This window comes from Mastacembelus armatus, chromosome 11 (genome assembly GCF_900324485.2).
Source record: "Mastacembelus armatus chromosome 11, fMasArm1.2, whole genome shotgun sequence".
Classification (NCBI taxonomy): domain Eukaryota; kingdom Metazoa; phylum Chordata; class Actinopteri; order Synbranchiformes; family Mastacembelidae; genus Mastacembelus; species Mastacembelus armatus.
In genome coordinates this window covers 21,097,875-21,376,644 of record NC_046643.1, presented here as the reverse complement: position 1 = coordinate 21,376,644, position 278,770 = coordinate 21,097,875, and the positions used below count along the sequence as shown (strand labels likewise).

The window sequence follows — 278,770 nt, the reverse complement described above, 5'->3', positions numbered from 1 at the left end:
AACTGAGCACAAATGATGTTGTTGTTCTTCACATGTCAGTTCAGTCTGTGCATGGTGGCAGTTTAGGAGCTCAGGGGGTTCACACCTGGTCCATGTCCCTGACAGACATGGATCAAACAGCAGGTCTGATGGGAACAGTAGGACACTCAGGCCTGGGATGTGGACTCTGAAACAAACAGGTCCCCTCAGGAAACCTCAGCCTGTCTTATCTGAGGGGCTCCCTCTAATCTCAACAGGAACCTTTTAGTTATGGACTTCCAGCATCATTTAGGAGGACTCCTGGTGGTAAGATAGGCCCCTTTGTGACTACGGCTCTGATCCATGTATCTTCTCTGCTGTAGATTCGTGTGTGTGTGTCAGCTGAATGTACACAGCAGCTCCCGCCCTCCAACCCTCTTACGTTTGAGCAAACAAACACACTCTGCTCTGGGTCGGCACGTGTGCTCTCACCGAGGCTATAAGACGGAAAATAAACAAATAAATAAACAGGCTCAGCGAGTGAGTCACCTGGTCAGAGGAGCCTTTAACACGCTGTCGCTCCTGTTTGTTCGCAGGCTCTAAAAACCATCCACTCACCTCCCTGGCCTTTCGGGTCACTGCATCTGTAAGCCTAAACCTAAACGCACCCACACGAGCACGTATGCCTGAATGCAGGCGGAGAGGCACGCATGAGCGCACAAACACACACTGATCCTCCGCTGAGGAAAAACCGCCTCTGTGGCCAGCTGGGCGTCCTCAGGTGACCCCCACATATGCTGCTTCTACACCGCAGCTTTAAATAGAAACGCTTTTATCTCAGGGCCTGGCTGGGAACAACCAGTCAGACCTACACACCGACATGTTTACCGCCGACTGGCTGCTTCTGTCACTCACCCTGTGTGTTCACCCCGTGAACAGCAAAACATGTGAGGGAGGAAACTGGTTTCTCAGCACTGAAAATATGAGGATTAAGTTTAAAGTGCTGCAAATTTATTGTTTTATTATATTATTATTTTATTGATTGTGTTTAGAGCAATGACAGGAGACGAGGGAGGGGCAGAAATACAGTCCACACCTTAAAGGAAACTAAGAGCTACAAGGACTTCACTGATCTCCCGCGTGACCTTTCCACTCTGTGACCTATGACCCTCTGTGTGACCTGTGACCAGAGCTGTTTGTTAAAAACTCCAACCTGGACACCATGAGGACTAAAACCTTCCTCAATGATCAGCAGAAAATCCAATGCTCAATGAATGTGACACTGGGATGCACCAAGTGCAATGCATTCTGGGTGTTGTAGGATTGTTATGCCTCGAAGCCAGAGGTATTACGTTGTCCGTCCATCCGTCCAATTCCTGTGAACGTGAAATTTCAGAAACGCCTCGAGGAAATTATTTAAAAACTTGGAATCAATGAAGAACTGATTAGCTTTTAGGGGTCGGAGGTCAAAAGGTCAAGGTCTCAATGACCTCGTTCATCCCGTTATTGTGAGCTCGATATGTGAGGACAGCCTTGAGGTAGTTTCTTCAAATCTGGGGGTTGTACAGGCGGAGGTATCGAAACAAAACGCAGTAATTCTCTTTCTTTGTTTTCAAACAGTTTTACCGGGGCTGGGTTGCGTTACAGGATCATTTATAGCGGCGAGTTTTCCCTTCAAGGCTCTTCACAGAATGAAAGAATGAAATGCAAGTCTCATAGGTTCAGGTCAGTGTTTGTGTCTCATAAAACTCAAGGATCTGCTCCTCAAACTGGATGTTCTTCAGTTGTCATCGATCTGCATTTTTAACACAGTTGTTCATCAGGTAGAAGTTTCCTGTCTGATATCCTGCCTAATTTCTGCAGCCGAGCAGGATGAGGAGGATGATGATGATGATGATGATGATGATGATGATGATGACCTGTCACATATTCTCACACATAAATCATGTGGGACGACACGCGCGATATATCAAACCACAAAACTCCACCAGAGAAAGTGTGTATTCAGTCGTCTCATCTGTTCTTTTTGTTTCTCTCCCTCTGCCTCCTTTCCTCCAGCCTCCTCTCTCTCTTCATCCCAGTCACTCCTTCATCACTCACTCTTTCACTCCTTTCTCCAAACCCGATCGTTCTGTCGCCGCCTGCCCTCATTCTCAAACCTTTCATTTCACTCAAGTGACGAAATCAGTTACTATTTTCTCCACTTCCAGTTTCTCTAAAAGCTGCTACGTGTTCGATTTCCACTGCAGTTCCAGCACGAGAGAGAAACAAGCAGCAGTAAAAGGCAGGCTGGCTGCTCCCTCTCTCCAAACTGAGACAGGTTGGAGTCTTTAAGTGGTTCTGCTCAGCCAGAGCAGCATCTCCTTCCTCTTCAGTGCAATGAGGCGATGCAGCAGCTTACAGCGGTCAAAAACACAGGTCTGTGCCCACACTGAGCCTCCTGCTGCGAGCTGAAGCTACACGTCACCCTGACGGGTTAAGATCAGATTCTGGGTCAGTGTTGGATGATTTCGGTAACTACAGTGCTCTACCTGTTCCCAACTGCAACAACAAATATGGCTGCATTTGCCAGAGCTCCACAGCTTGTAGCTTTTGGGAGCCCTGTGAGTCTGGCAGGGAGAAAGACGTTGGAAATCCCAAATCTACCCGAACTCTGGAGCTCAGTGTGGTTAGTCGGAGCTGGAGGTTCAGTTCAGGTCCGAACAGCGAGCCCTGTGTTAGCATTAGACACCGACAGCAGCTGTTTCCAGCTTCACATCTGAAGCTGACAAAAGTGATTCAGCTGACAAAACATATTATTTGACGTTTAGTATGTAACATGGGAACAGAAACTATTAAACTAAAAGCCTTGATTTTATCTTCAATATTTCCCTGGATATGGGTGGAAACAGTCCAAATCCTTCTTTCCTCCACAACACTGGCTCTCCAGAGATATTATCCAAAATACTGCAGGAGAAAACAGGAAAGCGACGGCTCCGAGCTGAAAGTCACGCTGTATTTTCCTGTGCAGAGCTCAGCTGACAGTCACATTTTACCAAAACTGCTTTTCTGTGACTAACTTTAATGTGCTGTAAGTGTTTTCTGCAGCTGTATTATCCCGGGAACAATCTGACAGTGACATCTGAGTTTCAAATTGAACGTGTTAATGATTTAAACATGTTAAAATGCTACACATAACACCTTGTCAGGTGAGACAAAAATCTGTTAATTTTACAGCTGAAACACTCTGACACTGTTTTCTGTGGAACTCGGAGAAAAATCTGACTTTTGCTGTCAGCGTGAGTTTTCAGCTCCATACTTTAATCTGTTTCTACAGCTGTGCTTTATTATTCCCACTTTTTTCTTGGCCTCTTACGCAACATGGCCAAAAGTATGCGGACACGTATTCTTTATGGAAACTCTGATGTTGAAGCACACAAAGCCAGCTTAGACTAGCGTTTCCCAAAACGAAGGGTCTGTAGAAAATATATGGTGGACACCAGATCGTCCTGTTGCACAAAATGTCCAATTTATCTTGTGTGTCCTCTCGTTTCTGCCTTTTTGTCTTGAGAAAAAACAGATACTGTCCTCTGCTCAAACATCCGAGGCCCCGTTTAACCTTTCAGAAACGTGGCACATCCTGATAAAATTCAGATGAAGTTTTAACAGTTTGTTTATATACGGCCAAACCACCAGTTTGTTAATTGGTATTTGAGTTCCAGGCTACATGCAAATCAGAAGGTGGTGGTAACACACCTGAAGCCAAAAGTGCCTGGAGAGGAAGAACATCAACAGTTTCAATTAACATTTAACAATAACAGCTAGCAGCTAACAGCTCTGCATAAACCAACACAAAACTCTGATGATCTGCATCTATGTGAAAACACACAAAGCTCAACGTGCACCCACAGGTTTTCACTAGGGATGAGGTCAACGAGCAGCCCGGTGCAGCGTCTTCTCTAAAACAAAGGTTGGTGCTGCAGGGACGGCGTCAGAAAGCTGCTCACTGAGATATCTGCACTTAGGAGGTGCAAACATTACATGTGCATCAGTGAGAGGCAGATGTTTCAACTTTTCAACATATGAATGTGTCAAATCTCCTAAAGAGCAGATTTCAGTCTTCGATTCTCCCTGGACGTAATAAATCTGTTCAGATGAAACAGTCCAAGCTGGAAATGATTCTCTGATCTGTTTGCTGACTACAGACCCTGTGAGCAGCTGCCACGAGCAAACGTCACCGTAACTTTTACAAAGCAATATCCTTCCATTTTCAGACAGACGGGTGGCGTTCGTCTCACTTCTCTACACAAATCCAGCTCATTTTCCCTCTTTGGCATGGAAGAACTCGACTGACCTCAGACAAACCAGCACCTTTGGGAGCCAGACGTCATCGCTCACCTCACTAATGCTCCTTTGGCCGAATGGGAGCAACTTCCTGCAGCCAGTTCAATATCTGGTGCAAGAGTGGACACTGTCAGTGCTATTGTGGTGTCTACATACTTCTGGCCACATGGGCCTCTTCAGCTCTCCCTGTATCTCTGCTCTGTGTCCTGACAGGCACTTATTTCCTCCAAACGCTCCCTCTCTCTCCTGGCAGCCTCCCTACCCGCCTGCTTTCCCCAATTTCGATCCCGTCCATCTTTCTCTTCCTTTTTCTCATTTAGTTTCCACCTCTCCGTCTCTGACTCTACCTCCCTCGCTTATTCTTCAGTGTTCTCCTCTGTGCCACTTCTCTCTCCCCTCTTCTCATTCTGCCTCTCCATCTCTGTGAAAGGAGGTCCGTTACACAATTGTATGGAGGCTATTGAGGTCTTGGGCGCACAAAGACTGTATTCAAACCTCTGTGCTATTTTTCAGGAACCGGGCACACGGTGCAGAATCACACTTACCATCTGCTGTGTGTGTGTGCACGTGAGGTTGTGTGTGTGTGTGTGTGTGTATATATGTGTGCTCGTACGCTGTGTGTTTACAGTGTGTGCGCCCTTCTCTCACCTAAATACAGATCACATTAAAATCAGCACTGAACCAAAATCTGACAAGGGTCAAAACTTTTGTGACAATCGCAGAACGAGAACTGTTCAACGTCAACAAAGGAACACGGCTACAAAATGGGCGTGCAGTGCGTCACACACACACACACACACACACACACACACACACTTCAAGCCTGTATTTACATCTGCAAGTGCATTTTGCTCCTCAACACCTCACCTTGATCTCAAACAAATCTTATTTCTAACTTCAAACCTAAAAAAAAAAAAAAACCTTTCCTCAAGCTGCGAGACCTCACAGATGGAGTAAAACCTTGTGTCTCACACACACACGCACACACACACACACACACACACACACTTTCTGCCAGCCATGTGGGCCTATTTGGGTCAGAGCTGAAATGAAAGTGCTGTCGCAGGAACAGACAATTACACCAACACAGATTCTCTCTCAGCGCTGCTCTCACTGTGTGTGTGTGTGTGTGTATATATTCATACACATATGCATATGTGTTCTTCCTGAGTGTGCATATACACCAAGTGTGTGTGTGTGTGTGTGTGTGTGTGTGTGTGCTCCTGTCAGCTCTGCTCCTCTTGTCGGGCCACGTTTGGACAAGTGCATCAGCGTTTCCCTCCTTTCTTGCTGTCATGTTTCCTCTCGGCTGTATACCTTTATGTTTCTGTGTCGCATTAACCTATATTAACACCGGGAAGCGGCGTACACACGCCGCCTGACTCCTCCTCATCAAAGACGCCGCAGCCGTTTGAGACTGTCACATCTAACTAGACTAACGTGCTTTCCTTTACATTCCCCACGCGCCGACGGGTCGCCAGAGCAGGATGCAAACTCCCCTGTGTAATGTCGCAGAGTTTGAAGAGTGGATCTGGCAGCGCTGCCTGCATTAGGAGGCAGGGCTGTGCAGATGTGCCGCAGTGATGTTATATAATGTTCTTAGCGTTTTGTTTTAACCTCGGCGGGGCGGCAGATGGGCGCGGTTCCTCCCGCCAAGACAAACATACACCAGCGTGCTGCTTAAAGGGGCAATACGTCAGATTTTACCACCCCACGTTAAAAAATATACTGTAGCAGCTCCAATAACGTTAAGGTTCCTTCTGACTTTAGGGAGAAAACTCCACATAATCTGCCTGAACCCGACACCTGAGGGACTCTCTCCATGCTGAAACATCCCGGGGCCTCATGACCTCCACTGATGGACATACAGAGGAAAGAGCAGGGCACACTCGGCAGGTGCATGGGCCGCTTTCTATATATATATATATTTAATATTATATACTTCTATTTATATATTTAATATATATATTAAACTACCTTATATATATCAGAGAAAATACTGATCTAATTATTTATCTACTCAGCCTCACACGGCGAAGCCAAAGCTGCTGGTGAGACACAAACGACAAACCTGGCAACACAGCTGTAATTTTGCACCTGACTCCATCTCCCTCCATCCAGTTGTCTCAAAGTTGACAATTTTGAATCCAAAACAAGATCCAAATGTTTTGAAGGAGACACTTCTGCTGCGAACAAAGCTTTGACAACAACCACACAAAAGCAGCAGCTGCATTCAGCCGCCTTCACAAATCTTCCCATGCACAGACTCACAAACCTCAACAGCCTCATAACCGAAGTAAAACTGGGACTTTGCAGTAAATTCAATTAATAGACTATTTAAACTACCTTAGATACTTCTAATTCGAAGTACTTTATATACCGCTGGGTAGCTGACGTTAACTACCTTATATACTTCTAATTTGAAGTACTTTATATACCGCTGGGTAGATGACGTTAACTACCTTATATACTTCTAATTTGAAGTACTTTATATACCGCTGGGTACCTGACGTTAACTACCTTATATACTTCTAATTTGAAGTACTTTATACACCGCTGGGTAGCTGACGTTAACTACCTTATATACTTCTAATTTGAAGTACTTCATACACCGCTGGGTAGCTGACGTTAACTACCTTATATACTTCTAATTTGAAGTACTTTATATACCGCTGGGTAGCTGACGTTAACTACCTTATATACTTCTAATTTGAAGTACTTTATATACCGCTGGGTAGCTGACGTTAACTACCTTATATACTTCTAATTTGAAGTACTTTATATACCGCTGGGTAGCTGACGTTAACTACCTTAGATACTTCTAATTCGAAGTACTTTATATACCGCTGGGTAGCTGACGTTAACTACCTTATATACTTCTAATTTGAAGTACTTTATATACCGCTGGGTAGCTGACGTTAACTACCTTATATACTTCTAATTTGAAGTACTTTATATACCGCTGGGTAGATGACGTTAACTACCTTATATACTTCTAATTTGAAGTACTTTATACACCGCTGGGTAGCTGACGTTAACTACCTTATATACTTCTAATTTGAAGTACTTCATATACCGCTGGGTAGCTGACGTTAACTACCTTATATACTTCTAATTTGAAGTACTTTATATACCGCTGGGTAGCTGACGTTAACTACCTTATATACTTCTAATTTGAAGTACTTTATATACCGCTGGGTAGCTGACGTTAACTACCTTATATACTTCTAATTCGAAGTACTTTATATACCGCTGGGTAGCTGACGTTAACTACCTTATATACTTCTAATTTGAAGTACTTTATATACCGCCGGGTAGCTGACGTTAACTACCTATATACTTCTAATTCGAAGTACTTTATATACCGCTGGGTAGCTGACGTTAACTACCTTATATACTTCTAATTTGAAGTACTTTATATGCCGCTGGGTAGCTGACGTTAACTACCTTATATACTTCTAATTTGAAGTACTTTATGTACCGCTGGGTAGATGACGTTAACTACCTTATATACTTCTAATTTGAAGTACTTTATATACCGCTGGGTAGATGACGTTAACTACCTTATATACTTTAAACTGTTGTCTTACCTGGACGGTCCATGGATGCAGATGTGTTGGTCCAGCAGACGATCCAGGTCTGTCAGCTCCAGATTCTGCAACATGAAACACCAAAGGCAGGAAGTTACAAACTAGTCTGATTCAAAGTCGCTGTGCATCATTAAAGTGAGCAAAGTAAAAGTGTTTGCCAACACAATGTGTTTCCAAAACTCTTCCAAACAAACAACTTCACAGATAAAACTAAGTGATTCTGCTGCAAGAAAAACAGCTTGAACAGCAGAGTCACATATTCTGTGGTAATTTTATAATTTCAGAATTTTAGAAGTTCAGCAGCCTTTGGCTCTTAACATTTCCTCCTTTTTTATTTAATAATGTGCTTTATTTACTGCTTTACCTGTTAAAATACGACTAAGAGGAAATATGTGTAAATATGTTCTATAAATGTAAAGGAGGCAGATAAAATATTATGAAAACATCTAAATATAAATGCAGGGTGATACAGCAAAGACAGAAGACATTAAAAACTATTATTAATTAACTGATTAGCCAATCAACAAGAAAACACTGAAAAACAGCTTTAAATTTGATTTATTTTAAATTATTAATGATCAAATGATTGTCAAAGGTCCTGCAGGATTCAAACAATGAATAAATGATGTGAAAGAATAATCTGTAAATGACCTTCAGCCGGAGCTGTAACTCAACATTTCAGGTCATCGTGCAGGTGTTGATATTTTCCTGTGTGATCTCAGTCCAAAGCCAAAAACTAAAAGCAGATGGCTGCGTTACTGATCACCAGCAGGGACAGACTGAAGACGAGCTGATCCGAGCGGAAGATGTTTAACAAAAACCCAGATGTAGACGAGTTTGGGACAGAACATCCTGTAAAACCTCTGAAATCAGCAGGTTCAGCACACGCAGAGTAAATGTGTGCACGTGTGAGCGTCTGTGTTTTCTTTTTTGGTGTTTCTGACACCTTCTGCAGCGCCGCAGCCTGTCAGATGTCTCGTCTTCAGATACTCTGACAGATTGGGATGTTAAAACTGTGATTTCAGCCCAGTTACATCAACCCCCCATCACCAGCAACCCCCCCCCGCACCAGCAGCTGAGAAATCAGCAGCAGCCATTTAAGATGTTGTCAAAGGGAATTACAGCGTGTCCTCCAAACGCTCAGGATACGTCCCGCCCCGCCTCCTCCCCCCCGGCTCACCTGGGGAGGAGCTGAGGGAGCTGCAGGAGGAGGTCAGACGATGCTTCTCGGTTCAGTTCAGTTTACTGTGCTTTCAAATCTACTCAGGTGTCTGAAGAACAGAACGGATGAGAACGTGTCTGTCTATTCCTGGATTCCTGCTGCCAAAGCCGTGTGTGATGTTGCTGTAAATGAGTCTGACGGAGCAGCCTCAGGTCTCTGACCTCCTCATACAAACCGCAGGTCACAGTTTGTCAATTTGACGGAGAAGAACTCACCTCCGTCAAATGTGTATTTTAATCACTCTGTATTTTACTTCACGGGGGGAAATTTGTGATTTAGCTTCAGTCCTCATCAGAAACTTAGTGAGCCAGAATAAAGCAGCAGGACCTCGAAATACCGGCGTCATAAATCCAGGCAGAACATTAAGGAACTTTAAACCTTCCATGAATCAGAAAGTGTCACCACGTCTGCAGGACACACAGCAGCGCCTCACAGAACGTCAGTGCTGCAGAACCCGCCCGAGAATCATCAGGTTTTTAGGTTTTAGTCAGGATCGGGACTGTCTGTGATATTTGTCATGAGGTCACTGCAAACAGCAGCTGCTTCACAGGGAAACTGACAAAATGTCAAACAAGCGCAGGTTAATAGAGACAACAATAATTAGAGCAGTGAGAGAACCCATGAATATTCTGCTCATTAATGCTGCAGCAGAAATATGAATGGCCCATTGACTCAGACTAAAACACTGATACTCGCCTTTTTAAAGCCACCAAAGAAATAACCAGGACATAAATTCAGCAGTAACAAATGTGGTTAAAGCAGCAGGACCAACATGTGCAGCTCCTGAATGATTTGGGTTCTTATCACAGGGTTTTTGATTTATCATTTCTGTTGTCATAACCTAAACGTCCTGCTTGTTTCACATCTTAGTTTTATTGTCTTCATTTATTTTCATCCTTGACCTGTGGACGACGGTGAATCAGAAGAAACCGAGACATACCATCCTCTTATCTACGTTGATCATATTTTCAGGCGAGTGTGAGGTCACTGCCACGACTCTAGTGGTTTATTTTTATTCATGTTTGTGTCTCCAGCAGCTCTGCAGTACCTCTGTGTACTGTAGCTGTGCAGTACACACAGAGTACTGTAGCTGTGCAGTACACACAGAGTACTGCATGGAGAACCTAAATGGGTTCATTAAGTGGAATCTGCTGAAAAGAGACGTGGATCAAATACATTTTGCCAAACGTCTATTTCCCAGGTCAAAAATAAACTTTCAGGCTGATTATTTACTGTTTGCACTGTCAGCAGCTGCTGCACTGAACAGGAGAGTGCAATTAAAAAAAGAAAATAGGGTTGAATGTCTGTCTAAACATTTGGAGAGGTTGACCCTGACCCATAGCTTCTACATGTGGCTGCTGTTTGGACGGAGTCGTGTGTGACTGGATGAGCAGCCAGAAGCTAATCCAGCTTCTCTGCGGCCACATGGTGGCGAGGATGAACCTGCTCCAAACGCCTGGACCAGAAACGAGCTGAGGGAAGGCTGGAAGGTGACGCCTAAAGACAATGTTTCTCCTGCTATTTCCCCCTCAACACATTTAATACTGATTAACAATTAGTTTTGAATAATTGATTTCCCACCACTTTGTTCTTTCTAATTAATTTAGTCGTCGGTGCTGCACCTATGATTAAAGAGATCATTTCTGAAATCACGGACAGAGACAATTTCAATGTTTGCTTATAGGAAGCTACAGCACAATGACATATTTAGTGGCTGACTTTAATAAAAGAAAAAAATCTGGGAAACTCTTTGTAAAAATCCACATATTTGGATGTGAATCTTCTGTTTTTCAGACAAAATCTGAGGTTCGTGTTGAAGCTTGTGCACGAAGACAAAAACAAAGAAGCTCAACTCGATGCACAAACGTAAGGAAATTAAAATGTGGCTTGGATGTTTGTTTTCTCCCTGCAACACCTGGGACACATCAGCAAGCTGACATCAGCCCACCCATGCAGGACATGCTACGGTATTACTGTCTTACCAGAGAGGAAGAGGAGGAAGAGGAGGAGGGACGGCGGCAGTGCAGCCTCTGAACACTCAGCAGAATAAACACTGGGTTGCACCATCAGCAGCGTCGGTTCGATCCCTGACGGGGGACAAAACGTTATTACTGTGGTGGGTTGTTTCATGTCAGGGCTACAAACACTCACATGGCTAATAGAAACATTGGTTACTCTGATCCCCTCAGCGCGGCTGCAGCATCAGAAAGACGAGCCCGGAGGTCGTGTCGCTTTGTGCCAGTCCCTGATTTTCTTTATGAATAACTGTCTGGAACATCTTCTCCCCACTGATCCAAACACACACAGTCTGATTCAAACTGAAGAATCATAAAAACATCTTCACTAACAACAGATTCAGCGATCGATGCGGCAAAGTAACCTCAGGCTTTGTCACGGCTGCGACCCGTGGTAGCGTGTGCACACTACGCCCGATCGATGCTGTGTGCGAGCTGAGCCGGGTGAACTTCTGGTGGGGCTTAACGAGAAAAGGCTGCAGCTGCTTCAAACATAAAGACGACCGCTGATAAAGCAACAGGAGATTTTAGTATAAAACATGCGAGTCTTTATCTGATTGGCTGTGACTGGCTGACTCAGAAACAGCTTCTCTGGTTACATTCACGTCCCAGCCAGGTGGGTGCAGGTACAGGATGAAAGCAGGATGCAAACAAAAACCAGGGGGAACTGCAGATTGTGGACACACTGTCCTGACGTAAGAACATTTTCCTTTTCCTTCAAACATCTCACACTTTTTTTTTTTTTACTTGGAGGCTCCAGGTTTCAGTGTGAAAGTTAAATCTAAGTTAAAGTTTGCTCTTGGTTCATATCAATGACTCTTCCTGGATGGTCTGATACCCAGAAATCATTTCAACCTAAACATTTAAAACAAACAAACAAACAAAAAGAAACACAACACAGATAAAAGGCTGTTTTCACCTGTGGTTTGGAAAAGCAGCGTGTCCTGGAAACGCGGAGCCTCCAAACCTGCAGCCTGGATGCGATTTAAGTCCGTTCACTGGGACCAGCACAAACATTTGAGTCTGTCAGGAAGAGACGACGTGAACCATGGAAGAACAGTTGAACATATGAGCTGACAGGAGTGAAGACAGTTCTGTTATCAGGAGACATCATTTTCACCAAGCATCACAAACACAAACAAACAAACAGGACTTACTCTGCAGGAAGGGGAGTCACCTCCATTTCACTCAGCTTTGCTAAAGTCAAATTTCTTCCTCTCCCATCGGAGCTCGGCCGCTCTGAGCTCTGTGCTGCTGCTGCTGGCTGGAAGCTGTACTGCAACAACACAGACGCATTAACTTCAAAACTTTATTGTGCAAACGTTTCTCCGCTCTCCAAGTGTAATGTCCATTCGGTCGAAGTTTTCCTGCGTAAATGTTTTCATTTTCTTGTGGAGAGTTTTTATTTCATTTTGGGAATTTTGTGATTGTTTTGATTCTCCAATGTGGATGTCAATTCATTTTTGGGATCCAGTATGTTTTTGGTTGTCTACTGGGAATATTTTGGTTTTCTAATCAGAATGTCGTCATGACTTTTTTTGTTCAGCCCTATACAAACCTTTCTGCTGTCGGCGATGGGGCGGAAATCAGAGCTACAGCTCCACATCTGGCTTGTATCTTCCAAAGACTGGAGGTTTGAAACTGTGAATGGGACTCAAACCCAGAGCCTTCCTGTTCTGAGCCAACGGAGCCGCAGCTGCTTCACTGGCAGCTTTTCAGTCTTTGCGCTGTTGTTGGCTTTCAAACAGCCTTTCAGAAGTAGATGTGACTTGATCTCATCACCTCTAAACCTGTCTGCTTTGCTGATTGAGCCATTGAGTCTTCATATGCGAGTGCTTTTTCAAGTTTTTCCTTTAGATGAGGCTCTTGATTGTCAAAAGCAAAAGCAGTGTGTCAAATCCAAACACACCACGACTCGGTGCAGCTGTGTGCTGCAGTGAGCAAATGCTCTGCACAGCCTCGGCTCTCTCCTCTTAAAGCTTTTCAATATTTCCACTACATATGATCTTTGAAACACACTTGCAAATTAGGAATTTGAAAGAAAACTTGAACCCGTGACCTTGAGTTCTTCATGTGAGCGTTTGGCCCATTCAGCCACACAGTCTAATTATTACTGAGAGTATTCTCAGATATTTTTCTCTTTTGGATGCTGGCACTTAAAATACAACCAGACATTAATCATCAGCACATAAAGGACTGGATTCAAGCTCTTCACAAATTAGTGAACAACATTTCCTTTTATGCCCGTGAGCTAGAGGATGCTTCACCTTGTCTGAGATTATTTTGAACCGTCTGTTGGTGCTAAGTTTGACAAAGCAAACCCTCTCACCTGGAGGGGTTTAAAAACGCCACAAAAAAAAAAAAAAAAAAAAAAAAAAAAAAAGTCTGGATTTTTATGAGGCGCTGATCTACAAGGCTGGCAGTGTCCCTTTGCTTTAGGTAACAACGAGAAGCCTCAGCTTCAATAAGATAAACCACAGCTGGACACACAGATACATCCTCAGTGAAAGAGAGAAAGACATTAACAGCAGTATGGATAAAATCTGAACCACCTTAAGATGAGACGGCACAGTCAGAACAGCTGCCTATAAAGCACAAAAGATTTAAACCAGGGATTTTTCTGCGTGGAAAGTTTGTGGATGTCAAACATTTGTGGCTCCTCATTTGGATTATTGTAGAGCTGAGCATCCATATGCTTTTATTTTGAACACAAAGTGCAGACGACCGCACAGGAAGATGGCTCCTCACATCTGAATGACAGTATCGCAGCGACATGACACTCACGAGAGGAACGGCAGGAATATTATTAAGACGTCTTTATTTACAGCACTTCACCGCTGAAACCACGTCCATTGTTCGCTCTGTTGAGATTGTCAGTCACAGCTAAGTCTTCGATTTACTTCTCTTTATACAGGTTCATGTGGAATAAACAGGGAAGTCAAAGAGCCTCATTGACCTTCAGTTTATAATTCAGCCTCCACAAAGCTACAGAAAACAAGTTTCATTTATAAAAGGCACGGTTCATCTCGTGGTACTGGGCCTTGCAGATACTTATTTACTACATCTGACTCCCCCTCTGCTGCAGAGCTTTGAATTCTCCACACAAATTCTAATTACATGTAGCGTATTATGGTGGCAGAGGTTTCAACGGTGGGCTACGGTTAATGCATCAGGTGAACCTGATGCACTAAACTGAAACCATCTGCATGGCCTGATACCAGGTCTTTCATTTCACTGTATTAAAATGGGTGGTGGCCTCAAAGCAGAAATTCATCCCCAAAGGCACATTCAGGTAGTTTTGTACTCAGTCAGTCAGTAATGAGAGCAGTCAGTCGTCACCTACCATTGTCTAAGGTGTTGTGGAGCCTGATGGCAGCGGGGATGAAGGATCTGGTTCAGTCCTGCAGCTCAGTGAGGAGAGTCAGTCCTTAAGCAGCCTTGGACATAGACCATCAGGACCAGCTGCCTTCCCACAGTCTTTGTAGCTGCTGCCTCACCCCTGTTACTGTTACAGGTGGTGGAGCCTGCCCAGGTGAGGGAGCAGGTGTAGCTGCAGTGGTGGGGGTGCACACAGGTGGAGAACAAGGAGGAGATTAAGAAGGAGACACTGGAGGAATGAGGGGGTGTGACTGGACAGGCTGGGGCAGAAAGTCCATTTGCCAACAGTGTCAAACCTGTTGAAGAACCTGTTGAGTTCATTGGCTCTGTCCACATCAGCCACTGGTGCCTGGTTGTTCTTTCTGTGTAGCCAGTGAAGATGTTAATCCCCCCCCACACCTCTCTGATGGTGTTGTGCTGTAGATTTCTCTCTATTTTGTTTCTGTAGTCCTCCTCAGCCTGCTTTAATCTCCTCTTCAGCTCATGTCGGACATGTTGGAGTCTTTGTCTCCATCTTTAAACGCCTCCTGTTCCTGGTTAAGGTTTGACTTGACGTCTCTAGTGATCCAGGCTTTGTTATTAGGGGAACAGTCACAGACTTGTATCTCCATCTCCTGCCTTCAGTTTAGCACCAGCTCAGCATCCATGGAGAGACTTCTTCAGCTCAGCTGGAATAGGGTGGTCTACTCCAGATCTGATCTGCTGTAGTAAGAGGAGCTCATCTCTAGTGTAGGTTCTTCTCCCCACAGCAACATCCATCAGTAATTAAGCAAAATGAGACAGTAGTTGTCAAAAATACGTCAGAAAGATTGAAAGATTTCAGGAGCTAGAAGACTCAGATGCAAATTCTAGAAATGATGAATTGAATTGTACATGTTGAATAGATAAGACAATTCCCAGTTTATTTTTATAGAACCATTCAAATTAACAAGAGGTTTAACTAAATGAATTCCAAAATACACATTCTCACACAGCCACACGTCTCTGGCCTCGTCCTTTGGCAGAGAGAAACAACAGCCTGATCCTCAGTCCTGCTGCAAAGCTCCAACTGTCTCCAACAGCTGTTAATGAGCAAAACACCACCTCTAATGAAACGATGGCCCCGCTGCACTCCTCACAGAGATGTCATCCAAATGAGCCCTTAACAAATACAATCAGTATCTTATCCTGTATCTGGGTAATAATAATTATTAGTCAACAGAAATGCACATTCTGCATTAGGGCTGCAACGAATCGATTTTTTTTGAGGATGTCTTAATTACTATCACACGGACTGTAATCACTGTCGCACAACGTATTTCAGTAGTTGGTGCTATGGCAGAGAGCGAAACCGTCTGAAAAAGGCAGAAAATGTCCAAAGTCTGGGATCATTTCAGACTTAAATAAGACGACAACACGGTGCAATGCATGTATTGTAAAGTAGAACTGACGAACCACAACAGCACTTCGTCAATGCTTCAACATCTGGACAGAAAGCATCCAGCTGTGGACCAGATCGGCTCACCCAGCGGTGCAGACACAAGGTAACGTCGTTTCAAGGTAAAATTGTTTCTACCACAGATTACAGAACAGTATTATTGTTTAAAAATGTAAAAGTCTATATTATCCGATTACTTATTTGGTAGAATACTCGAGTCCAAAAGTACATAGTGTGAGAGCCTGGTGTTTACAGGGAATTTACAGTCTTAGAAGTGAGAGTTTATGAGGTGAACAAGAAATCAATCCATCTTGTGTTTGCACCTTTAGCTCAGCTCATTCATGTACTCTGACATTTCCCAAACATCACCGGAAAGCATCCGAAGAAAAGAAATCTGTCCATCCATATCAAACTAACAAGAGGTCACAGGGACTAAAAACTTAATGCAGGAAGAAAATATACATCTTTTGGATCAGTATCTGTGAAGTGTTTACTGCTGAAACCTCATGTGATGACCGTGACAACAGAGAAAACCAACAAGATCGCTGCTTTTCTGAACTTTGCACCGACATTACCGACGATTAGCGAGCGCTCGGCGAGCTCCAGCCTCCACAGGCGTATTGCAACAAAAGGCACTGAGGCAAACTTATGACTGCTGAGTTACAACCAATAAGCATCACATCTAATGAGACAAAAGATCAGGAAACCAAAGCAGCTGCCCTCGGATATAAAATCAACCCGATTTAGTGACAAAGGGTCGACTTCTGTGGGAGGTTGTCGAGGTGTTTAGTTAAACTATTTCATAAAAGTGACAGAAAATGTGTGTTGGTGCAGGAAGTTCTGCTCTGTGTTTACATGTTTGTCCATGCTTTATGGCCCAGGACTCAATCTTACAACAGCTGTTCTTTTAAAGTTAAATAGTATTTGATCTTATATATAATTAAAAACACACTGCTTAGACAGGGCTGGTCTCGTACTTTGGTCCTGTTCGGTAAAGACACAGTTGTTGACGTTAGTCTAAGTCTGGGTTGTTTAATGCGGAGTCCTTACGAGAATATGAAGGTGGTTTTATTTTATTTTTTTCTGATCTACTCACAAACTTCTCTCAGCCTAAAAAAGAACTACAGTACAACAAATCCTCCGCCTTGTTTACCCAAACCTCAGCGTTGTGTTTGCATTAATAGAGTTTGTAACGATGTACACCAGGGTCAAATAAACTCTACAGAGCGACTGTGGCTCCTTTTCCACTGCAGGTTATTGTTATAAATTCTGAGATCTTAAGAAGACTCACGTCTCTAAAACAAAAACACAAAACTACATCAGGAAAAAAAAAAAAACCTTTAAAGGTGCAGTGTCTAAAATATAAAACAGTTGAGTGGTGAGATTGCAGAATGCAACCTTCTGAGACCCCTAACACCTTCCCCCCGTTTCCAGGCATGAGGGAGGTGACAGTGGGCGTCACCTTTTAAACTGATTCCCTGTCTGGAGCCAGAGTTTAGTTTGAAACATGGCCGTGCAACATGGCTGCCTCTGTGAAAGGAGACCCGCTCGTTACGTAGATTAAACAGGCTCATTCTAACAGCTGTTACACTCTGTAGTCATTAACATCAGCTATTTAATTGGTCGGTTGTTGGTTGTAAGAGGTGCCTGATTTGGCTGCGGGAGATTGGACGACGTCCTCGCTTTCTTGAGGATTTGGAGCCAGAATCTGGCATCAGAGGCCAAACAAAGATGGCTGCTTGTAAACAAAACCACATCAAGTTGTTTATTTGATTTGTACATCACCCCGGGGATCTTTCCACACAGTGTGTGGCTTTGGCCTGGAGGATGGGTTTACCCATCATGCACTTTCCATGAGGAAGGAACAAACTTGTTCAAGAGAAGGTCCAGCACGGGAATAAGTGAATAATTTCATCTGAAGTTAAATTTTAAGAAGCTTTGAAAATGTTTCTGTCAGGTATTTAAGGTGGCAGCAGAGACCATCTTGGTTGGTGGGTCCGTCTTGTTTTTGTGTCGGGTCTTTTTTTAGTGGAGGCAGATGACTCAGCATCTGTTCAGCATTAAAATGTTCTGTTCGCTGTTCAAAGCTGCAGTTAGTTCTAGTTTAACTGACCCAGAGGACATTTAGGGTCAGAGTCTGTGGTTTAGGAAGTTAATCAGCTAACAAAGAACATACAGTATTAATACATACAGTATGTGTTTGTATCTGAATGTGTGTGTTTTATGTGAAGTTTTGCATGACCTTTCTGCTGCCGTCACGACTCTTAAGATTTCCCAGAGGCCTCCTTGTTCTGAAGACCATCTTTGTTCCAGAAACTTCTGGGACTGAATCCGTCACAGCACACTGGGCGACAAATCACCGAAACCTTGCATTTCTTGTTGCACTGCAGAAAAGCATAAATTCAGATTGTCAGCTTATTTACTGCTATGTTTGGTTTTATTTTCTTTTTACAATACCGGAGAGGCAGAAGTGATAATTTGCCGTTTTTAATTCAACTCAGCTTGTTTCAGTTTAAATTAAGTGTTGGCATCTCATGATCAGGCAGCTCACACTTGATTTAAAGACACTTCACCCAAGATTGAATTCCTGAAACGATTTGTGATGCAATTAAAAAGGGAAATGAGTTCTCCCATCTTGAAAGTTGTTTGTGTTAAAGCTGAATGACAAGTTTTATTTAAAGAAATCACAACATGATACACAAAGAGACAGTTTGTATAACCTCAGACTCCTATATAAATAATAGTGCAGCAAGAAACTGTGTGTGGGTCTGTTTGCTATTTGTTTGTGGATCCTGCAGGATTATATCCACCTGTTATAACTGTTCTAACCAGCTCTCAGTTCAGGTCAGGGAAAGATGGTGCTGAGGTTTAATACAGAAACAGTTCACACTGACTTCAGACATTTAACCTAAACCACAAACACAGAGGAGACGGGTTCTCATGAATCTGCTGCAGATCCTCATTCATCACAAGAACGTCAGCCAGTGGTTCTATTTCCTACACACCTTATTCACCGCTGCAGTTCCTGGTACATAAAAGTCATTTCCATCTAACTAACTGAATAATCAGCAAGAGACTGAATCGTTGACCAAGAGGCCAAACCGTTGTTTGAAAAGGAAATGAAATTTATAGGACACAAACAAACCCAAACTGTCCGTAATAACGGCGCTGACACGACGGCGCCTCCTACTGCGGCTCGTACTAACAGGAAGTGGCTGCTGTTCAAAGATGGCGCCTGATTCATTCGTGCTGGGGCTGAAGAACCAGCAGAAACCCAAACTATGAAAACAGGACAGAGGCCTGTGCCCAAATGTTGGTAATATTTTACTCACTTTACATTTTCTCTGCTCATTTCTGCACAAGCAGCTTCTCTCCTGAGGCCCAGAAATAACCATCGACGAACACACAAATCACTGAGCGACACAACACTTTCTCCTCAGTTCGTCTTCTGAAAGTTAAAACTGGTATTTGCAATCAGTGCGGAGCTCACGTGGCTCTGAACGATATGCTGCAGCTGTGGATTTCAATACGTCTCAGTGTTGGTGTGTGTCTGACAACCTGCCTGCAGGCCTGTAAACACTGGAGTCATAAAAGCAGCAGGACAACGGCTCGTTTGTGATTTGACTCATCAGATGAGGACACGGCGTCCCCGTGCTGCCTCTGACATTTCTGCTCCTCCTGTGGTGTCCTATCTGGGTTGATGAAGGTCAAAGATGATTTCTGAGATACACAGCCTGTGACTCTGTCTGCAGCTGCTACCAGACGCTCAACACCGACCCTGTTGTCGCTCCGCTCGGCTACGATGCTTCCACATCTTCCCCTGAGCACGAAAAGACAAAAACCCCCCAGAGGAAACACAAGAGGGGGCTCATAAATGACCTTGGATCAGCATCCGCTGTTACAGTATTTACCCTCTTTCTGCCACAATCTTTGCATCTTTTTATTTCCTCCTTTGTTTCTGCTTTTGTCTCAGGCGCAGCGTTTAGACAGAAGAATCTATAATAACTCGGTCAGCGCTCTCTGGTCTGTGTTGCTGGTCACATGGAAGCTGCCTCAGTTTTACACACACACACACACACACACACAGCACATCAATCCCACTGGGAGAGAAAATTTATAAAATAAAAGTAAAATCCTTAAACAAGGAAAGGGCAGATGAGAGATGCAGTGGAAAGAGGCACATGGGAAAAGACAGACAAGAAAAGAAAGGCATGAGCAGACTGATCAAAGAGCCAGGAAAGATGTGAACATTGGCAGAAAAAAGGAAAAATGAGACGGGAGCAAAGACATGACAGCAAAAGATATTCAGGAAGAGAAAAAAGTAAGCTGCACGTATGTTGGACTCACTGCAGGAGACGCTTTTATAGATATTTGATTACTTTCTAATACAATTGTCAACATCATTTCAGTTCACTGTTTGAAAGATGTAAAGCTTTGCATAGAATAAAGAAGGGAATGCTAAACAAATTCAATAAATGAGTAAAACCCCCCTTAAAGATCTGTTTGATTATAGTTGGTTGACATGAGGCTGTGTCAAAATAAACCTTTAAATCTATTGATTATTATGTGTCTTCAAACGTGTCTGGAGAGTCTTTATTCTACATAGTTTCTCAAACTACATCAATCTGGTATATATCTGATGGTGTTTAGTATAATCGACTATTGTATTTGGACAGTAGTCGATATTTATCTTTTAATTAACTCAAGAGTTTTGATTTGTGTTGATTAATGGTTTCAAATCTTCTTCTCCTCTGGGCTGCTCCCTTCAGGGGTCTCCACAGCCAATCATCCACCTCCATTTAACCCTATCCTCTGTATCCTCCTCACCCACACCAACTATCCTCATGTCCTCCTTCACTACATCCAAGAACCTCCTCTTTGGTCTTCCTCTAGGCCTCCTTCCTGGCAGCTCTAACCTCAGCATCCTTTTACCAATGTATTCACTGTCCCTCCTCTGAACATGTCCAAACCATCTCAATCTGGCTTCCCTGGCCTTTTCTCCAAAACATCTAACATGAGCTGTCCCTCTGATGTCCTCATTCCTGATCCTATCCATCCTCGTCACTCCCAGAGAGAACCTCAACATCTTCAGCTCTGCTACCTCCAGCTCTGCCTCCTGTCTTTGTCTCAGTGCCGCTGTCTGTAAAATTTTCGGTTTGGTTCAGTTTGTGTTCACGTTCTTTCACAGCTGTTCATTCACCTGGAGGCTGCAGCTTGTCCTGCTGCTGGACCGGACCATGCTACACAGACAGCTGGTTCTGTCATGTGATATAAATAGGTTGGACAAAATAATAGAAACACGTGTCAGCTGTATAACCCGGTCCAACAGCAGCACAAGCTGCAGCCTCCAGATGAACCAGAGGGTGCTCAGAAACATTTAGTGTTCACTGGGTGTACCTAATAAACTGGTAACTAAAATCCAACCGGGTGACAGGGACATGGAATGAAACAACGATGTAAAACAATATGCACCTTAAACCACCTGACCCACACGTGCACTTTTTATATTCAATGAATAGTTTTCCATGATTCACTGAACATCACCTGAGTTTCCTCAGTGCAGTCAGCTCCACAGTTCGTCTGCACCTTCTCCTGATTTACACTTTTAAAATGAAAAAACGTGGTGCTGGTGTTGACCTGCTGTGGTTCCACATAGTTTAATACGACGAGCACATATTAAAGCATCAAACGAGTCGACAGCCTCAGCAGCAGCTGCTGCCTCACAGCTGCATCAGGCCACAGTCTGTGTTCTCGCTCTCAAACAGGTGACGAACTGAAACTATCAGAAGGTTCAACTCACCAGCATCAGCTCCTCTTTCTCAAAACCAGAGCAGCCGCTTTTCTGGCGCCACATTTTCTGGACTCCGACGTCCAAATATTTCACCTCTCGCTGCCGTTTGAGAGCGACACACGTCCAACATCCTGCAGGTGGAAGAAAACGAACGTCTTTAGACCAAATGATCCTGTAAAACAAATAGAGAATTAAGATTCCACCAAATATGTCTCTGTGCTGACACGTGAAGGTCAGCTGTCTTCTTGAGACCTGAAGAATAATTACTGAGGCTTCTTTGTTCAGGAAGGAGAGCGAGCGAGTCAATCACCAGGTTCAGAAAATACAAACCCAAACAGTGAGAACAGAAATAATAATAAAAAGATCAGGAAACAGGAAAAAAACGAATCTCTTGCCACAGGAGAAGGTTTTCAGTTGAGTCAAGTAACACTGGACAATAAGTCCAAATGCACAAAGAGCAACATCAACCTGAAACGGAGAAGGGCAGGAACAAATGTTCTTCATCATCATCATCATTATCATCATCATCCAGCAGCTTCAACCCAAACTCAACATCAGCAGCTTCATAAACAGGCCTGGACTGACTCTGTCCCTAATAAACTGATAACTGAGCACAGCAGCAGCACAAAGAACTGATGTTTGTATCAAACGTGAATTTAAATTTCTGCTTTGTGTCACTTCTAATCCGCGCAGACATCCCTGCTGCTGTTTCAACACACTCCTCTTGTTTAAACAGCCAAACACAACTAATCTGATAATTGAGCTGAAGAGACTCAGTGGGACTGAAGTTGAACTGACCTACATCCTGACAGAAAGTTTCCTCCGACTTCACGCTCCCCTGCCTCGTTTCCACCTTCACGTTTAATTTAGTTGTATTTTGATTTAATGACGTTTGGAGGAGGAACAGAAGCAGTGAGTCAAAGGTAGTTTGGAGCTGAGGATCCTCGTGGGGACGACTGAGCGTCAAGACGCCTGATAAGAAAACAAGCAAATAAAATGTGCTGGTGTCACTTAGTTTGTTGTTTGTATGATTAAAGTTATTCCTGCTCTCCTCTGTTCTGACAACACTATTAAATTACGAGTTTATAAAAAGCTGTGTGTACTGACACCGAACACGGCTCTTGTCTTCTCTCTCCTGCTGCTGCTGCTTCAGGTGGAAGAAAAGAAAATTTCTCTGCAGCTCCTCTTTTTAAATTCCCTTTAACCACAAGTTCCCGTGTGATTTCTGTTTTGTTTTATTGTCTCCTCCTGTGCTAATCAGCTAAAACAGATATAATCTTGTTTACATCTGGGTTTTAATTCCACTTTGCATTTGTTCGAGGTTGATAAAACAGCGGTTTGTTAACTAACCCGCTCAGAGAACGGACAGCTGAATGTTTTACCAGGCAACGCTGCTGCTGCTGCTGCTGTTTCCAGCTGTGCAAGTAAATGCACTCAAGATGTTTTAAAACAGACTGAAGCTCTTCAGCATCTGAGCGGAAACACACCTGCCTCTTCAGGACACACCTGGCAAACCAAAACAAACGAAGAGCCGCACAGCAGGGTCTCAAAGCGGAAGAAGAAACCGGGGAAAAGCCAGAACTCGGTTCAGTCCAAAGCTTTAGTAAACGAAAGAAAGAAGAAACATCAACACACTCACTCGAAAATATTCAGAAACGATTGAAACAGAAAAACACATAGGACAAGAAGTCCTATGTGTCTGAGAGACCCCGGGTCGACCGGGGTCAAAACCCGGAACCTTCTCGCTGTGAGGCAACAACGCGACACCACTGTCACACTGTGCCACCCCAGAGACCAAATCAATAACTCCAAAGGAGAATCAATAGAGGTGGTTTTCTCTTTTAAGCACCTTTGGATTCTCTTCAGCAACAATCATTGTTTTTCTTTTATTGCAGGAAGACGTTTGGTATCTGCTGCCACTTTATCACCGTGACCCGAGATGTACCAGCCGCTGCCACCGCAGCAGGTTCGGCCCAATCTGCAACACACACACACACACACACACAGAGGCAGCCTGTGAGAATCTCCTCACATTAGAGACCTGCACACTCACAGTCGACTCGCCCCCCCACCCTCTAGCTCGACCCCCGGTGGGAGAGAGAGAGAGTCACATCTCCAACGCAACCACAACCCTCCACCCCCCCAGGATGTCCTGGCATCTGCCAAGAGCCTGTGAATGAGTGTGTGTGTGTGTGTAGAGTGAGAGGGGAGAGACACAAAGTGAGAGGAGTAGAAGTGTGTGTTCATGTTGTGAGATTGAAAAAAAAAAATGGAAGCGTTAATGTGTGTGTGGGCAAAAATGTGAAAATGAGAAATGTGTGAATATGTGTGTGAAAGATGCAAAGTGTGACTGTGCAGTGTGTGTCTTTGTTTGTATTTATATATATGTGTGTGTGTATATGTGTGTGTGAGAAAAGAGGAAAAAAAAAAATGTGTGAGTATGCAGGAGATAGTTTGTGCATGTGTGTGTTTGTATGTGCGACAGTGTGTGTCCTCTCTGCCCTTTTCCAGCTGTTGTTTCTTCTTCTCCCAGTGGAGGAAGAACAAAACTCTCCTGCAGCTAAATAAATAAATAAATAAATAAAAACAAATCTCCCAAACGTGGCATCAAAAACATCAATTCTTCCTATCTGAGAAGAAAAAAAAACAAAAAAAAACTTCACAATTTCCTCCCCAACGCTCCCACACTGTCAACTGGAACCAGAAAAGTTTGGCTGCAGCCAGATGGTGTGCTATGTTCACAGACAATACAAAACTAGAACTCCTCACATGATTTAGTTAATAAAAAATGCTTAAATACTTTGACCACGTTTTCCTGATTTGTTTACGGAGATAATTCACCATATACGAACGGGACACGAAAAACAAACACACCAACAAATAAATCCAGCGTGTACGTGACTCGATGGTATTTTAAGGAAAATCAGATGAAGCCGTGAACTTCGCATCCGGTTTGTCTCAACATAAACAAGTTTTTAAACGGTTTCAGACTCTTTCTCTGCATGTGGGACAAAGATTAGTGACTAGCGTGCAGCCCTGCAGCTTCTCCCCTGCAGAGATATTCTTATTTCACGTGTCCACCTGTGTCCCTTCAGCGCAGGGACCATACATTTTAAAGTGCATTCACTGATTAAACACACCTTTAGCAAGAGGTTGGACAGATGTTGACGTGCTGCACATCTCCCATTGCACCACATTCTTTTATGTTGAGATGTGTTTTGTGACCTGCTGCCAGGGGCCGTCAGAGGACGCAGACCAGGCTCGTGTTCTTCCTGAACTGTTGACCCGAGGCAGGACAGATCCCACATTCTGACCCTACACCTGCAGCTGGGACCGCACATCAGACCAGGAGATACGTTTCCGCCTTCGCTCTGCCCAGCCTGCTGTCGTCAGGAGCGGGACCCTGTGGCGCAGCCACTCTAAGCTTCACCATGTGCTGCACTGTCGTAGCGCCTGGGTACTGGCCCCCGTCACCTGTCGGCGCGAACCAGTCCAGCCGTTCTCCTCCACCTCCCTCATTAACAAGGTGTTTTCACCCACAGACCTGCTGCTCACTGCTGTTTCTGGTTTTCACACAGTCCTCTGGAAACTGTTGTGCATGAAAATCCCACAATTCATAGCATCGCATTTCTTCCTCCTCGTGTTTGGTCTGAACAGCAGCTGAACGCCTTCACCGTGCTGCTGCCAGGTGACACATATTTGCATCGAGGAGAGAATAGCGGCCGCTGACTGAGTGTGTCCTGCAGAGACAGATGGTTTTACCACTTTTCAACATCTGGCAAGAGTCAGAGTTGAATTCAATCAGTCTCAAACGCGTCTCGGTTGAATTTACACTTAGCTTCCGTGATCTGAGCCGATTTCATCCGCTGATCTGAAACTGCTGGTTTATATCTGTGGTTTCAAACTGTGTTGGCTTGTGCAACATTAAAATTAAGCAGTTTCTTCTTGAACAGGTAAAAGTGTCAAACATTTCCCAATTAAAAATAAAATAAATGAGGCAGAAAAACAATTCCTACTCGTGATGATTATAAGCCACACATTTCCATTTTGCACCAGATAAAACCAGGAATATCTAGTGAAGATCCACATGCCTGGAAAATTACCATACATGTCGAGGTGAACCTGGGGACAGCGACTATAAACAAAATGACACCCGAAATGTTTCCATTTGGTGGTGGGACTGAGCTGCCATAAAAATATTTCGCCTGAGCTTCTTAAGAGGAAGAAAAGTTTGGGGAAATGTTGGAATCTGGGTTTTATCATCTCAACATTTTAGAGTAGGAGTGTGTGGATTGTGGTCTGCGTGAAGAACAAACAAAACCATCAAATGCTCCTAAAGCAGCAGTGAGAGAAGCAAGTTTCAGGTAAACAGTGCATTTACTGTATCTCATGAAAACTCACAGTTTGGCACCTTGGTATCCTCTGTGGGGTCTAAAAACGGCTCAGGCTGTTGTGGGGGGAGGAGGGGAAAGGGGAGGGTTTCCACGTCGGAGCATCTCCTCACTCACCAGCTGCCAAAAATACTGATGTGTGCAGGTTTTTCTCCTCCTCTTACTCTCGTCTTTCTTCTTCCTCTGAAAGAACGGGTTGAAAAGTTCAGTGTGAAATCACATTTTCGTGCGATATAGAGCCGTAGTCAGGAATGAAAGCTGTCGTGCCCCCGAAAGCTGCGAGTGTGGATTCAACTAAGTGCTTCTAGTGTACAAGAGTGTTTATCGTTCTGCCTTTTAGCTCCATATTCATGCAGAGTGTGTGTGTGTTTTCCCCTCACCGAGCCAGAGATTTTCCTGTGAATTGCTCTATTTGACAGAAGGCTGTGTGTGTGTGTGTGTGTGTGTGTGTGTGTGCAGGCTGCAGATGAGCGTGGTTCCACAGTGACGCAGATGCAGTAACACTCTGCTCCCATATGGACGCTGCCACCCAATGAAAGCTCTGCTGCTCGACACCTTCAGGCTGTGGCTCTCAGCTCCAGGCCCGCTGCTTCCTGCTGAAATATTTGAAAACACCTCACAAACATATATTGTCCCATTTTTCATTTCCTAAAGCAGCTGCTCGCTGTAGCTTCCATCAAAAAGCTTAACGGATGTGTTTGCACTGGAATTATACTATTTGTAAAGCAGCTTATCATAACATGTCTTTGACTCATGGCGTATAACGTCCTGCCAGGTGTGGACGCCCCGTTGTCCCTGTTAAACAAACAAGGATAATTAATAAGTAAACAGTTGGGGACTATTTTCAGGGGCGGATGAATCCACATTCGGTTTCTTCTAGTGGTAGCAGGATGGTGTGTGAGCGTTCATTCATAATATTTGTCCACTCATTGGTTCGGGTCATGGGATGTGCTGCCACTGGACTGAACCAAACCACATTAGCAGATCTGGCCTTTAACGTTTGGCGTTTGCTCCAACGATCGTCTGAGTGTGAACCGCAGTGACCCGAGGTTTCTGGCACCTTTTAAACATCTGGGGAAAATGAGACTAAACATCTGCTTTTGTTCACCTGTGAAACAAGACGCTCATCAACAAAAAACTAAAGCTGCCACAAAGTAACTTTCAATTATAACCTACACAGGTACACGCCAACACATTCAACGTGTCTTTGAATATTTTCTCCCACCATCAAAAGGGCATTTACTTTCATAGCAACAAGAGTATATGAATAGGACTATATTCCAATAAAGTATTCAACATTGCTATTTACTCAGGAGAGATTTTCTTTTCATCAACAAACCATACTTAATAAAACGTGAAAGTCAAAGATGTGCAGAAAAACATTTGGTGGTTATTGGTTTCCAGTAGTAAACAATATTTTAATAATAAACTCCAGTAAAAGCCGAACCCAGGTGTTTTTAAAAATGAAAACAGGAACGAAGAGGCCACACTGAGGTTTAGTTCAGGGGTAATACGTCTTCCTACATTTTTATGACAGGGCAAACACAGCCCGGATTTTCTCCTCAGGGGCCGGTAAACTCTGCTCAATGCTGACCAGATTCAGCTGTGGTTATAATGGGAGGCTCCCAGTATGGAGCTGTGCTTATAAAGGGAAGCTCCCCCTGTGTGGAGCTGTGTGAATGGGATCCAGGCTGCTGCAGCTCACAAACCTGCTGCGCAAGACGGTTAAAAAATAATAAAGTGCAGCAGGATGGCTCATCGTAGGATTCCTGCCGAGGCCCAATATCTCGTCTGATCGCGGTAACGGCCTCTCTGTTGACGAGCAGCCGCCCATTAAAAATGATTCACACGTCAGTTCAACTTTTGATTAAATTTCTCATCACACACGTCCACGAGAAGCAAAACGGCCGAGAAACTTCACTCCAGATAAAAACTATTTACTTATTACCAAAAAGCAGCATCTTAAATGACTTGAGTCAGGACAAACAGCTGGAACAGGTCGACGTGAACCGAATACACAAAGTGGTTTAATCTGCAGTTTTCAAACACCTGAACAAGAGTGAAAACCAAAAACTCACAGAGCAAAAAAAAATCCCACAATGCATTTAAACCATAAAGACTTGACTTGAAGTTAGACTTCCCCGCCATAAACCCTGGGACACCATAAGCTCAACAAAGCTGTAGTTTTAGTCTCTGTGGGGCTTCACCACCTCAAAGTGATGGATCAGTCGAGACCTTGGGTGCGTGGGGAGACCCTTTGAAGAATCTGGTCCTGAATTGAGATGCAGTAATTTTATAAAAGCCCCCGACTCCTCGCCTGGCCCGGGGCTGCTGAGCCTGACCTCCGACCTCCTTGCTGAAGAAGCCCAAAAGGAGCATTTCTCCACAGGGGACGACAAAGTGTCCGATTATTATTCAGCACAGAGAGGAGATGTGTTGGAGACGAGGAGTGGGCTCTGTCCCTGTCAGTGTTAATGGAAAGAGCAGCACCTGTGTTTTTATTCCTGCTTCACATTCACTCGCTGCATCTCTGCCCGCTCTGCATTCACAAACGCAGCCGGTTTCAGTGAAGACACTTGGTTTGTGATGACCTCTGGTCACGAGTACCAACAGCTTTTTAAAGGTGTCACTGGGACAACTAATCCCTCTGCCATGTCGATTCATGTTCGCTCTTCAGATCGAGGACATACAGACGGTGCTCCAGTTGGAATCTGTCTTTCCACCGTGTTTCTGGGTGATTTTCAGCTGCAGCACATCTGAGAAAGTGCATCATGCATCAGTTTTGGATCAGAGGCAGAAAATGTACAGAGAAAGCACAGTGGTGGTTGTTCAGCTGAGGAAAACCAGCCTCCAGGTACAGGCCAAACAGACAGTTACGCAATAACAAATTGCATAAGCCTTTCTGATTCTCTGGCCATCTCCCACCGACGTCCTTCGTGCATCCGACACGTGAAGAATCGTCTGCTGTTTGGTACTTTGACCACTGACGTGTCGACTCCTTTTTCAAGTGCGGGACACGGGGCTCAGGTATGTTGTATTTGCTGCACGTCGTGGCACAGCTGGGCTCATGTTGAACATTTTACAAGATGCAGCAGCCTAAAAAAGCTGGTTCAGTCCCTGGAGTTTAACCAGAGAAATCCAGGCAGAGATTTCTCACAGGACTCCTCGCCTAAGGTTTTTTTTTTTCTCTCTTCAGTTTTATTCAAGCCGTGAAGCTTCTTTTTTGTCTCAACAACACCCTGATTCACATTCACACAGTTACACTCGTTCACACCTGGGAGCTGCAGCGTACAACCACATTCTCCTGCTGAACGGCCTCAGAGGAGAAGCTGGAGGAGGGGGAGGCGTCACTCACAGCCCCGGGACCAGCTTCCTGGTGGGGTTTAACCCAACAGGCCTGGGGGGCCCACAGAAACGCTGAGCTCAAGCTGCAGGTGCTACGTGGCCCCGAGGACAGAGGTCAACACATTAATCAGCACTTTAACACAGATTTACAGCAAACTCACAAAAATCCTCATTACAGAATCTAATAGAACATCTACAAGAAACGGTTGTTGACAACTGAAGAGTAGAAATGCCTGAAAATATCTTTAGGAAAATAAAGAGCAAATGTGTAAATGAGTAAAAACTCCCAATTAGACAACATTTTCACATTTCTGCATGTTTTGCACATTGAGCCGACCTTCTGTCCAAGACGGTATAAGATTTGGGTGTTTGCCATTTGGTCACTGTCTCAAATCATTACCAAGTTATTTAAAACATTTGGTTACATTAAATCACAAGAATCACATTATTTACACATCTACATGTTTGCATCCTCATTGCCTTTAAATCAATATCAATGTGTACTATTTACAAATTCATCTCCAACTGTGTCAAAAAGAAGAAAGAAACAACTTTTAATGCCATTTCAGGATATTTACAGGTTTACATGTTCCTCTGAGACACACAAATGACTTTTCTCGTGTAAACTAAAATTGAATGCATCTAAATTTTAACAAGGTTTGAATTTTCAATGGTATTTACCAATGGGAAGCAGGTAAAAATAGTGTTTCAAGTAGAGAACTCATATTTACCTGATTTCCCATGAGGCTCAAACGCAGCGGCAGACACAAAAAGTGTTTTCCTGCAGAAATGTTCATCTGTCACAGGTCGATTTATCTGCTGAGACATGAGCTCAAACCCCAAACACAACACACAGCCTGAATATTTAGACAGCGCACACATCACGAGGAAAACTACACACTGACACAGAGCTCTGAGGACATGACAGCTTTCACTCCACTGTGCTGCTTTCAGGCTGGCGTCTGATTCCTCACCTTTATTCTTATTCATTTTTTACAGCCCCCTTCGTTCTCATTGTGATTCCACAGCACAGCTTAGCTTAAATTAACACGAGCACGCCGATATCCACCGAGAATACCGACCACATATTACAGCTTGCCTGGGATGGGCTCAGAGACGTGGGGAACATCCAGAATGACTGGGATGGAAATGTTAAACGGCCGAGCAGCAGGCGAGAAACGCCTCCCTCATCTTTTACATTTGCGTCAGGCATCGACGGTTTCGAGGCCACAGAAAGTTTTTCCATTAAAGCGATTCTCTTCTTATCTGCATCACCTCCCTGACTGGAGCGGAGCATCACCTCTCCGCTCCGCTATGGAAGAAGGGCAGGAGGTCAAAGATGTTGGCAGTTGTTTTTTCCTGTTAAAGAAATGTTGCTTGAGCACTGAACAAAATCACACCAAGTGCTGTGCTCTAGTCCAGAGGAGCTTTTTATTTCATGCTTGTGCAAACACATCACTGTCCACTGCTGCTAGCTGCAGCCAGGACCCTTGAAACACTAATGTCAGAAGGAAAAACATCTTAATTGTTTGGAAAGTTTCTCTGCAGTGTCAGAGGAGTAGCTGTGCTGAATGAAGTGATTTTTAAACATATCACACTCAGCTCTGTAAAAACAACATGTGCAATTCACGCACAAGATTGTTAAATTCTCTATGCACCGTTAAATCCCCCACAAATCCCAGCAAAAGGACTGAAGACCTAAGCTCAGCAGGGTCAGGGTCCGTATCTTCAGTGGCAGCTCTGGACCTTGGACCAGCTGCCACAGCAGAACTGATCATGGTCATCATAGAGACAGATGCTCTGAAAGACCAGTGTCGCATACGTGGTGTACAGGTGCTGTAAAGTACAAACACTGGACTGAGATCCCTGCAGTGTATGCTAGCTGCTGGGATGTGGGGGGTGTAGACTAGATCTGGGTTCGACTCAGGGAGGAACTGGGTCTGGTGTTCAAAAACCTGCACACACACAGATACGTTTCAAAGTGGGAGGTATATTAACAGCTTTTACAATTTTACATAGTGCACAGACATAGTTCAATGGTTTCAAGCTCCGTTTCCATTGAGTTCACCAAGATTGTTCCACCATGTCGTTGTTGGTCCACAATACACACAGCTCACACCAGGCCAGAAGTCAGAGGTCCAATAAAGTCCATATGTGACACCAAGTAGAAGAGTTGGGACTGTTTGTGTGTGAGAACTGGTTGCAGTGTTTCCTACAGGCAGGAGTCTGTTTCATCTCACTCTTCAGGCTCAAAGCCCACTGGGTAGCTCGGCATCTATGGACCTGTACAAACAGCACCATGCTTCAGGTAACGCTGGTTTTAGCGTCATCAATATTATTCTTATAATCATCATCATCATCATCATGATCAGGGCTCGAAACGGCAGCAAATAATTCATGACGCGACCAGTTTCTTTGGCTGCAGAGCGGCAGAGAAAGTTCTTCTGCGTGGGGCTGGCGTGCGTCTCTAAGGGAAGAAAGGTTGCGTCACTGTTTGGCGTCGCTGTGTCTCTGAAGAAGAGCTTCTGTTTTTTTTTTTTTTTTGTCTTCTGCCAAATAACACAGAGACAACTTCAGCTGTTGGACAGAGATGTGGTGGATGTTGAAAGTGATGTGGCTGGGAGTGAATTTCCAGCCCTGCAGATGTGAAGCCAAAGTCAGACTGGCAGAATATTTTTAATAAAGGAAACGTGTTTAAGTTACAGAACTGCACAAAAGTTTTAGACACTAGAAATTCACAGGAGATGCATTATAGTGTAAATTACATTTATATATTACCTTCAAAAAAGTGCAGTGAAGGGAACCAAACCTAAATCTAATCAGTTTTTGCAGCTTCCCCCTTTTAAACCAGCAGCAGTTCTCTCTGGTTTGACCTGGACACACTTTCTCCTGGGACTTTGTTCCTTGGAGAAGCTGATTCTGTAGATTCAGGCTGTCCCAGTGATCCCAGACTGACTCCAGATCAGGGCACTTTAAGGGTCAGACCATCGGCTTCAGGACTCCTGGTTCTTCTTCTCTCTGAAAATAGTTCCTCGTGACCTCCATTGGGTTTTTGATTGACCTGGGATCAGTCAGACCCCTGATGGTGTTGTGTGATCTGCCTATAACCTCTGCACAGTACTTTATATTTTAGTTATTGTGTTTTCTTAAACTTACCTTGGTGCTTCCAAGTCTATAACTATTCAAAGTGAGGAGCACCAGTGCTGCCATGTAATTAAAGTGAATCTCTATCATCTCTAGCTGATTATCTTTATTATAACCATCCTGCACACGACTCACACACATTCTGCTTATAGCAACATAAATATATAAACATTCAGTGACGAAGTGCAGCCTGTTATTACTGCGCACACATCATCTCGACTATCAAACGGCGTTTAATGGTGTTTGACCATTTCCCGTTGTACGTTTCTAACCGCTAAATCAACAACGTTAGCTTTAAACCAAAGAAACAAACATTTATTGGTCAGTTCTTTCAAACGACAAACACAACGCTGGCGATGCTAGCACTAGCATTAGCATGCTAACTAGCTAACGCTAAGCTAACAATCAACAAACTCACCGGTTCCCGGTTTATTTCTAGTCACCCAGAGTCCGGCGCTTAGTGAACCGATAGCAGTAACATAACAGTTAGTAAAAGGCAGTTTAAGGAGAGACATTAGAGGTTTTAACAGCTAATCGGTAGCTAATAGCTTCCACACGGTCCTACACCAGGCCGCTACAGGTGAGGGCTCAACTTCCGTGAGCGCACAAGATCTCGCAATACGCAAGTACCGCGAGATTTTAGACTTCGTACTTTAGAAGAGGGTAGGTGGTGTAGGAGAGAGAGAGTGAGGTGTCATGCCCTGCATGACCTCGACCCCGTGGTGTGAAGGCCCTTTAAGAGTCTACATGTTGTTGGACCAAGGTTCACGTGGACCAAAGTTCACACCTGTACCAAAGACACGACTGTAATCGGTAAATACCGACGTGTGTGTGTAGGTGCAGCACATAAACAGGAAGACAAGGTGAAGAGCGCAGGGCGTACCCTTTAAAAAGGCTGTGTTTTATTGAAATACAGCAGACATCAACAGGTTGTTTTGCTGACCAGGGCAACAGAAACAGAGCTTGAATACTTTTCAAACGATGAAGAACAAAAACCAATGGCTATTTTTGTCATTTAAAGGAAAAAAGCTCCAAAGACACTTTCAGCCGAGCTGATCAACAAACGCGTCTTTGACGTGTCGGAAAGAAAACAAGCCCATGTCCCAATTTGGGTTCTGAGTTAGAGAAATGCTGGTATACGAAGATAAAAATCAAACGCACCTTGAGAACCAGAGAAAGGCTTTGAAACAGTGTTCAGGCCTGTTTTTGTGCCCAGGGCTGGTTGTTTGATAGTAGCAGTAGTAGAAGAAGCAGAACCTCAGTTATGAAGCAGGGCTGGCCTCAACTCCCAGTAAAAGACATTTGGTGCACATGGTTTCCCCAAAATAAAAAACGCTCACAGACGCAGAATCATGATTATTATTTCTGCCGCCCACGCGCCTACAGGCCCGTTTTTGTCGGGATGTTTGTCTACGATGATTACAGGTTAGCTAAATGTTACACTTCAGTTATTTTTACTTCTTTCCACAATCAGTCCATTTGATTTCAAAGTGCAGCTCGTGAGGACCCTGTCAGTACCTACAGCATGTTGATTTGCATTACAGAGAGTTTGTGTGTTAAATCCAGCATGAAGCTCCAACACTTTGTGGAGGAAATCGGCTTTTCACAGATCGATTCAAACATCTGGATCTTCTCCCTGGTGAGGAGAGGCTTCTGAGTCAGTCATGTCTTGATTGTCTGGATCTGTGTTCACCTGTTCACCGTCGGACACGTTCGCGTTGCACAGGCGTCGATGTGGCGTTAAAGAACTGAGGACGGATAAAGAGCCCTGACGTTTGCTCAACAACTGAGGGGGGAAATGTTTTGTCCACACAGTGCTGCAGATTGCGTATCCCGCTAAATATAAATTTGTTTAGCATTATATATATGTACATTTTTGGCTATAACTGTAAAATACTTTGTGCTAAAAATAGATGAAATGACAAACAGGAGCTGGAGAGTCCACAGGTCAGAAACACATGGAGCTTTCACTGAAAGAGTTAACTGACTGAACGGTGTCAAACTGTTAAAGATGCAGCTTGTGTTGTCATATTCTTGGCTTCAACGATCAATCATCTAATTTCATGGCAGCACCACTTTTGATCACATGTAGAACCAGAGCAAACCCTGGGGTATTAAAAAAGCAAGTCTTTGTACAGGTCTGAACAAAGTCTCTGGGTCGTGACCTGGATGCATAAAGGTTTTTTGGGGAAACCAGGCGCACGGGACAGAAGTCGACATGAGCAAACAGAGCAAGTTAAAATGAAACGAGGGAGGAGTCGTGCACACTAGTCCACCTGTGCACTGTGTTTTGCTGTAGTGTGAATAAATCTGGAAGGTTTCAACCAAAAAATGCTACGAGTTCGTCCAAAACCTGGAAACCTGAAGCTGCTGCTCTTTGTAACTGCACAGTGACATCAGCCCACTTGTTTGGTTCTGGTGCCTCCTTGCTGGTAAAGGGCAGTACCCAGTACTCCAAACTGGTGTGACTGGGCCTCTCACCAGCAAAGATGAGATGATGATCATCCAAACTTTCAAAGAGAAGCAGCTGAAAGTGGCTTTTGTGTCGATCTTTGTTAGTGTTTCTTCCAGAACAAGGAGACGTATGGCTTTTGTTTCTGTGGCCACAAGCAGCTGCCTCAAAGTCCAGAACCCGAACCTGCGACGTGTTTTCAGCCGGCTCTCCAGCAGCCCGGTTCTAGTGTGCTCGACTCCGCCCTCGTTAAAACATTCAGGCTGTAAACCCACAACATTTACTTAACCCCCCCCCCCCAAAGCAAATACATTCAATCATTCATCAGAAGAATATTCAATTAAAACTATACACTTGCAAAAATAAAAGTCTCTTGGAAACTGTCTAAGGCGGAGTTTCTGTACAGAGCTGCTGTCCTCTCTGGGCTTTTTTGCAGCAGCAGCACGGCGGAGAGTTTTACTGATGCTGTTGAAGCTTTTCCATCGACTCATCCCAGCAGCCTGGTACCAAACCTCTGACTGGGACCAACCAGTCGCCCAGCGGACGGAGCGGAAACCCTCCCTGTTTGTTTGTTTGTTGAGGCCAGCCCTGGTATGCATTTGTAAATACAGTATTTCAGATATATGTAGTCTTATCATCTTTAAATCTGACCAGGACACTACAGCGGCAGAAGCAATACATAAAGAAGCTCATATTTTCTTTTTACTATTATTCTTTTTTGTCGGAATGGAACTAGTTTCACCTAAGCCTACCAAGCCAACATGTAGTTATGTATTGAATAAAAGGCTATTTATCTTTTTTTGTTTGTTTTTGTTTACAGGTGTGTGTGTGTGTGTGTGTGTGAGACGGTGTGCAGGACGACAAGGATAGAAAAAGAAACAACAAAAACAGGAAGTGGAGAAGAAAAGGAAGAACGACGAGAGAGAGAGAGAGAGACAGAAAGGATGGGAAGCAAGAGAAAGGACGAAGTGATAGAGCGAGGAAGAGAAACAGAAGAGAGAGAGAGTACAGTATGATTCAGGCAGCATGAGTCTGGATGTGGGTTGTTACTGTTTGACTGTGTTGTGATCGTTACCATCCAATCCTTCTGCGTTTGTCACCATTTTGACAGTTTCTTTACTGCTGTTTTTTGTTGTTTTTTTTGTTTTTGTCCATGTTGTTGTTGTTGTTGTTTGTTGCATGACAGTCACTTGGTCATACAAGCATGTTCGTTGGAACAAGAAGTGCAGATTGGCTTTAGTTTGTTTTTTTTCCTTTGCTTTTCTTCAAAAAAGGGTTCCAGACAGAGTGGCTACAATAATATTAATAATAATAATAATAATAATAATATAATAATAGCACTTGACTTCACTTCAGCACAGTAAAAAAAAAAAAGAAAAAAGGTCCAAAGGTGCTTTTTTTGTTTTGTTTTTTAAATCTGATTTGATGTGAAGCGAAGTCCCCCCTCTTCCTCCTCCTCCTCCTCCTCCTCCTCCCACCCTCCTCTCCTCTCAGCGGGGAAGTGGCGGGCGGAAGTCCAGTGCCGGTGAGATGAAGAAGTAGTGACTGAAGTATTGCCAACTGCTCTGTCCTTTTTTTTTTTTTTTTTGTGTATTTTTGTAGTGGTTCCATTCTGGTTCAGTACAAAAAGAGAAAGAAAGAAAAACGCTGCACGCACACACGCATACGACTGCTGGCACTGCTTTTTTTAAGGTCCATCAACGAAAAAGAAAAAGAGCTGAGAGAAACTGAGAGGGGGTTGAAAAAAAAAACCAAGGAGGCCTTCGGGGGGGACGAGTTGCTCCCATTTTACAAAATGTAACAAAATTTTTCCGCAAAATTTTACAAATCTGTAGCAATACGGAAAACTAACCAAAACAAACAAACGAACAAATATATCCTATTTACAAGAAGAAGAAGAAGAAGAAGAAGAAGAAGAAGAACCCTTTTTTTTTTTAAAGTGTAGTGAGAATGCAGCAGATTCCAGCTTTGGCACTCGGCGTTTGTTTTTTTTCTCATTTGTTTGTTTGTTTGTTTGAAATCCACCCTGTGGGTCGGTGTACAGTCAGACTGCTGCTGCAGGCACACATTCAGTGCTCCGGGTCACCCTCCTCCTCACGTCTCCATGGCAACGCAGGTCACGCTCAGCATCACCTCAGCCACACCTGTTCCTCCCCCCCTCACAGGACGGACGCCGTCCGTCAGCGACTCACAGGAGAGTTCGGGCCATCGGGGCTTTGCGGCAAAGCGCTAACCACAAAAACATTAAGAAACTGGTTTCACGGATCATTTAGGGCCGGACGACACCGGGGAGATCCCATTTAAAGGACACGTTTAATCTACTGAAAGCAAAGTTTATGATGTTCAGCAAACCAAACCAAAATCCTCCTACAACTTTACTTAATCACCTGGGACATTAAAACTGAATGAGGGAGTCTGTCTCTCATTAACACAAAGCAGCCAGTCTAATCTGAAGACGGTAATGTTGGACCTGACCCGTCTTAAAGGGAAAGCTTAGTGTATTTTGAAACCTGTCCTACTGACCACACAGCCTACTGAACTTTGAGGAACCAGTGATTCTGGGATTCCTGCAGAATAAGAAGTCCCTGAAAAGGAAGCCTGAACGCGTTGAGAACCCTGTCGAACCTCTGATCACCCGCTGTGATTGTCTGCAGCATGTTGGAAAGCAGCTCCTTGCACCTGTGAGCTGGATCTCCGATAGTGTTGCTGTGCCGAGCCTCGTCTTTGCATGTACAGGGCCTGGATTGTATTGTAGCACTATTGTGAAACTCTCATCACTGTGAGAAATGAAAAGAAAGCAGCAATTTGAGACTCGCTGTAAGGGAGGGCAATTTCAATTATCTTCACAGATCGTGACCTTGAATTTCTCTTTGCACTCTTCAGATTTCAATTTGGAAGCTTACGCCTAAACACAACCTGCCCCGTCTTATTTCAACTCATCCTTTTGTCGCGGACGTCACATCTGTGGAGGGGGGCACTTCAGGTTGAGAACATGACGGGATTATCTCCGACATGACGGAGGATGATGGTGTGCGTGACCTGGGATGCAACAATCAAGAGATTAAAAACAAAAAACAAAAAACAAAAAACAAAAAAGGGTAAGAAATCAAAAAAAAAAAAAAAAAAACAGTTTCTGATTAAAACTCTTCTTTGTTGCTCCGTTCTTCGTTTTCTTTCCTCCTGTAAGTTTCCAGCAGCAGCGGCGGCGGCGGCAAATTTCTCTTTGCACCTGAAATGGACACAGAAGAAAAGAGAAATATTAAACTGTCAAAAAACCTTTTCTGGCACAAGAGAAACGTCACTTTCTCAACAACTCGGATCATTCCCACCAAGAACAGGAGGAAAGGGAAAGAAGCAAAAGGGAGGGGGATTAAAAAGCAATTGTTGTGCCAGGAGCCGGTGTTCCCGGTCGCCTGGTGCCGCTGGGAACTGGGACACATGAAATAACACACACACACACACACACACACACACACACACACACCTGACCGGCCGCTCTCCCCCCTAATCCATGTCAGAGGGAAACTGTGCTAAAGGTTTGTTTCATGCAGAAGCGATTAAACGAGGCCCAGAACCAGGACAATGGACGTTACAACACACACACACACACACACACACACACAGATACACCTTTTATACAAAAACTCCAGTGATTTCCTGAACAGTGTCTGGGGCTTCATTTTCCTGAAGTGCAAACAGAAGCAGGTTTGTTTTCTTCATTTCTTCTTATTTAGAAACATGTTGTAAGAAGCTCAGATGGTTTTTGTGTCACTGGATCGATTTAAAGGAACCAACCAACATCTTACTGAATATTGAGATTCTCACCGCTAACAAAGAAGAAACCAGAAGAATAACAAGAGAGATGAAGGATATAAAAAGAGAATCAACAGAACTTTGATATATCGTCTCTCAAGTCCTCACTATTCAAAAGTTTCTAAATATGAAAGAAAGGGTGAACAGATCATCCACAATTTTGCCTCCTTAAATTTGAAATTTCTACGGATGAAATTTGTGATAATTGATTAAACCTGAAACCGAGTCAATTAGTTTTTCTCATGTGTTTTAATTTGCTGTTAATTCAAGCTCTACCTTTCAGTCGGCATCAGCACTCCGAGGACAGGACCTACAGTATTTGCTAATTAAAACGATATTCTTATTATACCAATTAATCAGGACTCATGACCTGCTCAGCAGCAAACAGCAGACAGACACAGGCAGAGACCAGCTGGTGAACAAAGTGGAGCATTTAGCAGCTAAAGAGCCAGAGGTTTCTCTCAGGAGGTGGTGGAGACCAAACCTGGAGCTCAAACTGAGGGTGGACACAGACACTGGTCCACAGGGATATTATTTCTAAATGACAGGCTGCTATAACAAGTCAAAGATCTGTCCCACAATTCATCAAATAAAAGCCAGTATTGAAATAACATCCTGCTCTTCAAATAATGGTTAGAGGTTCTGTACAATGTCCTGAGTGTATGGCCCCAGTTCCATCAGTGAAACAACACTCTGCTGCTAATCAGCTGTCAATAAACCTCGATGCTTCCTGCAGATGTTTCCAATCAAAAGCCCACCAGGATAAAGGACTCAGTATGTCCTTTGAGTCACTTTTGAGTCACTGAAGGGCTTTGAAGGAGGTGTTTAGTTTCAGAAGGGCAGTAAGGAAGATCGTTTCTCCCACATTCTGTTTTTTATTACCCCGCTTCGATCTTCCTTTTCCCACGCTGTCAAAGTCCCTTCAGTCACTAATTTTGATCAATAATCATTCTTCCTGCGTCCTGTAGCCAGCAGAGGTTTTCCTACTTCTGGTAACGACTCCCCAAACCAAAGAGCTGAAATCCCTGATGCCTCTCAGAGACGCCTAATTCAAGCATTTCACCAGCTTTTTCATACAGTCTGACCATAATAGGAGATAAACCAATACGATGCAGCATCACTGCATTCCCAAATCTGAAGTCGTCATAATTAAAGCTGCCAATACAAACAACCTGAGAGCGACATTTTCCTGTGAACACACAAATTCTGCAGAAAAACAAGTCAGGAATTAGGACTCAGTCCAGACTTTTACTAGACTTTCAGTGATGCTGTGCTTCTTTCTCATGAACTACTGCACAGATGTGAATAAAAAACATCTGTATCGATGTACCAGATGCAAATAAAAAAAAAAAAAGAAAAGAAAAACAATGTTTAAAAATTAAAAGGAGTCTATTTTTCTCATAAGTTACTTCACTGGTTGTCACGATTGTCAGTGTGCACTGTGGAAAAAATCCAGCAAATAGAAATATTCTGAGCACCTTCTTTTATTAAAATGTTTTACATTTTAATTTTGAGGACTGTGCCACCCTGGAGGGGGTACACCATGAGATCTCTCAGCTTTCTCCTTTTATATACTGATTATTTTTCTGCACTGTTTACATTCCGGCTGGGGCTGGGGGGGGGGTTCTGGGTTCTGGTACGGATTTGGTGTAACGTGAGGGCTGCAGCTCTGGGTTATTATCCCTCGAAATCTGTTTCCAGCTTCAAATCAAAAATTGTTCACTGGGGAAAAATCCTTTAAAACTTTGGCTGTATTAAATCAGATGGAATAAAATTAAAACAAATTATGATTTTCATTTTAATATCACAGTTACCTGGAAACAGGTAACGTTCAGTGTCTGCTGCCTCTATGTTTCACATTATAATAATGAAAGGGAGTAAGAAGCACTGCAGCATTTTGGCAATTAAGCCTTCATCTACGTATAAGCTACGGCTGTTGATAAGTTATTATGGGACGCTGCGCCGCGCTCTGCTGATTAAATGAAGCCCCGAGCTGCTGTGATTAGTGAGACAGGACAATGGATGGCACACACACACACACACACACACACACACACACACACACACACACACACACACACACACACACACACCACTAACACACACACACACACACGGGAGACGTCACATCGGTTTGTGCTGCAGGAATTTGTTTTTTTTTCCTCCATCAGTCGTCACAAGGATTTTATAGAACCTGGCTGATACCACCACCCTTCATCACATCTGCCTCGGATCATCATCTGACCTCTGACCTGACGAAAGAAAAACAAGCTCAAACTAAAATTAACCACAAAAAACAGCCTCATTTTTAGACCCAACTGCCTAATTAACAAAATTCAACCATTTCATACAAGTTATTCTGGGACTGATCTTCTCCAGTCAGTAAATCTGCCCTTTCTGTTCTCTTCAGTTTTTAAAATGTGTGAATGTATTTTTTTTTTTGCAGCCACCTCTTAGTAATTAATTTCAGAGTCTTACTCTTAATATTCTCAGCAGTTATTTGTCTCCTTTATCTACAATTTACCTTGGCTCTCTCCTGAAAAGAACAAAGTTCTGATTAATACACAGTAATATCAGGGGATGTACATTTCATTTCGATAATGTTCTACTTAATGGTTGAATAGGTTTTTCATAAGGATGACTTTAATTCCTATTAGGACAGCTGAATACGAGGCGATCTTTGTGTTACGATGGGGGATTTGTTCATGTTTGAGAGTTCACGCTGCCTGTTTTTCCTGCTCTCTGCTTCTTTTTTGTATTTGAGATGTGTCGAATGGTCTTTTTCCATCTGTTTCCACTTTGGTGTGTATTTAGATTGTGAAACTGTCTCGTGTTGACTTGAACTTTCTTTCAGGATTTACTGTTTGTAGTCGACACGATGCTGCACAAACTGATACTTTTACTTCTGCCGATTGTTTTCTGTGGCTTCCAGCTCGGCGTTTCTCGCAAGCTCCTCTCTCTTCGACCTCGTTCGCTGCAGAGGAGTTAAGGTCGGGAGCTGGTAGAGACCAAAACCAGAGACAAAAATTCTGGACCCAAAACCACTCCAGCGGTAAGAAAACGCTGCACCATATCTGCTGGGTGTGGAAACTGTCAGCACTGTGTGTACTGCAGGCTCGTATTGATTGGTGATCGGATCATCTATCGACGACTGCAGGTGCAAATGCTGATCTTTTTTTTAATTTTTCAGCGACTGCTGCAACAAGCGTTTGTGTTTCATGGTCAGCTCACGTCTCAAGTCAAATTCACTTTAAAATGTTTTTATATGTTTTTACAGAATAAATGAATGAATTATTGACAGCTAACTTTAAATTGTACCTAAATATTTATACATGTATTTTTATATACAGGCTAGAAATCTCTTATTATTTTCTATTGTTTCTTTCACTGTTTCAGTGAAATCAAACTAAGATGGAGAAAAATGTCTCGCAGCAAAAAGGAATTTAACACACACAAACACATGTTCTTGTTTTTCCTGGTGGAGCAGCTCAAATATCAAATCCAAGTTCAAAAATAACCAGCACTAAGCAAACTGGATCCATCAGGGAAATCAAAAGTGTAAAAAGACAAATTTAAAACATCTTTACCTGTTTCAGACCGAACAATAAAGTCAAGCATTATTTGTATGTTCCCAGTCAAACTGGCTGCTCTGTAAATGCTGTCAATGTTAACGAACACACACATACAGAGCAGGTTTAATGTTTCTCACGGTCGCCCTCAAAGTCTAGTGCGTTACGGTGACATCTGAAGTGCAGCTAAGGATCATGGGAAGGTTATTAGATTTGTTTTAGCTGAAAGAGTTCAGTCCAAACCACAACACTTGCTGGTGGTGTCGGAGAAGATGAACATTTCATTAAAATTACCCACAAAAATCAGTTTCATTGAGAATGTAAAACTCTAAATGTTAAAATCTTCATGCTGGTTAGATGAATCCTGTCTTTCAGCCACATTCGCACACTAAAAACCACATGGCGAAGAGTTCCAGTGTTATTTCTAACTGGAGCAGATTTCCCATCAACAGTGTTCGGTGGATTCCAGCATTCACCTGCCACAGTCAGTAATCTGTGAGCCAAAGTGATTTGGAGCCTCCGATAATAACTGGCACCTGAACCGAGCCTTTGGCAGAGCGGACGAGCGTGTGGCCGCAGTCACAAACTGCCAGAGTTTAGATAGTAGCTCATGTTCATTTATCATCCTGCTCACAAACTGAATCGCATCAACCAAAACACTCGGCAGGTTCTTTGTGCTCGCTTGGTTTTATTGCTGCTGCAGGTGCCTGGATAAAAGTGGCATGTGGAGCATGTTTGACATTAAAAGGTACATTAAGTGAATAGTGTAAAGAATCGCCTCTAAGCAAACACACCGCGGTGATATTGTGCTGGCTGTGGTTGGCCCTGATGTGTGGGCTGTGGAGCAGGGAGGTGGAGAGTGGAGGAGTTTGAGAGCAGCTGCAGGAGACTGAAGAAAACCTGCACAGAGCAGCAGCAAACAAATGCACTGTTGTTGTTTCCTACTAAAATAATAAGGTTTTAGAATTAAATCTTATAGTAGGAACTACATGCTACGATATTAGCACTCGGTTTGTGGAAACAGGGGCTTCAGGACTTCTTGATAATGGGTCCAGATGGAGCAGGGATGTGTGAGCAGTGATGCAGCTGCTGTATCATAATGATGTGGTCGGCTCCTGGACGCCACCTGTGAAGGCTTCCCAGCACTGAGACCCCAGGGTAGGTCCAGGAGGAGCTGGACCTCGAGAACCTCTGGGCGTCCAGAAAACCAGCTTCTTCCTGTTTACTGATTTGTTGTTGATAAAAACTTTTTTTTTTTTGTAAAATCTTGTTTTTTGCGTTTTGAAAGTGTTTGACGTGAGTTTGTTTGAAACTGAGCTGAAAACAAAAACATGTTCACGTGTCACTGACATGAAGCTCTTTATTTACAAAATCTACACTTATTGTTGGTTTTTCAAAACGCTGCTTATTGATTATTGATTTCAGCTGTCAAGTCATTCTGAAGGCCTCCGACAGAGCCACTACCCTTCAAGACATAAGACGCCGACTCTCTGCTGTGTTTACAGCTGCTTATCATGAGGAAATCATCTGAGCTGATTCTATTTTGATAAGCAAAAGCCACGACGAGACATTAAAACTTTCCATCTTCTGTCAGAACAGACAGCAGAGGGAAGAAGCAGCAGACTCTGTCGTCACACTTTGCCCCAGGCAGAGCCTTTTATCTATCAAACTTTTCCACACCAGGGGGTCCGCTGCTATTTTCGGCCACCAATACTGTTTTTTTTTTCTCCTAAATTTTCCTGAAGTCAGTGTTTGTTGCTGAGCAGTTGTAGCCAAAACTCACACAGCTACACACACAGACGGCGACCGGCTGGAGGAGTTCTGTTTGCTGCCTGGGATCGAGGTGCTGGCTTCGGCACAGACTGGAGGGGGGGACGCCGGGGACCAACAGGGGCTTCAGTTTAAAGCACTTCACTCTTTCTACATGAGGAAAACCTGCAGCCACATATTCTGGTACAGGTTTTACAGAGACCTATATCTCATTAAGCAATAATCATGTTTCTCTAAGAGACTATTGTTGTGTCCTGACGCTGGACGACCTGAACCTGTACCTGGGAATATTTGACCCCGATTGCTGTGTATGGCCCGTTTTAAGACACGGGCCTGGTTCAGTCGGACTTGGGCCCAGCACAGATCTAACCTTCCTGAGCACGGAGCTGCAATCACACTGAAATCGAAATCGAACTTCCCTCTTCTGATTCATGCAGCACCACCACAGGGTGTCCGTTCACACACACACACACACACACACACACACACACACACACACACACACACACACACACACTGATGCTCAGATCCATTCCACAGTATTAATGCTAGAACACGGTTCTTTGGCTGATTCGGTTCTCAAACATCTGTGGGTGTGAACAATCCAGGTCTAAAACTGTTCAAATCACGTGTCAACACAGAATCAATTCTAACATCAGAGATGATGACAAGTGGAATTCAAGCCTTAGTGATTTGCTTCAAATCAGGTCATTTGTCTTTTTTGACGTTTTATGTAACACGTATTAAATATTTGAGATAGTTACAATACCATTTGCATTGATATTGAACGAATGTGACTTGCAGGTCTAATCAAAAGACATTATTCTTTCAACATGTACCAGCTTTGGGACGCTGGTACCAGCTCAGAACAGTCTGAGCTCAGTAAAGTCAGGACACATTTTCCTGAAGGACTTAAGACACAAAACCAGAGGATGAGAAGTGGAGGAAACCAAGGACAGCTGTCCGGACCATTTTCTCACCATTTATCCAGTCAGCCTCCCAGATGTGTCCTCGGCCATCTTCCTCTCCCGGTCCAGGAGGAGCTCCCGTCCTCTCCTCGAGTGTCCGTCCTCCAGCCAGCTCCCGAACACCTCCCGCGCTCCTCCCAGGACTCCCCCGTTCTGTCCCCCGTTCTTTAACTCCGCCACGTTCTGCTGCCTCAGTCTGTCAAACCAGTCAGACACAGAGTCACACAGGGCGGTGCAGAGTCTGGGTCCGGTACCGATACACAGCGACAAGATGTTATTACTGGTGATCACTGAAACTCCCGCATTTAAACACTGAACATTAACAGTCTTTTATTTTGGTGATCCTTCCTGCTGCAGTTAGTTCTTATCTTAATTTATGTCTTTTTGTGTCTTATCTTGTTTAAACCGTTCAAACTGCTGTAATTTAGGATTTCTTTAAGAATTCATTGAAGATTAGTGTCATAAGAAGTTATAAAACTCCGTCTTTACACAAACGCTAAAATGCTTTGATTTGAGATCCTGATATAAAAATATCTGAGAAGAGACAAAAACAGCAGCAGAAACATTGGATAATGACATTTTGGAGTTTACTATAGATATTTTTAATATCCTCTAAACACTGGAACACCTACCCACCAATTAAAGTCTGACAAAACAAAAAACAAAGGTGTAACTGATTTAATTCTAGCAGATAAATGAAAAACACATTAGAATCTCAAATTATTTCTCAAATCTATTTCAAGGTTATTTGTTTTCCAGAACTGAAGGGAGCTGTCAGTCATTTTACGATGTTTAGGCGAATCAGATCTGAAAAGAAGTGGGTCCTGAGTGGAACGTTTGTCTTTTAATTACAATGAGGAGAAACTACTAATCAGAGTAATTGAATTGGAGTGGAGGACATTGTCTTCACGTGGGGTGACAGTAAATCAGCTAAGTCGCAGAGGAGTCCATACTGTCGCTGCCTCAACCTCAGTGCCTCTAATAAAAACTGAAAATTCAATGACTTTAGTTTCTCCAAAAAAGAAGAATCTAATTTTATTTCTTGAAATAATTTGATTAATTTAATTTTATTTCTTGAAATATAATTTTCCAAATCCCCTTTTCTCCCCGTTGTGCTGCTGAAAGCTGCTAAATCGATCTGCTTTATGAGTTTACTGTAGACGAGTCTATACGTTCGTCTCATTATTTCTCCTGTTGTCTGTGCCTTGTGCTTCACTGTGTGCTGAGCTGATAAAACCAATAAGAGCCAGAAGGATTTCAATGTGCCATCAGGCTCGTACTGTGGTGCTTTTCAAAGACTGAGCCTGAACCCAGAGCTGACTCATGGGGGGAATAAAACTCTTGGCCAAATTATTGTGGAGATATTGGTTTCCAACCTAATGGCTCTGTTGTTTGACCAAAGATGTCCCAAGCTCCTGGAATGGAAGGTAGACTAAATAAAGTCCTGTAGATTTGTAGGTTAATGTCCTAGAAAACAACACCACAAACCCACTGAGGGGAGGAGGAAATTTATTTTGGACACTTGGGTCACCACCAAAAGGTGCAAATGTGTAGGAAATGGTGCTGCTGCCAGGGTCTCAGCTCAAAGAACAGTGAAAGCACAAAGTCCTGGGGAGAGGAAACCAAGACTGAGGGTGTCACGATGTTCTGATTTCTCAGTTTGAGCCACATAAAGAAACATTTTAGGAATCTGGCACAGATTTGATTCATATTTACTCTATTCTGAGCTGAGGTGAAGTGGGTGAGTTAGAGCCAGCTTCATGCAGACTGAACCAAAACAGCTGCACTTCAGTGTGATGGGTATAATTTAAAGTCATGTAGGATACATGGCAGCAGGCAGCCAATAGCTGGGCAGTTTGAACCCCTGCAATATAAACGCACGACAAAACACAGTTAGAGAGTCTTTAAAATATAAATACCTGCCAGCAAACCGACCGTGGAGCTCGTCATGCGGTTGACCGCTGAGGCTGTTGACGCGCTGCTCCATCAACCAGCCCAACTCAACCTCGAGCACCTTACTGCTGCTGTTGTTTGTTACGGCTCCTTCCTGACACATGATGCCTGCTGGAGCATTTTCGGGGGAGCACACAGGCGGCCCCTGACCTCCGTTGACTCCATTGTTGTGAAACAGTTCTCTCAGCTCCATGGTGCCGCTCTGCAACCGGCTGTCGCTGAACCAGCGTGCGAGATCAGCACGGGTCAGTCCTGTCCGACCCTCCAGTTGGCTGAACTCCTCAGGGGAAGGCCACCGTGTTTGAGCAAAATTGTCCTTGAGGAGTGCCAGGGATCGGCTGTCTGGAGGCACTGAGCAGGAATTCGGGTTGGGGACGGAGGGCGCAATGGTGCCGGGAGCAATGATGGGCAGGGTGTGCGTAGGTGGAGGTGGGCTTTTGAGGTGGCCCACACCGGTGCTTGCTTTGTGGATCCCATTCAGCTGCAGAGTCTGGTGTTGCTGCTGCTGCTGATGTAGTCGTTTATCAGCGACGGCAGCAATCCCACCCACGCCAATCCTCTTAGTGCCCATGGAGTTGAGAAGGGCTTGTTCCAGGTTGTCGCGGAGTGCACGGCGCTCTACAAACCAGCTGTCAATTTCCTGGTGAGACAGGCGGGTGGTGGCCGACAGGTTGTCTATATCGCTGTGTGTGGGGAAGCTGTTCCTCAGAAAGTTCTCCTCCAAGATCTTCAGCTGTTCTGCGGTCTTTCCTTTCATCCTCTCCAACAGGGGGAACTGTGTCAGCACTGAGGACTTCTGCTGAAAATCTTTTGTCACTGCGGGAACCTCAGCACCATCCAAATGTATGACTCCATTGTTGTGAGCAGGAGAGGTCTGACTGAGGGGCCATTTGTTGTCTTTGCGAGACATCCCGTTGGCCTCTGCCAGAGGAGTGAGTACCTTGTCTCCTCTGGGGTAGCTGGCTTTCAGGTCCACTGCCTGCTGCTCTTTTAGTTTCTTGCCATCCACAGGAAAGCCTGGTATCTGGGAGGGGGCTTTAGCAGGAGCGCGAATGGACTGAATAATGGGGGGCCTCCTTATCTGTGGGGTAATGAGCGGAGGGGAGTTCGGCAGACTCAAATCAGCAGCTGGCAAAGCGTACGCATTGGGCTGCTTTTCTTTGGAAGCGATGGGCGGAGCACGAGGAACAAGCAATGAGTTTTTAAACGGAGGGGCACAGATGGGCGGGGGAGCTATCATCGGCCTGGTTAAAGACTCTGGAAAGACTATGGAAGGCAGTGAGACCACTGGCTTCGTTTTGGGGTTTCCTAATGTTGAAAGCAGCTTCCCTTTGGACATTGAAGATGACGACAATGACGACGATGAGGGCGGCGGCATTAAAGGCACAGCAGTGGATGGCCTCTTCATCTCTGTGGTGACCAGAGGAACTGCTACAGGTCTTTTCATCTCCAGGGGGACAGGAGGTGGAGCCATTGGGAGCCGGTCTTTATGGGGAGGGGGGGGTGGAGGAGGAGCCATGAGACCCTTGTCTTTAGGGTCGCCAGAATGGGGAGCTACCGCCATGATGGGCCGCTTGGACTCTGGGCCGAATGCTGCCGTCAGATGTGCTGGCAGGGAACGTTTAAGGGTATGGCTGGTGCCTCCAGTAGGTGAGTTTGTGGTGGGGACTGCACCGTTAGTCCGGAGATGGCCTGGATGCTCGACTGTGGTGTGAACAATGGGCTGGGAGACTTTGGCAGACGGCTGAGAGGTGGGGCTTGTAGGCAGGACACTGAACGTGTGATGGGCAGGAGGGATGGAGCCATTGAACATTTTCTTTCTGGCTTCCTCCACCTCCTCTGGCGACCAGGTGATGCCTTGCTTCAGCCGCTGTGTGGTGAACCAGACTTTGATTTGTTCCTCTGGGTGCTTGGAGGCAGCTGTGAGCCACGACAGCTCAGCATGTGTCGGGTAAGGAAACTTGTTAAAGGATGAGATCAATGTCAGGTTGTCATCTAAAGAAGGATTATATTTGGTGGTGTTCAAAGGAACAGCTATTTTTGGTACAGAGTTAAAGTTGGGTGGGCGCTGGAGCATCGGGGTGACGTGGGACAGCCCTTGGAGGATGGTGGGTTCAGGGATGATGACCGTTCCATTGATGTTCACCGCTGTGATTTGATTCTTCTGGATCAGGCCGTCCAGCTGGCTCTTCAGTTTGCTCCTTTGGAAGAGCGACTGAATATTGTCCGGACCTTTCACTGTGGTTGATATGTATGGTGGAAACACACAGGTGCTGTTGCCTTCACCCTGTTCATTTGTCACTTCGCATTCAGATGAATTGTCCTTGCTTTCGATTGTCTGTTCTAAGATAGTCTGATTGTTCATTTTGATCCTCTTGAACTTGAAGTTTGTCTCGCCTGGGTGCTGGCTCTCGTTGTGCTCTGTGAGCGAGTCAAACTTCTTGGTGTTGAAGTCGCAGACAGCACAGTGGTACAAAGGATTGAGAATAACATTAGGGTGGCTGGAGTCCACATGCTCTTTAAAGTCATTCAGGTTCTGCGTTGAAAACGGGCAGTATTTGCACTCGTAGCCTCGGAGCTGCTTTTTCTGGGGTGCCGGGTCAGTTTCGGCCCTTACCCTGTCCTTCTCTTCTCTGGCTTCTACGTTCTCGATGACAGGGGGCTGGTCTTCTTTCCCCAACTGCTCCTCTTGTTCAAATGGCTCAGGATTCTGTTTTTCTAGCGGTTTTGGAAACATGTGCTGGTCTGGATTCGCCTGCTGGGTGTCTTGACTCTTTTCTGCAGGCTCAGGTGATTCTGACTGTTCTTTTTCTGCGTTCTTTTCATCGTTGCACGCCACTATTTCTACCCCCATCACCTCCTCCGGATCATCTTGCTCTTCAGGCAGATCGCTGATGACCCGAACCATGCAGGGGGTGGAGGACTTTCTGCGACTGGACATGATGGCTGCTGCTGCTGCTGCTGCTGGTGGTGGTGATAATGGAGGTGCTGGTGTTGCTGATTGCGCTGAAGATATACTGTTTTTTTGGCTGCTGCTGCTGGTGCTGGTGCTGCTGCGGACGTCAGGGTGTCAGGTTTTCAAGGGTCTTACTTGGGGGGACTGGAGCTGAGGGTCGTGGGTACTGGTAGGCGGGTGGAGGCGGAGTCTCCAGCGTGCGAGAGGGAGTGCGAGAACCGGCCGATGGTACCGGCCCAGCACCGGTTGTGCAGTGGCGTCTCCCGCTCACTGGCAGTGTCAGCTGCTGACCTGGGCGTCATGGGAGGGCATCACAGACAGCAGCGGCGCTCAAGCTGCAGGAAACAGGAAGAGAGAAAATGACACGTTAATGTGCTGCAGCCACTCGGGGACGACTAACAGCAGAGAGAAACACACGGCGTGTGAAGTGACGCGCCGCGTTCACCCACAATAAGACAAAGAAGAAGAAACAGGAGAGAAAATAGCTCACGCCACTTTTCTAAACAAACAAACTATGGTTTTGGTTGAAGAATCCTGTTTATTTGAGACAGTACCAGAGATAAAACACTGGAACATCACACATTTTTATTCTTACTGAAGTCGCTCGTACTGAAAATATACGCACTGTTATACTATTACACACTCCGGTACCTTCAAAGACAGGAAGTTGGATATAAAGCTCTGAACTTAAAGTCAGTTTTTCTCTACAGTGTTAAATATTTATGACAAAATACTCAACAAACTTCCTAAAAAGTCACTTTTGAATATTCAAATTTTAACCCTCCCAAACATTTAATAGATTTCTATTCATCTTATATTCAAACGTTACAGATCTCGACCGCTGCTCCAATGAATATGTTGATTAGGGTAAGATGTTTTCCAATAGGAGGGTCTGACAACATGAGAGACGGGAAATAAAGAATAACATCAGACTGTTTTACAGGCTGATGCCTCGACAGTAACTTTCCTTTTTACACAAACACAAATATAGAAGGTTTTTAGGAAGGATCCCTCTGATTTATTGCACTGATCATTGCACATTTTACAGATAAACAAACAATTGGACTAAAACAAATATAATTGGGATTTTGATGGTGAGGATGAATTTCTTTGCATTTTAATGCCCCATGTTCTCTACTTAAAAAAAAAAAAAAAACAGTTAAAATCCTGCATAATCCTGTTTTGGTTTTACATTTGATGTTTGAGAGAAGATATTTTTCTGCTGTGTATATTTCCCAGCAGAACATTTTCCCTTATTTTATTTGTACATTATCATTTGCCATTTGCGTTTTCATTACTTTCTGCATATGAGCACCACCTCAGCACAACTGATGCTGTTAAACACTGAGAAGATGCATCCAAACTTACAGGTGATATAATACCAATGCTAATAACACTGAAAAATAAAATCCCAGGATCCTCTGCAGCTGCTCTGGTCCATTTAAAATCTGAAAAATCCTCTAAAATCTGAGCTCGTCCTAAACACCAGAGGAGCTAGGACTGGTTTAATACCAGGTCTGTTCAATACCAGGACTGGTTTAATACCAGGTCTGGGTCAATACCAGGACTGGTTTAATACCAGGTCTGTTCAATACCAGGACTGGTTTAATACCAGGTCTGGGTCAATACCAGGACTGGTTTAATACCAGGTCTGTTCAATACCAGGACTGGTTTAATACCAGGTCTGTTTAATACCAGGTCTGTTCAATACCAGGTCTGGTTCAATACCAGGACTGGTTTAATACCAGGTCTGGTTCAATACCAGGACTGGTTTAATACCATGACTGGTTTAATACCATGACTAGTTTAATACCAGGACTGGTTTAATACCAGGTCTGTTCAATACCAGGACTGGTTTAATACCAGGTCTGGTTCAATACCAGGACTGGTTTAATACCAGGTCTGTTCAATACCAGGACTGGTTTAATACCAGGACTAGTTTAATACCAGGTCTGTTTAATACCAGGTCTGTTCAATACCAGGACTGGTTTAATACCAGGTCTGGTTCAATACCAGGACTGGTTTAATACCATGACTGGTTTAATACCAGGTCTGTTCAATACCAGGACTGGTTTAATACCAGGACTAGTTTAATACCAGGTCTGTTCAATACCAGGACTAGTTTAATATCAGGTCTGTTCAATACCAGGACTAGTTTAATACCAGGTCTGTTCAATACTAGGACTAGTTTAATACCAAGTCTGTTCAATACTAGGACTAGTTTAATACCAGGTCTGTTCAATACCAGGTCTGTTCAATACCAGGTCTGTTTAATACCAGTTCTGGTTTAATACCAGTTCTGGTTTAATACCAGGACTGGTTTAATACCAGGTCTGTTTAATACCAGGTCTGTTCAATACCAGTTCTGGTTTAATACCAGTTCTGGTTTAATACCAGGACTGTTTAATACCAGGTCTGGTTTAATACCAGGTCTGTTTAATACCATTTCTGGTTTAATACCAGGACTGGTTTAATACCAGTTCTGGTTTAATACCAGTTCTGGTTTAATACCAGGACTAGTTTAATACCAGGTCTGTTTAATACCATTTCTAGTTTAATACCAGGACTGGTTCAATACCAGGTCTGTTCAATACTAGGACTGGTTTAATACCAGGTCTGTTCAATACCAGTTCTGGTTTAATACCAGGTCTGTTCAATACCAGGGCTGGTTTAATATCAGGACTGGTTTAATACCAGTTCTGGTTTAATACCAGGACTGTTTAATACCAGGTCTTTTTAATACCAGGTCTTTTTAATACCAGGACTGTTTAATACGACACTGGCGGACGACAGCATTTGCTGACAAAGCCAAGGCCAGAAGTTAAAGATGAAGCCGGCCTGACTGACAACTGAGAGACGCCGCGGCTGAAAATTACGCTGAATCCAAGTGGCACTTAATTAGGACACGCTGTTCCAGGCCAATCACACAGAAATGCAATAAATTGAAGAGTCCACTGCAACTACAAAAGACAAAAAAAGTCTCCAAACTCCAAACCCCATTAAAAAGACATTAAGCGCCTTTCATAGATTCGGGCAAAGACAACTTCACAGGATAATTACCCTGTAATCATGTAATAAGAGAGACTCAGTGATGAGATCTCCTGACAGCTATCATCCACACAATGGGACCGAGAGAGCGAGGTAAAAACATATGGAAAGAAAAGAGAGCGAGAGAGAGGGAAGGACAGGTATGAATAAATATGGGATGAGAGGGAGTAAAGGGTAAAAATAAAAGGAGGACAAAAAGAGAAAGCAGGTACAAGGGACAGAGAGGCGGAGGAAGAGTGGTGTAAAAAGAAAATGAAGCAGCAAAGACACACAAGAGATAAAGAGAAAGAGGGGAGACTAAAAACTTCCCAGCTGATGAAAGAGAGCAGACACAAAGCAGAAAATGTTTTAACTAGGCCATGGCCTGGCAGACAGAAAGGGAGAGAAGACGGTGAAAGGAAGGGAAGATGTGGAAAAAAGAAGGCAGATAAACATAAAGAGGGGAGGAGGAGAAAGGGACAACAGTGTTTAAAGAGGCAGAGAGAGAGAGAGCGAGACAATTGAAAGCAGATGAAGAGGATGAAGGAGAGGAGGAAGAAAACATTTCCATCCAAAAGCACATTTTAATGGAAATATCATAAAAAATAATACAATAAAATGAAGATTTGGTCATTTTCTCTCAGCAGAGTTGACGCTTTGAAAAGGTGCCCCAATCATTTGGGACAAAAAAACAAAACACATTTGCCAGAAAAACTGAGAGTATTTCAACACTTAATTAGTATTGGGCAAGCTGTTATTTGTCCCAAGTGTCACTTAATGTTGGACATATTTCATACTCTCACTGCCTTGATCAGCTTCTCACCGCCTGCACAGGAGACACGTTTGATAGCTGCCGAGTATCCAGAGTCCTGCTGGAACGGCTGTGCTGTGCAATGAGACTGAACTAATCCTATGTTATTATAAATCTCATGCATTTACATTGCTGTTTACTACAAACTTCAGCTAATGAGCTTCTCTCATGAAGCAGGTGGAGAAATGTCGTGGGTCTGACTTCATTCATTGAGTCACGTCAAGCTCAGTACTTTTACTTAGACCCAAGTCCTAATTCAGATTGGACCCAAGAATGGACACGCCCAGTCCAAATACACGGCAGGATAATTAGACCTGATCCAGAGTCCGGGGGACCCAAACGCTGGCAGCAGGATGCTGGCCCACCTTAAAAACATTAATGTCTTTGTCTGGAAACTATTTCCTCGTTTCTCAGAAACATAATAAACAGATAGTTGGTTCTTACGTGAACGCTCCTAAGCTCTAATCCTGACTAAACTCCTACATTTGGAAAAATAACACAAGCTCCATTCACTTTTTCTACTTCAGTACATGTTGTTTTGCTTCGAAACACAGAGATGGGAAAAGACAGAGACAGATGGAAAAAAGATAAAAGGGAAAAGACAAAACTGAAGAGCAGAGAGCACATGTAGAGGAAGAGGAGGAGAGAAGGAAGCACCACAGACCAACAGAGTCTGATGGAAAAGGACGAGAGAACAGACACGAATGAGACAAAAAGATGGAAGGAGAGAACAGAAAGGAGGCGACTGAGCTGCAGGCTGAAGCATTTCACTTTACGCAGCCTCGCTTCATGTCGACGAGGAACAGCTCCAGCGACAGAAAAAAGCAAAGAAAAAAGAAAAAAACAACAGTGTCATGTTTTGCCGCATCACTGGATTGGCCTCGAGGACTCCAGGCCAACTTCTGAGGAGGGGAGTCATATGCCGCTTGGCTGCGTCCCATTTTGTTGTGCTGAGCTCGCCTCCACGCATCCTTGTAATTACTTGTAGAGTATTTGTGTAGAGGCGACTGTTCAGCACACGGCAGTGCTCCGTAATTATGGAGAAAATAATAAAACTGCAGCAGTGACAACAGTGATTTGCAAATTGCAAGAAGCGGCAATTTTTCCTTTTGAGAGGGAGCCGAGTTCAGTTTCCTCAACCCAAATACAAACAAAGCTCTTCCCTGACCTTTCCCTCGCACATTTAGAGGGCAGCATCAGCCTTCAGTGAACACAGCACTCAGCTTCTCCTCCCGTCTAAAACCTACAGGAGCCAAACCGAGACCAGGATGGGACACCTAAACCCCCCTGAAAGTGACACCAAAGTAACCCGAGCGGATCAGCCGGGTGAGGCAGGGTTCACCGCAGGTTTTACAGACGCTGATGAGGGAAACAACTATCAGATTTTCACCTCCACCAAGGGCAAAGCAAAACCATCAATCTAACCACAAACTGCATCCATCCATCTATCTGACTGCACTGTAGGCAATTCAGTCTGCAAGGCGAAGGGAACAAGGGCAGACCAGCGAGAAAAGGGTGTCGAGGAAGCCATAAAACAACTCGGAGATGGAAAAGAAGGTAATGAGGAGATACCTTGGGAAATGAAATGACAAATTAGGAGGACGAAAGGCAAATCGGAAAGAGCCAAGTGTGCTAATAGGAGGGGTTAAAGACGTTTTACTGGAACAAGGGCAGACTGGAGGGGGCCAGGACTCACAGGGAGGGAGACGACGTACATTTCTGAACAGACGCCCGTCCTCCGGATACCAAGGGACCAACCAAAAGCTCCGATTCATACAGAAAGATAACAAAAATGACTCCAAAAACCTTATGTTGTGTTTGCATTGATAACAGTTAATAAGAGTTTGTGATGATACACACCAGACTCAAATAAACCACAGAGCGACTGTGGCTCATCTTCTATTGTTGCACAGCTGAAAAGAAGATGAGAAAATTAAATAAAGTCCCTAAAACATGAGACGCTCACCAACATCAGCTCTATCGTAACACTTTTCTCACCGTAACCTTCCAACCTGAACCAAAGTACTCACCTTAACACTTTAAGTGTTTGGTGCCTAAACTTAACCGAACCTCAACCACAGTGACGTCACTTCATGAAACCAATTTGTTTCTCCAGGGTTTTGTTTGTACAACAACTTGACTTTAATCTGAAACACCTGTTGGACCAAAAGTACTGAAGAAACTGGATCAGTTCAGGTACCATCAGGTCAGCACAGTACAGACCATCAACTGAGTGGCTTCATGAGTCACTTCCTCACTGCAGTGCCTTTAATGTGGAATATCCTCATTAAACACATCCCATCAACATGGAAACTCCTCATGAGACCGACTTGCTAAGAGTCCCTGGAGAAGACCCTGGACTGTACCCGGTGCTGTCAGTCCAGGTCCCCCTGGGTAAAAAAGGCCTTGCAGAACCGTGTAAATGAATCAACAGGACGTCACAGGAGTAACTCAAAGTTATGAGCCCAATTTCTTTTTAGGGCAATGTTGCTCAGAACCTAAAAGCGTCCTGGTTTTGGTGTCCCCGTGACCCCCCCATCCTCAGGCACACAGTCATCGTGCAGCACAAAAACTGCCAGCTCTGTGTGTGTGTGTTTCAGTATAACTGTGTGTAGGGATGCTAAATGATTGATCAAAGGATGCCTTTGTGTGGGCACCTCGTGGTGCTAATGCATCATTAACACAGCTGGTAGTATGACCCAGCTCTTCTGAGAGTGCCAGGCTATTTCCAGCAGCTGCCTCTTAAGCTTACAGAGATCCAAATCTCACTCGTGTTACATAAGAGTTTGCAAAACCGACCGAAAGGACGTCATGACTAGTTTCACCTCAGGTCATTTTAGCTGGCCCTTTAACGGGAGGGAAACGAGGCCTGTGATTTCACCGGTAACTGCCGTGTGTAGGAATTACTGAAATGGGACTGAAATTACAGACAGAAAAAACCAAACCACTCCCTCCTGAAGGATAATCTGTCCTAACAGGGCTCTAAGTAGGTCTGAGTGATACTGACAAAATCCCACGATGGTTTAACCAAAGTTCCCTTGATGCTGCCAATGTGACAGTATTTTAAGTTTTCAAACATCATGGCCAGAAGATAAACTCTGTGTTTTACACACCTGAAGATCTTCCCTCCTCAACCGTCTCCATTAAACTTAGCAAACTGAACCTGGTTCTGGCTCCCGGTTACTGTAGTACAGCTTCTGGATCAGATTTAAATGGTATCTCTCTGTCATACACCGTAGCCAAGTCCAAGGCTGCAGCTGCTGCAGGCGTCTCATCACTGTTAAAAATCCTGATACCTGCCGGCCAAAAAAAGCTGCAACAATCAGCAGTATAGGTTCTTTCACCGAGGACCCTGTGGAAGCCCCATAAGGTCCCTGAGCAGGCCTAAGAGCCAAACGTTGGACACCACAGACAAGGCCCAATGGCTCTTTAAGCACTAGATAAGTTGGACGCACTAAAAGGCAGCGGAGAGCAGAGCAGCTACATGACTGATGGGTCTTGTGAGGCAATTTGATGTGCTGACGAGAACAAAGCTGGCTTTTCATTGGCACAGAACCTTGATAGAGTTTCAGGTTTGGGGCGATCGGCTGGATAATTGGAGCGCTGCTCCCAGTCCGCACCGACCCCGATGTGCACCGAGTCGGCCAAACTCGTGCTGTCGAGTGTCTCAAGGTCGAGCCTGCAGAGCTGAGTATAAATGACATGACGTATTCATCTCTCCACCACGACTGTCTCGTCATTCAGACGCTCCGATCACACAACACTGCTGCAACTGCTGGTCTACACTTATACGGAGGCTTTCTGTGACATGTTTGTCTTACATGTTTTAATTTACCCCCTTAGTCCTAACCAGGGTCCCAGGGACCTGCTGGAGCCTATCCCAGCTCTCTCTGGGTGAAAGGCAGGGGTCCACCCTGGACAGGTCCCCAGTCCATCACAGGGCCACATAGAGACAAACAACCTCACACACTCACACTCACTCCTATGGGCAATTTAGAGTCACCAATCAACCTGACATACATGTTTTTGGACTGTGGGAGGAAACCAGAGTACCTGGAGAAAACCCACACAAGCACAGGGAGAACATGCAGACTCCACACAGAAAGGCCCCTGATGGGTTTCAAACCAGGAACCTTCTTGCTGTGAGGCAACAGTGCTAACCACTCATCCACCATGCTGCCCTGAATTAGCATCATGCAGTATATTTAAAATGAAAGTATCTGAAACCAAATATGTTTAAAAATGCAGGAAGGTTTGTGCACTTATTAAACCAACAATAATCAGGTTTTTATAAAACAATCAGTCCAATCTCTGGTTTTCTGCAGCTCATTGATATTTTCTCCTCACTGCAGAAAAAATAGTCTCCATATCACCGTTTCTCTCAAATGTCAACTTTCAAAAAGTCTAAACAACCAAGATTCAAACAAGCACATTATGTACACCTGACATTATGAATCTGTTGTCTCTGTGGAATTAGAAAGTACTGATGTCTCCGGTTTTAATTTTGCCTTCACTTTAGCTTTCATTTCAGGTGCAGCTCTGCTGACATTTAAATAAATAAAAGTAGACAGACAGAAAACAGTGTCGAGTACGAATGTTTAAGAGGCTGCGTGTCACGTGTTGACGCCGATGATAAAGTGAGATGAATGTGACGATTCATGCTCGCAGCCCTGCAGACACAGAGGTCAGAGGTCAAGATCAGAGCTGGTCGTGACACCACTCAGCTGAAAACTGGTTTACTCCAGAAATCTGGTTTTACCTGGAGCTGTGAGGACACACCCTGGTCTAAATGCATCTCCTGAGCCACTTTTAAGCCACAGAGCCACATCTCGCATTTTCCAAAAATCTGAACCTGTCAGGGGGGGGGGGCGCACCGTGGATGGGGGAAAACTGTTTTGTAGAAGAATTTTTTTTTTTTAAATTTAATTCCAGAGGTGAAAGAAAAAAATGTCTTTGTCCAGACGCTGCTGTTGTGATAATGTCAGCTTCTTCTACTGCTCAGTAGAAACAAGGACCGTGGTGTCTCTCCTCACCGTGACTTGTCTGCATGAGAATGAACTGACGTGGTGTTTCATTGAGTTAAAGGCAGAAACGGGATGAAACACCAAGTGTGGACGCATAAGGATGTTGTTTTAAATGGTGCATCAACACAACACACAGAAAGTCATCGTCGCAGCTTCTCTGTGTTTTACTGAGCGACCAGGACGTGAACGTAAAGGGTGAGGAGGGGACGCTAAACACACACAGCAGAGCAGAGGGTGGCAGACACGACAGAAAACACCTGACGATAGGTGAGATTAATACGACGACAAGTCCTCACAGTGATGGACACACACACACACACACACACACACAGGTTGTAGGAATATCTGTGAGGAACTGCACAAATATGCTGACTCACACACACAAACAGCCCATGACCTCCAGCTGTCATGGTGGATGAATGCAAAACACACACACACACACACACACACACACACACACACACACACACACACACACACACACACAGTGGCACAGATGCCCACCAGCTCCTCATGGCCATGGTTTAGGAATGCAGCGCACACACCTGATATTCTATCAGGCCTCCCTCTGCAAACCGTCTGCCCCCAGCGACCATGAAATATGAATGAAATACAATTAGCAGCTTTAAAGAACTTCATCAAGGCCAAGGCCTCGGTCCAAACACTCCCACCCACACCCACCTCTGAACTCCGTCAGACAAGCAAACAAATAACGGCGTCCTTGGACAAAGCGCCCAGTCACAAACATCTGTCACGGCAGCAGACGCACAACGTTTTTACCAACGCTGACTTTCCCCGTTTAGTAAAAACTTTTCTCCACCCCTTAAATTTTCTGTCTCGAAACGCGCTCGCTGCTTCTCGTGCACGCCCCCACCCCACACCCACACCCACACCCTTCCCTCCTCCATCCTAAAATTTAATGGATGCAGTGACTCATTAAAAAGTGAAGGGGGTGGGGTGAGAGTGGGGGGGGGGGCAAAAAAAATTTAGGAAAGAGAGAGAGAGATAGAGACGGAGGAGAACAGTGCTTCATTTCCATGGCGTTACTATGGCAACAGCAGCGCAGGAGAGACGGCGAGGTGCCCTTCTGCCGTCGAAGCGCCTCGCCGCCGAATATTAACCAGGCCTGTACGCTCAGGTGCTAATTAGGAGAAGAGGAGAGGGAGGGGGGGTGGAGCAGGGGTGAGGAGGAGGGAGGTCAGAGAGGGAGGGAGGAGAGAGGGGACGAAAGTGAGAAAAAAGAGAGAGTGAGAGGAGACGGGAGAGAGGTCAGGAGGGGCAAAAGAAAAAAAACACACGAGAGGTGACAAGAGAGGAGGTGGAGGATGAGAGGAGAGGGGGAGAGAGGAGGTCAGTGGATGAAGAGGAGGAAGAGGAGAGAGGAACAGGTGGTGAGTGGAGGAAGAAGAGGAGAAGACGGGACAAGAGGGAGAGAAGGTCAGCAAGAGGAGGTCAGGGGGTGAAAGAAGAAGAGAGGGAGCAGAGGAGAAGAAGTGAAGAAGAGGAGGAGGTGATGAAGGGGGAGAGGAAAACATGGCAGAAAAGAAATGACAGGAGGAGGCAGGAAAGGAGAGATGAAGAGGAGAGAAAAGAAAGAAGGAACGAGGTGAAAATCAAAATAAAACAATATAGAGAGGACAAAAACACTGATGAGGAAGATGAGAAGATGAGAGGAGGAAAGAAAGGAGTACAGGAAGGAGATAAGGAGAAAGGCAGAGAAGAGGGAGAGATAAGGAGCAGAAAGAGCTTAGAGGGAAAGGAAGGAAGGAAATAAGAAGTAGAGATAGGAGGAGGAGGAGGAAGTCAGAATAAAGAAGCATGGAGAAAGGAGCACATGAAGGAGATAAGGAGGGAGGAGATAACGAGAAGGAGACATAAGGATTAAAAGGAAAAAGGAGATGGAGAGAAAGGACAGATAAGGAGAGAAGGGAGAGGAAGGAGATAAGGAGAAAGGAGGAGAGGAAGTAGAATTAGAGGAGTCTCCTCTGAGCCTGTCGGGCTGATCTATTCTGCTCAGGAGGACAAGAAGGAGGTGAAAGAGGGAGAGGCAGTGCAGGAAGAAACACAAGAGGAGGAAGATTAAAGGGAGAGAGGGATGAAAAGAGGTTTAGAGAGGTATAGATAGAAAGAGGGGGATGAGAGGAGGCAAGACAGAGGAGGAGTAGAAAGAGTCGGGTCAATAAAACATGCATGAGTGTCGCTGTGTGTGTGTGTGTGTGTGTGTGTGTGTGAGTCCCTCTGTACATCTGTCCTCCATCACCATGTGTGTATTTCCATCTATACGTGTGTGTGTGTGTGTGTGTGTGTGTGTGTGTGTGTGTGTGCGTTTACATATGCACAAACCGCATTTAGCTTGTGTGTCTCACTTCGCCCTCGTGCGTGTGCGTGTCCTCCCGTCACGTGGACGTATTTCCGAGTGTACGCGTGCGTGAATGTCTCCATATGTGGATGGGCGTGTTTTCACGTGTGTGTGTGTGTGTGTGTGTGTGTGTGTCGGTGTGTGTGTGTCGGTGTGTGTGTGGTGTCCTCAGCTAACACGTCTCCATCCAGCCATGAGCTGCTATAAGCCTGGGAGACTGCGGGCGCCAGCACAGCCTTATATTCAGTGGTATATAGGTCACTGCAGCCCGTCCATGCTAACAGCCGCTGCGCCGCCTCACGGCCTCCGCCGCACATCATGTCACAGCAGATGTGCTGATGAAAAAATAAAACGAGCGTTAAAGGAACAGAGTTGGGAAAGTTTGAAGGAGACAGACAGTAAACACAGACTGAGGAATAAAAGGGGCCAGTGTCACATGTTAAGTTTACACTCACTCAAACCTGCCAACTCGTGTGTGTGTGTGTGTGTGTGTGTGTGTGTGTGTGTGTGTGTGTGATAATTTTAACAAACCACACTGAAACCACTTCTCTCTAACGAGGACCAGGACTAGTGTTCACACTGAGCCAACACACCTGGAGCACACCTGAACTAAGAAATCTAACCCCACAGGTGAAGCACAACACCTGTAGGAACTGAGTCCAAGATTATCTTAAAGTTCTGTCTAGTTGATAAATGTAAATTTAACTTTGTCTGAGTTATCGCAGGGAGCGAACAAGCCAAAATACTGTGGAGGCACAGAGGCAGGAACAGTCCGACAGCTGTGCAGCACAGACTTTACTCCATAAGATGAAGTTCTGGCACCAGAGAGCTTTATTCTGGGCTTAAGGAACAAAACAAGTGACATCACATGGAAAGCTCAGCAGTACAAGACCATCTGTGTTAACAGGCAGTGAACACAACCTGTAGGCTTTAATATGCAGGCAGCACAGTTGGCAGGTTAATGTATAGAGCTCTTTGCCTCCACACTGGGCTGAGGGAAGATTAAAGACTTAACTAATGTTTTCTGATATTTTACAATATTTAGTTCTTCTCTCAGCTGGGACCAATAACCACGAGTGTCACCTCTGCACCGAAAAGGTTGTAACTGGGACAGTCCCAGTACTGCCCAGTAATGGCTGCAAACCAACCAACTGGTTTGGCTTAAGGCCTGTATATTGAATTCTATATCAGTAAGGGATCTGGGTTTGTTTTCCAACTGTGTGTCAGGAGCTCGGCAAAGACACTTTGTTGACAATGGTTTGACAATACAAGCTGGTGGCAACTGGGGAATTCACCCATCAACATGGGGATAAGCAGAGAACCCTGCACCCCCTGCACAGAAACCAGGTCTTTAAAGCACTGTTTACATCCCGGGTTGGTTTGGGTGTAACGTTCAGGTGTCCAAATACTTTTGTCCACATAATGTAAACTTGGCTGCTGTCAGAGGCAAAAACGTCCTGGGAGGCAGGACAACACCTTTCAGCTGGAAAACAGAAAGAAACCACATTCAACAAACAGTCAGTGCGGTTTGGTGTCAGCAGCTAAAAACCAGCCTGTACGCCTGGACCTCCCTGTGACAGGCTCGCCCAGGGATTACAGGACTATCGCCGACTGCTTCCTTCCTGCTGCTCACTCACACTGTTTGAGCAAAGCTTCATCTAGCACCTCTCTCATTGTGGCTCCGCTGCCTCGTATGCAAATGTGAGGGTAAATCGCCGTCCAGCGATGGTACTTGTGCACATAAAAGCGCTGCTGGGGGTGAGCTGCATTCTTTGGCAGTGAGGAGGGGGACACAGAAAACGCTTCCCGTGAATAGGATGGGACACCTCGCCGAAGAGAATTCCATTAGAATTGGTTTCTGAGGAGGGTTTTACTGTCACATAGGCTGCAATGCTGCCTCGGAGGAACTTTACGGCCTGCCAAGAAAAATTTCTGGAGCCGGCCGTGGAGGGAGCCCTGCTGGGGAGAGAGACACCGCTCAGGACTCCACAAAAGGACTTCTAATAAACTTTTATCAGTCACAGTGCTTTGCTCCAGACCAGATTTATTCTTTCATGTCACTCTATTTCCATTCTGCCTTTTATAAGCGCTCTACAGTGCTGAGGGTCTGGATTTAAAGAGGGTCAAGGCCGCTCCGCTTCTGGCTGATCTGCGCTCGACGAGACGAGGACCGTGAGTGAGACTGAAGGCCCGATCACATTACCTGAGGCTCAGGTTGGAAAACGTTATCTTTTAGTTTGAGGAGCGTGCAGACACAAATATCTCATCTCCCGATGGAGCCTTAGAGCAGGTTTCTGTGATGTCTGACAGCAGCCTGGTCAGGACTGAACAGGATCATGTGATCTGAGCTGTAAAAACCAGCACCATTCCCAGCAGACCCAGCACCTCCACCCTCACCTGACCTCACACACCCAAAGACTGTAAAATCTGCACGAGTGCAACACTTTCTATTCTTATACTTTTATTATCGTCTAATTATATTTTTATTGTAACTGACCTGTTGGTTCTTCTTTATTGCTGCTATTTTTGGCTTTTTGTTGTTCCCTTTGCTGCTGTAACATTTTAAAGTTCCCCATTGTGGGACAAATAAACGTTCTCGTCTCACCTTGTCCCATCTCATCTCGTCTTATCTTATAAAAGTCATTTTAAAAAACGTCAGGCCAGGATTTCGTCTCCTTGGCGCCAAGAGGGTGAGACACAACAAGTCAATTCCTTTTTGTTAAAGTAGCAACAAGATGGTACAACACACATCTTACCTGTGGACGCAGGTAACGTTTTATAGAGAAGAGCTATTTTTAATGCTCATCGTGTCACAGCGAGACGTGGAGGAAACAGCTCAAAGACACAAACCACCGAAAACAACAGAAAAAGGCAAAAACCTGCAACTGAATTTCCCAAAGTAAAACGATCGACTTCATCCCGCAGACACACCTGAGTGACTTCACACTTCAACTTATTTCCCAACAAGCTGCAGAGTCGTCTCTGCCCGTATTACCTCGCACATCCAAATCCAATTATTACCTGAGACATTCAGGTATTTTTATTTGATTGGTTGCATGTAAACACATTATCTCTTTGGCAATAACTTGGACAAGCTCTTATCTCACTTATGAGAAACCTGAGAGAGTTGCGTGCCTGAGATTAGCCGAGGTACACACACACACACACACACACACACACACACACACACACACACCTTATCTTGTTTACTGTTGGGCTTCTGCAGTCTACCTAAGCTCTGTTTCCATGGTAATATTAGGATTATGCCATGCTGAAATATTCGGAATATTGTTTATTTGTGTAGGAATCAATCGGATATTGCCGATGCTCTGATTACATTGATTTCTGTCAGAGCTCTGTGCGTCTGTGTCTTGTTTCTTGTCTCCCTCATCTATTCGTTCTGCCTCGTTCTCTCGCTCCGTCTACTTTTATTTCTCAGATTTTCTGTTCATTATTACGGAGACCGTGTTTATTATTCAGCCCGTAGCCAAATGTGCTGCTGCTTTGCTGAAAACCACAAACCCTATGCTTGCACAAAGAGGTCAGAGGTCACAGCAGAGGTATTCACACGCCTCGCTGAAGGGCTCTTGAAGGAGGTTTTTGCTTTATCGGGGGTCTGAACCTGAGTTCTCCAGTGGAAGACCCTCTCCCTGCTCCCCACTCAATCCCAAACAGACCAGGGGAAATCAAAGTTAAATAAAGAAAATGAAAGGAGAATAAATAATCGCCGGCGAGCGGGGCAGGGAGCTGCATCTCAACAAGTCTTATTTTGATTTCAAGGTGGGAGCTGGGACCGCATGAATAAGAGAGAGGAGGGTGGAGGACGAGGAGCAGCGGAGAGGAGAGTGATTAGGAAACAGAGAGGGGAGCGGCAGGGAGAGGAAGGCTGGGGAAAACAGGGAGGAGCAGGTGAAGGAGAAGACAAATTGAGAAACACAAGGTCGGTGACACCGCACACATACATTTAGTCTTTTCCACTCGGTTTTCTCCCCCCATCACATTTTAATCTAACAGGCTGTTCCTGCTGCTCACACCCAACACCTACAGCTCCGTCTGACAAAAGGAGGAACGAGGCAGGACCGACTCAAATACTTCACTAATGTCTTCGGTTAGAAAAGATTTAGTGCATCCTCCTCCGCCCTCTGGTCCTAGGCCTGACCTCTGACCTCTCTGTTGGAACAGGTCTGCTCTGGCATTTGTGAATACTCAGGAATCAGACTGGTGTTTTAAAAATGAGACGAATACTGGAGAATATCTGGGGGAATAGAGCAGAGGAATGTTTTCTCATACTGGTTTTTGTTCTGGTGCTTTTCTAATGGCTCACATTCAGGAACAGAAATAGTTTTTTAGCAGCAATACAAGAAATTGAATTACCTGAATAATGTGTAACCTGGTAAAATTGTGATTTAAATCAGGAACAGTATGATTCAAGAAAAACGACCTCAGAGTTAACGTCTCTACTTGGTTTTTGATGATCTGCACAACAATCTGAATAAATGAACAATTTCTAAACAATCATTAAACAGGAATATAAAATCGTATCATTTATTCAACGACTAGTTTTCTTTCTTATTATCTACAGTTTTTTCTGGTACCTCATAAACCACTTTGGTACTTTGACAATAAACTTCTCTGATCTACTTTTATAAAAGTGCAGATGGTGTTGCTGCCCTAATGAAGGTAAGGTAGGACTGTAGGACTAATCACCTGGTAACAGGTGGACGTGGACAGAGTTTAACTTGTGTCCGTCCAATGATCCTCGATCTTTCAAGTATTTCTTGGTCTGTTCCACAAACTTTCCAGTGCAAAATGCTGAAAATGCAAAAAATATTGTTGCAAATGTCCTTTTCTCTCCATCCATCCATCATCTAGACCCCCTTAGTCCTAACCAGGGTCCCAGGAATCAGCTGGAGCCTATCCCAGCTCTCTCTGGGTGAAAGGCAGGGGTCCACCCTGGACAGGTCCCCAGTCCATCACAGGGCCACATAGAGACAAACAACCTCACACACTCACACTCACTCCTATGGGCAATTTAGAGTCACCAATCAACCTGACATACATGTTTTTGGACTGTGGGAGGAAACCAGAGTACCTGGAGAAAACCCACACAAGCACAGGGAGAACATGCAGACTCCACACAGAAAGGCCCCTGATGGGTTTCAGACCAGGAACCTTCTTACTGTGAGGCAACAGTGCTAACCACCACCTGATTACAATCTTTACTTTATGTTTTGTCCAACCAACGGGCTAAAAGTGTTCACACAGTGCACTGAGCTGGAGATCAACACACAACTTCATTTAAAAAAAAGTGAACAAAAACACGCCTGTGGCCGTAACTTCACAAGACATTCTCAAACATGGAGGATTCAAAAACGAATATTCACACGAATCATGACCGAATCTTCCAGGACACAAATACTCGGCACCAACCAAACGTGCCACAGTGGAGGAGGTTACTAGTCTGTTCACTGACAACACAATCAGCACAAGGTCCAGTCAGTAGCTGTACTGGAGCTTTTCATCGTCGCAGCACATGGAGCTGCCCAGTGGTTCATGGCTTTGCAGATGTTTGAATTCCTGCTCCCAATCCTTCACATCGGCTCGACCTCAGAGACGGTGGCAAACGCGCCAACGCTGACATGGGGCTTTCATTTCTGAGGAAGTGCACGACCGAAGCTCCACAGCAACACAGGGTGTGTGTCGTATAAAGTGAGAATATAAGAACTTTACAGGTGTGTGTGTGTGTGTGTGTGTGTGTGTGTGTGTGTCAGAGCAATGAAAACCCTGCTGCACTTCGGTTTGAGCTGAAGCTGAAGGGCAGCGTTTCATTTCTCTTTGGTATTAAAGTATCACATCCTCTTACATTTCAATCAAAACAGTTTTTAAAAAGCAGGAAAATAATCCACGTCTCTGAAAGTGGGTGAAATATTCAGACCCTGCACTGGATTTTGTTCTGTCCTATGCATCATTTAGAAACAGTTCTCTTAGGATCTCGACACAAGAAGGAAGATTTAGTGAACGTGTGTCTGTCAGGACTCCCGCCAGCGGTTCTGCGGGGTTCAGGTTAATGAGGTTAATGTTCTCGGAAAGTACTGTTTGTTTTCTCGTGTTCTGCTGCTGCGTAGTGAGACGGTTAACCTGCCCCGAGAAAGGGCTGGTTCCTGATGAGCTGATTGATGATTTGTTTCTGCTGCCTGCGTTGTGGCGCTCCAGCCGCTCGGGGTTGGAGGTATGCGAGGGCTTCCTCGCACATGCTCTGGAGGTTTGGGCGTGCTTCAGCTATTTTAATCAAAATAAAGTGATTATGGATATGCAAATGAAGTCATTTACTAATTGTCGCAGCCAATCCCTCCCTGTCTGTGGCTCTAAATGAAGTTGAATTTTTGGAAAACTCATTTGGAGCCACGACGGCAGAGATGATGGCGGCTGCTGTAAACAAGTGTCCGTCCCTGTCGAGCGTCCTTGAGTAAGACACCAAACCTCCTCTAATTCGCTCCGCAGGCCTTGGCGACCTCTCAGCCTCTTCTCAAACTAAACAGAAATATCGGCGGATCACCACGAGCCAAACTCTTAAACATTTTCCCTGAAGCTGAAACAACCTGCTGAGTCTCCTCGAACATCGAGCGTCACCTCCGGCTCTCGCTGACACTCTGACTGTATTTACTGAGCAGTTTGTGTCATTTTGGCCGAACACGGCAGGATGCACACAGCAGAGGGCGGCCCTGAATGGTGGCTGCTTTTAATCTCTCTCTCTCTCACACACACACACACACACACACACACACACACACACACAGGAGGCATCAAAACACAGGCATGTACACATTAATATGCATGCACAGGCAATGGAAAGCATGCAGGGACGCACACACACGCTAAGCTGCTCATTCTAACACGCTAAGCTCTCCTCTATTTGGTTCAGTGTTTTGTTAAAGATGAGCTACACCAGCGGAAGGAGGGAAGGAAGAGGGAGGATGGAGGAGACGGGTGGGGGAACTCAGGCAGGAGGTAGGAAGGAAGGAAACGACAGGCGAATGGAGGAGACGAGAGAAGGGAGGAAGGATTAAAGGGAGGGCAAAAGACGAGAAGAAGGAGGTGAGGAAGGAAATAGGAAGGGAAGGAGGAGAAATTTAAAGAAATTAGGGTGGAAGGAATGAAGGAAGGAGTGAAGGAGAAAGGAAGGGAAGAAGGACAGAAGGAGGGAAGATGAAGAGAAATGGAAAGAACGAGGAAGAGGAAAGGAGGAGCAGAGGAAGAAGGAAGGGAAGAAGGGAGATCTCTCCTTTCTTCATTTGAAAATATAAGAGGGAGATAGGAGATGGATGGAGGAAGGAAGGAAGGGAAGAAGGAAGCAAAATGAAGGAGAGGAGCAAAAGAAAGACAGGACTAAGAAGAAATGAAGGGATGGAAGGAGTAAGAGGAGGTGAGAGAAAGTGAGAGAAGTGATGAAGAGGAGAAAGGGAGGAGACGGAGAAAAAGAAATGAAAGAAGAGAATTATTCCAGCATGAGCAGAGGACACGAGGAGAGGAAGGAGGTTTGTAATGAGTCGTCGTAAACAAGGAGGAAGGAAGGAGCTGAGGAGAATAAGAAAGGATGGTTGAGAGGAAAAGACGAAAAGAAGAAGGATTATAAAGTGAAATGAAGGAGTGAAAGAGGAGGGAGGAAGGAGATGGAAGGATAACAATCAGGCAGGAGGAGGAGAAACGGGTAAAGGAACAAGGATTAAAGAAAAACGAAGGACGGAGGTTTGTCATGAGACGGAGCAAAAGAAAGAGGAGGAAGGAAGCGGAGGAAAACGAAGCACAGCAGGGATGAAGAGGGAGAAGTGTTGGGCTGGAAGGCCAAATAATGGAGCAGCTCATCTCATGGTGAATTTGAATGGAGGCTGAATTAATTTAAATCTCATCACGGCCCGCCCTCTAATACCTTATCAGTTCTGCACGGAGACAAGGGACGTAATCGCATTAGACCCGCCACTCTGCTCTACTGCGCTCTGCTGCACACACACATGCTAAACACACGCTAAGCCAGCTGACACACACATACAGTACCTGTGCTGGTATGTGCTGTGACACACACACACACGCACACACACACACAGCGTGATGAAACGCCCCCGTGAGAACAAACCAGCAAGACAACAGCATGAATGTAAAGACACACACACATACAGAGAAACAAATGTTGGACAAACACACGCACACACACAGCATGCTAACACATACCCACGGGTGCTAAAACACAGCGCTCACACACACATACAGCATGCACACACAAAGCCAAATGGGTGTAAAAACACACACACACACACACACACACACACACACACACACACACACACACACACACACACACACACACACACACAGACAGTTGCATGGAGTCAGACCAGCAGAGCAGCCTTCCAGTTACCTTCTAGGGGGAAAAGGCTCATGGGAAGTTATGCACTCGGCTGTTGACACTGGCTGCAGCTTTACAGTGCTGAGAGACACACACACACACACACACACACACACACACACACACACACACACACACACACACACCTCAACCTCGGCCAAAAACTCACACACATTCTCCAAACAAGATGGCGGGTGAGTTATAGGCTCCTCACACTAACTCACACACTCCAAACAAGATGGCTGGGAAACGCTTTTCTATCAATAAACGTTTATTGGAAAGTGATGAACGTGATGAGGGAAGAACAACAGGAGTTCGGACGCTGCTGACTGAGGCAGGTTTCTGCTGAAAATCTTATCTGCATTTTATTTTACAGTTTAAACTTTGACTGTATTGGTTCAAAATGTCATTTTAAAGCCGTAGCTGTGTTTGACACTAAACCATCTATGTCTTGAGATATAACTCTGTCCTTTATCGGTTGTTCTGGGTCTCTGGTTTTAGTTTGAAGGCTCTTAAAGTTTCAAATCTGACATTGTTTGACTTTGGTGCCAGAATCAATGTTCAATCAATCAATCAAAGTTTTTTCTGGAGCTACGTTCTTAAATATCTGACCATCAGAGAACGAAGGCACAGATTTGGAAATGAAATAAAGAGTAAACGTTTCATTTTACTTTTTAAATTTCTTGGTGTTTGGATAACAGTTACAGGAACAACCGGAGGAGCCTGGGCCACAACCATATTAGCAGGAAGCTCAAGCACAGATCAGTTTAGAAAGTGACGCTTTCCAACATCCAACTACAGTGCGGTTAAAGGCGACAGCTGCAGATTCAACACACACACCAGCCACCTCACAAACACTGCGTCAACGTCAGCCAGCGCACGTGCATGTGCAAACACACGAGCTAAAAACAAAGAACCAGCAGTGACGAAGGGCGAACGCTGAATGTCTGGACCAAAAAGTGTCCTTGAACGCACCACGCAGACTCCAGCCGACGATCTTGCGCCTGGTGACAGGTAATACCTCTCCACACCAGCAGGGGGCGGTAAGAGGAAGACCTACACTGCAGACATACAAAGCGTAACCACACCAGATGGTTTCTAGCTGCTTCTGATCCAGAACAAGTCTGAGAAGAAGCTGCAGGTGGAGCCGATGTTGGTCTTTGGCTGTGGAAGGAGAAAGGAAGAGGTGGAGGAGAAAAACGAGGAGACAAATACAAGATGAGTCGATGAAACACACCAGGCTGTGCTTTACTTGACTCACTCGACACAAAGCACAACAACATCATGGTGCTTCCTGCTGATCCTGGATTTCTCGGAAAACGTTGGGCAGAGCTCAGGGAATTTTAAAAAGATAAAATAACTGTTTCAGCGTCCTTCCCCTGCATGACTAGATTAGCTCTAACCACAGGTTTGTGGCACCAAAATGCTCTCTAATACGAGGTGTGCAAGTCTCGAAGCAGACCAGGACGAGAGGCGAGGCTGCACCTGAACTCGGCAACAGTTTTCCACCTTTTCCACTAAATTGCACGGCACAGCTAATTACCATTTGTCGAGAAATGCCACATCAAGCCCAGAGGAAATGGCAAAAAAAATTAATAGCTGCTGGCCCCGAAACAAATGACTTTAATATCAAAGAGAGAAAACAGTGATTTCATTAGGAGACAAGTCACTACAATCCAGAATCTAAAAGCTCTTTACCTGAGTGACATCAGTGCAGAGCAACTTACCAACAACAGCAGCAGCAGCAGCAGCGAGGAGGTCAAAGGTCACAGCCTCAGGGTACTTACTGCTTAACACACACAACAATCTCTGCAGACACATTCAGGAACTACACAACACAGAAAATCATTCTGGCTCAGTTTGAGGATTAAGGTAAACATCTGGAAAATGAGGCATATCTTCCATCCAGCACTCAGAGTCTGACTCATCTGAAAAACAGCAGGGTCAGAATTTCTTCAAACAAGGGGAGGGAGGGGGGGTAGTTTGAAGACGGCGTTTGAGGATTGTCCACGTAAATGTCCGTGAGACGCCACGGTGAAATCACAGCTGACTTGGCATCAACAACCAAAGACCAAACATCAGTCGGAGTTTGAGCAGCAGCATCGTTTCAAATGCAAAAGACGACAAAAGAAGAAGAAGCTCACAGCTCAAACAGTTTCTATATATACTAAGGGCCTCATGCAAAGAGACCCATGGCTGTTTGTTGTGCATCACAAAGTGCTACTATGGATGTGGGAGTGTAAAACAACACAAATGGTTTCTTGCCAGTAACGAGCGTGTACGGGCTGGTCCACGTATCTGGACATTTATGGCCACACCTGATGCCTGATGTGATTACAAATCACAGACGGTTTCTAGAAATGGCATCCATCTCTAACGACGCGCTGCAGCCGAGGCAGCTTTCTATAAATTCATGGCTCTGACTGGAAAGAAATCTTTTAACTCAAGAGTACGTCTGTGTAGGAAGAAATCCTCAATCACGCTCAGCATTTCTCAGCGAATACCACAAATTATTGAAGGTTCATTAAATTTCTTCCCCTGAAAGGGCACTGTCCATTTCATTTGTAATCCAGCAAATTATTTATGTCAAAGAAAAAGACTTGATTTGGCTCCGAGAAAATATTTAAATGTCAGTTTGGTTCTTTTTTAATTGGCAGAAAATAAAATTCAGCTCTTTTCATTTCTTTCTGCCCAGATATCTATTTATCTACCATCTGACTAAACGCAATCATCATCATTTACTGTAAACTGAGCTTAAAGTGCATTAATACACTGTGTATCATCATCATCACCACATGTTTAAATGTGCTGTTTTAATAAAAAGCCAAATCCAAGAAGAAGAATTTGCTGCGATGTAAACAGGAAGCACCACGAACCAGTTTGAGACACTTCAAATTAAAAAAAAGAGTCACTTTGTTTTTAAATATTTCCATTGTTGTTCTCTTAAATATTTAATGACACTTTAACATGTTCTGGATGTTTGGGTCCATTTAGTTCTGGTCACTCGGGACACACGTGTTAAAATGAAAACCAGGACCCGACTGTTCATACTGACAGAAACCTAGACGACTGTGTTGGTTTAGAGTGTGGCAGAAAGGTTCAGGCGTTGATTAATACGACAAAATCACACCTCCTTCCTAGAAATCCACGACCCGCCCGCCCCACTCGGGCTGCTCAGACACACACCCTCCGACGGTCTTATGAATCGGACCGGGACACAGACGCTGAGCTACATCAGGTGAAGCTGCTGCAGTGGACGTTTCACAGACACGATAAATCAATCATGAAAACCTGCAGCCGGATTCTGCCGCTTTACAGACCTGCCTCCACCCTGAACTCCCAGATATAAAGACACGCGCGCACACACACACACACACACACAGTCTTTGCTTTTGTAATAAAGCATTAGTTAATAAGAGATAGATTTTTGTTGGCCGAGCCGGTCGGAGATGGAGGAAGACGCTCTGGCTGCCAAATCAGTGTTTTCACAGCCTGAATCACAGCTTACCACTGATACTGGCCCAGGAGGAGCACGCACGCATGCACACACACACACGCACGCATGCACACACACACACACACACACACACTATACTGGACAGTAAAGGAGTGATACATGTGCATGTACGTGTGCACACAATCTATCGCCCACACACACATGCACACACACATATGTTGTACTGTACATGTATAGCTACACACACACACACACACTTATACGATGTGTGTGTGTAAGCACATACTCACACACGACTAATTGGACAACCCACATTCCAGCGTGGTCGTGCACAGACGCACATACAACTGACCAGTCTTCTGTGAACACGCGCACGCTAACGTGCACACTATCGCACAAACGCAGCAGACAGTCACACACCTGCATTTCTCTGTCTAGCCTCATTCTTCAACACACACACACACACACACCAAAGTGTTCACACTGAGTGGAGAACAACAGTCGCCATCAGAAGACCTTCTTCTCAGAGCAAAATATCTCTCTCTCTCCCTTTCTCTTTACTTCTGTCTGTCTACCTCGCTCTCCCTCCCTCTCTCTCTCTCCGTCTCCCTCTCAATCACTCCTCCGGTGCAGTTTGGGCTGTTTCCATGGCAACGCGCCAAGTCCCATGCTCGCTGGAGGGAGAGAGCGCTACCCCGCTCGTCCTGCCCAAAAAAAAAAAAAAAAAAAAAAAAAAAAACAGAAAGAGGAAAAAAAACAACAAAATAAAAAAAAACTAAAAAAAAAAACTGCTAAACACTCCTTCAAACTGTGGACTACAATCCCTGCATGTGTGTGTGTGTGTGTGTGTGTGTGTGTTATTTTTCCCAAATGATCGGAGTGGCTACCAAAAAACACCAATTTCAGTCTGTGTCTGCCTCAGTCTTTGTCTTTACGAGACACAGAAACAGACTCTTCTGTGCCGCTTTAGACGCTGATGATTATAGATTATTGATATTTGCACAATTTTCCATCTTATCCTGAGTTTTTACAAATATCATCATTATAGTAATTATCATTTGCAGACACGTGAGCCAGTCTGGTCTAATACACTTTGATTCGTTTCAAGTATTCAGGGACGAGCTGATGGAACTAGAAGCTGCAGCCTGTTTTTCTGATCACACACTCACATCATCCACATCCTGCACAGACGACGGTTTTTAGCTGGAAAATGGTTGAAGTTTGCAACATAAAGAGCAACAAAAGGACAAACCACCGGCTCTGCAAAATGCCATTAAAGAAGCAGCACAGGAGTTGATGTCAAAGTGATGATGAAGTGCTATTATGGCTGATTTCACGTCTAATAATCAATACTGCAAATGTTAACGAGTGTTCGCACACACACACTTGCTGTAATTTGCTGGCCTTTTGTGCTCGCCTTAAAGAACAGGTCTGACGTGGCTGCAGGTTGTCGCCTCGCTCTTTTTTTTAATTCGTTCGTTCATTCAGCAGTTCATTCTCCTGAGAGGAGAGGAGGACTGAAGGGTGACGATGACGGGAAGACGAGCCGGTGGCAAAATGGAAGAGGAGAAAGAGTGAAGGAGGAGGAGAATGGGAAAGAGGAATGATGGGAAGAATGAGGGTGAAGGAGAAAGAGGGAGGCGGGAGGTTAAGGGAGGATGAAGGAGAGAAAACAGATCAGTAAATCAATAAAAGTAAAACAATGATTGAGAGAAAGTGAGGAGGAAAGAGGAGCAGGAGGGATAAAGAAAGGATGAAATGGAGGCAGAAGGAAGGAAGCAGAAGGGTGTGAAATAGAGTAAAGAAGAAAGGGAGGAAAGGGAGGGATGAGGAGACTCTCCCACCCTCCCTTCATCTCTTCCTTCCTTCACTCCTTCTCATTTACTGCTTCTACACTTCCCTCTTCAACCTTTCCTCCTCTCCACTTTCCATCGCTTTTCTCCTGCTTTTGTCTTATAATCCTCCCCCCGTTTATTTCCCTCCCCCTCCGTCTGCAGCCCCCGTCTTTGATTCCTTTTTCAAAAGCCCCCAAACTCCTGCGTCCTCCCGCAGAGTTGATTTGTTTGTACATCAATAATTCCTGGTGACAAACGGCGGCCCTTTCATCGCTCACATGGCAACCTGACGCCTGACACGCTCACTTTCTTATTTCTTTTCATTTCTGCTTTTTTGTGTGGAGTGAGCGGTCGCTTCGACAGGTAGATGTCAACTTTCTTTTTTTTTTCCTGCTGTCTGTTGAGATAAACACTCCTCCCCCCACCAAAAAAAAAAAAAAATCTGACAAAGAAGGATTTCAATAAATAAAAACCTGGACTGCTCCAAAAAATAAAAAATAAACCAACGAATCACTGCAATGAAATAAAATGTTTACAAGAAAAGTGTCTTTGAAAGCAGCACCATGAAGCTGAGGTGAGGGAGGCAAAGTGTGTCTGCAGGCGTTTTCCTTTACAGGATGTTGTTTTTCTTGGTTTTTGGACATTTAAGACACCGGGGAGGAAAAAAAGATAAAAACTGTCACCTCAGAAATTATTCAGACCCCTTTATTATTAAACTATTATTTTTTAGAAACCCAAAACTGAAATCTCTGTTTTCCATTAGACCTGAAACTCAGGACTTTGTAGAACCTCCTCTGGCAGCAGGTCCAGCTTCAGTCTCTACAGGCTCTGAACCAGACCGAGGCCCCTGTGCTCCTGGGAACACTCAGAGCTCTAGAACTGGTTTTTTATCCCCTGGTGCTGATCCACATAGAGTTCCTGGACTTCAGGTCCTGCTTTCTGTCCTGACCTGCAGTGTGAACACTGGGACCAGTTTTGTGTCTTTCTAAACTCTGTCCAGTCCAGTCCCAGGTGGACTCAGGTTCTAGACAGCCCAGTCTCTTCCCCCAAAACACACCAGCTTCTTTCCACCTGCCAAGTCTGAGATCCACCTTGAGGCTGAAAGGTTCGTTCTACACCACAGAGATCGTCCACAGTAATCACTTCCAGCCAACAATCGGATCCCTCACCTGCATCCCACCCACCAACAGACTCGGGTCTGGAACTGCATCGGGCCCCAGATCTGTACTGGGGGGGGCTGGAAAGCCCACGAGTGAGTTTCTTAAAACCCCCAAACCACACAGAGCTGTAACAGTACAACAGTGAGTCCACGCTCACGGAGTAAATACAAGCAGCAAACTGAAGGTATTTCAGGTGTTTCTGTTCTGTGACAGTCCTGTGGAAACCAGCGGTGTGTGTCGGCCTGCAGGCTGTGTACTGTACTGTGTGTGTGTGCGTGTGTGTGTGTGTACGTGTGTCCCTCCCACTTGTAATAGTAAAGAGAACAAGTGACATCCCATTAGCACCCTCGACTACACCCCCCCCACATCGAACACACACACACAGACATACAAACACACACACACACACACACACACACACACACACACACACACACACACAGAATCTGCAGCCAAGCAGAGAAAATAGTTTGGCTGCACATCCTGTACTGCCTGTTTGAGCTCCACACTGAGAAACCACCAAACTCTCCCTCTCTCTCGGTTTCTTTGTCTCACTGTCTCTTTTTCACTCGACTTTGTTCTCTTCTTTGTCCTGCTTTCTTTCACACACTTCACTTTCTCACACACACACACACACACACACACACACACACACACACACACTGCTCTCTGCGTGGACAAAGCCTTCATTCAGGGAAGGTTTTGGTCAAGCGGCTCGGCCTGCTGGTGAAATTCAACTATGAGGCTGAGGATCCAGATCTGACTGACTGGTTTTTAGGATTTTGATTTCTAGTTGTTTTTTTTTTATGTTGAGGCTGTTTTTTTTAATTATTTTTAGATTTTATAGTCGACTGACAAATCCATTTCTTATTTTGGACTGACTGATTCTAGACTTGACAAACCCCTTTTCCCAACATGGACAGCTGATTAGATTAATTGGCTGACTGATTCCTATTATCCCTTTCTTGACTTTTTGTTGACCGACTGATTTCAGGATGCTTTATTTTGAGTTGGACTGACTGATTTACTGGTTTATAAATGTGAGGTGCAGTAAACGAGGCTGATTTTTTGGATTTAGTTGCTTTACTGTCTGGTTTATTGTTTTATGACTCCCATTTTTGGCTGACTGGTTTTCATCAATGCTTTTTTTATACAATTTTCAAAAATCTAATTATGACTTAGTTTACAGACTGTTTTTCAGAGCTGACAAACCAATATTCAGATTTAAACGGCTGATTTTCGGAATGAGGTTGGCTTACCGACTGGTTTTCAGGTTTGCTGCCTTGATCGGTTTTGTGAAAAACTGGTTTCTGGTTTGAGTTCCTGATTAGATCAGTTGATTTCTGGTTACAGCTCAATTTGCGGACCAATTCTCACGTTATGTCTTATGCATGACTGTTTGATGAGCTGTTGGCCAACTGTTTTTTTTCCAGTTTCACACATTGTTTTGATGGAGGTTTGACTGACTGGTTTTAAAAACATTTCTGGGGTAAAGTTGGTTGACTACTGTTCTTGACTTGCTTTTCTTCCTGACTGGTTTTCAAGTTTACCAACCTATCTTTCTAGGACAGGTGAGGTTAGCTGACTGGTCATAAGGTTTTTTTTTTGTTTGACTGACCTGTTTTAGATTTACTGCCTGATTTTATCTCAGATACCAAGCCTGTAGCCTAATATCAGTTGGGTGACTTTAAGGTTTAACTTTGTAGTATGACTGCCTGGTTTGCTGACTGATTTGTAGGGACTGGTCTATGTTTAAAAAGGGCTAGCTTTGGATAATGTTGACTGACTGAATTTCAGATTTGCAGGGTTGAGAGAAAAACTGTTTCAGATTATTTGACTGGCTGGTTGCATCTGCTGCCTGTTTCTATCTCTGTGATGAAAGTTTAGGGAACAATACAGGACGTTTACTGCCAGATAATGATGCAATCTGTGTGTAAGTGTGTGTGTGTGTGTGTGTGTGATACAGCCTCTTAAAATGATGCAACTATGAATTGAGTGCATATGCGTGTGTGACTGTGTGTCTATAGAATGTGTCTGTACAGCGAGTGTGTACATGTGGTAAGTGTGTGTGCAGTATGATGCAATGAGGATGCAGAGCAGCCAGCAGAAAGCAGCTACACACTATAATAAACACATATATTGGCACTGTGTGTGTGTGGGAGAGAGAGGGAGTACTGTACTACTGCAAATGTGTGTACTGTTGATGCGTGAGCGAGTGTGTAAACAAGTGTGAAAGAGAAAGACATTGTGCATGTGTGAGTGTGTGTGACTGAATACTATTACACATGCAAAAAGGAAAGAGTCCTAGCAGGAGGTGTGTTAGAGCAGCGGGGGAGCTGAATGCATGTATGTGTGTGTGTTTTGACCAGCTGGTCTTCCACATGTGGACATGTCCACAGAGCCAGAGACTCCAGCAGAGAAACCAACTCCTACAGTGGATCTCTGCCCAGAGTGTGTACATTAGCAATGTGTATGTGCGTGTGTGTGGGTTTAAAATGAGTTTGACACTGCCAGTTAGTGGGTGTGTTATGAATTCGTAATGTAAGTATGAGTCAGTCTATTTGTATATGTGTTCAATAAACCACTCAGTGCTAATACAGTGAATCACGGTACAGGACAGTACGATACCTTATAAAGTCAGAATACTGTCATTCTTTACCAATGCAGTGAGGGAGAACTAGACTACGTGATGATACAGTGAGTCAAAACCTCGTTATTCAGTATAGTTTAGTATATTATTAATATATTATTAATACAGTCAAAACCTTGCTGACCATAGATACAGCGAGTCAAAACCTCGCTGAGCATAGATACAGCGAGTCAAAACCTCATTGAGCATAGATACAGCGAGTCAAAACCTCATTGAGCATAGATACAGCGAGTCAAAACCTCATTGAGCATAGATACAGCGAGTCAAAACCTCATTGAGCATAGATACAGCGAGTCAAAACCTCACTGAGCATAGATATCGTGGGTAAAAACCTCATTGAGTCCAGATACATACGACTCAAAACCTCACTGAGTATACATACGACTCAAAACCTCATTGAGTATAGATATGGTGAGTCAAAACCGCATTAAGTATAGATACGGCGAGTCAAAACCTCGTTGAACATAAATACAGCGAGTCAAAACCTCACTGAGTATAGATACAGCGAGTCAAAACCTTATTGAGTATAGATACGGCGAGTCAAAACCTCGTTGAGCATAAATACAGCGAGTCAAAACCTCACTGAGTATAGATGCAGCGAGTCAAAACCTTATTGAGTATAGATACGGCGAGTCAAAACCTCGTTGAGCATAAATACAGCGAGTCAAAACCTCACTGAGTATACATACGACTCAAAACCTCATTGAGTATAGATACGGCGAGTCAAAACCTCATTGAGTATAGATACGGCGAGTCAAAACCTCGTTGAGTATACATACGACTCTAAACCTCGTTGAGCATAAATACAGCGAGTCATAACCTGAATATCGATACTGAGTCGAAACATCACTGTATCAGTCCAGTGACTTAGTAACAATTCATTTCATACATTGTAAATCAATAGTGAATCACAGTTCAAGTATTAATATATTGATGAGTCAGTATCCATACAGCGAGTGATTAGGTGATTCATTATCAATACAAGTCAAATGCTTAATTTTGTCAACTGTGCATTTTACGGGCAGTGTACTCAGTAGTATCTTTCTGTACTCAACTGTATGTCTTTGGCAGTACTTCTGCAGTTTTAATACTTAATTCAAGAACCAGGGAGTATTTGTGGTGTGGTATCAGCTGTCAGGCTGCTGCAGTGCTGACCAACACACACTGCTTAACATTGGCCGCTTGTACTGTCAGATATTTACCAATTGTGTGTGTGTGTGTGTGTCCACATGCAGGGCAGTGGAGGGGAACTAATCCAGTAAAGTAACAGAGAACCGACAGAGTCAGAGGTCATTATCATTCACACACCACAGAACACAACACACACACACATCAGATTCTGTAACACACACACACACACACACACACACACACTGCCTTTGTCTTGATATCCACCTCGCTCTAAGGTTTTTACTGCTTCCTTCGCTCTCATTCCTGGAAAAACACAGTTCTGTTCTTCTATCAGCGCCCCCCTCCCAAACAAACCAAACCTACAACCCACCCACCCACAAATGCACGGACACACACACACGCACACACACCAGATGGGTTTTAATCTCCTGTTGCCATAAACAAACAATCCATTCGAAGAAACAGACAGAGAGACCACTGTGTCGGTGTAACTTCTTGTCATCTAACATCCTGTTAATTCCTGCGACAGCGTCAAACAAAACTCCTCTTGAGTCCCACACACACACACACACACACGCACACACACACACACACACACACACACACACACACACACACACACACACACACACACACACACACACACACACACACACACACACACACACACACACACACACACACAGGCACTGGCCATGGACACATGAGCAGAAAACACGATAATGCTGCACAGATGGAGGCCTTTACTACAATACAGTGCTGGTACTGTAGCTGTATGCCCATTGATACTGTAGGCACGCTCATAGATGGGTTCCAGAGTAAATATTAGATATCAGACAGCAGGACCAACCTCAGCAGTGGTGCTTCCAGTTTGTTGGTTTTTACTGGTTTCATTTTCTGGTCACCACTTGTAGCTTCCAGCTCAGTCCAACAGTTTGTTATTATCCACGACTGCATCCTGGACTGGCATCTGAACTAGACCGTCAAAGCCCAGCGCCCTCATCAAGTTAGCATCTGTTCCACCAGTACCTAACCCTGTGGCTTAGTATCATCTCTCAGTTTTACATGAGGGACCGTCGCTGCTCAACAAGAAGGTTGTGGTTTGAACTCTTTCTGTGTGGAGTTTGTGTCTGCGTGGGTTTTCTCCTGGTGTTCCAGCTTCCTCCCACAGTCCAAAGACCACTTATCCTCAACAGGATAACCAGATGATAATGGATGGATGGAACTGTACTTGACAGCAAGTTTAAGTGCCATCATTTTTAAAACAGATAAAAATGATTTTGTCAACAACTACAGCTCCCACGAGGCCAATGCTGAAGTCTCATGCTACATTCTCACAGCAGGACGGGAAAATCAGCACAGCCTCTGTACTTGGGAGCGTTGAGGTATTATTCCAAGATGCACCAGATCAATGCTTGCAACAAAAAGCTGCTTCTTTTTTTTATTAATGCTTTGTACGTGGAAACAGGATTTTTAAAGCCATGGGAAAAAAAAAAAGAGAAACACTGCTGCAGTGTTTTTACGTGGGACGTATCATGGCCATCAGAAATCGCCTGTAAATCCCCAGGGACTATAGTACAACAAGGACACTGGCCAACGTGACGGGAACATGGGGAAGCCTAGTGTGTTAAAGGTTTGAGACGCTGACAATGAAACTGCAAAGTCTCTCACTGAATTTCTAATCAATTCTCCACATTTACTAAGCAGCAAAAAGCAAAAACTTGCCTCCCTCCCAAAGAGCAGAGTCTTTATGAAACAGAAAGTTGAAGCAAAATTTCAGGAATCCAATTTTTTACTACATGCCAGACAATTACAGATTTTCAACTTGGATAATGCTGGTTAAATGTTGTTTTGTTACCATAGTCACAGTTCCTGAGAGCCCAAAATGACATGACAGGCCAAACCTGAAAACAACCATTGTCCGACGGCAGAAAACACACAGCTCTTTCTAAAAGCAGCGTTCAGTGTCGAGACACCTGAGCAGCACGCACTCTGCCGCTGACCCTCACAGCGTTGACTTTTTGGTTTCAGGAGGGATCTGTCAAATCACCGCTGACCTGCCTGCACCACTGTTACCAAAGAGGTGAGACATGAACCCGCCGACCCAGGAAGAAGTTAAAGTCTCCGTGCATGCAGCCCTGCTCTGCTGGAACCCTTCACGCCCCCCAGGAAAGAATTAGTTGGAAACAATCCCGACGTTACAGTGAAAACAGACTCTGGCCTCTCTGAGAATTTCAACGAGTGTAATTTTGTACAGATGTAGGCTCAGTCCTCCCACTCTGCTCGCTGCTATTGTGGAAGCATTTCTCTCTCTCACACACACACACACACACACACGCACACACACAGATTATTCACAGGCACTCATCGGTTTTCATATTTCACAATTAAAAAGCACACCACTCACGAGCCTCAGCTGACCAGAGAAAAACAATTCCAGAAAAATCTAAAAGCTCAGCTGATGAATGAAAAGTTTAGTCAACAGATTCTACAAAGCTCAAGCTACACTCTGCTGCCAAAAGTATGTGGACATCCCCAATGTGTACTTCTGGTTAGGACTTGTACCTTTGGTTGTAATGTTGTAAAATCCCATCTAACACCAACTGTGAGCCAGACCTTATCGCCCAACATCAGGGTTGGACCTCATTGCTGCTGCTGTGTCTGAATGTGAACAAATCCCTGCAGGATCAACATCTCCTGCAAAGACTGGAACCAGAAGAGCTGAGGCTGCTGCAGCACTGCATTAACACCCGTGGCTTCAGGTGTAGACGTTCACCTCTTACTGTACATGTGGCGATAATATTCAGGGGCCACACTTCGGACCAGGTACAGTACAACTTCACCTTCCATTAGGATCCATTAAGCCCTGCGACTAGATGGCTCCTACATTCTCATTTTAAAAAAACAGCCAAAGTTAAATTTCATCCTAACACACATCCCTACACTGAAGAACTGAGGAATATCATGCATCACTGGCTAAGTGTATATGTTTGGAACTACACTTATGAGCTAAAACATCACAATGATCCCAACTAATATGAGTTTGCCTGCCTCCAAAACCGTTCTGGGCGCAGGTCCCGCGAGGGTCCGCAGCTGATCTTTGAAGTACTGCAATACGACGAGCTGCAGCCTTCGCGGACCCGTTCCAACACATCCCACAACACCCTGGTTAGTCTTACCTCGACCAGCGTCAGGAGGTACCGTCCTGACCAGCTGCACCGCAATGACATTTCCATTTTGGAGAAAGTCCGACCCAGTAGTCTAGGAGTAACTATCTGGCCCTAGTTAAAGCCACTCAGTTCTTTACAGCTGCCCATTTCTCCCACAACCCAACACACTGACTACAAGGACCTACTGTTCACTTAGCGTCTAATGTGTACCAGACCTAGACATGAGCTGTTGTTACGAGATAATCTAATCTATTAGACATTCACCGCAGGCTTCAGGCACTTAACACCTGTTTCACCTAGCAAAAGGTTTAATCCCCGGCCCTTGACACCGAGTATACAAAGAATCAAATATGAATCAAAACTGCTGAAAGGACCCAAAGGTGAAGGATGCAGAGAGTAGTTGTGCAAGACTGCTCAGGGTGGATTTGTCCTTCAAGCGTAGTTCAGGTCAGACTGTTTCTATTGTTTCAGCCCTTGAGGAGGATTTCTGTGGAAAAATCATGCAGCACTAATGGAAAATGGACTCTCAGAAATCAAGCTCGCAAAGTGGGTAATACTGTACAGATGGAGCCATGGTCCAAGTCCCCTTCTTTGTGCTTTCTAAATTCATATGGTCTAATGCTCCGAGAGGAAACCCAAAGGAGCAGCGGGGGAGGTGGGGGGTTGAGCTCAGGGCCGACGCAGACAAGCTCCAATCTTCATATGATTATAGAGAAGAAAAATTCATGCAAAAAGTCTTTTAAAACCAGCGCTGAACAGAAAAACCTCCAGACTAACAGGGACAGGACAGGAACCAACTGTACCATCTCCCATATCTCCATCCATGACCCTTCTCCGTCCTCAATCCCAGCCTCCAGTGTCTCAGCGGGACAGCTCAGGTTTACCTGATCTGTAAAGACCTTTTTAGATGCTGAAGTTTGTGTATTTACTCCCTGAGCAGCAGGAACATGCAGCTGATGTTTTGGGTAAAAAAAAAAAGAAAACTGCAGCCAGCTCTCCAGCTGTGCAACATCTCCACTTCAACCATGTGACCTTGGACCACTGTCTGCAGACGGATTTCATCTGCCGTCTGATTCTGGTGCATTTACTCACTGCTCGTGTTGAATGGACGACTGAACGGCAGAAATTCAGACATACATAGATATACTTCAACTTGGAAAGAGCATCTGTGTCAGCTGAGTCCACGAGAGGGGCAAAGACTCATGGAGGGCTCAGTGCTCTCAGTGGCTTTTCAAAATAAGACTCCAATGTTTCTCACACATTCAGTGACTTTCTTGGATGAAGGATTTTCCACTATTTTATTTTTATGTTTATATTCAGAATTGTTCACTACTAGTACACACTCTGTATACTACACACACACTGTGTAGTATACAGAGTGTGTGTGTAGTATACAGAGTGTGTACACATACACAGTTTATTTTGTCTTTTGAAGAAAAACTAAACACCATCACCTTCATGAATGAGAATTTACTGCATGACTGTTGTGTTACGGTGCATGTTTTGTGCAATAATGTGCCAACTGAGAGTATAATGCTCTAATTCATGCAGACTCAGTGCTAAGTTACACTTTAAAAGGGTTTCACAACACACACTGTCTTAATAACAAGCTGCCAGAGAAGCCTCAGTGCTTCCTGTCACAGATTCACCAAGTCAGTCAACTGTAACGGATGGATCGACACCAGCCTTTAACAACGTACTGTTGAAAACATTTAGTGTTTTGATGGTAATTCAGTGACTGTGAAAGCCATAGCATATGACTCACAGCGTTTTCATTAAACCACAGCCCTCGTGTCCTGCAGAGATGCATCTGCAGTCATTATGTTACTCCAGTCTTTTATTCAGGCTTTGCTACCTGCATGTACTGTACATCCAAAAACACATAAATTCATCATAAATACATATAATTGCTCCCATTTTTGCTGTTTCCTGCACTTATGTGAGTTTTGAGAACATAAATGGGCAGAAATAAGAAATAAAGACAGCAGGAAATTAAATATTTGAGGACCAAAGAAAAAAAAAAAAAAAAAAAAAAACCATCTGTGTTCAGTAAAGCAGACATGAAGCAGATTGTGCTTCTAACTCTGTTCTGGATTCATCAGAGGAAACATACAGAGAAAAGAAGCCTCCAATAACATGCTGAAAAATAAGATCTCTAATGAGTGTACATAAGAGCGCGGATTAATCATAAATCCTCGGATCCAGACATTAAACATCTCGGTGTGTGTTAAAGGCACCTGTAGGTGTTCTGGAAACGCCGCCCTGCTGCCTCAGCCCCCTCCCGAAAAGCAGAAAGGCTGCAGCTCAGTCTGCAGTGTAAATGCAGGTTGGGGAATCCTCCACAATGTTTACCGAGTTTACCGACTTGGCTGACGGCTGTGTTTTCTTATCCTCTAACAGAGAGGGTGATTTGACTGATGCTCGTAACAGATTGCATCACAGCAGGAGACGAACTAAAACGGTTTACGCACCGCGGCTCTCCCTAAACTGTCTAACAGTGGCAGCGCTCCACCTTGTAAATTTGGAATAGTAATTTTAGAAATTTCCCAGCAGTCTATCTCCAATTGGCCTTCACTGGGAGTACTGTTTGATATCAGTGAAGTATCGCAGTGTACCACCTCTTAACAGCAGAAATATGATCTCAGCTCTGTGAAACTAACACTCTCACTACATTTTCAGGAAAACACCTGAGCCACATTAAAATCTGTTTTATGCATAACCCAGTTAGCACAGCGAGGTTTTTACTCCTCAGTCACCATGGACGATTTTTAAAAAAGGGGTGGACGGTGCGACGCGTGACCCACGCCGACACCGCGACACCAGCAGGGTTCTGCAGAAAACCCCGACAAGCCAAGAAATCAGGACAAGACGTTTCAGCTCCTCTGGTGAAATATCACCAGAACCAGCTCAACCGTCCAGATACAAACCCAGCAATAGAGCCCGGATTGCAAATCCATGAACGACCTGCGGCTTCTCCAAGATACTGGAAGCAGGTACCTGCCATGTACCTGGAGAACAGCTGCTGGTTTCAAGGCAAAGTCTGTTTACTGTCCTTTGGACTCACTGACTGGAAATGAGAGTTTTGAGCTCAGTCCAACACAAAATCACCACCAGGCTTATTTAGCAGTGACAGTTAAACTGATCTTCATATGTAAAATCAGTCCTGTTGCCCCTCAACAATACTGAGCTGTGTCTTGTGTGAAAATAACCAGTCACATATATAAACGCAGGAAACATCCAAACCAAAACTAAATATTCGTCCAAAGTATCTGCCAAACTCTCTAAAATTTCTAAAATTATCTGTAAATTTCAAACCCAATTTCATGCTCAGATATTAGTCATCCAACAAATGCATCTAAAAACTCAGCGGCGTGTTGCCGATTAGCGAGGGGCTAAACGTGGGTCATTCTGATGCTTTTCTCTGCTGCAATTAGCTGGTTTCCTTTCTCCATTTGAAACACAACTACATTTTCTCCAACTGTAATTGGATTAGTTACCTTTAAAATCTCCATTTCTGCTGTCACTTTGGCTCTTAAAAACATGGAGAAATTGCACTGTTCTAACCCCTCCCCCCTGAAGAAAATCAATTTGAGAATATTTTTTCATTCCGAAGTCAATCTTGAGTGGCACTTAACAAAATTGAACAAATGTGTTGGCGGCTGAATGGGTGGACGGGTGTGTGTGGGCGACTGTGGGGAGCTGTGAGGCGGATCTACCTTTAGACTAAAACAGTCCAACATTCATTACTCTGGAAAACACTTGACTTCATCGTGGCCTCAATTATCTGGTGCTGGATAAACTCCAGTGTTACTGAGCCGCTGTCGCCGGCCGGAGGGGCCGCCGCTCCGAATCCAACAACCGGGCCTGCAAGAGAAGTTCCTCAGTGGGACGTGAACACCGACCTCATGTTCCACGGACGGGGACGCTGAGTGTGTTCACACCCATCAGAACTGACTGTAAGGCTTAAACCCATTATATTTCTAAATACAAAAACACAGTAAACAGTAAGGAGAGTTAGATTTTTTTGCTGTTTCTGTGCACAATTTATTTTTACTCTGCTTTAAATGAAATCATTTTCAATTATCTGTCAACAAATATTTGGTGTGAACCCACAGTGTCAAGGATATTTTTTTCAGCACTGTTCAGTCAAACTTCCAGAAAATCACCAAAGGAAAATCTGAATTAATCAATGCATGATGGAAATCTACCGGTTCCCTTCTCTGCTCCGTGTTTTATTCTCACTGAAACGTTTTTTACTGAGTTTCTGACATTTCAGTTTCCCTGCACCAACGTGCATAAACAAGCGGTCCAGCCTGGTATTCTGGCTTCTCATCGTAAACAAACCCTCCACATGCTCAGCTCCCTGGGCCTCCAGTGGACTGGCATTAGTGCAGCATTAGTAAACCTGCAGCTGCCTGAGTGATGCAGACACCTTCACCTCGCTTGGTGTGGCTTAACGCCTTTATGTGTTGGATCTCACTCAGGTTTGCTATTACAATCTTCTTCCACACGGCTGGAGACCACAGGAACAGCAGAGAACCACAGACATGAACCGGTGTCAAACCGCATTTACATCTTAGTGTTAATACAGATGACAGTGACACTGGTGTTAAATCTGAGCTGCAGAAAGGATCAATAATTGGCGTGTGAGAGTCGAACCGGCAGCTTTAGAGGAGTTAACGTTCTCTGGTGTTGACTGACAGACACATTTAATGTGGTGAGAGAACACTCCACTCTGTTAATCTGTGTTTGCACATTTATAGAAATTCAGGACCTGGATAAAACTTTGTAAGAGAAGAACAATAGAGGGGGGGGGTTTGGATATCACAGATTTTGGATGATACATTTCTCAGCTCAGAACACCCACAACCACACGACGACGTTTCACAGCAGAGGGAAGAAGAAGAAGAAAAAAAAAACCTAAAAGTTAAAAACCTAACACCCAAAGACCTCAGAGGAAGAGCTGAAATCACACAAACGCCGAGCAAAACAAGTGAATCACCAACAAGCCAAGCGTCTCCTGCTACAAGCAGCTACCACAGCTCCGGCTCAGGTGTGTTGGTGGAAAACACAACAGGAAAAGAACCCAAAAAAAGAAACGCGGTGTTGTGGTGCTGAGGTTCAGCAGCGGCGGCGGCGGCGAGGCTACAGCTCCACACTGCAGCTCAGCGAGAGAGGCGAGCAGCAATCTGGCCGGCCACGCCGCCTGCCCACACACCTCCTCCACAGGTGTGTTTATGTGCATGTGTGTGTGGATTTTCAGGGTGAGTCATTCTCTCCCACGGAGTCGATACCTCCACCAGCGGTTGTGGAGATCCCGTCAGCCTTCACAGAGTAGCTGCACCGCTCCGCATACTCCCACAGCTGGTCCAGATCCACGCCGCCACCGCCGCTCCGATTTTAAGACTACAGCAGCAGCAGCATTTGGCAGGAACAGATGGCGATTTTATCAACAACAGTATGATCAGAGGGTGACACAACATTAGGGCACCACATTAATCATGCAGCCTTTGTTTTCCACAATTAATAATGAGACATACCAGCAATATTCAAACATTTAGATCTGCTGGAAACAAAATGTTGATGTGACGTGCGGTTAAATATTTTCATCCTTGGCATAATTAAGACGAATATTCCCATTCACAACAAGCAATAAAGATGCTGCGAGCCGTGCACAGAGCTGTGCATCACTGTGGTGATAGAGTCAGACCTGGAGAAAGTAGCTCTCAGGAAAGCAGAGAACAGCCTCGTCCTCTCTGAATGCCCATTCATTTTGAAAATGATACGCAGGCTTTTTAATCAGGTTTCAGAGGCCTGAGGGTCACGGAATTCACTCAGCGTGAAAACAACCGAGGGACGTCTCCGTTACAAGTAAGACGAGGAGGAAAACCCGCCGAACGATCGGCCGGTGCTGCAACGAGCCATTTGGTGGATGGTTTCACTCGAGGTGCTTCGTGCTGTAGCACCTCCGATGCAAATATTTTTAGCAGGAATGACCCATGTGCAAACTACACCCATCACCCTGGCAGTGTTAGCATGCTGCTCCACCCCTTGAGCCTCACTGAGCCCATTCAATAAAGCAGAAGGGCTGTGAAAATAAACCTTCCCCAGCACCCAGTGGGGCTGGCACCGGCCTGCGGGCTGGCTGCGGCCCAGGAAAACACAGAAAAAGCTGACTGGACTGCAGCCAAGCGCTGGTGATTTTTGGCTTCGGTTGGTCAGGTTTCGTGCACGAGCTCTTAGACTGGTGACTATCATTTGGTGCTGGTGCTGCAGTGGAGAAATCTCACATGCAGTAGGCTACTACACAGAGTACTGCATTTTCAGCACAGTACTGCATTTTCTGCACAGTACTTTCAGAAAACACTCAGTCAGCACCTTACCACAAACCCCACACTGCAGCACCTGTACACTGCACCACCTGTACACTCCCAAAAGGTGGGACATACACACAGGGGATCCATCATAAATCAGTGAGACCGGTGTTTCCATCAGACAAACTGTTCTCAAAGGTTTATGAAAAATGAGTTTGTTCATGTTTGGAAGCCTCATGTTCTTGATTCATGAGCAGTTACAGCTGTAAGACTCATCGGTCTCATTCACATCTGTCCCCATTTGTCTGCCGCTGCTCTTCATTACTGCAGGTCGGTACCTGTGAAGCTGCAGGAAGAACCAAACCCAAAACTGTGACCACAAAAACCCAGGAACATACTGAACCATGGGCTCACTCAGTCATTGATTCCCTACTGAGAATCCTCCTTGTCCACACATTTTGTAATTGATTTGACTTTTAAACGCTAAGGAAGTCGTCTCTGGAGGGTCCGTGGTCACCGGGAACAGTCCGGACTTATTTGTCAGAGAGACCAGAGGAGGCGTCGACGGCAGCCCGGACCAGAGGGAACAGAAAACAGACAAACTCAGCAGATGGTGAAGGAAAGAGGAGAATGGTGAGAATGAGCCATGTTCAGGTGGAATCAGTAAACAGACGTCGTCCATGTTGTGCTGTGTCTCTCTGCTCTCAAGCTCCACCTGATAATAATAAGAATGACATTTCTTCTTCTTCTTCTTCTTCTTCTTCTTCTTCTCGTTATAACTGGCCAATCAGTGTTAGGAGCAGGTTGTGCTGCAGATGTGTTTTTGTTCTTGTTGTGCGTCCAGCTACTCTCCTCCTATAAAATACTTCTCAGTGTCAAACGGCTGTCGTGCTGCTGCCTGGTCGAACGCTTCGGATTAGTGGACTTGGTCGCGACCAAGGTTTCTTTTTTTTTTGCAGTTACAGTTTCTCTTGTGTTATTTTATCCGCATAACAAATACTCAGCACCGGACCTCCGTGATGGAGCCAGATGTGGTTACCAAACGTTCAAACTGTGAAGCCTCTTCTGAAACGAGCTTTGTTCAAACCTTTCCCAAATTACGCTGCTCTGTACCGGGGCAGCGGCCTCTGTGGCACCCCCCCCCCCCCCCTCCAAAGCCAGCTGGGTTCAGTGCCGTGGGGGCACCAGAGTCTGTGGACGCTGCCATGTTTAAACAGTTTCTGCATGAACCTACTGAACCGAGCATGTTGCTTCCAGCTGAGGAGGGATCAACGCTATTTTCCAACCTACTACACACACACACACACACACACACACACACACACAAGTACCTGATTCAAAAACCATCTCCTCTTCCATCATCCATCTGGTGTTTACAGTGTGAGGTGTGTGTTGTATCAGGACTATCAGTCAGAAAATCAGCTGGACTGACACCTAATTTTCCCTCTTCCTCCTTTTTTCCTCTGCCCCGTCAAACCGGCTCCACCTGGCTCCAGCTGCTCCGCTCTACAAAAGCCGGTCTGCAGAAACCTGCACGTCCGTTTTGAATTTTGGAAATGAAATGTCACATCTTTTAAAGTACCGCTCTGACTTTTACCTGCAGCCACTTTCTCCACAAAAGAGTGTCCTACCCTTCTCTTGCTCTTTCGAAAATCTCTCTGCCTCCCAGGCGTGAGCCTCCAATCCTCGTCCATCGCTGTCACACCTCTCTTCACCTTTCCGGTGTCACTTCTCGTCATACTTCACGCTTCCTGCATGCAGCATTTTCAGGACCTTAAATGGATGTAAGTGATGACAGACCCAGAAAAAACCCCCACAGCAAACGGAGGCTTTGAAGCAAAACCCACCTGCCCAGTAAATGTATTTAGGAAATTACATTTGAATCAGAGGAGAAAAATAAGCAGTTTTTCCTCTAAAAGCTGACAAAGTAAAACCTACACAGACTGGAGTCAGGACAAGTAAAGCCTTCATACAGCTAATTGCTGTTTTTTCCATCGTCCTCTTCTGGGGGACTGAGGGGCACTGGAGATGTGGATCTGGTTTCTCTTGTCCCAGTGGGCAAGAAGCGACTGTGCCCGGCACCGGTGTGTGATTTCTGCCAACACCGGTGGAGCCTCAGCCAGAGAAGACGAGACGACCCTCTCCGTTTCACTCTCCACTTTCTCTTACTTTAATAAACGTTTTACATGTTTCATGACTTTCTGTTTAATCGAGTATATCAGGGACCCGCTCTCCCTCTGATCTTAATCTCCTCCTCCCAGACCTCCGCTGAGGATCTGGAATTCTGTTCCTCCTGCTGGATTTTCTCCTCTGAGGCATCTGATCAGAACCAAAGCTGCCGACCGGGGCTCTCAGCAAATCTCTGGGATTTGCTTGAACTTGCTTTTCCAGTCTTCACTGCAAAACGTTCTCACACAGATGTTTGTGCCGGCTTGTTATAACATACGTCCACATGTGACAGAAACAACACGGGAGTTTCAGGCTGGTTGGATTTGCCGTGACGTCCTGTGGGATTATAACGTATAACGCCGACGTGTTTCCACACACATTCACATCCTCCCCGTGTGTGTGTTCATGCACGTAGCTCAGGTCAGGCCTGAGTCTCAGGGTCTGCTCGCTGTTTGTTTTCAGGTGATCTCTCACCAGGCAGCTCATTAATGCAGGCGCAGGCCTCCTGGTTAATTTCCGACACTTCGGGCCGAGAAGGTGGATTGTTACCAAAGCAACTCTAAGAAATCACCGGTTACTGGACCTAACGCATGTTTTATTTTCACTTATTCTGCTGTTGATTTTAGAACAATCAGCCTGTAACGTGTCAGACAACGTAGGGGAGTTTGGACGCACATATCAACAGGGATATTTAAGATTCAGATTCATTTTCTTTATGCACGTCACGTGACTGAGACACAAACAACGTGACCCTTCCCAGAGATTCACCAAACCTTCCTTTCTAAAAGAAACGGGATCAGGAGCTCGGCTTCCTGCCTCGTCATAACACCTGAGGATCCAACTGGGTTTGTTCTTATAGAAAACAACCAGCTTAGAGGACACCACACCACACACCCCGTCATCATCACTGCACCAGCTCCACAGTGTCATTTACTTACTTCAGGTCTTGGCCCGACAAACACAGCAGTCACATCTTTCCCTGCTCCCACAACAAATCCCACAATCCTCCAGCCTGCAAAGTCGCCATGAAATGAACTCAGCCTGCCCCGGTGGCAAGCGCTGATTGGCAAAATGGCATTCGCTCACTTTTCCACCGAAGTTCAGCAACCTCTGAAAACATTCACCTTTCAGCCGAGCAGGCCGGAGCTTTTACGCCGTTTCTGTCTGGTGTTTTTCAAGACCTGAAAGTGTTTGTGCCCTTATGGAAGCAGTTTGGAACATCAGGGCGAAGCCAAAACTTTCTTTTCATGAGATCTGTCTGTGAAGTTAACGCTACAGGCCAACGCAGCTTCTTCAGTTTAGGATCAAACAGCAGCTAAAAGCCTGATGGCTTCCCAAACTAAACATTCAGCTTAAATGCTCTGTAGCAAAAATAAAGCTATTTTTCTGCAGTCAAACAGGATATGCAAAGGCATTTCAAAATAAAACACCTCTTCTTTTACCCCAGCAAAGACCAAGTGTCTGCAGGTTCGGCTCCTAGAAAAAAACTGATACTCACTGCACTTCCTTCACCAGAGGGAGGGGCTTCACCAGAGGGGGGCGTGGTTCTTCCTAAGCCTCACCTCCTCCTCGTCCAATCACTGTGCGTCCTCCTCAGTCCCACGCTTTATCTCGCTCTCCCTCTCTTGATCCTCAGACCAGCGGCACTCTGGGTAATCTCCTGTGGGCTCTGAAAGGAGAGAGGGATGTCAGTGAAGGAGGGAATGTCTGTGTCTGTGTGTGTGTGTGTGTGTGTGTGTGTCAGAAACGGAGGCAAAACAAGTCTGGTGTGCACGTGCGAGTGTGGTGCAGACAGAGGACATAGCAGTGTTGGTGTGTGTCTGTGTGTGAGTGTAAGTGAAGCAGGACTTTAAACCCAGTATGGGCTCTAAAAAAAACAAAAAAAACCTGCATCACTACGACTTGGCCCAAAAAAAGAGGCAGTGGTTACCGCGGCAACATGTGCCAAAATGGAGAGGGAAGGACGAGGCAGGAAAACAAAGAGCGAGACAGACAGAACGGTGTTTGCATTAGTGTCAGTGGGTACAGGTTCAGGACGGACCAATGAGAAAACGGCTCACTTAACTTCCCGCTATTCACCGTTTCTAACCAAATTATACTGGACCAGATCAGACCAGAACCACCTCCCACGGCACATAGTGAGAAGAACGTATGGAAACACACGCATATTGATTGACACATGTCATTCATGCGTCAAAGCTTCGGCCATTGTCCCATGTTTCACATTATTCCAGGGAGGAGGAGTCGGAGCTGCTCACAGATACACTGAGGAATCAAACCTGATCACTACATTAAAGCTGCATTAAATAAACATTCGCTGGTTCCAGTGTGTTAAATGAGACGTGTCACTTTATGGACATGTGATCACACGTTCTGACATTTTATAAACAACAGCCTGTATAAAAATATGACTCACTAATGAAACTGACTGTTAAATCTCCTCCTGTAAATGTTTGCTTGCTGCCTGTTAAAGGGGCAACCTGCAGGTCAAAGATGTGCAAAGCAAAACGATGATGATGATGATGATGATGATCTCTACTTATTGCTCAGTGTAACTATTAAACTATGGAGGGCTGAATGTGACACGGCGGTGACGTTAGCTACCCTGCGCTGGTGCCGAGTCCCAGCTTGCACGTCAGGTGTCTCTATAGGCCGACATGTTTCGGCACGCACGGCCCATCGTAGACATTTACATCTCGTGGATTCTTGCGGCGACGCTGTGTTCAGACATCAACCCAGTGAGGAACGGCAGCCTTGTCTGACGCAGCATGAGCCCTGATGCAAGAGGCCCCGCCAAAATAAATGCAAGGTCATCCAGGCAAAACAGATGAACCTGGCTCAGACGCTGCTGTAAAGCAACATATGGCCAGACATGCGATGGCAAATCACACACCTGTAACTTCACAGCAAAAATAAATGGAGTAAAAACAGCAGCAGTAAAACCTGGTGTGGCTTTCTGCAGCGTTGTGGTGTCTAATGAGCCTTCAGACGTGCACATCTATTGATTATTCAAACCAGACTTCATTTTCTCAGCAGTACCTGAGCCCACACACACACACACACACACACACTTACACATGTATCCCCCTGGATTTTTGGACTGAAGACGGCAGGAGACACTAACCCCCGTTCACATACACAAACTCAAACGCTCGACCGGAGAAGCAGAATCCAGCAGCGACAGGACTCCAAACCTCAAAGACCTGTCCAGCAGTGACGTGATGGGCAGGTGGGGCCGATCCTGGCAGAGTGTGTGTTATTGTGGTGCAGTCTGGTGTGAACAACACATGAAGCACTTCATCTGCCATTAACAGCATGTCAAGAAGGTAACAGCCCACACAGATCCAGTCCACTAACAGCCTAAACACTGAGCCGCCTGCTGCTTTTGATCCATATGAAGGTCCAGAGACAGACAGACAGACAGACAGACAGACAGACAGACAGACAGACAGACAGACAGACAGACAGACAGACAGACAGACAGACAGACAGACAGACAGACAGACAGACAGACAGACCTGAATTTAAGAAGGTTACCTGAACACCTGGGAAATAAGTGTGTGCACGTTAAACGGACAGCAACACCTGTTCCAGTCATCACGTAATGTAGGGGTGTGTAGGGGTGTGTGTGTGTGTAAATGAGTCACATGCTGTCCTTGGGTGTGTGTGTGTGTGTGTGTGTGTGTGTGTGTGTTTACCTGCTTTGCATTATTTTATTGCTGTGCTCAGGTTTCCATGGACTTCACACACTAACCTTCTGCAGCAGCATTAAAACAGGTTTTATTTTGAAAGGGCCACTGTGGATGTGCTGCTAAGACAGAAACATCTGTTTCTGCCTTCGTGCTTTGGAGCAGATGTTCTGTTTGGTTGTGACGTGTTTGTACAAACGGGATTAACACACAGCTGATTACCAAAACCATCCTCAAAGGAAGCGCCAATGAATCAGTCAAACCAAAAGGGGAAAGTCTGCGACACTTTCACAACAGGAAACGGGGCAGATTTCACTTCACACACACACACACACACACACACACACTGAATCACTGCAGGAACAGTAAAACCTCTGATGAGCAGTTTCTCTCTCAGGTCTGAATCACCTGGTCCGTTCGGGGCCTCAGCCCGGGCAGCGACCAACAGCTAAACATTATGAAGCTCCTTTAAGAGGGAATCACCAGCAGTGTTTTCCCCAGGATGTGATGTGTGTGTGTGTGTGTGTGTGTGTGTGTGTTACTGAGGCTCTGTGAGTGAGTGGATGAGCTCATCAGAGAACTGCAGCTCAGCAGGGAGAGAACCAGAGAACAACAGGTCTTTTCCACAGAGTCTGGATCCCCCTCAGGACTGACCTCATCCTCCATCCATCAGCAGACTGATACTAACCAGGCCTGCCCCGGGACTCAGTGTGTGTGTGTGTGTGTTTGCTGTACGTTACTGCACTGTGAGACTCTGCATTTTCACTTAAAGGGACAGTTCGTGGACTTTGCAAACCGGCTCTGGCTGCTACCTTGAGCTGTGCACAGTGACAACTGACTTAAGATCTTCCCGTTCTTTTTCGAATGTTTGTGATTTTAGAAACGTGTGTTTTTGTTCTTCTTCTGATAAAAAAGGTTTAATAAAAACCTTTGTATGCTCTTAAACAGTAAAACTCGAGCAGCTGTACAACAGCTTCAGTCTGACAGAAACTGTGATTTCATTCAAGGACACAATCAAAGAAAACAACACGTGTGTGTAGACGTTTCAACAGCTCAGCTTCTGTTTCATGACGAGATGTTGCTCGTGATGAAACAACAAATTAGTGGCTTATTTTAAAACCTTAAAAGGTCTCGACTAAACTGATCCAGGTTCAGGTCCGTTCTGTCAACTGGACAGGTACAAAGGAAGGAAAAAAAAAAAAAAAGGAGCATGTTCAAGGTTTTACCTGAAACCCTGATTCACACAAAGCAGGAAAATGGGCCTGTTTCCCAGTGTGCTGGATCAAAGGGGGTCGGCCTGAGCCGCGTCCTCTCCCGTCTATACGTCCTGCGCCGGCTGCTGCAGCTCTTACACTCCTTTTGCATCATATATGAGGCGCAGCTGTCCCTGTTCTCTGTTGCTACACGCTCTATTAATATTTAAGCTCCAAAGTCACTGAAACACATTCCTCAACGTCCCGCTTCACATTAACGTGACAGTGGAGGACGCGGCTCGTCTGGATATTTTGCATCTGCTTACAAAACATTCATTCGATTTGTGGGTTTTGTCCTTAAGCGGCGTCTGAAATTAATCGAACAGGTCAATTAAAGAGGATCCGAGTTCACGGTGAAACTGACTTGGTTCAGCAGCTTTTCAGCCTCTTTGAGCTCCATGTTTTGGTTTCGCTGCACAGATCAGGCTCAGTGCTGCACATCTTCATCACCCACTAATTACTTCCTACCGTGTCCCACACAGCAGGGACAGGGGTCTAACTACCCTCATGTGTTTGGGTGCAGTATGAATTAATGGTGCACGTGTAGGAAGAGCCACTAGACGTCAGCAGGATGAGCAACATCCATCGAATTTAACAGACGTCCATGATTTTACCTTTAACCGCACTTTTAAAAAGGAAGTTGGGCCTGTCATAAAAATCACCACCCATAAAGCCTCAGATGTTAAGGAACTGAAAAAAAAACAAAAAAACAAAACTGTCTGCTTGTTTCTGCCTTAATGATGACGCATCGCAGGAACTGTGGGGATTTCCACACTACAGCGGCGTGTGAGGGCAACGGGCTCCCGGTGAAATGTGGGAGTGAAGCTCCACAAACAAACAGATGCTGATACACATCAAGACACGACAGCTAACGACGCTTCGCCCAATTAACTCGATTTACTCAAGACGCATCGAGGGGACTTCTTCCTGAATTACTCCACAACAGAGAGTTTTGGGCCTTTTAGTGGAAAAATGATACGGCAGCAGATCAGATCAGCTCCTAGTTAATTAAGTCGTCGATCGTCATCCACGGCTGCGGCTACGTCGAACCTCCACAGCCCTGTTGATAAAAGGTCGACAGACCGACAGTCTGGAGTTTCCTACAGGACAAGAAAAGAAAAGCAGTAAATTAAACGTTTGGTGTTTCAGTTCAGTGACTGTATCTCCCAAACTTCCTCTCGACTGACTGTTTGACTCTACGGCTACAAAGTGCAATGTCTGTAATCAGGTGAGCACAGAGAAAGAGAATCTGCTCAGTCTTAGTCTAATCTCAAAGCAGAGATCAGCGGACGGACAAGATCTGTCTGAAAGAGACGTAAAAATGCAGGATGTGACAATCGCAGCTTCTCACCGGGTTTGAATCTGCACTTTCACACCACAACAATGACCGCCGCTCAATAACAAAGACACAGATTTCATTACTGATGTGGACGGCCGCATTCCTCCCCAGTTACTGATGCAGGAAACCAGAAAGCTTGTGTTGGTGAAAACTCAATATGTCAGGATGACCGGTGCTCGACCGAGCTAATAACAGGACGGGACAAAGGGACGGCGAGCTGAATGAAGCCTGAAAAAAGTCTCCCCCACCTGCTGAGAAAGTAATAAAAAACAGACACAACAGCTGTGACTGATCTGCTCTGCGCACACACACACACACACACACACACACACACAGAAAGAGAAAGTAAAAACATCTAATAAGATTTCACTGATTGTATTAGAGCGGTGCACGTGTGGAGTACAGTGTGAACACTTCCTCAATAAGAATTTCTCCATTTAATCCGTAGTTGAGTCGTCATCATCTGATTAACAACAAACCAAAAGAAAATTCTGTTTTATTTTGAAATGCTCACAAATGTTCAGCTTCAAATTTCAGGCCATTTAAGCGTCTCAGTCGTGAACAATAGTGAGCTTTGCTGTTTCTGAGGCTGTTTGATATTCGTGTGCGTCTGGCCCCACAGCTTTATCACTTTCCAACTTTGATACTGAAGAAAACTCTGAAATGTGATTATCAGCTTCCGCACTAGTGTCTTTTTCTATGATCAGTCTTTGTCCCTGTGAATCTGAAATGTCTGAGCTATCTCTTTAGATCCGACTGCGCTACGAATGAGAAGATGACACTATGGTTTTTTATGCAAATTACAACAATCTGGCACAACTGCCAAAGCACCAACAACAATGCTGAGAACGGGAGCAGACAAAAGGTTCATTGTGATGGATGACAGGTAAATGAAATGACTCCACGGTGGCCTGCGGTGCAGAGGAACCATCTCCACCTCGGGGACGTACAGCAGAAGACGGGCTCCGACGTAAAAGCCTCGGCGTGGACCGGGAGGAAACAAAGTGAAGGAGAAAAATGGAGAACGAGATGAACAACAGCAGGGAGTTGATTACTGAGCAGAGTAATAAAGTCCCACAGCACACACACACTTACAGTGAGATCATTTAATATTTGCCTTTATGCGTTTCAAACCCTCGGCAGCTCAGGACAAACTGTACCACAGGTCTGGATCTAGGAGGGAAGCCCTGTCAGCTGTCCACACGTCTGCTGCCAACGTCAGCGCCACAAATTCCTGCACATTTGCTGTTCTCTTGGTGATTAACGTGTCTGTGGCAGGGTTCAAACTCCAGCTCGGTTCGCTAATAAGCGAACAAACAGCCTCTAATAGGGCTGTGAATGCGTAAACGGACTAATGCGGCCGGCTGAAGCCCGCCTGGTGCTCTGTGGTGCTGCCCAGTGCTGTTACCAACCAATTACAGGACCAGCACACAGCAGAGCCGAGGACCGGAGGAGGAGGAGGAGGAGGAGGAGGAGGAGGAGGAGGAGGGCAGCGACAAGAGACTCTTCACTATCACTGCACATGCTCAGTGAGGCTGTGGCGAAGGGGGTGTGGTGCTGCTGGAGTGTGTGGTACATGCAGAGTGTGGATTGAAGCAGGGAGTGGGTGGGTGTTTGACTCCATTCCTCCTCCTCCGCCCTCGGGGGAATCACACGTTGTTTGTACTGTATTTCTGCACCACATGACTTGCAGATTTTTTTTTTTTTTCTTTTCAAACATTTTTCCTCCCCTCGCTCCCTCCTCGAGCCGTGTGAGCGCCGCTCTCGCCAGGCAGGAAAGGCAAAACAGCTGTGGCGGTGCCGAGCGGTTCCCCATTAACCGAGGAATTATGCAAGCAGGAAATTCAAATAAGATGCAGATGAGCCGAAGAGCCAGCTCCAACCAAATACCTCTCCCTTCACCACAAAAAAAGCAACCTGACAGGAGCCTCCAGACTAAAGCCTGCGGTCTGCTCCGAGTCCATCAACTTCTCACCATTTCAACTGTTTGTTGTCCCATATTTGCGTCTCCTACATTACTAAAATAAATAGGATTAATGAATCCGCTGAAAGTGCCGCCTTCTCTGATGAAATGCCTCCTGGCACTGAAAGGCAAAGAGTGTGGCTGTTTAAATACAGAATGTGTAATGTTTTCACACCAGTTAATCATCAACACATTAATCTTGAGACATTAATTAGCTAAAACACACGAAACCATCAGCAACGAGACTGTCAGCCTGCACCAGCCTGCTGCTGGATCATTGTGAAGGTAATAAAGGGAGGTGGCACTTTCATATGAAGGTTAATGTGGAAATGCACTGGATGAGAGGGGGTGTGTTCGCACAAGTCAACGGGCTGCAGCCAACTGGCTTCCGTGCACGCCGGCTGCTCCACCGGGGGCTGGATTCACCAACACAGACGTCCTGTTTATCAGCTCTCCACGACAGAAGACGTAACAGAAAGTCAAAATGCAGAGCACCATAACCGGGCACGGCTACCGTTCGGCTTCTTCGAGGTCCAAACCGGCGACGGGCCCCGTTTCCCGTGCTGCCGTGGCTGCAGACTATTAGGACGAGCTCTGAACACGATGCAGTCCATTACTGTCTGTGTCCTCGGGGCTGCAACCTGATTGAATTAACGCCTCTGTGACAGCGTCGTCATTAGAGGCATCATAACTGCAGAGTTTACGGCAGAACTGTTGTATTGGATCACATTAGATTGCACTGCTGTCCCTAATAAAGGGGCCGCTGAGTGGTGTCCAGGGCAATGGAAGGCCTTCCATCGCAGTCCATCGCTACAGTCTCTGTAAATCACATGGAAGCACAGCCTTCACTCGTTTTGTTAGTTTTTAATTACAGCTGCTAGAGGCCACGTGTGGACGACGTGAAAATCATGATTATCCTCACTGTAATAAGAGATTATAAGGATTTAGATCAGGTTACGTGGTCTGAAGAAAAAGCGGCTAAACAACGGGCTAGAATGAGCTGTTTAAATGAAGATTAAATCGCACTTTGGCAACGCTCACGTTCTTACGTTTGAACAAAATGTGATTCTGGTCTCCCAGATGGTTTTCATTACAAAGGTTAGAGACCATCTGAGTCCTCTCCAGCCTTTGTATCCTCCATGATACTTCGGGGATTGTGTTGTTGAGAAACCTGTCTGTAATTTCTGTTTTCATGCAATAAGGACATTGGAATTTACATTGGAAGTGACAGCCCAGCTCTAATCCAATCTCCCCCCCCTCTGCCAACACAAACATGGATGCAACAAAAAGGAGCAGGACACTTTCCCTCCTCTCTCTGTGTCCTCTCCCTTCATCTGGTCTTACTCTGCCGCCGCAGACCTCACAAGAGTCTGTGCGTCGTGACATTAAAAAGCAGCCGGCGTCCCAGATGACACAGCCGACTGACCCGACTTATCTTTATCATTCTCCCCTGTAGGATGAAGCGCGGGCTAATAATAGCGCCGAAGACACTTGGCCTATAGCCGTGCGTTCGGCCTGGTTTCGATGCTGCGCTGCACAGAGCGCCGGAGGAGGGAGCGTCACAGGAACCTGCCTCGTGTACTTCGACGCTGGGCCACTGCTCGTGTGTGTGTGTGTGTGTGTGTGTGTGTGTGTGTGTGAGTGGCAGCTTTAATATGGCTGGAGCTAACGGGAGCTAATATGGAACAAGGTCCTGAGCTCCACAATAATTATCTACAGTGGGGTTGGTGAAACCAGCAAGACTCGGGCCAGTGCTGTCGGTAAGGATCAGAGTGACGACACACACACACACACACACACACGCACACACGCATACTTTAACAGCATGAGAGAGCCCTGATAGGCTGAAGAGCAGCAGGGAGTAAAGACAGAGAAGCAGCCAATGGGGACAGTGGATTTGTGGTCAGCCTACAGCGCTCAGCCAATGAAAACACAGCTCTGGCTCCCGGGGGGCGGGGCGTTTGAGTTCCGCCTTCCTTGTTTTGCGTTTTTGGCTCGGACTGGGGGCCACATTCCTGCCGTTCCCCCTGCTCCATTCCTGGGCTGGAGGCTGGGTTCAGTAGGTGAAGCGGGGAACTGTGGGAAACTAAGGAGGAGGAGGATGATGGGGAAGGACGGATGTGTGTTTGAAAAGCTCAGGAAAAGGTAGCTGGGCAGGAATTAATGCACAAGGCAGAGACGCCCCAACACAACACACCTCAGTTCCTGATTTCACACAATTACAATCAACCAAAGCCTTTTCATTCACTTTGCACGACTTTCAGTGACCCCCCAAAGTCTCTTTGAGTCACTTAAACCTTCAGACCTTCAGTCCACACATGCACATGACTGCAATTATTCAGTTTATAAATCAGTAAGACCCTGGCTTTAACTTCAGAGATAACAGTTTAATAAATGTAAAGTCACATGAACCAAACCGGCAAAGGTCCCAGAGAGAGTCAACATCAGACAGACCTTTGCCCCGCACAGACACAGGGCTGCCCTGCACCAGGGGCTTTAACGCCGGGCCCTCACAAACTAACAGAGCTGGGCAGAAAGACGTGATCCTGGATCAACCTGTATTGCAACACAACATGTCGTCATCTGGCAAAATGCTGCATTATCCAATCACATGCATTCCTGGTAGATTAGACTGTAACGTGAAAGGCATATGGCCCCTGTTTCCTGGGCCTTTACAGAACTCCCTGGATCACGGTACACGGTCTAATTGGTGCCTAACTGGCATCTCGTTGGGCGATTTACCGAAGATGCTGCTCCTTGGTGACGGTAGAAGGCAGATACTCAGCTGCGGGGCAGCTGCAGCCGTGACTGGACTTTCATTCAGTGACTGGACTTAAACGTGGACAGACGCGGCACATAAAGCCGACACGTCCTGTAGCATCTCTAATGAGGACAGAGAACAACACCTGCCAACCAATCAGCATCCAGATCACCACGTACAATACTCTCAGCTGTTTGAGGCTCCGCACGATGGAAACTGAAATTCAGCTCCACTGTATCTGTCAGATATTGTTACCACATGAAAACACTCTGCTATAGCGTCACAACTCGATCCTGTGCTCATTAAACCACCTGAGAACAACATTAACGACCAGCGACTCACGTCGGACCAGGTCGTAGCACAAAGGTCAAGGTCACAATATGACGAATCCCCCGTGTGAGAGGCAGGAATGTGAGGAAAACACCAAACAGCAGCACAGAGCAGGGTTTTCATTTTTACCGCAGGACGGAGCAGAGGAAACCGGAGAAGGGAGGATGATTGAGGAGGGCGATGACGAGGACTTGTGGTACTCCTCGAAGAGATGAGTTTTCAGTCTCCGACTCTCAGAGGAGAGTGACTGTGCTGTTCTGACTGGAGTGGGAAGGTCATTTCAGTTTTGAAGAGGCACGAGAGGAGGACTGGGGTGAAATGATGAAAAATTTTACAGGCTGGTCTCAGACTGATGGAGACCTTCACCCGTCACATTCGTTCTTATTTTCTACTCGAGTGCTTCCTCCAGGGCCCGAGAACACGAGCCCACGTCACCTGGTAATTTTAGTTTAGTAGGAAAGGTTCGCTGAAGACGGATTAGACCCTTACACCGACCTCTACGTGGGCACAGGGGCCACAGCTAGGAAATTACTGTCTTAGTTATCAATTGTTCTGACAGGAAATTAGCAGAAGGTGATCTGGTGTCTTCACTGAGACGTTCACTTTCTGTCGACTGACCATTAGTTCAATGTTTAGTTAACGTTCGGATTATTGGGTCTTTAAAACAAAATCATTCCTGACGTCTTGTGATCCATGACGACACTTTTCCTTTTATTGTTTCTCCTTCACAATAAAAGGAAAATTGACACACCCACGTTCAGAGGCTGCCTGTAAAGAACAACCGTGTTAATGCTGAAATACCTGCCTCAGATAAATCGTCTAATATATATTAACATGTGTACGTGCGTCACAGATCCAGCACCGGCGGAGCTGTAATTACAGTCGATTACTGGATTCACTCAGACGAATGAACGAATGAATGAATGAACACACACAAAAATCAATGACAAACTAAGGTTCTAATCAAAACGTACTCCCTAAATTGGTTTTTGATGCAAATTGGTGATTTGTGGCGAGCAGGAAGAGACACTACCAACAGCCTGACTGGTTCACTTTGGTTTCATCTGTCTGTGGTTTTGTCACAGAACCAAACACTCAGAGGTCTGGGTGTTCTTGGAAACAATGAAAAGGATTTAAATGAAATGAATTTGGCTAGTAAAGGAGCAAGGAGTGGCTGGTGAGTTTGGAAACCCATCTGCTGCTGTGACTGCTTCGTTTCCAGTCGTGGTGATGAGTCAGGCAGAGAAATGGCAGGATGGCGCAAGCCCTGTGCCGCTGCCGTCTAAAAATAGTCCCCGTGGTTTATGCCTTGTCTACACTTCACCAAAACATGGAACTTTCTACCACATGAAAAGGTAAAGAGAGAAGCTAACCAGGCTGCGTTTGGCTGTGTTTCATACCTCCCTGTGCGTCTGTATACTGTCCGACAACAACACACGACGGGGAGAACAAAGGTAGAACATGCCAACATGTCGTGTTGGACTAGTTTTCATTCCAAGTTTACGTTTTTGCTTCCTCTGCCATCCCCACTGTATATACACTGTCTAATGGAGCAGAACTCACCTAAAAATACCACGGTTCAACTTCCTTCACGCTAAACTTTCCCCGCTTCCACATTTAGGCAGAAATACCTCTTAAAACTAAGGCAAAGATAAGTCAGCAGAGAGGGCTGCAATTAGCTTTCAGTGTCTGTGACATTTACTCTGTCTAATCCCTTCAAAATCTGAGGACTTTAGCTTCAATGCCAAAACATTCCTGCTTTCTCTTATTGTGAAAAACCTTCACTTCCTCTCACTAGTACAACTGAGTCCTGTTCTGGAATAAAGTGAGAAATCTGGTGCGTTTTAACGGTTCCTTACCCAGAGTCACACACCCTGCACGTGCACAAACTCAGTGTGAAACACACACACACACACACACACACACACACCCAGAGTCTGTCTGTTCACATTTCCAGTGGCTCTGCAGCCGCAGAAAGAGGTCACTATGACAAATACCTGCAATCCGCTGACCTGCATACAGCCCAGCTCTGCAGGGTGGAGAGTGGAAAAAATACAAACCCGGTGCCCTGCTGGTTTCAGACACGGCTCAACACGCAGGCCTGGCTCACACAAAGGAGCAGCAACAAAAAAAATGGTGTTTTTCATTCAGAAATAAATGGAAGTGGATGTTGGAGAAATGCAGCAGGTGGTTGAACAAAAGTAACCACATCTGTAATTCCCCAGCACTCGTCTGCATTGACACTAAACACGGAGTCACACACACACCTCCACAGGCGGACTCTGGCTCGGCACCATCGGGGACACGGGTCAAGTTAAACTTAATCATAAATCTGGACTTCACTGGTCTTTGTTGGGCTCATAGTGAAACTGAGACCTGGTTTTGTTTTTTTTTATTACAGGCTGCATCACAAATTATTTGAGGATCTCTTTTGCTTTCATTTTTTAAAAATAGCTGCCAATCAAGGATCTGGGAACCCCCCAACCAGTCGGTGCAAGAAGCAGCCAAACAGTTTCAACAGCACATGGTGCATCAGCATGTGACTTCAGAGCTACAGCAGATACAGCAATGAGAACCACAAGACTGGACACGTTTAAGAGGCACATGCAGGATAAGACTCTGTTATCAGTCACAGCCACAACAGGTGGCAAATCTCCATGTGGCGGAACGTAAATACGACCCAGTCACTCAAAACACAAAGTGAGTGACGACCTGCTCATGCACCGTCCGTGTGAGTCCTCGGCCATTCAGAGGAAACGCACCGTGCCTCGTAAAGACTCCAACAGACAACACGTTAGAGGCAGGACATCATTTGGCTGCAGGCGTGACCTGAAGAGAAGCCCAGAAAACATCTGCTTCAGTGTGCTGACCTTTGACCTGCTGGCAGTGCTGACACAGTCACTGAGTCAAAGCAGCAGAGTCATGTTTAATGCTTTGATGGACAGAGTCCTGATCACATGGACTCAGATGGAGCTGGCTGGGTTATGTGGTCGGTGGAGACGCTGCAGCATCCAAAACGGAGCCAGGACTCAGCAGAGCAACGTCTTCAGCGCCTGAAACGGACCCTTTCATTCGAGATGAGTCCGGCTCCGTCGGGGAGTATCACGTTCAGCACGTTGGGTGTGATGTTGGACTCAGACACTGTCTGCCTGAGGACTCTGTTAGAGATCTAGGAGGTGAGACAGATGGTAAAAAAATAAACGTCCTCATACGACATCAGGCTTCAGGAGACGGGACGGACGGGTCTCAGACTGGAATAAAGACGTTTTGCAGATGTGCAAGACGTGTCCGGCCCACTGACGTCACGCTCAGGAGTCAAAGTCTAACGTGGTTAAAGACACGCGTCACTTTTACAGTTTGTATTTCTTTAACGACAACTCGTCCAGCTTCCTCCACCTCATCCAATCATCTTGACCCTTCTGTGGCCATTTTTCTGCCAGAGCCACAGGCGGACGACAGAGAGGCCCTGATAATATCCAGCTGGGAGAAAACACAAAAATTAAAGGTGCAGCTTTGATTCCAGACCAAGGTTCCTGCAGGGTGAGCTGCTGCTGCTCTAAGAAGAAGAAGAAGAAAAAGCATTTGGCTTATTGAGCTTCAGCAGGACCAGACCTGCAAAGTTTAACATCCATGTGCACTCGGGTTTTTCTGAGCTGGTCTTTGTTTCGCTTGTTCCTTCGCCCTGTCCCACTGATCTGACGGCGGCTCGTGGCTCAACCCGCTGCAGCAGGAGAGAGAGACGGTAACATGGACGTAACAACACAATGCAAACGTTCGCTCGTGTAAACAGTGAGCGCGGTTTGGTGAGGAGCACACGCAGCTTTTCCTCCTGCAGGCTCAGCCGCTCACATCACTGATTATTTCATGTTGGTTCCTGAGTGTCTGAGTGAGTCCCTGCCCCAGTCTACCTCCTGTATAATCCAGCAGCTTTAGGAATAAAGGAGCTGCTGATTGGAGGCACCTGCTGTGACGTCACAGGCTCAGGTGTGGCCACAGGTGTGAGACGTGCAGGTGAGTTCACTGTCGAACTCCTGAATGTTTGGAAAGCTCCGCTCAAAAGACGAGACTTCACTCCTGCCAGTAATCTCACAAGGTTTGAGGCTCTTGTTATTTAGAAACGCAGCTGCAGTGCATTGTGGGATTTCCTACTCCTCTCAAGAAACCGCAGCGCGCTTCCTTCCTCCTGTACGTCCCACCTGAACCAGACTGTACCAACGTGTTGATTCAAACTTTCACTGCAAACAGCTTTTTGTCTCGCAGGGTTGTAGCCAAGAAACTATTTCCTATTTACACTGTGTGTGTGTGTGTGTGTGTGTGTGTACAGTTGGAGAGCAGCAGGATGGCAGCATGAGGCTAATTCAATCAGAGCAAAATGAAAAGAGAAACTATGATTGTTTTACCAAACAGATAAAAAAAAAAAAACATCCACGAAACACCAACATTCTTCTTCTGAAGATTAAATCTTCTTCCGATCAAACAAACACCTGCTCACCTGTTTCACCTGCTCACCTGTTTCACCCTGCTCACCTGTTTCACCTGCTCACCTGTTTCACCCTGTTTCACCCTGTTTCACCCTGTTTCACCCTGTTTCACCCTGTTTCACCCTGTTTCACCCTGTTTCACCTGCTCACCTGTTTCACCCTGTTTCACCCTGTCACCATATTTCAGCTCATACGTGAGTTGAGTGATGTGTGATTCTAACGTTAGTCACATTAGAAAATGAAGGCTTGTGCCCTCATCTATGGTCGCGTTCTTGCATTTGTGGGGATTTATTGTTATTAATATTCTCGCTGTGATAATTATCTTGGCTTCATCTCTGACTTACACCAGAAACCACAAGAGAAATAAAAACAAGCTCCAAACACGAGTCAGTAGTTTTGGATGTTTGTCAGGCAGAAAAGGACCAAATGAGAGAGTTTTTTTTAAATATATATATATTTCTATCAAATAAAAATAGAAAGTGGAACTAAAATTTATGTGTTTTTTCAAATGTATTAATTTTAAAAAGTGGCCCTACGTGTTGTGTTACAATAATATAATAATAGATGCAAAGTTCAGGTTTAGTCAGATGGTTTTTCTTAATATTCATAAAGAGACTCAGCTGGACTCAGTCGTCCACAGGCCTGAAGGTGAACGACTGAATGTAGAAAAAGAAGCTGAATAAAAAACAGAAAAAAAAGCAGCAAAGTGTCACAATAAAGAAGCTGGAAACAGTTTTTGTGTTACAGCCTAAATGATTACTGAGGTTTCTGATTTCCTGCTTCAACATTTCAGTGTAAAATGATCTGAAGCCAAATCAGGTCAGTTTCAGTCCAAACAATCAGACGTCTCTACCCAGAGATATGAAGATGTGACTGATCCGACACATGTACCGATTACAGGCGGCTCGTTAAAGACAGCAAAAACACTCCTGTTCCCATGATGCTGTGCGGCGGGGGGGAGGCAGTACAGCAGATTTACACTGGCCCAGTGTGTACGGTACATTACCCAACCCCACCCACTGAGCCGCCCACCCCCAGAAACAGAGACCAGGAACTGAAAACGGGCCGACGTGGGTTCAGAGAAACCGCCCCTCGCCCCCAGACTCTGGTCGGCCGTGACTGCGGACAGCTGGGAACATCTGGGAATACTGGGAAACCCGCAGCTGAAGTTCTCTTGAGCAAGGCAGAGGTTTAGGACGAGGCGTCAGCGGGAGCCCCCAGGTGTGAAGATGAGGAAACATATGAATATCAATGAGGATGCTGATGAGAAACGAGGAGCCGTGCTCAGTGAGCTTCCCCTGGATAAATGAGGGTTTGAAACAAGGTTCAAATTAACGATCCAGGCAGGAAGAGGAGGGGGGTTCTCCAGCCAATCAGGGCTCAGGGCGAGAAGCTAATCTCAGGCGCTTTTTGTCTGATGAGCACATCAATGCCGCTGGTCAGTCATGTGTTGAGTAATTGAGAAACACACGGCGCAGGGCTTTAATGAGAGAATAAGCATTCTTTTCTGTCTTCATGAATAAAAATGACTTCTTGGAGATTTAAGGAAGAAGAAATCTAAATAACATAAGCGCCGATGACAAACGCAGCATCTGTTTGTGAAGTTCTGCGCTCGAATTATGAGACATGGGGAAAAATAAATAAATAAACGACACCTACCCTCACTGGATGATTGATGGCATCAGACAAATATGGCTTTTTTTTTTTTTTTTTTTTTTTTAAAGATGTTGGGTAAATTATGTCAAAATGACAAACAGAGTGGGGGCCTGCGTATGTTCAGGAAAGATATTCTCAAGCTAATTTTGAAGAGAAGTGCAGGTTTGACCCACAGCCACATGTGACCACGCTGAGCCTGGACGCCGTCGGAGTCTGCAGAGAATAAATCAGATTTGGATCCAGTTTGTCTGTGGGTATAGAACCTGAGCAAACATACGCTAATGTAAATTCTGTCTCATCAGCTTTAATTAACACATGACATGACGCACAAGCTGTTTGTTGTTATTACCATAACTGGAAAACTGCAGAGCTGTAACCGCTGATTAATGTCGCTTTTTATCACGATTAAAGCTGAAATCAGAATCTGGAACAGATTCACGGTCAGTCGAGTCGTTTTTTTTAAATAATAAAAATACCAGACGTTCCCTGCTGCACTTCAGGTTCCTAAAATCTGCTGCTTTTCTCCATCATATGAGAGAAAATATTAATAATAAAAATATTTCTTAAAATAAACTGGAATTGGGTTTTGAAAACTTTTTCCATAAATCTGATTATTTCCTGACGGTTTGGAGACAAAATGAATAAACAGCTAATTAATTCAATTAATCGAGTTACAAGAGTCGAAGTACATTTACTAAGTACTGCAAGTCCAATTCTGAGGTATTAGTACTTCACCTCAGTATCTGCATGTTGTGCTACTTCATCCTTGGACTATATATTTCACAGTAATATCAGATACATGTATGTGAATTGGGCCATTCTGCACAGTGACTACTTTTACTTCAGATACTTCAAGTACATTTGGACGATGGTACTTCTGTTTTACTGCAGTAACAGGTTGAATGCAGGACTTTTACACTGTGGTATTTCTACTGTTACTGCAGTAAAGGAGTAATATTTTACTTGCTATACTATGTTTAATCTGACATCCTTGTCACTGTAGGTACTCTGCTGTGTACTTGTACTTCGCTGTGGGACAAATAAGGGTTTTCTTCTCTAATCTGGTTTCTGTCGATGTGAGTCTGAAGAATCTGATTCGCCTGAGCCTGATAAAAATAAATGAAACAACTTCTTCAGTGGCGTCAAAAAGTAAAACCAGTCGTTCTCCTGGAATTAAACTGTCCGAACAAGAACCTTACACATCAGGGCCTGTCTGATCCTGGACCTTTTCTTTAAGGTTCTGTCTGGCTGGGTAACAACACGTGACCCCTGTCTGACGAGGCTGCGGACTGACCTACAGATCCATGTCAAACTGATCGGCCCGGGGAGGGAAACTACGGTTCCAGCTGAAAAAAAACAAGGCGGCAGGACCGTGAGCGACCGGTCTCGCGGCCCCCTGTGGCGGCGGATGAAGACGTTGGATATCGCTCCTCCTGCAGACAGCAGAAGTGAAGCCTCGTTGTTTTATTCGTGTGTTGCATTAATATTAATTACTTTTCAGAGCTCTCAGCTGACAGGCTCGCAACCACAACGCTGCCGTTTTATCTCATCTGCAAAAATATCTCATTTGCATTTCCCCTGTATTTTATTCTCCCTGTCATTGTGTTTAAGTTCGACTTCATCCTGGCACGTACTTGGATTTGGGCACGTACCATCTGAATGTACAGAACGCCAAAGTGTGAAACGAACTGTTCTGCTTCCTGCTTTGACCCACGCAGGTTTTCAAAGACGTCGACGCTGATATTTTGGGACTGGATCTGCTTTTCTGTGCCAGTATTCAATATCCTCAAATTTGGCCTCTTCCTGCCAAAATTTCAAACAATTACAAATATTCAGTGTTTCCCCCGTTATTCTTGGCAGAGTGGAAAAGCCTCTGAAGCTGCACGCAGGCTCCATTAATATCACTGCTCAACACGCTATTATCATCGAGATCAATACTTTTCATCAGGTAACACTGCCCACACACACACACACACACACACACACACACACACACACACACACAGAACAGGACCAGTCGTCACACAGGCTGAGCCACATCAGGTGCAGATGTTAAACCAGGTCTGGTGCTAATCAGTAAATCTCACACACTGATGGCGACACCAGCTGATCAGTCGTCCTTCAATTAGCAGAAACAGGAAACCGGATGTGAAGGAATTAACGGACCGTGTTTTTTGGGTCCAGGTCCACGTGGTCCCCAAAGAAACCTCTGTGCTGCTGGAACAGGCTCATGAACCCAAATCTCAAACAGGTCTTTCTCTGGACTGAGCTACATCAGACTAATCAATTTATTCTCACTGTCTTGGAGTGGATTTGTTTAATCCTAGTTCCAGTCCTGGGAAATCAGCGACATGAGGCTTTTTACAGTCCGGAGCAATTGGAGCTTGAGAACATCGTCTTCCTGCACAGGGGCCAGAAAAATGGCCCCAAAACCCCGAAGCTTGGAGGAGACGGATACAGCTCCAGGAATAACAACTTTTAAATTAAACATTTTTCATTAAAGATTAATCTGCTCATTATTTTCTTTATTAACTGATAAATTATTTTGTCTTTAAACTGTTAAAAACAGTGATGTCCCACAGCCTGAGGCGACGTCTTTAAATGTCTTTTGGTATAAAATCCACAGATATTCATCTGACTCACATTTAAAAGCCCAAACCAGCACGTTTGGCATCTTTGCTTTAAAAAAAATAAAAATCTAATTCAATTGTTTGACTAATCACTGCAGCTTCTCTTCTCCAGGCTCTTTAAGGCCAAACACAGAGAGGAGCCGGTTTCTTTAGGACTCATCAGTGCCAGGACCAGACTTTTTCCACTGGGTTCACCTGAGCACAGTCTCTTCAACTGCCCTGAAAAATGAGTTCACTGTTTGAATTACTGCTCAGATTAATAACAACATCATCCAGCAGCTGCTGCCACAGAGTCGGAGAAGAAACTGGTTCAGGGAAACGGTCGACAGCAGGACTAGAACAGCACCGAGTGTGTGGGCACGTTACCGCGGGAAGTACTGCAGTACTGCAGCCTGACGGATACTACTGAGGCTGGTACTTCATATCTGGGAGTGGAGCTGCCTAACATCATCAAGTCCTCTGCTTAATCCTTTTTAGATTAATTCGCTATTTAATGTGGGAAATTCTTCAAATGTCGTGTTGGACCTAAAGTCCAAATCTGCAGATATTTTTAGTTGACAAGGAGATTCTGTCCTTTAAGAAGCAGGAATCTGAGGAAAGTTTCCAATTTGTTTTCCTTTTAACTAACTAATCAATTTATCAGCTCAGTTTGGGAGATTAAAAAAATCCCATTGATCCATTTGAACATGAGCACTGTCAAAGATCCCTTAGATCATTTTGTTTAAAGTGTTTCAGAGTCGACTTAAATCTACTTCGGTATTTCTGTGCCAACATATGGACTGATACCAATATATCTGCAATAATCCGTCGATATATCAGCCAGTTCATCAATGATGCTGCAGCATCAGCTCCTGGACGTCACCAGACTGATGTGCAGGAAGAACACGGGTCATGGATTTGGACAAAACAACCGATTGGATCCAAAATAAGCAACTTAAGTAAATAAGAAAATCCTCGTCCATGTGTGAAGACCTTTTCACAGCAGGACCAAATATTGTCGCTAAACTTCCAAAAGCCCGATTTCACGATGTTTAATAAAAAGTTTAAACGCTGAACGTAAAGTAAAACAAATCATTCAGACGAGGAACCGAGAACAGAGGTGGTTAGAACCCAACTGAGCTGCAGAATCAGAGTCTTTGTCGTGTGTGTGAGTCACGAGAGTTAAATCTGGTCAAATGGGGAACCCTGGTGTTCATGTTCACACAGACTTCGACCCCCAAACGCTCCCGGCCAACGTGGAACATGGGCTGGGTCCAACAGCAGCCGTGCACGTCAATACAGCAAATATGTGTGTGTGTGTGTGTGTGTGTGTGTGTGTTGAGTTTCCTCATGAAGAGATCCAGCAACAAGGCTGGGGGGGGGGGGGGGGACACTAACACACACACAGTGATTCTGACCAGCCCATGCTCTCTGGTAACTCGACACACACACACACACACACACACAAAAGAAATCACTACCACTGCCACTTCACTCTTACACACCCACACACACACACACACACACACACACACACCTTCCCAAACACCCACAGCCTCTCACTATTTTATAAAGGCCCAATCACACTGAAAATACGTGTGTGTGTGTGTGTGTGTGTGTGTGTCTATGGGAAGTAAAACCTAAAACAAAATGAGAGGAATAAAAGCATGAATGTGTGTGTGTGCATCATGCAGCTGTCATGCATGCTTTGTGCATGTGTGTGAAATAAAAAGCAGTTTGATAGAGCGACAAAGAGTGTGTGTGAGTGTGTGTGAGTGTGTGTGAGTTCCGGCTCGTATAGCTGTCATAAACCCTCATGAATGAAAGCCACTGAGGGCAACACAAACCCAGAGCGGGCTCCATTTCAATCGCCACAAATATTAAAAAAGCATGTGTCGAGTTGCAATTCTGGGCAATAAAAACCAATGATGTGAGCAGTCGAAACGATGAAATAAAAGCTCTGTGTGTGTGTGTGTGTGTGTGAGTGTGTGTGTGAGAGAGTGTGAGAGTGTGTGTGGAGGGTTGACAGGTCAGGTGGCAACAGCAAATCACAGCTGCACTTCCCTAGGAACCGGCAAAATGTGTGAGAGTGTGTGTCAAATAAATAGCAGCGTGTCAGAGCAGGAAGAGGAAAAGCGAGAGAGAGAGTGTGTGTGTGTGTGTGTGTGTGTGTGTGTGTGTGTGTGTGTGTGTTGGCGTTTGTGACAAATAAATAGCAGCCAGAGAGCAAGCGGGCGCGCTCTGATTCGGAGACTGGCAGCATGACTGACTGATCCCTGCATCCATATCATAGGATTAAAACGCCCGACACGCCTGCGACACAATGGCAGCAAAACACGAGACAAAAAAAGTCGGTCAGGGGAAAAAGGAAACGTGATTACGAACCAGAACAGACCAGGGGAAGATAATATTAAAAAAAATCTGACACACTTTCAAAGCACAGCCGTCACGGGAGGAGGTGGATGTTAACGCTGTCGCCGGGCAGCAAAGACGGAGGAGCCTCCCTCCGAAGACGAGCCAAGACTCGGGTCTGGATGAGGATGAAACCTGCCCAAACGGAGTTTGCACACCTGTGAGTCTAAGCACTGCAGAAATCTCCCTCCTGTGCATCCAAACTGCACCAAGGAAAAACAAACAAACAAACAAAACAAACTTTCTTCATTACAGTTTACCGAATGGGGTCAGAGGTCACCAGGCTTGTAGGGCCCATGTAGTTTCTCGGGATCATGTGCGACGAGATTTGGGGAGAAGACAGACCAGGTGGTGGACTCAGAGAAGGCTAAGTTTGAGGTTTTATAGCAAATAGATCAATAAACACACGACATGTCAATAAAATCACGTTTACTTATGCACAATGTGGGTCAACACACCAGCCAGAAACCAGTTTGTACACTCAGTCCTCATAAAACAGCCGGACCCTAAAGACCACGTGGACTGCAATTCAAACTAAATGTTCACTGCCAGACTATGGAAACCAGTAGAAAAACCAGCCTCTAACTGGCAACCAGTCAACGTCTGCTCACCAAACAGGCAACCAGCTCCCCCCCCCAGCCATATCACATTAAACCAGCTGAACCAGGCCAACACAGTCCCGTGTCCTCATATGAACCGGTCCAAGTGCCAAAACCACCAGTAAAACTGTCTGGTATCAAACTAAAGGGCAGTTCGCTTCCACCAGGGCTGCCGTACCGTGTGTACACCCGCGGTCCGGTTCTGTGTAAAAAACCCACAAAAAGCGTCACGGACTCTTGTTTAAAAGGCTCGACCCGGAGTCCGGACGCGAACCGAGGCTGCGTGTCAGAGAAACAAGCAGTCAGGACCCGGCCCTCCGTCAGCAGCCTCCGCTTCACCTCAGATGACCCGGGCAGCCAGACGGGCTGTCTGCTAGCTTAGCCCCGCTCGAACCGCGCGTACGGCGGCACCGCCGCGCTCCAGCCGCCGCCGCGACCCGCACCGAGCCCCGCTGCTCCGACGCTCGACACGGGGAACGCACCCGGGGATCTTCCCCCGCTCGGCGCGGCGGGGAGGACCGGGGGGGAGGGATCCGGCCAAAACAAACGCGTCTCCCGACACGAAGCGTAACATCCAGCCACGTTTGGCGCCGCCGTGTGCGGGGAGAGGCTAACGCTAAAGCCCTTAGCCGCGCCGGGCTGCCCGGTCCTAGCCCGGGCTAAGGGCTAGCGGCTAGCGGCTAATAAATTCATTATTTCACCGGGGGTGGGGGGGCACGGCAAAAGTTGGCCACCGAGGAAAAAACAAGGAGCCGGATGACATTCACTTGTCTGACAACTATCCCGAAATACCTGTCGCTCGGACGCCAAAGTTGCCTGACAGCCCCGCACCGAGCACTTTGGCTGCAGCCCGGTCCGCGGAGCTCCGCTGGCCGCAGAAAGGTGATTCCCACCCGGGCAGGCTGTGATGGAGGGGACGGTCGCTAGCAGCAGCAGCAGCAGCCTGGGCACAGCCAGCCAGGCGGCTAGTCTGGCTGCAACCAAGCCGCTTTAATAACTTCACTTTTGCGGTGACTTTGGTGAAAATTCCTGCCCAGGAGTTGAAAAATAAGAAGTTTGCCTCGTGTCCTACCTGTGTGCGGTCTGTGGCCGCAGGTGCGACGCGCTGGAAGTGGATTATTCCCAGATATCCAGAGTGGAGCGGCGCGGGGCGCATATAGCTAGCGCTGGTACAGTAAAGAGTGTAGCATAGCTAACCTAAAGACAACAGAGGAGGAAAAACCTCCTCGTTGCTCATAGGGGGGATCGACGACAAAAACCACATGATCTTTTACGTCAGCATATATTTGCATAGGATGCCAAATTTATGTTGCGCGTCCAGGTGACGTGAAAATGTACAGAAAAGTTGGATTAAGGCGCCGCGGGGCGCTGGCGCGGCCGCTCGGGCTGCGGTGGAGAGGCGCACGGCGCGGCGCGGACCCGTCCCCCCTTTTTTCCCCGCAGCCTCGGGCCGGTGTGTGAGGACTCGCGGCCCCGGATGGCTGCTCGGAAAACACCGCCTCAACTCTCCAGAACATTCAAGAAGGAGCGCGCAGCACACCTGCGCCCGGTTTATGGTGGTTCTGTGGCGCCGCTTTTACCTGCACCCTCACCCCCTCATGGCGCCTCTCACCTTTAGGGTCCTGGTTTTTATTCTGGCCAGTCATGAGTCCGTCCATACCCACATGTCCCGCTGCAGATGTAAATGCATGTTGTGAGGGGAACCAGCACGAGAACCTCAGTGTGTTTATTCTCTCTAACACCTGTTTGATCCTCAGCTGACAAACCGCAGCTCGTGTCACACCGGCACCGACTGGAAACCCGACCCGGTTCTGATCGGAGCCGGTGTGGGACTGGGGGGAAAGTTTCCCGGTCTGCGTTTCATCGGGCTCGTGTATCTTTGATAAATGCTTCTTGTTGGAGCTGATCACATGCAATAAATGTAGAAACGTCCCCTCGCACTGCTGTGAAAAGATGCCGGACAGCGCCACCTACAGGCCGAGCTGGGAACTGCGCCCTGCCCGTCGCTCCTCATCGTATATTCTGGTGATTTTCTGAGTCCAAGACCTGGAGTGAACTTTTACATAAGACGATGGGAAAGAAGTTCTGACTAATGTCCCAGTGTTTGTCTTCACTAAGTCGCTTCAACACATTTGACTCAGTTTAAATATGATTCATTTGTTACAAAGATCGTTTTTTTAAAAAGAGGATTGACTCTGCTGATTTTTTTTTTACTCCGTTATTTAGTCTTTTTATTTCTTTTACATGTTTTGTTGAATGAGTTCTTGTCTGATATTGACTGTTTACATCGTCCTGCCTTATTATTCAGTTTGCCTGTCTTCTGTTCAGCACCTGGACCCAAAGGTACTGTCCAACATGTTGGACCAAAGGTACTAACCAACTAAAATTTGACTGATTTGATTAAGTTTCGTGCATCAGGACTTTAACCCTAAAATCTCCAGAACAACTTCAGCTCTGGAGCAGCAGAGTTTAATGTTTTTAATCTATATTTCATTAGATGGATCTTGGTTCTATCACTGTTGGTTTAATAGATGGAAAAACTGGACCTTGAGGTTTAGAACAGGAAGTTTTCCAGGTGTTTCAGTAAATGCATCACATCCCGACGTGGCCTGGTCTGTTTCAGCTCTCACATCTGACCCGAGTTTCTCGATCGCAGCTGCAGGTTTTCATCCTCTGAACCAGACACCTGCGAGTCCCCCACCAGTCCAAAGTCCAGCTCACTCAAGAAACCGCTTGTTAGCTGCAGATTTTCCGAGCATCACGGACACACTGTGTTCAGATGTGATGAAATAAGGAAAATAATTCAAGGCCTTCAAACCAGGGTTGATGCCACAGCCCCAGCTGTCTTTGCAGAAGAGTTGTCTGCAATAGGAAGCTCTTGCCAGTGTCTCCAGAATACACAATCAGGTAATGTTGCCAGGCAAAAGTGCCAGCTCTAGCCAATAAGCAGTTTTGGCCAACATTGCTTAGCAACAAAAGTTAAAAACTGAACCACTCAAGGCTCAAAATAGTCTTTAAAATAGTAATCAGGAGCCATGGGTGTCACAAATTTCTGCAAATGAAAAAGCTTTGGAGGCAACAGCTGCCCTGCTGGAAAACCAAGTAAAAGTTTGTCTCTGGTTCGTTTCCTGCCCGGACTGAAGGGTCCTCAACAGCATCAGGACATTAAAATGCAAAATGTCCCAACACGAGCCTACACAGGAGCAAACACACCCAGCCACAAAAGACTGCACATACAGAGACGTGAAATAAACAATAAATAATCTGTTTGTTGTTCTGTGTCTTCTCTTTTGGTCATTTCGTGTTTCTTGTGTCACTTCGTAGTAATTTCAGGACTATCTGTAGTAGTTTTTCATGCCTTTGTGTCACTTTTTGGTTGTTTGTTTGACTTTCCAAAATAAATGCCAACAGTCACTGCTAACAGAGGCTTTGGTCCAGGGCCCTCTGACCCAATGGGCCCCTGGTCCCGTGCCCGTTGAGTAATCCTCCCAGGCTGACAACATACGAAAGCCGTGACCTCTCACACAGTGAACTGAGAAAAGTGAGTTTTGGCCCAGAACGAGAAATAAAAGCTCAGCTGAATGAAACCACAGGAACCGTCACCTTAGTGTATTTATGTTTTTATTCCCGTTCAGTCATTCATCAAGTGGCCATTTCAGTGTTGCAGACCACAATAAAATGTGTGACACACCCCTGGGAGACAATCTGCATATTATTGTGGTTGGAAAACCAATCATGTGTCTGTAAAAAGAGACATCATAAAAAGGGGTATCAGAAACACAAAGGAGGCTTTTAGCAGGTTTTCAGTCACACAGCAGTTCTGAAAGTCAAAACACAAACCAAATTACAGATGGAAAGACTAAAAACATGACAACAATCTGCAGTCCTGTGGTTTTTCTGAGGCTGTGAGTTTTCTCTTTTGTCTTGTGACAGGAACGTTCGCCACCACTGGCCACCTTCCCACAATGCATCGCATGAAGCCGCCTGAAAAGGAAAAATAAAAGTCATTATTTGGTGTCACACTTCAGCACACTGTGGCGGAGCGGTTGTGCAGGAGGCTTCGCCGCTGCCTTCAGGGCACAAAACCAAATACGTCAGACAGGCTGCGTCTGGAAAAGTTGAACAGGTTTAAAAGTGACTGTGGGTTAAATACATAAAGGAGGTTTGACTGAAATCCAAATCAAATATTTATCGTGTCATTAAAATGATACAGTTATAATAAAAACACAAAAAACAAATCATCAGAGGGTTAAACATAAAAGAAGCAGCCGCAGCTAAAAAGCTCTTAGTCCGTGAGTCTCTGGACGGTCCTGATGAAAAGAGCAGGACATGTGAGGACCGGCTGGAGCACAGACTCAGATCGATGTGGTGTCTGATGGATCGTTCCATTGTCCGAAATGTGGGGGGCTCTCTATTCCAGCATCTTTTGTAGCTTCAGAAATGACAGACCATTATGTGGATTTTGTGCAGTGATTGGCCCGGTGTGAAAAAAAGGTTTGAACTCCTCTTTCAACCACGTTTTAAAAATTTCTTCACACAACTGTGTCTGTCACGTCTTGTGTGAACAACACCATGAACGTCTTCCAGGAGACGCTTGTCAGGAGAATCTGCTGTGGACGTGCGTTTCACTAGCAGGCGTTTCTATTATTTTGTCTACACCGTTGATATCACCGAGGCTAAACAACAGAAACATCGGATTCACTGCAGGACTGTTTCACCATCAGCTTGGCGTTCCTAATAAAGTGGCCCCCGAGTGCTCTAAGGTGCACAGTGTCAAAACGCATCAGCTGCAGATTCATGCACCCTCAAGGTGGCCTGTCACCACAGGTCAAAGGTCAGACCAACTGGGGTTACATGGACTGCAGACACCAACCGAACTTTAAAATGTTCACCACACCAGAGTTTGGTATCTGATGTGACCTGATGTTACTTTTCATATTCGCATCCATCCATCATCTGTACCCCCTTAGTCCTAACCAGGGTCCCAGGGACCTGCTGGAGCCTATCCCAGCTCTCTTTGGGTGAAAGGCAGGGGTCCACCCTGGACAGGTCCCCAGTCCATCACAGGGCCACATAGAGACAAACAACCTCACACACTCACACTCACTCCTATGGGCAATTTAGAGTCACCAATCAACCTGACATACATGTTTTTGGACTGTGGGAGGAAACCAGAGTACCTGGAGAAAACCCACACAAGCACAGGGAGAACATGCAGACTCCACACAGACAGGCCCCTGAGGGGTTTCAAACCAGGAACCTTCTTGATGTGAGGCAACAGGGCTAACCACTAAACTACTGTATTGACATGTGAACGTAAACCGTTAAAACCAAGGTTAGATATGATTTTATACCACATTTATTCAATCCTTTCTCTGGTCTGTCACACTTTCTGATGCTGCATCGTCCTGAACCAGTCAGGCGATCTGACCGACACATCCAGCAGCTGCTCTGATGTTCTCCTTAAATCTCAAGTACCCAATAATCTGTCTCCTCTTTTGTTCTTCTTCTCCTGCAGGTTTCAGATGAGCTCAGCTTGGCTCCTCTTCTTCTGTGGTGCTCATTAGTAAATCACCTGCCTCTCCACGATGTTTCACGGTCCTCCTTGATGCTTTATTCATCACAAGGAGGAGGACAAGAGCAGCACGCTGCCTGGACGCATTTACATACAAATGAACTGAGGATTCGTTAATACACAGACACAGGCAGGGCCGTCCTCTGCTGCAGTCACTGTCAGTAATTACAAACATCAGCGCCTGAGCACAGCGTCAGCGTTAACTCTGTGTGTGTGCGTGTGTGTGTGTGAGGAGTTTATCAGACTTTGTGAGGTTGATCGTGCCCACTTGTTTACACACGACCCGTCTTGTGAGCTGCAGAGGGAGGGAGGCAGGAGTTTTCTGCTCGGCTGCCTCGTTTCTGTTTTGCTTTTTGTGTTTATTCAGATTCAGAGCAGAAGCCGAGATGCTTCACCTGCTCTGCATAATAACACCCAACCCGAAGCTCGGGGCTCATTTACACACAGACGAGTGTTTGGGTACTAACAGGATCAGGACACAAGGGCAGAGGGACAGGTCCGTTTATGGAGACTGGGCGTGAAATCAAATAACATGCTCCACTTTACAGATAAAAAAAAATCCTAATTTCTTCAATCAGTCCTGAGTTAGGATCACATTTTCCACCAGACATGTACAGCAGCTTTACAAGAGCGTCTACCTGCAGGCAGGTTAATGTTATCACTCCATTTAATGGCCGCTGTCTGTTTGCACACCCGTAATTAGTATAAGATGCAAACGGCACCTACCAGTAGGCCAGAATGTGCAGCTCTCCGACACGTGTCGTAATCAGGCGACTGCAGCAGCACAGACATCATGACTGAAACACTTTCACTGTTATCGTCGTATAAGGAGCATCCAGGTCAGGAAGGGGGTCAGGGGGAGGTCAGGAGTCTGCTGAGGAAGATCATGTGATGGGATCGAAAGCTGCTAAAGAGCCATTGAGTGTTTTCTCAACATGTTCCAACATCAACAACAAACCTCAGATTTATGATCACACAGGTTTGTGTACTTTACCTTGGACTTTACTACATGTCAGAGCCAAACCTTGTACTTTTCAAATCAAAGTACATAAGGCAGTTAACGTCAGCTACCCAGCGGTATATAAAGTACTTCAAATCAGAAGTATATAAGGTAGTTAACGTCAGCTACCCAGCGGTATATAAAGTACTTCAAATCAGAAGTATATAAGGTAGTTAACGTCAGCTACCCAGCGGTATATAAAGTACTTCGAATTAGAAGTATATAAGGTAGTTAACGTCAGCTACCCAGCGGTATATAAAGTACTTCAAATTAGAAGTATATAAGGTAGTTAACGTCAGCTACCCAGCGGTATATAAAGTACTTCAAATTAGAAGTATATAAGGTAGTCAACGTCAGCTACCCGGCGGTATATAAAGTACTTCAAATTAGAAGTATATAAGGTAGTTAACGTCAGCTACCCAGCGGTATATAAAGTACTTCAAATTAGAAGTATATAAGGTAGTTAACGTCAGCTACCCGGCGGTATATAAAGTACTTCAAATTAGAAGTATATAAGGTAGTCAACGTCAGCTACCCGGCGGTATATAAAGTACTTCAAATTAGAAGTATATAAGGTAGTTAACGTCAGCTACCCAGCGGTATATAAAGTACTTCAAATTAGAAGTATATAAGGTAGTTAACGTCAGCTACCCAGCGGTATATAAAGTACTTCGAATTAGAAGTATATAAGGTAGTTAAAGTCAGCTACCCAGCGGTATATAAAGTACTTCAAATTAGAAGTATATAAGGTAGTTAACGTCAGCTCCAACATTAAAGTGATCAACACAATAATCATCAATAATTAGAATCCAATAATATCAGATCCATTCATGTGAAATGGGCCATTCTGCACAATGAGTACTTTTACTTTGGATACTTCAAGTACATTTGGATGCTGGTACTCCTATAGTTAAGTAAAAACTTGCAGACTTGTACCCTGTGGTATTTATACTGTTACTGCAGTAAACGATCTGTGGATTTATTCCACTGCTGCCTCTGGCTACAAAGCAGCTGATGCTTCCTTCACTTCTTGATCTTGTTTACGAACAGAAACATTTTTCCTGCATCTCTGATGTTTCATAAACCAAATACGGACGTTAAACCATCAGCTGATGCTAAAGTGTCACAGCTTCAAACCTCCAGCTCACATGACAGAATACTTATAATATTTCATCTGTCAGACCGATCCCACTCTGAGCTCATGCAATGAACAGCACGTGTCAGATTAAACATCTGTGGTCATAAACGTCACGTGTGTTTTTGTTGTACATCACCTTCGGCACATGAGGGCAGCACTGAGTCGGTGTAGAGACAGCGTGTTATCTCCGCAGCTCAGCGTCAAAGGTCATAGGTCAGTGCATGGTGAAGGTAAAACCCCACGGCTCAGTATTTTTCTAAACAAACGTTCTGACAGAAACTGTGAGACACAAACAAATAAAGAAAAGTGACGGAGAGAAAGAGGAGCAGTCGAACATTTGATATGTGATATCAGGTTTCTATTCCAATACAGATCAAATCCAATCAAAGAGCGAAATTACAATCCCACTTTAACTGTAGAGCTAATTATAATCAACCTCGCTGCACCGAACACTGTAATGACTGTATTTAACCACTCTGAGCTCTTCTGATGATGACCGGCCATCGTCAGCGTCCTCCCACAAAACAGCCACAAATATTCACACAGGGACGAGCAGAGAGGACTGACAGCTGGTATCTGGGGCTTTTTATTTTTGTCCTTTTGCACTAAATAAACATCTAGTAGTAGTTTAGCGCTGTCTGTTCACTGGAAAAAACTGCAAACTCCCATGCCCCCTGAACTACACAGTGTGCCCTCTGCACTTTGTTCCTCTCAATGTTCAGGCCCGTTTCCCTCACAGCTGCAACAGCCTTTAACAGCGCGATCTGTGGTGCAGCCTCACTGTTTACCATCCACAAGCAGAAACAAGGCTGAACCTGAGCGCCAGGCGGCGGCTGCCACTTCAAACACGGATTTAAAAAGTGATCATCATAGTTTTCAGGCTGTTTCGCAGCTTCACAAACATCACACATCAAATAAAGAGGCATCCTGGGGAGGGAGCAGCAGGGGGCTTTGTTTCACCTGAGGGGGGAATTAAACTGAAGAATATTAGTGTTACGCAGAGCACGCACTGAGCACATTAATTAATGATTGTTATTTGGTCCTAAGCAGAAATAAGACAAAGATGCTCCACTCCTCTTTCAACTCTTCTTCCTCTTCTTCTTATTAGGTCTTTCCTTGTTTGTTTTTAACTATAAATTCCCTTTTTATCCTCATGTAGTTGATCATTTTCACTCTGCACGACTACATCATGTGGAAATATCCTTCTGCATCATTAAACATATTTTCTCATTATTCTGCCTGACGGAGGTGGGAACTTAGACAATCCAGGATCTTGACTAGGGTTGGAAACATGTCTTGGACTTGAGCAGTTTGGGTTGAACCCACAGTCAAAGTATCAGCTGATTCCAGCTCACATTTTTCTTAAAGGTTAAATCCAGAGAACTCAGCTTTGCTTCGCTCAGAAACAATAAGGACAATGAGAAGTTCTGGGCCAGTTCACCTTCTCAGCTCCACATCCCTGTCAGAAGGTTGATTTGGAATTATTCATGAGATGTTGGAGGATATCTGCATCCTGGATTTCCACTAGGAAAATCCTGTTGGATTCTGCTTTGGTGAAGTTCCATGTTCTCAAGATGAGTTCAGAGTGAACACAAACAGATTTGACAGGCTCATTCATGTAAGTTCACTCCAGGTGCCTCAAATCAAGTCGAAGATGAAGCTGCAAGATGTTTCAGCACAAGGACAGAAACCAGATCCAACTGAGGAAAAGCTGGAGTTCCACCTGAGTTATTCCTCAACAAACCTTGGATCTCAGAAACAAAACTGACACATGTGATGGTCAAAACTACAACCATACTGGGCGAGCTGTGAACAACACGCTGTGTTTAATGTGCGAACTAAATTCTTCTGGTGCGTTTGCTGAGTCTCTGGATAACAGCAGATCAGCGGAGGGAAAAACGATCCTCACACAAACAGCAGCTGCTCGGATGCAGGAGGTTCCCATGGTGACGCATGAGGAAAGATGAGCTCAGGAAAAGTGAATGAAACACACACACACACACACACACAACTAGTCTGGTTCATCTTCACACACAAGAGGCTCCTCACTCTGCACGCTTCCACTTCCTGTTTACACACACACACACACACGCACACACAGATCGAGTCATGTCAAAGTGAACTGTACGTTTCTCTCTGGCTGTGCAGACACATTTTAGTGCAATACCATCATTGTGAGGACATGCTGCCCGGGCCTCACACCTGTTTCAGGACTTTTCAGACCTGGTTTTAGGGTTTGGTCAGAACCAGGTTTGGGTCAAGGTTGGAGTCAGATGTAGTGGTGATTGTTAATGCGTGGGCTACATTAGTGTCCTCACAACTATAGGAAGACAGACAAGTGAGAGCGTGTGTTTCTGAAAACCATCACTTCCTGTTAACACACACATTGATTTACGTGACAGTGTGTGTGTGTGTATGACTGAAGTTCTGTGACAATACAGCTACATGCAGTGGCAGTTTAAAAAACGGGGCTGATGGGAAATGCGGTTTGAGTTTAGAGACACACACGTGCAGAAAGCAGCAGCGCTCGGTCTCCGCCTGCGTTCTCTGGTTCAGTCAGTACCTTATTAATAGGAGCTGTTTGCTGCTTCTGGAAAACAAAACTGACAACAGGAAGCTGACTAATACCAACACTGTGGCTTAGACAAAATGAAAGTTGTGGAAGGTAAAAATAGACGCACATATGTATAAAGACATATTTAAAAGAGCAGACCAGAACTAAAGCCATCTGCTGTGACAATTATATAATTATCATACAACACAACAAGCTCTCTAACTAAGCGGCTTCTTATTTTAATGAAACTACAGAATAAACAGAAAATAAGAAACAGTAAAAACTATAAACACTGAAATTGAGCTTCCGATAAAGGAATAATTGTTTATCTCCGGTGTCAGAGGGCGGGTACCATATGAACAGGCATCAGACTGATACAACTTTAATGTTAAGATGAAATTTCTAATGAAACATTCACAAAAAGCTGCAAATGCCACGTTGTCTGTCGAGCAGCTCGAGGTTCAGGCTGAAGGAAGTGTGTTCTCTGCAGTGTGTGTGTAGTGTGCCTGTGTGTTGAAGCTGCGAACCACACCCACCCCCACCCACTCGCACAAAGATGGAGTTTTTACAGAGAAACCACCAGCTCACACTCTGTCGCTCTGTAACTTCCACTTTCATCTTGAAATAGAATTACAGTGATCAAGTTTTAGTCGCACTTCCCGATTCACAGAATAACACAGACAAATATCTGACATTTCCCCCCTCAGACTCTGACTGTAGGAGAAATAGTGATTTTAGTTGAAATCCTCCTTTTATCCACCTGCCTGGGCTCCACAGTGACGTTCCAGCCTGCTGCTTTCCAATCAGCTCCCTGCAGCGTGCAGCTCCAAAGTGCCTCGGTGCTCGTCTGAAGGTTCGGCTTCCTGCTCAGTCCCACTTTAATTAGGCCTCACAGCTGAGCTGCGCCACCTGCTGAGGGACAGCGACACATTCACAGTCCACACACAAACAGCAACGGTTCCACTTCAGTTTTATTGTTCTGAGAAAATCAATACCAAGTAAAAAATAAATTACTTCCTTGATTTTATTTTTTTTTAAACATCCTGGGTCAGAGGTGTGGAGGGAAACTGTGGCCTCTTTCATTCTGTTCCCCTCTCAGACCAGAAGGTCTCAGAAACACTGAACTCAAGTGGCTTCAAGTGAATTGAAACTGCGTGAATTTCAGCCAAAGAGAAAACATTATTTCAAAAAGGAGGCTCACTGTCTTCCAAATAACTCGACTTCTTTTTATATAATGGATCTCCAGCAGTGAAACAAAAGTAAGAAATTAAACACATACATGCAATTAAACACATTCCAACTTCAAACAGACTGAGCTGCTGCTTCTGTCACTGTTTCTGTCAAGTTTCTGCATAAAAGATGAAAACTCTAACAGGTCCAGCTTAACTTAAATTAGTTTGGTGATTAATGTTACGGATGGAGGAAGATTTATTCCAAACACAGAAAAATAATATAAGAATAAACTGAGGGGGAAAGAGCTGTCAGTCTCGCTTTAATCTTTGTCAGATTTGTTCTTTGTTTAATGCCTCGACCCCAAAGTCTGACAGCTGACAACAAAAACCTGACAACACAACAAAAACACGTATACATAACAACTCCCTCATTTTAAGCTGTTATAGTCTGTGTTTACAACCTTTTTCTTTCTATTAACCTTATTATCAGATACAGAGCAACACCAGCAGCTTAATACTGTAACAACTGTGTGTCCAACTAATCCATCTTTACGAGCGTTTGGCTCTATGAGACTAAACATGATACAAAAACATGCAAAACCTTTACATAAATTATTGTTCTGCTCTGAAGCTGGAAACTACATTGTTGTTACATCAGAATTAAGAAGCAGGTTTATACAATAACTGTTGGGCTGCAAATGTTGGGAGTACTCACTGCAGATGGTTTAGGTCAGATGATCTGCAGGAAATCATCATCTGTATATTTACCGTACTGAAGGTTTTTGGCCGAGCGTCTGCAGCTTTAATGATGAAGAAATACTCATAGGGACAACGGGGACTGCATCTCGCAAACCCGACCAAAGGTGTGTGCAGTTCTGGAGTCGACAAGCTTCATATGTGCAGAATAACAGACCGACAGCCTGCTCTGAAAATGCCCTGCACCAAAATAAAGACGACCTGGCAGAAATTCTGAGAAACAATAATCTCATGAAGTTGATCATTTCATGGAGTCCACATATACAAGTTGCTGTATTTTGTAGTGTTGGTGTTTACTTGCAGATGTAAAGCCAGTGGTTAAATCTGGCACGAAACATTTTCCTTGCGTTTGATATAATCATCATTTCTTTACAGTCTGAGAAATCCATAAAAAAAAAAGTGTTTCCACCTATATAAAGCATCGATAAAAAAAACTGAATAAGCAACAGAAAATACTATAGTGTTGTGATGTTGTTATATGTTTGGAAATCAATACGTTTGTGGTGGAAATGTTAGCACAGATAAAATCTCATTGTGTTGTATCTGAATGTAGTGTAAACCTTTGTCTTCACTGTGCAGCCACTGCACAGACACACCTGCAGGCGAATTCGACACCAACCAAACCAAAACGTCTAAGTGACATCAACAGGTGTCAGGTGTGTGTCCTGACGTCAGCTGAGCTGTCTGCAGTCATAAAACTGAAAGGCTGAAATTAAACCTCAGAGTACACACAGATATAATTCCTGGTGTGTATAAATCTGTGGCGTTGCACTTAATTCTTTCCACTGCATTTTGAATTTTCTTCCAGATTTCGGAGGCACTTAACCAACCCGGTAAACAAACGCAGCTGCTTTTCTCCAATACTCTGACGACAAAATGTTTTAGGGACTGGATCCATTTTAAAGCAACTGTCTCTACTGAGACACAATCTGAACAAAACAACATCAAACTCTTTTCTTGAAGTTAATTCATTAGCATAGATGAGATAGTCCCAACCTGACACCCCCAGCCCATCCCCTCTATAACGTCCTTAAGAAATCCTCTACATCAGGCACTTGTTGATTAGTCCGTGAGGGCTCCAAACCGCCCATTGAGTAACAGCAAGCAGCCCTCCGTCCTCCAATCACCTCCTCTCAATTAGTTAGTCCAGGCGGCGTCTCCGTTCCTTTCTTTAGTCTCCTCTTTGGCCCAACTCTCTCCTCCTTTCCCTCCAGGCTCCGGGAGCTGCGATGGACGCCGGGAGACCTCAGCTCGATGTCGTCCAGGGCGAGTGCAGGGTCGTCAGGCAACACGGGCCTTGGGGCTGGGTAGTTGGGCTGGTAGTAGTGGTACGGGTCGTCCTCCTCAACCTCGCCGTAGTTCTGGAAGACACTGGGTGGCAGTTGGACTGCGGGAATAGCGTCGCCGTCAGTGACATCCTCTGTGTTGCCAACCAAGCAGTCAGAGGACCAGCCAAGCACACCAGGCAGACAGTCAGTGCGAGCCCAAAACAAACATGGCCGACCCGCCACCACAGGAAGCAGTGTTTCAGATCAGTTTGAAGGGTTTTGATTGGGTTAGCAGAGGAAGGGGGGCGGGATCAGAAGGAAGGATCAAGAGACACAGATGAAAAAGGGTTACCAAAGGTTATTGAGGTTTTGAGTCAGGGTTACCAAGGATTACCAAGGTTACCAAAGGTTATCAAGGTTTTAAAGCCAGGGTTACCAAGGTTACTGAGGTTTTGAGTCAGGGTTACCAAGGGTTATCAAAGGTTACCAAGGTTTTGAGTCAGGGTTACCAAGTGTTACCAAGATTACTGAGTCAGGGTCTCTAAGGGTTCCTACACGTTACAGAGGTTACTGAGTCAGGGTTACCAAGGTTACCAAAGGTCACCAAGGCTATTGAGTCAGGGTTACCAAGGTTACAGACTTGGAAGCTCAAAGGAAAGTTAAGTTTAGAACTGAAAGCTGCAAATTAAACTTTCAAATAAGTACAAAACGTTTAGTTTAATGGTGAGAATTAAGGTGCAAAAATTTACCAGGCATTTATTAGATTTACCATCTTTTAACTCACATTCAAACTCACAATTTAAGGAACTTTTCGGGAGGTATCTTTCAAATGAAAGGTCTAAAGTTAAAAACGTGCAAATTTAGTTGTCGTGCAGCTTCAGGGCTTTAGGAGCTCAAAAGGATTGTGTTACAGGAGTTTATTTTAGGTCAGTAAAGAGGCATCAGATGATCGTGATCTAGAAGAAAAAGTCAGAAGATGATCGTGTCAATAGAAGTTCATGTGAGGGATCAGTCCTTTTTAACAATTAAAGGATAATTCTCATCATTACATATTTTTTATTCTCAACTTCCTTTTTTGTGTTTTTCCCAATAAAACACTTTTAATCTTTTTATGTTTTAATGTATTAAGTGCTGCAGCTAATGTTCGCTTTAATGTGATTAATCTGCAGATTATTCTTGTTTAACCAATTAATAGGTTTGTCTATAAATGCCATAAATCTCTAAAAGTCCCGTTATACTCTCTGACAGCATAGTTACATCTTAAAAATGCCTTTTTTGAAAAACCAACAGGATCCAGAGATACTGTTTACTATCATTATCATCATCCATATTAAATTACTAAAACAATTATTCCATTATCAATTTTTTTTTTTAAATCAATCGACTAAACCTTAGCAGAACCTAAGCTGCCACTAAACTACAAGTCCCTGCTGTTGTTTGTGGACGTGGCTCAGTAGTCACTGAAATGCTGTGGCGAGGACAGGTTGTAAAACAAGGCGGTGAGAGACAGACAAAGATGGAGAAACACAAAGACAGAGGAAAGATGACAACATGCAGATGTTACTCACATGACGACCCTGCAGGCTGCCAGCTGCACAGCACCGTTTAGACTGCTGTGTGACCTTTAACCTCAACATACATCACAGATTAACACGATCATGCATTTAACGATGAAAGATGAAGCATGTAGGGTTTTCTTTGAATTATACTACATTCGGAATGAATGGAATTAATATATTTCCAGTGTTTAAAAAAAAGGTGTTTTCTGTATGTGGCAAGAACTAACACTGTTGTCTGTATTACTCAAAGTGTCCTGGATGCATGTGATGAATCCTGCGGCGTTAACTGTGAAGCTGTTAAAATATAATTTCCCACGTGTCTTTTTTTTTTGTGAAAGGCTGAGAAAACACAGTTTGAGTCATTTGGGCACTGGTGAACACATTCACATGTGACACAAAAGCTGCTAGCAGTACTTTTACGTGAATTTCACAAACTCATTTGTCGCACTTTGAGTGTAGAGCTATACGCAATGTGTGATACATGTTTAAGAAAATCCTTCATGCTGCATCTTCCCAGTGACTTATTAAAACCACACTCTTTGTGCCGAGAGGTCTACCTGAAAACTCTTAGTGCATCATGTTAAGATGCAGAATTCAGTCTGTGATTTGGTCACACTGTGCTTATTGTTGGCTGCTCCTGCACTCAAGAATAAAACAATGCTCAAAGGGTCTTTTCACACATTTTTCTCACAGGGAATGTTTTCGAGGCCTTTAGAAAGTTTTGGTTTTCTCTGTTGAGGGTGAGAATCAAACACAGTGGAGGTGAATGTAATTTTATATGTCGAGCTCCCATCATCAGAACTGACATTTAAAAATGGGCGGTAGTGGCTGGTGAGTCAGTGATATCGTGGGTCACAGAAATATGGGTGAGGACTATTTAATAAATTACTTTCTCCCTCCTCCCTCTAATCTCACACACCAGGTAAGAGAGGTGTACTGTAGGTGGAGGTCTGCTACAGCTATACCAGAAACCAGGTGTTTCACTTAGCTTAGCACTGGGAACACTGGGAAACAGCTGCTCAGGTTCTGCCCAAAGGTATTAAAATCCAGCCTGAGTGCCATTAAATTTCATTAATGAACCTGCTGGATCTAGTCTGTTTAATGTGCAGTGAAAAAGTGTAAGAACAAGCAGTTACGTTCTGGACTATTTCTTGGCAAAGTGCAGGCACTGTCTGGAGTCTAATTATCACCAACTGTGATCACATGGACAATATTTCCATATATTTATTTTGAAATCATTATGACTTGACTCTTCGCAGTCTGTTCCAACTGAGGTGGTCACATGATGCATCCTTATTCTGATAGGGCTGTAATTCCCATCATTAGCATGTAAACGTAGTTTGAAAATTTCCGAATCACAATATACAAGTCACATTTCTCGTGTTTCAGAGATGCATCCTGAGCGCACACACTGCTGCTGCTAAAACTGAATTCTGTATCTTAATTGTGATGTAGTATTTCAAGGTGGGTTTCACCTTCAAATACACTGAGTGTGGGATGGAGGAGCTTCAGTGACATGCAGACATTTAACTCTGTGGCAGCTTTTCAACATGAAAAGCAACCGAATGAATTAAACGCTTCACTCAATGACCTTCGATGCAAAAGACACATTCAACACTGAAATTCTTTCATGCTCAGTTACACAGTGCACAATGTCTACATATTGAAACAAGCTGATGGCTTTTCAGTAAGATATATCTGCTATGAACACGGGTTATTTCAGAGTCAGATACAGTAGAAACAGGACAACTGGAGACTGAATGGGAAATTTTTATCTTATTAGAATGAGGTTAAATGTCTGTTAACTCAGTTAAACTGTCAAGTGTCCCTGCCTCTTCATTTTCAAATGATGCATCAGTAACGTGGATGTAAACTATAAATCCAAACTATTAATATTAAATATTATTAAATAGTTCTTGATCCAACTAGGTGAATGTTTATTGGCTATATGCTAGCCGTGGCGCTGCATTTAAACCACGCTAGGTACTATGTACCATACCTCCAACATTGTAGCCCATACAGGAGTTCTGGTCACAGTAGCCCGGTGGCCCTGCAGGGCCAACAGGTCCAGGAACTCCAGGCCGACCAGAGACTCCAGGATTTCCAGGTCGACCTGTTGGACCCTGGCTGCCAGGTCTGCCCTGCCCTTGGGGACCTGGGGGGAGGAGGAGGAGGAAGAGGAAGATTTCAATCGACACAATCTGATTTTTTTGGATGAATATTCAAAATTTAGCCACTTTCTTCCTTTGCTGTTATTATTACTGTAATCTGCAGCACCATGTAGAGAATTCCTGTGGAACAACATGGCACAGCCTGACATAGTTTAATTTACCGGGGGGGCCTGAAGGTCCTCTGGGGCCTTGGACTCCGACACCTGGAGATCCCTTATCGCCCTTCTCCCCTGGTTGACCTGGACACACAGACAGACAAACACATGTAGAACAGGAGTGTGATATCTTATAATTTCATTGTCTGATGATTTTGGTGTGTATGATGTTTTGATGTGCTCAGGTGGGTTCCTGTCAGGTAAATCTGTCCTTTCACCGTGGTCACATTTTTGTATCAAATGACATGTTTCTGGACATTCACAATGTTTTTTTCCTTTAGAATCAACATCTGAATCGTTCTGACACCACTTATGATTCTCAAACCTGCTATGACTGTAACCTGGTCTAAAAATCCTCCTGGTCCTGCCAACCAGTGGTGACCAGAGGACAACAGCTCACTGCATCAGAGCTGTGTGTGGTCACAGACACATCACACTGCACCTGACAGTGCATCTGATGTGCCCATACGGGCTGGTTCAGGCTGGACTTATCCCCTGTTGGTTGTCTTCACTACTCTACCTCTTTCTCCTGGTTGGCCATTCTGTCCGTTCTGTCCTGGGAAACCAGGTCTTCCGGCAGGTCCCTGTTCTCCCTGGGGGCCTGGCGGTCCCTGACGGCCAGGTTCTCCTGGGGGTCCTGGCACAGTGCGGATGGACACGGGTGGACTGGGTGCGTGGTTGAGGATGGAGTTGTAGCGCGCCATGTGACCTGAAAATAGGAAAAGAGAAGACATGGAGGGAAACATTGGAGGTGATGTGGGAAAGTGTGAAAACTGTAATAATTAAAGACAGAACCAGGTCAATAAACTTTTTAATTGTCTGGATCCTTTCAGTCAAAAAGTGAACATAAGTGAAACTGCTAAGGTTTGAGTCTAACACAGTAATCTTGTCTTTCTGTGATAGAGCTGGAGAAAGTCAGTGTGATTAACAACACGTTATGTTACAAACGGAGCCAAAACGCTGTGGATGGCTGAGCGTGAGTAGGAGTAAGCAGAGAAAAGTTTGTAATTTGGTTCAACTGACCCTTTAAACCTTAAATCAAGGCCCATCTCTGAAATAACCCTGTGAAGAAGAAATGAGAACCAGGCGATTTGTACTCACTCTGAATCAGCTGCTCACAGACCTGCCGGGCGATGTCCTGAACTGATGCTGTCGACTGGAGGTCACCCTGCAGATGCACAAGCACAACAACTGTTTCTATTTTTTAGATTTTTATACTTTCTGCACTGACTTACCACGAAGGTTCAACTAATAGCCACATTTTTCACAAACACTGTTTGGTAATGACACACGGTGTTTGTGTAGACCAAAAGATGTTGAGCTGCAGCTTCAGAGCTAGTTCTGAAACAAGCTGATCATCATCATTTTTCCAGCTGTGATCCTTTTACATGCTGCTACTTCTGCCTGTGTGAACGCACCTCAGACTGACACACACAACTTGTAGACAGTCATGTTATAAATACGTTATCACATAAGGAACACAGGACCTGACATTATTGTCTTTGCACGTACAATATTAATTTTCCTGCCTGATAGACAAATACTTACCCGTTCACCTTTCTCGCCCTTGCTTCCAAGAGGTCCCTGCAACAGCGAAGGAGACATGAAAATACACACAAGCATCAGAAAGTCATGAAGGATTTGAGTCTGTGTTCAGATTTTAGGAACTGTAGTCCAGTCCTTATTTTAAAGACAAAACACAAAAACATGAAATGAAGGATTCATCCTGGTCAATAGTCACAGCCAGAAATCTCTTCTCTCTTCAACACCACAGCTCCCTGATCCCCACCGACGCTTTTCTCTGAACCACTTTGGAATATTTTACTTACCGTGGCTTTTATTAAGCGCCCCATACATGTTTGCTTTCAGCACGCTGAATCAAATCTACTTCAGGCATGCTGTTCGACTTTTGATGATTTTTTTTGAGCCGTTTTTATGTATCTCATAAAACAAACAAAACAAGAAAATTCAGACAAGCAAATACAAATCAGTTTCAGTGCTCAGTTTGACAGCTCTTTCTGCAGTTTCAGCTCACAGTACTGGAACCTGGAGTTTTCGAATATAAAACATGCAAAAGGTAAAACGTAGAGGGATGGCTGAGGAGCTTAGTTGTTTTTTTTACCATCTTATTTTTAATAAATTACCAAACTCAGACCTCAGTGAAGATAAAGTGGGATCAGTGCTGCTGTCAGATAGAATCCACGAAGGCAAAAACACACAAGAGGCTGGAAAAAAGTCAGAAATTTCAGCTTTTATCTTTTAAAAAAACCCTTTCTTTAACGCCCCATTTGAGCCATTAAAAAACAATCGTTCTAAAAACAGTGGCACATGTTCAGACAATAGTGTGGTAATTAGTTAAGGAAGGCTCTTTGTAGTCCACCCACGTATCTGTAATTACATGCCTCAACAACATTTTATCACACTGATGCAAAGTAATTTGTCAGCAGTTTGTATCACCTCCCACAGAAGCTCATTTCTTCTGTGGCAGTGCAGTCAAAATGTGATTTACTGCCTGTGAACATTTCACTTCATCGGGGATAAATGCCAAACAGAGAGTGGTCACATACGGGGATAAAATGTTAGGCACACAACACAAACTGCACAGTCTCCTAGCATCTGTTTTCTATTGCTGATGTATAAAACAATATGGTCAATGGACTGGACTTGTTATTTTCACAAGCAAAGCCCTGCACACACACAGATGGTGGTGGAGCTGATATGAACGCCTCTGGCCTGTTAATCAGGTGCACTTTAATGTTCAAGTGTCCTGCCCGAGGACACTTCAACACACCGACCGGAGGAAATAACCACATCCTGTTGAACAGATGAGCCCAACTTACTACCTGAGCTCCCACCTGGGCTGTTTCACTCTGAGGTTTCTGTTTATCGTTTAGCAGGGTGGGAGTTTCTCTGTGCTTCAACAAGCGATGGCAGAGCTGTGGATCTCTGGGTATCTCAGTCTAAACTGGATTTGGATTCAGGCTGGCATGAGTCCTTTTAAAAGGTTTCTAATTACCATTTCACCCTTTTCCTGTATGACACATTAACAGTAACTTAAAATTCATGATAGATGTTAATATAATACAAAATTAATGGCGTCAGTGTGATGAGGAAAAATCTCAGTTGTCTTACATGGAAATATTTAATAATTAGCTGCTCAGACACATGATGCTTCTACACATGCCAGGCTAGAGAGGAGCACAGCGTAGGGAGGTGAACCTTTTTGGTTCAGGTGATGATACCTGTCCACTGTGTTACGTTCTGTACCACACAGTGAGATCCCAGACTTGCATCAAAGAAGCGGACGGAGCCTCAGACCAGACAGGACAAACAGACTCTCTCACTGGACTCTGATTTTGTCTGACATGAATTCCTGCCTACTTCAGGATATTTATACACCACGTGTGTGTGGCAGCTACTGTTTCTGCTGCACTGTGGCAATGGGAAAAACAAAAACACACCTGTAAACTCAGACCAGAGAGGAAACAGGTTCATCTCCTGACAGACTTACCGGTGGTCCAGGTTGCCCCTGTTTTCCTGGGGGACCTGTGTTTCCTGGGGCCCCTGGGGCTCCTGGAGTCCCCTGAGGAGACACAGACATACAGAAGAGGAAGAATCAGTCAACTTTATTAACCAAGTACATTGACACATGTAAAGAACTTTACTCAGGTGCTGTCAATACACTTAACCAGTCTTAGAGCAAATGAACACACAAAACATGTAGAAATAAGGCCATGAAATTAAACAAAGACCATCTCATACAGAACAGTTACTATATTACAGGCACCTGTACATAGTTACTATATGTATCACTTCAACAAAGTTATTCATCTACACAGGAAATAAAAAATCTGAACGTCATGATCACTCACGATAGTTCCCATGGGCCCCTGTCTGCCCGGCGGGCCGTCTTTGCCTGGCAGCCCCTGTGAAGGAAGAGAGCATTAAATGTTGGTGTTTGGATGCATGAAGTGTTCAGTTTTAATAGTTTTCTGAGACTCACTCTGGGTCCTGGAGGTCCCTCTCTGCCCGGAACTCCAGGTCTGCCAGCAACTCCCTGAAACAGAGAGCAGAGGTCAGTGCAGGCCACAGTCAGAAGAGTCTGAATCTTCACACATAAATGACTAATTAATAATTTATGATTTATTAACATGAATTCCTACTTATTATTATGGAGGCAGATTATGCCCTAAAATGTTGAGGAATCAAAATAAAGGCAAGCACTTGTCCGGACGCAGCATGACATCCTCTGATATAAAACAGTTTGCTGAAGTGTCACAGTTACAGGGCACCGAAAGATTTGAACGTGCTGCATCTTTATTCAAAATCAACAAAATATTTTGTTATTCTAGTTACTGGTTATTCTTTACAATCATGACCCACAAATCTTTTTTGTGATTAACAATGTGGACTGATTATTAGTGAATTTTACCTGTGCTCCTTGCTGTCCAGCATCACCTTTCTCTCCTCTCTCTCCTGCAGGCCCCTGCAGAGAGAAAATAGTACAAATTACAATGTTTTGATCCTATTTACAGTGTACTGAACATTGGTGTATACCGAGCTGAGTCTAAATGATGTTAGAGACAGAAAAATGAATGTAAGGATATGTCAATATACTCTTATATAAGGCACTATACCTTTCAGAAATATATTAAGAAAACAGAGGATGTTAAAAATCAGTGAGACTGGCAGTACTATTACATTTACACTGGTCAACGTGATTAGGCAGTGCATATCATTCATCTTACTGGGGGTCCCAATATGGAGCGGCCACTAGGTCCCTGTGGTCCAGGAGGTCCCTGAGGTCCTGGTACACCTGTATCACCTACTGGACCAGTCGGCCCCTGGAGAGAAAGAGAGAGAGAGAGAGAGATGTACAAAAGATGTCAAAGACAGACTGTCATATAGGGAAATCTATAAAAATAACAATATAAATTAAAATGAATTTATAAAGCACCTTTAATAAAATTAGAAAGTTCTTTACAGTGTGGTCTTGTAAAGCCTGATGTGAGGTCGTGTGAAAGATATTTCTAAAAACTGACTCAAACCCTGTGACGCACAAAAACAGCCAGGTATTTGCCTCACCTGTCACACGTTACAGAGTGTGAAAAATATTCAGCCAGCTTGTGCTCCAGCAGAAAACAGATAATATTTCAGGAGGACTTTCAAATAATCATGGATCACTGCTCTGCTTCAACCAATGTTGGAACAATGGTCAATTCCAAACACATCAAACACAAACTGTAATAACTGAGAAGATGAAATGGAGCAAACAACAAGGAAAAATGGCTGAATCAGAAAAATATTAACACTTGTATTATACATGTAATTACCTATTATAATACGCCATAACCCTATTTATAGACACCTGTACATGGGAAGAGCTCAAACACAACCTGAGTGAACACAGTTTTTAATGAGGGATCATGTAAGCCTGGCCTGAAATACAGCTGCTTTACAGTGGTCTGTTAGTCTTAGTGCTGCATAAGCACCTATCTGTCCTGATTTGGCAGGGAGGAAGCCTCCACATCGTCTATGTCTGCGTTCAGTGGCCATGTCCGCAGGCGACTGTATCCAGCTTTCACAGCCATGCAGCAATGGAACAAAAATGTTGAATTCAGGAAGCTGCACAAAGACTCGCTTGGATCACAGAGAGATTTAGAAATGCCCTAAAACCATGAAGCCAGACTACAGGCCTGCCAACAACTCAGATTTCAACGCATCTTGGTTTGGCTGCATGAGAATGAGGGACACTCCTGTTTCAGTCCTCTGGGTGGTGCTAATGCACCTGAAGTTTTATCACCACCAGATGTCATCATCAGTTAACTACATATGCATCACCTTAACACAGATACGCTATGAACACCTCACCATCTCACCCACACAGATAATTCAGTGCAATCTATTTCCACAGATCTCTCACTGACGTCGTTACAGCTGGGTGGAGAAAAGATCATTTAAGCATCTTTAAGAGAATGACACAGTTACACTTTCTCTACATCTGGATAGGATGCTCTCAAACCTCCACAAGTGTGTTTCTCCACCCAAGGAGATCTGGACAGTATGATTTAAATCCATTTGGAATATTTCTTGGATGTGTTTGCACTTCACTAGATAATCCATCAGTGAGACAGGATAATGCCTTTTTTAAATGCTCAATAAAACAAGGACTGTCATAGAGGAGGGCAGTGACTTGGACATAAGGGGAGAAGTGGTTTGTTTCTATAATCAGCAAACAAATCTGTTGAGCATCTTAGTTTCTTAATTCTGCACTCATTCATAGCCATTAACTTCAATTTGTTTTTTGGTTGTGAATACATGTATTACTATCAACACAGGATGATGAGGCATCAAAAGGGTCAAACGAAAAGTCACCAACTCACAAGTTAACAAATCCGGTTATTTTCTGCTTAGGCTGGGCCCCCTCTAGTGATCATGGGGGCGTGGGCCGATTCCAGGTTCGCCGCCACTTCAAGTATGTGGTGTCACAACACGATTATTTTACTGCTTCTGATCGAGTCAGAGAGAAATCCAGTGATTCATTTTTGCTTATGCTTGTAGTCACACCCAACTCCATTACTTTTAGGGTGTAACAACTGACAGTATAAAAAGACATTATAGGTACAGTTTGTTTCCTTATTGCTCTGTAGTCTCTTCTACAAAGCCACAGCATCAACTTTAAAACACTTTAATCAGTGAAAAATCTGACATCTGTGAATGTGTTAGTGCTGTAGGCTACATGTCAAACCACAGATCAGTATCGCCTTTACATGAAATGTAAAAATATTAATTAGTGTACACTGTTGTTTGATTAAAAACCTTAAATTCAACATATGTTTAATAAACAGAAATGACACATTCATGTTTTTATATTTAATCTTAAAAGAAAAAAAAGAACGAATGAACACTATAAAATGCTCATTAGGAGGTTTTTACTGCACACCGATGACATTAGGACAGCGTGTGTGTGGTTTCCTCCTACTACATCTGTAACACTTCCTCCAGAAGCAGATAAACCCGGCAGGAAACAGCAGCATCACTAGATCTATAATTTACCTACAGTATCAGAAACCTGTTTAGCAAAGCAGCTGCTGTTGGAGAATCAACAAACCATTAAAAAGCTTCGGAGACTTTTACACTTAAAATGTCGTGTAACATTTATGAAGATCCAGATTTGACCATGAATGTGAGATACAGCAAAAGAGTCCAAGAGGATAGAGAGGAGATAGAGGTCGACATCTACGAAAGAGGTGACGGTTTCACAGGCCGCCATGCTGGTCTTTCGACACAAGATGGAGGTACGGGTGTATTAAATCTAGTCACTGTAGCATGAAGATAATGTGTGCTCCTGTGTCCTAAATGTATGTTAAGGTAGTGTAAACCTATTCTGAGTCTATTGTTCATTCACAGTGACTAAAAGGCAAAACTGTACATATTTAAAATACCATGAAAACTAAATCTAGAACAACACAAACTGAGGAAAGCTGTTCGTATGTGACGCAGCCATCGCCACAGCGCATGTAACCCTCTTCTCTCTTTTTGTTGGTGTAAAAAGTTTTTCGGAGCTGTGACTGTGATTATTTTTATCACTAATTGGTTAATGAATAATTTTGTCAATAGAATGTCAGAATAGTGAAAAACGGCCATTATAACTCTCTAGAACCAAATGATCCAATTATAAAAATATGTGAAGATAATTTTCTGTCAATATTGATAAGTGCAATAAATCCAGATAGTGATAACATAGTGCGCATAAAGTTGCTCTCAGCTCACGTAGTAATGTTTTACAGTTTTTAAACACACGTGCTGTCTAACGGATATCAACACACGTCACTTTATGTGTGAAAACCACTTCAACAAGAAATGTCTTCCTCCAACATGCTTTTTCAGGTGTTCTCTCTCTACTTCGTACCCGTAGGTGCAAACAATCAAAAGCATCTTCCAGCTAAGCAAAGAAGATCTTTTAAAGCTGCTGCACTGGTTCTGAGTCTGCTGTGTCTGCTGCTCTTAGTGGGGATTACTGTCCTGTCCCGACTCTGTAAGGACTTGATTTTTATTTTAATATAAAATCTCGAATTATTCAATTATTCATTATTTGGATTGGTTTTACATCAACCCTCTGCCTCTTTTTTTGATATTTTCACTAGATATTCCAATCTTTCTTGAAAATATTCAGCTCAGAGTGAACTATGAAAGGCTAAAGACCATTAATGACAACTTGATCAGACGTTACTGCCAGTTAGAGGGGAAAGGAAACCAGACACAGGGAAAAGAGGAGAAAGGTTTGAAAAGAAACAGCAGACTTTAAGTCTTCATGTTTTGAAATCATTTACTAAAACACCTGACTGACATTAAGCTGTCTCTTAAAGGATGGATACTATTTCACTGCAGTTGTTACTACAAATCTAATGAGGTGAAAAACTGGGAGGAGAGCAGGAGAGACTGTCAGAGCAGAGGAGCCGATTTGGTGATAATAAACAGCAAAAAGGAACAGGTGAGTGTTGGTGCTCGTGTTTTTGTGCATGGACATAGGACTGGATGTATGTGAAACACACTGTGATTACACTCATTTCCTAAGTTCTACTTTTCCTCGGGTCATTCTAGATTCGGGTCAATGCACTGTCACGTGAAAGTCAGAAATGTACTATGAAAAACTAATTATTTGCTCTTTTGATAAATTATCAGGACTTTGTCATTAACCTGAACAGCAACGAATCCTGGATCGGCCTGCAGTCACAGAAATCTCAAGACTGGCAGAAAATATGGGAATGGAAATGGGTGGATGGCACAACTCCAGCATATCTGTGAGAAATGTTTCATTTATTAAACTAACATGTTTCACTCTTAAAAAATAAAAATGAGATAATATTAAAACTAACAAAAATCCAAAATTAATATTAAATATTTTCATTTTCACTGAGCACTTCCTAACAGAAAGTGAGAAAGGCTTTGTGCCCCCACACACTGAACTTAAATCCTGGCTCCTACTATATGTTAGTTACTGTTTAAGCCACTAATGCACAGCTCAGGATAATAAACCTGTAGTCTGGTGCTCGACCACGTGAGGGCACCAACAGCTTCATCTTAATCTGTGCTGCTCTTCACTCAGAACAGTGATTAAAAAACAGAAATAAAAATTTGCTTTAGAATTAAAAAAGACTTCTAATTTCTCTGCCTGAAACACCTGCCTGCATTAGTTTGCACACCTGTTGATAGATATTAGGAAACTAAATATGAAGGTCAGTCCAGAATCTACTGTTATGAGACGTTGCAAACCCAAGAACACATTATTCTCTTACACTTATCTTTTGTACCTTTGACCCTTAACATAATTTTTTGCTTCTACAGGGCCTGGAAGAAAGAAGTGAAAGTAAATGCGGACAATGAGTTCACAGCATATATTGATGGACAAGGACATTGGATTCACACCAAGAATGGAACCAAACAATGGATCTGTGAGAAACAGATCTAAGGTTTCTAGAATTTCCTGGAGATCTAGCACTCTAACATGCAACTGTGGTAATGGTGCTAATGCAGGTTTGACCCCGTCCAAGTCCTTTGCTGCACATCACTTCTGCTTTTCTGTTTTCATAACTCTTAATGTCCTTGCATGAAAATGAAAAAATAAAAGCAAAGACAAAATAACAATCTGTAGTGTATTACTCCAAAGAGGAAAAGTACCGACTTCAAAAAAATAACATACTGTCCAAAAAGAAAGAGGTTCTCTGTGAATTTCTATCAAATATTACTCTTGTGTACTGCTGGATTTGGCCTCATGGTGGCAGTAATGGAAGCATCAGGTTGTCACAACAATCACTGTAAGGGCAGAATGTCCTGGACTGAGAAGCAAATGATCTAATACAGTTTTAAGTTAAATCCCCAACTTGCAGGGCCAGAAATAACATAGATAAAGGATATGGATGTTTTAAGTTTTAAAAACTCCACAACTTTATGAACAAAACTCATTCCTGTACAAAGGAGCAGTGACACCTTTAGTGTTTAACTGAAATGCACAAAAGTCAGGCACAAAAGGTGTGACTCCCAGACAGAGACTGTGATCTAAGTGCTTAGTAGAAAGTTTGCTGTGCTGCTGCAAGCTTGATGTGACACTTCAGCTGGTGAAGCTCTGCAATTTTAACACTGGATTCTGGGGAGAGTTCTTTGAAACTCAGCACATTTGATGTTATAGTGGCATTTTATGACAGCAAAAAAGCAACTGGACAGTTTTTAGTTTGACTTGATCATGTTGTCTGGTCCTCACACCTTCAAAGGGCTTAGGTTCATATTAGAACCAGGTTTTGGCCAAGGTAAGGGTTGGGGTAAGAGGCCCGGAAATGCATATGTCAAAGAGGGTCCTTATCACAAGCGAGTTGGTGGCTGGCAGCAGAAGATAGCAAACGTGAGATTGGCCTGACAACCAGAGTGGCAGAGAGGACACCCCTCGTGAATGCTGCTCCTGGACTAAGGAGCTGGAGCACAGTCAGAGTGGCTGTGAGAAACGGTCATGAAAAAGGGATCTGCCAGAACGACGGCAGACAGGCTTAAAAAGACTAAAAACCAATCTGAGTCAGTAAGATGACAGTGTCAGATGGTGTCAGTCTACAGCCAAACATGAATACACAGGTGAACAATGACAACCTGAGTGACAGCTGTGGAGTATGAAGGTAGCAGGGATAAAGTTGGGTTTTTTGGTGTTGGATCTGTGTATTTATGGATGTAGTACAGAGTGTTGAGACTCTCATGTTGAAACACAAACAAATTTGAACATGAAGCCAAAGACTGGATGATGCAGCCTCTGAGCTAACGTAAGACAAACTTTCTGTTGGGCACATGTTATTTTGATTTAACACAGTCAAACAAAAGGCCTGTAAGAATTTGCTGCTACTGTGAAAACATGCGGTCTTGTCAAACCTTCAAAGAACTGTGTAACCTGGTTATAGGGATCACACTTGGTTTTAGGTTTCAGCGTTAGAGTAGGAGTTGAGGTTTCATATTTCATGACAATGGTTTAAGGTGAGTGTAAAGGGTTTGAGGATTCATTATGTAATGAGAGTCCTTGTCAATATAGAAAGACTGCAGTACGTGTAGGTAGAGGGCTCGTCATCAATACATGCATATTACTACAACACTGAATTATGAATGGCGGAATAATTATTGTCCCTGATCAACTATTAGGAATTTGTTGCGAAGTCGACTATGAAAGGACAGTCCTGGATCGGCCTACTGAAACTGCTTAAAGTGTCTCCTTCATTTTCTCTGATACACCTGGAGTTAGTATCTGCTTCGTTTTACCTGCCAGTTTCATGATGTTAACAGTGGCCAGACATGCTAACCACATCTGCTCTCTGTGTGTGCTGTGCTATGTGGTAAAAGCTTCTTCTTTTAATTTCTCCCTTCAGGGGTCGCCACAGTGAATCATCCACCTCCATTTAACCCTATGGTATGTGGTAAAAGCTGTTCAGTTAATTATCATTGAAAATAAAAAATAAACCTAAACTTGAATAGTGTAATTTCCTCTACCAGAGAGAAAGAAAATAACTGTGCAACTCATTTCCCATTTCAAAGAAATGTATGTGAGTACTGTGTGGGCATGAACACAGCTACATGTAGCTAGCTGCATGCTGCTGAGTGCTGTTGAGTGAAAACCTCTTCAAAAAGATAAAAAAACAACTTACTTTTGAGTTAGTTTATCTCAAATGTTATTGAGTTCCTTGACGCCTAAATTTCAGCCACTGAAATGATGATGGGGGTTTTAAGTGTGCATCTGTGGTTATGATTTGTGCTGCTATCACTTCCTGGTGAAGGCTGCCCAGCTCACTAAGGAGGAACTGTGAGACACTAAGTAGAAATCACAGTTATAAGCCCAAACAAACCAGCTCCAGAAGATGAAAAATATTTTTAAACAAACAGCAATTTCACACCAACCCACAACATAAAACTTGACATTTAAGGGCAACTGTTTTAGGTTGTTGATCTGCCCTTTATTTGATAATTATTTCTTTTCCACTGTTGGCGCAAGAGGCGTGCATGCACAGTGTGGTTCACCCGCTTTTTGAAAGTGTCAGAGTCCAATACATAATTATTCTGGTTAATGCTGGAAAAATGCCCAAAATTTAGTTGCATTTACAGGCGCATAGCATGAATAAAACATAGAGGCTGTGTCTACAAGGATTGTTCACTAATACCTCTGTCTTTTCTTTAAGAAACACCAACATACAAAAACTAAAAGTCCTAAACAATAGTACTACACACCTGAATAATCTAAACTTCCGGGACCCAACAGAACAAAAATAACTGCAGTTCACACATTAGACTTTCCACAGTATTTCCTGTGTCAGAGATATGCGTGTTTAAAGTGAGTGTGCAATCATGCAACTTTGCACAAAGGCATGTATGAGAGCACACAGTATTGCTGCTGAATGATCTGCTCAGTGGTCCTGAAATAAACAAAAATAGCTTTGCATTATATTATTAAGGTTGTTTGCATGCACCACACATTAAGGTGCAGATTCTGTTGCAGGATTAGACCAAAAAAAAAAAAAAAAGGAGCATCTCTTGCAGGTTTGGTTTACTAGAGGTATTTATAATGGCTGGTGATGGTGGGTGGGGTTAAAGAGGGAGGCCAGAGTGTGAGAGAGAGACCTATGCTATGTCTCCTCTGATGGAAAGTTTTAATCATGACCAAAGGGAAGCACTATTTCTCACTTAACAAAAAAAAAAAAAAAAAAAAAGAATTATCAGGCTGGGAAATAATCTGCCAATTTCAAAACATCAGAATGTACAAAGCTACAACCAGCACTACTAGAACTAGCACTATTTTTAAATTCCTGGGGTTTTACTGAATGATTCTCAGCAATGAACAACAGTAGTTTTGAATCCCACATTATATCAAGAAGCCAAACTGAAAATCAGTAAAAAAGTAAATTATTTGACCGGATTGGCCTCTTGCAGCTAAAGGATGTTTATGTCTCACAGGTGATTCAAGTGTGTTTCCACTGAAATTTTATTTTTGTCCAAATGAAAATGTATTTGAATTCTGAACCTGACCAGAGACCAGAATCTGGATCAGGATCTGTGAGACTTACTGGATTCCTCCAAAGCAAGACAGCTTCTTGAATTCATCAAATGTTACACATTTACCTTCTTCAGCAGGCAACTGAAAATAAGTGTGAAATCAATATTTCCTGTTTTGCTGATCTGCCTCATCTATGTGGCTGGGGGTATATGCATGTGTGGGCAGAGATGAACTAAACAGTAAAAGCAGTGGTGAGTACTGAATATGTGTATGAGCATGGATGTTAAGTGACTTTTTATAGTGGACAAGTTTCCCTTCAGCTCCATCACTATAAGGACATGGTCTAGTTAAGCCTAACAAAGGCTGTGTAGGGACCTGGTTTTAGGTTTCAGGGTTAGGTTAGGGGTTGGGGTTAGACATTGCTTGATGGTTTGAGGTTAGTGCAAAAGGTTTGCAATGAGAATGCCACTATAGAAAGACCACAGCATCTGTGTGTGGGTGCATGTGTGTGGAGCATACAAAATCCTTGTATCTCCAAGCTCTTACATTTTTGAACAATTCAGACAAATGCAGTTTTCTTCATTCTCATACTCACTCATGTTTTAACAATGGATATATATGGTTTGATGAAGCCAAAGACTGGACGCTGCAGACTGAGATGACGTAAAGAAAACAAGCAAAGCTTACGTTAACCTCAAGTTATTTTTAATCAACACAGTCAAAAAGGGGTGTGAGCATTTGCTTTCCTGTTGCTGCTTCCTCAGTGCTTTCTAAACCAGATAGACGGCTGGACAAGACAGAAGTATCAGTACCAACGTAACATACTACCAAATTTACATCTGCCATAGCTTGTACTGTGTACTAATCTAGTACAGTACACAAATTTTAATACAGTATAGTAGCCAGTCAACTCAGTGTGGTAACAGAAAGTGGATTGCAGCTACTGTTCAGCTGTCTCAGTCCTCTGAAGATGCCCTCAAACATTAACCCTAAAGACAAGGTGGGATACAACAGCAGGGTTGAGGAAGATGGAGAGTGGGAAGAAAGGGAGGTGCATATCTACGATAATGCAAACAAGATCAGAGAATATCGTACTGGTTTTCAGTCCCAGAAAGGAGGTAAGTGAGAAAATATGACAAATAAATTATCTAACAATTAACGCTTATGTCAGTTGTGCCTTTCAATCATGTTGGACCTAAAGTTTGTTCTTCCCTCAGTATGTTACACTGATCTTTCCAACCCAAGCTCCTGCAGCCCATCACACATCAATGTTAGTTTCTATACAGCAACATGTGCAGTATGAAGTCTTTCCTAAAGTCAGTCGGATGATGTTCTGTTAACAAGCTGCTGACAAAATGTACAGTACCACAGCTTCTCACGTCTTCTGTTGCTGCTTTTATCAAATGGAACATTTAACTGACCAGTGTTGTTTCAACTCTGGGAAAGACCCTTTTACACTGAGCACAAAGAGCAACCACAAGGCAGGAAGAAGTGGGACGTGCACAATGACAGCATCTGTGGAGCTGTCTCTCTTGTACATAAAGATGGACGACGAGTCACTTCCTGCAACTGCACAAACTCAAGTAAAAATATCACAAAAAAAGGCTGCCAACAAGTTGCCTTAACAAAAATTATCAAAAAATGACCACTTGTACAAATATAAGCGTGACAATATTTACCTATGATGACAGAAATCACCTTTAGGAAAAATTAATTTGTACTTTGAATGTTTAGTTTGGCTCATGTCCCATCCACTAACACTAATGACGAGTAAGGTTTTTCAGTAAAACCAGAGGATGATGGGTAATAAATGTAGCTGCGTTTGGTTAAACTCGCTCTGTGTGCTTTGCCTGTGCAGGACCACACAGTCAGAACCATCCTCCAGTCCAAAGAAAACCTCTGAGAGGAGCTGCAGTGTGTCTGGGAGTGCTGTGCCTTCTGATGATGGTTGGGATCATCTCCCTGTCCATACACTGTAAGATTCAACACGACCGCTCAACTCATTAGCAGCAAATACGTCACGATTATTGCTTACTTCCTGTTTGCAGACTTTTATATTGAAGCGTTTCCTGGTTCCTGGTCTAGCCTTTAGTGTGTCTTGTTATACTTTACTATAAGTGGACTGATTGTTTTCAAATATCTTACTAGCTTCCCTTGGTTTTTGTATTTAAGCCCTACTTTCTGTATCGTGAGTTGCTGGTTTATCTCATCATGTTTTGGTAAGTGTGAGTTTCTCCAAAATCCCTGTTTATACCTATGTTGCCATGTTTATCCCTTGTTGCATCGTTTCCTGATTTTGGATTATTGTTTGGACCCTGGGTTTTGCCCTGATACTTGCTACTTTTAGTGATCTTTCACAGAACCTTTACCACACCTGTACCATGTTTATATTTTGTGTAGTCCTAGTAAGTTTGTCTTGCCTGCTGCCCTCACAGCTCATTAATAAAGCCTTGCTGCAAACCTTTCTCTGTTCCTCCACATTGCCTGCTATTGGGTCCTACTCCTAAGCATTTAATGACATTTATATATTGTTCTAAGAAACTGGTACAGTGACTCTGTGAAGCACAGTGATGACACCCCCTGTCTTCATATAATACTGACATATGTCCAGGCAAAGAGTTATTGGTGGCTGTGATCAGTCCTCCTCTCCAAACTGCCTGTGAAGTGATCCCTTCACAACACAACTCCACTGTCAGAAACAGACACACAATCCACCGTCGTCCTCCTGTGTAAAAATGCATTCTGAAGCTCAAACCTCATAAGTCAGACTTTTATTAGGTGGGACCTTGGTCCTGGTTGCTTGATTGCAATGTCTTGTTTGTTGCTCGTGTTGAGTCCCAGCAGGACACCAACATGTGATACCAGGACATACGCAGACCGCTGAAAGCTCATCTGAACTTTGACTGAACTTAAGTTAAAAAGCAGAATGATTTGATGTCGTCTGTTTCTTCTGTTGTTTTTCTCATCAGATGTTTCAGTGAAATTAGAAAACGAACAGCTGAAGAACAGAAACAACCTGAGCAGCAGCTACAATCAGTCACAGAATGACTTAAAGCAGCTCCAGGAGAAAATTGACAGTAAGTTTTTTTTAACAAACAGGCAAATACCATAAAACACATGATCCAACTTCACACTGCATCAACATTTTCATGTTTTATCTGCTGCTGATTTTCTTAAGACATGGCAGCCGACAACAGTCAGTTACAGGAAGAAGTGAAGAAACTGAAGGACGAAATTGAAGGTGAGAAAATGATCAAATATCAATCTGTGATTGATTGATCAAATATCAGAATTAAACCAGTTTCTATGATATCACTGAAGAGTCACTTTGAATTCTAACTGTCTAATATAGTTGAACAGTTTTGCTGTGTGGATATTTGTGTTGGAGGTAATCACTTCAAATGAGAGTGACGTCGTATTTACAGAGGAAAGAACCTGAAAGTGAAAAGTGGAGACAGAAAGATCTGAACCTACACAGTGAAAGTACAAGTCTTATCAGTCTGACACTGAATGACATGAACTGGCTTTAAAACACTTGTCTCACATTAAGGGAAGTGGTGTCCTGAAGGATGGACGAGATTTGGATGCAGCTGTTACTTTAAATCCACTCAGGAGAAAATGTGGTTGGACAGCAGGGTAGACTGTTTTAACAGAGGAGCTAATCTGGTGACAATAAACAGCAAAGAGGAGCAGGTGAGTGTGTTTGTTACTGTGTGTGTGATCTCTGATGTAACTGCCAGTGATCTGTTCCTTGTGTTTCTGACCTGCTGCCAGTCTGGGACCTGCCTCCTGTCTGGACCCTGATGGATTTATTTGCCTGGTTAAACAGCTTTCAGGCTGCACAACTGGAAACCTGGTCACTGACTAGTGATTCTAGTAAAGGGCCTGGAATTCAACCTGCTCTGCCTGTGTGGACTGTACAAGCATTTGGGTCCACGTCACTGCTGCTTTTCTACATCAACTATCATGGAAGCTGATTTTAAGGCCATGGATATTATTATTTCACATACTGGAGATTTTAAGGCCTGGATTGGTATTTTTGGATTTGGAGTTGGTTTAGGTCACTGCACATTTGCAGTAAAACAGAAAAGTCTTGGTTAAAGTGACAAAAGCAGGAGGTCTGACTAATTCTGCATGAACTGAGCTCTAATGGTTCAGAGAATTTAGAGACAAACGTTCATGTAAGGGAAATATTTCATTATTAAATTCATTCTCAATATCTCAAAAACCCTCCAAATGTGTGTGTTGGTTTGAAAAACACATTCTGATAAAATGACATGTTAACTTTGGTTTTACTGTGACAACGGTCGGTCTATGAGAGGAGCTGATCTTCATCAGTTCTTTGGGTGTTTCTGATTTATGCTCCATGGAGGAAAAGAAAAGTTGCAGCAGATTTAGTTTTTCCTTCAGACAGACTCACAGGACGATTTTACTACGACAGAAATACTGAATTGTGAATGGAGAAATAATTATTGTCTCTTGTCAACTATTAGGAATTTGTCACAAAGCTGAATATGAAGGGACAGTCCTGGATCGGTCTATGGACTGTAGAGGAAGGATCGACATATACCTGGGAATGGGTGGACATATCACCACTGTCAGAAACGTGAGCCAGTGTTTTGTTTCTATTTCAGTACCATCAAAGTCATTGTTGGAAACTAACAGAACCATGTGTTAAAGGCAGGACAGCAACACATGTTCAAAGGATTTTCTCAGTGTTGGTTTGGAACAACCTGCAGATGTTGAATCCAATGAAAGAACGTGAACAGAAAACTGAGTGTCTGAATGAAGAGCTGGACTTGAGCTCTGTTCATCTCCAGTCTGTGATGAGGTCCAGTAACAAGGACTCAGTTTGAAAGAGTCAGGATTCAAAAAGTCTTCAAAGCCCTGGTCACAGTTCAGCTTATTGAACGTGTGTGCTGCTCTGTATCCTCAGACAGAAAAGAACAAACTGCTTCTCAACTTCACAAGTCAAACAAATGTGACTGCAGGTCCTTTAACTTTAGCTCAGCATGAAGGACGACCTGCCTCTTCTCTGCTCTTTAGAAAGGGAAGAACATATGAAGCAAAAAGCTGAATATGACCATTAGTCCCAGGGATGGATTAAGAGAGCAGCTTTACAACCAGTTTGTCCTGCTGGCAAACTGAGGTACTGCAACAAAAATCCCTGCAACCCACAAAGTCTTTTCCTCATAGATGACCATTGAAAACTGATGTGAGTCCAACTGTTGACTGAACAGCTCAAACTGCACCAGCTCCGTTATTACTTCTCTGTCATTCATTTTTCAACCATTAAGATTTAAAATTGGTCAAACCTTTAAAGTTGTTTCAGAGAAACCCTACTGAGCATGTGCAGGGAGTTTAAAAACCAGGAGTCAGACCAGAACCAGAGAAAAGGTTTGTGGAGCATGAGCAGAGTAACTTTCAGTGGAATGAATGGATGCCATGTCTAAGGACCAAACTTATATAACCACAAGGTGGGAACAATCCAGTGTCTTCATGTGCCAGTCCCAAGTCCGGGTAAATGCAGAGGGTTGTATCAGGAAGGGCATCCGACATAAAATTTAAGCCAAATCAAACATGCAAATCAAAAATAATGAAAGGAAAGGTGGACAAGACAGTGGTGAGACCAGCAATGTTGTCTGGTTTAGAGACAGTGGCACTGAGACAAAGACAGGAGGCAGAGCTGGAGGTAGCAGAGCTGAAGATGTTGAGCTTCTCTCTGGGAGTGACGAGGATGGATAGGATCAGGAATGAGTACATCAGAGGGACAGCTCATGTTAGATGGTTTGGAGAAAAAGCCAGGGAAGCCAGATTGAGATGGTTTGGACATGTTCAGAGGAGGGACAGTGAATACATTGGTAAAAGGATGCTGAGGTTAGAGCTGCCAGGAAGGAGGCCTAGAGGAGGTTCTTGGATGTAGTGAAGGAGGACATGAGGATAGTTGGTGTGGGTGAGGAGGATACAGAGGATAGGGTTAAATGGAGGTGGATGATTGGCTGTGGAGACCCCTGAAGGAAGCAGCCCAAAGGAAAAGAAGAAGATGATCTGGGACCAGACTCATACCCATAATCCTTTGTGTTTGAGGTGTCTGCAAATCCCCTAAAAATAATAATAATATTCAAAGTGAGATTCAAGTTTATGTGAATATGAAAATAATCAGGAGTTTCAGCCCAGTTTAAAACTATATTTTATTTGTCCACAGATTCTGGGCAACAGGACATGGAAATTCCACAGACTGGTACTATGGATCATGTTGCGACCAACAAGGAAAATGGACTCAAAATACTGATGGTGATAAGACCTGGATCTGTGAGAAAAATATTACCTGCTGTCACTGATGACACTGATGAATTCCTAAACTTAAATAGTGCTAATAAACTTGAAAAATGTCATTTCCAGTACCAAACGGAACAAGCACTGTGCAGTCCACACATTATACTTCAGTGTTTCCTATGTCAGAGATGTGCATGTTTATACTGTGTGCATGAGCAGCAGCTTTGCACAAATGCATGTATGTGAGCACACAGAATTTGTAATCATTTCTCATGTACTGACCCTCTGTCAGCTGAGGCCAAACAAAACACAACTTTCAATTAGACACAAAATCTTCTGAGCTTTGAGTGAAAATTTGGACCATAAATTTAAAAGGCTTTGAGACCCACATAACAACAGACTGTCAGTATGTGACAGTTCAACAGACTAAACCACTGTAATTAAAAGTTTCAGCTCCAGTTAAAATATCTATTTTATACGGTCTTGCCAACTGGACTGTTTCACCCCGACTGAAGCAAATATAAATTTAATGTGATGAACATGAAACTGATTACCAGTTGATTATAGCTGATTATATTTTAAAATTATACTGCTCTGCGTTTTCTAAGACATCTTTTCTCTCCAGGGGTAAATCCCATTTCTAAAATTAAAAAAATGCGTCAACACCTTTCCCAAACCGCACGACTCTCAGTTTCATACATTGTCATCTGCTGGTATTAATGAAGTAAAATCGCTGTTTAAAAACCTTTTTTTTCTTTAGTGTGAATTATGTGACTTACATATCTGTGTTGAATTGGGATACTCTTCTTCCATCTTTCTCTGAATGCAAATAATATTTAAACATGGAGCAGGTGAAGAAACATCCAGTTGTGTGGCTGAGACACACAAACTGAACAACAGGAGGGGGAGCTGATGAGCTTTGAGGAACCAGGTCAGACTTGATCATGTCTAAACACAGATTTGTTTCATGAAAAACAGAAATGTCTCATTTATTTCCAACATTTCAGTCACAGAATAGACTGGACTAGCAAAGTAACATCAGTGTGGTGTTTGTTTAAATCGTCAGTTATTGATTTTTCAGCGAAGACAACAGCAAATAATTGACTACATCCATGTTTGTTATTTAGTGCAGAGTTATTTTACACAAAAGGCACCTACCTTTTCAGGTTTTGTTATTGTTTTAATTTGCATTTTTTTATGTTTTCTAAAATATTATTGCATTGCCAGTTTCGTTGATTTGTTTTATGAAGTAGTGTTATTTTTTATTTGTTTGTTTCAACTGAAATGTGGTTTAGATTTGTGCCATGTTTTCTGTTTGGTCATGTTCTCTGAAATATTGGGGTTGTTGTATTTTCAAAATTGTTTGTTGTAGTGTGTTCTCTTTTCTGTGTTGTTCATCAGTTTTATGATATTCGTGTTGGTTGTTCATTGTTTCTATTTTAATTGCTGTGTTTTTTCTGCTTTCAGATCTGTGTTTTATCACATACATCCTGTTTATTGCCTTTCAGCTTGAAATATTGTGTTACTTGGCCTTTTAGTGGTTATGGTTCTTCTCTAATTTCTGATTTCTGTTCTCACAATCATGACAGAAAGTTTAATAAAGCAGATGTGCCTCAAAACAAAAATCTTGTGATGGAAAAAACTGAAAACTGATACGTGGGTGTGAGTGTTCACAGGGAGCTCCCCTCCAGGTGTACCTGTACCAATGAATGGTTCTAAAGTGGTGTTCTAATTATAACAAAGTTCTACTAATGCACATATTGCTTTACTTTGGCCTGAGTCTGTTTATAATGTCAGTGTGTGCAAGTGTCTATCTGGGAGAAACTTACCTGAATAAATAAAGGAAACAAAAACAGTTTGACAAAGGTAAAAGGTGTTGATAGTTCAGCTTACAAAAATGACCACAACACAGCAACCTGCTCCCATTAGACCCAGAGAGAGCAGCAACAAGCCCAAATTTTAAAACTTGTTTTACAGTTTCAGAAGCTTTTTGAAAGCTTCCAGAAATCATGAAAAATAAAGCTTCACTTCCTGTTTTTTGCCTGATGTGATAGTACAGACCAGTTGCTTGTAATACTATTACCCTACCTCAGAACAAGTATCAAAAAAGATCTGGTGTTGAATGTCATGGCTTCATATCTAAACCAACAAAACTTACCACTGGGCCTGGTTCTCCACGATCACCCCTGGCTCCTCGGACTCCTGGGCCTCCCTGTTAGAAACAAAGAGCAGGAGTTGATTACAGCTGCACAGTCAACACATTTAAATTCACAATGTGTGTGTGTCTCTCTCTCTCTAGTAATAAACATCCAAACCTATAACACACAAAGCTGACAAACACCTGGGGTACAATAAATAAGAGCTTTGAACTGCCAAACTGAGAGGTGAAAAGAAAACAGGTGGAATGATATAAAATATAAAGTAATTCAAACTCTACATGACATGTGAGATGTCCTTGTGATTCTGTGTATCTCCATCTGTGTGACTGCATGCATGAATATGTGGTACAGAAAGTCAGTCCTACTGGTGCTGTTCGCTAAAATACTGCTGCAATAATGTCTAATGTAATACACATCAGGTTGGGATCTCTGGATGTAATAATCTGACAATGTGTGTTGCATCTCTGTCAAGCAGGACTTCTTAAGTAGATGATAAGATTGTGTGTGTGTGTGTGTGTGTGTGTGTGTGTGTGTGTGTGTGTGTGTGTGTGTGTATTAGTGTGCGGCTCACTGGTGATCCAGCAGGGCCAGGAGGGCCTTTGCTATCTTGGGTGCAGGTACAGGCTTTGGGTAAGGCCGGGCAATCCACCTCCTTCCTCTAGATGATTATGAGCATAACAAAATCAAAAAATAAAAACCAGATATGAAAGAGCATGAAATGTGACACAATGAAGCAGAAAAAGTGGAAGTGTGACTTTTCAATTCCTAAAAGACGTGAATGTCTGGCATTGAAGTCTTTAAAAATGAAAAATAACATGAAAAGCTTAAGAGGCCGTAGAAAGGTGTCTACATGCACGCTACATACACAGCAGAGTGAGAGGTTTCAGTTCTGCTTCTCTATAAACGGAACGTTATAAAACTAATATAGTTCCTTCTTCAGTTAAGATTGTATATGTATATGGGCTCTATGTTCAGACAGCTGAGAAACATGGAGTAAAGAGTGGCGTAGAGAAAAATGGATTTACCAGCCCAGGAAGTTCACAACATTTGTCTCTGTTGGCCCACGAAGTGCTGCAGACGATGTCAAAGATCTGGAGCTGGAACTGTAGAGACAGAAAACACACATTTTAGTTACACAATTTACCAAAATATGTATAAATACACGTGAACATTGTCAGGCGGATGGTTTACAAAAATACAGTATCTTGAAAGGAATGAATAAATCAATGTCCTAATGAAACTGTGTAATGTTTCATTTGTATAAATAAAAACAATCTTTTGCTTTTGATAAACTCCAGAACTCCCTGGTACAATTTAACATCTATTACATGAAAAAATAGTTTTCAGTTGAAAACAACTGTCTTCAAGCATGTAGACATGACCTGCCTAAAACTAGCGTGATGAGGATCAACAGGAGGCATTTCAGTTGAAAAGTGAGGAGAATCTGAAGTGGTGTTTTTTTCTCAAATGGCAGGATTAAATCGCTGATGATTTGCAAGTGCCACAAACCACTGAATATCCTGAGGTATTTCAGTGCTTTGGATATTAATCATAATCCTGTCTCATGGCAAAAAAAGAGAGATCACTTCAGGTTTGAAGCTTTTCTTTGAATCTTTTCACAAAAATCTATGTTTTCAGTGTGTCTATTATGGCGTGCTGAACTCAGACGTATAAAATTAGATTATTAGTCAAGACCACCATATGATTCATGGGGTTTAATCAGTCGAAATAGAACATCCTCAACTGCTCCTGAAGAGCAATGAAAAAAACTGTTTGTCCTTCAAGAGAATATAAATGAGTTGTTCTTTTCCTTGTGCTGTGTTTAAAATGCATAGAGAAAAACAAAAAAAAAAGGCTTAGCAGCTGGGTTAAAGTCTAGCTGATGCTTCTTCTTCTATAAAAAAAAAAAAAACACAGACACGGCTGCCCAGTTTTGGGTAAGCTGGAGAAAGTTTTTTAAAATGACTGGTGGAGATTATGTTTCAGAGTCAGTGTCAAGGGTTTTCTCTTCAAGGGGTGATCAAACCAATCAGATACCAAGTGTGTGTCTCTCCACTATTTCTGCAGGAGAGTGGCTAGAAATGGATTTGTTTGCATTTATAAAGCTGCTCAAGGGAACAGCTCCGACCTGATGAAAAGGTTTAGATTAAACCACCGCAGCTGCACGTTAACATCAAAAACTCTAATTCATGTAGCTGTGTCTGTTAGATAGGAAACATTAATTGACTTTTTTTTAGGAATACCGCTGTGATTAAGCAGATCAGAAGGAGCAGATCAGAAGGACCGTGAATGATACATTCAGTAAAATCAGCAGATTGAATCTGTGGAAGCTGACACACGTCAGAGCTCCAGATGGCCTTCCTTTCTGTTTACTTCACGAACATCAGCCTCTAGAGACTTGTTACTTATATCAGCAATTCATCACAGTGAACATTTAACTGCTTTTAATGTCGTTTTCTTGTTATTTAAATTATTTAAATTGTATCTGCAAGCAGGGCCATTTTCACAGGCTTTCCTCACCTAGTGGTGCATTCAAGGACCTGCACCAAGAGTTTTCTGAGCGTGAATCTTCATTTGTCACTCAGTAAGTTGTGGGTAACAGCTTTATTTTGAGTAAATCACAAAGACACACTGATGAGTAACGGCCTTTACTGTCCGCTACTGACTCCCCCGACAGAACAATGAGCAAAGATGGATCATTACCAGTGTCATTAAAGACAATTACGCTGCAGCACATAGACAGTCACTCAGGCTTGTGTCCATTAACATGTCTACAAAAATGAGCAAACGTTAACACGAACCAACACAACTGTGCACTTGAACTTGGGCCTCTGCTATAACATACAAATGTCCAGATACATGTTTATCCTTAAAGAAACACATTAAATACGCTCTATGTGACAGGACAAACACTACACATCACCATTTGTGTTCTTTCTAGTCTTAATTACCCAAAAAACTAAATCCTGTTTTTATTTTTCCCACCGCGGCGCCGTTTGGCGGGCTTTAGCATGCTAACTGTTAGCTACACTTAGCTTCAATGCTAGCGGGCGTTAGCGACATGAATTTAAGCTACTCGGCACAACAGCAACATCACAACCACAGAAAACTGAGTGTCTATAACCAATAAAGGATCTATCAATAATGTCTGTCTGTTGATTCTACATTTAACCCACCTGTAAATCACAAAAATACAGGGATGAATTAGAGCCCTGTTTTCTGTCGCTCCTGACCGCGCCGAGTTTGTCTTCTTCTGCCGCGAAGCCAAAGAGTCAGATAACGAGCTCAAAGCGCCACCACTGCCAACTAGTGACCAAACTGAGTACTACACTAAAACTAGAAAGGGGTCACTATCGGTGATTTTCCTTCTGTTTAAGTGGCACAAAGTTTGTAAACGAACATTGAACAGTTAAGAAAACATGTTAAAAACAAAGATTAGAAAAAACTAGATGTTAATTGCACCATATATATTCAGGGCGCCAGGCTAAGAACCAGCAATAAACCATAATCAGACATGAATATTGTGAGGATGATCACAAGAATCGTCGTCTGTTCTTCTTTCACAGTTATAATGAGTGAATTTTTATTGGACTTTATATTTTATGTAATTGTGTCGCAGCTATTGTGTGTGTTAAAGGCTTGTGTATGTGAGATTCAGTATGTGTGAGTGTGTCGTCCTCACCGGAGCAGAGTTGTCCTTGTTCCCTCTGGAGCGAACCATCCTGCCCAGCACCTCCAGTCCGTCAGTGGTGATGTTTCCCGCTGCGTTGATGGTTTTCTCTGCCACCATCTTGCAGTCGATCATCACTTTGGCGCTTGTCGTGCTGATTGCAATGTGAAGCTGCAGGAGAGGAACATCCAACACTCAGATTCTTCATCACCTCAGATGGACTGAGAGTTTTTTTTTTTTAACTTTTACTATGCATCTCTAAAGCTGTGCTGGCTTTTCCTCATTTCAGGGCATTTATCTGCTGGTCAACATACATATTTATGTATATATAGTTAATGTGATGCAGCCTTTTTTAAAATATACTGTATGAAATAATGCTCCTGTGGAGGATCAGTCTCAAACCCCTTCCTGTATCTGCAGCAACTGTACTGTGGACGGACAGTGCCCTCGTCCTGTGAGGTGGTATAAGGTCATCAGGGAGCAGATAGTGGCTTGACTTAATTTTTGCTTAACTATCATATTTACAGTATTTATCTCACAGGGAAAAACTGCAGATATGTCAGTACTGTGAGTGAAACAGTCAAGTCAAAAAGCTGATTTTTAATCTGCTATCTCTGAGCAGGCTGCTCTTGCACATTAAAAGATTAAAAGACACCAATAAGAATCAGATCAGATACAGAAATGCACAATAGAAATGAAAGAAAACCTAATAAAAACCACGCACAGTGAAGCACATAACAATCAGAACAAACATCTCGGAGGGTTGCCAAATCTAATCTGTTTTTTTTTTCCCAACAGTTACATAATGTGAAAAAACTGAAGTGGTGAAAACACGTGGGTGTTTAAACGCTCCACAAAGCACCATTTATTTTGTATATTTGATTCCAGCTGATTGCTTCAACAGCTAGTAAATTCAGTTTTAATACGGTGTACAAATAAAGTCTGGAAAAAGTAAAATGCTCATTTATAGGGACACTTCTGAACAGATCAATCAAACGAAGACTTGTGTTTCATGATTCAATAAGAAGGCTCGAACTATGTTCTCACAGGGAAGCATTTTTCAAATTAAACCCAAAATACTGTGTCTGTGTGTGCGGCAGAAAAGAAACACTAGGATTTAAAACGAAAGCCTTCAGAGTCCAGTGCACAGTCCGGAACTGGGAGCAAACCAGGAGAGTATGTGGAGCTCAAACTAAAAAAGACGTCCCTGAGTGACCCTCGTATTTCTAATTACCCCTACAGGTAATAATGTCCGGTGCTAAGCTGTGAGGAGGACGAGACAGTGCCTGTGAGCTGCTCCTCACCTTTAACCCTCCAGTCCTGATACTGCAACTGCTGTCGGTGACTGTTTTATGGAAGATGGAGTGACACGCACATCTGCACCCTATTAACCTTCTTCTCTAACCACAGCCTTACGTGGCAGACCGTACAGACCACAGAGCTCCTTGAGGCCTGTGATTTGTGATACTGGGCCCCATAAATCAAATCAGACTTGATTTGACTTGGCAGGAAAAAGAGAGAGTTAAGAGTAGTTAAAAGAAGAGAAGGAATTACTTTTACTGCTCAGCATCCTCAGATGATTATAGTGTACAAACCCTCAGTACTTTGTAATAATGAGATTCATTTCCAGGCTGTAATCAGACTGTCAGTGAAGATGCTAGCTCGTCTGACAGTTTGGTGTCTGGTTAATGTGCTGCTGCATCTGGAGTTGAACACTGACAGACGTAAAACTGAGAAGAGCCATCATTACCGTTTTATTCCGCCGACTGAACTGCTGAACCTACACTGTAAATCCTACTGGAGAAACTCTTTGCTTCACCCATCAGAGAAAAAAAAAACACTTTTATATTTATACAGATACTTGAAATCTTAGATATTTTACAGTGTGATCGCTAAATAGTGATAAAAGTTGTAGTAGAGTTCCTATTTAGAAACTATACATAGCACTGGTAATTAAAGCAGTGGTGTTTTTAATAGGTTTCTCTTTTTTTTATGATTCTGTAGGAAAATGTTCTTCATGTCTTGTATGAAAGGTGCAATAAAAATAACACTGTTTGTACTATTATCAGTAGGAGCAGTAGTAGTATAGCATGAAACTCTGGCTGGAAGGTCTTACACAGTGTTTGTTTACCAACTCCAAAATAATCATCTAATAAGAGTAAAGTGAAGTCTACTCAAACAAAAAGTGTATTCTCTCCAAAACAAATAGTAATTGCACCAACATAGTAGTAGTAGTACAGTACCAGTCCTACTATCAGTTATTCTAAGTTTTAGCTCTGGTGTCAGTAACTTACTAGTCTGATTAGAGCGGTGTCTGGTCTGTGTGTTGAGTTTAAGTTCACTGTTGCTGTGAAAGTTGTTGTAAATATCAGGGTGACAGGGAATGACTTATTCAGCAGGTAAACAAACTCCATGTTGGAGTAATGAATATTTCAGAGGGAATCCTAAGACATAACAGGGGCAGCGGTGTCACTGCATATTGTGGAGCACTGCAAAAACACAGGTGCAGTCTGAAAACCACCAGGGCTGGACTGTTAAAAAACCAGAGCTCACACACCTTTGAGGAGATTGTGCAGGCTGATTCAACAGGATTGCAGTTCTTACCAGTAAAGCAGGGGACGGTTAAATGTGAGCTAATTGGTGCAATCATGAAATTGGGCAAACATGATGAAGCATTTTTGATCTGTAATTTAAGGTGTCTGAAGGCTTCAGTGCAGTCTCACAAAAATCATTTCTGATTTTTTATAAATGTGGCTGCACCTCTAAACAAAAAAAAAATACCCGCGGTTCAAATAACGTGCAGTCACGGCAGCTTACTCTGTATCAGAAAAGCAAAACGTAAAGCTGCAGTCAGAGTATCTGCTGCTGTGTGTGTCTGTGTACACATGCACAGCCGGTGCAGAAGCCCCACTGACCCGCATTAGCACTGCAGAGTTAAAATAATACAAATCCTGTGGAGTGTGTGAAGCAGCGTGGGCCTATCAGTCAAAAACATTTCAGTCCAAGATGTCAAGAACTACAGTGAGGTATCTGACAACAGGAAACCTGGGAGATTATCTAATGAATGAGGGGTGTTAGAACATCTGAAGAAAAACTGAACCTGTGAAACATATACGAGACCATTTAGTCTTCAAAGTACGATAAGACGGGACAAATCGGCAAAGTTACGCATTTTTACCCAGAGGAGTGTTAAATTATTGATGTCCTGTCATCCATAATCACACAACCCTATACGAACATCTCTAGACTTGTCAGCCAGGTACTGCCAAAGCTGCTCCTGTAGGATTATCAAACCCACTACGTATGCAGCGGCAAAGACTGACAGGCACACAGACACAGAGCGAGCAGAACAAAAGGTGAAAAGGTAAGCAGGATAAGCTCTGCTGACAGCAGGCAGACAGAAACCACTGCAGATCAGTCGGTGATTCCCTCAGCACTGACACACTGACACTAACACAACGGGATCGAGCAGGTTCAGGCTCGGGACGATACTCGGCTCCAGTCGGCCCGTCACGACTCCACGGGCCCAGAGCTCGGCGCGGTTTGACGTAGGAGAAGGATGAATGCCCGGAAGAAATGAGCAAACAAACAAATCAATGCAAAGGACAGACGTCCACACCGATCGACCAAAACCAGCGGGTCAATAGTCTGAGTGAAACAGTCACTCAGTTCATGTTGGGATGTGTCGAAACCAGTTTGTCAGGCCATTTGTCAATAAATCAACAGGTTAGTAAGCAAATTAAATTAGTTGGCAAACATTTCATGTCTGCTCAGCCAATTATTCAGAATGCAACTAAAAAATTATTGATAATTGATTCAGCACTTTAGCCAAAATGTTTGTGTTTTCTAAAATATATTTCAAACATAAACCGACACCTGGTCCAGCAGGTGTAAGTCACTGCTCATTCGCTCTCGTCCAACAGTGAGAAAGAAAGAATAACGACAGGACTAGAGGATATTTCCTCCAAACTTCATCCTTCTTTGTTCGAATTAGCATTAGATTAGATTAATCACCACACAAGCATCGTAATCATCAACCTAAGATCAATATATACGTTTTAGAAAATCAAAGTTTTAAGTCTCATGTTAAAAGCTGCAGTTAAAACATTTATTTGTGCTTATGTCAGTGTGGAGCTCCAAATGTTTCACCGACAGGTGAGCAGGACAGAACAGGACTGGCTCAGACCTTGTGGAAGCTGCCGTAGAAGAGTTTTCTGATTTCTGGCCCTTCAAACGTGACTGTCTGAAACTCTCCTTTGTAGTCGTTGTTGAAGAACGTCAGAGTCTTTCCTCCGTCTGCAGGAAGACACAAAACATAAATGAGAAAAATGTAGACAGGACAATATAGTAGAGACACCATCTTCATATCCAGTTTTTGCTGGACATCAATTTCATAAACCTGCTTTTACCTGAATGTCTCATAAAGCTCCTGGTGTTTGTTACATTCACTGAACTAAAGCAAAGACAACAAAGAGGAATAAATGTTCACGTGGATTCTTTTTCTAAACTACATCCTGCGAGACTCACTGTCCAGGATGACGCCCACCATCGGCTCATTGTTCTTGTTGAGGATCTCCCAGAAGGCAAAGGGCTCCTCCGGTGTGTCGGGCAGGAGCCTGAACAGCAGGGTGATGGTGTAGTCAGAGGGCAGGCCCTCGGGGTGGATGTACCTGTAGGCCAGAAACAGAACATCACGTTGTGGTTTTAGACATAAAAGCTCGTCTTTGTTGACAGAAGCCATTTGCTGCCCTTTTATCTAACTCTGAAAAACCTGCCATGAAGTCTATTGTGTGAGATCCATGCAGCCATTAGCAATACAGCGATCAATAAGCAGGTGAGTGGAGACAGAATATTGCAGTGACAAATGTGAATATGTGCGTGTGCACCTGGTTGGCTGAGCCAGCAGAGCATCGCTGTGCAGGTGGAAAGAGGGGAAGGTGTTGAAGGTGCCAGGTACCATGGAAACACCAGACATGCTGCTGTACCGACTCTCCACCAGCCCAAACAGCTCCATCATACGGAAACCTGTCGACAGATGGCAGGAATTTAACTTATTAACATCACATGAAATTAGAGCTGGGACCGGCTGATGATTGAAGTCTGAAATCCCAGTTTATCCTTTCATGAAATGAACCCTTTGATTTATTACGTCTGCATAAAGAGCTAACCCCCTGGAAGAGATAAATCAGGATACTGTATCTACTGTTCTGGTCCTTTCTACTCTGCATACAGCGTGAACACATGGAAAAGGCCACTACTCCTTTCTATTGGAAAGAAAAGGCCACTGCAGTGAAGCGTCATGTCTGGCCTCCTACCTGGTGTCGTGCTGCCGCTCATCGGTATAGATGGACAAGCTGGGAAAGAAAACAAGACATGCTCCGTAAAGATTGTCGACACTGAAATCAGGACCTTCCAGCACCACAGGCTCTAGTTACTCACTGGCAGTGGCAGCTTCACACACGAACGTCACCAGTTTCTCTTCGATCTTCTTGAAGGCGTCCAGGTCGTCCACGAAGAAGACGTGTCTGTCGCTGGGTTTACTGGCGATGCTCACCAGCTCACCGTAGTCCGCATCGGCAAAACCAATGGCAAACACGATATAACCTTCCAAAGGACGACAGACAGGGAAAAGACACCTTCAGCAGTAATAAACAAAGATGTTGGACCTTTGTGTCAGCGATGATTTGTCATTCAGTGCAAATATTATGAACGAATTTAGTTCTGCTGTTTGTTTCTGTTCACGGTTCATATGTAATAATTTAAATTAAAATGACTACACAGGTTCAAACAAATCCTGAACTGGACGTCTGGGACTTTACTCCTCATGTAAAACTCTAATCAAGGGGTCTGACCTTCCATCTGCATCTCCTTGGAGACCTTGTTGACGTCATCCTGGGATCGACCGTCGGTCAGGACCACGAGGACGTTGGGGATCCCCCTCCTGACGCCTCCCTCTGGTGTGAAGATGTTTTCCTTCACATGCTGGATGGCCCGACCTGATTGGACAGATGGCGTCAGGTGACCCAGTAAATTCAAACTAAAATAATCGTTTTTGCTTGAGTTGAAAAAGTCAGGAGTTGATCATTTAGCAGGAAGTTGCTGTGTGACGTTAAACTGGACTCCAGAGCATTTTAAATGATTTAAAAATGGCGAAGGTGTCAGAGACAGACTGGACGTTACACATGAGAAGAGAAAGAGCCTCTAAACAAAACGCTGCCTCATCTTAGTCTGTTTAACCTTTTCTAAGTGCTGTTGAGGGGCTGTAGCAGCTTGATTTGGTGCCAGTTAAATGGCCGAGTGTGAACTCCACTCAGCAGTGACCTTTGTAGTCAGCGAAGCTGCTGCTGCAGTGGAAAATGTTTGTCCTCCGTTTGGCAGCTGCTGTTCCCTCCGCGGCACGAAGCCAAACCTGTGACGAGTCACTGCAGAGGTTTGATAGATGAATTTCAGGTTTTGCACGAATTAGCTGCTGTTTGTCATTACGGGATGAAAACCTGAGGAAATAATTTAACACTTAGTGCAACAAGTGATGGAAAACACACTGGTCAGAAGAAGCTCCCAGCAGAGACGCCACAGGCCCAACAGCAAGAACAACAACAGATCTGTCCACCTTCAGTCAGGGGCCAGATCCACATCCAGGACCAGTGGTAGTACAGGACCAGCTGAAATCCCAGACTACTAGTTTTAACTTCAGGGGGCATTTTTGGACTGGTACAGATGATACTGGTCTGGTCTGGGATGTGAACAGTGAATAAAAGGAACCACCAACACCTGGAAACATCCTAATGTAGCTTTAGCATCAGAACAATGAAGATCTTGGGATTTAGATAAAACACTGGCACAAATGTCTCTAGTGTAGGAATGAGAAATGAATTAAGGTCATTTAATTTATTCATTAAGCAAAACTGCAAGTGATTCTGTGGTTGCAGCTTCTTAAGATGTGCAGGTTTTCTCTGGTTTATATCATTGGGTTTGATCTATTCCATGACATACTATTAACAGAAAAAATAAAACATGCAATGAGAATATTTAAAAAAAAACACGACTTCTGCATAGTGAACACAGCAGAAATAACCACTGCCCTGCTGGTTGGTATCAAATCACTTGCACCATGCAGGTATTTTAAATACAGATCCGGTGATCGAGTCCTCTCCAGGCCTGTGGGGACACCAGGATATTCATAATTGCAGTTTGCAGACTGAGATGACTGAACGCTCTTAAAGTCCCAAAGTGTTACTTCCTGATTTAAAGCAGGGTCAGTGTTTCACAGTGTAACATTAGCGGTGGCAGAACTCTTCCTCAGCAGTGACACTGGTACAAATTTGTTTTCTGCAGTCTGGTCCCTGCAGGACAAACTGGCTGCACCGCTTTGTAAAGGCTGATTAATGACTGCACCTCCCACTGCTTCCCCACTGACTTCCTCTCTTCAGAAAATACTGGCCTCTGTGCGCCCGTACAGGATTGTAGGTGTAAACACAAATTGCATTGGGAGTTCATGCATGTTTCTTTGCTCTTTAATAAGTATTGATACTACTACACTCTTTCCTCACACGGGTGTTGATCAGAGCTCTAGAGATGATTTCTCCTGGGGAACCTTTGGATTCTATCTGCTGCAGTTTCAAATCTGACATCTCTCATACGATTCCTGATATTCCACCAGACTGCAATAACCAGTCCAGCCATCGTTCAAAGATGCGTTTTCTTCTTCATGCGGTGTTTTTCCCTTCCAGCTCTCACCTGTCTTGGTGTTTCCTCCCTTGTAGGAAATCCTGTTGATGGCATCCAGCAGCTGCTCCTTGTCTCTGTACGAGTTCAGCTTGAACTCGGTCCGAGCGTCGTCGCTGAACTGGGCGATGGCCACCTGTCCAACAGGAGCACGGCCAATCAGTGACAGAGCCATAACAGCAGAGTTTCACAATGAGGAAATAAATACAGATTTTCACCTAAAGTACAAACAATAACAGTAAAATAAAGGGGCAGATCCAAAATCAACGGGGCTGTGACTGAACTGAAAAGGGAAACAGTGACAACACAGAAACAAACCAAGAAGAAGAGTTGCTCTCTTGGCGAATTGGCCACCTGGGAGCAGGAACATCCTTCATTTTTACAAAACAAAAACATAAATGGGAGCAGCTTGGCGGAGCTGATTGTAACAGTGCTGGACTCAGACGACTGTAGGACTCAACTGGGTTTGGACCACCTGGGACGCACAGGAGGAATACTGATCGTATGTAAATGAGTGTTAGGATAACACAGTGTGTGTTAGTTTGTCCTAGAAAGTGGCTTTGTGCTGCAGCTGTGAGTGATTTTAGAGGTGACAGTGAAGTTAGTTCAAAGTTAGAGAGAAGAATAAATCTTTTAAAATCTTTTAAATCAACTTTAAATGAACTCAGGCTTTGGACCGTTGTTACTGACACCAAATACACAACAAATATTTGACTTTCTGAAATAAAAATCAGAACAATTCAGATTCATGCAGAAACACGAAGTGAGTCCTTGTAGATGTGGTTCCACCGGTTATATCATGAGCGTACAGTTGTGGCGTGTGCTATTTAGAGAACAAAACACAGTCAATACTGCAGTACTCAGGGGACTACTACTGTCACCCTCTCTTCTTACTCCGTCTCTTCTGCTGAGGCAGAGCAGGCAAGTCACCAAAATACAGAATGAGGCCAAGTACGTGCCTCAGGAAAACCCAATTTTCCTGGCAAAGTGCAGCTTTGCCATGTTCCCAAAGGAAAATCAAGCCCCATCTCTGGTTGTTGAGTCGTATGTCTGCACAGTTTCACGAGCAGTGATGAGACAAAACTAAATAAAACAGCAGTCGAGGGCGACATCCTGACCGACTCGGTGGTACCTGTGTGCCGTCCGGGCCGATCCGGTCCAGAGCTCCGGTGGTGCTGTACAAGAAACGGATTATCTTCAGGAAGTTGTCATCACCAATGCTCCAGGAACCATCCACCAGGAAGACCAGGTCGGCTCTGGCTGCCTTACAGACTGGACAGAGGGGAGGAAAGACAGGTGAGGAGGAAATAGCAGCGTGTGAAGGAAACACCTGGCAGCTTCCTGTCCTCATCTGCATTCAGAGGCCGTTTGAAAACAGGACGGACAGCAAACGCAGTGATTTATTTACAAATCTGTTTTCTTCATTATCTCGTGTCCCTTTTATAGCAGTGTGGATATTTTAGCTTATATTCCCCAGTGAAATCACTGAAATGTCAGTGCATGTTAGAGGAAAACACCAAAGGAACGAGGAAGAAAGACTGAGGCAGAGAAATCTCATGTTTGTTCATTTCATCTGAGGCAAACTGAGCATCTCTGAATACAAATATTAAGAGTGTTACAGACATTGATTTTGGATCGTTCAGGGGTCGGTGGTTCAGCGTGCGGAGAGGAATATTGTGGAAGCAACAATTTGATGATGTGCCGGTTGGCTGCTCTTTTATTTGAGAGGATTTCGTGTATTTCTGATTCCTTTTGCTGTTTTCTTTGTTTTATTTGTCTCTAGTTTTAAAAACTCTGCCTTCATTTCTCTTCCAGCACAAACAAAAGAAGCAAACTATTTAATTATTACGGATGACGACTGAGAAATAACAGAAAATCAGCTTTTGAGTGAAGTAAAACTTTGATCGATTAGACTTGAAGAGGTTGCGACTTCTAAACGATTCCAGCTCATTAAATGCAAAACACAGAGCTGCCTCTGTCGCTCGCAGCTCCACCAATTTCTCATCTTAGAAAATCACATCGAAGGGTCAGCTGGTGGCCCATTGATCCGCACTCATCCGCTCTTTGTTCACGGCAAACATCTACTTGATAAACCACAGCAAGACTAATGTTCTTGAACAATAAAAGCCCACCCTGCACATGGCATTAATTACGGCTCCTGAGGGCAGAAGGGCCGGTATGGATTGATTCAAGTTCTCAGTTTGGTTCCACGCTCTGCTGTTACGATAAAACCTCATTAGTCCACAGGCTCTGGCAAATATGAGATGGAGGGACTAAGTCGTGAAAAGAGAAGAAAGACTGTAGATTTTCACATCTCTCCTCTTTAAGTCCAGTTATTAGCATCTTCAGAGAGACAGAGACTAAAGCTGTGATGCTAAAGGGTTGAAGCTGCTTTTAAAGCTCAGATAAACCTAAACACATAACGACACTAAGAAGAAATAACTGGAAAAAGGCAAATGCATGTGCAGCTCGGTACAAACACACACACAGCTGATGGTGTTTTTCTCTGCGCTCAGATCCAAAATAACTCGACAGTGTTTTCAAGATAAAACTGCTGATTCTGTGGTGACACACGTGTGAAGGATGTGACTGTGGAGATGACAGTTCCTGTAGAGCCAAGCCACAAAGTTCGCACCTTAAGTGGCCTTTGTTTTCAGAGCTGCAGATTTATCTCTGTAATTATGTCTTAAATCTTGTGTGTGTGTGTGTGTGTGTGTGTGTGTGTGTGTGAGATAAATGAAACTGAACCTTGTCGTTCGTTTATTCACCCTATGCAGATTTTTTCAGCCTGTTTTCATGCCTGAATATAAAATTACAACAAATCAGTAAACATTAAACTCTTCTATACCTCTAGTGACTGCAACTTAATCCTGACATGAATTAAAATAATGTCCTTATATTGTAAACGTTGGTAAAAGTAGATCATTAAGATCAGCATGTCAACAACAACAACAATAAATGAATGTAAAATTATCTCTTACCTTCCTTGGCAGGGGGGATTGTGGGTAGCGGGGTGGTGGTAGGGGGCTTGGTTGGTGCTGGGGTTGGGACGGGTACTGCACAGTCAGAATAAACAAGGCACACCCACACACACACACACACACACACACACACACACACACACACGTACGACATGAAAACCTGCTATTATAGCCACATTCATCATAAATCAACCAGCACAGGCTGCGTCCCCCTGGAATTAAAGTTCCCCTAAGACAGAAACAGTAAAGACCAAAAACCAGCTGGAGACGAAGCCACAGCTCACATGGTCCATACATCACATCCAGCCTGGGTAAAGCACTGCACTCAGCTCTGGGGCTCCAGCCCCTCTATAATTTGGTAATTTGATGACAGCATCAGTCAGGGGCTGAATCTCTCTCTAGCTCTATCTGCTTTCACCTCTACACCTTTATTCTTTGTGGGTGGGGGGGGGGAGAAAAACAAGATAAAGCGGCTTCGCCCTCTGAAGCACTCAGGGTTTATTCGCTCAGTGCCATTTAGACAGTAAATCTACCTGAGGTTGTGAATTACTCGTGATGGCAGGTAGGGAGCGTTGGGTAGCGGCTGCCTGCAGCGATGAAGATAGTCATTTGGGGATAAGGCTCAGGCTTTCATTTGCATCAAAACAAAGCAATAAATCACTGTGGATGCTCTGCAGAGCTACAGTACAGAGGGGAGCAGCATCAAGCAAACAAGGACCTGGGAGGAAAATCTTCCTTCTTTATTATATCGCAGTGATTATGTCTGTGTCCAGCCTTCAGTTCCTCTGTTCGTCTCCTGCAGAACTCCTCTCTCACTTCCTGTACCCTCCCTGTTTTCTTTGTCCTCGTGTCATTCACCTCGCTACAATACAGAGAGGAACTCGCAGGGACTCTAAATCCCTCAAAGGTAACGCACCTCGTAATTGTCTGCCAGTGGAGACTTTACAAATCAGTGAACACCTTCGAATGCAAAACTATGCGGAAACATAATAACTCCCACTAAAGCGTGACGCTGTAGGTGTGATGTTTACGTGGTTAAATGCTGCATACTGATGTGCAGTGAAACAAAGAGCTGCCTGCCAGCGGATGACAAAACAATGAAAATCTTTAAAACACAAATGTAAATTTCTGTCTCCTGCTGAGTTAAGTTCTTGCTTTGTTAGTTACACACAAAGGCAGCAAATTATGTTAGCAGCTATAACGTTAAAGTGAACAATCAACTATTGGTGCAAACCTGATTTCCAACAGCAGAAATAAACCTTAAAAACTCCATTTGAAGGTTCGACTGCACACTGGCTCAGTGGAAATAAAGGACAAAGAGACTGAAAGGAGGGAAGAGGATTCAGCTCTCAGGGTAAAAGGTGTTTCATGTCAAAGACGGTGCGGTCAGTCTGCGGTAATGTTTCTGCTTTATTGTTGGTATGACACATCCACGGGCACCATCCCACCGTTTTCAGTCCTCTCACTGTGGTCTGGATAAATCAGCTTGAGACAGATCATAGGTACGGCTCTATGACAGATGACTGACAGGTCTGTCTGTGCCTCAGACTTTAACAAGCACCAAACTGCACAAACACTCACTGTCCTCGGTCAATTGTCTGTTTTGAATCAGAACGAATAAATAATTTCAGAATATACAATGAGGCACCGTTTTATGACTGCACTGGCTGCTCTATTTATGTGTGAGCTGAATCACTTCTCTAGTCTGTGCTCATTTAAATTTCATGGTGGAAACTGATCGTGCAAAGTCTCAAACTAACAAGCACCTTTAAATTTTAGTGTGTGTGTGTGTGTGTGTGTGTGTGTGTGTGTGTGTGTGTGTGTGTGTACTTACATGTCTTCTCAGTAACTGTGACTGCAGGTCCTTCAGTCCCGTCCTGCAGCTGAGCATAGACACTGACCTTGTACTGTGTGTTGGGGTTCAGGTTGTTGAAGCAGTGTCTACTGGCCCCTCCACCCAGCTTGGTCTCCTGCTTCTGACCATCTGAAGTAAAAACACAAAGATTACCTCGTCTCACGGTCAAACTCTCCCTGTAGCTTCTGATGTTTATCAGCCACATTATGGATTTTGTTCAGCTAAGACCAAGACCAAGACCAAGTCCAGCACTGCATGACAAACTTAGTTTAACATGAAATCACTCCTCACATTTATCTGAAACATCTAAAAGTACAAAAACTATATGTATAGTTGAAGTCTGTGTACAGTGAGTACACAAATCTTTGGATCAAAACACACACAGCGACCACGTTACACAAGAATATTATTAATCTGTGTCATATATTTCGTTTTTTATTTCCCTTTCTTACCAGAACACTGAGAAAACAATCGTTCTTAAGGTGATTGAAGGGATTCACTGTTTTTCTTTTACCCAGCGTGGGTGTGTTTTTGTGAGTATTTCTATTTTAAACTACTTTAAACCTCAAACTACTAAACTACTTTTACTGCCGTACGTTTACCTGACACCATCACTTGGTAATGAGAAGTGATATATTTGATTTGTGGCCTGGAAGTATTTAAATATAAGAAGTGGTGTCAGAGATGCGATGAGTCGGCTCAGTGGACTGTCTGGACTCAGTGGACTGTCTGGACTCAGTGGACTGTCTCAGGCTGGATCAGGAAGGTGCATGTCAGAGCAGACACAGGCAGATGGTGTAAAATAAGCGCTAGGACAGATGTGCTAATGCGTTTCAGGCTTTTAAAGCGAACAGCTGAACATCTCGTTTGCTGCATAATGTGCTAAATGTGTCATTAGCTCACAGAGCCGACACACAGGTGTGAGGCATTAAGGTGACCTCCATCTTCACTAGGTTCACTGATGACAGAGGTTATCGTCAGCTCCCTCTGTATTTTCTAAAAGTGGCGATTAACGTTAAATGTATGAGCGTTTACCGACTGACAGGCTCTCCTTACTTCCTGTTTATCGTCCGGCTGTTTCTCTGATTTAAACTTCTCCTGCAGGACGAGCTGTTTGTTTGTAAAATTAAACTTTTAACATTCAGACCAGATCCAATTAGTGAAATAATCAACATGTGTTTTGCTGCTTTCGTTCGCTTCATGCTGGTGGTCAAGGTCTACTGGCAATATGTTAAATCCCCCACATTTATTTCTACGGCTTCATCAGAGAGGACAGGTGGGACATTTTAATGACCCGCAGCACCGTGCCAAGTCCAATATGAAATGACTTGTTTGACCACTGTACAGGTGTGTTGGACAAAATGCATCTATTTACAGGTGCAGGATGGAAGATGGACGAGTTCTGAATATATTCAGGTCCTAGAGCATATATGCATATACTGAAGAACCTGTTGCAAAGCTAAAGATATTTTACCTGTTTATGCATTTTAGTTGTAGGTTTGTGACCAGGTGAGCCTGTGACATGTGCTTATATAGACCTGCTAATTAAACATGTGAATATCAGTACAGATAAAACCCAGTTTGTGGGATTTTAAAGTAAATAAAGTGGGTAAATCAATGAATGAATAAATGAATAGTAAAGTTGGGCTTACAAGAATCTATTCACTTCACTTTACGTGGGAGAGAAAGACAAGTATGTTTTAACAGCTGCACTGTGCTGCCCAATCCCCTAAATGTCTTCTGAGCTCACTGTGGAAACACACAGGTCACAGTTTAGTTTCACTTACATGATCATAATATAAAAACAGGTTTAATCACAAGATAAAAATATATGAAGGATTGTTTTCTCTAATTAGTGAAGGTTGATGTTTATTATTCTGATACCTGGTAACTTCAATGTGTGTGGGACTGAACTGTTTTGTGCAGAGATGATGGTTTGATGTCTTTTCACTCTAAATGACTCAGTAATACTTTTCTGTCTCACAACACAAGTGAGGAAACTCCACTTTATCGTCTGTGCTCAGTATTTTCCATTGAGCTCTTTATTCCCACAGGACAACATCATTTTCCTGCTCCTGCAGGAGGCTAATTTACCGTAATTATTTACTGGCTGTGGGAACATAAATCCTCATTTAGCTCTATTGTATGTTGAGAGAACCAATACTGCAGAGCTCTCTGAAGAAATTTAAGGGAACTGCAATAAAATGTGCCTTTTATGTGACGTTAATGAAGGCAGTGTTGTTGCTGGAGGCCTAAAGGTGATGAATAACAGCCATTACTTTCCTATTTGGTGGATGATGGTTGTATTAAACGTCAATCTTACCTTTGAGGTGGGATAGAATAGTGGGCATGTGCGATCAAATCGGACTCTCACCATCTGTTTCATGTTATTCTGGTGTGTGTTCTCACATTATATCTGCTGGCTCTGAGCCTGGTGGCTGTGGAGAATCAAAAACTTTAATAACTGCAAGGTTGTTTGTGGAGGTGACTCGTTTTCCACGGCCCAAGAAGGTAATGGATATATCAAATAAAAATAAATGTGATAAAAAGTTTAATAAAGGACTCGGAAGGTAATTTGAAGACATTAAACATGGATTTAATTGTGTTTAATGTAGTTGTGTAGGTAGTTTCTTCTGAACCTTTTTATATTTCACAGACAGCCTGGTCGATTTGACAGTTGAGTTAAAAGATTATCGTCTCACTGATCTGTCTGCTCTTTCTATCAGAAGCTGCTGATCTTAAAGCATCCAGCAGGATTTAACTCTGTAAAATACAGCCAGAGACGCCACTGAGGAAAATGTTTCATAAATAACTTAGGATTGATTATTTACATCTGCTGTGACACACACACACACACACACACACACACACACACACACACTTTACTTCAAACCCAAGCACTTGTTTTCTTTTTATTCTTCCAATCAGAGATCAGGCTGCAGGTGCATCCTAAACTTCGTGCTATATTCCTGTTATTTCCTCCTCAAAGCTCAAAACAGACACAACAAAGAATAATTACTGTCATTCCTGTAACGAGAACATCTCGCCCCAACACCCTCGGCAGCCACACTCCCGACCTTTTGTTTGTTATTTCCTGATTTTACCTCACGCAGCAAATGTAAATGTCACCCGATCCGTTCGCGGCACAGAGCAGCTCAGTGTCTTTACGACTGTCGGAGCGTCTCTGCTGGTGCACAACAACATCTTTGTCATCTCGTGCTGCTCAGAGAGTTGGACGCTCGCTCTCTCTGCACTGCATGTTGAAACTCCCACTAATGAAAGCATCTGAGTATGAATGAGCCCCCCGGTTCCTGTCAAGGCAGAAATGCAGCGTAGGAGCTTGATGGGAAAAATCAGTATAATGCATCCTCCTCTCCAGCTGATGTAGCAGCAGTGGTCTGCGGTTACATTAAATAACCTTAGAATCCAGCCCATAACCCAGAGAGGAGTGAATATCTGTGTGTGTTATTCTGCATTTGCATACGTCTTCCTCCCATAAATGTCTTAGTTGATCTTTATTATCTCCGTGTTGCAGCGAGTCCATTAAAACAACAATAAACAACAACAACAGACTCGTAGTCAACGGGCTTTTCTTCAAGGAACAGACTAGTCCATCACCCCAGAATCAGCAGACATATGTCACACATGCTGTGTTTGCAGAAGGTTCAGGTGGTCTGCGACACTGGTCTGTGCATTTATTTCCATGTATCGCAGGAAGCTCGTAGTTAGAAATCCAGTTAAATGAGCAGCAAACGTCCAAGGGTGGACGTTAAATGGCGACACCTGTGTGATACTTTACGCTCTTGTGCTTTTGTTTGTGTACTCACTCAGCAGAGACTCGATGACCACCCTGTAGGTGCTGGCGTGTCGGTGAGGCTGCCACAGGGCGCACAAGCCGCTCATCCTCACCTGGTACGTGCTCAGGTTCGTCACCCCCAGGTACACTGTGGAAACAGAACAGGCAGAATGAGATGACTGGTTTTGTCTGTGCGGTTCAACGAGGCTGTTTACAGGCAAAAGTCATTTAAGGGTTCAGGTGTCGAATTTGTCCTTTAACCCTGAGCTTCTTCTGTTTCCGTGGCATTTTTAAAGACCAATGCCCCAACACAGGGACAGAGAAACCACATGCCATCGTATTTCCAGATGACAGACCGAACACCACTTGGCCAGTTGGCTTCAAACACAGCGATGTGCATTTTAAGGGCTTATTTAAAGACATCTTGTCTTGGCTCCACACTTCCAAACACAGACGTGTCTAAACAAACCCACACACATTCTCTATTTATGCAAATGCTATGTATGCACTTCTATCATCGGATGTTTGAAAGCATCACTTGTTCCAGGCTCAGAGACATTTGTATGCATGTTTCTGTGAGTTGGCTGTGGCCTTGTGCATCACCGTGTATTTAAATTCCCTCTGACAAAAGAGGAAATCTGCATTATTTTGGACTCATAATGCATAATGTATCTCTGCATAATGGTTATTGTGCGATGCAATTCAGTCTGAAGACGTGAAGGGATTTTTTTTTTCATAGTGCACATAGTGGGAGGTGGATCATCCCAGTAGTTATTGATAACTGGAGTGTTCAAAGTTCCCACAAGAGAAAACTTTGAGAATTGATATAGTGACCAAACCAGGCAGAGAGCAGCTTTCGATTTATTGCCTCTGCCTGTGGCAAATTTGTATTGTTTTGCCTTCGGGCTCCCTGAGTGCACACCTCATCACCACGACAGGCCGGTAACAGGTTCAGAATGACTGCAGCCCTGGCTCCGACCCCCCCGGTCGGTCTCATGGTCGTGAACTCGTGAACCAGAGCTGAGCATCGTTGGGCTCGTACACTTGGGTAGTGACTCCCGAGCCCAACGCAGGAATCCACCATTTACCAGCAGAGTCGCCTCAGACCTGCCTGATGCTCACGGAGCTCAACCCCGACACCCCCACCCACCCCGGGCCATTATCATATCTCATAGCTGAGTAACTGGAAAAGGTTGTATGTACTGAATGTGAAAGCAGCGCTGTAGTTTCAAACCTTGTTATTTGAACGTGTTGGGGTATCTGCTTTTGTGTCATTAACTCAGATACTGACATTCATCTCCTGGGCTCCCACTGGCCTCATATTATATTTCTCTCTTTTCAACTCCATCTCTCCATCTTCTTCAGGTTTTGTCCCCTTTCTTTGTCTTTGTCTAACGCTCCTTCCCAAATTCGTCCTTCAAGTCCAGAGCGTAATTACTATGCAAACCATGGAAACTGGGGCTCCGGTGCAAATTGATATGCTCCATTTAAAGCAGCACGTTGGGGCATTTAGCTGACACTTGTCTGGAGAGCCGCTAACCAGAGAGAAATGTGAATAGATGGCAGGGTGGAGGTCAAGTGTCCTGCTTGAAGGACACTTGAGAAGGACCCGTGGTTTGTGTCGGCGGCTTCGGCCCTCGAGGAGACAGTCAGGGACCTTTTATCTGAAAAGGGGCTGTTTCACTAACAGGCTGCGATAAAGCAGCTTTATCAAGCAGCGGAGTGAAATCCAGGCTCCTGCAGATGATTGTACTTGAGAAGCAGTGATTGATCAAACCGGGTCAGTCGCTCAAAGAGCCTCAGGAAGTTGCCACTGAGGTTATTTAAATCTATCGCATCTGCAGTTCATTCCAGGGCTGGGAGGTAATTAGGCGAAGCTGCCACTGAGTGTCAGATGGATATGAAGATATTGACGTCTGCAGGTGTCTGGCTGATGCTCTGATTAGATTAGAGGAGATCGTTTTATTCACTTGTACTCAGAGGGAGGGAACACATAACAAGCTGTATCAGCACGGTAGGAAATGTCAGCCAAACAATTAAGTTACTGTTGTATTAGTGCAAAGAAACACTGCTTTGATTAAAGTTTGTTATGACACGAAACATGAAAATTGGATGCCAATGGAGGAACAAGAAAACGCCTGTTTTCAAAATCTCCATAGCTGCAGAAACTTTTAGCAAATAACTCGTTATAAATGAAATACTAACATATTTATTGAATTAAATTGGTTTGCTGTCAGAAAATTAAATTAAAGGTGCAGATGCCCTAAAGAAACAGTTTTGCTGGTTGTTAAATTAAAAATAAAGAGAACGGCCCCTGGAGAAAAGGGGCTGGTACATGTACAGTATTTACTATTTGCTATTCTGTAAATATGCTAATACAGTCCCAAGATAATCCACACGCTCTTCATGCTGAAGGAATATCCATTTAACAGAAAAATGGAGCAGATTGAAAATTCATCCATCCAAATCTTTTAATCAGTGGTTCTAGCTACAGCGAAGACGAGCACGGCGAGGTTTTAAGAACGTATTCTGTAATTAGCTGGGACTCCTGCTAAAAACATCCCTCTGATGTGTCTGACTGGCTGTTGTAAACACAGACACACTGTCATGGAGCTTCAAAAACCTTTAAACAGCCAGAACTCAACATGAAGAATTGGAGCGATGTTAGTGTTTGTTATGTGTAACGAAGTGATTTGAAAATGTCTCTGTGTTGATATTGGAGCTTTGGACTCATGCAGCTATAATGTGACGTGTGTGTTTCTGCAGCGTGTGATGAGGAAGCAAAGGAATAAGGGGTCTAAGATGATGGATGGAAGGACTTACATGTCTTGGCTCTCCCTGAAAGAGCGTCGCTGGACCCGGTGGTGTAGGAGGCGATGACCTTGACGCTGTATTCTGTCCCACTCAGCAGGTTGAGGATCAGCATGGTGTTCACGTCTTCCCCCACGAAGGTCTCCAGGGCTGATCCTGGGGCTGGGACAATAGAGAAGACGCATCAGGGAGGAGCAAACGGTCAGAAGCTCAGAGGAGCAGGATCAGAAACCATCAGTAGCTTCAGAGGGACAGAGATTGTTTCAATGTCCTGAGGGTGAGGTGGACTCAGTTCATCTGTGTTAATTACCAGACAGGGGCTGGTAGACGACTCTGTAGCCCATGGTGGGTGAAGGCGGGACGTCCCAGCTGATCCTGAAGCGGTTGTACCATTCCTCCGACACCCGCAGGTTCTTAGGAGCCGACAGAGGCACTGAGCGGGATGGGTGGGGGGGGGGGAACAGGTTTTATCTAATCAGTGTTTACATAAGTCTGTGTGAAATAACTTCATTAGTCACACATTTGCTGTAATGAACCAATTGTGTTTTTATCAGCAGCTGTGATGAGTAAAAAAAAGGAGGTGACAAACACCAACAGCCTCCATGACAGGAAGCAAGAAGATGAAAAGAAACAGACGGGAGGAAACTGATAGAAAAGTCATAAACAAACAGAAGAAGGTGAACGAAACACGAGGAGAAGAGGAGACAGACTGAAAGAAGACAGGAAACAGCTACAGATACAAATCATCTAAACAAACTAAATCTATTAATAATAGACTTTGGCATTAAAGGGTCATGTGATTCAAAAGTGCTCTCATAGTGGAAAGTGGGGGAACAGAAACCACGTGATGAGACTCAAAGCAGGATAAAGGTTTGATGGCACTTAATAAAATTTCAACAGTCAGCAGAGTGAAAAATGTAAAAGCCTGAGTCTGTCAGAAACATATTAAATCCAGAGGACAGATCATTAGGACAGAAGCAATGGCAGGATGGTATTAATAGCACTAAACATACAGCTCTAGCCTGCCTGCAGTCCATTCTGTTCCTCTGAAGATCCCTCTGGTCTAAATCCCTGCACATTTAAAATCCTAAAAACCTCCCATCATTCTCTCCACACCCCATCGCCCCTCGCCGAGTATCAATCCTCCCCATTTTCCAGCTGAAACCTCCAGATTACACCGGCCCTTCTGCCTCATTTTCCCTCTTCACTATTAAAAAGCCAATCATCCTCTCTGCCTTCAGCCATATCCCCCCTGCTCCCCCTCTCCCAGTGTGGGCTGCACCCTCGTATGTTTAAATCCCAGCATTATGCTCATCTTTCTGCTGCATTATCGTTCTCACTGAGCCCTCGCTGGCAAAATTACCTCTGAGCACTTTCTGCCATCCTCCTGTCTTTGCTGGGTCCTAACAGTAATGAGAAACTGCAGACTGAGCAGAAGCTTCTCACAGTTTCAAGAACGTGGCTAAAGTTGTACATGTAGAACGGTCACAGTTTTGGTTCCTAGACAGGGTTTGGGATTCAGCTGTGGAGATGCAGTGAAAATGGAAGTGTACAGTAAACGTGGTGAAGGAGCTTTAGGTCTCTGAAGATAGTTTCTGATTTTTAACTTGCTGTACAAAATCATTTCACACATTTAGACTTTCCAGAAACCAACTGGTTGAACAGTATTTCCAAATGGGACCATCTTCTGTTGTGTCCAGTTACAACTTGGAGCCTGAAGGCATCACCACAACGTGTACAAATACATGTATTTATAATCCATTGTTTTTTGCTTTTTTTGCACAGGCAGTGGTCTAAGCTGGTCACGTCCTCTTCCAGGGTGACACCGAGGCGCTCCCTGCACCGATTTGTCTGTCAATCTCCCGTTCCGTTCTTCTCTCACTCGTGAACAAGACCCCGAGATACTTAAACTCCTCCACCTGAGGCAGGATCTCTTCTCCGACCTGGAGATGGCAAGCCACCTTTTTCCGGTTGAGAACCATGGCCTCAAAGTTGGAGGTCCCGATTCTCATCCCAGGCGCTTCACATTTGGCTGCAATCTGCCCCAGTGCACGCTGAAGGTCCTGGCTCAATGGAGCCAACAGGACAACATCATCTGCAAAAAGCAGAGAGGGACTCCTGTGGTTCCCCTGGACTCCCTCTGGCCCCTGGCTGCGCCTAGAAATTCTGTCCATAAAAATAATGAACAGAACCAGTGACAAAGGGCAGCCCAGCTGGAGTCCAACATGCACTGGGAACAGGTCTGACTTACTGCTTGAAATGCGAACCAAGCTCCTGCAGAGACCGGACAGCCCTTAACAAAGATACTCCCAGAACACCTCCCACAGGATGCCACAGGGGACACAGTCGAATGCCTCCTCCAAGTCTACAAGGCACTCTGGAGAGGGTATAGAGCTGGTCCAGCGTTCAACGACTGGGACAAAAACCACATTGTTCCTCCTGGATCCGAGGTTCTACTATTGGCTGAATTCTCCTCTCCAGTACCCTCTTAATTCTGTCTCATAACATTTTCTCCCCTATAAAATCCCAACCAGTTCCCCTCATCAGTTTAAAAGCCTCTGCCTGCCTCTTACTAAAGTACCAACGTCTTTGAAAACACATCTAAACTTCTTTGAGTAACTTTTCCTGTCCTTGCTTTTCATTCTCACTTCTTTATTCAGCCCTGACACATTCAGATCTCCTCCAAATGTTCATTTTTCTCTGTGCAGCTGCCAGATATCAGCTCATCCCTCTGCATTAAACAGGTCACAGCGTCTCCTTCCACACTGAGCCCGTGAAAGTCAAGCGTCTTCTGACTCCACCTGCTGCGGAGATCAACTCATCCCTCATACGTCCACTCCGCACCAACCTTTGTGCCACATTAAACCCCGTCATCCTTTGCATTCTCTGCCACGTCTCTCTCGGTGGATCACACATCCAAATTATTCTCTTCTGTCGGATTATCTGTCCTCAATTTAAGGCTAAAAACCCAATCATCCTCTCTGCATTCCCTGTCATGCCTCCCTCCACGTCCAGCCCATCCCTCATGGGTTCACATCCCCAGATTACACCGGCTCCCTTTGGCACATCATCTGTCTTCACTCCAAAAAAGCCAATCACCCCCCCCCATCTCTGCATTCCCTGTCGCTCCTCCCTGGGCGATCATCTCATCCCTCACTCGCTAACAGGAACCATTCATCATCGGTGTCGGAGGCCCCGCCATTTAAAAAGCAGAAATGTTGTTAGCGTTTGCTAATGTGTGTAATGTGCTGCAGAGGGGGGACATGATGGGACGGAGTGGAAAGATGAACGAGTTGAATTTAGCGTTTCCTGTGCCCTGAGAGTCGAGTGTTTGTTTCTGTAATACACTTGGCAGCAGAGAAAATCATTAGCCGCCGCTGATGCATTCACAGCAGCATTCAGCCACATTAAACAACACAGAAATGAATTCATCTCACATATTTCTGTCTGGTGTGAGCTCCTGTGACAGGCTGTTCTTCAGCTCTAAATCTTTATCTAGCATGTCTTCACACAGACAGTCTGTGCCTTCAAGGGATTTTGAACATCATGATAATAAGTTTGTGTCCGTATTGTTTCTCCAGGTGTTAAACTTTCTAATAAACATGAATTATTACATTTATTTTGGTGGCAGAAAGGAAAACACCCCTTCAGTCCGTCTCCACTCCCCTCTGGCTGCAGCATCCTGTTCATACACGCTAAAGGAGATGAATTACCGACACGCTTCTGCTCCACTTAAACTGCCGTGTTTGTTTTTCAGAGCAATGGAAGTTCAGACTGAGACGGAGACAGAACCAGTGGGCGGAAATTCTTCTTTCATCTTAATTTCATCTACAGTGAAGAAGCGTTTCACGCTCACCAGCCTGAACCAGCAAGAGCCCAGTCCTAAATAAAGCTGTTTTTATAAGGACACTATTCATTCGTCTGCTTCTTATCATATAAGTTTTTCTATGATTCATACTTCCCACTTTTTCTGTTGAAGAAATAATTCTCAACACCATCATCATCATCATCACCATCATCATCATCATCATCATTTGAAGGCAGACGTCTGTTTCTAGTCTTATCATAAAAAGGGTTAAGGAAAGGAAGTGAAGTATTTCTTCCTGACAGGAACGTCTCTGCTCAAATCCAGTAAGAGTCTCTGCAGATCAGAGCGACCGACTCGTCCTCACCCCACAGCGTCACACACCAACGCTTTGTCGAGCAGCAAAGGAACATTTCAGCGTCTGTATGTGACCGGGGATGACAACAGGCTGGATCGACAAGGTGAGGAGGTCGGACACTCTTCAGAAATCACAGAACCAGATCTGCTTGGACTATTGGTCTAAATGCAAATAAATAAAAGATTTAACGTCTTTTCTTTTCTTGTAGTTTTGACTTTCTGCTTTTCCTTTCTCTCAAAGTCTTTTTTTTTTTTGAAAAAATCGTTGTTTGTATTAAAATGATTCCTGGATGAAAAACGAAAAGGAGAATGAGTTAACCTGGACAAACACATTAGAACATCCTGTTTGTCCCATTCACACCTGTAAAAATCAGAGACATCAATCAGAACCAGCAGGACACAGGAACCTGAGTAAATAAGAAGAGAAACTTACGCGTTCGTCCGTTCCGTGCCACTGTCAGTCCGTCTCCGTCCGGGTAAACAGGAGTGATGGTGACTCTGTACTCGGTGTCTGACAGCAGCGGCTGCAGAGTCAGGCTGTTCTGACCCACGGGCACCGTCCTCTGGAGGTTTAAGATCATCAGTCAGTGAGACAAAAACTAGTGTTGGCACCAGAGATTTCTATCACATCAAACTTTGAAACATTGGTCCATTTCAGGTCTGACTGCACCGATGAAACATTTATCTACTTTTTTATTTGCTTAGTAAAAGACACAAATCTCATCAGTGCACTGCTGAGAGTCAGAGGGTTAGGGTGAAGATGCATGGGACTGATGGGAGAAAAGGAAATGGTGAGTGTGAGCTGAGGCTCTGAGGTTTCAGGTGCTGCACAGGTGACCTGTGTCCAGGTCTCATCCTCATGTGGGACCTGACCCCTACGTGATAACTGCCATTTACCCTGCAGCCATTTCTCTCTTCCTCTCTTCTTCTTCTTCTTCTGTTTCCTGCTGCTTTCTCCACTTTTCTTTCTCATTTTCTGATTCTTCTTCTGTATCTGTGTCTTTTTAATGATGATTTATTTATTTCCTGTTCTCTCGATGAATAATAACCTAAAGGAGGTAGAAGAACCTGAATGATTTGTCTTCATGTTCTCATTCTGAGAGATCAGCTGTGTTTTGACTCGATCTCTCTTTATTAAAGAGTATGAGGGTGGCGCGGTGGTGCACCCAGTGGTGTCCTCACAATAAAAGGTTCTGGGGTCAAACATGCAAAGTGTTTTCTGTGCCTAAGAACCAGCGACATTAAAGTGAGAGCTGCGTTGGTAAAAACACATCCAGTCATTCATCAATCAGACCTCAGTCAGTGTTCGGGGTTGGAAATCTATGAACGTGGCTGCATGTAAACAACCTGAGTGTTTTTACTCCAAACAGTCCTTGCCTCTGTCCGTCCGTCAGGCTGGTTTTCATTCTGAACATGTACAGTCTAGCTCGGCTCCATCCACAAACTCTCCACTCTCAGACGTGTCAGCCCGACAAACACTGTGGGCCTTGACAAATCAATTTCAGCCCAGTCTGATGAAAAAGGCAGCAAGTCTCTAAACTGTCACTGAGCCACACGGTCGGGAGAAGCCACCTCCAGCTACGCTTTTCTATTTTTTTTTACTCAGCCACTTTGTAAATTCAAACATGGTTTCATGAAGTATTTATAGGATTCAGAAACCCGGTCTAGTTTTGACAGAGAGTCTGTCCAGGCACAGAATATTAAGCCTGATGGGGACTGAAGGAAACTGCGTAGGGAACATGTGATGGGAGTCAGTTTGAGGTGAGTATTCTCACCAGCAATATGACAACAACAAACTTCACAACAGTCACAGGAAGGGATTTTGGAAGGAGAAAAGCCTGAACTGAAGGTTTCTAAAAACCATTTTAAACAGAAACCACAGAGCATGAAATGTATCTGATATGAGACCATGTCCAGGTGATCCAGGTCCCAGTGGCGCCACAAGAACGTTTACAAGAAGTGTCTCCCACTAAAGACCAGGACGGACCCTGCTAACAGGGGTCAGCAGAAGCATCCCAGCTGGACCTCTTCCCATGCGCGGACTGTGTAAACACCCAGACAGCCAAACCACAGGAGTCAACACTTTTCACAAACCACTTCCAAAACCACCTTTGGACCAGAGGGGGGGTTCCACTTAGCCCAAGGGTTCTCATGTGACCCATGTTAGACACTGAGCTTTATTTGCTGAAGAAGCTTTGAACATGCAGCTGGAGGGTCTCTGTGTGTGTGTGTGTGTGTGTGTGTGTGTGTGTGTGTGTGTGTCTCAGAGTGCAGTGCTGAGTGTGAGATTTCCATAAAGATCACCACCTTCTCTCTGTTTGGGTTATTTAGTGTAAAAAGCTGTTTGTTTTATGTCTCTTTGTTTGGAATAATTAGCTTCCCTTCGAGGATCAGTGACACACACTCATCAATGGAAGCATCACATCAGTTCACACGTCGTGATGTGCAGTCGGCACCACAGATGGTGAAAAAACCTGGAGACAGGAGTATGATTCTTTGGCAGAGTCAATAAGCTACAGAGGAAAAAATCTTTTTCACCTCCTGGAATAACGTCTCGCTGCAGAGCAATAATAGCCCAGCCTCTGTTTGTACACGGCAGAATTGCTGTTGATGCCCGGCAGCTTTGCTTTATTGGACACTGAGCGAAGCAGCACAGGGAAATAATGGAGCTTCGCTGAGTTCAGGGTCCCAGCTGCCGGTGGACAGATGGCGGAGGAGTCGAGTCGCCCGTGGATATGATGGATCCCGACGTCTGACAGTCACACGACCATCTGAATGCACATAACCATTACGCTCCATATTTATCTGCCTGTAGATCTGCTGCTGATTGGTTTCTGCAGACACACGGGCTTTTACATATTCTGCACTTATAGAACAACTTTAGAATCACAGCGAGCACCTGATGAACTTAAGTCCAGTTTTCAGTCCCTCTCCGCTCTGGTCTGGTCTCCACCAACTGTATTTGCAAAGATTATCCAGCCAACAGGCCAAAACCAGTCAAGCTGCAACATGAGGGACCCTATTAGCATCATGTTGTTTCATTCACTGCCTGGAGGAACCTGAAGAAAAGCCCAGGTGTACAGAGCACCTTGTTTCCTCTACCTCCTGTTGGACAAGGCTTTTCATCACGCTTCACTCTCCCTCAGCACACAGACACTTTTGGTGTTGAGCTCGGAGACTTGGAGCACGTGAACTAAAGCTTCGGTGCTAAACAGTGAAACTGTGTGGGTTGTTAATTATTAACAGGTCATCGGGGATTTGTGCGACCAAAACAAAACCTCAGCAGCTGATTTTCCAGCAGTGCAGCAGGAACTGCAGCTGATATTAACCGTCAGACGCTCTGCTGTCAGCGTGGCAGCTATTCTTCACCTCAGACGTGGTCGGCATCAAGAACACGAGAGGAAGAAAAGAAGAGGCTGCTTCTACATCACATCTCTGGGTTTGGGGGACCAGGGGAGAACTGGAGAGACGATTCCAGGCTCAAACCATCCGTCGCCCACCGGACCAGGCGAAAGAGGGTTTGGCTGCAGAAAACGACGTCATGTAGTTCACTAATATTTTCCTTCAGCAGCAGGAGACGTCTACTTTATTTGGCGCTCTGCTCATTAACATCACCCGTGTTGGTGAATCTGCTGCTGAATCTAAAACCTCCAGGAATATTTTGCAGACCTGACAGGTTTAATGTTTTCAGCTGCGCAGCACCACAACAGAAATTTATTCAGGTAAACGTGATCTGAGTGTCCAAACGATGTGAACCAGATGGTTGAAACAATTCAGGCAGTGAGAAAAAGTGATAAAAGCAGTGAGAGAGAACAAATCACAACCTACTGCTCCATCACTGGGAAAAGACAAGAGCAGTTAAACGTCCGAACCAAAAGCCAGGAGCCGCCATGCTGCTTACTTTTACATTTCTATTACTTTCACAACAAACTCCTCTTGGAGAAAGTTGTTCTTCCCTGCGACTTTGCTTTAATGTTTTCACGAGTCACGTTGGAAAAGCAGGAAACTGCTGCACTGAAACTGAAACGAAAAAGAATCAGATTTGATGTTGGTGGCACGCTGCCTCCACCTCATCATCTCCACTTTTGTCATTAGCAGTTCAAGACCTGATTCCACCAGTGAGGATAAACTGCCTGCAGAAATCAATGGCGCGTAAATGTGAGGTTCCTGAGCTCCCTCCGTTTTAACGGCTGCTGTCGGTCCCTTGGCAGCCGCACGCTGCACTCTCCAACTGGCTTTGGACAAAGCACCAGAGGACATCTGCCAATTTGTCCCCCCACAGATACGCATCTGAATGGTAGGTACTGAGCGCTCGGTGACTCATCACCTGACCGGGCTGCCAAACAGAGCCCACAGCTGTTCGCACTTTGATAAGAGATCTCATTTAGCAAGCGGCCGTTGTTGTGCAGCTGGAGGCTCTTTACTGTCAGGATGAGGAGGCTGATGTGGGACCTGTGGCCAGAGTCGACCGCAGGGACGAGGCAGCTCCCAGTGTGTGTGTGTGACAAGCAGAAACACACACCTGTCAACACAGCGTAGACAAAATCTGGGAGATTTGTGGAGGTGTTTGACACGTGCTAAACTAACATACTGAACACACCAACAACAGAGCTGTGCATCAAAAAAACAAGCGAAGAAGTCGGAGGGTCCACGTGTGCACTGGGATTTGACAAATGTCAGCAGCCAACGTGTGATCATGGCAGGACTGTGATGTTGTTATAAAAGCTGCAGACACATGAGACGTCCTCAAGTTTAACTTTAGCCCCTCACGCTGATCCAGATTAGGGACAACGGGGGTACTAAAAAACTGAAGCTACAGGGGCTTATTTCTACTTAGACACGTATTTAATCCACTGATGATCATTCAATCCAGCTCAGCCTTTTATCTGTCAAACGGGTCAAACGTTCTTGATGACCTGTGATCCTACAACACCCAGGATGCATTGCGCTTGAGACAAACCTGTGACACCCAGGAGGCTGGATGGAAACAGGTGAAGTCTCTATTTAATTATACTCGTGTGTTAATTAGCGACTTGTCAACTTTTAGAAATGCAGCTTGTTCTCAGGTCAGTCTTGTAATAACAATAAGAAGAAGTTTAACAAGGAGTGCAGTGAAACTCATCATCTATGAAGCATCTTAACGTCTGCCTGACGACAATGTTCACACACACACGTCAACATGTTTTTGGATCCGTGTTTGTTTCCTCTGTGTCTGTGGAGGCTCATTAGTGGGAAGAGCTGCCACTCTCTGTCTTTCTCTCACAAAAACCAATTCTTTGAAGATCTGCCACTGCTTTCATCACCATTATTCTTCTCTCCCTCCCTGCCATCAACTTCAACCACATGTTTTTATCCCCCCCGCCCACCTCATTCTCCACAGACGACTTTTAATCTGAAGGCCTGCCATCATCGTCTTCATCAATGATCTCCCTTCCTCTGTTGACGACTGACACTTCCAAGGTTTGGCCTTGTTTAACTCAGCACCTACCTCCTCCTGTTCCTCTAATCACTTTCCCACCGTCTCCTATAGCTCTACAGATTATTTACTGTCCAGGTTGAGCCTCTAACTCCAAACTTTGCTTTGGCTGCAGTCACTACACAGACTTTAAATCCCTCAGACAATCAGTGGATTCCAACCAGGATCCAAGATTTGGCCAGAAAAAGCATCGAAACTGATGAAAAGTTGTCAGATCACTGCTTATCCTCCACTGATCCAAATATTCACTTCGCTCCAACAACAGTTTTGTGTCCAAATTATTTTCTTCTTTAGGAGAAGAGTGAGGATGAGTGAGACTCACGTCCTGTGAAGCTGGAGAGGTGAATGTGAAACAGGAGTCTGAGAAGTGCGGACAAACTTCCTGTTTATTTCTGACTAATTTACTAAAAATAGGAACAGGAACAGAAACCATCTGCAGTTCGGAGCGAGGTGGACTGAAAGAATCCAAAGGGAAAACTGTTGGATTGATAGGAGATCTCAGCAAAACAAAACAGATAAAGTTCTAGACTCAATCAATCCCAGTCGTCAACGATGGACAAATGAAATCCCATAAACCTCCTTCAGTCTTCAGAGAAAACAAACCGAGCCTGACTCACCGTCTCCTCCGCCCGGTCGCCCCTGGCGCTGATGTAGTTCAGCCGATAATGTCGGACGTTTCTGGAGTCGACGGGCTGCCAGGACACCCGCACGCTGAAGGTGGTTTCCTCGTCGATCCTGACGTTCTTCACGCCGAAACGAGGAGCTGGAGGATCGGAAAGAGGAAACATCACGTCGTGTTTTTAAGATAAATGACCAGAGATGTTTTTAATTCATATCAGTGTCATATTAGTTTCTATCTCTACACACAGGATCAGTTTCCTTTCTAAAACCATTTCGTTACACCAGATCATTAGGGCTGCGACTAACTCATTTCATTTTCAATTCATGTTTTTATCATTTCATCATCTGGTTTTATAACATTTTGCTTTTATCTTGTTCAAAATGTTCCTGTGCTTAAAGCTCCTGACTGCAGACACTTTAGTTAACTTCAGTTCTATTAGTGATCGATTAGTGACCCACAAATTCCTTTTAGAAATCGATCAAAGATTTTATATTTGATATTTTTCAGACAGCTGGGACCATAAACACACCAGAGACAGGCAGAAAGGCAGAGCAGGAGTTTGGACTGTTACCTGCTGTGGTGGTGGTGGTTGTAGCGACGGTGGTCGTTCTTTCGACTGAAAATGAATAAAGAAACATTGAACTGATCTGAACGATAAAGATCCTAAATCATCTCATCTTTAACGTCAGTGATGTGAAGACACGTGATCCAGAGTCAGACCAGCACACGGCACTTTACTGGGAAGAAAACATGCAGGTTCTGGAAACATGTCCAACGTCTCATTTACCCGTGGACTCGACCAGGACCACTTCGTCACTCTCGACCTCGTTGCTGTAGATGGCGGCCAGCACGACTTCGTACTCTGCGGACGGGCTGAGTCCTGTGATCAGGTAGGTGTTAATATTTCCATTCACCAGAACCTGGAACAGACACACACACACGTACGGCTCAGACCAGTACACACACATATACACAGATAACGGCATCTGTGTTTTGTTCAGGATAAGATGATTATCAACTTTGTGAAGAGTGGAAAAGCTTGGAAGAGCATGAACACACACACACACACACACACACACACACCTCCTCGCTGTCTCCTCCATCGGTGGACGTCCAGATGAGTCGGTACAGCACCACGTCAGAGGCCGGGTGTTTCCACGACACCCTGAATCTGTCGGTGGAGATGTCACTGCTCGTCAGGTCCAGCGGGTCTGGGACGGTTTCTGCACACACAAACACAAGCTGACACCTGGACTGATGATTAATGCTCTGAAATGATTCTAATAACACCGACATATGGTTCCTACTTGTGGTGAAGCTCTCGGTCACGGCCTCAGCTTGTCCTTCATCATAGAGGGCAAAGACGCCGACGGTGTACTCCGTCAGGGAGGTCAGGTTTCTGAGCAGCCACGTCGTCACTTGGCCGACATCCACCTGCAGACACGGCACCAAACACCAAACGTGCAGCAGATTTCAGCTTTTTAACTTTTCCCTCAGGAAACAGTTCTGTTCTCTGCACCACAGCCTGGACTGAAAAGTCTGAATTTAAATAAAGATGCAGGAATGAATGTGACCCTATTGGATGGATCTTTGAGATGATTTGTTTTTGCAACCTCAGCGCCTCAGCCCCCAGGACCCTCTCACCTCACTGGTCTGGACCCCGTTGGTCTTGACGTACATGACGCGGTAACCTTTGACCTTCCTGGAGGCGGAGTCCCATGTGAGCCGGGCGGAGCTGTGATCCACGTTTGAGAAACGTAGGTTCCTTGCTGGGATCAGCGGCACTAAGGACACACACACACAGCAAATGTTACACCAAGTCAAAAATGTTTTTAGGTTAATTCGTCTGATGAGCAGCAGCAGGAACTCGAATGTCGGCACAAACAGGAGCCGAGAATCAGTAAGAACAGAAACCCACCAGGCTGCTGCTGTCAGGGGTCAAAGGTTGGAGAGCTGGAAAAGCAAAACTCTGGAAGCAATTTTACAGCCGCACAAAGTCTTCGGGTTTTGAAGCAGGGTTATTGGACTCCACTATTTTAATTATAGAGGACAGAACCTCATCACATCCCTCGCCCTCCCCCAGGTCCTGCATCAGCTCTCCCGTCTTATTTTGCCTCTCCTGCAGAGATACTAAGGTCCACAGAAAACTTTTTATTCAGCCAGCGAATCTGATTTACTCACGGAAGCCCTGAAACTTTTCTGCTAAGAATTACTGATCTGTTTTCTTTTTAAAAAAACCCCTGATTGTACCTGCCATGGCTTCACCTCAATTATACTGGAGGTCAGGGCAAAGACAAAGCAGCAGAGAGGGAGAGGGAGAGTTTCTGCTTGTGCTGCAGGTCGTGTCAGGGTCAGCGCAGGAGGAGGAGGATGGAAAATTAAAAAGTTTAGGGATAGGTGAAGTCTCCAAAGTTTCCAAATTTATGTGTCCATATAAAAATACCCAGCAGATGAAATGACCTGCTGCTCTAGCTGCTGCTAGAGGCTGCAGATCAGCTCTGCTGCTCTAAATGTCACAACTGGCAGCTCGGCCCCAAAAAGTAAAATAAATAAATAGAAATATTCGATTTCTTTATCGCCCGTTTAAAAGTCTTAATAAAAGTCTCTGAATTATTGCAGAGATTCAGAGCAGAGCATCAGTGGCCATGTCCCAGTCAGAGAAACAACCAGTCAGAGGTTTACAGGCTGTTTCATGAAGGTGGACGTCACCTATTGGAGACTGAAGGTGACGGCTGAGAGCCGACCGGTCGTTTCCCACAGAACACCAAGTTATCGCTCCCAGCTAGGACGGATATAAACACTTGGATGAGTAATGAAGTGTAAATAATTTGATGAGTACTGAAAACACAAAGAATCCCCAGTCTCTATTAGGTTATATGGTGCAGTAATGATTTGCTTTTAACCGTGCAGACCCCAGTAAAACCGCCTGCAGTCATCAGAGCCAATATGAAGCTTGGATTTGTGAAAAGAGCCTTTATCTTGCTGTTTATTTGTCAGCTCCTTTCTTTTGCCTGCAGCTGTGATGGCCCTTTTTCACCGCAGAGATCATTAAAGCCCATTTTGTCTCGACAATGAAAGAAACAACATTTGAATAACCGGCTGAGGAGAGGGTTCTCTGGGTTTCTGAATGATTACGAATAAACACGCCGAGCGAAAAGACATCAAACCCATTTCCCACAAGTCCAGATGCATAATGTGCTGCAGCAGCAAAACAAGAGCCGAGGGGAAGCTGCGACCGCAGGCTGGTGATCAGAGCAGAAAACCACAGATATGACTCAAATTAGCTTCTAATAAACGTTCCAATGCTAATGAAATAATTCAACAGACAGAAACCGACACACGCGTCTTTACTCCAGGCAACACATGACAGACAATCAGAGACAGAGACGCAGCCGCCCGGCTCCTTTTCTTATACCTAACGAACGAAGGAGGGACTTACACGAAGCCCCGTCGCCATGGACGAGTGGAAGTTATTTCACCATGAAAAGTTCTTTGACAGAAACCTGAGCCCCCACCAGAAAAACAACCACCCCCTCCTTCCAACAGCCACCAGCGTCTTTTTCATTCAAAGCCTCGCAGGCATCTTAAAGACATAAACAGGCTCCAAGCCGCAGGCCGCAGACCCTAAAGGAGACTTCATAAAATGTTAATTAGTGAGTGTGGTGGGGATTGAGGGACGGCAGAGGGGGGAGGTACTCTAGTCTTCAAAACTCTCCAAGAATGAAAATGAGCTTCAGAAACATAGCTGGAAACAGGAGGCATGCAGGGGGGTTGGCCGAGGCCGGTTGCCAGATCTGTTTGAGAGAAAATGTGCCAAGGTGGGACTTGAACATGCTGCAGCTGCTCCAGGAACAGCGAGATACCTGGAGCAGCTGATTCCACTGATTAGAGCGAAGCAGAGAGGAAGAGTCGGAGAAATTAGCTGCTACTGTCAAGATTTTTCTAAAAGCTTTAGAAAAGACCCTTAAACCTCCACAGAGCGTGGGCTCCGTGTTTCTGTCCAGCAGAGCGTCGGCAAAGTGAAGAGTAAATCTGAGTGAAACATGTGGTCTGAGTTCACAGGGTCAGAGCTTCATCAGCAGTCAGTCTGACGGTTTGACCGCAGGCTTCATATTTACCGTGCGAGTGAGTGTCTGTGCTTTGGTCCCGTCTTTGTAGGGACACGATCGAATTTCATTTTCAGGCTAATGATTTAATATTTGACATAAAGCAAAACACACCAAGTGTTCTGAAGCAAGACCTGTACAACAGCTGTTAGTGTTGCTGATCAACTGTGAGGTAAAATGAATAAAATCATTCTAGCTCTTATTGTGTCATAGCTCCGGTTCTGTGCACGTAGTTTGTAGTGATATGATCTATTTCCTCCTGCTGTGCATTAAAGGAGGTCGAGACAACACGAGCTGGTGTTTAACAAGCGAAATGTGAAGCACGTCCACGTATCTCGGTCCAAAATCAGCCCAATAGTCTGGATTAGATCCAGAGACAACAGGACAAACATAATCGGGCTGAAGGCGAGAATCTAACACCGGTGTGGACTCAGGAGGACAGATCTGTGTGTGGAGCTGTCAGCTACTGCAGCTCCACACACAGATCTGTCCTCCTGAGTCCACACTGAGCGGGTCAGTTTGTGCAGAAATGATTAATTATAGAGAATGAGCCAATGGTTTTACTGCAGATGATACATCAGCTAACTGAATAATGATGTCAGGGCTGTGTGTGTGTGTGTGTGTGTGTGTGTGTGTGTGTGTGTGTGTGTGTGGGACTCACATGTGGTCTGCTGGCTGGTCATGGGGTCGCTGGCCTCCTCTCCGTACATGGCGTAAACTGTCACCGTGTACTCGGTGGCTGGAGTCAGGCCCTCTAACTCCACCTCGTTCACCGAGTCTGACACCTTCACCTGTACACACGCGCACACACACACACACACACACACACACAGACAGCATGAAGGTATGTGCCCTAAGCAGAAAGAGGAAGCAGTGTTTCGAGCTCATCAGCCTCTTATCTCGTCCGTTTCTCTCATTCCTCTGTCGTTCCATCTACCTCCCCGCTTATCTCCCATCATCCCTCGGTCAGCCCACGGTTCTGTCCAGACACATCTGTGGTTACATAAGAGGCTTCCCGACAGCGGCTGTGCCCTTTTCCTCCGGCTTTCAGCAGGTGGGACCTCAAAACTATGTGCCTCATGCTGCGAGCTGTGACATTCAGCTAAAGGCAAAAAAACACAGTCCTTCGCTTCAGAACAGGAACTTTCCCTTCATATTTATAATTCCCACCACAGACTTGTTGTTTTGTGTTTCTCCTGAAGTTTGCAGGCCTCCTCCTCCTCCTCCTCCTCCTCCTCCTCCTCCTGACTAAGATATTTCTAACTAACTGATCACGGTCTAATCCCCGTGCTGTGTCATCAGGATGATTAACTTCTCTACACACCACAGACACACACACCCTGGACTTTACCATCGTTCACCTTCTGCCAAAGACAAATGCATGTAAAAAACAGAAAAATGGCCAAATGTTTGTTTCTCACCTAAACCCATAAATCAACCTTTCGTCTGGAGAACAGGAGTCATACTTCAAAACAGATGAACATTTTCAGACCAGAGCTCTGGGTAGAAACTCAAAATAAACTGCTAACATTAAGTCGTTCCTGTCCCAGACTCGCCCAAATTGAATTTCTGTTTGTGGCCGAGAACCAACTTGAGTTTTGCTTTAGGTTTCAGCTAGCGTTTACAGCCAGTTCATGTTTTTACTGCACATCTCTGTCATTTACAGGAGCCAGAAATCAAAACTGGGCCAAAACCAGACACACAGGTGACAAACATCAGGACTGAGCTTTGGACTCTGGGTGTCTGTTCAGATGTGATGCAGGCCTGTTCGGTCAAACCCTCACATAACATCTCATGTGTCCAACATCACCCTCAGCCTGTGTGGACTGGACTGGATTCTGGCTTTGGCCCAGAAAAGGCCCCACATGGTCAGCGAGCAGGATCGCGCCAAGTCGGGGTTCCGTCAGCGGCACCTGAGAGCCAGGCTCATCCTCAGCACTGGAAAGCTTCCACCTCCATTCTGGATCCTTCCTAAGTTGTTTTTATTGCCGGCTGCCTGGAGGGGAACGTGACGGCAGGCGTAATGAGGACTAATGGGAACGAGATGGATGCAGACGGCTGCACCCTTCATACCTCTCCTCCTCTCATCTTCCTTCCTGTCAAGGATCTGCATGTTTTAATCTTTGGCTGTGATGGTTTCAGACCTGGTCTGATGTCTGCTGTTTCTTTTCCTGATCACTACTCAGCTTTCCTTCCTCTGACCTCACCGATTGATTTTCTTCACGTTTTGCCCTCTGACTGGTCGTTTAGCAGTTTTTCAAACTAACTCAGAGCGGAGTCGACTTTCCCTGGTTGTTCTGTTCATTTCAGGTGATGCACCACAGAGAAACTTAAAGATGTGGTGCTGTTTACTATGTGACTGTGATATCGATCACTTTAAAATGTGGAAATGCACCTTTTCCCTCCACTGTCTAATTCTGTCTCTTCCTCTGTTTCCTGCCATCGTCTGACAGTGACGCAGACTCAGCCCTGAATGAGAATCAGACTGAGAGACACGACTGATCCAGTGCAGCCGATCCCACATGTAAACTCCAGCACAGAGACACATGTTCAGATTCTTCACCGACTAGAAAACAGAACCGTGACGGTGCCTTGGTCTAACCGTTTGCCTCTGCTGAAGGAGAAATACTGTAGAACCTCTTTAATTAAATCGTGATTACATTAAATTAAATGACGTGCAGGGACGACCAAGCTGCTGCAGCTGTGGCTGGTGTTTCTATTATTTTGTCTACCACACTCCTCACCTCCTTCTCGTCTGCGGGGTCTCCCTCGGTCAGCGGGGCGTAAAGGATCATGTACCCAGAAGCCCTGGCGGCGATCTTCCAGCGGACCCTCATGGTGTTGTGAGTGATATCGAACAGCTCCAGGTCGTTCACCATGGGCAGGGCCACTGCAGCACGTGCACAGAGACAGCAAAACATAAGACTGCGGTCTGTAAAGGTGATGTCGATTATGTTCCTGTATAATTAATCCATCATCATGTTCATTAGCTTCATTTCTAACAGCCCACAACCTGCTTTGGACTTCACTGGAAACTTTCATCTATAATCAGTTCAAATAATAAATAATCTAAATGTCAAGTAAAGGTCTGTCTGATGCTGCAGGTTTATTAAACCCAGTCAGTCCCAACAGGTCACTGAGATAAAAAAAACTACTGTTCCATGTTGTTTCCTTCCACGTTTAGTTCAGTTTAACCAAGCACAGCACGAGCTTTCCAAAATGGTTTCAAACCCCAGTATCAGTAGACTCATTTCCTATGTTTCCTCCCTGTGTAAGACACAGACATGAAGCACCAGCCCCTGAACCTCTCAGCATTTACTGCCACGTCTCATTTGCAGCCTCAGTCGCACAGTCCACTGAAAGCAGCAGCCAAACCCCATTAACTTTGGTACAAGGTCGACTCTCGAGAGAGACAGAGCGAGGATTTCCCCGTCATTCATCAGTGAGCACCAGGCTTTAGGAGGCCACAGAGCCAGGTTCTGGGTTCAGCCTTTCAGGTGGCAGGACGGGGCCTCAGGCAACACATCCAGAATTAGAGCCTCAGGCGTCCTGTCCCAGGTGGAGGACCGAGGCTCACATGCATAATGGCACAGCTGGGTAGCCTGTATAGTTCAAATACTGACAGAAAGACACGTATCTGCTGGTGGAGCAGCAGTGAACCAAGCATGTCCTCCCCTAAACTGAGCATCCGGACTGGAAGCTCTTAGTTCTGAGAAATGTTTAAATTAAGGATTTTAACGTTTTACTTGTTTTGTGTATCATGTTGACACGTAATGAGACACATGCACTGAGACTTCCTGTCAGCAGGAAGTCCAACAGGGACAGAAATACATGGTTCCTCTGTAGAAACCAGATGAAGGTCAGTGTAGGATTTGCAGCTGAGGGAAAGTGGTTTTAAGTGACAACAGGAAAGAAAAACTTTTTTACAGAAATATCCAAAGCAACACTCAGTTTTCAGCTACGTGACTCAGACAAACCTACATGTAGTGGCACTTCCTCTCAGGGCCTCACTGGCGGAGCTGCGGTAGACGGCGAAAACGGCCACCTGGTACTCGGTGAGGGAGTTCAGGAAGCTCAGCTCCACACTGTTCTCTGTCCCCTGGACCACCTTGGAGACAGATCACATAGGGTCTTAAACCTGGACTCCAGATTTTACCATTAGGTTTTGCAGTTTTTCTGAATCTGCTCACGATGCTGGAAGGAAAAGGCGACTTACGTTTGACCTGTTGATCACCACGAATCGTTTCAGCTGCAGAATCACTTTAATTAGCTAAGATTTTCACTTTGCACCGTCACAAAGCTTTAACATATCCCACAAGTCTCTGGTTATTAGCTGAGCTGGGATGCACCACATGTTGCTGCAGGCACTGGGTTCTTCTCCAAAGAGATTTAAACTGAGTGTAACTAGATCAGATTAGCTTTGATGAAACTTCTCCTTGTGGGGAATCTGGGACGTTCAGCTGCAAGTTGTAATAAACATCAAAGAAAAAAGGCTAAAAATAAGAGGGAACCATATAAACATAAATATAAACTCTGAAAATTACAGCAGTGCAGTGTGGGCGCCTCTATCAGCGCAAGACTTTACGTCTCTCCTCCCGCAGGCTGGATGAAGGCAGGTCGGCACATGGCTGAGGATGTTGAGTGTTTACCTGGGGAAACACCGACCTAAAGAGCTCTGCATCCAAAGTAAACCACCACTTGTTTTCTTAGTGTGATCCAAGGCTTCAGCTGCTGCCGTAAATATCGGATTAACGTCCGGTAATGGCTGTTAAATGAAGGTAGGAGAATACAGTTTGGGTTTTAAGACCAGCTAATTGCACGGCTGCTGCCATTTCTAATGCAAATCGCTTTAAGTTGCAGAATCGACCCAGGAAGGATTAGCTGAGCAGCCTTAATTAAAACGCTCTCGTTCCATCACTGTGTCAGGATTTTGTTGTGGCCTGTGCTAGAAAACCAGGAGCAAACTTCCAACAATTAAGATGACAAAAGTGAAGCCCATCTCACCGTGATAAGGAGCCAGACAAACAGATGAAGCTCTCCATCAGCCAGTGGGACTGAAGGCAGCATTTGTTACACTTCCAATAAAAAGCTTGGACATGAAAAATCGCTCCGATACTGTTTAAAAGGCAGAGTAACTACAAAACAAGCTTCAGGAGAACCATGAGCAGGAGTCAGTGTCAGAGAATAGACCCAGACTGCAATTATATGTCAGGAAATATGCTAATTAGTCAACAGGGATCATCTCCAGCCATTTAGGGCTCGGACAGATTATAATCCAGGTACCTTTTCCTCCGGCCGGCCTCCGCTGGAGGGGTAGTAGACCACGCGGTACTTCTCCACCTGGCCCGGAGCGTGGGTCCACTTCACCCGGAAGCTGCGAGCCGTGATCTCAGATATGACCAGGTCCCGAGGAGGTGCTACAGGGGTGGATGGGGGGGCAGGTTCTCCCTCTGGAGAAGGAAAAACACACGTATTCAAGATAAAGACTGTACCAGCCAACAGCAGAAGGCTGCTCACCCCAGACTCCAGGAGCTGAAGGAACCTTGTTCACGTGGACCTGACTCAAAACCACTTCACCTGCTATTTTCAGCAGCATGTGTGTTTACAGTTGGGGGCTTCGTGATTTAGATGAGATCACTACATTTTATTAGCCGGAGCTGGTTTTTTCATTGCTCAGGGAGCTGCTGTAATCACAGGTGAGCTGCCGTCCGAACCTTTGAGCTGCTTGTCGAGCTGCTCCACTCGGTCGCAGACGGTCTTCGTGAGACCTTCCACGATCTCGCTCATCACGCTGAAGTCGGCCACGTTGTAGACGTGGGTCTCCTGAGGAGAAGAAGCGATGGCCTTCAGCTCGTTCTCATCTGCGTTTTTCACACCTGCAGGAGGCAGGAAGATGGAAACACACAGTCTTTCATTTATCTAATAAGACAATAAAGATCCTCATTGAATAAAAACCAGGTTTAAGTTAATATGCCAAGCTGAGCCGTGTGAGTTCTGGCATCACATCACCTCATCCTCTCTGCTTTCATGGCCAAAACACCAAACTGGCAGATTTCTATGCTGCAACTTGTTAAAGAAGCAGTTTATTGTGTGTTTCAGCCAATTAATCCTTTAGTGCCAGTTCATTCTCATTATTGCTTCAGGTCTAAACACTGAAGTTTGACTGTCACATCTTATTTTGTCTGACAAAGGCTCAAAACCAAAAGATGTTCAGCTATTAAGTAACTGATGAGGTGTTTGCTGTTTGTGTCTGATCAATGAGACAATGAATCAAAACCAATCGATATTTGCTACTGATTGATCAACAAACTCAACACTATTAGTCTAAAACAAAGACTCTGATTATTGTGATAAGTGATTGTTCAAACACAGAAGAGAAAACTCTAATTGTTCATGTATTAGTGTCGGTGTCGTACCGATCGCAAACAGCTCTATCCCGGCTTCCCTCAGGCTCCGAGCGGGCGGGATCACGTCATCCTGGGACTTCCCGTCAGTGATGAGAATTCCTATCTTGGGAACGCCAGCCCTGGCTCCAGACTCAGATTTGAAGCTGTTCTCCAGGATGAAGGTCAGAGCTAAACCTGGTGTAATAAAGACGTTAGATAAACGAGCGACGTGCAGCAACATGGACGTCCTCGTTTTGACCTGCGGCCGACAATGATTGACAGCGGAGACCTGATGGTATTTGAGACTAATTGTTGTAGTAAATTAAATCCTGTGTGGTTGCTGCAATGACTCTGAGCCGACGCTTAACCAACATGATGGGTCTCATTAGTACGTTTAACTCTAATGAACGTATTAACAGCTGAGTACTGTTGGGTCCATTTAGGACATGACTCAGACTGTTTTAAGTCCAGATCCGGATCTTAACACAAAGCCAGAAATGAATCTCTTATCTGTTCACGTCAGCTGGTCCAAACAGACTCAGCAACAGTGTTTATTCATACAAATCAACAGTAACTGCAGCTGATGATGCTCCAGTCACAGCAGGACCTGCAGATCATGGTGGTTTTTACAGTGACAAGACCTCGATCATCTAGAATCACTTCCTCTCCTGGCGATTTAAATCTGCCGTGTGACCAGATTGGTGTTAAAACTTTAATTGAACCACACTGACCTTCTGACACAGTCTGGTCTTATCAGCTCCAGGCTGTAAGGTCATAAACATTTTAACACCGGACTGAAATGAACTGCACTGAAGTGAAGTTAATAAGCTGAGGTAGAGGACTGGCTCTGGTCCAGGCCAGCCTCTGGGCCTAACCTGAGAACAGAGACCAGAATAAGTGCAGGGAGGCGCGGGTTTCTTTGTCAGCGTACCTGTCAGCGTGTTCCCTCCTTTGTACGGCAGATTCTTCACAGCATCAATCACAGCCTCTTTGGTGGTGTGAGCATTAAGGTGCCACTCGATCCTGGGGTCTCCGCTGTACTGAGCCAGACCTGCACACACACACACACACACACACACACACACACACCATAAGCACGTGGCTCATTTCACACGTTTCTCTAAAATTCAGCCTGATGAAGCGGAGACATCTCATCCAAACGTGTCCTCACCGATCCTGGTCTTGTCAAACTCCACGCTGAAGGCCCTGACCAGGTTTTCCAGGAAAGTCCTGACCAGCCTGAAGTTGATGCGGCCGATACTCCAAGAGCCGTCCACCAGGATCACGATGTCGGCGATGGCTGGAGTCTTACACATAAACCCCACGTCAGCTGAACATGAACAGAGAGAAACGAAGACATGACACCTACCAGACCACGATGCTCTTGTGGGCACAGGTCTGGTGCGTAAGTGCGCGGCCGCCTGCGGCACACGCGGTGATGTGCAGCGGTAAAAGTAGGACAGTTTGATACGCAGCCTGTGTCCTGAAGTATTACAAAGTGTTTCATTAATTCTAATTCAGCTCAACACAGTATAATTAAACCCTGGAGGAGTCAGGCACTTAGTTTTAGCAGATGAAAAATAACAGCTCGCTCTGTTGTTTGTCTCAACAGTTTACTTGGTGATAAAGCCGACCAGACTCTAATGAGGCAGCAGCGCTTCACTTACAGTCCGGCTCACAGGACACACAAATCAGACGCAACCATCTCTCCGTCATCCACGGATTAGAAAGTCTCTGAGAGCTCAAGTCTGCTGGAATAGTTAAGGTTGCTGGTTTTAATCCCAACAGACCCAGAATGATAAACACTGCTGAAATGCAGTTGAGCAAGGCAGAGTCCCTGCACTGGAGGACTAGTTGTTGTTGTTGTTGTTGTCGTTGTGAAGTAGTGCTGCATCACAGCATGTTGGAAATATAAACATAAATAAAATTCATAAATAAAACACATCGTCTGCAAATATTGTTTGAACCTGTCACGACTGAATCTATGGAGGTTTTACAGTCACTTGGTGAATCTGCGTCGGCTCCTTTTCATGTTCAAAATATCTCAAACATCATCTGTCACATGCCATGAAGCTTTAAACTCAACCATAGTCAAACAGGAAGTGCTGCTGTTCACTCCTTTCAATCCTAGATCTACAAATACCAGATAGTGCTCCTAACAAAAAGCACACAGGTCCTGCTACATATATTTGTGGGGAAATGAAGCAGCTATTTAGTTGATAGGATTTAATTTGAGTGGAGCAATTAGAAACATTAATAATCTAATGCAGTGTCTAAGGTTTCTAAGGCCGCTTTTATCTGTTTCTGTTTCAGAACATTATTTTGTTTCCACAGTTTCTGCACCATCCACATTATAGAGCGAGTCAGGAAATGAGTGTCAGTGTGACATGCAGAGAAAGTCCTGAGGCAGAATCAAAGAGCTGAAATAACGAATGAACCCAAACGCTGCTCGTTTACTGTACGTGTGCAGCCTCAGAGAGCTGCTGCAGAGGTCGGATTGAGTTCTCCCTGACAGCTACAAACAGCAGCATGCAAAATATTTTTATTGACTTTGAGCTGATGCTACTTTAACTCATGTTCTCCTGCTGCAAACAGGCCTGATGAGCCTAGAGCGTTAACCTGTGGTTGTACTGGGGAGACTTTGGAAGGCTGGTGCTAAATAAGAGCATTACGTGTCCAACCAGGCTTCACTGATTAAATACAGCTTAAGAAAACACACACACACACACACACACACACACACACTCACTCATTCATACAGCCACAAACACAAAAACTGAACAACAGTTTTACTTGTGAGGACAAAGATGAGTCACTGATTTACATTTGTCTTCATCCGCAGTATAAACCTGACACATACCTCCTCTGTATCTGCAGCCGCTGGCACACGGCTTCTTATGCTCCAGATGTATAAGAGAATATTTCCTTCAGGTCACAGCATGTTTCAACATCTCAGGGTGTGTGTGTGTGCGTGTGTGTGTGTGTGTGTGTGTGTTTAGCGGGATGGCGAGGGCATTCTTCAGCAGTCGTTTCATTCATCATTGACAGAAACCAAGAAGTGTATCACTCCTTACAAGTCTCTACAGTGTCGGAATTTAAACCTCCTCCTCGGTCTCAGTGCCGCGAACCGACTCGACCTCAGATGAAAGAAGTGACACAAGAGACGCACGACCGCTTCACTGCTCCGACACGAACGAGCCGCGAGCTTGGAGAAATGAAAGCTGTCAGTCAGACGAACGTCACAAAACCACATTTCACTGAAATATCTGCGTGTTAGTGCAGACTCGTCCTCTACCTGTGTGTTTTCTGTCCAGTTTTACTGCGGGGCTGCCCGGTTGCAGCCGAGTGTCTCTAGTAAAATACAGTCGTGGCGTGTTGGATGTGCCGCTTTTCGTCCCGTTAGTTTCTCTGAGCTTTGATTTACAGGAGGGAGCTGCAGATAAAACTCCTGCTGACAGATTTATTTTGCAAAGGCCAGAGCAGAAATTAAAAACACACTAAATCAAAGTCGAAAATAAATATTCACTGACCTCACGGCACTCATGTAAAAGAATATGACAGCACTCACTCACTCACTCACTCACTCACTCACTCACTCACTCACTGCTGCTGGGACACACCTGCTGCTCATTACACTTAATCATTCTGGCTTTTTAACAAACGTGAACACATAATATCACATTTGACTGTATTAGTAAAGACAGAACAATAGGACATGAAGGTTTAGCTGCAGCTGGTCCTCCGGTTTGGACGCACAGGCAGGTAAGTCCTGAATAATGAAAAGGCTTTGAGGAGATTTAAAGGAAGGATGATTCTCAGTCAGGAGAGGAAGAGAAACTGGAGGGTAAAGGCGCTTTGAGGCGCTGAGGGAAAGAAGACTGGCTTCTTTTTAATGGCACGTCTGGGAAAAGACCAGCACCTGGACAGATGGCGAAAGAGGAAGAGACGGAAGAAGCAGCGTCAGACTCATATTAAAGGCTGTAACTACACAATGAGTCTGCTGGGAATATACAAATGTTGTGTTTCTTTCTGCCTCATTTACTGATCCTCCCCTCAGCACTTCTTATATTTCTGATTCTCTGAGTTTGTATCATCATTAATGCAGAAAGTCGCTATTTTATAATAATTAAACAGCAAGAAGCAACAGCAGACAAGAGGAAGAACAGCAACGCTACAGGAATGAACCACATGAAAACAAAGATCAGAGCCTGGAGAAATGATCCCTATAATTAATATAATACTTAAATGTCCATGTTTTGATTCTGCAAAGTAACTGGCCCCCCCTGTCCTCAGGAAATTATAAAGTCAGTGAGGGACCAGCAGGAAATCACACTGTTCAATACAAAGTGAACCATCAAGTCCTTCAAGTCTAAGAGTCCATCAAGTCCATCAAGTCTATGAGTCCATCAGTCCATCAAGTCCATCAGTCCATAAAGTCAATCAAGTCCATCAGTCCATCAAGTCTATGAGTCCATCAAGTCCATCAGTCCATCAAGTATATGAGTCCATCAAGTATATGAGTCCATCACTGTCATCAGTCCATAAAGTCCATAGAGTCCATCAGTCCATGCTGTTAGATCTAAACGTGGTTGCTGCATGAGACCTGCATCCAGACAACATGATTACTGTGTTTTTCTCTGTTGCCGACTGCTGCTGTTTGTCTCTGCATGGGGCAAATTTCCATAAACAATAAACTCGTTTTGTGTCGTATGATTCTAGTGAAAGAAAATCAAACATTTGATTTGCTTCATTTTTGTTCTTAGTTCTGAGAATTTTCAAAATAAACAACTATTTTTTCATGAACGTGTTTATAAATCCACCAAAACAATCAGCCCAGCAGAGAACTAGAAAGCTTCGTTTCACAGGAATCTGTTGAGCCATATGTTGTCAGAGGGGATGTCGGAGCCCCCTGGACGCCTACGGCAGCAGCAGCAACAGCTCCGACTCCGTGAGTGGAAGGAAGTGCAGGGAAACTTCATTTCTGGGCTTTTCTCTGATAAGAGCCTTCCCTGATACGATCTGACGTGTCCTGACGCGAGGCTGCGTGGACCAACGAGGACAGATCGAAGACTCTCTGACCGATGGGAGTTTATCTTTTGGTACCAACACAACACGTTAGGTGTCAGCCACAGTCCTGTGCTAAATTGGTACAAATTGCCTTCTGGAGGGGGCGAAGTTTGAAACCAGCAGGGATGAAATATGGAGGAAGCCAAACAAGGAACAGAACGAGAGAGAGAGGAGCCGTTTGTTGACACGTTCTCTAACCAGGTACCCTGGTTATTAGCAGAGAGGCCCCTGCAGGCAAAAGGTTCTCCACAGGTCAAAAAGTCAAACCGGTGCAGGTCTGCGGCACATCCCGAGACAGCACGGGTCACAGCTATCAAACAGAGGACATGACCTACGTCGGCTAAGTGTAAACAATATTATAATGAGTCCCCTCTCTGCTTCCTGGCATTCTCATGCATATTCACAGGCAGGGTCCACAGGTGGATCCAGGCTGGTTCAGTCACAAACTGTCTGTGTTAAAGGTCCAGTTAGCTCCACTGGCCAATGCACAAAACCAGTTACTGAGGCTTCAGGTGCATTTAACAAGCTCAATCACCGTCGATTCAGCTCTACCTACAAGACAGACTGGAAATACTGAACCACTGCAGGAAACAAGAGGGACCGAGGGTTAGTCTCCGTCTGCACCGCATTTTATAATAAATATTAAAATGTATTTGTGATCTGAAACAGCCGTGAAGATTTATTCTGATCGATGTCTGAATATTCAAACTCTGTGGTCCTCGACTGTTGTTGGGGAAAACACACCAAGGAACCAAACGTTTTTACTCTCCAGCTAAAGCCCAGAAACATCCAGCCATACCAATACCTGCCATGACAAACGCTCACACCTTAGGCCTTCGTGCGATGGATTTATCTTTGCTCGGCTGATTTATGGAGCACGAGGTCAAGAGGTCAGCTGCCTCACATTCCACAGCTCCACATCAGCACGACAGCTTCTGCACCAAACGTCACTTCAGCTCCTGCGGATTCCACAGGGTCGTCTACGTGGAAAGGTGAACAGGTGCACTGGTCAACATGGTTTTCACAGCACCTGCATGATATCATGATATCCATCCTCACGTTATTTCCCTTTAAATCTTACCTGCCTCTTCCAACCGGCTAAATTAGTCCACTTTACTTCATATATGTGTTCAGAGACTAAGGTAACGACTACTATAGAACACAGCTTTATAGCTTCGCTGTGCTCTGGGTGGAATATTAAATCTCAGCGATTTAACATATTAATGAGATTATGGTTAAAGACCAATATTTGAGTGGTGTAAGATGATTCCATTAAAGTGAAGAGTTTATCTGAATACATCCTGTTTAATGGCTTTAACACTGACTTGTTTATCACTCTGTCATTCTGTGTTTCTACATTGTCAGGGATTATTTTTAGATGAGATAAGTTCAGTGTTAGTGTGAGGTATCTTCATTTGTCACAATAAGGTTTCAATTCCTTTTTTTGCTTTGAACCTTGTGAGGAGAGAATCAGAGAAGCTTCCTGACATCAAAAGAGCACATTGTGAAGGTTGGGACCCCTTGATGGCAAATCCAGGGCTTTCTACACTTACACGTAATGAGAAAGAGGACAACCGGCACCTCAAGCTCTTAACAGCAAGCATCTAATTTCTCGTGGAAACATGAAAGAGGAGCAGGCTGGTTAGGATGCAGCTGCAGAATCCTCTGAGCCCCAGATACCGTTTCTAATCTCTCGTGTCTTAACCATCCTGATTACATGCCATCTCTAAACCCGAGTCAAACACCGGTGTTTGCTGTAACCTGTGCTCAGAATGTGGTGGTACAAAGGACTAAGGGCTAATGTATGATTCACTGTCTGATGGAAACAGTAAAAAAAGACAACAAACCTTCAATAATCCCAAGATTTGAGTCTATAAACAAAGACCTGAAAGACTTAAAAAGCATTTTGGACACTGGGGGCTTGTGTTTTGGAAATGAGAACGGTCGCTGGGGAACCCCTGAGCAAGGCACTCGGCTCCAAACCACCAACAAAGATCGTCAGGGCATGGAGCAGCACAGACAAACAGCACGTCATAAGCAGTGTCGCAATGCTGCACAGCTACAACCAGCTCCTTTGGACTGGTGCAGTGTCTGGGCACATAAATATTTTCACACCAATCTCCATAGAATCCAAATGAACCCTCTGTTTGTTGCTGCTGAGCCAGTTCGGCCTGTGGACAGGAAGTCGGCAGCTGTTTCACCGCAAACACGGAAAAATGATCAGGACAGATGAGCCTGGGTTACAAGCTTAGAGCAGATTTAACGCACCTCGTCAAATAAATCTGAACCAGCACAGGGAAGCTCGTGAATCACAGCTCATTTCAGCCTTGTCTCAGAGTGAGAAATAAATGGCCCTAAGGTGTAGGAGAGGAAGAAATACAGCTCTATAATCAGAGGGGTTTCTCCTGGTCAGCAGCAAAGGTTCTCCAGCCTCAAAAGGCGGGTCCCACTTTCCCTCTGAAATCTAATTTAGGGTGAGATTAGTGTCAAACTGCAATTCTCGATTTGTCTTCATTAGGCTGTCAGAGGTTTTCTGAGAGTTTCTCAAACCTTGTCCCATTTACCGATGAAAACCTAAATCACCAAGACAGCAGAAGACCACTAGCTGCACCCTCACTGAGTCCTCAGTCCTGCACATCCACCTCTGCAGCCACACACCAGACAGCCAGTCAGTGAGAAGTTCAACATGCTCCATATCACTGAGACCAGAGTGGAAGCTTCTCTGGCCTCTTCATCACAAAGGAAGTTATTGTGCAGGGGAGGTAGGATGTTTGTGAGTTCCTGGGGCAACTGATTTAACTTTCATTTAAAACATGAATCTAAACATTTCAAAGTGAACTGAGTGCATTAAATTGCATTTGACTGAAGAAGCCAAAAACCTCCACATTAGCTGGACACACTTCTTACTTTCAAAAGAATAAATTCTGCCTTAAGACATTTTGCTTCTCTGAGCTTAGATGTTTCTTTGCAGCTAATTGCTGTGTGATAAAAATTTAGCAAAGTAAAGATTTGGTCAAAATGAAAGTGTCTTTACGTGAACGAGAAATAAACACACACTATAGAGCTGCATGAGCCTTTTATCTGCTCAGCTGTCTTTATCCAGCTGTGTTAAAACGGTCTGACAGGATCTCTAGACAAACAACTGGGCTACAGAGCATCAGTGCAATGTAACTATGAGTCTTACTGTCGTAATGAGACGGTCATGTCATCCACTGAGGATTTGGTGCACAACATGCTCTGGATGAATCCGGAGCGGCTCAGCGTGAGACAGAACCGATCTGATTGGCCCCATGAAGCGCTGAGCAGCCAGGACAGACCGCGAGCTGCAGGGTTAGAGCCGAGCAGATGGGCAGTGACTCTGACACATGTAGGGATGGAAATGTAACGTCAGTCCACACACACTGCTGCAGAAATCCTCTTTCTCAGCCAGAGACAGGGAGCATACCACTAAATCCTTACACACCACAGGAACACTGTTCGCTAGCCAAAGCTAAAGTGTTAATAGAGCCTCAATTAATGATGTAAGAAAAGAGAAAGATGATCCAGCCTTCATGTTCTGCCAGTGAATCTGCAGATGCTAACAAAGAAAACGATTCCCACCCACAGAAGCTCAAAGTCCAAGGAAGACATGACACCTCACAGTGACAGTCACGTCTTTGTTACTCCTGGATAATAAACTCAATAAGCCATTACTGCCACATGTTTTACTGCTTCGTCTTCCCCTCAGCGTGTGGGAAACAAACGTACAGCCCAGTGAAGCTCAGTTTCCTCGTTCGTACATACACGCAGGGCAAACAGGTCTCCAGCCGGACCAGCTGAATGACGATTATCTACAGGGCTGTTAAAAATGGAGAAAGGTGGTGTAACTTTGTCAGAAGGTGAAATGAAACCAGCCCCACTGAGCTGGGCTACAATAAGACAACACACCTGTCACCAGTGTGCTGCTGGGAGCGCTCGTTGACATTATTTTCACAGGTACTCTGGAGACTGAGTTCACAGTTTTCCATACAGAGCTGTGAAGAGTGTGTGTGTGTGTGTGTGTGTGTGTGTGTGTGTGTGAGTGACAGAAAGAGAAGAGACAAATTTTGATGTTCTTTAATGAGAAGACAGTGAAAAGTAACATAAACCACAGGAAACCCTGAAAGGTCTACACACACACACACACACACACACACACACACCCAGCAGCAGCAGCAGCAGAAAGAGCAGAACTGAGAACTACAGTGAGTGTTGCATGTGTGTGTGTGTGTGTGTGTGTGTGTGTATGTCACAGAGACAGGCAGCATTCACACACTGTAGACACTGCGGCTTTCACCGCTCGCTCTGACTCTCAACTTCAACCAGACCGGAAACGAAATCTTGCACATGCAGCTGCTGTTGTTTTTTTTTTTTAAATCATATTGACCCGGGCCACAGGAAGCTGCAGCTTCAGACATTAGTGAAACACCGTCAGTCTGCAGAGTTTAGCAGTAAAAGACAGAAATAAGCACGAGTGTCCACGACGTAAAGAAAACGTGTTATCATTCAAATAAGTGTGCAAGAGCAAATATGAGTCACCTGCCAGTGAGGACTGAAACTAGAACAGGAAATGAAAGTCAAAAACAGAAAGTGAAAGCAAAAGAAGACTGAGAAGAGTTTACAGCTGGTCAGGACGAGAGAGAAAAGAAAACTGCTATAAACAAAACAAAGCAAAAGGAAAGAACAGAGAGAAATGAGAAGACAACTGATAAAACAGATTTAGTGGAGGAAAAAGAAACGAGCAAAAGTGAAAGAGGAGTCAAAGCCTGAGACCGGAACAGGAAGGAAGGAAACAAGTGAACAAGTGCCAGTGGGCGACAGAAGCGAAAGAAAAAGGAGAGTAGTGAAGGAACGTAAAGCAGCACGAGAAAGAAAAAGAGAAAGAGAAGTCGCCTTTTCTTCCTGTCAGAGCTGAAACCCAGAGGACACGTCGACCGGAAATTTACAGCACGGAAACAAAGACTGAAACACACCAAGAAGAAGAGAGAAAGACGTTTCTCTCACGACGGACAAGAGAAGATGGAAACTTTAAAGAGACAAAAACAAAAAGAGAAAAGAGACATTTAGCAGCATCACAGAGGAAGGACCAGACAAAATAAATAACATATCACATCACTGTGTTTCCTCATCTCTGAAGCACTGGTACTTTTCTGTTGATCCATCCATCCATCATCTATACCCCCTTAGTCCTAACCAGGGTCCCAGGGATCAGCTGGAGCCTATCCCAGCTCTCTCTGGGTGAAAGGCAGGGGTCCACCCTGGACAGGTCCCCAGTCCATCACAGGGCCACATAGAGACCAACAACCTCACACACTCACACTCACTCCTATGGGCAATTTAGAGTCACCAATCAACCTGACATACATGTTTTTGGACTGTGGGAGGAAACCAGAGTACCTGGAGAAAACCCACACAAGCACAGGGAGAACATGCAGACTCCACACAGAAAGGTCCCTGATGGGTTTCAAACCAGGAACCTTCTTGCTGTGAGGCAACACTGCTAACCACTAACCCACTGTGCTGCCCTGTTGATCCAGTCATCACTGTCAAATCAACATGTTAGAAAACACAAATCTGTGTGTAGCTTCTGAGCAGGCCCAGAGGCTCAGCTGGTCTCAGACAGTCGCCCAAGTAGAAACACACCAGGACCCAGTTTCAGCAAAAGAAAGACTGTCACACACACACACGCACACACACACACACACACACACACACACACACACACACAGAGGCTTGCCTTGGCTCAGTGTCCCTGAGCGTGTTAATGACAGTGACCACAGCTCGTCCTGTTTGCAGCAGCTCCAACCTTCAGCAGCAGGGTACAAATCTACACCCTCCGAACTGTCTTCTTCTCCTGTTTCCAATCAGACTACATCAGTGTGAGATGTTTGCACGCTGCCTTTATGCTATAAACCTGCCCTGTTCCTTCCCTCTGTAGAACCTGCCTCCCTTCATTTTTCTCTCAGACCTAAATGAGGTTGTCACAGTGTCAAACAGAAGGTGATGGAGTTTCAGCTGCACTGAAGCTGCCGCACGACGCCTGCATTACTGAGCTGCCTCCCTCTCTCTGCTGCTCTCCCTTTCCAATTTCACTAAATCAACACCTCTTGTCCTCACGGGCCTCGCGGCGCCCTGCACAGGTGACTTATGGGCTCATCGTTCATCGTTATTGGCGGTGCAGCAGATTGGCATCACGTTGAGTCGCTGTTTGTAAAATGCTGATGTGTCAGTCACTGAAGGCCAGTGTGTGTGTGTGTGTGTGTGTGTGTGTGTGTGTGTGTGTGTGTGTGTGTGTGTGTGTGTGTGTTCAGCAGCTCGGGCCTCGTTTATGTCTCATCCACACAGAGTTTTACAGCTACATCATGTGATGACTGCGTAGTCAAACCCAGGCACAACATCAACCTGCATCAAGCACCGATCAGGCTTAATAAACTGTTTTATTACACTGGACCAGATGTGACCTTTGACCCCTGTTAGCAGCTTCACCCTGCACATCCAAAACTGAACATTGTTTATTCACATTTCCAAAGATAAACTATCGTAAGTCGTGATGACGCAAACACATGTTTAGTGTTTGTATCACTCAGATGTTTCTATATCTAATCAGGACAGGTCAAAGTTCACCTGCCATCCAGGTAACTCAAACCTCGATACGTCTATAAAGTCTCCTGACTCTTCTATAAAGATCCATTAATGTCAGAAACAAGACTCTGCGTAGTTTTTGTCTGAGTTTACTCCAAAGATGAATTTCACCGCCTTATCGTGGAAAACACAGCTGATTTTAACAAAATACATGAAAATGATTTTGTAAAATAAATGTTGTTTATATTCCTCAGACAACTTATCAGACGACATCCAGCCCCGCACAGTCACAGCCAAGTTACCCATCTTCATGTGACGGAAATTCCCAGTAAACAAATATCTCTCTACATGTCAACATTTGGCTGAACAAGCAGCAAAGCAAATCGATCCTGCAGCCTGTCACCATGTGTACAGCACCACACTGTGCACACAGGCAGGGAGGAAACATCAACGTGTCCAAGTATTGACATATGCAGCAGCGCAGATCCACATCTTGACTGTCCTTCTGCAGCTGAACGTCGCCACAGTCCAACCACCGTTCACCGTTCAGCCCGACGTTCCCTCGCAACACAGGAATGAAGAGTCCAAGTGAAAAGATGAGGCTGGAGACCCAGCTGAGGACACCACTGAAATGTGTTATTCCTCTGAACCAGGCCTTTATTGACATCTCGCTTGAGTCATTAACAAGCTTGTGCTCACTGTACAATGTTCTTCCTGTTTCCATACGTTGCATCATATTTCTGGTTCCTAACCAAATTCTTGCCTAAGAGTGAGGAGACAGAGGAGTGTCAGAGACTGGATGATCCCACATCGGTTCCGTCAGGTGGTCCCAGTCCACATCCAGGCTTGAAAAACAGTTTTCATACCTCCCAGACTGAAAGCCAAAATGAACCGTTTGACTGAGCTTCTCCTCTCAGACAAACACCTCTGAGGTGATTTCATTATTCCCACCTGTCTCTCTCCTGGCACCGTCTAATTATCGCAGCCCAAACAAATGATGCAGGAATTAGACCTCAGTAAGAGGGTCATGTCCTGTCATGTGCACGTTCCCCTCAGTTTCACTACGGCGGACTGCAGGTTCAGCAAGGTGCGGACTGACAAAACAAAGCAGTGATGTAAGTCAGAGACAAATATAAAAACAGCATGTGATAATTCAGATGGATTAGCGAACCAGGCCCTGGAATCATCTGGAGTCCAGTTGGACAAGGTAGCACACCGGGGTAAAGGGGTGATAAAGTAAAGACCGAGCTCAGTATATTTTTTATATGTTACACAAGCAAGTCAACACCTGCCTGCTGTTCTGCTGCCAAGAGCTAAAAGTAACTGAGACACAGTGGAAATCAGTGCAGGCTGAACAATGCTACACACTCATGCAGCTTCTTGTTGGAGCAGCGACACAGAACAAACTGTAAAATAAATCCTGTGTTCAAAGACTCTTTCCTGGCACTGATACTGTTGACTGTGAGTGTCCAGATACACGATTGTAACAAACACCATATATTGTTTTTGACTCTCTGGTTATTCTCTCTAAATCCCACACAGACAGAACCACATGCTGCTGCACTAACTTCTAACATGCAAGCAGCCGAGATGGTCGAGTGATTTTTTTTTCTGATTAGAAAACGTCTGGAGCTGGTTTTTGGAAACAGACGGGCCTCCCATTGTTGGTGAGGAAGAACCATGTGAGCCAGGTCAGCGCTGTGGCTCCCTGCTGGGTTTTTAATAGTTTTTGGACCACAATGGAGGTCTACGGCACAGACCCATAAGCTGAACCAGGTTCACTGGTGCCGTCGGTCTCAATACCAAACGCAGAAAATCAAACTCTTCCATCCCAGAATGATGCATCAGTCAAACCTTAGCAAAAGACCCAACAACCATCCCAAACAACACAGCTCCCACACAGTAAATGCTGCCATGGAAACCAGCCGGAGTCACACTTTTTATCTCTCCTTCAAACAAACCATCCAGGTGTTCATCTGTGTTCATAGTAGAAGAACAGCAGCCTGGCAGCCTGGATGTGGGGGAGAGCAGGAACACGCTCTAAAAATAAAGCCCCTGTGACATCTGTGAAGTCTTCTGTTGGTTCTTACATTCATGAGGGTCCACATCCAATGTTTAGTTATTACGCTCAGTTAGTTACACTCTGCTCTCTACAATAAACTGACCAACACATTGTCATGGACCCCAAAAGCCAAAGCAGGTCCAGCTGCTGGCTGTGTGCAGACTTTCACACTGTTACAATGAATTAGACACTTGTCACTAACTACAGACGATGAGTTAAATAAATAGGATTTAAATAACACATTACACACACTGCACATCTGTATCTGGCCTGGTCTCTGACACTAAAGTGAAATCCAGCTCCTGAAGCAAAGTGTCTTGTTTTGACACAGGATCTGACGGGAGGAGCGTCAACGCAGAAATGTGGCCTGACTTATGTTACAGGTGGCACAGGTGAGTCATCGGGAGGGAACCTCCCATTACAGATGTTTCACAGCAAAAAAACATCCCAGCAGGGCGGTCTGTGATCAACAGGCGCTGCTAGATTGGCGACAGCTAATCAGCAGTTGTGTTCACCCTCATCATTTGAAATGTGGACACCAAAAACCACATGAGCAGGTCTGAAATGTTCCCTGCACCACATGAAGACTTCACGTCATAAAACAGCGAGAGACATGTTGGATGATTTTTAGGTTCCTTCTCTCTCTCTTGTCATTTGTGATGCCTGAACTATGACATCAACACATTTCCTGTACTGCTTAGTCCAGGTCAGGTCAGGTCACCGGGGGGGGGGGGGGGGGGGGGGGGGTCCTCTCAGTCAGAACATCTGTAATCTCAACATCTGCTCTCGAGTCCCAACAGGATAAAAACGACTATCAAAGATCTTTAATGAATTGAATGAATAACTTTTCAAACAGCTGCAGAGGCAAAGCAAACAATCACATTCACCTGAATGGATCACAAATGTAAACAGCACAGGGGTTACCCACAAAGCTTTGCTGTGTTTAGCTGTATTTTCATGACAACTATGAGTCCTCTGAGTATATGGATGGATGAGCGGGTCGTGCTCCAGGTGCTGATTGATAACGTAAATAAACTGCGTTAAATTCCAAATTACAGCTGCCATGTTCTCGAACATTAGAGGATCGATGCTGAATCAGAGGGCTCCTCACAACCTGCAAGTATCCAGGTGAAAAAACCAGACACACACAACCCAACAACAACAGCAGCAGCAGCAGCAGCAGCAGCAGCAGCAGCAGCAGCAGCAGACAAACAAGCAGCCAAGGATTCAGACTGACAGGCAGGCAGCTGTTAAAGGTCTGATCAGCGTGGCAGCAGCCCAAGACCAGGCCTGTGAGGCTATAGCTGTGGTATTCTGCAAGTGTGGGCAAGGACCCCACTCAGCTATGAGCACGAAAGGTGAAGCTGCAGGAAGAGAGAGGGAAGGTGCAGAAACGCGGCTGAGACTGGGCTGAGAGTGAAAATTGAAAGACAAAGAAAAAAAAAGGTGAGGAGAGAAGTGAGAGTCTTCTCACACAACTTACATTTAAACGCATCTTTTTGGTAAAAAAATTCACCACTTCTATTAAAATTTGATCATATCATGGTCCCAGCAGGTAGAAGATAAAAATAGGTAACAAAGCTCACACATTTCAAACTGCTGAACGTCACATAAACTGCTTCCAGAAACCGGATCCAGCTCGCTCTACAGGGCTGAGATAAACTGCTAAATCAACAGATAAATAAATGGGAAAGGTTTTCTCCTCGTGTTCTCGGTGTTCCAACATGTTCAGGCATCAAAAATGACAAAAGAGAGAAGGAACTTCTGCATATCGATGTAAAAATCATCCCACGTAACAGACAGACCATTTTATTCTAAGATGGAACAAACATGCGGTGCAAATGGTTCAGTACTGAGGAAAAGAAAACAAGATCAGCAGCTAAAAATAACCACAAAATCAACAGCTACACAAACATCAGACACATGATTCCAGCTTTTAGTGTTTACAGTCAGAAACAGGACCCACCTTCACTGAGCATCTGAACAGAAAAGCTGATCAAACCTCCTCACTTTGCTAATTTATTCATTTATTTGTCACTTTGACTGAAAAAGACGTGAACGACGAGGGCGACTCGTGGAACAGCTGCGGTTTATTCATCGTTTCCACTGTTCTTTCCCTCCGGATTGTCTTTGTGCAGGAAACACGACGCACAAATAAACTGGCCCTGCCTGGTATCAGGTGAATTTCAGCACAGTCCTAAAATCCGATCCTTCTCTCTGAGCCCTGCAGCTCTAGGTTGTGATGGGACTGGTCCTGATCACACTTGGAAACATAAGGTTTCTCTGGGTTCATCACACAGCAGACTTGGCTCATGTCATTGAACTTGTTTTAAACGTCTCATCTGCTCTTCATGTCTTGCTAAAACACAAACCACATTTGAATTCAGTTGGACCCGAGTCCATAAACGAATCCAGTTTTCCCCTCGTTTCTTTAACCTCATCTGAATTTTTCCAACAGCTTCTGACACTTTGGCCGAGCGATGAGTCTCCACGCACCACGGGATCTTTGACAAACATCACCAACTGTTACTATGTTGGTCCCAGTCAGACCTCGCGCTCCCTCTCCCACTAATGGCCTGCCTCCTCCAGTGACAGCTTCTGCTGCTGGACTTCTTTAGGCTGTAGGAATAAATCTGGTCACCGACAGCTTGAGAAAGTTTTGGCAGTAAGAGACAGATTGTACAGAAAAGCTCGATATAGAACTTCTCTACCTACGTTACTGCAAGACTCCCATCATCCCTCGCTGCTTATAGAACAGGCCTATACTTTAAAACTGACGCTATGGAAGAAAACCCTCAATTACCTCTGGGAATGCAGCTTCTACCGTAAGAAATGAAACGATGTGGATCTCAGTGATGCCCCTTTATTTTAAATGCTGCGTACACTTCGTTTGGCTTATGTTTGTGGAACTGAACGTTTACAAAATGAACTCATTAGACTGTTAGACAGGCAAAGATCCATGAACGAGAAACTCATGAACGCCAAGGCTCGGTAGCAAACTTGCAACACCCGAGGAGAACTAATGAGGCAGAAAAAGAACTTTTATGGAAGTCCTGGCTGTAATTATCTCAGTGTTTTGGATCAGATCCCTCTGGACTCGCCTCCTCTTCCCCTCCCTCTCGCCGCTTTGACTCGTCTTGTGCGACAAGTGCAAACACAGCCGGCAAAGTTTCGCACCCATTTTTAAACATCTGCCGAGGCGTAAGCGTTCTCACAGAGAGCGGCTGACATCAGACCTGTCACATTTGCAAAAGTGTCGTTGCACAGAAGCAGCTGTCCTCCGTTCTGCTAATTGATGATGCTTCAAAACGTCCCTTGTTACAGGAATCTAAAAGTTCCCCTCTTTCTCTGCACATAAGGGAAGGATGAGATGCTTTTTCTAATTAACGTGCTTCAATGTGATTCAATCCAAGCTCCAAAACACACACGGCCCCTGCCCTTGGTCCCGATTGGCTCTTTTTACCAGAGCGCCACTAAAAACACGTCCAGCCCGGTTGCAGCATTTGATCAGATTTAAGTTTTAACATTAAACATCAATGTTTTGTTCCTGAACCACAAACTAATGAATGTTTGATTCTCTGGAAACTCAAAACATATTTCACTTCCCGCAAAAGCCTCTAATATAATCTCATCTAATCTGATGCAGCCACAATCCAACAGCAACAAAACCTCACGACTGGACTCAAATGACCCCAGAGTGATTTCACACTCACACACACACACACACACACACACAGAGGTTTGTAAAGTTTCTGCCAAAGCTCCGGTTTCTTCAGTCCAGGTCTGGGGCTGCGGATTCTGGCTGTGACTACATGGGAACACAGAAACAAGTTCAGTTCTTCTGCAGATAAATATTTTTTCTGGCTCTTTCATCGTGCAGAGACTTTAAAGATGTAAATCTGCTGCAATAAGCTTTGAGCTGCAGGCAGGTAAAGAGGAAATGAATCAGGTGAGGCTGATTGAGATGCACCGAGAAAGAACATTTAGACGTCCTGAAAGAAAAGCCGACTCAACCTGTCAGGTTTTTATCCCGTTGTGAGGATTTTGAGAGAAGAAGCTGTAATTTGATTTTGAAACAGGCGTCTGCCACAACTCCCATCTGCACCATCATCGCTCCTCCATCTCAAGGCTCCAAAACACAACAACACTCACACGAAGGGACACGTCACATTTTCAGAGCTGCAAAGGAACACAGCACAAAGCACACGCAGGTAAACAACCCTGTTGTCGCTGCAAAGAAATGTCCAACAACAACAACAAGGTTTTATTGAATTCTTTGAGTGTTAATGGAATCCAGAATATGATCGTAGCTGCCATTCAGCTCCCGTTTCCAATATTCTATCAACAAAATGACCAGAATAAATAAATAAAAACCTTTTAGCCCTTAAAGGAAAAACATTTCATCTTCCTTTAGGTAGAAACGTGAACCATGATAGAAGTAACTGTGCATCCTGTTTGTCCTCTTACCTTCGTTTCCTGTGTTTTCCATCTGATTGTGCAACTCAGCCTGCAGCACCTACAATCACTTTCAGACTGAATGGGCTTATTTACCACGTTCCTGTCTCGTCTTCATTTCCTGATTGTTGTTCTCTCAAATTCCCTTTTTCCACACGATCTCATTTCCTTCCCTTCCATTTTCTCAGGCTCGCTGATAACGACCATGCAGGTGCAGAAATATTACTCTCACCGGGCGTCTTCCTTCTTCACATTCACAAAGATCAGGTGTTTCCAGAAAGGACACGCTGTCCTCACAGGTGAATTGGACCCTCAGTGACAGTGAGAGAAACTCTGAGGCCTCTTCAGCTTCTACTCACCTGCTTTTCCTGCAGCCCTGCTCCTTTTTCTTCCTTGGTTGAAATATCAATTTGAGAAAGGTCATGGTATTAAAAGTGGCAGCTTGTTTTCTTCACAAAAAGAGAAGGTGTCTGCACTGGAGGGAAGTCCACGGTGCTGTCTTCTCCAATTTGTAAAAAAATCTGTTCTTGGTTACAGAACATTTTTCTTACTTTCCTATCTACAGTTCTTGAAGAATGACAGCTCGTCTTCCAGCGGTGACATTTCAAAGAGGATCTGCCTCTGCTCTCGTTAGACAGGAGAGGTCTTGAAACCAGAAGGCCGGAGGCGTCCGTCCGTCGGGAGCCTCCGTTTTTTCCATCCCGGTTTCTGTTCGCCTGCTTTGCCTCCTGCTACCCTGCTGAGGATCTTACCTTCTGAGATCTCATTGTTCCCCCCAGTGTCTCCGCTGTCTTTTCTCCTCTGGAACTCAACCACCTGATCGGCTGATCGCTGAGCTGCTGGAACGAGGAGACAGAACACAACAATCTGCATTAATAAGCGGCGACAGTGAATGAAACATTGACCGGTCAGTGTTTTAAAAAGGAGAATGACAGCGGGACATCTGTCCTTCAGTCAGTGCAGAGTAAAGAGCAGCAGCAAACCTCAGCTGTTTCAATGTCAGGTATTAGATTTCATGAGTGTTGCTGCAGTGTGCACCGACAAAGCATTTGGCGCCACAGGAGACTGTAAACACATCATGGCATTTCTTTAGCTGTGTAATATTCTCATTGCTGAGTCAAAGGGCTTCTCCGCCTCAACGTGGATCCAGGATCCTGTTTAAAAGCCGTATTTCTGTCTCGGTATGAGAAGTGAATATCAGCAGGTTGCTGAGCGGCAGTGACTGTAAACCCCTCGGTGTGGTTCTGCGTTCAGACCCACAGTGGCGAGCAGAGGTGTGCCTGTCCTGCAGCAGCATCAGGGAACATCAGGACCAGGCAGAACCCACAAACAAGAGACCTGACCCTAAATCAGGTGTGTTGCTGTGGCTCCCTCTGCCACTTCAAACTTTAATGCTACTCTGCCAATCACAGCTGATGGAAAAGCCCCTGCTGTGACATCACTGATTGGAGCAGGAAGTGTAGCTCGGTGTCACGTGACGCATTTAAAACGGCGTCTGTAAAACACACCAGAACGAATCAGTGTGGGACCATTTCTGACAAAAATCATCAGACTGGGTTTTTATGTCAACACAGACGGAAATCTGTTATGTCTGTTATTGACTGACTACACCCTGAGCCAAGTGTCTGTTTGAGGCAAATATTTAAGTCCAAGTCTTCACCCACTGTAACAAAAGAACAACAGACGGGAGCTGATGTTGTTTTGAGGCACGTCAATACCAGGAAAATCCGATAACATGAGGAAGTAAACTCCGCGAGGCTTTATTGGCGGTCGAACACAAAAACTAAACGTGAGCAACAAACTAATAGTCGAACCAAACTGGCAGGAGAAAAAGTCCAGAAGAAAAACACTGACAGGTGGAAACAAAAGAGCTGAATATAAATTAAAGATAATGAGCTCAGGAAAGTAAATAAATGAACTAAACAGGAAGTGGCGACAAAATAAAACTAACATTTTCTAAATGATTTTCTGATCAGCAGCATGTGTGATTCAACAAATGTTTATATTTTCAACTTTGTGACTCAGCTCACCTGCATGTTTGGCCTGGAGAGGTCTGCTCTCCCGGCCCCGACTGACCGCAAAGATCCTGAAGTTGTATTCTTTGGAGGGGTCAAAGTCCTCGATGAGCAGCTTGGCTTCCTGCTTCGATACCAGAACCTCCTTCTGCCGTCCGTCTGTTCAGGGTGAGAGCAGGACACACAGTCAGCAGCAAAACGCACCGGATCAAAATCCTGGTCTCACAAAGGAACCAAGAGCCATTTAATTCTGAGTTAAAGGGGCAGCACATAGCGAGGCCCCTGCTTTAAACAGTGCTCTGGTTTGTGTGGAGACGATGAAATACACTAAAAAAAAAACATGTTCGGCTGCAGGAATTTATGGGCCTGAAGTTTAGTGAAGGCGTAAACAGTCCACAGTGGTTCGCAGTAGCTCTGGTTAGAAAGGAGCCAACGCAGGAACCTGACGGATGATTTATTTATTTATTTTAAACACAGAACCAAACCACCGCTGGATTCATCCTGTTATAACTGACTGGAAAGTGCCGCATTCATCATTTCTCTGCTGTCACAGCACTGCGGTAATCACCGTGTAATTACCTTCACATAAACTCAGCCCAGCACCTGTTGGTGCAGCAGCAGACAACATCTGCAGAGCTCAGGGGAAGAGTCCAGGCTCCGAGCGAACCTCTTCTCCCCGAAGGAGCAATTAAATCTGAGGACTGACCTGCTTTTGTCCTCAACTACTGGGGGTCAAGTGTTACAGGCTTGTTATAGAGGAATATCAGTCAGAGACACTACACACTGAACTGCACATGAACTCTCAGGCAGGTGTGATGAGGATGGATGAGCAGGAGGGAGGGAGGGAGAGTGGGAGGAAGGAAGGAAGGAAGGAAGGAAGGAAGCAGAGGCAGAAGGTGATTTTTAAAGAAATACATGAAAACCAAAAAAAAAAAAAAAGGAAGGAGAAACTGCCAAATGGGAGACTTTTTTTAGTTTTCAGTTACATTTTGCCCACAGGCAACTTTCTAAAACCCACCAAGATGATTTTCTTCCACAACTCCCATAAAAATAGGTGAGTGAAATATCACTGTGCCAGATCAATATATAGTATATAGAATACAGACAAACATGTAGGTGCAAACACTCACAGTACTGCATGTGATTTAGTACCTTAATTAAACTGGAAAGGTAACAGGCTCAGAATAAAAGACTTTCCAACCCAGGTCTTTAACAGGACACAAGGTGGCGTCACGTTCAGGGACACGTCAACATATGGTCAGAGGGAGTAGATGAGATTGTTCTAAATGTCCTCTAACTGCAGGAAACAGTGAATAAGGACGTCTTCCAGTGCAGCCCTGTGTCTTCCTCTTGACCAGAGACCAGCTGTAATGGACCATCTTTGGATTTTCTGCTGATCACTGAGGCAGGTTTTAGTCCTCGTGGTGTCCAGGTTGGAGTTTTGCTCACAGGTCACACAGAGGACAGTACCAGAGTCTCCCTCAAAGTAAAGCTGGTCCTGAGGGGCTAATTTATGAGGCTCGTTTTCTAAATCCTTGATATTTAAGTTAATGAAAGTCGGAGCTCAGTGTCTCGTTTAAAGACACTTCAGCAAAGTAAGTGTCTGATGAAGGAGCTTGGTGTGGTGGAGAACCACCAGACTACACATGGGTTCACTTCTGTTCCAAATATCACGGCACTGTGTATGTGCCCACTGCACCAAAGGCACGCAGCACAAATTCACTTTATTGAAGGAGCTGAGGGAAAAACAAATAAGAGGAAACACTAAAACAGGAATATGAGCAGAAAACTAATAAGGAGCATAAAATCAAATCTAAAAACAGTCCATCAAATAAAAGACACATAGTCATGATATATCTCTAATGCTGCCAAATAATGTGCTGTGCTGTCGCCTGAGCAGACGCTCTGGCAGAAGTCGGCGGTCTGCAGACTGAGAAGCGTAGGTTTCAGCTTCCTGGCGCTGACGGAGTCTGTCATGTCCACAGATATTGAATTAGAAGCCCAGGATCGCCAGAGTAACAAATGCAAATGAGTTTAACAGTTTGATGAAAAAGGGAAAAGTGCTTATTCCTGCTTAGCTTTTTGTCTGATTAAATTCAATTTGTCATTTTGTCTTGTGCTCAGTTTTTGACTTTTGCTGTTGCTACACAACAAATATCCCAAGCTGGGATCAATAAATCTTCTTAAAGTGTCAGATCCTCCGTCTGAAATGACTGATTCAGATATTTAATCTCCACCATCTGCTCCTATGAACAGACTGACAATGAGCTTCTTTAATTCATATATAACAAGAATATCTTCTCTAAATCCGACGTGTTCCAGACATAATGACTGAGAATCACTCTGCATTCGCATTTTAGAAGCTGAAGCTGGAACGTTCTGTCTGCACAGGATCTGTTTCAAACTCAGTGAAACCGTCCAACTGAGCTCTACAAAAAAAAATCCCTGCTGTTTAAGGAAATTAACTACTGCCGCTCCGCTGCTTCTCTCCCTTCATTACACTCAGAGCGATACCAGCCCACAGCGAAAAGATGATGGTCCCCGTCACTCACCTCCTCACGGGGCCCAGGAGGCGCACAGCCGTCGCCGCCTTTACTCTTTCAATCTGGTTTTTTCCCTGCCTTTCTTCCAGACTGCCCACAGGCAGCGTGCAGCACAGCGAGCTGTGTGGGCACGTCTCAGAAACCGGGCCATGGAGCTGTGACGGAAATGTCAATGTCTCTAAGAAAATAAAGAGGATGTCGGACCACAGCTGGTAAAGTATATGCACCATGTGACACAACGGTTTATCTGTTTTCTGACACATCACACACTGACGCGGGTCTTCAACTTAGCCACCACAACATAAGCCCTGAGAACATCCACTGACAGGAGCTGCAGATGCTTTAGCTTTTATTTATTTACTCCCTCTGCTGCTCCATCCTTCATCCTGCCCTGCCTCTCCCCTCTCCCTCTCCCTCCCTCCATCTGTCCGACATGGCCGCCTGTTTTTACTGCATGTTACGTGACATTTCTCCCCATTACTACTAAGGCATCACTAACAATACATCAATACATCATCTGTTTGTCAGTGTCCCATGTAGAGATTTGGCAGTAACGTGCCTCGTACTAAAGGAGACTGATCTGTTCACACACTCAAAGTAACAAAATGTTGGAGCTCGTTGACTCCTGATGTGTTTCAGGGCAGATACATTCAAAGTGGGAGCCATTCAGACTTTGTGGGAAGAATAAAGACTTTGCACTGACTCTGCTTGAACGGATCTTTGCAAAGGTCACTGATGGTACCAGCAAATAGCCACCGACGCTGCAACCTAATTATGATTTCCTAATGAATTTGAATGCACCTCTGTAATAATGAGGTAGAAGTAAAAGTCTAAGACCAGGACCAGGACTCCTACTGGTCCTCACACTTTAATCTGGACCCTTTTTAACCGTCCCATAACCCAAATACAAATACATACAGCTCCACCATCTCCCAGTGCAATAAAACAGCTGTGTGCACCCTGATGTCCTGCTCAGCGGGACACAAAGGACGGACATGGGAAGACTTTATGGTCCCAAACCCAGTCTGTGTGGTGCGAACTGATCCACTGTACTGACGACCAGGACATGGTGACATCTGAACGAGCGCCCCGTGTCTGTGCATCTGTTTTTCACTGGCTGCAATAAAAACACGGTAAAACTACGACCATGACAACAACACACTCAAAAACGTACACACACACATTTCATCACCTTTATTTCTCAGCTTTAACCGCAGGAACCTGAAACCAGCCTGAGTCATCAGGCTGAGGCTGAGCGGTGTCAAACCAGACAGCACAGCCATTAGAATAAAGACAAACAAATGTTGATGCAGATGAATAAATGTGATGACACTTGATGTTTAACACCCAGCACTAAAAATATTCACACGACTCACACGTCTACCCGACTGACCCGGACCGACAGAAGGGAAGTTAAAACCCGACACCAACTATTTGAACTGGGGGAGGTTTTGGTCTGATTACGCTCCAACAGGACAAAGACACATGGCCCTGGTTTCACTTTACTAACTAATCACATTCTGATATGGCACAAATTGATTTACAGCAGAAATATCTGCAGTTCAGCTTCACTCACTGCAATAACAACAAAACTTGGCCCCAGTTTTCAGGCTGATCATAATCACAGAGCAACGTACAAACCTAATGCATATCCCCCCTCAGTTTAGAACTATAATTACACTGTTTTTTCAGCGCAATAAAACCAACATGTTTGTTTCCAAGTGAAGAATCAAAGAGTAAAACGGCTCCAGCTAAATTCAAAACTGTCCTTTTGTCCTGGAATTTACACCAATTTATTAGGGACATCTGGCTAAAACGCACCAAGACGAGCCCTTCAAATAAATCCTATTTCAGGATGGTGAAGCCCCTCTCACCTGAAATTCCACCTGAGCTGGATCCAGTCAACCCTCCGAGGAGCTGATCTCCACGCTAACATGCTCAGCCTTGTCACAGCAGCAGCCAATGAGCCGAAGACTTTTCACAAACCTCTGGCAAAGCAGCATGTTGGAGCTTCGATCAATAAATCCAAAGGTGTCTGCTGCAATCAACCACAAGCAGCCCCAGTATCAGTGCGAGCAGATCCTGTGTGTGTGCTTACACCTGTTAGTCTCTGCAGAGTCAACTATGAACCAACATGTAGCTGAAACCCACACAGAAGCTTGGCTTCTTCAACTAGTGACTCCTCTGTGCATAGCTAGGATCTTTGTCCCAATTGCCACATACGTAAGAAGATTTCTGAACAGACGGTAAGTGGATGGACCTGTGGGAGCCTGTGTTCTGTTTGTCTGCACAACAAAAGCCTCACAGCACTCACCAGCCCTGAGGTAGCTGCTTCCAGCTGTGAGTACAGGCTGCAGATCCCCAGCCACACTTTCCCGGATCCATCAAGTTTAAACTACAAGGTCCAGCACCGATAAATCGTCGGAGAACCGAACACATCAGTCCTCTGCTCTTTGGCAGGAAAGCAGCAATGTGAAGTGCGAAGTTCACGTTTGCTAGGTTCCTTCTCAGCTCGTCCGACACAAACACGTCGGTCACAGTTTTCAAACGTGAGGAATATGAAACTGTGATGACTGTGATGAGGAATCACAGACCTAAAGGATTCGCAGTGAAAATCAAACCTACTCTGTGGCAGAAATGACCAGAACAAGCTGGAGAAAGGATCTGTGAGGACACCTTGGACCTGTTGGGTTCCTGTGCCTGTAATTTATGGGAAACTCACCTGGTTCTGTGGTGTAAATGACCTTGTAGCTCTCAAACTCTCCTTTCGGCTCTTTCCACAACACTTGCAGCTTGTTGGGGCTCAGGACTTTTGCACGAAATCTCCGAGGTGAAGAAACTGGACAGACACAAAATAAACCATTTCACACGATAACCATGGGTTTGAAACACGCTGTAAACATCATCCCTGTCATGCACCATCCAGACAGTTTTCTCTTCATGTGAGAAAACTCTGCTGCACTGATGCACATTAGTGGATCATTTGCACAACGATGGATGGAGTTCAGCCGGTGGGTGATCGGTTTTAAGGAGACTGATTATGTTCAGGATTGGAATCAGAAGAGTCTGGTTCTGTGTTAATACCGGCACACGATGTTGTGCTCAAGCACCAAAAATGTTTATTTGTCCCTAATTAGCTAAAGCATCACCGCTCAGGATGCAGCTTTCACAGAATCTGCTCTCCTTCCATCGGCCGAGCATCACAAACGCCTGCGTCTGAGCGACGCTCGACTGAACTCCCTCCAGACTTATGGCGGCGCACAGGCAGCCGCTCCATCTGTGCTGTTAAAGAGTTAGGAATAAAACAGAGGGGTGAGTTGTATCTCATCCAAGCAGGAGGATACACATCGGAAATTAGTTTGCACAGATGTTACATTAAAAAGCAAAGTCCCATTTTCCGTTTCTTCCTCATCCTCATCTTCCTCGTCTGTTGACAAGCCCACATTGTGCGATACGACAGGTTTTTGTGTGTTCCACTTACCGTCGGCATCAAAGCCTCTTATCCTGATTAGTTGTAGGCCCTGTCAGCTGCCTCCAGGCCGACCCCCACTCTTCTCTTCCTATTCTTCTCTTACATTCGTGTTCTCAAGCTTACGCCGTCTCTCGTCTCTCGTCTGTCATTCTCTACATGTCCCCGTCCCTCCCTGAACAGGTCTAATCCCTTTTCTTTCTGTGTCTCTGTGCTTTGGAATTGTCATCAGGGGTAAGAAGAGGATGAGGAAAAAGGAGAAAATGTGACTCTGTTTTAACTGCAAGGAGAAAAGGAACAAAGGGAACCAAAGGGAAAGGCACTGGAATAGCAGCAGGCTACTATTCCTCTCTGTGTGTTGATGGACAACACAGACCAAGTCCACATTCTCTTTACAATGGCCTCGACCTGTGGATAAACCCTTAAAACCATCAGCGGCACCGTCAGAGGAACGTCCGCCCCCTAAAGTGCACGATCATATTGGACTAAGCTCCTATGTTGTTGTTGTGGTTAAACACTGGAATAAGGCCATTGTAAATCACTGCAATGCCAAAAACCACATTTCCAGGGTCAACAACCACAACACCCCATCGTCTTCACACCAGCAGAGCCAATCCCAGATAATAAATATGTATCTAGAAGCAACACATTCCCCAGTCTAACTCGGCTAACTGTGAGAAAGGAAAAGCCAGGAGGTGGAAAATAAAATATAAAACCCACAAACATGTGTGTTTGTGTCCTCATTGTGAGGCGAGCCATCTGCCGCCGCCGACTTCTTTAAATACCTACACTGTGATTGACGCTTAAACAACAGACTTAAAGGGATGGTTCACCCAAACCAGCAAATGACAGCAAAAACACACTCCTTTAAGACACACATACACACACATGTTGTCTTCTTCACACAGTAATCAGCTCTGTTGAAAACAACAGAAAAAGAAAAATGGGCTGTTTTGATTTGTTGGATTTAGCTGCTTCCCCTGCGTGAATACATACATCTCACAATTCAGGATTTAGTCAAGCTGATAAGACTCATCATCAAACACCTCTGCTGCGTTCTGGGTGAACCGCCTCTTTATGCATGTCATTCTCTGCAGAAAACTCCCCGTGTAGGTATGCAAAGAAACTTCAGATCAGCACAGGGGAGGATAATCCTGATTTTAACGGAGAGAGTGTCAAACAGCAGGCAAACATATTTATACACAAACACGCAGAGAAATACTGTACCAATTATCTCACCAACCTGGGGATGAGAATGGGGGCTGCATGGGATTTCAGCTGAGGGTTTAGCTCTCTGTCTCCGAAACAAAGGACATTCTCTCATCTGCTCAAATCCCCAGAGATGGGAGAAGCAGATCTCACTCCGCTCTGTCTGTGGTGACATTGGAGTGTGGTGATCGTACGTCTGCTCGTACCTGTGTGAGCGTGAATCCACATGTGCAGATGTGTGTATTTATTATTTAGGTTTGTCTGCGACTGGAGGCCCGTGTGTTCTGGTGTGTGCACAGAAGAAAGAAGAAGAAGAAAAAAAAAATCTCTGCACAGCTTTGGTGCTTGGATTTTCTCACACCTGTTAAGAAACCTGCCGGTTCCTTTGCAGCAGCGCACACACACACACACACACACACACACACACACACACACACACACACACCCTCACACACACACACACACACACACACACACACTCAGAAAGCCATGGATCTTCTCAGTGAGATTGTCTCCTCACACAGAGACAAGTATTGGCTGCAGAGTGAACAGCCTGGTGAAGACAAAAGGCCTCGCCTGTAGAGATGGGAACTTAATTCTCATCTATTTTTCACGGAGAAACTTGTCCAAACAGCAGAGCCGACCGCTGCTCTGGGTGGCAGAGGTGTCAGTCGCACCCACCAGGATCTGTTTTTGCTGCTTTTTAAATTATCACTGACACGGGGAGAACTGGAGTGACGTTAGGCGAAGGAACAGTGCTGAGCTGACTACAGAAAACTCTCATCTGCTTTGAAGAGGAGACAGGAAGACTAAAAGTCCCGTCACTTTACAAACACATTTTGTGCAATTCAGAGATGCAATTATTTTGCTATTTCATAAGCTACTATCAATTTCTCCTCCCGTCCCCACAAGCCCTGCAGCTATAGAAACCTGCAGATAGTCTTACTGTGAGATACAGTCGCAAACAAGACGAAACCAACATCACGGAACAGACACCACAGTTTCACTGATGACAGGAAGTAAAATGATCCTGGGTAATAAAAACAATCAAAAAGAGGAGATGGAGTCACATGACATCCAAATGCCTAGAATCAGCTGGGTCAAATGTGAAGGCACTTTGCTGGATGAAATGTGGATTTTGGTCTCAGGACTAAGACTAAAACCAAATCAGACACTTCAGCAGCTTCTCACGGTCCGTGTCCTTGGACTCGGCTGAAGTGAACAGAGCTGAGGCGTTTCCCTCTGGACGCTCTCCAAGCGGATCGTAAATCCTCAGCTCTTCCCGGGTCACTGCTGCAGCCGAGGCGAACGCACTATGGCCACTGAGGAATTCTGCTTGTGCTCCACTTTATCTGTAGTCTGGCCAAACCCTCGCAAGCGTCCAGCTGTGCCTTCGCTGTGCCGGGTGCTATCGCAGACCGCCTGGTGTAGTTAGTTCCTTTTTTATTCACAGATGACAGATTTCCTGTTTGCTTTATCTGAGGAGAGACTCCATGTCCTTGGGTCGGGTTTGTGTTATTGCTCACCATGTTGCTGTCACAACCAGAAGACACAGTGAGGAAAACAGCACAAAGCCTGGATTTAATCGTACGTGGGTGTAGATGAGGATAAGTCTAGACAAAGAACATGAGACTCATGACAGTGACATCACAATGACCAGGATCTCTGTTACACTTTGAGTCTATTCAGGTTATAGTTGCCCCTGTCAGTTAATATCCGCCCCAGTCTGCTGCCATGGCAGGGCCCAGTATCAGCACATGCCCTGAGTCTATGGATTTGGAACCACGTCAACACACTTTGGTTAAACGCCGCAGCACTGAGCAGGTTCAGTCCTGTTGGCAGATGCAAAATGTACCAACCTGAGCTCAAAGCAAAGCCCTCCTGTTTAAGGGTGCTAGTTTCTCTGCCCCTCCAACCAGCTCCTCTGAGTAAGAAGAGCTAAACTCTCTCAGCACAGGTAATTAAAGACACGTCACAGATGCTGCTCCGTCATCTCCAAAGGTTAAAAGCAGTGTAAAGTATTGTCATTGATGCTAATGGTGTTAAGGAGCTCTGTCTCGTTCTGTCTCGTTCTGTCTCGCTCTGTTAATGAGGCACTCAGCGAGGTGGTGTGTTAACTGCTGAATAAGAGAAATGAGTTAAACATGGTAACTGGAAACCTGTCACTGGGACACTCCCCTAAATAAATACATATGCAGGTTAATTACAGAGCTGACAGCAGGTGAAACAGCACAGCGGCTCATCCACCAGACAGTAAAACGCTCACGACTTTAGCATCATGGCTTTTTCCTTTGGAGCAGGAACATTGGAGTAAACGCACATTACAGGGAGAAATGAACACAAACTTCAGATCACATATCATGTTTGGAGCAAAGCTGCACATCGTAGCTGCAACATGCCGACATTCAGGAATAAATCTGCTGAATTAAAGCATGGAAACAACAACAACAACAACAACAACAGGGCCACACTGAGATTTACGGAGCCTGCAGTGAATGCAACACCGCCCAGTCTGGCACCATTATGGAATTTTTTCAACCAAATCAGGAAACCCCAGGTTTGTACCCTGGTTTGTCCTGATATTGAAAACCGTGCCCGGCTGCACTGACACTGAACTGGTCTGACCAGCCCAAGGAAAGTCTGCACCATAATGCGAAGCCCTGTCAGCGTGTTACCAAGCCTCGAGGTTCCTACAGGAGCTCTACATGGTGCCACTGCAGAAGCTCCCGGCAGTTGGGCTCCATTAGGAAACAGCTGCCCCGTTGGCCCATGTCTGGACCAGGGTAGCCGTGTGGTCAACCTCCCGTTGACCTCGGTGACCCTGGGTGACCCCTTGTACGGGTACTTACCTTGGCCTCGCGCTGGCTGAGGGAAGACAGGGGCGAGAACGAAGCCCAGCAGGCAGAGACTCAGTCTGACTGAGAACTGCATCCTGATACCAGCAAACCAGAGGACACGACACACCTGGGCAGGAGACAGGTGACGGGACAGGTGGGGGAGCAGGGAGGGACAGTGAAGGGAAACAGGGATGTGGGGGAGGATGGAGGAGAGAAGGGGAGGAGACAGAACTGTAAACCTCTGTATGGGCTTTTACAGAGAAGTTATGAGACCTGAGGCAGCTTGAATCTGTTTAATGACAGAAAAAATAAAATAAAATCATCGGTTTCATCGCAGAAGTTGTTTGACCCTCCCTGACGTCCATAAGAGTTTTTGGTGGATATCAGGGCTGGACTGAAGAGAAGTCTATGAGACGTGAGGCCGTGGGTCGACTCAACGTGAGCCGATGTGCTGTCAGCACAAACGGAGACGACGATTCTTTGGGGAGACTTTCACTTTCTGTCCTGTCTGATCGTTACAACCATGTCTGGACATTTGCATCTTAGCTGGTCCTGCCCAGCTGGATGGGATTGAAGGGATTCTTTAAAATCTGCATTACAGTGACGCCGGAGCAGGTTTTTATTTTTTTTATTTTCCTTTGCACTGATTTAGTCTTTTTACATGTGCTAAGAAAAACAAATCCCAGGTGCTAATTAAATTCTGCACAACACTGATGTTTCATATCAAATCAGAGTGAAAAGAAAATCTAAATCCAGTGAAACCAGGAGCTCGACATCTCTCCTGTAAACAACTGTGCTCTGTACCTGGAGGTTGGCAAACTGCATAGAAAGCACAGCCTGGAAACACATCAGAGGGCGAGTAAAAAGTCTCATCACTGTCACATAAACAGTCTGTGTTAGTCTGCATCAAACACAAAGCACATGAAGGCAACGCAGCTGTCACCTCTACCTGTTCCCACTTAAACCCGTCCCAGAAAAGACCTGGAATATTAATAACAACTGAAGATCCAATAACTAAATGAATAATTCAAGAACTAAAGGCCACTGCACACACATCAGCACCCAAAGGACCCAGAAACATAAGCCCTTCTGCTGCTGCGCTTTTCATTTCAGGCTATTTTCAGTAATTCATCTATAGGACTGTTATGATTATTCATCTCCTGTCCACCTGGGTAAGACCTCACCCAGGACACCTGCTATTTTAGGTCCAGTTCCTAGACTCAACTTGCACAGCAGCATCTCCTCTGTTATTCCGAGCCCAGGTGTGATCCTGCTGCATGTTTCTAACTTACATTATCCCTACCAGCCGTCACAGCCTGTCTCTGCACCTACCGGATCAGCCCTCTCACTGTAAAAAGCTGCCGGACGCAGCGGCTGTTGCGCACATCCAGGCGCTGCTGAGCCAAATCGGACTTCTGTCGATCCTAAACCACTTTGTGCTCTCTGGAAATGAAAAGCAGCAGAAGTTCTCCCTAATTGAAACGAGCACAGGTGAGATCTGCGCCATCGGGAGCGCGGCCGCGCGTGGAGAGAAACGCTCCGTGCAGGCTGTTTGCTGCGCATGGAGCGAAGAGCAGCTCTACCTTGTCAGATCATGTGTTTCCAGGCTCCGGCGCGCTCCTCCGGACAGCTGGACGACAAGCTCTCTGGTCCCCGCAGCGACTCGGATCCACTCTGTTCACCAACTCTCTGCCCCCCCACCCCGTCACAGAGGAGGCAGGTTAGACACAGCGATGCGTGAGACTACCGGAGCACGCTTTCAAAATAAAATCCCTGCCCAGCCCTACATGAAGGGACGATAAGAGACTAAAATACTTCTTTGATGCTTTTGTGGTGAATTACCCCACGTCTCCTTCTTCTTCTCCTCCTCCTCCTCCTCCTTATTGTTGTTGTTGTTATTCCAGGACAGGACACAAGACAGATCTGGGCTCGTTTCTTTAATTGGAAATGTAACCTTGTTATTAAACCATTAATTCATTCACAGCAGCATGTGAGGACAGACACAAGTCACAGCTCATTCTGGGGTGTCCCTCAGCTGCCCATGGCTACAGGCAGCCTGTGAGGAGGAGCAGCAGAAGATGTGGGATAGTATTGATAGAGTATTGATAAATCAGGAATCAGGAATGAAGTTGATCCTACAGACAATCTGAACAGAAGAGGTTTCGGTGCACACCTCATGTATTAAATAATCAATTTAAATAACATCAGGACATGAGGTGTGTGTGTTGTGACAATCAGCAGGTTACTAGTTACCTAGTTGGGTAATAAAATGGACACAACCTTTGTGTCTATTTCTGCTACTACCTGCATTTCTGTGTATTTTATTTTGTTATTAATGCACGTGCCCTATACACTCTACTGTTGGCTGTGAAACATATAAAACACAATAAAGCACCATGATCCTCCAAACCAAAACACACAAAGAAGATAAGGTAAAAATCAGCCACTTTCCCTTTACCCATAGTCCTTTGCACAACAACAGGTCCCTAAGGCACCAGGCAAAGATTAGAAAGTGGAGTTAAAGCTGCACTTCTCTCTTAACTTGAAGGCGGAGCAGCCTCACTTCCCATCTGGCTGAGTCTGTCTCCCAGCAGCTTCACTGCGCTCACACTGATCCTCTCAGTTGAGACTTGCATCAGGCTGATGGGTGTTTCCCGCTTCACTCACCATCCACGCCTGCAGCTATTCATTCTTTTAGCTCTTCAAAGTGAGGTGAGGCAGCAGAAAAATGTGTTTGAGTGGCAGGCAGGGACGAAATATGAATTTCTGTAACCCCGGGCTGTGTGGTTTGACTCCCCAGGGCTGCAGCTAATAAGACTCTTCTGTTCTGGGCAGGTGGTTCTTGTACAAGCTCAGTGTGAGCATCACGGCCCAAGAATGGAAACACTAACACGTACAAGAACTGCCAGGAAAACAACAACGGGCCTCGAATACTTTATTCCAGCAGCAGAGGAAGGTGCACGGAGCCGTGGTGCTGGATGTGCAGGTGTCTTTATCCTTGTCATTGATCTTTAGCTCAGTTATTATGGGTCAATTAATCATCTCTGCAGCCTCCTGTCTCTCCTCTGGGTGCTCCCTTCACACCTTGAGTTTCATCGCTCCCAGACTGCAGCCTGAATAAACAGTCGGTCACCCTCAGCAGGAGCCTTTTCCTGCTGCCTTTTTAGGATTCATCATATTCACTGCACAGATCGAGCTGCCGCCCAATCACAGCCCAGCGTGGATCGGCCCGAATCAGTCGCTCCCCTCTGTCATCAGGACTGGCCGACACGTCTCAGATTTTCTTATTTTCTATGAAACAGAAAGTCCAGATGTCACGTTCTGTCTGTCAGTTAGACCCTGACCCTGACCCAGTTAGATCCTCCGACCTCGGCCTGGCCTTTCGTTGCACTTTCCCTTTAGACCAATAATGAATCAAAGCTCTGTTCAGAGAAGACTGTGCTCTACCTCTTCACCCACACGTGTCCTCAGAGAGTGTAGTGTCTGTGGCTTCACATCTGACTGAATTATGACTGAGCTCTGACAAACGCTGTGTAAATCAGGACCAAACTGTTATAAACAACCTCCTGCTGTATGTGTGAACTGTTTCTATAAGACGGGAGGTGTCACTCTGAGTCTTTGTGTGTTTCTGATGGTTTGATGAATTGGTTATTGATATTTGAGAACACAAAACCATGAACAGCTGCTTTGCTTTGGTTTGGAGATCAGTTTGAGCATTTTCGTACCATATGTGAATAAATATCAAAGACACAAACACTTTCAATCAGCAGCTGTGGGAGGAAACTCCTGCATCAGAAGATTAAACATGATCAGATTCATTAGAGCGATCACAGGGTGGTTTCTGACACTGCTCAGCCACATTACAGACTGGTTCTTATGGTTTGCATTGGAAGATGCACTGGTTTCTGTCAGGTCGTACTGGTTTCATTGTTACTAAAGTGGTTTCCACTGCAGTCCATAATCACACCCCACAGTTTGTGCTGGTCTCTTGTGCTTTCTAATGAATCAGTCTCTGTTCATGGTTCTTGTGGTCTTTCTGTTAAAGTCTAAATACTGACAGTTTGTTTCTGTGATGATATAAGATGTTGCTGCGAAGTGTCTGTCTTCTTCTCTGTTTTTGTTGAATGTGTCTCTACAAGCTCAGCGAAGAGGCTTTTACCTGGAATTACCTAAAATCCAGCCCAGAGGAGTGAGCCCTGCTCGGCCTGCTTCTGCCGAGGAGCTCGTGAGCAAGGCATTGATGCTGTGGAAGTGATGATCAGGATTAACAACGGAAATGTTTTTTAAAAAGTGGTCAGAGTTAAAGCAGCAGAGCTGCAAAGATACTTTGACATTCAGCTCCTACTTTGGCTCAACCTCCAAAAACACTACATTTCCCACAGTGCAGTTTGATCGTTCATAAAGGTGCAGTCTGGTGAGATGTACTTTCATGGTGTGGCCATGTCTGACACGTTAACAGCAGCAGGTCAAAGAGCAAACATTTCTCTCGTGGACAGAAAGTGACTCCCATCATCTTCTCACCAAAGCTGAACAGCCTCACCCCCCGCGACTAATCAACCAGTATTGATCTTTGAAATGGGAGGACTGTTCCTTTAAATAAAAACAAGAAGGAGTGTGAGTGTGGTCTCTTCCTGCAGATCAGAGCTGTGAACATGCTGGTCGGCTGCAAACTACACACACACGTGCTGCCACCACCTGGTGAAAGTGCGAACAGCCTCGTCGTTCATCTGTATTTTGCTGTGACAGACATAACTCAGGGTCTAAAGCCTGGATGTGCAGCAGCTCAGGCCTCCACCTCACCCACTGCACCCGTCCATCCTCCGGCTCACACAGGACCTCAGATAAACCTGTTAGTCAACAGCAAGTCAAGCTTTATTTTTCCTTATTATCTGTATTTCACATGAGCAACGCAGTTTGTGTGGATTCACAGTGAAAAGCAAACAAATTCAAACAATTACAGGCAAAGAAATATCACTAAACAATTAAAACTAGAATAGAAAACAGAAATGAAAGTAGCATTTTAAATATTCATAAGCCTCTAACAGGCTGAATTGCACTTGAAGGAAAGTGAAACCTATTTTCAAGAGGATGTTTAGTTTCTTAACAAAATCTTCAGAACCCAGCCTTTTAAAATAAGATCCATCCATAAATCCACTAACTGCCTCCCTGCAAATCATCATTAAGGACGTAAGAGGAGCCAAGAGACTCAGGACTCGTCTCCTGAATCATCCCGCAGAGAGCAAAGCACTGGCTGCTGAGAGATGCTTCATCGTTACTGGATGTAGAGTCGACACAAACAGACACAGAACACACAGAAGAGGAGGAGAAGCCAGACACAGACATGGAAACTAAACCCTTTCAAGGTGTCGTCCTCACCATGCCGCTGACCCACCACACACGCCTTCACCCTCCTCACTTCCTTTCTGGGAAACAGAAGCACCCAGCAGGGAGCGGATGGAAAAGTAAACACCCCCGAGGGAGAGGCTGAGGTGTGTGTGTGTGTGTGTGTGTGTGTGTGTGTGTGTGTGTGTGTGTGTGTGTGTGTGTGTGTGTGTGTGTGTGTGTGTGTAAATGCTGCTGTGAAACATGCAGGTGTTTCTGTGTGAGGTGAAAAACACACACACTGTTGGACTGATGTCAACAAAACCATCACTTTCCAACAATGAGGACTCTAATGACTCTCGGGTCTCGTTGAAACCACGTTTCTCCAGTTCATGAAGCCCTTTAGAGAAGTAAACGTCTAGAATAAGACCTGGGCACACTATGAGACAAAGACACATTGGATGGATTACAGGCCCACCTAAAGGGTAGAACCTAAAGGGACTGTCAACCTTTGACAAATGAGATAGAAAAGACAACAATTCAGCTATAAATATATGCAGAATTAAAACCGAGATGCAAAACAACTAAAAAAATAGGAGTCACAGAATGACGACAAATATGAAAGAGACAAAAATGAGCAGAAAATGGTTAAAAACTGATGCAACACACCTGCAAGACGACCACAAACCACGTGGTCGCTGCATGTGTGAGTCTGTTTCCTAGAGGTGTAGGAGAGGTGGGGAACTGGAGATCACACCTTTATATGGACCTTTATCTCATAAACATCAGCATCTTTAAAAACCCATTAGGTCTAGAACATTTTAAAGCTGCCAAGAACCACATCGGCGTATTAGTTTGTTTCTGTGTCATCCAGAGAAAAGTAACAACACAGATGCACTGAAGGCAAGAAGCTGCTAACACATGGTGTTTACCTGGACACCTGCTCCTCATAAAAGCCTCAGCTGCCAAACTGCCTCTACACCCAAAAGGTCAATGTGAGAAAACAGCTCGAGGCCCCTGCAGGAAATTATTCTGAGTCTGTTGGTTAAGTTGACATTTTATAGACACAGACCATAATAATAACAAGGATGGATGGATGGTTCTTCCAGGTGACAGAGTTCATCACCTGCTTCAGTCCAGCTGTCCTCCTACAGAACACGTGTGTTAGTAAGTGAAGCTGAAGACGACAGCTTCAAACGTCCAGTCCACACATAGTGTGTGTTTGATTGCTCAGTGGTCAGTCTCCTCCATCACCTCCATCACCACAGTTCTGGGTCCTGTCAGGATCAGGTGGCTGACAGTCCGGTAGTCCAGGTTGAGAACGTTCAGGCCGTTGACTGAAACCACAAACTGACAAACCTGCAGACGAAGAAGAGATGAGCGTCAGTGCACGATGCTCAGTCTGTGGATGTAGATGCATCATGGGAAACTAGTTTTAGCTACTGTGAGATTTAAAAACAGATTTTATGTTGAAACAATGAACCAGCTGCACAACAGCAGCTTTGACCTGCAGTTCTACTAATGGCCACTAGATGTCAACAGGTTGTTTCCACTGAGTCTGGAGTCACTCATTATCTAAGCATTAAAGAAATAACAAGTAGGTTTAGTTTTCTGTGTTTGTCATGATGGATCCTTTACCTTCATCCCTGCAGCAGCAGCAGGACCACAGGGCTCCACAGCCTGGATGTGACAAGGCCTGTTTCCTCTCACCACAAACCCCCAGCCCACTGCATCCCCCACAATCTGCAGACACGAGGTATCAGGAGACGAGTCTGTCAAACTGTGGTTTATTGGTGGAGTTTGGTGACTCAGTGAAACTGGTCAAACCTACTGATACATCATATTGATAATGTCTGTTGAAAGTGAAAACCTACTGTAAATGTTTTCTTAACGTAGGGTCCTCCTGGTCTCTGCAGCTCCTCTGTGCTCACTGGTCTCTTCAAAACTAAACATGAAACAAATGTGAAAAGGTCAAAATAAACAAAGACTGTGGCAAAAGACAACTGATTCCATGACGCATCAAGATCACAAATGTCAGAAATCTGTGGTGTCAGCAGAACTTTATCCCCCAATGAACACTGCTATTTTCTGCCATTAGCCCGCCTCCTGGTTTTTCTTTACCTGACTTGGGGTTGGAGAGCACCAGGGTGGAGGAGGAGCTGTGGAGGCCTGCTCCTCTCCTGCTGTATCTGCTTCCATCGCTGCAGCTCCTCAGCCGGCCTCCTCCCTGACCTCCACATCCTGCTCCTGTGCCCGACTTCACCTCCTCAGCACGACCGACTGGAAGAGAAGACCCCTGTTGACCTGCTCAGGAATCAAAGTGAAAACCTCCAACAATTCTGTTTCTGCTCGATCAGCAGAGTCTCGGTCTGATGCTGTGGTCTGACATTCTGGTCTGTAATTAATCTACAACATACACACTGATCTCATCCGCCCAGATAATAAAACTAGAGATCCAAATAAGCAATAGGCAGTTAATCGAGCAAATGAATGAATGAATGAATGAATGAAAGAACTATTTACCACTAAACCACAGACATGTGAGGATGTGAGCTGCACAGTGGAACAGGAGGATGTTTGAAAAGTCAGGCAGCAAAGATAGAAAGATCCAAATGAAAAGTAACTACTGTAAAGACCCTGAAATGTTTGATCAACGGCGCTGATCTCTCTCGCTTTGAACAGCTTCTTCCTGCTGATGCTGCTGACGTGAGAATAAAACCTATTTCCACTATTTTGCATAGAAAGTGAAATCCCCACCTGCTGTGCAAGGTCCCATCTCTCCCCAGTCGTTTCACTCGGAGCAAAGCGGACGATAAATCCAGAGGAGGAAGAATCTAACCGCTCAAACAAACAGGCAGAAAGACGGTCACCCAGTCAGTCACACAGTCAGTCACACAGTCAGTCACACAGTCAGTCACACAGTCAGTCAGTCCATGGGTTTCTAACAGGCACTGAATGCTCCTCTGCAGCGTTCAGGTACATAAGGCGTCAGCTGGTCACTTCAGTCTGTTTACAGAGCTGAAAGCGAGGATAGTCATCTGTGTGTGTGTGTGTGTGTGTGTGTGTGTGTGTGTGTGTGTGTGTGCGAGCTAAATATTAAACCCTTGAATAAACAAACTGACCCTCAGTAGAAAAGAGGAGGAGACACTGAAGCTGATTTTATTCCTGTTTCTGTGATCGAAGTGTAAAATAATATAAAGTACATGCTGCAGTTTGGTCTCGTTTCTTAAAGTAAAGCTTCAAAATGTTTCCTAACACTTTTGTCAAACTGGTGTCTAAAACATTTGTTACTCAGACGAGACATGAGCTTTTACGCTGCAACAATAAAAACTGGTCCGTGGCTCTTTCATTCCTTCTGTCTTGGAAATTGAGTTTAAATTCAATGAAACTGCAACAACGAATCAGCAGCAGGAAGCATCTTGTTGTTCATTTCATCCTATGAGTAAAACAACAACGTATTTCCTTCATATCTTATAAAACAACACCAGCTTAAAGTCACCACAGCATCTCTGAGCTTTAGATGCTTCTTATCACACAGCTCTGGGCTCAGGCTGCAGGCAGATTCTGGTGCCACCATCCACCCCGACCTCCTCCCTGTGTACCTGACAGCCAGACACACTCCCTGTCTCAGCTGTATGCAAACGACTTGGAGTTTAGTCACTTCAGCAAATGGTCGAGATGTTTTTGACCAGGGTTAGAGCCGTGCAGGGACTGTGGGTTGGGGTTGGGGTTGGGGTTAGGAAGGAGGTCGAGGAAGCGTTAGACTTTAACACAGGAGGCGTCTGTTTGTCTACTGTGACAGTCAATGGTGTTTCTTTGAACCATGACAACAATCAATGTACAACCTGTTTACTGTTGTAACGGTGATGGCAAAGGTCTCTGACCTTAGCAATGACTGTTTTTAAATCCAACCAGGATCTTCCTCTGAGCCTAAACATGTTGTTTTTGTGTCTAACCACCATCGTCCCGTCATGAACAGGTTAGTTGTTCAGTTCTAATATTTATCAGCTCCTTGTGTTCGGCTTCCTGGTTTGACTAATGTTTTGAAAAATGTTTTCAGCAGCAGCAGCAGCAGCAGCAGCAGCTGTTGAGCAAGAGCTCCAGTTTGAGGATGTGTGTTTCTACTTTCAGTAACTGAACCAGTCACTTCCTGAGAAAACTGCATATGAGAAATATCTATAATATTCAACCGCTTGATTCATCAGTTGCTGCTGGCTGCAGATTTTCTGATTCCTGCAGATCAGACTGGTGGATTTCTCCATCACCTCAGTGTTTATGAGACACATTTGTACATCAGGAGTCAGATCAGAAAGTAGGTGAGACGCAGGAAAGGTGTTTCCTTGTAAATCTCACAGTCTCTGAGCGACGGCATGGTTGCCAGGCAGAGAGGAAGGAGGCTGCAGCTGGGGAGGAAAACGAAACACAGGGATCATTTCTGCTCCGGTGGAAGGACGAGAATCAAACAAGGACAAAGGCAGTGGAGATTTCCATCAGTGAAAACTGAGAAGCAGGTGCAGACGAAGCAGATTTATTTTCTTGCTGTTTCCAAACAAGAAGAGAGTGTTGTCTATAAATGCAACCTGCAGTCAGTCCAGGTCATTTAGTCCAGTGTGCAAAACGTCTGAATAATAATTTGTTATGTGTCTGATCAATCCACGCTCTGCTCTGTTTGCAGGAGGAACATTCCAGACTTTTCGGATCAGAGCTGATCAGTGATCAATCGGTGTTTTCGTCTCCTGATCATGAGTCAAACTGCCAACGTGGCCTCTGACCCAAACCCACAGGCAGACGATGACAGGATGCACAAACACAGGAAACATGTTTCGCACCTGCATTTATCCATTTTCACATTTCTATCACTGCATCGACTGATATTGATTATTGTTACATAACATTTACATTTTTGCAATATCTCTGATTCGTCGTGAACCTGGATGGGAATCCAGATGTGTGATCTCATGCATCAATACGCATGAACCACAGGAAATGCTGCTGCACTGGAACAGCAAACACTGCTGAATGAATAAGCATCATATTGATCCAACCTTTGTCCTGTTTCTAAGAAAAACTGTCCAAAGTTTTGTCTCCTTTACTCATTTTTCTGCTTCTTGCTGCTCGGATCAATAATTTCTCTTGTAATGTTTCTCTTGTAATCCAAAGGTCAGTGGGTCACAACCGCTTCTGTTGTTCCGGACTTTTCCAAAGATCAACAACACAACGTTTGAAACTTTTTTTAGTTTATGAGCATTTCACCTGCAGACAGTGAACGTGGCGTCATATCACACAAAAGGAGGGTCTGTAGGTCAACGCTCATCTATTTAATGAGGCTTTTTGAAGCTTGACCCGCATCCTGCTCATAAACCGACCTCAGCTGCGTCTTGACCTTTGACACGGTGACTGCGGGTGCTGTTATAAAACCCCAGCATGTTTGTCAGTTCATTTATTTGTTTGCTCTTCTTCTGGAAGTAATTAAATTCAGCAGCTGTATGAATTAATAACATGAGATAGGAGGTGTTTTACTGTCAGTGACATCCTCTCTAGCTCAGAAATCAGGTTCAGACCTGATGTTTTCTTATGATCACCAAGACGACAGGTGCGTCCCTGCTACACAACTTGTAGAGTCCTGGATCCTCGTACGAGACTGATTGGACACAGATGTTCAGTGTCGGAGCAGAAAACCGACCCCGGCTCCTAGAAACGATCAGATATTCCTGATGTGTTCCAGGTTTTGTTGTGGTGACAGTCAGAAACACAAGCAGGATGATGTTGAGAGGCTGTTTGTGAATGGATGACGTGTCCCGTGTTGGTTAACTGGGGCTCAAGGGGGGGGGGGTTGAAACTGACGCCATCTGTGATTGTGAGGGAGAGACTCTGGTGTTGGTTAAATGTGAAGAAACACATTGTGTCTCAAGTCACTGGGAACGTTCTCCGTGTTAAACAAACCAGTGAGGGTCTAAACTGAAAACAAACAGGCTGCCAGGGAACATTTTACTGATACCATCGCTATTTACATTTTTGCTTTCCACATTATGTCCATAAAAACTATTAGTGGAGGGTGGGGGTGGTGCACTGGTCTACAAAGACCGTCACTGTTTTCCCACCAAGCCAGGAACCAGTTCTCTAACTGAAGGAGACGTTCTGCAGATAAAGTACACACTTAAAAATAAAACACACACAATGATTTCTCATCAGAACCAAAGTTTCTCTTTTGGAAATAATGTGTGTGTCCTCAAAAGGTGTGAAGACATTTTCACCACTGAACATTTTGCAGTCAGCGATCATTGATCTGATGGATCAATAAGTGTATAAACTGTTATACGCTGTTATCTGTGTCCACACATATTAAACCTGGAAAACTGTTCGATCATCACAGTTTTTAAACACACACACACACACACACACACACACGTTGAAACCTGAAGTGTCCTGGCCTTGATGTATCTTAGTATTTGAACAGTATCTGAGCTGTGCAGCTGCTTTAAATTCATCCTTGTGTTTATTTTGTGTCTCAGTTTAGGGACAGAGATAATGTCGCCCTCTGCTGGATAAAAGCTTCTGACACAAATAAAAACTTCAGGTCATTGTCTTTCCTGCTGCTTGTTTCTGTTTTGGTTTCTCTCCTCGTTGCATCTTCTGTTCTGACAATAAATGCCTCGTGTGTTGTATAGGAGGAAGCAGCAGCAGAGTAAAAGTGAGTGGACTAGTGCTGAAGCATTTCTTTGTTAGATTTTATACCTCCATTCACCAACAGGGGGCGCCAGCGTTTACCAGCTGATTTTAATTTGAATTATCTCTGATTGACTTCCTCTTCCTCTCTGGATTCTTCAAAATAAGGTAGAATTTCTGCATGTGGGCGAGACGTGGAGAAAACACTGAAACACAAGTTCTCTGAAGGTAAAATGAGGGAAACCTGAGGAAAATCTGCTGTTTGTGTAAATTTCTTCACGATTATTCCTGCGAGCGAGGACACGAGACAGGGATGAGGTTTCAGTGGGAAGGACCATGTGCAGTTTAGAGCAAATCAAACAACTTTAAGTCCTTAATGTGGTAAAATCCTTCAGTCTCAGCTGTAAACTTTCAGGGTAAAAGTCTGAATTGGCGTGTGTCTGTGTGTGTGTTTGACATGACTTCCATGTTAATTGAGACATGTGAACATTGGCACGGTGTGTGTGTGTGTGTGTGTGTGTGTGTGTGTGTGTGTGTGTTTGAGTATAGTGTGGCAAATATTAACTTTGTCCAAAGTACATTACTGTCCCTGCATTTCACAAATGTATTTGAGTCCTGTCCTGAACTTCAGTCTGTCAGCAGGTGTGTATCAGGCTGTTAAAGGCACATTTCACTGCAGAATCACACCTTTATCAGGTGTCAGGGGCTAATTGTGTTTCCCATAATGCTGTGGGGGGGGGACTAAGATGTTTCCTGTATAACGTGATGCATTCCTGTGCATCTGTCTGTTTGCAAGTGGTCACCAAATGTAGACAAACCTCTGCATAGCACTGCACTTGTGTGTGTGACCATGAGTGGAGTCTGGTAATTGTATCTTTGCTGGTTCTTGACCGTGGAGTTCAACCCTGCACACGCTCACGTCACATGGAGGCGATAACCGCTCCTAGAAATGCCTTTTCTTGATACATGTACAAATGGATACCTGCTGCAGAGTTTACTTCAGCTCAGCATGAAGTACTTTCTGTGTCTCTCTCCTGTTTGAGTTTTAATAACAGAAGCTGCTGCCATAGTTTTACATGTTTTTATCATATGCATGTAAAAAAAAAAAAACCCTGCATTTTAAACTTAAAGGATAGAAGCTGGGATTATTTTTGTGCACTGGCTCACATGGCTGTGTGGTTTTCTCTGTTGTGTAGTGTGATGGAAACAGAAGTGTGTGTACTGTGGAGTAGAAGTACAGTATAAATTACAAATCGCTGCATTAGGTGTGAATCACTTGGAGTCAGTTGTGGTCGATGACTTCTTTTTAAGTGAAACACTATAAAACATGATGTTTCTGTTGTTTCTGTCCTCAGACTCTCACGTTCTCAGCAGATTTCTTGCTGCTACAGACGAAACTATACGTTAGTAAGAAGAGTTAGGAAATTCACAGCTCAGCATTTGCCCGTCTGCTGTTGCGTCACGCTCGTTTCTGCTTTTCACTGCTTTTCGCTGTCAACCGGGAAGTAAGAAACTGTGAGCTGACGGTGACACTTTTTATCAACAGCCAAGGAAGCAACAACAGCTGCTGGTGATTTAGTCAGGGACAGGGATGAGCCGGCTCTCAGTCCAGCCTGGGATTTCTTCACTACTGTGGAAAGTTGAAGAAATGGGTTTGAAAAACACTTAAAACCTGAGGAGGAACTTGTTCGTTGGCAGATTTTCACAGTCTCCTCCTTTTACTCAGCAAGAAAGAGAAGTGACACAGGATCTTTGCACCTACAGACACGCATATATCATCGCTAAATGTTCATACTCACAGTTGTGCTCATAAGTGGACACACTGCTGCACAATGTCAGAAATACTGCCCATTTTTTAAAGATGCAGAAAACGTTTCTTCATTAGGAAAGTGGTCAGTGTCGTCGTCACTATGATTTTAAAAAGGCAGACGTGATCTACAGGTTGTGTTTTAACGGAATAAACTGTGTGTGTCACGTCTCTATAGACAGAGCGACCAGTGTGACCAGTGGTGAACTGAAGCACAGTGATCAGGTTTAGGTAAAGATAATAAAAAATGAACAGAAATAGGGTGTAAAGTAAAAAAACTGTCCAGGAAGTAAAACATGTAAACATATTTGAAATAGAGTGAACGGGTCACATGACTATAAAATACTACCAACATAGCAAAAACATGCATTAGACCTAAAGTCTGAATGAATATTTGTTATGATGTGAAGCTTAAAACACAAAGTTAATCTAAAAACACACAGTCAGAGGGAACGTGTTTGTTTTTCACGTGCACGGGTCTGGACTCTGTGGATCTGTCCTCATCCCGTGGAGGTTTGACCCACACCCACGCAGAGTCCAGGTGCACTGAAGCTGCAGTCTGACTTCCTTCGCCAGGTAAGCATGGCCTCAGGTGGTGGTGGGCACAGCGGCCAATCAGAGTGTTTGTCGTTTCATGGAAGGTAATCTGTGCCAGGGGCAGAGTGTGTGTGTGTGTGTTTGGGCTTTGTCATCCACCTCCAACACACACACACACACACACACAGCTCCGTCACAAACAACCGTGAATGAGGCCCCATTGTTGCAAACCTCTTGAACTGTTTTTTTATTTTGTGCTCTATGAATATTGTGTGTGTGTGTGTGTGTTTTTTCATGCAGCCGTGCTGCTGTATCTGTGCAGGCTCACGCTCAGCCGAATGTTTACAGACGTGTGTGGTCTTTGTAAGACGAGGACGTCAACCCCAGAGGTGGTGGATGTACAGATCACGTTCAAAGCTCGGAGACTTGTGCCCCCCCCCCCCATGAACAAGATGTTCCCGACAGAGTGCAGAGCCTTTAAGAGCCCTGATGTTTTTTGAGAGGAGCGCCGTGGAAAGAAGTGCAATGCTGTGGCTTTCTGTGGTTTTCATCCCGGATCAGAGCGCAGATAAACGTCTCACCGTGGCTGATACCCGTCCTACAGAGAGCTCTAGCAGAGGTGTTTGTCTGCTTCTTCACAGCGTGGTGCCTCTGTGGGGTTGTTCACAGACGAAAACACAGAGATCGACTCTAACACTACTCACTCTCAGCTCAGCTCACTGTTCGCTCACAGCACAGGGGTTAAGGCCGTCCTGTTGCTGAGAAGGAAGTGCTGCTATTATTTCATGTTTGCAGTCTTGACTTTTACCGTCAGGTGAAGCTCGTCATGAGAGACCAAACCACTGAGACTAGGATTTCATGTCGAAGCGTAGTTCCCAGTGTGCTGATGTTTTTTACACACAACCAGACCAGCAGAAGTGCCTCATACATGTTTGACAACCAGTGTCCTTGACTGACACTGACCCTTGACCTGCTGCATGTGACCTCCGACCCCCCTGCTGAAAAGTGAAGAAACTCCTTTGTAAATCCGGCTGATAGCAGCGATGAGCTTTTATGACGAGCTGTGAGGTGAAGCTGGTCATCTCTGTGAGCTCAGACGTCTGCACTTATGATCGTTATCACGGACGAGATACCCAGGACAGGAAAAGCTCCAGTATGTGGGTGCTTTGTGCACACACTGCTGAGATAAGCCTGGGTGGGCTGCTGTGGTGGAGATTAGCCCACACACTGAACATGGAGGCACATATTCATGGAAAACTATTGTCCTCTGCACAGCTGCTGCTCCATGATTATGGTATATTCAATGGAAGGTAATAAACCTCTCAGAACGTGTTGGACAGTCCTGGTGCTACAACAACAGATCAAACTAAACATGGCGTGTTTTTAAAAACCAAATTCAAACCGAGGATCTAATTTGTTCAAATTAAGTTGATCACAGCCCTGCAGCTCTGGAAATCCCTTCCACTTCAGGATGTCTCTGTCATACAGTAAGTCACTGTTTAACCTTGGACAGCAGTGACATTAGGTCACTGTTCCCTTTGCTTTGGAACATTTGTCAACAGAACACAGAGGAGAACGCTGTCTCTATCCCGCAGGGAGGGAATATTCTCCCTTTAGTAACTAAGTGACTTTCCAAACCTTGGACTGACTTTTCAGGCCTGTGACTTCTCCTGCATCACAGACATGTTTACGTTGTTTTACTCATAAATAATCCAGTTCTGTTGTGAAGCCACTTTAAGTCAAACCACATCCAAGGTTCAGGTCAGGAGTGTTTGACAAAGACAGACAAACACAGCAGAAAGTGACCAGTTCACTGCAGGACGTCTTTCCACAGTTTGTTTTAATCTCTGTGTATTTTAAAACGTATCAAACCTTAAACTAACGTAACAGAAATCAACTTAAAATGGAACATTATTTAATGTAACACAGACTAAATTAGGGTTAGTTCATTTAACTTAACGTGATGTGACATAATGTAACAGCAGGTTGGATCACAGCTAAATCATTTTAAAGGCTGCAGATGTATCATATGGGTCAAGATTTTTGGGGGGACAGCAACAATCCACAGCTGTAGTCTTTATGAGGATCCTATCCCCTGTTAGCTTCCACGTAGTGGCTTCCTTAAAACAACAGCGAGTTGACGACAGTTAAAATAATGAAAATAACTGTTTAGAGCAACCAGGTGATCAACACTTTTTGAAAGTTAGATTAAACAATTTGCATCGTAAAATTTGTTCGTGGAGATGTACCTGGTGGTCTGCAGTCATTACTGTACAATGCTCCAGATGTGACCTAACATGATTCATAAGAGTCGATGGAACATAGACATTTCCTATAAACAGCTCTGCCTTTACAAACCTAACACATAAAGTGATCAACATGATCAGTCCAGGACAGTAAATTATCAGATTTTACTCCCAGTAATGAGGTTTTTGTGACCTGCTCATCTGGTATTGATTATTATAAGTACCATACATTTAGTTTTGGCAGTGTTCAGTGCAATACAAAGCTGAATCATCTGCATATGTTACTAAATCAGCATATGGTAAATGATTAAAAAATGATAAATGACTAATGAAAATTGAAAAAAAGAAGTGGGCCAAAGCAGGTTCCCTGCAGAACACCGCAGGAGATTTTTTTCTAAACTGCCACTGACAAATACTGACTGTGTTCTACCAGACAGGTAAGGTTTCGTCCACCTGAGATCCCATACTGAAAAACCTAACCTAAGCTAACACCTAAGCTTAGTAGTTAAGCTGTCATGGCCATTCACACTAATAGCAGCAGTAAAGTCCAAGACCACTACTCTGACTAGTTACCCATTATCCATATATGAAAATAAAAGATCAAACAGTGGAGGGAGAGTTGTTTGACCGCCTGTTGTAAATCTGCCCTGTCCAGCGTTGTACCCCTGCCTTTCACCCAAAGAGAGCTCAGATAGGCTCCAGTAGATCCCTGGTCACCTGGTTAGGGATAAGCAGGTAGCTGTAGATGATAGATGGGTGGATGTGTCAGTAAATGTGAGCCTGAAGGTCCAGACTGAAATGTCTCTACTCTCATATGTTTGTACTTAAAGTACAGATTACTGATGTATTTGAGTTTCTGCACTTCTATCATGACACATTTGGCAACACACAGTATTTAGTTTACAGCAAAGTGCAGTTTGTTGTTGAGTTGTTTGGTCTTTGTGTCTATGAGGTCGATCTTTCAAGGCCAGTAAAACCTCTGTATTCCTGCATTACAGACAGACTGGACCGTGTGGACTGGAGATTATACAAGGCGCTGTTCTCCCTCCGAGAGCCTCTCGCTCCCTCTCTGTGTGATCGGTTCACTCCTGCGGACTCCAGAGCGTCACCCCGACCTGACGCACTCTTGTACCAGAGCGCAGCTGTCACCATTACTTCATGCTTATTGGCCCAGGACCGAGAGACGCTGAGGCAAAGCGAAGGCAAACAACTGGAGAGAGAGAGGGAGAGGAAGGGAGAGAGAGTGAGAGAGAGAGAGAGAGAGTTGGACCCCTGCGCTCTGCTCCATCGATCCGCAGAGGCGCACAGAGCAGCTTCTATCGGACGTTGGCCACAGTTTCTGAGCGGTTTTAGGGGGTATGCGGTTTTAGAGGACCCACTGTTTGGAACATGCTACTGGAAAATTTGGTACGGTAAGACTGTGACAGTTTCGTTGTTTGGTTCCCATGTCGCTTTGTTTCAGCTTTTCCTTTGGACTGTGTGCAGCTCCCTCCCTCCCCCGAAAAAAAGATTGCAGAGTTGCAAAATTGTCACATCGACCTGCGGGTGAGCGAAGCGCACTTTGCCTTACATCAATGCGAGCCCTGACATTTGGAGGCTTTACCTCAGAGAGATGAAATTACACAGGGCTGGGCAGGAAAAGGAATTATTATTATTATCATTATTATTATGGAGCAGCGACGTCTGGCTGCTGTTATTCTGGGCGCACTGAGGTGAGGATGATGATGATGTTGATGATGCATTGACTCAGCAGTGTGTTGTTAACAGTTTGTTTACCTGGGGCAGGTAAAGGTAAGAACAAGCTGTTTGTTAATAGTTTCCCTATGGAGCAGCAGCATCTTATTCATCTTAATCATCCAGGCACATGCTGCCACCTCTTTGAGTTGGAATGAAGAAAGTCCATGTGTCAAATCTGCCTTATGGTGAAAACCATCCAGTGGTAATAAGAAAATATTTCTGTATAGTCTCAGTGGGAACTTTGGTGCCATGTTTAAAGACCTGCTGTAAGTCCAGGTAGTGAACAGGCTGTGTCTGGCTTCTTGCTGCAGTGACTGTGTGATGTGGTCAGGGACAGGATGGTGCCTATGATTCACCAAACACACTGGGGCACATTCCCGCTGAGTTGACGGTGACATGCAAACTGAAAGTTATGCTCTGGCTCGATGTGCTGAGACTGAACACAGATGCACTGGTTGCTTAACTCGGTGGTTTTGGTTCTCAAGTGTTTTCGGGGAACTCCAGGGGTCCTGGAAGGGTTTGCAGAAGCTTTTCTCAGATACTAGTTCAGGAGATGAGCAGCCAAGAAATAGCTGTTGCAGTGTCTCTTTCTGTGAGTCCCTGACAGCAAAGGGATTGGAAATCTGTGAGCAGGTAGCAAACAGCCTCGTCTTTCCTGTAGTTAAACAGCTTGTAACACTCCTCAGGCAGCTCAGAGACATTTTCAGCCTTAAATTTGACGCCAGTTCTGAAGATGAGATGGTTTAAAATGTCAGTGTGAAGAATTTCAGGTAAGATTTAAGCAACTGAACCGTCTTGGCAGGCAAAAGACAAAGAGGAACTTTTAAATTTTAGAAAAACAAAAGTGTCAGTAATGAAGTAATGAACAATGGGACTGTTGACAACATGATGACTCCACTGGCATCGTCACTGGAGCTTTGAGGACGACCGCTGGAGGGTTTTTATGTGTCCTGGTTTTGAGAGTCGGGCACTTGGCACAAATGCGTCTTGACAGCATCTTAAACTTTCATGTGTGAGGATAAAACCTGTCCAGTTACCGTGAATCATCTTAATGAGTTAATGAGAAAAGAAGGGGACATGACCAGTCTGGTCCCAACATATTCGAGTTCCTGGTTCCTTCTCTGTGGAGCCTGGTGGTGCCGTCAGTCCCAGTGAGCTCCATGGTGGGAACTGCACCTTTATCAGCAGTGGGTGAAAGGCTCTTCTGGCTCAGCTATACGAGGAGGCGGATCACACGACACTCAACCCCAGAGCTTCCACAGTTTCCATTTTTGGCTGCCCATTGACCTCTGACCCCTTTGGTGTTCATGTGACCTTGAATGTGTTTCTGCTGAGAAGAAAACAGGCTCCTAGTTAGGGCAACAACATAGTGACCACCTTCCAGTCCTATATCAGCAATTATCAACATGCATCAGCTCCTGAGCCTGACCTTTGACCTTCATGACTGCAAAGTGGACTGGAGTCCAAAACTACTACTACTACTAATAAGAATAATAGTAAAAGTGGTGCATGTGGTTTTCTGCAGGTAGTGGTTGTGTTCTGTCTGTGGGGTACTGATGTCAGCAGAGCTTATGTGTTTCAAGCCAGCCGACCGGTAGAGGCAGGAGACAACCCACCGCCTCACACTAAAGGTGATGTCTGAACACACTCACACAGGACACACACACACACATCTAGTTTAAGATTTTCCTCCGTCGTGTGTTTTTAAAATCTAAAGCGTTTTGTTGCCTTTTATTATTATTTTTAATTTATTCTCCTCTGATGTCTGATAATTACGGCCCAGTCAGAAAGTTCCTCTCTGCTGGTGTCACTGTGTGTTGACATGAACTGAATGTATGAGCTGTCTACAGTGTGGAAATCAGGCTCAAAACATGTGTTGTGATTGGAAATCAGTGCAGTTTATCTGTTTATCTTCTCCATCCTTGCTGTGCACGGTGCACGGTGCACATGTGGTCCCTGAAACGTCTTTTAAAGTGAGCGAAGCTTCTACCAATAACATTACTTGAAGAAAAAGAGCTGGAGTTTTGCAGCAGCTGTGTCTCAGTGCTCCCCTCTCTGCCCTGCAGTCGTCTCAGAGTGGGTCAGCTCAGCGGGCTCCTGTAAGGGGAGGTGCTTTGAGCTGGACGAGGCCAAACCTCCAGGATGCAGATGTGACAATCTGTGTAAAACCTACTACAGCTGCTGCTCCGACTTCGACGAGCACTGCCTGAAAACAGGTCAGTCGCATCTCTGAGGTACTTCTCCAACTTCTGAGTCCTTAAACAAGGGACATACTGTAGATCTGTACTTCTACACAGGGGGTTAAGTTCCTGTCCTGGACTCAGTTAATTCTGATGTTTTTTCTCATAAATAGTGTCCTTGACTGAAACCATCTGGTGCTAGTGTCCCTATGATTGTCAGCAGACTCAGATTTGATGAACATTTTAATCTCAGTAAAGTTTATTTTCAGGAGGTGCAGTACATGAACTCTGAAACCTGATTTAGTGATTCAGACAATTGCTGCTTGTTGCTTTTTTATTACTTCTGTTTTAGCACCTTGTAGGTTTGTTTGCTGTGTATTTCCTTGCATCTTCCTACTACTACTACTACTGCGTTTACTCGGAGTAGTACACAGCTTTACTGCTGCTGATGTAACCGAGACAAAAGGCCGCTGGCCAAGAGTTAGTCGAAATGTTCATTTTCATCTGATGCTCATTTAGACCTTGGCAGGGTGAAGAGAGAGCAACCACAGTTTCATCTTGAAAACATTAAGTTCACAACATCAGGACATTTTCCAACACACAAGAAGCCTCCTCAAGCTGCTTTAACACATTGTGGGTAGCTGAGATTTAGTTAGCGACTCGTGGTGTTTTAGTACTGTGAGGTTGTTGTGATGAGGTGTCCTCCTTCCTGCGTCTCAGCGGGAGGTTTCGAGTGCACGCAGGATCGCTGTGGGGAGGACAGGAATGACGACCACGCCTGCCACTGCTCCGACGACTGTCTGGAGAAAGGAGACTGCTGCTCCAACTACAAGTCGCTGTGCAAAGGTGCTTATCATGACACATGTCAGATTGAGGAGCGGAGACTTAACGTGCATTAAAATGGGTAACGACTGTGTCCTGATGTTTCCCTTATGAGGCGAGACGTCATGGGTGCAAGACGACTGTGAAGAGATCAAGACTGCAGAATGTCCTGCAGGGTGAGACTGAGCTTTAACTCATCAGTAGTATGGTCTAATCTGTGGTTCCTACACATCATCATCACAGTGTGGGCCAGTGAGAATAAACAGCAGGTCAAAGGTCTCGACTAATAAACAGATTATTGGTTCAGTGGAGGTGCAGAGGAACTCAGTGACCTCAGAGTCCAAATGCATCATCGTTGATACTGTAGTTTGTATGATGAATTAAAAACCACCCAGTCTGACTTGTGTTCTTCTCTTCCTCCTGCTCCTCAGCTTCATCCGTCCTCCCCTCATCATGCTGTCTGTCGACGGGTTCAGAGCCTCCTACCTGAACAAGGGCAAATCTGTCATCCCCAACATGCACAAACTCAGTGTGTAATTTTTTTTACCTGAACACATTTAGAAAGATTGTAAATGTTTTAATCTCTGCGTGAATCTTGGAGAACCTGTTTGTCCGGTGAGCTGCAGGTCCATCATGTCCACCTGCCTTTGAATATGTTTTAACGAGTTCAGTCGAGCACGTTTGCTTTTGTTTCCTCTCAGGAACATGTGGGACATCAGCACCCTACATGCGACCCGTCTACCCATCGAAGACCTTCCCAAATCTGTACACCCTGGCCACGGTAAGTCTGAAAGACTCACCCAGATGTTTGCCAGGACAGTCTGGCCCTGCAGCACCGAGCGTTAGTGACGTTACTCTGTGGGATCTGTGTGCAGGGTCTTTACCCAGAGTCCCATGGGATTGTGGGGAACACGATGCACGACCCGGTGTTTAACGCCACCTTCAGCCTGCGCACCAGAGAGAAACTGAACCACCGCTGGTGGGGCGGGCAGCCTGTGAGTAAACTCTGGCTGAATAAATAAACCACAGTCAGTTACTGCCTGTCACTCAAGGTGATTCAACACAGCTGAGACTTTGGAAAGATCCCAGTAACTAAGTCTGGGTTAAATTCATCGAAACGCTGGTCTCACCTTTCCCTGAGTCTTTGGATTTTGGTGCCGGGTTAACGGACTGACAGATTTTAATCCTCAGATGTTCCAGCACAGTCACTTAAATATCCCAAACAACAGACAACGACAGTGAGGACTAGTTAAACGTGTGTTGAGTTAAAGCTGTTTGCACTGAATCATTTACTCTTAATTGAACCCTGAACAACATATGTGACATATAAAATCTTTGTTCTTGTTCTTAATGAGGTCTGACTCACAGTATCTGCCTTCATGCTATAACACAGCAACTTCTCTGTGTTGCAGATTTGGATCACGTCTGAGGAACAAGGGGTGAAAGCAGGCACTTTCTTCTGGCCTTGGTACTTAAGTTAGTACTGGAATATTTTTCCATAGCTAGAAGGAAATTTTGTCTCCCATTGTCCTAATTTCTGCAAAGCTTCATGTCTCCATGACCTAATGATCACAAGGGCAGGAGAGGCTGAGGGACAATAGCTCCACACCCCCAGTCACAACAGACGCTATTGACGGGTCACAGCGGCTGAAACAGCAGCTTGTTGAGCTCTGCTGGTTTTATGATACACAACAGTGTCTCATAAGCACAAATGTTCATTTAAGCAGGAAAAGCAGAAGGCAGAGTGATGAAGGGCAGACATGAGGCAGGTGTTTGTGTCTGAGGAGACTGATTCTGTCGCTCCGACTCAGATCCTTGTCTTCCTGTATGGTCATAAGAAGATATAGTTGTTGTGTTTTATTCTTTGAGTCACTCCTCTAATCCTCATTCAGGGTGATTCCTCTGGAGAGGAGGGTTTTGACCATCCTGCACTGGCTGCATCTGCCTGATGACGAGAGGTAAAGTTTGCTTTTCTCTTTCACACTGGATCTGACGAACATTTCTCTTCTTTAATAGCAGCAATGAACAATGACAGGATTTAACTGAAGTTAAGTCCAGCTTATGATACAAACAGGAGCAGCTCTGTCGAGGGTTTTATTGTGATATACTTCACTTATTATTGTTTGGGTTGAATAGCTGATGATCACACTGGACTGTTTGATCACAAATGATAGATCTCACGTTTTTGCACTGCAAAATAATCAGGTGTAGTAAATGTGCTGCTATCTGAGCATCATGAACTGAGGAGGTTTCCCAGGACAGAGGACGACTGGTTGCACCACATTTAGTTTTAGTTTTTACTAACTGGGTCCTTAGTGCCCACTGACCTGTCACGTTTGCCTACTGGGCTGAAATGCACATACACTGAGCGTGCACGTCTCAGTGTATGTGGTTAGTGTGTGCAGCTGCGTGAACAAGTTGTTGTTTTTGTTGGAAACTCTGACACCTGAATGATTAAGACTAAGATGTGGGAGTTGAGCTTTGTAGGACATGAAAAACTAAATGTGTGTGTTTGGGAGCTCCTGATTAAACCGCCTGGACTGTCTGTTTCCAGGCCGTACGTTTACGCCGTCCACTCAGAGCAGCCCGACACCTTCGGACATCGCCTGGGGCCGCTCAGCAGCGAGGTGAGACCTGAAGGTCAAAAACTGACAGTGACGCTGCCGAACGTTTTTCATCGTCACGTCATCACATCACTTGTTTTTCCTCCTGCCTGTCCTGCTGCAGCTGGACAACCCTCTGAGGGAGATTGACAACATCATCGGGCAGCTGATGAACGGTCTGAAGCAGATGAACCTGCATCGCTGTGTCAACGTCATCGTTGTAGGCGACCACGGTATGACGCCTGGACGTTTTCTACCTTTTCTCAGGTCTCAAAATGTGTCAGTGTCAGTTTTAGATGAGGGAAAACAGGTACCGGTCCTAGTTTTGGTTCTTGCTATTCAGCTTGTGCAGAACCTCAATCCAAAGAATTCACAGTCATTTTTACTGGAACTACTTTCCACAGAAGAAATAGTCCCATTAACAGGTTTGTGCTTTCAGCAGCACAAAGTCTCAAAGATGTTTTGATGTGAACTGAGCCCATGATAACTGTGTCCAGGTATGGAGGAGGCCCACTGCGACAGGACTGAGTTTCTGAGCAGCTACCCGCTCAACATAGACGAGATCACGCTGATCCCGGGCTCGTTGGGCAGGATACGACCCAGAGACCCTAAATCCACCACGTGTAATGTCTCTGGTTTTAAATAAAGACGCAACAAATCAGCTTTTTAGCAAAAGAGGCTTCACTCACATTATTTTTCCCTTTTCCAGATGACCCACAAGTCGTCGTTGCAAACCTGACAGTAAGTATTGTCTCACATACAGACAGGAATCAAGTCCTGCTCATGTTTGCCTCTGCAGGGGACGGAGGATTCAGGTTCTTCACCTCCGTGTTTGTGCTTTCAGTGTAAAATGCCAACTCAGCACTTCAAGCCGTACCTGAAGCAGTATTTACCCAAGAGGCTTCACTACGCCAACAACCGGCGGATCGAGGACGTCCACCTGCTGATGGAGAGGAAGTGGCACATCGCCAGGTAGCGTCCGATCGTGCGATGCTTCCACATGTGCTGTTTTATTCCCAGTAAATCATTATCTCTGTGAACACCTGACCTGAATCGCAGCTCAGATCCACCAAGGTCAGGTCGAGGTTCCAGCTCTAAACGTGATTTTGTACCTTCAGGCTCTGCAGCATCATAAAGGCTTCACTTTCTGTCAGTTGAAATCGAACAGTGCAGAAGAATTCATCGTACAAAACATGTGTTTCAGGAAAATGCCAGAAAAACTGAGGGCTCGTTGTGGATTCTTTGGTGACCACGGCTTCGACAACAAGATAACCAGCATGAGGGTGAAGTGGACTACAGTATTTATTTGTATGAGAGCTATTACCCTGTGGAGGTTTGGCACTTTATTTATCTACGTGCACTCGTACACACACCCAATGATGTGTGATAGAAAAACTGGTCCCTGATCAGCAGGTGGCAGCAACGTGCCAAGAGAAGCTACTACACACAGGTCAAACTGCAGGTTTCAAACCTTTTGAACAAATCGACCCTGACCTGCGTTTGTTAGACCGAAGCTTTTAGAAGAGGAAAAGTCCAGACAGCACCTGTCAGGCCTCTTCGTTTATTCCTCTTCTTCTTGTGTGTGTGTGCAGACGATCTTCATGGGCCATGGGCCGAGCTTCAAGTTCCAGAAAACTGTTCCAGAGTTTGAAAATATTGAACTATACAACGTCATGTGTGGTAAGAATAAAGAATATGGTCTTTTTACCGTGTGAAGTCAAACTGTCTTGTTTCTTTGCCAAAACCAGCAACCTACTGTTGATGTCTGGAGTCAGAGCCACATGGACCACCTTTAAGGTTTTAAACAGAACTGTGCTGTGTTCAACAGAAGATAAATAATGTCTGATGTTTTATCACTGCTCCAATTTAGTTTTTCTGTAAAAAAACAAAAACAAAAAACGTGAGGATTAGGATCCGTCTCTCCCCTGTTCTGTGTCAGACCTGCTGGGGTTGAAGCCGGCTCCAAACAACGGCACACACGGCAGCCTGAACGACATGCTGAGAGAGCCGCCGTTCCAGCCCAGCATACCGCAGGAAGTGACGTCGCCGTCGCCGGCGTCCGACTCTGACGCCACCGTGACCCGCGACCTGGGTTGCAGCTGCGATGATGAGGTCAGATCACCTTAGACTGATGTGCATGTGCTGTATTAGAGTTCAGTTAACAGAAAGTCAGCCTGCATTAACCAGTCTTCACCAGTAGGGGGCAGAAACACAGCAGCTGACTGATCATTTTTCTGATACAGAACAAAGTTGAGGTGAACCTTCCAGCTTTCACTCCTGCACCAGATGGAGTCTACAGTTCCAGTAGGTTTTCCCTTATATTTCAATACATATATATATTTACAGTACATGACAGCAGCATCCCAAAATATTCCATTTGTCATAAAGAATTATTATTGAGCTGCATGATCGAACTAAAATACTGAGCTAGACTCATTTAACGTTAGTTGGATTGTGTTAAAGTTGATGCTGTGTGTGTGTGTGTGTGTGTGTGTGTGCGTGTGCGTGCGTGTGTGTGTGTGTGTGCGTGTGTGTGTGCGCAGACAGCACCCAGCTCCCGTTCGGCCGTCCAGCCGTGATGTTCAACACTCAGTACAGTCTTCTTCACCATGTGGAGTTCATCAGCGGCTACAGCAAAGAGCTGGCCATGCCTCTGTGGACAGCATACACACTGCCACGACAGGTACACACACACTTACACAAACTGTGTGTGTGTGTGTGTGTGTGTGTGTGTGTGTGACCCTGAACATGCAATTATCTGATGTTTACAAGATGCAGCTGCTCACACAGACAACAACAAACACACAGCTGTCATCATTTTATTTGTCTTTTATGTTTGTTCTGCCCCGTCACCTCCTGCTTGTGTTGCAGAATGCATGACCTGTCCTCCTCCATATTCTGGCAGATTGCTAAAGCTAGATATGATTACTTGACAATTTTTGAGCCTCATTGATCCGACCTTTGCTGTCTAAGCAGACTGAAAGTGTAGAAAGCAGTAACTGTGCTGCTGCTCGTCTCTCACATTTCCTGTGTCCTGGTGTTTCAGGAGGACACGACACCTGTTCCAGAGGTTTCTCCAGATGTTCAGTGTATCCAGGTTGACCCCCGAGTGTCGGCCGATCACAGTCAGAGCTGCACCGCCTACAGCCAGAGCAGCCACCTCACCTACGGCTTCCTCTTCCCCCCAGGTAAACCAGCGAGACCACTGCAAGTGTTTTGAATTCAGAATACAAAAATGATGCATTCGTGTCATTTATATTTACCGTAAAAACCAGTGATCTGCTGCAGTAGAACCAGTCAGACTTATTTATTTATAGATATATATATATCTATAATAATGTAGTATACTGTTTCCCATAAGCTCATTGGTTTTAAAAATGCTAACATGCAGTTATGCACTGACACCGTGTGTTTTTATGAAAAGTTATTGTGTTACAGTCATTAGCAGAAAACAAGCAGCGTGGTAATAACAGGTTTGGACTGGATGCACTGAGCTGTGACTAGTACATGTTGACTTTTATACACAGTGATTCCGACCTGGTTATTAATTAGGTGTCGCGCCCTGAGCAACGTTTCTCTCTTCACCTGTCAAGTATCTATAGTGACATTTAGTTTGAGCTTGTCTCGACATGTGAAATTGGTGGGTAATAAACATCTGCCCTGTGATGTTTCCTTCACAGAGTTGGCATCGTCTGCTGAGTCCAGATACGACGCGTCGCTCATCACGAACACAGTTCCCATGTACCCCGCCTTCAAGAGTGAGTCACTGCATTTCAGCGTGTTTGAAACCGGGAATCATCATGTTTCACAAACTGTGATGGGTTCAATTACGACTTAGCTTCAGGGCACAAAAATCCAAAATATAAGTAACCACAGAAGGCTTTAATAAAGATATCATTTGGGAACGGAAGCCTACAGGTTTACAAAAATCTTAAAGGATGTTCTTACTCAAAATGACAGAAATACAATAAACTCAGCCTTTTCTCAGGGTTTCAAGTGTTTTAGCGCCTTCAGCTGGGGCTGTGTCGGGTTTATGAGCCCCCTGTCTTTTCCTGCTCGGCGGAGGCGTCCAGTCATGTCACATGAGACAAAGGATGGAAACGTAGCGGTGGCAGGTCTGAGCGAGGGCGGCCTGATACCCATTGTTTCTGCAAAGAGAGAGGCTTATCAGGACAAAACACACACTCATGCAGACACACAGAGCTGACCATTGTCTTCAGCTCTGGACAGTCTGGAGAATTTGTTGGTTGACTGGTTTGGGTACATCAGGATTAAAGGAAGCAAAAGGACAAAACTGAATGGGTTTTAAAAGTAAATTTACTGTGTTGTTTGAATCATAAAAGCCTGTTTGCTCGTCTTTATCTGCAGCTGTAGCTGCACCACGTGGAGTAATGCAGAACTTTTAAAGACAAGTTCTTAAATCAAATCGATGCAAAGTTACTACAACAAAGTTAGTGTCCAAACATGTCAGTCTGTAGTTTGTGTGATTCCGTGTTTTATTGTAAGGAAGCTACAGTTGTCTAGAGCAGTTACAGAAATGATTGGACTGGTAATGAACAGGGTATGAACTCTTTAGCATGGATGGCGTTTCTCTAATCCCTCATATAAACAGTTAACAGCTTATTTCCACAATCTGCAGGTAAACAAATGAGTTAATAACTGATGCTTAGATGTGATCATGTGTTTACGCCTGCGTTAACCTTCAGGTTCCATCGTATCGGACGCTTTATTTTCTTCTCTGCATCCAGGAACCTGGACTTACCTGCAGGGGACGCTGCTGAGGCGTTACGCAGAGGAGAATAATGGCGTTAACGTTCTGGCTGGTCCTGTCTTCGACCACAACTATGACGGCCTCCGCGACACCGTAGAGAAAATGAAGGAGTAAGGTCATGTTGGGTTCAGCTGATAAACAACAAACAACTGGGTTTATGAAGCACTTGGGTCTTATTCATGTGTCTGTGACCTCTGACTCTCTGTCTCAGGGTTTCTCCCAGCGGCCCGCTCATCCCCACGCACTACTACACTGTGGTGACCAGCTCCCAGGAGCTGAACCAGACTGTGGAGGAGTGTGATGGAGCGCTCAGGGTCTTTTCCTTCCTGCTTCCTCACAGACCAGACAACAGTGAAACCTGCAACGTGAGTTCAAAGCAGCTGTCACTGCACAGTTTGAGCTTAAATCAGCAAATTACTGAAATGTCTTACATTGCCACTGCTACTGCTGCCAAATCAGAAGCTCTTTCTATAAATGATGAATTCTTTCAGTCAGACTTAAACTACAACAGACTGACGCATTTAGAGGAAGCAACACTGAGTAGATCAGGATCATATTCAGCACAATGACATAAATATTTGAGTTAAAATAATGAAAATAATAAAATAATGAGTTCCACCTCAACTTCTAATTAGGAGTCAAACGCTGCGTGTACTAGTAATAATAACAATCTGCTAAATTCTACTATCACTCACACTGGAGTACTGTCACATTTTCTTTTCCGTGGATTGTTTACTGGGTGTGTGTGTGTGTGTGTGTGTAAACTTTGACCTTTGCAAAAACACAGGAAGGTAATTCCCAGTTTAAGGAAATCCAGCTCAGGACACAAGAGCAGTGACAACACTGACAATAAAAACTGATCCAAGTCACATGTTTGGGTTTTTGTCAAACCTGTTGGAGACAGTGATACGAGGCCAGAGTTCATCTGCTGGGAGACACCGTACTGCTGTTCTTCTCTGAGGTTATTAAAGATCATTTTGAGCACAACACACAGGTGTTAACATCCGCCGGACAAACTCATCTAAAAGCTGCAGTGGAAAACTGTGGAGAGGCACAATATTGTCTTCCAGTGCATAGAGTGTGATTTACTTAAGTCAGCTTCATGAAGCTTTACACAAATGTACATGCAGCTCTACAGCCTGAGGCTTCGCTCTGGGGTTAATAAAGGTTAACATATTAGGTGAGTACTAAGTTGTAACTTGTCTTTAAGGACCAACGGACCCTGTTTTCTGATTGCGCGACATCTTGTGATGCAGACACAGGTTTATTGACATGACGAGTCATAAACACCAAAACTCCAAAGGTATTAAAGGTGACTGCACAGTCGCACAAACGTGACTCAAATAGTAACTGTAGTGAGTCAGTGTTTGCTGAAAGTTGAAATCACATAACAGCCAAAAGAACAAAGCAGGAAAAACAGGTTAGTGGCAGCTGAGGTGAGTGACACTTTAAGTCCCTGGAAGCAGTGACAAAAAAGGGGCTTTTTTGACATCGGCTGAGTGAACACAGCTACCTGTAAGACATGCAGAGCTCAGATCAGGGAATGATGTCAAGAATAAAGGGTTAGTGCTTCTCAGGGTTGTTGTTTTGTTCATAGATATTTGACTTTATATGAAACACCAGTTTTCCATATTTGGTTTGCCAACCTTGAGATGCAATACGATAAATATGCTATATAATAATGAGTTACAGAACCTCCTGGGCTTGTAGTGCAGAACGTTCAGTAAAGTGCTCTACACCATATACTATCACCGTCCTTCTGCCTGTGTCTTGGACCACAGAGGCCATTACACCAGGACCAAAGCTGGACTGCTCTGTGAGCCAATAAACAAGCTCTGCATGTTTATGCAAAACGCTGCGTACGCTGTGCGATTCGTCTTGTTGCTGTCTTTGCCGTTTACGCACATTTAGCAGCTCTTCTCTAAATGTTTACGGAAAGAGAAAGAGAGAGTTCCACAGGGACCTCCGTGTGGCTCTGCAGCGTGTAACGTTTCCTGCATGTTCACGCTGACGTGCGAGAGATGAAACTGGAGCTACGTTTGAAGGAGAATCATCACACACAGACCAAATTCATGTCGTAATGAGTAGTCTGAGCCTAAACCACAGGCTCTGCTGCTGGAGCTTCTTTTCCTCTCTGCCCAGTTTGCTGCTGTCAGCACAGGCAGTCGGAGCTTTGTGTGTAATATCTGTGTCGTTGGTAACGCAGTGGCAAAAGGCTTAAACTGGTGTTTGTCGGTTGTGTTGTGAGGGTTCAGTCCTCGTGATGTGTCTGTGTGTGCGTTAACTTCAAGGGAACTCCCCTAGTTCAGTTTTAGACAGATGCTAAAAAGAGGCCAACGAAAAACACTCTGCAGAGGATGTGCCTGATGTCGAAACACCCTCTGAGTCATCCCCAGAAGGAGGTCACACTGGTCAGCACAGATGCGAGGGATTTTAAACCAGGAGCATTACTAGAAAGAAATCCCCCTGGCTGATGTTCTGTCCAGTGCTGGAGACTTGGGGCTGAGGTCATCATGAGTTTGGACTCTTTCTGTCTGCTACTGATAAATCTGGAACAATGTGGAGATCGGTGCATCGATACGTGTGGCGACTGATGGACATGTGACTCAAGAGTCGACAATGATTTAAAACTCAACTTTAATGGAAAGTACGATTTTTGTGCTGTTTCATCACCCACGCAACTGTCGACACTTTTTCTGTTTTTATGTCGTCATCTGACTTCTGCTCCTGCAGTTACACTACGCCCACTAGTTTCACTGGAGAAGATGGTTTATGACATATATTTTCTGGCCTGATGTCTGCTACATAATTATAGCTGTGATGACAAATGAATCAGTGGTTTGATGATATTCAAAGCAGGGAAGTAGTGAGACTAATAAGAGGGAACAGGTGAGTAGGTCCATGTGGGAATCGGCCTGTTATTGCAGGGATAAACAAGCAATGATGGAAAAAACAAGCAGACAGAGGACTAGCAGGAACTGAAGCACAGAGTCATCTCAGCTGAAGGGGGCTGCTGTGTCAGCTCGCGGGTGTCCCCTGTAACTGGACTGAAAAGTCTTTTTGAGGTGCAGTAAACAAATAGGTTGTTCTCTGCTGCGGCTTTGTGACTCATGGTTTATTTCCCAGTAATCATGGTTTTGGATATTTTTGGATATAATTAGGTCATTCAGATGGTCATGTTCTCCTCCCAGACAAATTCAGTCCTGGTTCTTTATTCTGAATGGAGGTGATTAGCCATTACATTTAGTGTTTGCACAGATGGAACGAGATAAAACATTATAGCAAAGCTCATTGTTTCTGTATGTTGGTTTTTGTAAGTGTTCATGAACTAGTTTTAGCAGGGTTCCTTTTTTGAAACATCTTCGCTCCAGTTTCAAGCCGTACATAGAACCGTAGAACACAGTGGTGACGGTGCTGTGGATCTTCAGTTCTCATGCTGAGCACAAACACTAACGAGGTTTCTTCCTGAAATGTAAGACCTCTGCTTAGAAACACAAATGGAATCTGGACTTTCCAACATACATGTTTGGTTCAGATGTTCTTCCTTGTACAAAACCAGAATGTTCTAGTTCTGTGTACATGAACCCAGCTGACATTATTTACAGGAACAACATTGTTTCCGGTTGAGTAAATCTCCTCACTGCTGCCAACAGCTCCCTGAGGCCTAGTGTAATGTGTAAACACACAGGTTCAACCCTGACTCATCTCTTCCTCACATATGAAAATTGTCCAGTGATTTCCCAATCTATAAATTTGGTTTGGAGGCGCACACACACAAACACACACACACACACACACACAGTCGTGCACAAGCAACGACCATGCTAAACACAGATTATATACCTATATATATATATATATATATATATATATAAAACGATCTGCTGTCTTTTAAAAATCACCTCAATGCCACTAGAGGGCGCGAGATCACCAGTCTAGGCTTGTGATGGGCAGGTGAGACACTAAGGGCATGAAGAGCAGAAAGCTGCTGTATGTCATTTATATTTACAATGGTGAAAGTATTTAGGTAAAATCAGTAATACCAGACTGAAAACATCGTATAACAAGACTTAAACCTAATTATGTGCAATGTTAAAGGAGTATTTCAGGATTTTTCAAGTCGCCGTTAAAGCTGCACAACTTTTTGTTCTGTGCAAAAACTAAATCCAGAGTTTGTCTGAGGCTCAAATGCAGCTTTTGTTTTGCCACCAAACTCGTTCGAGTCAGTATCTTTTGCAGTTGTGGTGAATTTAAGACAAGTTTGTGTTGTGGGGGCAGGATATTTTCTGTTTTCTACTTGTTATTTGTGCTCTGTAAGAAAATACTTTCAGAAACAGCAAAAAAATGACAAATTTGCCTTAAATACACCACAAGCTCAGAAGATCGTTAATCTCTTAGACTGAGCCTTTAAAGCTACACAGGTAGCGGGTCTCCTTTCACAGGAGGCAGCCATTTTTCTACAGTAGCCCAGAATGGACAAAACACTGTCTCTAGACAGTTAATCGTGTTTTGTTGTTAATGTGATGGACACTGTACCTTCCCTCACACCTGGAAGTAGGGATTGGGGTTTGATAGAACATTGCATTCTGCAATCTCACCAGTAGATGCTGCTAAATCTTTTACAGGTTACACCTTAGACCTTTAAATATGGGGATATTGGGCAGGCTGCAAAATCCATTCATGCTGCTGTATTTAGACAGAAGTAGTTGTGTCAGGAGTGGAAAAAAAATAAAGCAAGAAGCTCAAACTGTGGCCCACCCCTGCACCAGTGACCAGTCATGAGTGGGTGTAGATGTGGGATATGTGCATATGTTTGGGAAAAGGTGTGAGTTGATGTTAGTTCTGGCAAACATATCTGAAGGGTCATAGGCTGGCCTTTTACAGAGGAACTTGGAAAACAAAAAAGCAGCTGAGGAACATTGAGGTTTTGGTTACATCACTTCATTGTAAGGAAGTGTGAAAATGACAATATTGAAAAGGACACTGAGCTCAGGCTACTGGGTGTGTTCGACTGATTCTATGTTCCTCTATGAATTGGCTAAATTGCTCAAATTATCTTAAAAGGTCTCTACAACTAAGTCAGCGAGTTATTCTGTTGGTTTTAGAAGGTTAATGCACTTCACCAGCTGCTCTGCTGCTGCCAGACCCATTTCAGTGTCGAGTCAATGAGGTGGCTGATTTCCTGTCAGATTTTATCACTGGAAACATGTTCTAATGTGCTCTGTAGGGAATCCTCTGTTTTCACAGTGCTTATAGGGAAGCTAAGTCAGTTTCGAAGAACAATAATAGAAGACTTGTTTCCACAGGAGACTCTGGTGTTTCCATGAGTCAAAGAGTCACCACAAGCAGAAACACCAACACAACAGACAACAATAACAACATTGGCCGATAAGCTTAGTAGAGTTTGGTGTTCAGAGAAAGAAGATACGGTTCTAGGGTTTTGCTTCGTCTGCCTCTGTGGAAGTTGCCAAAAATTACAAAACATACAAGTTTTATTCCATTTTTATCTGGTTTCTGATATTAGTCAGAGCCTAAAATTAATATTATTATTCATCCCTCTTAAAAAACATATCATTGTAACTCATGCACTATTTCACTTCAGTGCTATTTTGAGTTACTGTCATCTGGAAGCTATTCTCCTGTCTATTGACAAAACATTAATAGTGTCAAATTGGACCTCATGACCTTTACCGAATGTGATGTAAGACAGAAACTAAGAATACGGGAAACATTGTTCAGTTTAACAAAAGCAACAGTTCAAAGTCTGTGACAAGGTTTTTAGTTTCATGTGTCAGAAACATCTGAGAAGATTAAATTACGCCTAAGAGCTTGAATCTAAGCAGAGCAATAACTACAAGGCCAGGTTTATTAATCCTGTAGTGTCTCGTCAGATGATTGTCTGTTGTCTGAAAACTCAAAAAGCTCTTGGAGTTAGAAAGGAGTGAGCTGACCCCTCAGATTCAGTACAGATTCAGGATGGCAGGATGATGTTGGAAGTGAAGAAAGAAACTTTCACAGAACAACAACAGAAATGTGAGAGCAAAGTGAACTTTTGCCAAAAACTGTCACATCAATTATTACGTTGCAGATAAACACAGAAGTATGAGGAATCCCGGGTGTGATTGGTTACTGCCACGATGTCAACAGATCAGAAGTGATTTAGTTAAGCTCTCACTGTTGGATATTAAAGTACGGCGTACCTAGTGAACGACTGGTTTTCCTTCACTGCATCATTTCATATCAGCCTTTTCAGACTGACTTGTGGGTGTCTGCATGTGACTGCTTGTAAGGATCATAGATCATGTCAGCAGCTGCTTTTATTTTCTCAACTTCTTTCCGTCTGTTGTGGCGTGCAGATGTGTTGGGTGCTGACTTGTGGAAAACACTGCTGACAGACTGTTTTGGTGTCCTTCAACCCACACAAACCTTTTTTTTTTTAAGGGTCGTCGAGGTGTTTCCACCTGCCCGATGTGTCACATGACTGGGGATTACCACAGAACACAATGCAAACAAACAGCTCACGCAGGTTTTCTGTTATGTAATCAACAGAAAAGTGTAGAATTACAGTAAGAGATTTGTTCATATGTTTCTGCTTCATTAGCTTGTCAGATTTGTTATGCCTGTCGTCCTGTGTGGCAAACCCTGGTGCCAATTCTCCTCTTTTATTGAACGAAAAAGTAAAGAAGCAAAACATTTACTCAAGTGCAAAAGTTAAACTAAACATACAATCAGGAAATAGATTGTAAAAATAAATAAAATAATCAGGAGATCTTTTTAAGAGTACAGTTTTATATGTTGTATGTGTAAACATATTATAGTTTATTTGTTAATTCTTTCATTGGCCATAAAAATCAGGCCTTTTTGATTTTCTTATAATTAGTATTTAGTGGTTTAGGCTAAAAATAAGCCACTACAGTGTGAATTGGACTAATTAAGTGAAATAAATTGCACAATTCTGACATCGGGCTGCAAAATGATCAGAGTAGATGTTTTTCCTGCTTTTTTTCCTGGAATTACCCTTTTTCCATCCAACATTTTGCTCTAAGGGTATATCTGTCAAGTGTCTGAGTCAAGAGCATCCTGCAAATTTCCTCTTGGGATGGAAAGAGTTTATCTTCCCACATCACTCCTGTTTTTATCATTTCTCAAAGAACATGTCTGTTTTCACTGGGACACGTAGCTTTAGTGTAAAATAATAACACCATGCAAATGCACTCATCTGGAAAGCCTCTCCAGCCCTTACGGGAGTCCCGTCAAAGCTGCTAGACAAAAGATGAAACTCTCTCTGTGGGACTTTTGTTTAGTATAAATACAGTCATCCAACAGGTCTTTGAACATGAAAAATCATAGATCCTGCTTTCAGGTTACAGATCAGACAGATGACATCATCTGTTAATGGTCAGACCAACACTTGTCTGGCAAAGGTCCTGACACGCTAACCTGTGTTTAACTCGTGCACCTTTGGGAGTTTCTGTTTACTTTGAATGCGGTCACGCCGCACGTCGTTCAGTCTGAGCAGCAGTCTTATCTTACACAGGGCGCAGTAAACATCGTCTTCTAAAAGGTTCATGTTTTCATTGTGCTGGTGCGGCTGTAAGACGGTCCTCACCACATGAGCAGGAACACAGAATAACAGCACTGCAACCTGTTAGGAAGGAGATCTGACATACAGACTGTACCAGAAGTCTGAGCTCTTGACCTGCGTCTCTTTGAATAAACCCAAACCAACTGCAGCCATCGAGGCAGGTCCAGTGTTTTTCTAAGTCTTCTTCTTATACCTGTAGATAAAGCTTGTCAGATAAACATGAGCCTTAACAGACACTGATGAATCCTGGGGCTTTGAAAGTTCCTCTAAGTGATATTCTAGTCTTACCACAATAAACACACATGTATTTATTTATACTGTGTAAATAATGAAACCAAGCAAAACGCCAAGTACCTAAACCTCTTCTTGGTACACATTCCTTCATTCTTTAGTCAAGTTTCTTCTTTCGAGCCCAAGGTAAAATACCTAAGATCCATAATTCACATTAAACTGAAGCACATCATTACATTGATGCTGATGCTGTATATTTCTAATTTGTTTTGATTATTGAAATTACAGAGTTCTTTTAAAACTCTACAGTAGGTAAAGTTCAGTGTTTGCTTTGCTCAGATGTGGTACAGTAGAAACCCGTCAGCAGCAGGTGATGTTTCCAGGACTTTTCCATCTGCTAACAGCAGATACTGGAGGTATTGATTCTTCTTTACAGTCAGGGAGATTGAAACCATAAAGCCAGTTTTAGCTTCTGCTTGTTACCATTTTCATGCTGACTGCAGAGATGTTTTGTTTAGATTGACCTCTGGGACATCTGGGCAAATACACACACACCCATTTGCCCAGATGTCTTTAGAAGTCCACCTCATTATGCAGTAACTGGACATGGCGTCACATGGTGGAAAGTGGCCAGTCCAGGTCGGGTTTAACAAAAATGAATATGAAGGAGCCGAGTTGTCCTGTGATGAAGCCGTGAACTCTTCAGTGCTTCCCGTCCTAATGTAATATACTGAAATATAGTCATTCATTGGCTCTTAAAACAGACATTTCTATGAAGCCCAAAGGAAAACTCATTTAGATGTTCAGACAGTGCATTTTTCTCCACTGGGTCAGCAACAAGTCACAAGAATAAAAAACCCCAAACTGAATCTTCTTTGTTAATACTGTCCGACTTTCCTGATCCCTGTTGCTCTCATCATTTAGCTTATTGGTTCCTTCTGCTGTGTGTCAGTTGGGGACTATCTTGATGAATCCACATGTGGCCTCTAGTGACTATTAATGGCAGCATAACAGTACTGTATATGTGGGGCAGGGTTAGAATAAACTGTTCATGGTGATGAAGAAACATGTGTTTTTAGAGTTTATGGCCAGTAATGAAGCTCCAAGGCCCGAGAGGAAGAATATAAACCATGCTTGTACTTGTTACTAGGAAACCTTGAGTTTTGCTTTTGGTTGTTGCATAAGATTGTTGACAAAAAAGGAAATAACAGTCTGGTGTACACATTGTGTTGCAGCTTTGTGCAAAAGTGTTTAATCATGGAAAATACAACTGCTGGTTTTTGGCTCTTGGCTCCTGATGTGAACTTCAATGTACAACCTAAAGCATGCATTACGTAATAGGGCAGCTTGGTACAGAGGAATAAAAACATTTCTCAGTGGAAGAACTAATAACGTTAAGCCTTTAAAGAGTTGCAGGAGTCTGTGCAAACCATTTCCACCTCGCCTCTTTCCATTTCTGTTTCCAGCTGGGGCTGACTAAAGCAAATTATTACTAACCACATTACCTGGTAGGGGTCACACATTTTCTGGTTACATTAGCAGTTTTAACTTTACAAGGACTGAATAGTATTAATAATGTATTATTAATGAGAGGATAATAAGAAGATGATTAGCTGATTGTACCATTCAAGCACACGTCACTTGATTTTCTATGAGACAAATTATTTAGGTCAAAGTTTTGATCAATGAATTGTTCCTCCACACATCTACACTGTGGGGATGCAATTTTGCTAGAGGTGTGTAAAGACACCGCAATAGTAAATTCAATGACAAAGGGAATTTATTGTATCAGCATGTGTATGCAAATCCTGTACTTCCTGTGCTGCAGGCACGTGCCATAATAGCAGGGGAGAAATCCTCTGGGTGGACAGTTCCCCTGAATTTTACCACAAATCTTCCATTGGTTTGCGTTTGTGGTGGAAATGATTTGTCTCGGTTCGTTTTGTTTTGTCACCCTTTCTGACATCTTCATACTGGATGAGCAGAACATGACCTCATCTGCAGAACCCGAAATCTACAGCCAGTCATTGTTGGTCCAGTGATGCAGCAAAATCCTGAGCCTGACTGACCCATTGGCAGAATTCCTGTTAACAAGTCACAACAGCAAATCTGTCTTTGTGACTCTTAGTCAGCCGTGCTTTATACTTTAAACATGTCTTACATGGCATGACTATATAAGATAGTCAAGAACCTGTCAGCTTTGTGTGATACCTGGATTAGATTTAGCTTTCAACCATATCTCACCCTGTTTTACAGCAGATCAGGTTTGCTCATTAGTCAGAGTTGGGTCAGACCTTGTTTTCCACGTGTAAGCAGATGGTTTTTGATACTGAGTAGTTGTGGCATGTTCACGGAAAGCTTGTGTTGTCTTTCCTAGTGTTCATCCACTCTCTTCATCTTTCACTCATATCATGCATCGCTTCAGTCCTCTCAGGGGTGTCCTGTCTTTAGGGTGTTGGCAGCAGAGATCAGACCACACACAGAGACTGTTTTTCCCTCACGGTATATTACGAACTAATTATACTCTTATTGTACTTATGTGTGGACTTAAACCTGATAACATGAAACTATGAACAGATATAATCCTTCCTGAAGTTGCTGCTGTTAAATGTGTGTAGGCCCCCAGATATTATCAGTATATGGGATGCACCTGTTATGGTTCGCCAACAGGTTTACGTCAAATGTACTGTCATTACAGGTGTTAGGTGTATAAACAAGCCAAAAAGCAAGCTGGAACAACATTCAGTACAGGGTTTATTGTGACTAAAGCAATACCCCTACACATTTAAGATGACATGTTGAAATGTCATTTACAGTTCATCCGTATGATCCATAAATGAAATTTGAGTCAGGCAGCAAACCATGGTTCATTGTCTTATGAAACCTTACCTCAGGTTTTGCACAACATGTAAACCCATGTTGAAGACCTTAAATGGCAACTTATTATATGCATGTATGCAGTTTACTATTCTTCTGTTTCCTCAAAACTTGACATGAGCAGTGATTCATACAGGAACTTTTTGACATAAGAGCTGACTGTGCTGAATGCTTTTACACAATATAGAACAAATTACGGAAATTACAGTGGGTACGGAAAGTATTCAGACCCCTTTAAATTTTTCACTCTTTGTGTCATTGCAGCCATTTGCCAAAATCAAAAAAGTTCATTTTATTTCTCATTAATGTACACTCAGCACCCCATCTTGACAGAAAAAAACAGAAATGTAGAAATTTTTGCAAATTTATTAAAAAAGGTGTGGAAAACTTGTTGCATCATTCCCAAGAAGACTCAATTCAATTCAATTCAATTCAATTTTATTTGTATAGCGCCAAATCACAATACAAATCATCTCAAGGCACTTTACAAAAACTAAAACTAAAAACCCAACAATTCCCTTATGAGCAAGCACTTGGCGACAGTGGAGAGGAAAAAACTCCCTTTAACGGAAGAAAAAAACCTCCAGCAGAACCGGGCTCAGTTTGGGCGGCCATCTGCCTCGACCGGTTGGGGTGAGTGGATAGAGCAGAGAGAAAAGAACAGCAACAATAAACAACAAATAGACACTGCAAGTTGGTGGGGCCAGTAACTGCACATCAGCGATAAACAGCTCCAGGACCAGGGACACCTGCAGAAGGTACAGAGAGAGAGCAGAGAGAGAGAGAGGGAGAGAGAGAGCACAAACTAGGGGAGAGAGAGAGCACAAGGTTAGTAACATTCAATGGTGGAATATACATGAGGTCGGAGAGAAGGGGGAGGGGGGGGCGGGTAGGGTAGGGGAGCTCAGTGCACCAATGGTCCTTGGGCAGTCTAGGCCTATAGCAGCATAACTAACTAAGGGATGGTTCAGGGTTGCCTGAAGCCAGCCCTAACTATATGCTTTGTCAAAGAGGAAGGTTTTAAGTCTAGCCTTAAAAGTACAGAGAGTGTCTGCCTCCTGAACCCAGGCTGAGAGCTGGTTCCACAGGAGAGGAGCTTGATAGCTAAAGGCTCTGCCTCCCATTCTGCTTTTGAGAACTCTGGGAACCACAAGTAGGCCTGCACTCTGAGAGCGAAGTGGTCTATTGGGATAATATGGTACTATGAGGTCTTTAAGGTATGAAGGAGCTTGATTATGAAGGGATTTGTATGTGAGAAGAAGGATTTTAAATTCTATTCTATATTTTACAGGGAGCCAATGAAGAGAAGCCAATATAGGAGAAATATGATCTCTCTTGCTAGTTCCTGTCAGGACTCTGGCTGCGGCATTCTGGATTAATTGGAGGCTTTTTATTAAGATATTAGGACATCCAGATAGTAATGAGTTACAGTAATCTAGCCTTGAGGAAACAAACGCATGGACTAGTTTTTCTGCATCATTTTGAGACAGGATGTTCCTAATTTTGGAAATGTTGCGCAGGTGAAAGAATGCAGTTCTAGAAATTTGTTTTATGTGTGAGTTAAAGGACATGTCCTGGTCAAAAATAACTCCAAGGTTTTTTACAGTAGTGCTGGAGGCCAGGGCTATGCCATCTAGAGTAGCTATAATTTTAGAAAAGTTATTTCTGAGATTTTTAGGCCCAAATATAATGACTTCTGTTTTCTCCGAGTTTAAAAGTAAAAAGTTACTGGTCATCCAAGCCTTTATGTCAGTTAGACAGGCTTGAAGTCTGGTTAACTGGTTTGTGTTAACAGGTTTAATAGATTGATATAACTGAGTGTCATCCGCATAGCAGTGGTAATTAATAGAGTGCTTCCTAATGATATATCCTAAAGGAAGCATGTACAGGGTGAACAGAATCGGTCCTAGCACAGAACCTTGTGGAACTCCATAACTAACTTTTGTTCGTGTGGAAGGTTCATCATGGACATGAACAAACTGGAATCTGTCCGATAAATAGGATTGGAACCACTTTAACGCTGTTCCTCTGATACCAATCACATGCTCCAGTCTCTGTAATAAGATGTTGTGGTCAATGGTGTCGAATGCTGCACTAAGGTCTAGGAGGACAAGTATCGAAACAAGTCCATTATCTGAGGCTAAGAGAAGATCGTTGGTAACTTTCAACAGTGCTGACTCATGGCTGTACTAGCTCAAAAGGGTGCTTCTACTCAATACTGAGCACAGGGTCTGAATACTTATGACCATGTGATATTTCAGTTTTTCTTTTTTAATAAATTTGCAAAAATTTCTACATTTCTGTTTTTTTCTGTCAAGATGGGGTGCTGAGTGTACATTAATGAGAAATAAAATGAACTTTTTTGATTTTGGAAAATGGCTGCAATGACACAAAGAGTGAAAAATTTAAAGGGGTCTGAAAACTTTCCGTACCCACTGTATTATACATACATACTACTCATGCATTACTGGGTGTGACATAGATAGATAGATCTCATGGCCCGTGGAATATTTATCTGGTTACTACACTAATAGATAACTGCTTTATGATAAACGTTTCTGTTATTTTGTTGGTTAAGTTTATTATGTTTGTATTTATTATTTAAAGCATAAATCAAATCATTTTGGTTTATCAGCCATTAGTGCAGCTCTAACATGTCAGTCACATGACCAGCATAAGTTTTCCTTAATCTGTATTGTCATTATCTGTTTTTATGTTGATAATTAAGCAAAACATTTACTGTGCTAAAATATTGGTTTTGTTTTGTTTTGCCCAAACTATGGTCAAAACCACACAACTATAGTGTTTTATTACAAACTGATCCATAATTTTTTTATATTTAATTTATGGGGAAAAAAGCTCATTACAAGCTCCTGGAGCATCTTGAAATATAGTAAAGTACAATAAAGGAGAGTTGTAGTTTCTCTATAGTTTATTAGGCAGAATTGATCAAATATAAAACCATATCATCCGCATAAAGAGGGATTTATTTATTTTTTTTGTCACATCCAACAAACCATCTGGTTTATATAAATGATTCCTTTGTCCACATGTTTAATTGTGACTTTAAATGTTATTAGGTTTTGGACTGTTAGTCAGACAATGCAAAAGTAACATTTCACTTCCTGTCTATAACTCTGTAGAGTGCCGACGACGAGTCACAGTGGGTTGAAGACCTGCTGAAGCTCCATACGGCCCGGGTCCGAGACATAGAGATCCTGACAGGCCTGGACCTCTACCGATCCACCAACCTCACCTACACCAGCTCCCTGAGCCTCAAAACCTACCTGCACACTTTTGAAAGTGACGACTAGATGCACAGAGAGACAGACACACACACATACAGGATGTAGCCCTTTGTAGAAATCCTGCATTTTTACTGCATGCTCGCTGGACAGCCAGTGCATCACTGTTCCACTCCTGAGGAACTGCCTGAGAAGTACTCTGAAAAGAGAACACATTTAAAAACACATTGAAACCATTAAAAGAACAGTTTTACAAGCAGTCCTTTGAAAGATTACAACAGGAATATTCAATACTTCCACAAAATCTGTGAAGGAATAAGCTAGCACAAGAATGATGCAGGGTGTAGGACTTTCCCCGACAGCTACCAATACACATTTCAGAAACGCAGCATATACAGCACATTCTTCTGCTCACATAAAGGACAATAGCAGTGTTTTAGCTCCCTAACTGTAAATGACGTAAGCTTTGTATTCCCACTCACCATCCATTTAAACATTTTTGAATGTGTTTGTCTTTCTCATAAAAATCAGTTAGCAGACTCTTGAAACTCGCTTTAGTTAGTTTAGTGTAACAGTGAGGCCTGTAGAAAACTGCATTCAACCTAACTTTGAAATTAAATTTCCATGGTGTGTGGAAATCAGCTGTAGCAAGTGGCTGTCTGAAAATTAGATGAAATACTACATTCAAGCAGTATGCATTATTTGTTTGCAGAAGTCAGACATATCGTAAAGCATTTTCTAATTATTGTGCCACAACATCCATAATGGTTGCTATTTTTCTGTAATGGAGTAGTTTGGCAATATGGGAAATATATATATTTTCTTTCGTGCTGAGGGTCAGATGAGAAGACACCTCTGTTATGTCTGCATGTTAATGTTAGTGTGGTTCTGTCCAAAGACAAAACAAGCATCTACCAGAACCTCTAAAAGCAACTAATTATAATGTTAAATCTTCTTTGTTTAGCTTCAGATGTTTTGGTCTAAGCTTATTTACTTACATTTGGACAGAGCCAGGTTAGCTGTTTACCCCATCTACCATCCAAGTGAACTTTACTGTGACTTATAATCTTTATATTTAACACACACGACTGCTATTTACATTCTTGTCTAGCTGCCAGCATGAAAACTACCTGAAATATTTCCCAAAATGACAAGCTACTGCTTTCAAACAGCATGCAATACACATACACAACAGATACCTACATTAACACACAGGACATGTCTTGTGAACATCAGGGTCAGTAACTATTCAGATGCCTCAGAGGTTCCTAGAATATTTGGCATTAAACACGTCATAAAAGCCTCTCTAGCTTCTCATTATTACTATTTTTTCCACACAAATATATGACTAATGGTCTTTGTGGGTTACCACTTGGTGCCTGTGCCAGTGTTTTTTTCAATACATGAGAAAAGGATTTTTTGTGTTTCATGGTAAAAACAATAATGTGGTCCAAGAAAAATAATTTCTAGTGCAGAAACACTGAGCAGCTCCTTTCTGTTTTTATGGCTTTCAGAAATTTTCCTTTAGTGACTGTTCAAAACTAAAATATGACTCTGGTGCCCACATTAAAGTACAATAACTTTCTCTGTTTCCTCCTTCCTTCTCCCTCGGTCTCAGCTAAACAGCTAGGTGTATATTTTTATACATTTGTCATATTTATTACATAGGGTCATAATAACAGCACCTAAAGTTGGAGTGGTAATCCAGTGTGAAGGATCTGTCCCCATTTACTGTACTACAATAGAAATAGATTGCTCAAGTACTGCTTTTTTTTTTCTATACAAAAGGTGACATGACTGTTATTTTAGGTCTACGTCTTATTTTGCACTTTTGGCATCATGACATTTAACTTTTGAGTTTTGAGGCATAAATGCAACAGGTTGGAACATGCCCCGTTTTAAAGGACAACTCATTCCCATCACTTCACTGACACAGCACTTGGAAGTGAAATTGATGTTACATATTTCTGTAATGGCTAACATCGTAATTTCTCTGGAAATCTGCATGCATGCTGAAATATAGTAAATTTGGAAAGTCAATTAAAAGCCCATGGGAAAATGAACATCTGGCACACAGGAATGGGAAAACTGCGAGGTAAAACTGATTCTGAGAAACTCTCCTTCAGTTTGTTACTTAAGGATGGACAAAGATAGTAGCTCTGCTATATAATGAATAGTTATAACTGCTTGTACTGTACAGTGGACATTTATATCAATACTGATTGACATTTACTTTAGTGGGGATCTAGCTAAAAGTACATATATAGGACCAAAGCCGTTAAAACATTGAGTTTTAATTCAGTGTCAGTAGCTAAACAGCACTAGTCTCATTTTCAGTCTGTTACCACAGAACCTCATCTCCTCATTGGACTCGGTGCAGCAGTCAGAATCTGTGTTTTTGTCATGTTTGATATTTACTTTGGTAACATTACATGGATGAGTTAACTTAGCTAGCTATCACGGTAATCAATAGAACAGAGAATAATCAATAAAAAGTCAACAGAATGACTTAGGAGCTTGCCAAGCTGTAGCTGAAACCATGTTTATTCCTGTAGTCTTTCAAATAAAAGTCTTAGAGAACTGGAAAAAACTGAAGGGCTGGAACTCACTTCTTTTTTTGCTTGAGTGAAAAATTATTTCTTCTGATAACAAAGTCTGAAATTGCAGCAGTGAGACTAATTTACAGTGGGTACGGAAAGTATTCAGACCCCTTTTAAATTTTTCACTCTTTGTGTCATTGCAGCCATTTGCCAAAATCAAAAAAGTTCATTTTATTTCTCATTAATCTACACTCAGCACCCCATCTTGACAGAAAAAACCAGAAATGTAGAAATTTTTGCAAATTTATTAAAAAAGAAAAACTGAAATATCACATGGTCATAAGTATTCAGACCCTTTGCAGTGACACTCATATTTAACTCACATGCTGTGCATTTCTTCTGATCCTTTTTGAGATGGTTCTGCTCCTTCATTGGAGTCCAGCTGTGTTTAATTAAACTGATTGGACTTGATTAGGAAAGGCACACACCTGTCTATATAAGACTTTACAGCTCACAGTGCATGTCAGAGCAAATGAGAATCATGAGGTCGAAGGAACTGCCCAAGGAGCTCAGAGACAGAATTGTGGCAAGGCACAGATCTGGCCAAGGTTACAAAAGAATTTCTGCAGCACTCAAGGTTCCTAAGAGCACAGTGGCCTCCATAATCCCCAAATGGAAAAAGTTTGGGACGACCAGAACTCTTCCTAGACCTGGCCGTCCAGCCAAACTGAGCAATCCTGGGAGAAGAGCCTTGGTGAGAGAGGTAAAGAAGAACCCAAAGATCACTGTGGCTGAGCTCCAGAGATGCAGTAGGGAGATGGAAGAAAGTTCCACAAAGTCAACTATCACTGCAGCCCTCCACCAGTCGGGGCTTTATGGCAGAGGGGCCCGACGGAAGCCTCTCCTCAGTGCAAGACACATGAAAGCCCGCATAGAGTTTGCCAAAAAACACATGAAGGACTCCCAGACTATGAGAAATAATATTCTCTGGTCTGATGAGACCAAGATTGAACTTTTTGGCGTTAATTCTAAGCGGTATGTGTGGAGAAAACCAGGCACTGCTCATCCCCTGTCCAATACAATCCCTACAGTGAAACATGGTGGTGGGAGCATCATGTTGTGGGGGTGTTTTTCAGCTGCAGGGACAGGACGACTGGTTGCAATTGAAGGAAAGATGAATGCGGCCAAGTACAGAGATATCCTGGAAGAAAACCTCTTCCAGAGTGCTCAGGACCTCAGACTGGGCCGAAGGTTCACCTTTCAACAGGACAATGACCCTAAGCACACAGCTAAAATAACAAAGGAGTGGCTTCGGAACAACTCTGTGACCGTTCTTGACTGGCCCAGCCAGAGCCCTGACCTAAACCCAATTGAGCATCTCTGGAGAGACCTGAAAATGGCTGTCCACCAACGTTCACCATCCAACCTGACAGAACTGGAGAGGATCTGCAAGGAAGAATGGCAGAGGATCCCCAAATCCAGGTGTGGAAAACTTGTTGCATCATTCCCAAGAAGACTCATGGCTGTACTAGCTCAAAAGGGTGCTTCTACTCAATACTGAGCACAGGGTCTGAATACTTATGACCATGTGATATTTCAGTTTTTCTTTTTTAATAAATTTGCAAAAATTTCTACATTTCTGTTTTTTTCTGTCAAGATGGGGTGCTGAGTGTACATTAATGAGAAATAAAATGAACTTTTTGGATTTTGGCAAATGGCTGCAATGACACAAAGAGTGAAAAATTTAAAGGGGTCTGAATACTTTCCGTACCCACTGTATGTGTTGAGGCACAAACTGATGTTCATATGTACAGCTCCTGGCTGACACACAGTTGGCTTCATCTCTGACGTAACCTCAGTTACATTACAGTACCTATCTATGTTTTTTTTCTGTTTGGAGGTTCCCAAGGAGATCACTATTTATTCAGGACAGTTATTTAACTAGGCCAGTGACTTATTGTTTATCAGACTTGTTTCAATCTGAAACAAGCCACCTGAAAGCAATCCTGCAAATCCTGTCATTAACACAGATGACTAAAGCAGTACACTGCTTATGTTGGATTAAAACAGAATCAACACACTTACTATGGCAATAGGACAATCTGTCGGACTACGCAATGAACAGTCAGTACTCACTGGACATTCATTACATAACCACATTAAAAAAAATAGGTCAGAATAATATTACATATACATTCGGACTGCAAATATGCAGCATACAGAATTAGTAAGATCATTTGTTTTTCTTTAAATTTTACCCATGAGTTTGACCTGAGCTCTGAGAAACTGGGTTTCTGTGGCCTGCCATGCCTCTGAGGAGAAAGGCAGACTCACAATAGTATAACTCATGAAAAGAATGAGCTTTTTTTTACCAGCACTTTAAATCCCAAACATGTGCAAACAGTACTTGCAGGTTCCTCCTCATGTTTTTCTCAGTAGTAAGCTCTATTGTGGTCACACTCTGGCGTGGTTTGGATGCAGTAGCACCAATGGTTTTAATCCTGGGTTTACCAAATATCCAGCTCATTTTAGAAAATCAATACCTTATGCAAGTTGCCACATCTGATAATTGTTCTTGTGCCTGATGTACAGGTGAGGCATCACTGTAACTATAACTATGATAAAACATGTTTTGCTTTTAATATCATTCAGGAATCGCTGCGTATTGAAGGAAACGCGTCATAAATGCAACAATGCTATGCTTTTCCAGTAATCCAGGATGCCAACACACAGGATCCCTTGCTGTCACTCGTTAAATCAATTAAATGATTTATGTTTGCAGGGCGAATTCATGGGAGTGTTATTTTCTCAGTGAAGCAGCAGCAGAACAGTAGAAAAAAGGGAGCCTGTTGTGCACTCAACAATACCGACAGTAAATGAGAACCAGGTCTCCTGAGTAATTAGATTTGACCTATTATGCCACAAAGTCCAGGAAACCATTTGACTCCAGCAGTTATTAGAAACAGACCTCACAGCTTGTGTGTGTGGAATGTGTGGTCAGGTGCAGGAAGACAGGAAAGACAAAGAGCAAATATTAGGCTGAAGAAAAATCAGTGTGCAATGTTCAAGAGCTTTGCGGCACAATGTAATCCACAATATAATTAATAGTTCATGTCAAAAATAAAAGCTGTCATTGCTGTGTTGATTGATGAATGGAGAAGTCAGAACATTATTATTTCACTTTAAATTTCTTTATTGGTGATTTGAGTAGACCCTTTAAATGAATTGATAACTGTTGGAAAAAGATTTCCTTCTAGTGATTAGATAAGTGCCACAGCTGGGCACAGCTGCTTTGTTCCCAATGATGCAACTGTCAACACTTACCTGTTTTACATGCTCACAGGTAGGTTCTCTGTTTTTCTCTAACATTAGTGTTTACAAGTGCTATAACTTCTGGCCTGAGAGAGTTAATTTATATATTTTCTCCGCAGCAGTTAGCCTGTTTGTTATTTAGTTAGCATGTTAGCTAGTATACTAACATTAGCCACAGTAGTTAGCATTGGGATAGGCCTGTTTGTTATTTAGTTAGCATGCTAGCGTTAGCGTGTTAGCTAGTGTACTAACATTAGCCGCAGCAGTTAGCACTGGGATAGGCCTGTTTGTTATTTAGTTAGCATGCTAGCGTTAGCATGTTAGCTAGTGTGCTAACATTAGCCGCAGCAGTTAGCATTGGGATAGGCCTGTTTGTTATTTAGTTAGCATGCTAGCGTTAGCGTGTTAGCTAGTGTACTAACATTAGCCACAGCAGTTAGCACTGGGATAGGCCTGTTTGTTATTTAGTTAGCATGCTAGCGTTAGCATGTTAGCTACTGTGCTAACATTAGCCGCAGCAGTTAGCAGTGGGATAGGCCTGTTTGTTATTTAGTTGGCATGCTAGCGTTAGCATGTTAGCTAGGGTAGTGATTACCATCTCAAGTGCTCTTTAGCAGACTACAAACAGCGAGAAATCCACAAAAAAGAACAATCTCACTGTTATTTCGAGAATAGGTTAATTATATAGCTAGCTAAATTTGAGAACATGAACATCCAAGACTCAAGAGCACACATTATTACTTATTTTGCAGGAACAGCTGTTTATGTATACAAATGTTAATGTTTTACAAAAATCTTTTTTTAGGGATGCAGCCAGTTTACAGTCCAGATATCCCATCACCAAACATTAGCATGGCAGCTTAAAATGCCACATATGACCCACTCCGTCTTTGACAGGTACAGTATATTGCTCCACTTCACTTTATTGCAGCTGAAGGAGGTCTGACAGTGCAAAGGTCCTGATTATACATGATTCAAAATCAAAGCTTATCAATTGAGATCATTTGCCATAGTTCCAAGGTCAAGGTTGCTGATAAATATTTGAAATATATATTTACAGGTTATCAGCTCCTATTGGAATTCATAGCATTCGACACATGGGCTTTTGAATCTGTGTGACGTAGTATAGTACTGTATTCTGTGCTTTAGCTTGTTACCCACACTTGCTGAATTTCTGTTGTTAAAAGGTGTGAAAATAATTATCATTTGTGGTTGGACAGACTTAAAGCATAAACACAAGGTTATCTTCTTGTTCTGGTAATCAGTTACTTATCTGTTGCCTCGACTTGGTCCAGAGTTCGTTGCTGTGATGTCCCTTTATAAAGAAAAGTGTTTCCCTCTCTGTCTCTCTGCCTGTGTGCTGTGAGTGGGACTGCTACTTTGATAGCAGCCATGGGTTTGGTGAAAGAGTCGCAGAAAAAGAAGATCATTGTAAGTATTGGCTTTGGTTTTGAATGGACGGGTATAGGGAGCGCTACGATGCACAGTCAGAAACTATAACATAAGCAGACATGAATGCAAAGTGTATTTTTAACCTTTCTAATTATCTATGGAAGTTTTGCTTCTCTTTTTATGAGGAGCCTCTGTTTCACATTTGCATATAGATATTGCATGTTTCTGTATAATCCAAAATAGGATGCACCCCAAACTCTTTGGCTTTCGAGTCACAATAGATCCTTTCTGTCATAAGCATAGTTCAAGAAACATAATTGCATCATTGCTAAAACATAACTAAGCATTCCTGCCTTTTAATGTGGTTCTTTTTTTGCAGCAAAGTCTGCAAGAGTTTTCTTCTTTGGTATAAACACTGTAATTCAAAGTAAGCAGTCGTTCCCCTGCAGAACTATTGCTATACTTTAAATGCTGTGCATACCATATGCCTGTTTGTCTTTAGAGTTGATTTTGTTGAGTTCAGCAGACGACTAATAATCTATTGATATAAATGCAGTAAAATTGTTATCAGGTGATCGGTGAGCTAAGAGCAATCTGCCCACAAGACTTCAGACCAATCAATTTGTTGACCTGAAAGATTTTTATGAACAAACACCTCAATGACAAACCCACAGATACAACAATCTGATTTAAATTCTGCTGGAAACAGCCTAAGAAAAAAATATTTGATGCACTGCACTTACTTTATCAATCAAAGCTCCTCAGTTGAAAAAGCTGAAGTTCAGTAATCTGGGCGAATAGATAAGATTAGTCTTAAGTCACATATCCACAAACAGAAAAACATGCACCGGTGTAACATGATTGGTCTTAAACATTCCTTTGTGGCAGACAGAGCATCACAGAACAGAAAAAAGTGTGTGTGTGTGTGTGTGTGTGTGTGTGTGTGTGTGTGTGTGTGTGTGTGTTTTTCTGTCTCGTGTCATGTAATGATATGGACGACACTTGCATCTGCACACACTCTTAAAGTTATGTTTGCGTCTCTCAGTGTATGTTTGTGTGTTTTTATGTCACAGATAGGCATCTTGGCCGTAACAGTTGTAACCCTCATTACTGGTCTTGTACTTGGTCTTGGACTGGACTTGCAGAAATGTCGAAATGAAGGTGCTGTCAGACACACACACACACACACACACACACGCACGCTCATGTCTCTGGAGGCTCACAGACTCCAGAAAGACATACAGTGAATAGCACTGTTCACTGTTTGTTCCTTGGCTGACTAGCAGTGTGTCTGTTTGCGCTGAAATTACAGATTGAACTGTGTAACATGAAGCATTCAGGTTAGTGTCGAGCGTCGATATTAACTGATCCTGAAATATAGACTTTTAAGTCAGTGGTAATCCGGATGTTTTTAAACTGAATCTCAAATTAGTATTTATAAGGATGCGATTTATTTGACAATGTTGTGGTTTCTTAAAGCTGCCACTAGATGTGACTAATGAGCAATATTAGCACATGACAGAATTGTCTCATGGGATGCAAAAGTAGAAAAACTATGTTTAGGAGTGGCCAATGTTTACATTTTTTTTAGCTGAGC

General features: G+C 44.2%; 7 protein-coding genes across 12 annotated transcripts in view; 4 read left to right on the top strand and 3 right to left on the bottom strand.

Annotated features, from left to right (window-relative positions):
• Positions 1-36,572: 36,572 nt before the first annotated feature.
• On the bottom strand, positions 36,573-116,866 carry LOC113126627 (zinc fingers and homeoboxes protein 2-like). Of its 4 annotated transcripts, none has more exons than XM_026300750.1 (5): positions 116,268-116,866; positions 93,062-93,232; positions 47,066-50,390; positions 45,159-45,342; positions 36,573-38,255 (listed from the first exon to the last, which is right to left on the bottom strand). In XM_026300750.1, exons 3-4 carry the CDS (start codon positions 50,038-50,040, stop codon positions 45,162-45,164), a joined length of 3,156 nt encoding a protein of 1,051 aa, XP_026156535.1. In that variant the 5' UTR covers positions 50,041-50,390; positions 93,062-93,232; positions 116,268-116,866; the 3' UTR covers positions 36,573-38,255; positions 45,159-45,161. The 4 variants fall into 4 exon arrangements, with proteins under 4 accessions (XP_026156535.1, XP_026156532.1, XP_026156536.1 ...); XM_026300747.2 differs by lacking the exon at positions 116,268-116,866 and adding an exon at positions 115,728-116,041; XM_026300751.2 differs by lacking the exon at positions 116,268-116,866 and adding an exon at positions 104,896-104,992.
• Positions 116,867-125,875: 9,009 nt separating this feature from the next.
• On the bottom strand, positions 125,876-229,014 carry col14a1b (collagen, type XIV, alpha 1b). Its single transcript, XM_026300943.1, is given in 49 exon segments — positions 125,876-128,011; positions 128,014-128,270; positions 131,677-131,832; positions 132,010-132,087; positions 132,524-132,712; positions 133,105-133,171; positions 133,552-133,587; positions 135,515-135,586; positions 135,876-135,929; positions 136,007-136,060; positions 136,436-136,489; positions 136,752-136,847; positions 153,453-153,506; positions 154,025-154,111; positions 154,479-154,556; positions 157,136-157,294; positions 161,310-161,419; positions 161,651-161,793; positions 162,010-162,148; positions 162,439-162,477; positions 162,563-162,727; positions 162,976-163,119; positions 164,861-164,984; positions 165,981-166,120; positions 167,830-167,904; positions 169,664-169,813; positions 173,512-173,628; positions 176,304-176,453; positions 176,602-176,724; positions 180,887-181,016; positions 186,547-186,692; positions 187,123-187,167; positions 187,339-187,471; positions 187,635-187,774; positions 187,859-187,985; positions 188,196-188,335; positions 191,319-191,448; positions 193,402-193,547; positions 194,639-194,765; positions 195,941-196,107; positions 196,372-196,533; positions 197,074-197,238; positions 197,975-198,094; positions 198,215-198,373; positions 215,980-216,066; positions 217,258-217,401; positions 222,508-222,624; positions 227,313-227,427; positions 228,884-229,014. Coding segments are annotated over 48 exon segments (5,601 nt in total). The 5' UTR covers positions 227,395-227,427; positions 228,884-229,014; the 3' UTR covers positions 125,876-127,987.
• On the top strand, positions 139,074-141,648 carry LOC113126800 (CD209 antigen-like protein E). The gene is made up of 6 exons (XM_026300948.1): positions 139,074-139,301; positions 139,922-140,041; positions 140,151-140,285; positions 140,373-140,497; positions 140,689-140,807; positions 141,352-141,648. The coding sequence occupies exons 1-6, from the start codon at positions 139,148-139,150 to the stop codon at positions 141,473-141,475; spliced, it is 777 nt and encodes a 258-aa protein (XP_026156733.1). The 5' UTR covers positions 139,074-139,147; the 3' UTR covers positions 141,476-141,648.
• On the top strand, positions 144,809-152,930 carry LOC113126799 (CD209 antigen-like protein A). Of its 3 annotated transcripts, XM_026300944.1 has the most exons (7): positions 144,832-146,136; positions 146,877-146,993; positions 147,988-148,095; positions 148,197-148,259; positions 148,569-148,711; positions 149,512-149,624; positions 151,224-152,928. In XM_026300944.1, the coding sequence occupies exons 1-7, from the start codon at positions 145,989-145,991 to the stop codon at positions 151,357-151,359; spliced, it is 828 nt and encodes a 275-aa protein (XP_026156729.1). In that variant the 5' UTR covers positions 144,832-145,988; the 3' UTR covers positions 151,360-152,928. The 3 variants fall into 3 exon arrangements, with proteins under 3 accessions (XP_026156730.1, XP_026156731.1, XP_026156729.1); XM_026300945.2 differs by lacking the exon at positions 146,877-146,993 and having other exon boundaries at positions 144,809-146,136; positions 151,224-152,930; XM_026300946.2 differs by lacking the exons at positions 149,512-149,624; positions 151,224-152,928 and adding an exon at positions 148,793-149,498 and having other exon boundaries at positions 144,829-146,136.
• A 4,746-nt stretch (positions 229,015-233,760) lies between the features above and the next one.
• Positions 233,761-236,994, bottom strand: LOC113126330 (DEP domain-containing mTOR-interacting protein-like). Its single transcript, XM_026300295.1, has 5 exons — positions 236,976-236,994; positions 234,744-234,926; positions 234,497-234,567; positions 234,261-234,365; positions 233,761-233,981 (listed from the first exon to the last, which is right to left on the bottom strand). The coding sequence occupies exons 1-5, from the start codon at positions 236,992-236,994 to the stop codon at positions 233,853-233,855; spliced, it is 507 nt and encodes a 168-aa protein (XP_026156080.1). The 3' UTR covers positions 233,761-233,852.
• Positions 236,995-243,196: 6,202 nt separating this feature from the next.
• LOC113126185 (ectonucleotide pyrophosphatase/phosphodiesterase family member 2) lies at positions 243,197-271,514 on the top strand. The gene is given in 27 exon segments (XM_074933685.1): positions 243,197-245,123; positions 245,125-245,244; positions 245,247-245,285; positions 247,141-247,246; positions 247,682-247,831; positions 248,516-248,641; positions 248,733-248,793; positions 249,049-249,146; positions 249,319-249,398; positions 249,493-249,612; positions 250,030-250,085; positions 250,510-250,575; positions 251,172-251,244; positions 251,345-251,453; positions 251,718-251,843; positions 251,930-251,961; positions 252,065-252,192; positions 252,425-252,503; positions 252,813-252,900; positions 253,160-253,332; positions 253,464-253,524; positions 253,764-253,903; positions 254,267-254,408; positions 254,901-254,978; positions 255,969-256,101; positions 256,203-256,356; positions 269,828-271,514. Coding segments are annotated over 27 exon segments (2,796 nt in total). The 5' UTR covers positions 243,197-245,036; the 3' UTR covers positions 269,999-271,514.
• A 5,578-nt stretch (positions 271,515-277,092) lies between these two features.
• The window catches only part of LOC113126604 (venom phosphodiesterase 1), a 21,523-nt gene continuing 19,845 nt past the window's right edge, over positions 277,093-278,770 (top strand). Inside the window, exons 1-2 of the mRNA XM_026300709.1 lie at positions 277,093-277,212; positions 278,247-278,334. Of these exons, the coding sequence (XP_026156494.1) occupies positions 277,174-277,212; positions 278,247-278,334 (127 nt within the window). The 5' untranslated portion in view covers positions 277,093-277,173. The remainder of the gene's footprint in view (positions 277,213-278,246; positions 278,335-278,770) is intronic.

Excerpts from the sequence above, each read along its gene's own strand:
- LOC113126627 (XM_026300750.1), bottom strand. The coding sequence starts at position 50,040 with ATGTCCAGTCGCAGAAAGTCCTCCACCCCCTGCATGGTTCGGGTCATC. Across the intron at positions 45,343-47,065 it reads CACGGTCGGTTTGCTGGCAG|ACTGAGGCAGCAGAACGTGG; the intron begins GTATTTATATTT and ends CTGGTTTGACAG.
- LOC113126800 (XM_026300948.1), top strand. The coding sequence starts at position 139,148 with ATGTCGTGTAACATTTATGAAGATCCAGATTTGACCATGAATGTGAGA. Across the intron at positions 140,042-140,150 it reads TACTGTCCTGTCCCGACTCT|ATATTCCAATCTTTCTTGAA; the intron begins GTAAGGACTTGA and ends TATTTTCACTAG. Across the intron at positions 140,498-140,688 it reads TAAACAGCAAAAAGGAACAG|GACTTTGTCATTAACCTGAA; the intron begins GTGAGTGTTGGT and ends ATAAATTATCAG.
- LOC113126799 (XM_026300944.1), top strand. The coding sequence starts at position 145,989 with ATGCCCTCAAACATTAACCCTAAAGACAAGGTGGGATACAACAGCAGG. Across the intron at positions 146,994-147,987 it reads CATCTCCCTGTCCATACACT|ATGTTTCAGTGAAATTAGAA; the intron begins GTAAGATTCAAC and ends TTTTCTCATCAG. Across the intron at positions 148,712-149,511 it reads TAAACAGCAAAGAGGAGCAG|GAATTTGTCACAAAGCTGAA; the intron begins GTGAGTGTGTTT and ends GTCAACTATTAG.
- LOC113126330 (XM_026300295.1), bottom strand. Across the intron at positions 234,366-234,496 it reads ACGTTAAGAAAACATTTACA|ATTGTGGGGGATGCAGTGGG; the intron begins GTAGGTTTTCAC and ends TCGTGTCTGCAG. Across the intron at positions 233,982-234,260 it reads CTGCTGCTGCAGGGATGAAG|GTTTGTCAGTTTGTGGTTTC; the intron begins GTAAAGGATCCA and ends CTTCGTCTGCAG.